Here is a 243793-nt window from a genome sequence, read left to right as displayed (position 1 = left end):
ACCTATACCTTGACTAATGGCATGAAAATTGCATGTTCATACTGCATTAACGTGCACACTCACACACACTCACACATTAACAAGACTTTAATGATGTGCACTCATATATATATAAGCTAATAGATATATATACATGTATATGTATCGGTACATACATTTATACATGTGTTTGCACGCTGTATATGTGCCTCTAAGTGTGTTTCGCTGTGCATGGACGTCGGTGAGTGTGTGTAAGCAAGTGCCCAGTCAAATGTGTGTGTTTTCCTCCAGTGTCTAGCGCTCTAATAGTGTGTCCTCCGGATTAAGTGTTATAAATGGATAGCTTTTTCGTCCTGATGCACCATCCACCTGCAGGTCTGCAGGAAAAATAGACCCTTGAGAGGGATATTTTGCACAGGGCCAAACCTCCCTTTTTGTCCTCCCCCCCCCTCTGGAGCACAGTATTCCAGAGACAATGCTGCAGTCGCAGCGAGAAACAAGAGACAAACAGAAGCGGAGGCAACGTGCAATTAAGATCAGTCTCACTGTATGAGGGTGAAGGTCAATGCATTTATCTGTGTAATCACATGTGCCACCAAGTAAATAGCAAGTACAGAGTGCTGAACTTATTAGGAAAGAAGGGTGGTGATTTGGGGATCATCTTCAATCCAAACCGGTCCTTTTGATTTGAAGAGAGAGGAGCTGTGTCTTTCCTTCAATGGTGTATTTTTCTGGTCAGCTGTAGACTTACTGTTATGAAATCACAGGAGGATTTTCCCAGTAGAAAAATGTTCTACTATCCAAAACATCACTGGTTAATGTGCGTTTCTGAAAGCGAAAGCCCTGTTTGCTGTTTTACATGTCGTACAAGAAAACATCCATTACAGACGACCCTGAATTCCCCACTGACAATACAAAATTAGACCATAATACAGTGGCACCGCAATACGCGTTCCATTTTGAGCTGAAGAGATTTGAAAATTGATTTTTTTTTCTTCAGTGGAAAAACCTCGTGTTCTTGCTCTTGCCGCCACATCTCTTTCTGCCTCTACATGCAGAACCAACAAGTGCACCCCTTTTCTCTGGGGTTTGTCAAAAGGCATTTCAGGAAATGCTGGAAATCACTAACCGAAGCAGAATTCAGCAGCTGAGAGAAAGTGGATTCAGCAAGAAAGTAGATTCCAGCGCTTCCTCTCTAAGTTGTTTATGTAATGCCACAGAGTGGGGATTTTTACTTAAATCTTTAAAATCATTGGCAAGAATTACTTTACCACGCTTGTTGTTCGTTGCTCCAGAATAAATGTTAAAAATATTTGACCTCGTAGAGCTGATGCAAATAAATGCTTTCCGCTGCTGAAGCTCTAATGTTGCTGCTCTCTGCAAGTATTTTAGCTTCACACCTGTTTTGCAGGGATAAGAAAGTTACATAAACATCTATTTCCTGGACTTTAACCTATATTTAAATCATGCAAAAGTTTCTAATTTGCATCACAACATCTTCACGGCGTTTGCCTTCCTCCGGCTCTCCTCTGTCTTCCTCCTGTCTCCCTCCATCACCTCCACACCTTCGCTCACCTCGCTACCACACATCAGTAACAATCTCATTTACCGCCCCATTAATTGCTGGATTCGCAGACACTGGTGAGGGAGGTGTGTGTGTAAGTGTATGTGTGTCTGTGTGTCTGTGTGTGCATTAGTACTAGTGGTAGTGGTAACAGTAGTATTAGTAGTAGCAAAGAAGCCACTGAGGGTTTTAATTAAATTAATATACAATACAATACATATCATACATATACAAAATATTAATAGTACTTTCTCCTACCATGATGAGGTGTATCTATTCACAAACACAAATCATATTTCTATCACTCTTCATGTCTCACACCGACATGACACACAGAAACTGGTGAGCACACACAAACACACGTAAGCACACATAATGTGGAGCATCACATTAGCAGGAGGCTGTTAATGACACGAGTCCCCGCTGCAATAATGACTGTGCAGATTTAACTACATTAGCATCCCGTTCCTCCTTTACAGTGCATCAGGTAGGGCAGGGCAGCGCTCACAGTCAGACACATTACAGTTATTTGTTGCAGCATTGATCCAAGCATCAGGATGCTGCTGCTTTACTAGCAGAAGGGACGCGGGGGGAGTTTTGCACTGAAGTACTTTAAGTTCTTCAGAGCCGCGCTGAGCTTTGTTTGTATTTGCGGTAAAACCTTGAGAAGGTTTGTTGTTTGCTGTGCTGTTCTTCTTACATGATCATCACAGGAGTGGTTCCTCTGATCCAAAAAGGAGATATTTAATTCCAGAAAGCACAAAGGAAGTCTCTCCTTCAAAGAAAAAACAGTTACTGGCATGAAACAAAGCACTTAGGAAATGAAATCATGATGATCATCACATAAATATCAGTTTTATTGGTTCCAAAGCAAATAAAGAAGAAATGCAGGCACAGGAAGAAAGTCTTTCATGTTTTAGGGAAACCAAACTTTGTTCCACTCTCATAACCTCCCTCATCTTTTACAAGTTATTTGTTGCCATTTGACTCCTGCTTTTTGCCATTGCACTCTTTCTTTACATACCCCCACGCTCTCTACAGGCAGATGCCAGTTATATTTCTTGATGCGCAATAACTCTAATGAGTTTCTCTGCATGCAGAGCACATCATGTGGATACTTGGCCATGAAATGAAAGCATAATTACACCAGGGAAGTGCTTTTGTCTCTTCATTTTCTCTCATCTTCACTATTCTGTGCTCTGTTGCTCTCAGGTGGCACCAGTTCTTAAGCGAATGCTCTCGGGGACAGCCTCTCCGTGTCTCTTCATCTTTCTCCGTTTTTTTTTTTTTTTTTTACCTCACACACATGTATGTAGACTCCCAACATTCTTTGTGTCAATCATTGCCAGGGCAGGTCTGGAGAGAGTGAAAGAAATAGGGAGAATGTGAGCGTATGATGAGCTTGAGTCATGAATAAAGGTCAAACAGACTGATGGTTTTAAAATGCTCCGCTCAAGGACACAAGGTCGTGACATCTTATAACACCAGCGACGCAGCAGCCAATGCTATCAGCACCGTCTCACTCAGTGCAAGTTTTATATTACCAGTAAGTGGCAAGTGGTATCTGACATTCCAAGGCTTTTGCAAATTGTTCTCTTGACAGTTCGAGTTGGTATTTCGCACTCTCTCGCAGGTTTTTGGTTGGAGATGAATAGGGATGTTTAAGTGGCGGTTCGGGATGCCGTCAAATCGTCCTTGAGTGTCACACAATAGACACAAAGCGGAGTAGAGAGGGGCGAGAATAGGAGGCGTAAATAGATAAGAGGGAGAGGGTTAACAAAGAGGCTGTCAGAGACTGAGGCGCTTTGTCATTGTCTGGAGCATTTAATGAGCAAGAATTAAACAATGACAGCCCGTAATAACCTGAGAGCAGTGTGTGTGTGTGTGTGTGTGTGTGTGGAGGTGTGTGGATGTTTGTGTGCTGATACTCAAAGGTTTGCTTCTGCAGTTATATTTGACAATGAGAACTACAGTAGACTTAATTTTAAGTATTTCATTTAAATAATAGTAACCCCCCCCAACCATTACACATAATGACATACTGTACACACATATATGGTAAAGATTCAGCAAAACCCAAAGACTCAATGACAGCACCTGTACCCACTTTGTTAGGACGTTAATTGCGATATCCTTGATTGGTTTCCTGCCAGGCTCTACAGTCAACTGTCTAATAATAAAGACAAAATGCAATGAAAAGAACTCAAAACTGAAACAGCGATTAAGAGTCTGTAGTCACACTAACAGTTCTGTGGTGTCACACACCAGTGTTTTGTGCTAAATTCTGTTGTCAGCATGCTAACAGACTGAAAAATTACGTGACAGCTTTTATTTTCAGCATCTTAGTTTGTCATGCCAACTTGCTGATTAGCATTCAGCACAAACGTGTATGGGAACGCCTTTAGTTCTGCAGGTATTTGGCGATAAACAAGAAATTAGCTCAAGTTAAATTCTGACCTGATGATGGCGCCATAGCGTTTGAGGAATCAATTCGTTCAGACAGGGGGACGCAAATGTCCATGTGGGGCATTCTGTGCAAAACAGAATTCACTCAGTTAAAGACCCAAATGTGAACCTCACCCATCAGGATTCATCGTTCGGGAGTCACGAACAGCTGCACCCAATTTTGTGGCAATCCATCCAATAGTTGTGGAGATGTTTCACTTAAAACAAAAGCCTCGCTAGATAAGGGGATCATAGAAACTGATAGGATTTAGCTTCTGGGCACCACTGCTGTCTGACTGATGTAGAAAATTTGGTGAGCTATTTCAGTCAGGACCAAAGTGGTGGACCACTGCTCTCTGACCACGCACAGAGCCATGCTTTGCATCAAAAAACACTCAAAAGATAATATAATAATTCTGCTGCGTGAAGTTATAAAACACTGATCACAGTTCTTTTCAGTTGTCCAGGCTGCACAGTACAATAAAAAAAAACAAATCTCTAATTTATGGAGATTGCAACACTATTGTAGCGATGTTCACACTGAGGCCACCTACAGCTGTTAAAAACACTTGCTCTGTAACTAATACAAAGAGCACGGACACTCTGTATTTACTCATTTTGGTGTCAGTGGAAACTGTAGTGATGCTTGTACAGTATGCTAGCAACGCTTTGTTTCGGCCTTCTACAAATGTGGGTGAACCATGAAATAAAGGCATAAGGATAATAAAGCACAGTGCATGGCTTTCGCTCCAGTGTATAAACATTTATCTTATTAATAATTGACATAAAGAAATATTTCAATTGGGAATCGATGACTGGTGCACATGCAAACTTCCAGAAACACACTCATGCAGCTACAGGGACGTCTACAATAGATCTCACTCCCACTGAAAACACGGCTATTCTCCATTACAAAACACACGTGTATGTGTTCACACAAAATGACTTCCATACCGCAGACTCTTAATGAGCATAATCCGCCGTGTTTGAATCTCACAGCCTGGTAAAGGCTTCGGCCACCCAGTTTGTGTGCTTTCCAGCTGTTTCCAATTAGGTGCTCCCATTAAATAATATTGTAATGCAGCGGTTTGCTGAAAAGAGAACAGGAGTGAGAGGAACAGAGCGCATTAAGGAAGCTTCTCATCTCCAGAGGTTAATCTTCCATTTTCAGCCTAATTTACAGAGCACCGGGAAACATGCATGCAGGGAGAATGCCAAAGAGGGAGAGGCAGTGCAATGGAAAGCAAAATTAGAGTTTAAACGAGGAAGAAGAACAGAGAATGAAACAATGAAAAGAGGTGGTATAAATATAGAGGTAGAGCAAAACAGGGGAAAAGGCCGCCACGCCTCCTGGATTCTGACCAGACAGCACCACTGCATGTAGCTGAGACATTTCATTTGATGTCTATTTGAGTGGAAAATGACTTGTTGTGATCCAATCAGACTGCCTGTCACTGAGACGTGTGAGCGAATATGAGGAAACATATACAGATCAGACTACCCTGCTGCAGGCATCAATTTCCACCATCAGATTAAACATGCTGAAATTATCCAGACCAACTGGGCGATATGCAGATCACACCACCGTATGTAAATGATGGAGCAGCTGTCTCGAAGGTGGATGGAAACTCCTCCTCGTGATTTTGTCCAAAATGGCTGTTGAACACGTGCAGTGTTACAATACCTGTGGATGCTGGTTCTGATTGTTTTATCAGAGGATGTTCATACTGTGCAAGACAAAGAAAGATCCCCGAGGTGAAGACATCAAATAAATGTCAAATTAGGCGACAATAACGTTGTGAATGCGTTGAAATAGGTCAAGCTGAGTGTAGCTGATCCGAGCTCTTTTACGCAGCAGGGTGAGCTGCATTCGTGAGGCGACTGTGTCTGTCTGCTGTGAAAACACACACAAAGTGGACGGTGCTTCCTGTCTGGATACACAGCGACCCCTAGAGGAGGCTGCAAAAAAAGGGACTCCCTCTGTGTGTGTGTGTGTGTGTGTGTGTGTGTATGGTGTGTGTGTGTGAGAGAGAGAGAGAGAGAGAAGGATTGAAAAAGGGATAGAGTGTGTGTGTGTGTGTGTGTGTGTGTGCACTAAGCGGTAGGATAGGCCAAGCTGAGAGGGAGACTCAGTGACTTTATACTCCTGATAATCTGGATTAAAACTCTCTGGGACAGCATTAAACACCACCGACTGGGCATTACATGCACACAGATACACACTTACACACACACACACACACACACACACACACACACACAATCTCTGTCTGTGTTGCTTGTCATCTTCTTTTCTGTGTGTGTGTGTGTGTGTGTGTGTTATTTAAAGATTACATGTTTTCTTTTAGAGCACGTGTATAATTACCTTCTGATCGGGGGGGCCGGCTCACACCCACCTCATCCAAACACCTCAATAAAGAGAAGTTACGTTCAAGAGCGAACCATTTCAGCAGAAGCATCCTGAGCACTCTCTACTACCCAACACTTAACACCAGTTCACGAGGAGATTCCAGCACCGAGTAATGTGGAGCGACGTTGGCGTTCAATGAGACAATGTGACGGATGGAGAGTGGGTGGGCCCTATCCTGCTTGGCCCAGCGGGGGTATTAGGTTTGATTGGATTGAGGTTGGGGATTTGTGTATTAAACAGAGATTACAATGTGATCCAGCATTTTGCAGGGAAATCCACAGTGAGAGACAGCGCTAGCAGAGGGTGTCCACTGACCTCCGACGTGGCCCCCGTTCGACTTTTCATTCGCTCCATCCCATCGTGCTCGGTTACATTTCATTGTGCTCTCATCCAGTTGGTTCTAAAGAACTTTTCTGTCAAAACAACAACTCTGTACGAGAGTGCACTTTAATAATCACACTGCAAAAGTAAAGGAGATATACACTTACTTGCTTCACTGTGGACGGTTGGATGATCGGATTGATGAAGAAACCAGCACTGACTGTCACGAGGAAACAAACAGTGATGTGTCAGAATCAAAACTGTCTTTTCTGAGTGGACTGTTTGATATGACAGACTGTGGGCTGAGGTAATAGCCAAAAAAGTAACAGTCACTTCACACATACGCAGTCTTTAACTCACCCCAACCTTAGTAATGCTCTTGCTAAACCTAACCTCATTATTTCATCTGAAACTCAGGTCTGCGGCTTGTCTGCTCTGCACAGTTGCCAGCCGTCCATCTCAACCACTTCCCAGTTGCTCACTTGCTGTTGATGAGTGCAGCGCTTCGTTAATCATTAAAAAAACATGTTTCACCACACATGATAGTTACATTCACGACAAAAATGCAATCACAGTTGTAGTTTAGTTGTATATGACGATAACTGTCAGGAGAGAGTGTTGCTCTGTAACTGCACTGCTTCCTCTTTCGTTCCCCACACACACTAGTTTAAATTTCCACGGTTGCTAAAGTCTTTTGTCACATGAACATGTATATTGTATATGTTTTTTGCCCAGTTGCCATGGAATTGTATTGTCAACCGTCCCCTTTTCTTTTTGGCGTAATTATTATTACATATTATTATCACATTTTCATAAATGTTTAGTTCACGTAAACATGTTGTAAAACACATCTGCTGTCTGTTTTGAATGAAAAATATAGTAAATACATGAGTTTTTCATAAAACAGCTGAGAGTTTCTCTGCTGAATTATCGCTCAGCCTAAATGTTCTGTTTAACTGCTTTCGCTGCTGAATCATTTTACTTTTACTGTACTGTTACTGCACCAAACCAATTCCCCCACAGGCATAATTAAAGTAAAAAATCTTCTTATCTTAAAATTCAAATTTAACTTTGAGTCCTCGCACCTTCACAGCAGATTTTCACACAGCCCCCACATTCCTTGTCTCAGATTCCAACAGAACTGCGTTTGACTGCCAGAACGCATCATGAGACCATACACAATCTGCACTTGTACAGCTAAATTCTGTTTATCTCCATTTTCCTCTGTTATATGGTCTGTCTGTGCTGTTCTTCTTCGCTAATGATGCTCTTAAGTTATGAGTAATCCGACTGACCTGGCCCCTTTGTGGACTCCAACCTAATGCTTCTGAGAAATGGCATCATGCATCTGGTGTAGTAATCTGTGGGCTGTCTGAGTCCACAAGGTTGTGTTCGAGAATAAGCACCTAGGAATACTAGAGCACACAATGGAAATCAAGATTCACTGAAAGGAGATGTGTGACAACTCCGTCATAAGCCACAGACATGAATCCATAGTGTTTACAGTGGGTCAATCGTCCACCAGCCTTCATCTCTCTCACTCTCGATGCACGGTGGGAGCGGTATTGGACCTACCGAGTGGGTCATTGATTTTCTGTCAGCAATGCAAGGGCTGAAGGCCCATTAGGCCAGGCCCATACAGACGGACAGATGTGGACAGACACACACAAGCTCGCACACACACAAGTTAGACCATCAGATGTGTCACCACATGCATCCAAATGAACTCTGGCGGTGGAGTTTAAGATTGCTCTGCATGCACTTCCAGTGTTCCAAACAAAACATAGTGCACATAAAATCTGTCTGTTTGTTATCAAGTATCTTCCAAGAACATCCAGGGCAAAAAGCAACAGACGTCTGCTCTTAGCAAGACGTGAAAAGTGAAAATGGGCATAGTAGTCTCTCCTAAAAGGCACTGATGATGCTGCAGCTGTTTCAAAAGTGTCAGAATGTGAATTTTCACGGAAAAAGCTGGAGTGATTATGAGTCTGTCTGGTTTGGAGAGCGCTTTTTTGAAGCCTTAATTGTCTTACCCGGGCTGAAGCACTCTTGAGATGTCACTTAAGTATTTTTCTCAGACTTGAAGACGCTCCCTTGAGTTCCACGGATGACCTTTCACGTGCTGTGTAGTAGGCTGCTTCCTGTAACTATTTGATTTTGTCATGTAAAATCATTGGCGTGCCCTTTTGGCTCTGTAGAGGTACTGCAGAACTAAAGTTCACCATTTTTAAATATGTAAAGTATTATACACGTTTCCATCATTAAATGTGCTTGTGCGCAGTTCGGAAGAATGACGTGGTCCCAACCGTGCATTACTTCACCACTCTTCTCTAAACTTCAACCACTTCCTCTCTCTCTCTCTCTCTCTCTCTGAAGGACATTTGGTTGATTGATGGTGGTCCAGGCGTTTGTTAAGAGGCTCCAGGTGGAAAGCTGTTATCAGCTGCAGGCCGCAAGATTACCTCCAGCAGCTTTCTGCTCCAACTTTTCCCTCCTAAATCCTCCCATTCAGAAGCTGCTCCCAAGACACACACAGACAAACAGACACACACACACACACACAGGCACCTGACTTCATGGACTTACACAGTCTGACTCATGTATACAGAGGTAAAAATGACAACATACACCCACAGGACAGATTATTGTTTTCCTCTGCTATTTTTACACCTTTCTTCTCATGCTCTTCTTTGTATTTCTTTCTATCTTCCATTATTTTTTTACCACCTCTTAAGACTTAATGTTCCCTTAAAAAAAGATCCCACACACTTTGGCTCAATTCCCTTCAATGCATTGACCCCTGGATTCGATTCGCTTACCTGTAGCTGTCACTGTAACAGTTTGAGCTGATAAAATATTAACAAAGCGTATTTTCCATTTTGCTCTTTGGTGCTCTGTGACAGGTCTGGCACCAGAGCAGAAGTGGAAGTTAGCACATTTGAAGAGTTTAGCAGCAGCATACCTTTCACCTCCAGGCTGCTTCTGGCAGGTGGTGGAGAATGGTGGGATAACCTATAATGCCACATTGGAAAACATTTTTTAAGGCTCAAATTAATTTATCATTATTACCAATACAGTACGTCAAAGCAGAACTTGTATCATGTTGTTAGTCAGTGTAGGTTTTGTGTTCTCAAACTTTTGTAAACTTGTCATTTAGCTGATTTATTTTACTTTACTATTTATATTTTAGATTTATCTTTACATAATGTCAGTGCCTTGAGGAAGCCAAGATGGGAGGGATTCTGTCTGCAGGATCTGCTCTTGAATGAGTTTGCCCTTTAGCAGCCCTTGAAGGCAGAATACAGGGCCTGAAGAGATTGGAAGCAAAATGGATACGCTGGCTATTATGCACAGGAAGGAGATAAAAGCAGCCAGGTTGAAAGACAAAAGTGCCATTAAGTCAGAAGTAATGTGAAGGTGACTAAGAGTTCTTTTTGATAGGAGATACTGTTTGTGAGCAGTTCAGGAATTTAATGGGGAAAAACTGTTTGATATGCATTGTACAGTAAATATTTCACCTCACAGACGTGTCAGTAGGTCTTTCTTTTCCTACCGTGATTCGTCTCATCTCAGAAGCCTCCTCCCTACAAGTCTGCATTTCAACTCACACGTAATACATGACAAACCGCTAAAACTTGATATTTTGTTTGGCATTTATGGAGACGAGCCTGTTCGAGCTGCACTGGAACAAACTGAATGAGCAAATCACAAAGCAGCTTCTGACGGAACTGCACACATTTAGCCACAGATTGAAACAGACTCCTCTATTGTTTTGCGTCTCTTTTATTTTGCATCCCTGTGCTTGTTTTGCATCAATATTTAATTGTTTTGTGTCCTATTTTAGTCATTTTTAATATTTTATTTGTTTAGCATCTGTTTGTGGTGTGTTTGCTTTTCTTTTTATTATTTTGCATCTTCAGGACCCCCCTGACCTCCTGGGTCCCAGAGCTTCTGTCTGGTCGGCACTTTGATTAATTCATTGACATTAACTAGTTTTAATTTCTTAGCAGGAAACTATAAAACTTATGAATCCTCTGCAGTCTCATTTGGCACTTTCAAAGGCCAAATCTGTCAAACAAGGCGGTCTCTAAAATGGGTCACAACTCTGTATTTTGCCTGCTTCCTCTCCGCCCCTCCACCCTTCACTGCACTGTGGCACTTCTGGGTCAACTTTCTTTCGGTGGTCCGAACCTGGAGAAAGAGCAAACACAAGTAGGGAGCAGACAGCAGCACGAGAAAGAAAGAGAGCGCAGGGAAACAGAGAGCGGAATGAATGAGCAGAGGAGAAGAGACATATGGACGGACACAGTCCAACAGACGGAGAGCTATGGGAACATTTGGAGGATACATGAGGCCCTTATGAACCTATTTGGTTTCTTCTACAGGAGCACCCGAGTGTCACTAATGGCAAAGTAGGGGCTGGTAAACACATTTGTGTGAAGGCACGACAGTGCTGAAAAACAAATTAAACTCTCTTCTCGCATTTCACACCCTCTCAACTCTTGTCTCTCTATTTTCCTCAATTACTCAATTCTTGCCACTCTAGTTTTCCATCTCTGTCTCTCCCATCTCTCGCTCTTTCATTGTTTAGCCATCTCTCATCACTGTCTTTCAACCTGACCTGTGTTGCTTATGTCTTTCTGTCGCTTTCTCCCCATCCATGTCTTGGTTCTATCTCCTCTTTTTTCACCCGTCTACACCCAACAATGGAAACAGGGCAGCATATGTGTGGGGGCAGCTGACAGAATTGTGCAACTGATGTCGCTGGTGAGGCAGTAAAGCGTCTCTCCGCAGGCAGTGCCCACTTTTGCCGTGCCCAGGACATGTGGACAGTTGGCAAGCGCTGCACCGCTAAACAACACGGTGGCTGGTTTCTGGCTGGGTGTACTGTGATGAGACTGGGAGTGTAATGAAGCTTCTGGGTCCTTGTGTAGACTCAGTGTAACGTGTACAACGGCAGCCTGAGCAGCTGGTGTACAACAGGAGATGTAGGCTCCTCCTGCACGAGAGCAACTGAAAAGAATCATTTGGCGAACTAATTGTAAAACTGAGGATTTTATAAAGGTTGACTGACAACTTATGTGTTCTGATAGTTGATTGAAACACATACATATGCACAATGAGAGAGAAAGTGATAAAGTGCTCATTACAGGCCCAAGAGCTGCCTTAACTTTCGCAGTTAAACAGCTTAAAAGTGGAAATTCTGGCATCAGATGAAAACATAAAAGCCTAAATGAATGTCTCCAGAGAGTTCCTCCTGTTTCCTTATCATTTTAACTTAGGCTAAAATCATTTAAACACACAGATTAAATCTTCCTGATCTTCACATCAGGGGAGATGTAGGCGCTTGTTGTCCTTCAACTAATCGATCTAGAAGTTATGTTCTGTTTTTTCCTCCTTTCTTCCCTTCAAAGAGGTCAGATCGCAGAGGAGGCTAATGTGTGTGACTCTCTAAATAAAGCACTGGCAACGCATGCCCTGACCCTTGCAGGGCTGTTTATTAGAGAATAATTTAGTGTGTAACATCACCGCGCGTCTAAGGTATTTCAGAGGCTAATGCGTTTGCTTTCACAGAGCTGATGCTGCACTATTTCCAAAGGCTGTGTGTGGATGTACTGAACTTTTGTGGCAGTACGTACAAACATTATGCTATAACAACCCTTGAGAATAAGTATAAAAAAAAAAAAGAGTACTTGCACAAAGTCCCAGGAGGATAAGGGCGATTTAGGAAAGCTTTAAATCACTCAAAGCCAGTAAGGAACCAAATCCCTTAACTTTATGTTTCATCTCAGTCAAGAGATGTGGTTTACCCCATCACTGGGGATGATGCTATAGATCTTACAGTCATTGTCCTTTTCTAACATTATTCCATATATATATATGTTTTTTTTTATATTAGGCCAGGGTGGTTTTCTGATACTTTCTTCCTAAAATATTTATAATATCCAATGAATTTCAATAAAATCCTTGACCAGCTAATGTTTAATACTAATGTCCGGAGCCACAATAGCACAAAACAACTCTGCTCATTGTTTATTCGAATGCAGTTCTATACAATTCACTTGCTCTAATTCAGCTGGGGCCTTGTTTTGACACCACATTACACTAATGCTGACAATATGACACAGATGCTATTAGTTCTCCATCCAGTCTCCCTTTCCACTTTACTCTCACTCGGTCCCCTCCCTCCCTCCTTCCTCTTCACATCACACCCCACATTCATTCTGTTATCAGGAAAGGTGTCAGTTGAATGTACTTAACACTTACAGCAAGCAGTGTGTGTAAAGTGTGTGTTTGTGTGTGTGTGTGTGTGTCCGTATTTAGCGAGGTGACACTTTGGATCGACCATGCGCTACTACAGGGGCTGATGCCGGTGTGTGAGGAGTTGCATGGGTCACTAAGTCACTAACTACTGCCAAGAAAGGCAGTAGGGGATTGCTGATGTTTACCAGGGCCCCTCACTAACACTGATACTGAGCTGACAGCGTGCATGTGTGTGTATGTGCCAGTGTGGGTGTACTAACTTCTTCCTAGACTTTAATTCTTCTGAGGAACATTAGTAACAGACCAGAACATTCCCATCTGCCACCGCTCTGTCCTTCGATCTGCCTCCCATCCTTTTTTCTCTCCTTGTTTAATCATCTCTCGCTGTATCAGTTTCCAATAGGCAGCTTCTGTATTTTTTATTTATTTTTTTCATGCTTTGAAGGTCTTTTTTTCTGTCTTCTGGAAAAGGTTTAGCTGCTCATTTGTTTGTGTTTTTTTTTTCTCTTTTTCATTTCCTGCGCTCCTCATTCTGTCATTGCCACCACCTGTTCTTCTTGACGTCTCTCCATGTACTGTATCCCTCCCAGTGTGTTGCCATCCACGTCTACAGCTCGCACACGTTTTAAAACTTTCATTTATGTTCACAATTTAAAGTTCAATATTGCATGACACACAGCCCAACTGGTGACACTGTCTTCTCTACCTCTCTTTTTTTTATCTGTCTAAAAATATGTCTGTCTCAGTGACAGTGACTTCTGTTTCTCTTCCTCCCCCCACTCCACGTCTCTCACACACACACACACACACACACACACACACACACACCCCTACCTCCGGCATGGTGAATAGTAAAACCGAAAACAATAAACGTTATCACAACAGCCACTGAATTCAGAGAGATAAGAAATTCATTAGGCGCCGGCTTGCTAATGACGTGCAAAGAGATGAAATTATGGCAAGGACAAAGAGGGTGTAAGAGACGGGGGGGGAGGGGAGGACGAGGGATGTGAAATGAACAGGGATGTGCAGGAGAAAATGTTCCCCCAGCGTAGCACACCATATCAAAGCACGCCCGTTCGACTGGCTTGTGACCTCTGCGAGTCGAAGGATTACACAACGCCTCCCTGCGCTTGGGTTTCCCTTTTGCCCACTCTGTGTTTCTTCTTTTTATGTCTTCCTGTTTGCCTTACATGACTCGTCATACACGTCAGCGCCTTCGTGCTCACGTTCTCGTTTTCAGCCTACCGCTCACATGCTACTCAACGTCAGTCTGAGAACAGGCCTCTATTAACTAATACTGGAAACTCACAACATTTACTAAAAGTTCAGTGTGGGCGCAAGGGAGGAGAAAAGGAATTTGTTGTGTTTCATGTCAAGAGCTTTTATCCACCTGTATTTTATACTGAGAACAAAACACTACAGGTCCATCTGTGGCACATCAAAAACAGACCACTATAATCCCAATGTCAGTGCCTCAGCATGCTTAACGTTTCCTCTTACACACACACACATGCACATCCACCATCTGGCGCCCGTTCTGCCCCATGTTATACCCCGCTCTGCCCCATACGGGATTACCCCCTCAGTATTTACATCTTGCAAATCCAGCCGGCAGTCTCTGATAGGGGCCATCTGTAATCTAAAGGTTATATTTGTGTGTGTGTGTGTGTGTGTCTGTGTGAGCGTGCGTGTTCTCGTGTGTGTGTATCGGCCTGTAATTTGTTCCTGCTCAGCGCAGGGACAGTATCAGCATCCACGACATCTGTTCAACACAGGGCCTACACAGCAGAACTGAGCGCATTATCTGTACCACACAGCACAGGGGTGATGCAGACTCACACACACACACACACACAGACGCACATGTGTATGTATACAAGTGCCCAGAATAGACACTCACGGCCACTTTATGAGGTATACCTGTTCAATCTAATGCAATCCAATACAGCAGCTCTGCCATGGATTTTACCTATACAAGGTTCTAATGTCTCAGTGGTGGAGTCGTACGTCTATCAGTACCTAGGATGGGTCAAAAGATTCAAAATTGTTGGATCTAACACTTCCAATAAATCAAATTAATAATGTCTTTCATTATGCCTGTTGTCTGCCCCCATTTGTTATTGCTAAGTAGTTCTCATCCTGATGAACAAAGTGACCCTCATGAGTAAACTCAGTGAAGTGTCCCTTTAATAATGAAACTGGAATTCAGTGTATCTGCCACAATGTGTATAAAGCTTGTATGTACAGCGTATGAGTGTGTTTGTGTGCACAAATCATGCAGTTGTGCACATCTGTGTGTGGTCAGCTGCAATCAAATCATCTCCATTCCACTCAGAGAGACGCCGCAGCAGGGACAGGGGAGGCTCTGACTCTACACACTGGAGTTTTTATGCCCAGCATTTCTCGCCAATGATGACTGCAACACAAGTGGGATCCACGCAGAGAAGGAGAACAAAAAGACTGAAATAAATTTACAGCCCGCCCGTTGGGGGATGGATGTGCCGAAGATGAAGTGATGATCATCTCTGTTCTCTGCTAAAATGAAATATGATGGTGAGGGAGCCCAGTGCCATTTCCTGCCTGGCACAGGAAGCGCCCATCTGGAGTTGAGTGCTGTCTGTCCTCTGTTGTTGTGTTGCACAGCGTTGTAATGGCTCTTGTCACTGCTGTTCCCGTTCTCAACGCTGTTAAAAATCTGAAGCAGTGCACAGGTCAGCTGAGGGAGATGGGGGGGGGGGGGGGCGGTGAAAGGAGTAATATTCATAGGTTAAGTTGCTGTGCTGTGGATTGTCGAGGCGAGGGCTGGTAAAGCAGACAAAAAAAGTGAGGAGTTTATTTGCGCGAGTAATAGAGGCAGTCGGGGTTGGCGGGGTGGGGAGGGGGTTCTGTAGGAGGAAGAGAGGGATGCTGGCAGCTGCCCCTATGACTGTCACATCCCACCGCCCGCCAGAAAAGCAGAAGGAAGCCACTCGTCATCACCGTGACAACCAACGCATGACGAGAGGAGGCAGGAAACGTATCCATCAAAAAATGATGCAGGGATGAGTGCACTCCTTCGTCTTACTGCCTGCACACACACACACACACACACACACACACACACACACACACAATGCCTTCATATTTCATTTAGGTCATCAAGAGCAACTGTCTCCAAGAGGAAATCTCTGACTGAATTTCATGCTCAACAACATAATAATGTATCTTCCCTGTAATGAAGTGACTCTGACCCCCACCCACCCAACCACCCACCCATAGGGCTAATCTGAACACACAGACAAAGTGAAAGCACAGGGGGATGGCAAACAGCAATTCAAGTGTGAACTAAAAAACATCCCACAGCCAGACACTGTCACACTGATACTAAAGGCAACTGTCTTGTTGTCTTGTCGACAAGTGCTTGAAAGCATTCAAAGAAAATTAGGCCAGAATCTCCTAATACGTAATGTTTTTATACAATGTCTTAATAATAAAATAAATAAAAACCAAGCCAATGTGTACGCTGTGTAACGTACCTATGGATGCAGTATTTCTGCTGGAAACCTCCCGTTTTCAACCTTCCAGCGCTCTAGAAAACCTGCCTGATGGATTTCTCATTAACTATACGGTTAATGGGAACATGACCTATAGCCACCCCTTATCAAGCAGCTACATCAAGCAGCCAAAATTGCAGACTGATGTTTGGGGATCATGGGATAAAAGACTGAAGGCAAGGCCACTGTGCATTCATGGCTTTGATGCAAACTATGAGTAGTGAGCTCCACCCAGTGGTTGATGTGGTGAAACTTTCCACTGAGTGGAAGCAGACCTGGGCGTGCAGCTCCTCAGGAAATTGGGCAATGTACAATGACACGAAAGATGCTGGTTGTTCTCATAGATTAACCTTTATTTTATGTGATGAAACAGACCCTCAGCTGCATGTGATGTGTAATGTTGAAGGGTTCCAGTCACGTTTGTATACCACAGACTGGTCCCACCCTGTTTGTCAGCGTGCATGTGTGTAGCGTTACTGTGTGCCTACACATTTGCAGTGATGTAAAAAATGCATCAAATAACAGCGTGATAACGTGTAAGTTGTCTCTTGTGGTGCTGAACCTGCAAAGATTTATTTCTCGAGCCTGCAGCCTCCCTCAGCGGGATCAGTTGTTTTAAGCAAAGAAGCTCTAGAAACACACTGTTTTCTACCTGGTTCCCACCAAGTTGTAGGTGTTCAGAGTGTGGTTAGCAGGTGAACCTGTTCACAGACTATGTTTCATCCAGTAAGGTAAACTTTAGGTAACATGAAACCAAAATGTTTAGGTAATAATAAAATTTAATTAATAACATAAATAATTAATAAAACAACCTGCACTCCTTAGTGAGTGACCATAGATGGTAAATCTCTGCACATGTGCACGGTGACGGAAGTTTGAACATCGGAACAAAAATTAAGAAATATGGTTTGTTGTGTGTGTGTGTGTGTGTGTGTGTGTGTGTGTGTGTGTGTGTTTGTGTGTGTGTGTGGGTGTGTGTGTTTGTGGTGTTGCATTTGATATTAATCTGTTTGCTAACTTCATAACTTCCCTCTGCACAGGTACAGCTATTACTGTATGTGTGAGAATTTCAGCACAGTGCCCGCAGTTCAGATACTGAGTAAAGATACTCACTGCACACATAAATTGTCCTTTAAACTGCTGCAAACTGCTGCTTATATCAATGTCATATCAAAGTATAAGGGCTAACTGACTGCATCTGTGTGTTTTCAATTACTCGGTTTCATGATGTACCATTGATAGTGTACATGTGATAGCTTGAAGCTAATAACAGGACTTTCTCTACTACTTATAATACTTTATTTTGTCTTTGAACATAATTATTAAGAAAAATTCTATGGGAGAGCAGAAACAAAGGACAGGACAATTTATCCTTCTGCTACTCTCTCCACATTTTCATAGTCTGTTCAGGGATTCACACTATTCATCATCTGGTCACAAATTCACTTCTTCAACCACAGGTCTGTCCCCTAGAGATCAATGGAGTCAATATTCATAGAGAGGGTTAATAAAGTGTAATATGAAATGTTATTAGCATTTGTGCAAGTAGGTAAAGACACACATCAACTGGTTTAGGATTACATGCTCTATGTGTGTACGCACACACACACACATAGAGCACACATTTTATCCCATTATTTTACTGTCATCTGTTGGTTGGAGGGCCGCGGTGGTGTCTGGGGTGAGAACCAAGAGGCATGACTGCAGCCGGGCAATACAGGCAGAATAATGAATGAGTAATGAATAATAAAAGAATAATGAAGAATAATGACTTAGAGGAAAGGACACGCACACAGACAAACACACACTTCTATGAACACACATGACGATGGGCACAGTACCACTATTTAGAGAGAGAGAGAGAGAGTGGAAGATGATATCAGGACATGTGGAGAAACTATCTCTCATGATCACTCACTGTTTCTGCAGAGTAATAAGTCATTTCAGGAAATACTCGTGCAGAGAACATCTAGTTTTAGTTTCACAAGTGACTAAATGGGACTGAAGCTGAGTTATTCTATTAACAGTGCAGCATTTAGAGCAATAGAGCAACAGCCGAGCTTAAACAATGCATAACTAATATCTGACTTATGATGAGTTGATGCATGAAGCGGTGCAGCGAGTCGTGTTGCTCCCTACTGAGAAGTATACAGAATTGCTAGAAGCCTTAGAGTCCGCTGCTGACGATGCAAATTACAGCGTCTTTCCACGAAACAAATAAACTTCACACTAGTCTGCGTAGGAGGAAGTCTTTCCATTCTATTTTCGCAGCCCTTGCTATTTCCTCTCCTCTCTCACAGGACAGTTACATACTTTCCACCACAGTTTACTTATTTGATAACCATAGATAGTGTTTCTTTGCAGATAATATATTTTACATGCAATAATTCCTTAATGCTGCGTATTTAACAAGGTAGTGATGCATTGCTACAATAAAACATGGATCAGGCAGATATTCTTACTTTGTTTTTTGTTAGTTTGCATTTTCACTGTCACAAACAGCAGGTGATGGTTTGTTTTAACAACCGTTTTATGGTGTAGGACAAACTACTTCCTTTACTGTAAAGTCATGAGTAAGCACAGTTAAATTAGGAGCGATAGCTGATTTATTCTACTTCAATATTAAACACCATTATAATGACAAAGAGACGCCACAGACCACAGGAGGGAATGAAGACACATTTATGGTTATCTTATGGTTAGGGGTTTGACATGTAAAGATGTTTTTCTCACATCTTAGTTAGTGGTCAGCCCCAGTATTTGAACTGAGAGGTCACAATTAGACTCTCAAACGAAGCTTTCAACCTCAACCAGGCTCAAAGAGGACACAACAGGCTATGATTGGTTATAGACATGTATGTTGACGGCAGGAAGTCAGGCTGGAGACGCTGCTCTTTATACAGTGATGCACTATTTGAGAAAAGCGCGGCAATACACAGATCCCGCAGCTGTTCACTAATGTATGATGCTTAAGTACGTGTTTCTGATCTGGCATCTTAATATTTTTATGTTGGATTAATAATATACACTATTTATGTCAAAGTATTTGTTCAGCAGGCCTGTTCCCCTCATTGATTTGGGTTCGGTGTCTCGTTCAGAGACGAGATGTGAACAGGAACTGAGAGTCAAACCACTGAGGAACCCTGAGGTTCATACACAACTGCACCACAATCACCCACTAAGACGTTGGTTGTTTTAATTTTCTTTTCTTTTTTTCTGCCTCTTTTGAATCTTGACTTCTGCTCTGAAACTATAGCAAGATTTCATTATTTCACAACATAAGAGGTTGACTGTCCTATTTGTAGTAGACGATTAGGGAAATTAAAATGTAATTATATCTACATCATTGTTGTGTTTACTCGTTGCAAAAGGAACTTCAAACTTCTCTTTCATTCAGGTTCCTTGTCTCACGCTTCCTCCATTCTCACCTTGGGTTTAATTATAACACTGATTCATTCTCAGAGGCGTTTAACCTGGAGTGACGGTGAGATTGGAACAAAATGCTGCTTTACTTTTTTCTGCTGTTCTTTTTGTGTGTCCACACAGGTAAGGACATGTTTCTACTTGTGAATGTAATAGTTTCAAATGCACTGTTAAGATTTACAGTTTATGATTTTTGTGTTGTTTGTTTAGCCGTTAAATCCCAGAGTACAACTCTGTCTGAGCGTACTTCTTTCCCGGTAACTACATCTACAGTGGGAGGTAAAGCACAGTGTGACTGAAAGCTTTCTATGTGTGCAATAACAAAATGAACTCCTACATTTTGTATCGTCCATCTGAAACATCTCACCATCCTTGTTCCCAGATGTGCTCCCACCTCTGCAGCTGGTTGCCATCCCAGACTACCCAGTTGCAGAAGGTCAAACAGTCAACCTGCACTGCAGGGCCATCAAGATGTCAGCGTCTCTCAGTTGGTCCTGGCAACGCCTGGAAAATCAGACCTGGAGCGTAGTAAGCAACGGGAGTGTTCTGACCCTCACTAAGCCACAGGAAAGTGGAGTTTACAGCTGCTTTGCTAAGAACCAGTTCTCTCAGAGGACGGTGAGCGTGAACCACACAGTCGTCATCATCTCCATGCTGCCCACAGGTTGGTCTTTCTTTTTAACAGTGTTAATATTTTAATAATAATATGCTGGCTGCAGGAGAAAAAGCTACTTCTAACACTTATTAACACATAATTCTGTGACGAAACAGTTCCTCTCCTCACTACGGGGCTTTACTCCCGCTTTCATGTCAGAAACTGAAGTTACACAGGAGCTGGGGGGAAAATCTGTGTCTGTGTGCTAACAAGTTACTCATTTAAGTGGCCATAAAATTTATTATGTCAGGTTTAAAGGTGGTTGGTAAAGAATTGTGACAAGGATAAGTACTTTGTATGGTGATGATAGTTTTTCTAAATTACTTATAACCTCCCAAAGGTTTTTGTTGCCTTTTGGCCAACGAATGCACCGTGTATGTGTGAGCCACAACTAAACCCTTTTACTTTTACAATTTTGTCCTGTTTCCCCAACTTACAACAGTGTGGGACAATTTGGGAATCGCCGCCTTTGTCTTTTCCCTCCTGGCCCTGATCATCAATGTTGCCATTCTGTGTTGGCTGGCCTGGCAAAGATTTAGTAGCGCCACCTTAAATCTAACTAGCACAGTGGCGAAAGGTAAAGAACACCATAAAAGCATTTTACTTCAGAGAGGAAGGAAGTGTTCTGCGGATCATTTTCATTTGTTGTTTGTTTTTTAAGGGTTTCCTGAACCTGAGAAGGCCCCAAAGTAAGTCTTGACTGGAGAATTGTGCACATTCTCTGTCACCACATGAACTAACAAACTAATGAAATGTTTCACTACATCAGGGGACGTTTTCCACAGAGTGAAGGTGACGGTGACGTTTACATAAATTACAGCAGCACCAGTCAACCCTACACCGATCTGGACCCGGCCAATATGACTGTGGATAATGTTTACTCAACTCTCTCCTAAACACCCCTGGTAACGTGGAGATGTGAAACAAAAACAGGAACAGTGACAAGCAAATTTTTTTGTTCTGCGGAAGACTAAAGTTAGGTCAAATCTAACAGCATTGTCCTTAACTACGGTTTTCATAGTTCAAGTTTTAATCGTTTGTCATATGAAACTCACTCAAGTTAGTTCACACACACACACGCAGTTCACCCAATCTGAATGTGATTACACCCCCAGATTTGTATCTTCTCTTCGTTTGTCGTTTATGTCAATAAAACATCTAATTTGCTAGGATTTTCAACATGTGTCAGGTCATATGTATTTTTTATTAATGTATTTTTTCTTTGCACACAAAAGAGCAAACCTCTCTGTTTATTGATAAATCAGAAGCACACTTTATTTATCACAATGCAAACCTGTAATTAAAAAAATGTATGTATAAAAAACAGTAAAAAACAGTATTTTCAGTATATATCTATATACACAGCTTTCTTTATCACAATCACATCATTTTTATTTTCAGGGAGACAAACAATGTGACTATCGCATACTGTACTAAAAGGGAAAGACAGATCGAGCCTTATTACTTCTGCTTCTTGGTTTCACAATACAAAGGATGTCCATGCAAAGCTAAAAACACTGCAGCTTCTGTAGCTTCTCTGATGAAAACCAATAATGTCATTGTCTTACAGTTTATATTCTTTCCAGAAATATAATAACAGCTGAGACGCTGGCTGATCTGAAGTTTTAAGATACATCCAAAAAGACGTCATTATGCTCTGCACATATAGACATTATGGATTTTTTTGCCATACGTTGTGTAGAATAACTCCTTTGTGAGGTTTAAAATAATTTGTTCATCTTAATGAGGACACACTGAGAAAGTGTTCTCATAGAAATTGTCGTCTCCGCTTGCAAAACTTCCGCATTTCAGCATGTACTTCACACAGGAAGTGCAAACGGACTGGTGCAACTCAAAAGAGGTGCCCAAAATAAATGCCAGAACAACATGTGTCAAACCACATTAATACCTTAAAAGAAATGAGGCTGTGGAGTCCCCCAGCATACTACAGTAGGAGGTTCCACAAAATACTGTACGTTCTGTAACAAAATACTTGACTCAATTCTCTTTGGGCTGCTCACATTGGAGTTTCTGGCTCTGATTCCTACTGTCCATCGACAGCTGGGACACAGCTGTATGTGAGCACCCCTCTCCCGTTCCCAACTTTTTAATCTGGGCCACGATGAACCTTCTAAACTTCTTTGTGGCGAAAAAATAAACAATAGGATCCAAAATGCAGTTCAACGCCATGAGAACCAAGGTGATCTGATGTGCATCATTGAGTGCCTGAACAGTCTTCTGGTTCCAGTCTACGTGGCCCGGGCCCTGTTCGATCTGCAGTACTGCCAGTGTCCAGGGGCCTTGAACAATATGGTGGGGGAGGAAACACAGAACAAACACTCCCACCACTGCCAATAACATCCTCAGAGCCCTCCGCTTCACACCTCTGGGCCGGTTTTCTGAGAACGACATGGTCAGGTTGGACTTTCTGGATAAAACTGTTGCAGATCTGAATTCGGAACGAGGTGCATGTTGAGACAGTAACGCTCGAGCAATAAGAAAATTACACACAACAACAAGAAAAAAGACAACAAAAAACACTCCAATTATTGCAAAATTACTGGCAGCGACATATGTCTTTTCTGAATCAGTTCTGTTTTGGTATCCCTCGAAACAGCGAGTGACATTATTCTCATCAGCGTTGGTCCCTTGAGATGTCAAAATGGGAAGAGAAATCAGCACATTCACCATCCAGATGACAACACATACAATGATCCCACGCCGCCTGTGATCTGAGGAAGCTGCGTCCAGAGGCCGAGTCACCGCCCAGTACCGGTTGACGCTGATAGCTCCGAGGAAGAGGACGGAGCAGTAGGTGTTGATGAAGAACAGCGCGCCAGTAACCCTGCACATGAAGTCTGTGTTGGTCCAGTTACCATTACGTTGATAATAGTCAATCCAGAAGGGGAGGGCGCACACAAAAAGGAGGTCAGCGATGGTCAAGTTGGTCATGTAGATGCGGATTTCGCCCATGGCCTTTGCTTCACGGAGGGAGCGCAGGACAAACAGCACATAGATATTAGCAACGGTGCCCAGGATGAAGATGATACCATAGACAACTGGGAAGAGGACATAGCGAAATTGAGAGTCCGGGAAGGCTGAGCTATTTTCGGCTGTAGAGTTCATTTCTGTAAGCGGGAAACAAAACATATTAACATGAATGTGAAGTCTTATCACAGTAGCTTCTGTTGGTGCTGCTACTCTAAAGGAGTATTTGAGCAGCTGATTGAATAAAAGGTATAGACTTAATGAGTGTAATAAATGACATTAAGGCAGTTTTAACATTTCTGTACGTTGTGCCTAAAAGTGTTTAGTTGAGAAGGGAGGTGTCTGAGGTGCTCGTTCTTTCACACATTTACTGAAACACTTGTGCAACTGTCAAAACATAAAGTGACATCACCACTTCATTTTGTACAGTGCGATACTTCGCCTTTCAGTCACTCAGGACTTGCGTGTCAAAAGATAACTTCCTTCATTATTTCATAACATAGCACAGCAGAGGTTATGAAACCTGGGGTACAAAATTGTGGGGTTCCTCAATTTGAGGGTCTAAGCAGAGAAAATATTGTTGTAAGTGAGTTTATTTAAATAGCACATTTCTAGATCACGTCACAAAGTGCTTCACATCAAAATGCACAACTTACTTAAAAAAATAAAGGGTAGTCATCTTCAGTTTGAGATACCAGTTTAGCAAGATTTCTGAATGTGTACAAAGACTAAGCTGTACCTTCAGAACAAGGGCTGGCAGAGACCCAGCCTCAGCTCTGTCATTATTGAACTGGAGAAGTTACCAGCTGTCCAATTTGACCAAACACAGTCATGTGAAATGTTTAATTTCTATAATGTTTAAAGATCAAAAGACATTTATAACTGATTATCATCTGTACATCAGTGATAAACTACACGTTATCCTCCTCCTCAGTATGTGCCTAATTAGAAGCATGTTCAAAGACCCCTGTGGCACAACACACGACTGAAGAGACGCGTTTACCAACAGTAACTCAGAGCATTGTCTCAGCCCGAGATATCGACCCACGTCTTCAGTCTGTCATTGATGAGGATCCACTGTGTCAAAGGCTGCACTGAGATCTAACAGCACCAGATACATCACTATGCATTAATAAATCTCAAATTACACAGATTCAATATATTTAATTTAAACATAAATAAATAAAATAAAATTTGATTCATTTCATTTTGAATTTAGCACTTGGCAGACAAAATCTGTCTGGTTGCACGAGCTGGAAACGTGCAGTGTGACAAGGAATATGACTAACAAGTTAACGGAAGAGTGTACACCATAAAAACTTTAAGAGATTCCTGTTGTGCAACATATGAGCCCTAAGGTTTACTAGAAATATCATAAAACATCTAGAGCTGAAATGATTCATAAGAAGAATTCAATATCTTACTGTAAGTAACTGAAAACCAGTGCGTCCATGATAAGACTCCACGATAATGAGCCAACAGATGCACTAATATTTCAAAATAATCAAAGTGAGTGAAAGTCACAAACAAAAGAAATGTTCACATTCAATTCATGGATTGTGAAGATTTAAGAGGAAAATATAACCCTGAATCGTTTCTGCAGCTCACAAGGTGTCCTCCATGCTTTGGGTTCATTTCAAACAAACTAGTGAAGTTTCATGATAAATCAAGTGAGTGACTCCACCAAAAGCATTCCTACCTCTTTATATAACCCTGCTGAGCCTCTGGCTACTAATTACTTCTCATTAGAGGAGAAAAGAAGCATCTGAGAAGAAGCAGCCCTATCTCCTTTTTTAAAAAAGTCGATCACACTCATGTGTGAGTTAGATGCTCGGGTAACTTCTGAAAATAACACGCAGCAGGTTCTCTGAACGTGTCTTGACATGTTCAGTCATTTCCATTGAATTTCTAGATGAACTGACAGGCGGTGAACTTACCGGTCTGCTTCTCCTCTGTCTCTCGATCTGCTCACAAACAGTGGGATCTCTGCTCTGGCACAGACGCGGTGCGCAGCGCGCTCTGGACGTCGAAACGCAGAAGGCGTGAATCTTCTTAGGAAAAAAAAAACCCCGGCATGGTGCAACCCACAGTGGCGACGCCTTATTTCTCACGTGTCCTGACCGACAGCACTAAAGAGAGCCGTTTTGGGTAATAGTGGAGTTTTACTGGTTGTGTTTCCCCATTCATGGAAATAGGATATTTTGTCCGGAGGGAGCGCAGAATATTGTCCGTGCTGCTGCGTAATCAAGGAAAAACACGACATCACGTTTCTGCTGAAGAGCATTTATTTTAATATTAGGATATCACACAACTCCAGGGTATAATAAATCTATACCAGCCTCCTTACACCTCATGCTTCTTTATGACTGCATCACTTTAAGGACATTTCCGGGCATTAGACTAATTCTAATGGGTTGAAGGAGACTATCAGATGTCTGATTGAGTACATTTGTATCTCTTCAGAAAGTTGTGGTAAGTGCTATTAGACTGAATGATGACAATTTGATTTCAAATTGAATTTGCTGGAATTTGTTTGTCCTGTGTTAGCCCATCAGTGATGTATGCAGACCCATTTGGATGCTGTGGTTGTTTGTAAGTGCACTCTTCCTCCTCTTCCTCCTTTGCTTCATACATAAAACTCATCTCTAGAACTGCCACCACCACTGGTGCTGAAAACTAATCCATGCATTTGGTACTTCCACACTGGACTCTTGTAATTCATTATTAATAGTTTGTCCCAATAACTCCTTAAAAAGTCTCCAGTTAATCCAAAATGCTGCAGACAGAGTTCTGACTGGAATTAGTAAGAGAGATCATATTTCTCCTACATTAGCTTCTCTCCATTAGCTCCCTGTAAAATGAAGAATCAAGTTTAAAACACTTCTCCTCACATATAAATCACTTAATAATCAGGCTCCATCTTATCTTAAAGACCTCATAGTTCCATATTTTCCCAGCAGTGTTGTGAACACGCAGCGTGTTTCTGTAGTTAGTTTTGTTTTCTCCTGATGTGTTTTCTCTTTAGTTAGATGCTGTGGCTGTTTATAATTACACTTCCTGCCCACTTATTTGTCCCCATGAATCCCCTTGTGTGTTACATTAATGTTACTAATATGCCGCCCCTTTTTCTGTATTTGGTTGTGTTTTCTTCTCATCCAACGTGTTTCTGTATTAGGTTTTTCCTCTTTATGCCTCGTGTTTCTATGTTTGGTTGTGTTTGGGCTATGGCAGCATTTATTCTTAATGTGTTGTCAAATCTGGGAAGTTGTTGTTTATTTATTTTGCTTGTGTTTTCTTAACCCTAAACTCATATTATTAGTAAATGGAATAAAAGGTTTGTTGGAAGAAAATTCTAAATAAACTATCAAAACTTTAAATAGTGTCATGAAAGATTCCTGTTAGCCCATGTTCAGTTCAATTTCTATCAACTTTATCTAAATAAATTGGTGGATGTAATATTTTTTAGCGGATTAAACAGGTTTTTCTTTCTCTGGCTCATTAGCGCTGTGCAGTAATACATTTGAACCAAACGGTGGCGAACAAGCCTAATAATAAGAACAAGAATAAGGGCTCTGCTGTTAGTAGTAGTATAGTAACAGCTGAGATGCTGGCTGATCTGAAGTTTTAAGATACATCCAAAAAGACGTCATTATGCTCTGCACATATAGACATTATGGATTTCTTTTGCCATACGTTGTGTAGAATAACTCCTTTGTGAGGTTTAAAATAATTTGTTCACCTTAATGAGGACACCCTGAGAAAGTGTTCAAGATTCAAGATTCAAAAAACTTTATTGATCCCAGAGGGAAATTATTTTGCCTCATTATCATTGTTCTCAAAACAGACAGAAAGAAAAGGAACCACAACCAGGAAAGATCCAACACCAACATAAATACACAAACATAAATACACAATAACATCAATACCGAAAAACTCAATATATATATATATATATATATATATATATATATATATATATACAGAATACGTAAATAGATAAATGAAATTGGGTCAATATATTCACAGCAAGTTTATGACAGTTTCACTTCCCCCACCCCTTACAGAGGGGGGAGGAATTGTACAGATTGATTGCCACAGGTAGAAAGGATCTCCTGTGGCGCTCTGTGGAACATTTAATGTTAATAAATCTTTGGCTGAACGTGCTCCTCTGTCCAACCAACACGCTGTGTAGTGGGTGGGAGGGGTTGTCCAAGATTGAGAGGCATTTGGACAGCATCCTCCTTTCAGCCACAACATGTAGAGGGTCCAGCTCCACCCCCAGAACAGAGCCAGCCCTCCTAATCAGCTTGTTTAGTCTGTTAGTGTCTGCCACCCTCATGTTGCCGCCCCAGCAGACCACAGCATAGAAGATGACACTGGCCTCCACAGACTCATAAAACATCCACAGCATGGTGCTGCAGACGTTGAAGGACCTGAGTCTCCTCAGGAAGTACATCCGGCTCTGAGCCTTCCTGTACAATGCGGATGAGTTTTTGGTCCAGTCCAGTTTGTTGTCCAACAACACTCCCAGGTATTTGTACTCGGACACGACCTCCACCTCCTCCCCCTGTATAGAGAGTGGGATGACGGGACTCATAGATATTGGCGTCTCCGCTTGCAAAACATCCGCATTTCAGCATGTACTTCACACAGGAAGTGCAAACGGACTGGTGCAACTCAAAATAGGTGCCCAAAATAAATGCCAGAACAACATGTGTCAAACCACATTAATGCCTTAAAAGAAATGAGGCTGTGGAGTCCCTCAGCATACTACAGTAGGAGGTTCCACAAAATACTGTATGTTCTGTAATAAAATGTTTAACTCAATTCTCTTTGGGCTGCTCACATTGGAGTTTCTGGCTCTGATTCCTACTGTCCATCGACAGCTGGGATACAGCTGTATGTGAGCACCCCTCTCCCGTTCCCAACTTTTTAATCTGGGCCATGATGAACCTTCTAAACTTCTTTGTGGCAAAAAAATAAACAATAGGATCCAAAATGCAGTTCAACGCCATGAGACCCAAGGTGATCTGATGTGCATCATTGAGTGCCTGAACAGTCTTCGGGGTCCAGTCTACGTGGCCCGGGCCCTGTTCGATCTGCAGTACTGCCAGTGTCCAGGGGCCTTGAACAATATGGTGGGGGAGGAAACACAGAACAAACACTCCCACCACTGCCAATAACATCCTCAGAGCCCTCCACTTCACACCTCTGGGCCTGTTTCCTGAGAACGACATGGTCAGGTTGGACTTTCTGGATAAAACTGTTGCAGATCTGAATTCGGAACGAGGTGCATGTTGAGACAGTAACGCTCGAGCAATAAGAAAATTACACACAACAACAAGAAAAAAGACAACAAAAAACACTCCAATTATTGCAAAATGAAGGGCAGCGACAGATTTCTTATCTGAATCAGTTCTTTTTTGGTAGCCCTCGAAACAGCGAGTGACATTATTCTCATCTTTGTTGATCCCTGGAGATGTCAAATTGGAAAGAGACATCAGCACAGTCACCATCCAGATGACAACACATACAATGATCCCACGACGCCTGTGATCTGAGGAAGCTGCGTCCAGAGGCCGAGTCACCGCCCAGTACCGGTTGACGCTGATAGCTCCGAGGAAGAGGACGGAGCAGTAGGTGTTGATGAAGAACAGCGAGCCAGTTACCCTGCACATGAAGTCTGTGTTGGTCCAGTTACCATTACGTTGATAATAGCCAATCCAGAAGGGGAGGGCGCACACAAAAAGGAGGTCAGTGATGGTCAAGTTGGTCATGTAGATGCGGATTTCGCCCATGGCCTTTGCTTCACGGAGGGAGCGCAGGACAAACAGCACATAGATATTAGTGACGGTGCCCAGGATGAAGATGATACCATAGACAACTGGGAAGAGGACATAGCGAAATTGAGAGTCCTGGAAGCTATTTCCGGCTGTAGAGTTCATTTCTGTAAGCAGGAAACAAAACATATTAACATGAATGTGAAGTCTTATCACAGTAGCTTCTGTTGGTGCTGCTACTCTACAGGAGTATTTGAGCAGCTGATTGATTAAAAGTTATAGACTTAATGAGTGTAATAAATGACATTAAGGCAGTTTTAACATTTCTGTACGTTGTGCCTAAAAGTGTTTAGGTGAGAAGGGAGGTGTCTGAGGTGCTCGTTCTTTCACACATTTACTGAAACACTTGTGCAACTGTCAAAACATAAAGTGACATCACCACGTCATTTTGTACAGTGCCACACTTCGCCTTTCAGTCACTCAGGACTTGCGTGTCAAAAGATAACTTCCTTCATTATTTCATAACATAGCACAGCAGAGGTTATGAAACCTGGGGTACAAAATTGTGGGGTTCCTCAATTTGAGGGTCTAAGCAGAGAAAATATTGTTGTAAGTGAGTTTATTTAAATAGCACATTTCTAGATCACGTCACAAAGTGCTTCACATCAAAATGCACAACTTACTTAAAAAAATAAAGGTTAGTCATCTTCAGTTTGAGATACCAGTTTAGCAAGATTTCTGAATGTGTACAAAGACTAAGCTGTACCTTCAGAACAAGGGCTGGCAGAGACCCAGCCTCAGCTCTGTCATTATTGAACTGGAAAAGTTACCGGCTGTCCAATTTGACCAAACACAGTCATGTGAAATGTTTAATTTCTCTAATGTTTAAAGGTTAAAAGACATTTATAACTGATTATCATCTGTACATCAGTGATAAACTACACGTTATCCTCCTCCTCCTCAGTATGTGCGTAATTAGAAGCATGTTCAAAGACCCCTGTGGCACAACACACGACTGAAGAGACGCGTTTACCAACAGTAACTCAGAGCATTGTCTCAGCCCGAGATATCGACCCACGTCTTCAGTCTGTCATTGATGAGGATCCACTGTGTCAAAGGCTGCACTGAGATCTAACAGCACCAGAAACATCACTATGCGTTAATAAATCTCAAATTACACAGATTCAATATATTTAATTTAAATAAATAAATAAAATAAAATTTGATTCATTTCATTTTGAATTTAGCACTTGGCAGACAAAATCTGTCTGGTTGCACGAGCTGGAAACGTGCAGTGTGACAAGGAATGAGTTGAGATGAGGACACACTGAGAAAGTGTTCAAGATTCAAGATTCAAGATTCAAAAAACTTTATTGATCCCAGAGGGATCCCTGAGGATGAGTGTACACCATAAAAACTTTAAAAGATTCCTGTGCAACCTGTGAACCGTAAGGTTTACTAGAAATATCATAAAACATCTAGAGCTGAAATGATTCATAAGAAGAATTCAATATCTTTCTGTAAGTAACTGAAAACCAGTGCGTCCATGATAAGACTCCACGATAATGAGCCAACAGATGCACTAATATTTCAAAATAATCAAAGTGAGTGAAAGTCACAAACAAAAGAAATGTTCACAGATTAAATCAAAAGCATTCCTACCTCTTTATATAACCCTGCTGAGCCTCTGGCTACTAATTACTTCTCATTAGAGGAGAAAAGAAGCATCTGAGAAGAAGCAGCTCTATCTCCTTTTTTAAAACAGTCGATCACACTCATGTGTGAACTTTGCATCCAGCAGCTGCTCGGGTAACTTCTTTCTAGATGAACTGAAAATAACACGCAGCAGGTTCTGCGTGTTATTTTCAGTTCATCTAGAAATTCAATGGAAATGACTGAACATGTCAAGACTGAACGTTCAGTCTTGACATGTTCAGTCAGACATGTTCAGTCTGACTTAAGAAAACAGATACCATTCTGATGTCTGTATGATAAATATTAAGCCTCAGCAGAACAGTTGCAACATTTTTCAGGTTTGCTGATTTCCCAGTTTTTGTGCTTATCTAAGATGCTATCTATATATTAATACTGCACATGTGACTTCGGTGTTAATCTTTAATTTAAGTCACATTGTTTCCTGTCATAATAACAAAAACAACATGTTTACTTGGTTAGTCGTTTAAAACACAGCACCGTCTCTGAGTACAGGAACAGAAACGTAATTGAAACAAAAACCCAAAGCTCTTCAAACTGAGAGAACTTACTTGTTAATCAGATTTGATTGTACCGGGTGTTGGGGTGACTGCACAGCTGGTGCTTAAACGTGCAACAATACAGATTGTGGCCACTTGGAGGCAGGAGAAACAAGCTGTAAACACTGGGATCATTTTTGGAGTTAAACGTTAACACCAGTAATTTTCAACTTGCTTTTCATGCTTTTATTTTATTGATTACATCTATACTGATGCTTCCAGGACCAAGACTTCAAGCAGAGATATATTTAATTATAACAAAGGCAAATTAAAGTTTTAAGCCTTTCATATACATGTATTCCCATAACTAGAACCACATTGTCACATTGTTATCATAAAAACATCAGTTATAGGGGCTTTAAAGCTTTCAGGTTTTAAGTTGAACCAGTCTGCATTTATTATGTTATGACTTTAAACAAGTGTTGGTTTCTAATACAGACATCCCATGTTACACTGGCAGCAGTGATGTGCTAAATCATTCTTTACAGGCTTTGCACCTGCCTCTGGCTTCTTCCCGCATGCCATTTGATTCCTTCGCTCAAATAAATTCCTCAGTTTGGCAGCTAAATGGCCCCCCAAACAAAAAAAATCTGCTCCACATTGATGCAGGTGATCAGTGATGTTCTGCACTGCTGCACCGGTCTGCCTAAGGAATCCTTCCACATTGTACATTCGATCCAGGTGTGCAGAGGGGGAATGCTGAATGCTCAGCTTTTTTTATGGGTTATCTAGCTATCACCCTGGAAGGGCTATACACTCAGAAGTCAGAGTCATGCATTCCTCAGGGAGGCAGAGAGGGAGGGAGCTGCCTGCAAGGAGCTTTTCTCGTCCCATTAACACCTTTTTACAGTCGCTCCTTCACCTCACCTTGATCCGTGGCACTTCGCTTCTAGCAGACATGAAAAGGCCCAGCAGGATATGTGCAGTCAGGTGAGCCGTGGCTGCATGTTCAGGCCACTTCCGAGAACAGAAACTAAGTATGAGAGTCTGAGATTTGATAAATAGGTTGTGTTAAGCTGCATGTCTTTCCGGGCAGAGTGCAGATTTCTCTCAGGCAGATTTACTGTGTGCCAGAGGCTGAGGTTGGAGGAATGTCCCCCTGCAGTGAGGCTACAGGCTGACGCATCTGCACTTCAAGATCATATAGGAAGTGACAGTAAGACAAAAAAATTTTATACGTCTATCAGTGGATTTGTTCTGAACACTGTCTCAATTAAGACATGACAACATCAAACATCAGAACTCAGTAAGAGCACCTTTTAAGGAGGGCTGTGATTTTAAATAATTCAAATTCACGTGACATAAAATGGAGGTTGCTTGTAAAGAGCAGTTGTCTAAAACGTACTTTGTGTGCAGCATACTACAATGATTAATGGCAGTGGATAAGTGCATGTTTTCCTACATGTCAAGCTGCTCCACATTTTGATCCATTGGGGTTACATCTGTTTAAATACTGGCCATAACCTACTCTGAGAGCACAGTGAATTAAGCACTTTAATCCTCAGCTCAGCTCTCAAAAGGATATAAAGTAGGAAAGCGCCGGTATAAGCCATATTGTGGCATTAGATCCTCCTACTTTGGTCTTGTTTTGTTCATTTCTTGCATTCATTAATTTTACAGTCAAAAGAATAATTTTGTCAGGTGACTATTGACCTGATCCACACACTCTGGACTTTTGGCTACTTGTAATTTTGGTGATCTACAGGGGGATTATTAGAGATTACTCCGCTGTTGCAGTCACTGCAAGTCACTCACTCAAAAAACCGTATAAGGCACACAGTGGGCCTCCTCTTGAAACATAGTTTGTTAAACAACTTGATTGTGATTTGGGCTGTTCAGCCACAAAGTCTTACTGAAACAAACATGTTAATGTTGCTGGCTTTAGAAGGAAGTTTGTGATGAGGAAGGACGTTGGCTGGAACACAGCTCTTCCTGAATCAGCTTGTCTGTGTGTGGTGTCCCCCAGATTACGTACCGTTGAAGATTACATTCCCTAAAACCATGTCGCTATATGCTAGACCTTTTTTATACATATGTATTTATATAATTTGATGTATTACAGCAAATTTCTCACACTTGTTTGTGCATGAACCAAACCTTCTAAGGATGGATGAAACATGACCGATACACATGATCATAAAAAGAGATGTTTCCGTGACTGTTTTCTATTTCATCTCACCATTTCTATTACCTTGATGTCTTATTTTGTGATTTGCATACTATAAATCAAGCTGTGTTAAATGTCTGGAGCAGAACAGTAGCTCTAAAAGGAAGCCCATAATGCATATCTCCTGAAATATCCACTTGATATAGTTAACATCATAATAAATACACAGACACACATGGGGTTTAATAGGTACGCACTCACATACATATTCCCAAACACCTGTGGCGTTCCTGCTGTGGTGTCTAGGTGTCTGGGCATGTCTGGCTGTGCCTTAAGCTTGCAGCAGCTCCTGAAAGGATTTAATTTCAGTTTGATTACTCAGTATCTTTGGCCTTTTCCCCAGCTCTCTCCAGCTGGGGAAAAGGCATAACTTGCCCAGCCAATTATGTCAAATCATATGAATAGAGCAGTTTGAGAGGGAGGGAGCGACGTGTTCAACGACGGATCGATTTTAACGACGAATCTCTATGAAGGATTGTCTATTTAAGTCATACAATGTCAAGGTTAGTGACACTTCTGATGTCCAGTAACTAAATCTTTAAACTTTAATCTTTAAAGAGAGCAACTGTCCTGGCGATGGATTTTGCTTTTGATAATGCAGACTCCATTCTTACTACATGAGAGAGTTTGGGTGGGTATGTCTGCATGGGCAGGACTTCACCTGCTTGGCTGTCTGCCTATCACATTTATAACAACTGGAAGGTGTTTTGTCTTTAAGCTGCAATAATTTCCACCGTTACATAACTAAAAGACAATGAACATGCAATACAATGGAGAATGTACTGTCTTGAAAGTCGGGCTGTGTGAGCTGCTCTGGGGTTTGAAAAGCAGGATGTTGTGATACGGTTCTGTCTGCTGAACGATCCATTGCTGATTGATTTATTTAGAATAGTTAAACATCACACTGTAATTGTGCCATCACTATTTAACCCAGTGTATTTGCCATAACAGTCACCTGGTTCTCGAAGCATAAAACAAACAACTCTAATGACAGATCAGATGACCATCAAGTTTACACAGACACAAAAAGAATAACAGATGAAGTCTAGTTTGACTTATCTTAAGGAAGTTATGGATTTATTGCTTGATGGTTGATAACAGTATTTATATACAGATTTTACTTCTCTATAGAAACCGTAGGAACCTAAACGCTTATTTATGCCATAATAAACACAGTAAGGTTTGTGGCAGTGAAGGCAACTTAAGAAAAACTTAACTAGAAAAGGTGCAACAGCGTAAAATGTAAAATATTCAAGGTACATGAAGAAACATTTGATAATTCTAGAGAAGCTTTCTCAGGTGTTAGGCTGTTTTTTAATATTAAAAAAAACACATCGCACAGCAATAACACTTGAATCTCTCAACATGACACCTTAAATGTTGCATAATAATGTGCAATCCCAGGCGGTATAATTAGCAGTTCTTGGATTTCTATGGGGATTCGACTGAGAAGTACATTAATAGTCATATTTAATATAGTCACAACCTTTTACTTCTTGACCCTTTATTGATGCCAAATGCAGATATTCACTTAATGGACTGATTCATAATGGTTAGTTTAAAATAAGCCTGTTCTCAATGGTGTGTTATAGATCAGTTTTAATTACTACAGTTTATCCACTCTTGTGTTGTTCAGTTAGAGACAGAGAGTCCACCAGTGTGCAGCAGTAGGACAGTGGTGGGCTGCTCTCCCCACAGCCTCAGCTTCACTCCATTCCTCCTCTCACCGGCCTGACTTGCATTTGTGGGGGAGAGAGGCGGGACCTCGCAGCCGGGAAGGGCGTTCTCTTTGCGGTCAGACCGGGCAGAGTCATCCCGAGGGGTGGGTCCTCCGGCAGCGAAAAAGGAAAACCCACCTTTTTTCATTGTTAAGGACGCGGTGGAATGTGATGGTTTGATCTGAAAGCGGCCCAGGGAGGGGAATATCCGAGAGGAAAGGACCAACGAGAGCGACTTAGGGAAAGGAGGAAACCAAAAAGCAGCCCCCCTCCCCGCGCCTCCAACTCTCCGGTTGGGTCTGAGGATATGTGGATGAACTTGTCTTCGCCGTGTCGGCAGCAGAGAGTCGAACCGTCCGCATGAACTCGACCCGTGGGAAGTTGTGGATTTTACTGTTGCGCATTTTGGAGCCGGCGGTGGAGACGCAGAGGTAAAGTCGGACTGTTTGTGTGTGTTGGTGTTGGATGTGGGGAAACATGGGAAGTGCGTTTATTTGTGTGTGTGTGTGTGTGTGTGTGTGTGTGTGTGTGTGTGTGTGTGTGTGTGTGTGTGTGTGCGCGCGCGCGCGCGCGGCTTGAGGGGCTTCCTGAGCTGGACACAGCGAGTCGGGACTGCAGAAGCCTGAACTGCAGCAAGTTTTTCAACCCTCCTCCTCCTCCTCCACCTCCACCTCCTCCTCTTCCTCCTCCACCTCCTCCTCCTCCTCTGCTCGGTTTGTATCCAAAAGGAAACATCCAAGACTGCGGCGAACACCTCAGGTGGCCAAACTGTGGCCGTGCGCGCTCGGCTTCCGTCCTAGTTCGTTAATGTTTCACAGTTTTGTCCGTGTTACGAGCTCTGGCAGCACATTTGGTTCGTGTTAGTGTTTCACTGGTGTCTCTGTTTGTGTAATGCTGTTACTGCAGGACAAGCTCTGATCGAGAACACGCGGTTGATATTGAAGTGTACGTTTCTTTTGCGTGTTCCTGTCCTGCATCTTTTAAAGGCTGCATGTTAAGCACATTGCTGAGCTGTGTTTGAAGCCACCTGAACTGTACTGTACCCCCCCCCCCCCCCCCCCCCTGAAGTCGTCAGGAGGGTGTTTTGGTATGAAAGGAGTAAATGTGTTTGTGTCTTATTGACATTCAACATCAGCCACATTAGTTAGTTAGTTAGTTACATCAAGACCGTGCACCAGGCGCTGATTTGGCCCAAATGTTCCCCAAAAGCATTGGACAAAAATTAAAAATATAGAGGCAGGAATGCTTTTCAAGTCACACCAACATGTTACATAACACATGATGTGCAAAATATGACATATGTTAGCATATTGTTCTTGTAAGGTCAAATACATATGTGACCTTTTTAGAGGAGGAGATGCAGTGCGCACTGAAGTCGCTGTAGGGATCTGGCACAAATCCACTTCCAGACCAGGAGAGGATGCACACACAACTTGATGGATGTAGCAACGGCTGGGCATTAATAAGGCGAAATCAACACTACTGCTGCATGAGTTCACTTTTTTATGTGAGATGGTCCTTAACTGAATGAAAGGCAACCATAGTGTAACCAAATAGTTGTAGATCTCCCTGGATGAAAATAACCGTGTGGCCAGAAGTGCACAATCTCCACATACATGTACTAAAACACGGAGCCCGAAGTCTGCAGAGTGTGTTCCCTGGGCGTGTGTGCAAGTGTCAGCACATGAAAAGGTAGTTGTAGTGGCAGGACACTAATCTGCCAGGTGGGGCTCATAAAAAGCAGAACAGGCAGGAAAGGAGATGGAGGGGGCCTGCCTTGACCTGTTTCAGACATGAGGAAGGCAAAAAAACTAGCTGATGACTTTTCAGTAGGGCTCGCCCTCCTAGCAGGCTGCATATTATACCAGCTGAGTTACTGCTGCTGTGAACTCTCTCTCTTCCTGGACTCTGTACAGGCACTTGCATTGCAGCCTGTCATGGTGACGTTGGAAAAGGGTTTTCTTTTGGGTTTTCGGGGGGGGGGGGGGGGGGATTATTACACCACATGTAGAGGGAATGTCAGCAGTTTACGCTGTAAGTTTGGAAATGTTCCTTCACATGAATGCAGAAGGAAAATCAAATGAGTGTAGCAGCAAAGTGGAGCGTGAGATGTCTAAATGTCGCCCTGATTGCTGCGCCGTGCGCTTTAAGTTCTTTTGGAAAGTTACGCTCCAGGTTTGGTTTGGTTGTTCTGGCTGCGATAAGTCCCAGCGGATGTACTGTGGTGTGCCATGTCACTAAACACGATGGCTATGTGCAGTGATAGCTGTTGGTGTTGACACAGTAGGTGCGCCAACACCACCTGTTTTGTGATCATTAAAGTGTCCTGGATGGCAAAAGCGAAAGTTACACAAAGACAGAGTTTGCTCCACGTCCTGTCCGGGACTTGTCGCCTGCCACGCAAAGTAATCATACCCCTCTCTCCTGTTTAATGACCTGGGCTATACCTCGCATGATTGGTTTTCCACTCCGCAGAACGCTGCGACTGCCTTATGAAACTGCATGTGCTGCTTTGGGTGAAACCAAAAACTAATCATTATGGGTGTCCAATAAGGGTAATTATCAGACTAAGCACTGGACCTGGGGATTATGCAGTGGCTAAATAACTGCTCTGGGGATTAAATTAAAATATTGAGGTTTTCTGCCTGGGAGAATCAGACCACTGGGAATGTCAAACCCAGGCTGTCAGTGGTTGTATTCCTGCCACATAGCACATCAGTGATTATGTGCGGATCCCCTGCTGTTAGCGTAGTGCCATCACATCAGTGTGGAATTACAGTACATTAACATTTATGTCACATGTTTCACTTGCACACATAAAAGAATGGGTTATATTATTACTTAGTGGGAGGGAAAGGCATTTTGAGAAATTGTCATTAATCTGCAACATTCTCAAAATCCACAAGAAAAAGAAAACACACAAGAATAATTAGGAATTGAAAAAGTCAGCAGACCAGACTAGCTCGTGCATCCTGATGGGATGGAACAGATAGCTCTGATAGAATTAGGACCGGATGGTGCTGGTGTTCGTTATTATTAGAGTTAGTCCCATTTTTAGCCTCGGTAACCCCTCTCACCCAGGAATAGAGCAGCAGAGGATGCACACACTCAGAGAGGAGTCAGAGTGATGTTACAAGCATTACAAAACCGGGGGATCCTTGAAATAGCAGAGACGAATCATGGTCTCTTCGAGCTTGTATTAAAGCCCACACACAGCCTGTGAGTGGATATCCGTTATGACTCCGTGTGTGTGTGTGTGTGTTGTTATAATGCAATAATGAGCTCACTATCAGGGACAAAAGCTGCTGTTGACAATTCACAGGCCAGCTGGAGCTGCATTCTGTCTACTAGCAGCCTTACGAGAAGATGGGTTAATGCCACTGAGTGAATTTCTGGTTGAAAATAAAACTTTGTGCTTTCAGTCGTGAGGATTTGCTGCTTATTTTTGTCTTTTTTTTGTCAGTTTCCCCAAGGAGTCAATAAGTATGTCTATATTGAGTATTAGCTTATAAAACAGTCTGAAGACTTTAACTTGGCCTGTGGGACACATGCAGTTCATGTATGCACTTATAATTTTCTTACGTATAGAGAAGTCAAAGAAATGGAAAAACACTTTAGGAAACCCAACAACTGGGAGATTGTTCCCTGATATGCACCCTTCCTGGAAGTCTTTCTTCTCTCTTGTACATGTCCATGTTCCCACCGTCTTCCTCTCCTCTCTTCTCGTCTGCGCTCCCAGCCGGCTTTCTTTATCAGTGGTGGGCCAGTGACAGGGCAGGGCTCTGTGATTACAGCTGGGGTTCAAACTACTTGAACTCCTTGTGTATTCATAGGTGTGTTGTATGTGTGCGTCCGTGATGAATGTCTGCGGGCCCGTGCAGAGAGCTCAGTGCTGTTCCCAGCCATGTAGATCTGTCATCAGATAGTGGCTGAGAGTGTCAGTCACTCAACGAGTAGTAGCCAGAAGCACATCTCAGCTCAGAGTGTTCACACACCTCAGTCTCATTAGCACATACACCAACACAGAGCGACAGAGACTTTTAAGAATAAAAAAAAAAAAAAAGTCTGCTTGATTAGAAAGTTTTGCATTTATATTTATTGTAATTTGATTTTGATATTGATCTGACAGAGAGTCTAAGTTACAATGGGTTTATCATAATGTAACGTAATGTAGATCAACAGGTGGTTATGTATTGTGAATTATTTGGCCAAAATACGCTGCCAATTGGGCAGATTCTAAATTAATTTGTTAATAAATTGTCGAGTGTCTGTCAGAGCTTTTGCCGTTGCGACAGTGATGACAATGACAATAACGAGTCATCAGGTTTTTAGGGAAAAACACATCTGCGATGCGTTTACTGAAACTTTACTCAGACTCCCACTCTCTCAGTGCTGGAATCTGAGTGACACATTTTTATTTCCTTGTCTTTTTATACATATTCGCGATAAGTCAGCTAACCACTCGGTGTACTCACTGGAGAGCTGTAATTGCCCCAATAATGACAATGACAATACCAAGATGACTCCTTATGTCCTTACGACATCATATTCTCTATTTCAGATGCATGTGGTAGAAGCTTGATAAACGGTGGTGTGCCAACTGAATTATTTATCACTATAAATAATGTACTGTTCTTATAAGCCCGGAGCAGCAGCTTAGTAACAAATACAAGTCTGTGTATCTTTACAGTTGTTAAACTGGCACAGTCACAATCTGCACTGTACTGACTCTAAACAGATGTCTTCAGTGCTCCTCTATCAGTTTTCCTCAGGAAATGTCCACAGTTTGTGATTCTGATCCTCGCCAGACTTCTAAATTTCTTCCTTGCACAATATCTCAGGAGTTTTCATTTACGAACACCCCTGCAGCGCCCAAACCAGGCAGCTGTCGTGCTGCTGACCATAAGAAGGCCCTTAATCTATGGCATGAAACACAAGAGCGGGAACAAAAACTCATCATCTGGTCTTCATTTTGGCAGAAATGTAGATAAGTTAGAGTCAGAAGAATGTGACATGTGCTGTTTTGTTATTTGTGGTTCATTTGTATTTGATGTTCTTCCACTTTCACTCCTGCTTGACCTACAGTAAAAGCCGGGAATCAGTTAGTCTAGTCTTCAGATTTTACAGTGCAGGGTTTCTCATGTGACTCATGCTTTGAAGTTTCATGTCTGTCTCTTCTGTCTTGCTTTTGAAGATAACATTATCTTCAGTGGATGCAACTTGGCTTGAGCTTATCACAGGTGAAAACATTGTAGATAACATGGATCGCCACAGTGTTTTATGTATTTTAAGGCTTTTGCTCATGGCCTCTAAGTGTAAAGTCTTTCTCTCACACCCTCTCTCCTCTTAGCACTTAGTTTATTAAAAAAAAAAAAAACCCTCCTGCCAAGAATGAGCTTGTATCTGTTAGATATGTCCTTCCAGTGGCAAGTGATAAGTCCTCTAATGTTTAATCTGTGGCCTGGTCGGCCAGCTGCCCCACACGGCTGGAGTTTGGACTACAGTGACTAATTATGTGGGTCACTCTGCTACTGTATTTGTGTTTCATATGTTTCAGGTTGACCTGAAGCAAAGGAGTTTCCTCTCTTTAGATTTTTATTTTCCCAACTTGTTCCTTTATGGGATTTAGGTTTCTGTTAGACATCTACCAAGTTGTTTCACAGAAGTTTTCCCATGTGCCTGTTTTGTTCCAGCAACTGTAGAGTATTCTTAAAAAATGGCTACCTCACGGATCAGGGAAGAGAAGAGGAAAGAAGGGCAAAGGAAACGGACTTCAAAAGCATGTAGGAGGCACAGCAAGGCAAAGAGAGAAGGAGGGAGGGAAACATTTTAACAGGGGAGAGCTAAAGTTAAGACATTTCTTGTAAATTCCCTAGCCACACTTTTATTTTTTTAGGTGTTTTCCTCTTCAACGGGCCAGTATTTCCCTTTTTTCCCTTTGATTGTTATCTTGTCATGCTCGCTCTCTCCCTCTCTAAAGAGGAGACCCCCCCTTTTCCTGTCACTCCTCCTTCTCTCGCCTGGTCCAAGAGTATTTTTGGAAGTTAATGAAAAGAGAAATCTGAACCGCTTACCCTTAAAAGGCATGTCTGGGTCAGCTGGGTAGAAACTTGTGTTATTAATGTCCTTAACATTTTCTGTGTGAGTGGGTCATCTGTGATTATAAGTATGCATGTGTTTGGTGCAGTGTACAGCACAGGAATGCTGTGGGTTGGGGAACCAAAGGGGAAGGAGGGTGGGCTAGCAGATCTACGTCTTCAGAAAAGGAGGGGTGTCAGGGGCATATTTGGCATGTTTCAGGAGCCATTCCAGTCTGGTTCAAGATGGATCCTTCTTCCTAAAGATCTGCCCAAGCAGCCAGACAGACAGTAATCAAAGGAGTAGAGGAAAGCTCAGCCATGCTCTTCTTTTTAATCAGTGTTGTGATGCTGCTGGTGAATTGCGCGGACCTCACATACCTCACTTTGATGGAGCCAAAGATAAAAAGCCGCACACACATCTGGTAAATAGATGCAAAAATACAACCTCATGCCACCTGCAGATGTCTGACCTTCCAGCACATCTTTAACCTCAGTAATATCCATAAAAGGCCAAATGTTGAACCAAAGTCCTTCACCCAGCAGCAGGGTTTGTATGTCTTGGGTACCTGCACTACAATTTAATGAGTGTTTATATGCTGAGAGCGGTAATATGTCTGTTTCAACCTCTCTTCCGTGGCATTATAGTTACAGCTTCCCTTTCCTAGAATTTATGATGTTTAGTCTGTCATTTGCAGTCGTATGGCTACTGACTGACGTGACAGCGGTTGGCAGGAGTTCAGTGTAGCAGGACCAGTCCAGGGCGCAGCAGAGGCTGGGTTCATCACGAGGGCGCAAGTCAGCACCGAGGGCCCGGTTGGAGCAGAGCGTACAGATTTATACTTAGCTGGCCCAAACCTGGACCCGGAAACTGTACTGTACTGTTATATACTCAAGGCCTGGACATTAGTTTGTTGAAAAATGTCAAATCTCAATGCTGCTCATTCACACATTATGCTAAACTTACAAAAGAGTGAAGGACTTGAATATGTAACAAACCTTTTTTTGGTGGAAGTTTATTGTTCTGACTTCAGTGCCACTGTTTCTGTGTGAGGTCCAGAGAGGCAACATTAAATGTGCTGTCTTTCTTTTTTCTTTTTTTTCTTTTTTTTTGTACTTGGATGCGTCTGATGTCTCTGTTTTGATCTTTGTAGGAACATGAACATGTGGATTAGAGAACCACTTCAAACTGAGAGACACCGAAATGTGGCAGATTAAAGGAAGAACCTGAATGGATGGGTGGAGAGCAACTGTAGATGCTCACAGAATAAGTAGTTTGTGAAAATGATGCACCTATGGGATGTTTTAGACCAGTGGTATGAACAAAAATCTCTCCCTCTATCACCACAATCTCCTTCTAATGATGTTGTTTTTACAGTTCGGCTTTTGAATGAATTAATCAGACAGCACAAATAGCATATATAAAGTCAACTAGTGATCTCAAACTATTCAATTTACATGGATTAGCTTATTCGTCAGTGCCATAGACCTCCATTGTTCAAAAACAAAAACACATGAGCTCGACACACCACTCCACTGGGTGACGTCTTCATTTCCAAATGCCTGGTTGGGTAATTTTTGCCTCAAAAAAGTGTTGACTCAAAGCTATGGTGGTGCGAAGCATCTTTTGAAAGCGGTTCAAAAAGTTACGGCAGTTCAGAGCATTCTGATGTGTTTTTTTTTTAAAGTTTCTTGACAAATAAGTGGAGTATGAAACTTAGTTTTTTGAAGTTGGGGAAACAAGAATGGCCTTTTGTTACTCTTGTCAGTGTCGTCTTCTTCAGACATCCACTTTGTTGGACCTGTGTGTCATGTGTGTGTGGGTGGGGATGTTTGTTCATTTGATCATGTGTGACTTGAGCAGTCTGGCTTTGGAGCCTCACATGCTCTTCCTTTGCAAATAATCTGTCTGGTGATGCACGATGTCACTACGTTGGCTCCATGAAGGCTACACACACACACACACACACACACACACACACACACACACGCACAGACTCGCTCTGAAACACTCATTCACACACTCCTGTCTGACCTGCTTTAAGCCTTGGATCTACGGGGCGGCTCTCAAAATAAAATTCCTCCTGCAGATTATTTTTCTTGTGATCAGAAAATATACATGTTCTCAGCAAGAGGAATGTTCAGACGCCATGGCAACCTGGCAATTGCTCACTTCCCCCTCTTCTGTTTCTCTCGTCCGGGGCTGTTTTGTCTTCTCTGCTTTCTTTCTATTTGTTAACTTGCTTTTTTTTTGTGCCTTTCGGACACTTTTGCAATATAATAAACTTAAATCATCTTGTCACATGTTTTATGTGTATGACCTTTTCTTGACTTTTCTGTTTTGTTTTGTTTTTGTTTTTTATGACAGTACCTTTACTTTCTGTTTTTCCTTTGTTTTAAATCACCTCATTTAAAACTGTTAAGATGTTTTTCTTCTCCCACAAGCATCCCTCCTCCTGCTCCTCAATCCATCCATGTATTAGCTGGTGTGGTTTTAGGAGCTTTCATCATTGTGGTGCTGATGCATGCAGACCCCGACTGTTTGGCTATTTTCAGCCTCTTTCCCCTGCTCTCTACCCTTACTCCCCCTCTTCTCTGCTTTGGTTTTATTTTGAAGGAGATCTTTGCACTGCTGCCTTTTGTAAAGAGCATCTGAAGGGTTGGCTTGGCTGGTTTTTCTTCTCCATGCCAGCATTGCTTTTGAAGCTCCTTCTCATGCTAGCTGTCCTGACCAGGGGAAGTGAAGCAGCACAATGTGAGCCATGGTAAAGCCATAAAAATAGACTGGCTGGAGTGCAGATTCTACTTTAAGAGACATGAAGCCCTTTTATGTGCAGGTTTTATATAGTAGTAACGGATGAAGAAGAAGAGGAGGAATTTTGACTGGATCTTTTTGACATGTTTTAGCTATTTGGACATCTATTAGCATAAAGACAGATAGAAATTGAGTGGAGAGAAAGAGAAGTGCTTGACATGTAGGAAAAAACACTTGAGTATACATACTGTATGAAACTGTATAAAAAATAAGCAGTTGCAGTTGCTAGTTGCTCAAATATCTGAATTTCTTTCCCCCTAAAATAACACTCTAAACCTGTGTTTATGTAACACACGTATTCAGGAAACCACCAAAAGGTGATCATCAGGTTTTTTTTAATTTTCCATTGATTGACTAACAGCCAGAATGCTCTGAGTCACTGGAACACCCCTGCATTAACAAACATGTTGCAGTGATCACAGAGAATACAGACACATCTACCATTTGCTTAGACTAACGCAGGCGAACTCAGACAATGAGCAAGTCATCCAGTCCTCTCTTAACTTGCCCTTCACTCCACTTTTTTTCTTCTCTGTGTGTCATTTTATGGCTAAACGTCAGCCAATATTTAGTTAAACAAATGGCACCGTTTAGTCAGAGTTTGTTTAGTAATTACAGAAGAAGCTAATTGTTTTTTTCTTTTTTCTTTTTATTGAATCTATGTCTTCACAGTCAGTCGTGAATGCTCAGTGGGTCAAGTTATGGTATAATGAATAGATTAATGTGAACCCATCCATAGGTAAGTTGTGTTTGTGTGTATATTTATGCGTGTACGTGTGGACACATTCACAGGAGCCTCTCAGGAATCCCATTACAGGCCCTGAGTGACTCATTTGTGCACTGTGGAACATTGTGGAATACCAGGCATATTTTATGATTCAACCTTCAGCCGGCTCCTTCTCTTTCTCCCAGAGTCTGGGTTTATTTGTGAAGCTAGGCCGGTCCGGCCATCCGGACCCCCGCCCCCTCCCCTCTTTATCACTCTGGTGTAGAATATTTTAAACATTGCATTTGAGACATGTAGCTGATGCCTGTTTTTGGGGGGTAACTTGCAGCCAGTGTGGTGCTTTGGATGAGGAGCCAGTCGTGAACTTGTGGTCACGGATTGAATTACACAGCGTGGTTTGTCACCCTGGGAGATGTTTAGGTCTCTGTGTGGGATAAGCATGTATGTATATATGTACGTGTAAGCGTATGCCCTCTTCTTGTGGCCTTGACAAACAGGCTTACCACATGTGGTGGTGTGTTTTGACTGCCTGGTCAAACAAGGGTACAGCAAAGCTTGATGCCTGTGGCAAACGATGACTCTCGCCCACCCACATGGACTCACTGTACTTTTAATCTCCTTGTGCTCATCCTGGAGTCGTAAATTCTTTTTCATCTTTCTATCTAAACTTCTCAGATCTTCCTCATTTCTCTCTGCTTCTTTCCTTATTTGCCTAAAAAGCTTTCACCTTCTCTCTTATTCCATCCTCCCGCCCACTTACTCTCTCTAGGTGTGGACTTGCACTGAGGAATGCAGTTAAATTAGTGTTTTATCTCCCCTACCACCCAGCTGCATCTGTTCTCCCAGCCATGCCAAGCATTTGAGACACAATTGACCTTAAAAGGAAACAATAGCAGCCTATCAATTCTGCTCTGCCAGTCAAGGAATGGCTCACTCCTGCTTGGGCAGGGTTCAGCTTGCACACAACACAAGGAAATGTTTGGAAACTGAACTTTAAAACTACTGGGAAATGAGAGGCACAGTGCAGCCAGAAAGGTTTTGTGTGTGTGTGTGTGTGTGTGTGTGTGTGTGTGTGTGTGTGTGTGTGTGTGTGTGTGTGTACACAGGAGTGGAATTTGTTATCAGTGTACCAAGTCTGGAACCCCCACAGTGCAGCCATACTCAATATAAAACAATAAGTCAATCAATAAAAGCGCAGTAACATTTAATTTTGCTATATGAAAGTCTTAATGCTGTTTAAATCTACAGCTGTGTTAGCCTCAACCTGAGCACAGAGGTAATTAGAGCTAAATGCTGACATCCTCATGCCTACACTCGGTTTAGCAGCCACTGGACACCTTAACTTAGTGTGTTATCATGCTAATCCACAAAAGTACAGATGAGACTGTTACAAGCTAAAGTATTAGATTGAATTTTGACTCAGTGATGGATCTTGAAGTAGTCACCAAGTCACTACAATTTATCTTTAGGGGAGCATGAATTCCTGCACAGTATTTAATGGAAACCCAGCTAATGTTTGTGTGAAGGGATCTTTATTAGAAAGCTGTTTAGGACTGAATAGCAGCACATAGGCCGAGTTAATAGTTGAGATACTTCCATCTGGGTTAAAGTTGTGGACTCTCAGACTAATTGACACCTATTTAGCTTTAGAGCCATGTAGTTAACATTGCTAAAAGCGAAGGCAAAATAATTGCATCTTCTAATAATTAGAAGGATTAATTGAGCACCCTCAGATGGAAAGGCCTGACTTCGCTAAATGGTCCTTGAAGTAGACAGTCAGTCTCCACAAGCTAAATAAGAGCTGCTAAAAAGCTGACTCTTCAGTCTGACATGTCTCATTACATTTAAGATATTATATGGTATCTTTAAATATTGAACTTGAACTTTAAAGTCTCTTTACGTTATGTCCAGACACACCAGGAGGTTACTGTATTGCTGAACTGTGTTATGAAGGTACGTTCAGGTGCATTGCTAGTTGTCATTATGCTGTTGTAAATAAATAATCTGCACTAATGTTTCTTTAGTCAGCAGTATAGTGTGCGAAGGCCTCAACTGGAACAGGGAGGGCTGCAAGCATTAGATATTAGGACAGGTTGTGCTGGTTCATCATGTAGTTAAAGAGGCAAATGATTTTCTGTCTGACAGCTCATCAGCATGTACACAAAATTCTTACTCCACCTTCCCTCTCTGCAGGAATGCAAATAACATCAGGAGGAATGCTGTTTGCAGTCTTGAGTGTCAGCAAATGAAGAATCATTGTCTTGCTCTGTGCGTCTCTGGTATTCCCTCCACCTTTCTTTTGTCAGCTCCTTGTGTATCTGCTTGTTCTTTCTGCTCCTCTTTCTCTTTTCCTTGTCCTTCACTCTCTCTCTCTCTCTCTCTCTAGGCATCCTGTTCGCTGTGTTTGACTTGGGCATTCCTTTCCTCCCAGAGCAGACAAAACAACCCCAGACCTCTCTGAACTACAACCCCCAGTGCGCTCACACACACACACACACACACTCCATTCTGTTAATCACTTACAGGAAATGGGCTCCCATGCAAACGAGGCCTGCCTGGCCACTGGAAGCCAAGATGAAGTTTCACGTCTTAAAATGTTCTCCTGTGGCGCAAATTGAACAGCTCTCTCTTCTTTTGTTCCCCTCATTTCCCTCTCCTGTTTTGCTCTTGTGTTGATTCATCTGCCCTTTTCTGTTGACACGTCTCTCTCCATCTTCTCATAGAAGCCGCATCACATGTACTGAATGTGTTTAGAAAACAGAACACACACTCATATCAAATGCTGTCCATTGTATTTGTGATAGAGGCGTACTCACAGATAAACTTTACACGATAAAAGGTTAATGTGGGTAGAAAAGTGATACGGGCCCTTTAACAGGGATTGTGTTGTTTTGTGATGCCAACACACTAACTGGACATAACTTAACATTTTGGCACAGACTGTACAGAACCTCAAGCTTCCTCATTTAATGCAGAACATACTTTCTTGTTCTGTTAAGTTGTGATAAACAAAGGACACCAGTGACAGTCACAGTGGTAATGACATTTAAATGTGACACATATGTTTTGTGAGTTTTAAATGACGACCAACATAACCAAATTGGATCCATGACTCAGGGAAACCTTCCTGAAATGTGAAAAAAGGGCGAAGAAAATGGATTTAATTTGGTTTTAAAACCAAACCAAAGCTGCACTTGTTAGCATAGTGCTGAGTACCAGTTTATTGATGTGCAATCTGTAATCGCTCCTTGTTTTCCAGTCCAGTTTCAATTTTAGTTTTGGGAAGAAAAACAACATTGTGGTTACTAACTCATTATTGTCTTATACGAATTTTCAGTGGGATCCTGTCGGGATGATGTGATCACGTGATATACCCTTCTGCTAATTTCCTTCATTCAAATGAATGATTCAGAGCAAGTTGTCTGATCTGTGTGCACGTTCAACAGCGGCATAGTGATGAAACACACCTCATTGCTCGTACTGCCAGTCTGAGTTGATGTTCAGTTAAAGATGCCTGGAGGAGGTGCTGCCTCACGCTTTTCAGTTTATCCTGCTGAATAAACCCTAACCTGACACGCTGTGTGCGTGAGGAGAAGTGAGCTGGAGCAAAGGATGAGAAAGAGGCAGCTGTTTTCAGTTTAGTTTGGTTATGGGTTGGCTAATAGTCTGAATGAATAGCTCTGACCCCCCCCACCACCACCCTGTACACACATATATGCATACACACACACACACACAAGCAATCCAACAACAAATACAAACACAGACAAACATGTGGTCTCTGGTCACACTCGGCATCTTCTTCAGCTAAGAATGTGTCAAATCTCATTTGGAAAGTCATATTAATCAAAATGATTATTTATTGATTACACGGTATCCAGACAGCTGTTGTGTAGTCAGCAGAATTGCACATTTGGTTTGGTGTGCAGTGTAGAAGCCTCGTTGTGTAGCGTGAGAACGTGGGATGATTCAGCAGAAACCTGTGGGTTGACGTTATGCCGTTGCCTTCGTGAATGTTAACGTGATGCAGCTGAGCGCAGAGCCGTCCCCTTCGTGTAAGGAAAAGATGTGTGGGAACAGACAGAGGACGACGTAGAGAGTGGCAGAAGCAACTAAAAGACTGGTGCTCAGTGTCCATCAGCAGCTGCTTAGATGATACGACTGTCAGTGAGCACAGTGTGTGCAGCTATCACCCCTCTGAGTCTTAGTTTACACAGAAGCATCTTTCTAAACAGTCTACAGGTGAATATGATATGACAGATGATTATTAGACGATTATTCAGTCATTAGACATCAGCAACAACTCTGATAATTAATATTGATGAGTCATTTTTTAGGAATACTGTATCTTTCAGGTTGTTGGTTGAACAAAATATTGTTTGTTTACATGTTACAGACCAAACATCTTAAATAAGTCTGTGCATCAATCCACAATTGAAATAATTCTGTTCTAACCTTTATTCCGGATTCTGACAACATGTCACACTGTCTTCAGAAAACCATTTATATAATGTCTTTTGTGTTTAACGCTCATCTTGTTGTTTCTTCCCTCAGCTGCTCTCAGTTCACAGGAATGTTTGACTTGTCCTTCAGCCCCTGTCCTCTTCTTCATTTCTCTCCCTCCCCCCCACCTCGCTCTCCCATCCTTTAAATTCAGTCCAGACTCCAGTCTTAAATCTGGATTTTCTGTGCTTAACCAAACATATGGAATGCTACTGTAGTGGAATGCTCCAAGTCTCGGGTTGTGTGTGTGTGTGTGTGTGTGTGTGTGTGTGTGTGTGTTTGTGTGTGTGTTTGTGTGTGTGTGTGTTTGTGTGTGTGTGCACCCGTGCGCATGTTCTGAAGCGAATAAGAGCTTCTAGTATGATGATGATTATGATAATGGTGCGTGTGTGTTTGTGTGTGTACCAGTGCCACCCCAGAGAACTGAATAGAGCCTTCTGTTGTCGTAGCCAAGCACTGCTTGTCTGCTCATGCATGAGTCTATTGCTGAGCCTCCAAATATGTCCCATATCCGAGCAGTTAGTTCATTCTTAGCGCGTTAGCTTGACTGTGAACTCCCCTACAGTGACTGCATTGTCAGCCTGGCCACAGGCTCTGGGCCTTGCCAACATCTGAACATAAAATGGTAAAACATGACATGTGTGTGAGTGTGTGTTGATATTATGATGACCTGTGGGTCCACTTTTACTAACCACATGCACTGCTTGTGTGTTTTAACCACAGAATGGAGACTTGGCAGAGAGGATGGTGACATGCTACGGATAAAAGGAGACATCTAAAATGTAAGTCGTCCCGTGAATCCCGTGCTTTGGATAATGTTGATTGTCTAACAAGGAAAGCCCTGTGCTCATAAGCTGGTGTCTTAAGAAACAGTTGATGCATATAGTTTTAAAGGAAAGCTGTTCTCCCAGTGATTCCAGCAGCAGGGTGAATCATCGTGGGACAATTGGTTACTCTAATGGCCTCCAACATCAAAGTCTGTACTTAACTCACAGATCACGTCAGGTCACCCAGTCCGACCACGTCACTTCACAACACTGATGGGAGTTCTGAATTTAAAGTATTTTCTACTGGCTCCCGTCATTTCTTCTTCCTGCACTCTCTCCTTCTCCTCCCTTTTCCCACCTTGTCCTCCCTTCCTCTCTCCCTACACCTCCTCCTCCTCGCCTCTTCCTCCCCTCCTCTGGGCTTTCTGAGTAGGTTTCCTGTTGGGCACAAACACCGGCGCCACACTTCCTTCCCTGTAGCTTGAAGGAGTGGCACACGTGCATACATGCAAGACTGTATAGCGTAACATTTACACCGCTTGCAGGGACGGCAGCTGGTGTGTGTGTGTGTGTGTGTGTGTGTGTTTTGAGGGCAGGTTAGTCAGCAGATACAGTAGGCTATATGTGTCACTGTCTTACTGTGTCTTCTCGACTGGCTGCTCTCAGTTTAAGGTCAATATTTGGCCAGCACGTGTTTGCACATTTTATGAGCTTGAAGTGAAGTGAGTTCACCAGAAACTGTCCAGAACTATAAACCAACAGGAAACGGAGCTGCATCCCACTTATATTTAGGTTTCTCGTAATCGGGATCTTGATTTTTTTTTTTTTTTTTTTTTTTTTTTTTTACAAAGGGAGTGTCATTAACTGAACATAATACAGTAGGAATGAATCACACTTCATAGAATAATTATGTGTTTCAGGAAACCTGCCAAGAGTGTGACGAAAAGGTCAGGATCATTTTTGTGTCTCTGTACAGAGCCAGGAGATACTTAGCTTAACTTAGCATGACGATTAGCAGCAGAGGACACAGCTGAGCTTGTTTCTTACTTTTTGGTTTATTTACAGGTTAAACAAACACAATATAAAGTGTTTATATTTGCGCTTGAGAGCTGCTGTAGCTGCATGCAGACTTTTAAGTTGCCTTTAAGGACCACGTTTGCAGGAGCCACGATTATTTTTTTTATTTTGTGTAATTTCTTTTTTTTTTTTTGGTCATACTTTATGAAATTGTTGCTCCTCGAGCAAGATATCGACTTTTTGTTCCCAATATCCAGGGAAAACTGAAGAAAACAAACTTTAGCTTTGTGTGGACTAGAGGTCATTTCAAGGGGAAGACGTAAGCTGTTTCCATTTTTATAAAGAAACCTTTTAGGATTTGGTGATGGAGCAAAGGGTTTGTATTCATATCGATGCTTGCATGCTTATTTTTAATTTCCTGTTAATAATGGATGTGAGCTTCTTTGTGTGCGGCTCCGTCTGACAATTGTTTTATCCTTGTCTACATTCATAGTCTCCTGTGAGAACTGTAAGACTTACTGTGCTGCTATCTCTCATCTGATGTACATCATCGTTTAACCTCCTGCTGCCTCTCTTGTTTCTTCGTCTCGTCCTCCCTCCCTCCCTGCCTCCATCCTGCAGGCACTGCTGCATTCCTGCTGCAGTAATCCACTCTGGCAGCTACCTGCTCTGCGCTCTGTGGAGTCACTTCCCTCATTTCTGTCTCTCTTCCCTGATTCTGTTTTTCCCCCCTCTATCTTTTTTTTTTTTTGCCTACATCACATTTTCGCACACATTTTGCTCAGCGTTTGCTTCGCCTAAGCCTTTCTCCTGGTACAGCTCTTTCTTCCTTTCAGAGAGCCACTGAGGTCTTCATTCTGCCGCAGCGGGCAGCTAATGCCAAGGCTCAGGCTGATGAAGCGCTGCCAAGCTCTGCCAACCAAACTCTGTGTGTCTCTGTGTGTGTGCATACTTTGTGCAAGGATGGGAAAGCAGTGAATGAGCAGGATGTCAAGCAAGTAGGCAGAAGGTGAACAAGCTGTACGTTAAGAGCTATTGACGTGTGTGTGAATTGACAGGGTTGTAGGCAGTGGTCAAGGCCAGACTGTTAAAATACCTACTCCATCATTAGGGTTTGGTATTCAGTTGTCATCTCCTCTTCTCCTACAGTGCACAGGACATGTAAATGCTGCACAGCGGCACTGGAATGAGGATGAAGGTCAGAGGAAGGAAACAAAGGGGATTCAGCAGCAAAAGGGGGGGGGGGTTGGGATGATAGAGGTAGAGGTCACATAAAAGGGAGATGACAGTGACGGAGCATGTGCAAAGTAAAGGATTGAATAAGGTGCTGTTCTTGTCCTTGACCTTTACTGAAGGAAATGGCAGAGTTTGAAACAGTTTCTATGCTTTGTTATGTCCCTTTTTCTTTCTACTGACTTTTGTATGATTTATAGTTACTTTTACATCCCTTAACTCAGTCCATCTGGGATGACAATGTAAAGAACGGATATGAAGTAGAGTTTTCACCATAAATCTCAACTCACTGCTCTGACAGGCCCATGAATCCATTTGTGCGTCTGCATAGTCAGACGTCGCACATTTCTCTCAGCGTATCTGCAGATGCTCTCTGCAGGTTTGTTATCTTCGGACTGCAAATGGATTTGCTTTAAAATAAATGTAAAGTCAACGTCTGAATACATAAACCATTTCGCTACTACATCGGTTTCTGCAAAGGTTTGGAAGTTCTTGCAGTGTTAAGAGCTTTTACAAACAATTTTAAGAAGCAGATTCCACTAACCAGACATCATTGACATTTGTGAGGTTTTTAAGTAACTCTCATGCTGACATAGGCAAACACCTGGCGGAAAACAGTAATTAATGTGTAAAAGGCAAAAAAAAAAAAGGATCTGTCATTCTCTGTCTTGATCGCTCTTAACCCATCTCTTAACTTTTGTGTGTCTGCCTCGCCTCATTCTTTCTCAGGCTGACTCATACACGGTGTTAACATTAACAAGTGTCATCATGTTGTGATGTTTTTATGTTCTCTTATCAACGTGAAATGGTGACACACACACACACACACACACACATGCATTCCTTCCTGAGCGGCTCATCGCAGCACACATCTTCACATTTTGGTGTGCACTGACTGAGTCCTGGAAGGATTTCTGCCGACGTCTGCTGATACCTGAGAGTGCCCGAGCAGCTGTTAAGCATAGTTTTAAATAGGTTGCTAGTGTCGGTCCGTCACCTTGTCGTCGTATTTGGAGGTCACTGCATGTTCAAAGCCTCCTTACACACAGAACATGTCCTAACAACAATAACAGTACAGCATGTGATGAGCCTCAGTCAACAGATGGGCACTATTTTGTTTATTTACATATTGTTTTTTTCATTTTCTTCAGTGTTACGTTCAGATACGTAGAATAAACTTCCATTAGATCCTACTGTAGCCTTCCTCTCTGTCACTACACAGCTGGGACTTCACATAGATTGACACTAGAAGCACATAGACATAATACATGAGCAATACAAAGAGTTTGCTGACCTCACATCTGAAATTCTTGATGTCTAACTTGAAAAATAATGTTTATTTTTCTTGTCAAGTTTGTGCATAAGTCGTATTTCTATATATGAAACATGTTCCATCTGCTTTAAGAAGATTTGATGCATCAAAGTGTTAGGGACATCACTGAGCATTTATTTCACTCGTGTTCATGTCTGATTTGACAACTTTAAGTTTCCCAAGTTTCCTTATGGAGATAATTATTTTTACCAAACAGTTTTATCATTAACATTTTATTGTCCTTCCCATATTTTCGTCTCGTATGTTTTTATCTCTGTAACAATCGCACTGTTTGGCAACAAGTTCTTAGAAGCTTGCAGTTTATCTCTGCAGGGTTTATTTGCTGTATGAAACAACACAATGCGCTGTCCTAATCAGGGCCTCAATCCTGTTTGCCGCAGAGTCCTGTGTGGAGTGTTTTCATGTTTACCGGGTCAGTGACCTCTGACCCCAAACACAGACTGAGGACATGCCGTTTGTGTGTTTACATCAATAACAATAAGAGCAGTGCCAAACTTGTCCAGTTGAAACATAACAAACATCAAGTGTTTTTACGAACTGACCTCAGTATGTTCAGATGAATGATATTTTCAACTGTGCACGTATTTAATTACCGTATCTTAGTGTTATGTAACAGTTCTTAAAGGGCAGTCACTTACTGGATTTCTGTCTGATGGTTAATATGGACATATCAAATCCAGATTGAAAACTAAAGGTGACTGTGAAATTGCAGCTCCTAAACTCCGACATTATGCTTTTTTTGTTCATTGCTGACTGTCCGTACAAATGCTGTCATACAATTTAGCACAGACGTTATCCTTTATTTAAACAGACAGTGTAGAGAGAGACAGGAAATGTGGGGAGAGGGGTATGAAATCCCAAAGTTTCCTATCATTGGTATGATAAATGGGCCGTCCATGACAAGCAGAGCCTTTCTGAAGATGTTTGCGAGTGTAAATTACTACTAGGTGTCGATTTGACTGAAGCCTCTAATATGAAGTATTTCCTCCAATGCTGGTTACATCAAACATATTGTAATGATTTAAATCTGAACTAGTTACTGGAAAAATATCAACTGTAACAGGGAAATGTAGAGAGTTTAGCAACGCTCTCTCCGTGTGGGTAAGCATCCATTTGGCCGAAGTGTTTGACTGAATCTTGCATCGTATAATATTCTGTTTCTACCGAACTAACTAGAGTGAAGTTGCTCCAGATTTCTCTGGCTGTAGATCTGCCTGAGGACTCGCGAGCAACTAACTGGCCAGTATTTTCGGGTGCTGCTGTTTTAAATAGAGCATCTAATATCTTTTCCCTGCTCTGCTTCCCAATCGTAGCAACAGTGACCGGTGCATGTAATCCAGTGTGTAGTGCCGTGTTCTGATCAAAACATGCTCTAATTTGCTGTTCAGTTCAGCCACCAGGATGACGAGCAGAGCCGGAAAGCTTTCAGGACTTTGAATCAGGCACCAAAATGCCTCTTCAATCAGGTCAAGTATAGAGAAGGCCAAATTTCTGTGATGTCGAATCATTACACTCTGACAGGTCCCACACTGCAGCTTCTCTGGCTTTTCTCTCTCACCCTCACTCTCTCTCATTTGCTTACTACTTTATCTGGCATTTGCCACCCCCCTGACCCATGTTTTATTCTCTCATCTTCTTATCATGCCCTCTCATACAAGCAGAGCTGTTCTTTTTAAGCCCCAGCAACAAGTCTTGATGTAGCCAGCCTGGGAAGGGAGGGGAGACCTAGAAAAGCTCTGGGTTACTAGGCTAAGACCGGAGAGAGGATGGTTACTTGTCAGCCAAACTGTCAATTTAAAACTTTGTTTTAAAGATTGTCACAAGGAGAACCTTCACCTACCTAAACCAGTCTGTGACCTCACTGGCTGCCTTCTTCTGTTTTTTTGATACAGAAGATGAGAATTCTGTGATGTGTTGAAGAGTTCACCACAATATCTAATATTATGTCCTTCATGACCCTGTGCGTCTAGGCTGTGTGTTTACTTTTATTGCAACAGTAAAAGTTTATTTTAGGAGCTTGAAATTTTTGTTTGCAGACCACCTCTCCTCCTCTTTCGAAGACTATTCCTCTTCCTGCACCTGTAGCGTAGTTGTGCACTCTGTTCACTCTGCTTCTCATCTTCTCTGCAACTAATATTTATTTGTTTGAACATCCCAGGAACCGCTGTTAACAGTTATAAAAGTATTTTTTCTAATTAATTCTCTTACCGGTACAACATAATTGTTACTGTCACTTTAGTAAAGCTTTGAGAGGTTTGTACATAGAAACTTAATTACCTATCAACTGTTGCTTGTTAATTTTGTCCTTTAGGTTTTTTGTTCCATTGTTGTTTCATTAATTGCCCCATTGTTTCACTTTCATTTTGTATCTGTTGTGTATTTACTCTGATTGACAGTAATTGACTGTAAATGTTATCTTAATGAGGGGAATCCCATGGTTTGTTAGTTCAAAGACTTTTAAATCAATATAAAAATGATTTGCTATTGATGTGTTGCTTAGCCAGAAGTCACTCCTTTACAAGATAATACTGTTTTAATTTCCCTTTCTCCCGCATCTATTTCTATTATTGTTGTTTCTCTTAAAATGTAAATTAGCTCACACTGTTTACACATGAAATCAGACTGAAATTTAGAGTCCATGCTGAGCGTATCTGCAGCCAGGCCTTAGAGGAAAGTGGCTTTCAGGCTATTTTAAGTGGAGGAATAACTGGTGAAAGAGAGGAAAAAAAAAGGAAAGAAAAATAAATAAATCACCAAGAAATATTTTAACATTAGGTGATGTTGCCCAGAGAAATAGACATCTGCTTTGTCGTTTGTAGTGGTATTGTGGGCAGCTTCTATGTCCTGTCCTACAAACAAATGTATTTTTCTACCGACATTTTGATGACATTTTGGTTATCCACAAACATCATCATATTTCCCAGACTTGTGCTGTAAGAGATCTTTTCATCCAGTACCTTAAGGAAAACTCCTCAGAGTGTAGACATTCCCGCTTCATTTCAGCTCGCTTTATCAAACAAGCTGCTTGACCTTAGTTTCGTATCCTTTTTTTATTTTTATTTTTTTCAGAAACGCACACACCGACTTTCATTTCTTTGCCATTTTTCCAGAAGTGGTACAAAACTGAAAGGGTGAAAGAAACAGAGAAAAAAGTAACATGACAGCACAGGAAACGACAAACCGAACATTATGGGATGCCGGTTTTCTCTTTCTTGGAAAAACGGAAAAATTCAGGCCAAGTATCAGGTCTACACCATCTTGTGGCTTCCTCTGCTGCGCCAGCATCCATCCATTGCCGTCGTCCCTCCTCACACACAGAGAGTATTGGTCACACGTTCACATATTCAAACTGGCAGTAACCCCCTACATGAAGATGTGGTTGAGGCATTTTGATTGGATTTGGGCCCTTTATTAACTGCAGTTTATGAGGCAGAAGAGCTTCAAACCCATATGTTCCAACCTAATGTCAAGTGCAAAAGCGAGGGGATTTTTCTTCTCTTTCTTTCTTTGCCTCTCTCAATGGAGAGAACAGAATGTACTGAAGGCAACAGGCAGGAAGAGAGCCGCTAAAGCCCTAATGATATGGTGTATGATTGTAACCTTTGTGTGTGTGTGTGTGTGTGTGTGTGTGTGAGAGTGAGTGAGAGAGCGAGTGCAAGCAGATGATGGACAAAGTTGTAGTTCCTTCTTTGGTTCTTTTTAGTATTTATTTTATTTTAAGACAGAATGAAGCCCCTTTAGTTTTTGCTCTCTTCACCCTTCCCGTCCTCATGATCTATCTCTAAACATGGAGCTTTTCACACACTTGCTAAATCACCTTTCTCCAGAGTGAAGCTTCATTGCAGAAGGCCAGTTTTTACATGTCTATGTGTCCCGTACAGTATGTGTCTGTGTTCACATTTACCTACTCCACCTCCATCAAAGGAAAGCGATGGCAGCTGCAGTTTAGACCCGAAGATAAAGACATGATTATGCTCCTACAGGTATTAAAAGTAATAGCTGCTGGGCTATCTTTAGGGAACTTGTGTGTAAACACACTAATAAATGCAATATTAGAAAATATGCTGGTGTTTTATGTCTTGTCTGAAAAGGCACATCTCCACATCCAGTTGTAAACTGCTGCTGCTGATGTTAATTTTCTTACTAAAGGAGACATAGGTTTGACTGGAGCTGCATCTCTGCAACCTGGTCATGCATACAGGAGCCGCTGGGCAAAATTTTTAATTAATACATTTTTAATTAACTGTGGGGCCCTACTGGCTCATTCTTGCGCCCAGTGTCTGCGTTTTATCAATTAATTAGTAACATCTAATCGTTGAAATTAAGTACCGATTTATTTTATTAAAAGCTTTGTATAAGCATCATTTATATTAAATGAATTGGATGCCTTAAGACTAGACTGTAATAAATGTGCTGATGAAACTGGGATTGCCTCAAGGTTCCAATCATTTCAGTTTATATTAACATTAGTGGTGCATACAGTGTTAAGCAACACATTTTTATCATCAATTAAATGACCACAAATGAATTGCTGCATGGAGAATATGCAGCCATGGGGGCCTCTGAGGCAATTGCCTGATTTGATTGGTTTTCCAGCCTTAGTTTACCATCACTGACACTGTGACCTTCTTCATGTTCCCTACCCTTTTAGATAGTTCATCCCTTCACCCTTTTCTTTTACTCTAGTTGTAACTTCGGGGTAAGTATTTACACAGGTCTCATCTCAAACTAAGTCTGGCTCTAGTAGTCGACATGTGCCTTGCTTCTCATAACAGCGGCAGGAGGAGTGCAGAAGGGAGTGAAAGGTCAAGTAGGGGACCTTCCTGTTCAAATTTCAGGAAGTGGAAGGTGCCAGAGTCATACAGTGTTGTACTGAAGAGAGAGTTAGATTATACCCTGCAATCTGACTTAGATCAGATATTTGCACGAAACACAAAAGACATTAAGGTGTATCTATGCTTAAACCAATCTGTAATCTTATAAATGTTGTTATAATGTACTGTATGTTCTCCTGTTAGAAATGAGCTTCAGCAGAGAGAACCTAGGACGGCTCATCAGTGGCCTGGTTAAGTGCATTCAAGGCAGAGCAAGGGAATGGCAATGCCCTGGTTAGTCTGTCATTAGGAATGTTTCTGCATAAAAGGGGTCAGTTTCCTTGCCTCAGAGTGCCTACCCCCCTCCAAGTTTTCCATAATTGTCAAACAAAGCACAGACCAAACTGTGTTCCATTTGAGCCAAGTTCAAAATACCTCTGCAAAACCCCTCTTGCCTTATTTCCTTCCCTCCTGTTCCTCTTCATTCCATGTTTTCAAATCTGTTCTTGGAAAACATTTAACTTTTTGAAGACAAATAATATATTTTGGAATAATGTGGGTCAAGGTTATAAATGGAAGGGATTCATGTTCTATGACTAAACACTGATGGCATACAGTACCTTCTACATCATTTCTTATACCTCTCATCTTTTGCTTTTCCCATTTACCTCACTGGTTTTCTTTCTCCGTTCCATCTCTCCCATCATCTTTTTTAATTCTCTCCCGTCTTGTCCTGATTGTAACCAATGAGGCTCCAGCCCTGCAAAAAGTGAATCAGGTATGTTGATTGGTTTAACATAGGAGGGCCCTTGCCAGAGTGGCTTTGCACGCCCCATCGCCCCTTAAAAGTGCCCACTTGGCCATGCTGGTGTGCGTGTCTGAGAGAGATGAAGGGAGGGAGAGCTGGCAAAGAAATAAAGGGAGAATGAGAGGAGGGCTAGGGAGCCTGCCAAGACAGGAGAAGCCGGACCTAGCGAAACACCATTATTAACCAGGACAATGCTCGATCAGAGTTTCATCCATAGGGTTTGAAAACAAGAGTAACAAACCAGGAAAAATATAGACAGTAGATCTCCAGGAAATCTTTTTTTAAACACTAACCTCTAAGTAGTCAGTGAATAAATGTTCCTGAGCTGCATAGTGCAGTCTGAATACCTGCTAAAAGAACTGTTATAGGTGTTTTTTAATGAGCGAGCGAGTGAGTGCTGTTTTTGAAAGACATAAGGAGATTTTTCATAGCATTTTTACTGCACAGGAACAGGATCAGTCTGGACAGGTTTGGACAACAGCGACGACAGGGGAAGAAATTAGGTCTACAACACACTCGACTGTACAAGGCTAATTCAACACAAAATGTCTCTATTGACTAACGTATTCTGGCATTCAAGTCGACGGCTAAGCTCGCAATTTTCTCTCCAGCATTTTCCCCCATCTATCTTTTCCTTCATTCCCTTTTCAATCTATGTTCTTTATTTCTTTGAAGTCTTGTGCTCCACTGAGAAGATTACCAAACCACTAGACCTCATGAAAGCAAAGAATAATTAAAACACTACAGTTGACTCCTTTGAGTTCAGATTGTGCTTTCTCATAAAGTAGCTGTAACCATATTTACTTTTAAAACTTATTGCCTTGGCTTATGTTCAACAAGACTTTTAACAGATTGTGGAAAGAGTGGTTTGGTCTTCATCAAATGAAACCATAGAAAATATACTGGAGTGAAACCATAATGGCAACTTATACTTTGTTGTCTATAATGTATGCAAGTAGTTCATATAGATTAAAAGATTTAGTAAATTTATTATACTGCACTGATGTTTTTACAGTTCTAATGGTTATTTAATGTAAAAGAAAGCAGTAGTCTTAATGTGTAGTGGTTTGTAGCTTTAGAAAGACGATCTTTGAACATGGTACTGTATATAAGGAGAGAGAGGAGACTATGTGCTGGCTGGTGGTGTGGGGTCGATTAGTGATGATGTGTGCAGATGTGCTACCCTCAGGTCGATTTTTCTCTTGCGGTCAGTGGGGGAGGCTTGGCAGATTGATGGGGGGAAGGGGAGTAATCGGATTTCTAAGCAACAGAAAGACCTCTACCTGAATCATGCAGGAGACAAAAGCATTGACTATTTGATTTAAAGAGGCCCAGCTGACAGGCAGCCTGCTAATAATCTGTGTTCTCATCACATAGAGCCACTCTGGGCCTAGAATTAAAAGCTTTGTTATGAAAACCAGCACATTGTATTGGCTGTAGAAATGCAACATCTGTCTTTACTCTGTTGACTAAATGTCTATTCTGGCCTTGTGCAGAGTTAATTTGTGTCTAACTAATCGTCTCATAAAATGAGACTGGTCTTTGAACGTCACATCAGTCCCAAGTGACCATGAATGGTGTAGCGCTGTGACAGGCCTGTGATGTAGTGGTTGCCACAGTGACTGCTGCGTATGTGTGGGGATGGGAGTATGTGAAGGAGGCCGGTGTTATTGAGATATGCTACTGTCAGCAGAAGCAGTAAAGCAGAAATCAATTTGGGATACAATAGCAGTGATATAACACAGTGTGTGTCTGTGTGTTTATACCTGACTATGTGTGCAGACATGTTGAAACCCCCATACTCATGCACATAAACAGCACCAGCACTAGCTCCTTTATAGACAAGGTGAAATACATGATGGTTCAGTGACGAAATGAGATAATTTCTCGTTTCTCTCACTCCTTTTTCACTTACTGTTCTACCTTTTAAGAATGAAAATGACTGTTATTATTAACTGAATGTTATTGATAGATGACTAAGTATTGTTTCCTCTCTCCCTCCAACAGATGACAGGTTTTCCTGCGAAACACTACTCCAGGTGGACTTCAAAGTCTTAAGACGACACACAAAAACAAGACTCTTTTTTTTTCTTCAAGAGACTAACAGACTTAATCTCACTATCACACGAATGTGGACCTCCCAAAACGCTGTTATCAAATAATTTGAGCAGCAAAATAACAATAGATATAACACAAAGAACTTTGTAGCCATGTCTGATCATAAAGACATGACACATCGCCATCTGCGGCACAAGCTACAGAGTCTTGCTCGAAGACTGGATGAACTGGAGGAAGCTACCAATAAGCTACAGAAGTCTGAGGATGAGCTGCTTGACCTGCAGGTCAGTACTGATTCATATTTTTTTTTTTTTATGTGTGTACATTTCAGAAATGTTGAGTGGAGTGAGGTCAAACAGAAATACATTAATAGTTTCATTAATGGCTGAACACTCTCTCCTATACAGGACAAGATAATCCAAGCAGAAGGCAGCAACTCATCTCTGCTTGATGACATTGAGGCTCTGAGGAAACGTCTCCTAAAGATCCAGGGTAAGGATGAGGAGGTACGCAAAGCTGAGGACCTCTGTCGCACAGTCCGAGAGAAACTGGAAGAGGAGGAAAACCTTACAAAGGAGCTAAAGGCTGAGATTGAGCGTCTGCAACGTAGAATGGCAGAACTGGAAAAACTGGAAGAAGCTTTTGGAAAAAGCAAATCCGACTGCAGCCAGCTCTGTCTGAGCCTCAATGAGGAGAAGAACTTGACCAAGAAGCTCTCATCTGAACTGGAGGCACTAAAAACCCGTTTGAAGGAAGTGGAAGGGTCTGAATCAAAACTGGACAAAGCAGAGAAGGCTTTGGCAATGGAGTTTGAGAAACTCAAAGGATTTACTCAGACATTTTTGAGTGAGCACAAGAGGCTATTAGAGAAACAGAAGGAGGACGAGAAACTTATTCTGAAGCTGAAAGAAAAACTGGAGCACCAGAAGAATTACCTTGGCATGTCAGCAGACCCTGGCCAGACGGATTTCTTACGGTCACGAATCGAAGATGAGCTGTCATCCACAGGGCTCGTCTCAGGTAAATTGAGGAGGGCTGAGAAGAGCCTTGACTACTTGAAGTCGCCTGAAGACAAACTCAGTCTTGTGAACAAATCTGAAAATGAGAAGAACACCGGTCAAGAGGGCTCACAGGTGGAGGACAACAAAGTAAAGGAGCTCACACAAGAAGTAGAGAGGCTGAAGAATCGTCTTAAACAGCTGGAGATAGTAGAGGAGGATTTGAAGAACTCAGAGTCCAAAAATGGTGAACTTCATCAGAAGTTCCAGGTGGAACGAAACCGGGCGCACCAACTGAGTGAGCAGGTGGAACAGCTCAGGATGCAACTGTGCGGAAAAGGTGGACTTAGTTATGTGGATAAACATGGAAATGGAAGCACTAACATTTGTCCCAACAACTCTGCTAACGTCGTTGAGAATGGCAAAGCTGAGGATGAAGAGATTATTGTGAAGGGTTTCAGACAAGAGAAGCCTAAATATAGAAGTGCTGCAACTGTCTCAGAACCAAGCTCCCCCAAACACAGAAACAGGGATCTGTCACCTCAACACAAGAGAGAGACTAAGCTGAGGAGCAAAGAGCTGAGTAACTCGGAGGAGAGCTCCCCTAAGTCTGCGAGGAGAGCTCCCAGTCCCGCTCAAAAGAGCAGGAGGACACCCAAAACCCCAACTGCAGCAATTTCATCTGACAATGGTATAAGAGACACCGGCCGAAGAACTGAAGAAAAGACAAGAGGTGCTGCAGATAGCTCTGTGAATATATCTTCTACTGATATGAAAAAAGTGTCTGTTCTCAGCCGCTACCCTCCTGCAGCTAATGACCAGAAGTCGTTGAGGACAACCCAAAAACAGGCTGATGGGGAGTCTAAAAAGATCAGAGTAGAAAAGTTTTCAAAATTATATGTAGGTAGTGATAGTGAATCAAACAACTCTGATGTAGTACTTGACAGCTCCAGCAACATCAATAACATGTCTGCACTTGAGAAGGACACAGCCTCTGTCTCAGATCAGGAATCAATAGACCAGCTTCAGGAGTCTGTCTCTGTTTCTACCGCCTCCACACTGACCAAAGCCAATGGATCGTACACAGCCTACAGATCCCATGTCACTCCTCTGCTACCCAATGACCAGGGGTCAGAGGGGCATTCCTCTGCCTCTGAGACAGAATCTACTGGTTCAAGGCCCTCTGAATCAGAACCTGTGACTGAGACAACTACTAAAAATGTAAGCAGTAGAGCCGCAACATCCAGATATCTTAGGTATTCTCATGTGCATGACTCCCATTCGGAAGGTTCTTCTTCCAGGAGCTCATTTGATGAGGAGCTCCACAACAGAACGCATTCAGCTGAGGGGGGCCACCAGGGGTCCGCGCATACTCCGTCAGGGATTGAGATCCAGCGAGTGTGCAGCCCTCGGGAGGCACTGAGGTCAAAAGCTGTCATCAAGCCTGCTATTGTTGAGATTGACAGGAAAGAAGTAATGATTTCAGAACCTCTCTCCACCAATGGCAAACCTAAAATCTCCACCAAGCCAATTGTGACCACGACTAGTAAAATGACCAGTAGTATAACTATCTACCCCAATGACCCGAGCTCTTCCAGAACCAGCAGCCGCAGCAGCAGTGTGTCCAGTGAGCCCCTGCCAATGAAAGAACGCCATACCTCTACCAGTAACATCCTCATAGGTAGGTTTTATTCGTTTACAAACCAATCTAACTATATTTGTAACAGAGACTGAATAAACTGTTTGATTTAAGGCAGTATTTCCTGTTATTCACACAACAATATAACATCACTGAAATGTAATGTGATCATTCAAACACCAACCACAACGACTGAAGCCTTCTTTTTCCAAAAATGTGTGTTCTGAGGCTGATGATGATGGGAAGGTCAGTAGTTTAGTAGGCTGTGTGATGTGATTGATAAGTCTGGTATTATGAATTACTGCATCTGTGAAATCTGTCAAGAAAATTATTCATATAATATTACTCGTTGCCAGGGCCCAGCACTGAACATCATGGCAGTATTTCCGTCCCATATGAGATCTCCATCCCTAAGAGTGAGATCACCTTGCGGCCGTGCCAGGACCAGGACTGTGGGCCGGACAACCACAGTGATTCCTCATCAAGGTCCAAACACCACAACACTTCCAGAGTGGAGACCATCACAAGTCACCTACACTGCCAACGTAGCAATTTCAGCCTCCAGTCCCAGGACACCTCCTCCGCAGACTTCAACGACACAGAGTCTGGCTTTGAGAGCAGTAGCAGCACTACCACAGTCACCAGCTGGAGAAGCCAAAGACAGAACCAGCACCCCCAAGAAGACAGCTTAGCAGACCTGAAGAATGTGACTGTGAGAAGCACCTGGAGGAACAGAGGCACAGCGTCAGTGGATGATACAGGAAAGGGCAGAGGGGGTACAAGGACACTGGTAGACGGTGGGTCTGAAGATGAGGCAGAAGCAGCAACAACATGGAGGGCTTACCGGGCAACCACCTTCGACACAGAGGAAACAATAAACAGTGGCACTGCAGCTGGAGGGAATTCTGCAGCACAGAAGGGAGTCAAACCGTCTCCTGCAGAGGTGAGAGAATCAGTAAATGTAGGAAAAAAGGGGTTTGAGCTGCATTTTTTACACAAAAAGGAATAATACATTGGAGGAAAGGGGTGTAGCTGTTCATCATTTCATGATGTTGCTTTTTGTGTTGCTCCCTATCCCAGGTATACATGCGTAGGATCAATAGTGTGGTTACTAGCACTAAAGACACTGAGGAACCAGTGCTGCGCCGAGGCAAGCACTCTCAGTCACCTACTATGGAAACAGGAGGCTTGGGAAGAACCGTACCACATGCACCTGTGACGTCTCAGTCCTGGGGCCGATCATACACACAACAAACACCGGTAGGTTGACCAACTTGTTTTTACACTTTTCTTCTAAATTACTAAGTTACAGGTAGAAAGAAAGTGTTTGTTCAGCCATTCTTGGAAAAGTGATCCTTGTGTGTTTATTTGTGGTAAATGTTGCTGTTACTGCAAACTGTATCTTGTGAAGTACTCTCTGCCAAATCTTTATGGCTGGTCATTATGATCTGTAACCCTCTTTAAATAGTTTTGTCTCGAAGATGAAAGTCCAGAAAAGTGCTGAGCTCCTGGTGTGTCCACTTTGTATGAGAACTCAGCTTGTATTTTTCCCTGATGCGAAGCTCTCCAACTTCAAGCTTAGCACAGCAGTTCTGTGTGCCCCACTCCTGCTGCACCAGTAAGCATAAAGAGAACAGGGTGGGACAACAAAAAGAGGGAGGGTGGAAATGAAAAAGACCAAGGAGAAGGTTAGGAAAACCTCAAGGAGGAGAAAATAGCTTTCTTGTATTTAAATGTGTGACCACATTACAATCTTTGCCCCTGCCAGTCCGAGTTGCTTCTGCACAAACACTGAACATTAAAGGCAACTGTTCAGATTCTCACCTTCACATAGGTGTGTTTGTGCATTAAACCACATATGTACATGCTGCTTTTTACTTTGATCTGGAGCACTGTGCATTAATAATCCTGTGGTGTACCACAATGTTTTTGTTGCTGTTGTTCTTATGCTATGACTGAAGGTGTCTCCAGTGAGAAGTAGTGCAATGAAGGTGCTTGAAAAAGTCAGGACCAGGGCACCTTAGTGGGTTATAGGGTCATAACCTTGTATCACTGGTTCAAAGTTCATTAACTAACCTTAAGACTTTTCTGATCCACAAAATCTGTCACAAATATAATGAGATCCTGAATTAAAGACATATTTGTTTGGTTCTTTTGATACCTTTCTATAAAAGCAGAGAGGAAACAGAGACAAACACCTTGACCTCAAAACTAATTTCCTCAAAACATTTTCACAATCATGACTATAATATTATAATTTCCTTAGTTCAGTTCATACATCTGCTGCTTTCCTCTTTTGATCACACATCCTTCACCCCTTTGTTATAGGAGCTTCCTAAAATCCATTTGGATGACTCCTGATGTTTGTTGCACAAACAGGTCACTTCATTTGGATGACAGTTATAAAGAAAAAATGCTACTGTGCAAAAACTTCAAATCATTATTGGGCTTTGAAGCACAGCCAGTCATCAAGAACATTTATTGTGAGCAGTGTCCATGTCCAAGGAATTTGGATAAATCTGTAGTTAGTGGGAGAGGTGGAATAGTCTGTGATTGCAGTTTGGTGATGTTGTTATTTACTCCTCTAAACTTCTGCGTGAACATAGATGTATTGAATAAATATGTCTTTTTGCTAGAGATTAAAGCGCAGCTCATCCCTACACTTATTTCCTTTTACTTCCAAGATGATGACAGTAGTCAGGACTAGTGAGAAAAGCTTACAGTAGACCAGAAAGACACAATCAATCAATAGTCATTAAGGAGGAGACAACACTCCCAGTTCCTTAAGTGCAATGGAGCAACCTAGAGAAAATGATAGCTTATTGATTATCTTTCTTTTTTTTAACACTTTTTTTATCTTTTCATCTAAGACCAGAGTTGAATTATGATAGCTTGAATCAGTGCCTGCTGCTTAACCTTGACATTTGTGTCTGATCTGTCAAAACTAGTATTAATTGCACACAATGAACTTTTGGTCCCCAGAGGACGAAACCTGATGACTTTGATCTCCTGAACTATGGGTTTTGCTCTGTGTGGACATTTTTGATTTGTTTGTTGACAATTTTAATTAGCTAATATTTTGAATTATGACCAAATACTTTGTGTATATCATTACCATTACCATTTAGTTCAAGACGCTGTTTAACAGTCTTCTAGCTCTTGTCCTGTTAGGGATCTGATAATGGATGTGGTGAGCAGGATAGGGAGCAGGAAAAGAGGATTTAAACATACTTGAAGCCCATTTCTAATATGAATTAGGCCAATTTAGTGCTACAATTGGGATTGCTTGCTTTCTGTAGCGATCACTCCACACCTCAGTAGAGAACAGAACAGCATTGTAGTACTTCTCCCCACTGTAGCAGTAGAAAAACCTCAGCCTGTGCATGAATGAGCTTCACGTTTGGCTGAGGACGGCAGGAACGATATGTCCAGTGAACGAGATGCCAAACCATTGTTTGCTGAATCAAAAACCAGTGGTTGTGAGGTAAAGTGTGAGATCACAGCTGCTATACTGTTCTCTGATCACCTGATGTGACATTTGGAGGAATACAATAATAATCTATGCAGCAGCTGAGGTTGCTGTTGTCTTGCTGGAGAGCAGATTTAGGAGTTTGAGGTGGCAAGTCAACAGCATACCTTTAAAATTGGGCACGAGACCAAGTGCAGACTGATTTAAAGCAAAGATATAATTTATTCTGCAGAACTCTCGACACATTATTTGTGTTATTTCTGAGCTGGCTGGCGTTCATTCTGCATTAGGAAGTCTTCTCACAGTTTATGTTTTCAAACTGAGTTCTTGGACGTTTTATTGGTAATTCTTGAATGGAGAGACATTTTCCTGCTAAAACTCCAGAGTGCATGAACTCAATGAAAGATTTGTGGAGATTAGCTCTCAATAGTCTAAAACATATTTAAGGAATCGTTTGACATTTTGGAAAATATTAATGTTCTATTTGTTTTCTTTTGAGTTAAATGGGAAGATTGATGCCACTTGTGACTGTTTGGTAACTGCTGCTACAGCCGGCGGCCATTTAACTTAGTTTATTTTAATTTAGTGTAGAAATGTATCAAGAAATAGTCCAGCCTACAAACTGTCATTTAGATAAGCACAGTAGATATGATGTGGTAATTAGTGAGTACTAGTAGACACATATACTACTTATTTACCAGTCTATCAGCAGTTGTACTGCTGTTGTATCATTCGTTACACGTTTCAAGTCTGTTACAGTGTGTTCAAGTATGTAGAAGCGCCCTGTTTGAGCGTTACAGGAACACTGGAAGTGTGTTACATGGCAACCTAGTGAACCCCCCAGTCTTGCAGCAACAGTTTACCATAGAAGGAGAATATACCACTCTGCCGTTTCCTCCCACTGGTGACTGTATCAGGAAGTGACCACACTGAACACACCCACTTGGCAGGCTTCGTTGGTGACTGATTTCCTGTCTGTTACCCCTGGAGACTGAGAAAGGCAGTCCAGCAGGGCTCCATTAAAGCCAATTAGCAAAAATGTGTTCTAAAACTGCACCAGAAGCCAACTCCAGCCCACCAAATGTCACTAATTATGGTGCTTTTTTAAAGCTGAAATTACAGGAGTGGGGTGCTGTTTCTATGTGCTGTAGGAACTGCATCGTCATCTAACTCTCACTTTCTTAGAGCGGGGTTATTGAGGTTATGAGAGGGGATGTGCCGTTGTAGCCACCACAGACTAGTAACTTGGGGTTTATTTTCTAGTCAGCCCACCAAATTATAAATCTCTCAGCTTGGGGTATGTTTGGGGTTTTTGGTTGGGGATTTTTGTCCTGGCAGAAGTCCACATGGCAGACTTTCCTTGTCACACACCAGTTAACATAAACAGCATGTATTTACTGTAATGCCCACAGCACAAACGTCCAGGCCCCCCCAAAAAAAGCCTAGTGCTTCTATACATGTCTTCAAAATGTGGGATATAATGAACCAACCTCTGTTTTAATGACTAAGCCAATACAAATCCAATCCACATTTTAAGCAGCTTATTTGTGTAGCTGACAATTTGGTCACAGACAAGAATGTTTTCTATCTAATTATTTTTCTTTATCCAATACGAAAACCTTTCTAGGCTGCTGATAGCGTAGACACCAGTTCAAACCCGAGCCACAGCCCAGCCACCTGGAGGCGGCACCCACCCAGCAGTGACTCACACCACCTGGGAAGCTCTTACGATCGGCCGTCCAAGACAGCAGGGGCCTCCTCCAGAGGAGGGGAGCTGTGGTCCAGCCGCGGTCAAGGGTCAGGGGCCAGAGCCGAGGGGAGGGGTGGAGCAGGGAGTCGACCGTGGAGCTATCGTCAATCTGAACATCATTAGACCACCTGGGTCTGATCAGGACTTCTACAGTAAAGAGGACAGGTAAGACCCAGCGAGCTCTTTGTTTTTTTGCTCCTGTATCTCATTAATTAAACAGACGTTAATTGTTACATTTTATTGTTTATGTTTCATGATTAAAGTAATTTAACATATAAATGTACCCATTCAACACAGTTTCTCTTTTCTTCCTAATGACTTTTCTCTGGCAAATATTCTAGGAATGAGAAAAATTATAGATAGCTGTGATGAAATATTAAGATGTGGACGATCAACTCTTGATGTTTTTTTCTTCTTTCCCAACAGCACTACATTAATCTCTCAACACAAGCAAAGCCAACCATCACTCTCCCATCTACAAATGGCTACAACAACAACATCTGCAGCTTTTATATCAAGCAAAGAAAAGAAAGAAAATTGCAGTTGCAGCCACATAGAGTAACAAACCACAGACCTGACCCTCTACCCGGAGCTTTCTCTGTCCCAGATGAGGCGCAAAATGAAAGACAGCCCATGCATCCTCTTCTGCTTCTCGTATTGGATGTATTATAGTGTAATCCCAAAATTTGACAAGGGAGAGGCTGGCATGCTGGGGACTGCTGGAGATTTTCCTCCATGCCAGAGAGGATTTAAAGACAGATAAAGAGGTAGAAGGACTTGAAACCTTGAGAACACCTTTCCCCAGAGGACCATTACAACTGGATTATGTTGCTTTTGATTCAGAATTACAGCATTTCTTGATCACTTTAAAAACAACCCAAACTTCAGTCAGCAGATAAAAAATGCATCTTCATCTCACAGGGCTGGATCTTCATGCAGGTCTTTACCTTAAATTTGAGACAAACAGGAAGCGACTTACTTTCTTTCTCTGTGCAGACTTGTATTATAATTGTTTTGTTTTTTTTACTGAGGTTATAATTTCTTTGACAATTCAATCATCTCATTATTCATTATTCACAGATATACAGCATAGACAGACCATACAAACACACATACAAACGAAAAGCAAGCTCTCTATTTTTAACAATTGTCACCACCTTCTGGCATGCAGTGACTTCAAACTGGATTCAATTTGAGGTCTTAGATTTGCATGTTTCCAAGTAATAAATGAAGATCACTTGAAAGAGTGTGACTCAGCATGAACTCTGCTTAAAGGATTGCTGGTTGGCCACATTTTAGGAGCTCACATACACACACACATTATGTTTGACAGACCAGGACCTGTTTTCTGCTTTTTTTTTTTTTTTTTTTTTCCACCGGTTGTTTTGATTGTTTGTAATTCACTTCCTGTTTTGTTGCATCCTTTCCCTTTCCAACCATATCAAGACAAGAAGACACGCATAGGGGGGGTGGAAAGGAATATTTGGAGGGGGCATTGTTTCTAACCTCAGACCAAGCTACAGTATCCACAGTGCTTTGTTTTACAGCTGTTGCAACTGTCCTCATCCATGTATTGAGCCATAGCAAAGTGGAGTTTCTGTTTAAACTGGACATTGGACTTCAGATTACCAGCAAACCTGACCTGGCGTGGTTGTCATATTTTTCAGTGCTGCTGTACTGTAAATACTGTGTATATTCCAGCCAGTCATAGGAAAGAGACACAAGAACTGACAGTCCAGCTTATATGCGACTGGGTTCGCCGTGCGAATCGTCCCAGATTACCTCCGTTTCTTATTTCTATAGAGGTGTATTATTTTGTTAAATCATAAAATATCAACTTGAGGTTGGTATGTTGGACCAATGTCTCATTAGTGGGGGGCCATAGCAGCAACGGGGGTGCCATATAAACTGATTTCGTAATGGCCAGTAATGAAAACAAAAATCATTGAGGTGAATGGTGCATATCTATGCAGACACCTCATGGACACTGTTAAACTGTGCAGTAAAGTTTGAGTCTTTGAACAGGCTCCTGCTGGATTTTTTGGACTGACACACAAGATTAACTGCAGTACGACAGGCGATGTTCACTTTGATCCCAGAGCAGAATTTATGAATGTTGCTAAGGAATGCAGCTGAGAATGAACAATTGCTTGACGGCTTGATGCACCAATCCAACAGGACTGCGTTTTTTTTGTTTGTTTGTTTCGTTTTGTTTTGTTTTTTTTTTTTTTGTCTGACACAATCGTGTAACCATAACTGTGACAACTCTGAGTAATTGGGATCTGCTGAAAAAAAACTAACTTTTGAATCCTGCTTTCCACCTGGTTGTTCTGCTGTTATGAATTTCAGTGCTGTTACGTCAGTTCCTGCTGGAGATGATCTGTTTCAGTCTGGCTGCGTTTCCCAACTGTCTTATATCCTACAACATGCCGTCTAGCTGTAATATTTATTAATCTCCTTTTATGTACATGTTTATCCAAGCAGGAGTTTATATGTAATCAAACCATCCCCCCATGCAAAGTCTGTAACTGTCACACATCAAGCTATACATAATGATCATAGATATTGCCTTTATAGTTCAAATTTCAGTTTCTTTACTTTTAGAATGCACATATTATCCAACGCTCATTTTCATTACTTTGCCCTTTGCTAATGATAATAATTAAACTGTATGTTCATCTGTGCCTTGAGCTGTAATAAGTGAGGTAGATTGTCCCATTAAGTCTAATTTCACCGGATTCTTCAGCTTGCTCTGAAGATAATTTACATGCAAAACTGATTGTAAGGTTGCAGTTTTTTTACTTTATATATTTTGTACATTGGAGAACATGTTGTATGGAAGTGGGGAAAAAGGCATTTGCAACGGCAGCTCCTCCCTAAGAGATGTCAAAACAAGGTTTCCAGAGGAAAAGGCTGTTTTTTTTTCTTTTTCCTAACCTTACTTCAAAGTACCCTTTTAAAAAATATAGACTGCACCGCCCCAAAAAGCTGTGTCCTCTGGATTTGTCTGTCAGTGTTGCAGGGTGCAGTGCAGCCTCAGAATGGATTGCCATGTGGCCTATTCATGGCCACTGCAGACTTTATGATCAAAAACAAGCAAAAACAGACCAGACATACTGTTTAGAGTTCTTAGTGGTCATGCCAAGATGTGACAATCACATAGTCCTCCTGTGTCCTCCGTGTTATTGTTTTAGTACCACTCGTGCCATTTAGCAAACTGGAATTTAGTCTTTTTTTCCAATGTCTCCTCGTCTTTATTTTCGTCTACTTTGGATTCTTGTTCCTAAAGAGGAAAATGACATGCGGTGATGATATGTGGTGATATGTTTCGTTGGTTCAGAGAGTTATTTTACGGCCAGATGCTTGTCACTAGGTAGTGATGAGCAGCTCCTGGGTAGCTGAAAGGTCAAAGGTCAGGGCTGCATCTAATCCTGTTTCTGCGCCTCGACTCAAAGCTTCTAAATACAGGAGAGAGGAAGACGGGCGGCTCGGCAGTGAGTTCCACTTTGGGGATCATTTAAACATACAGGAGTACTGAATGTTCAGTTGTGCAAGCGCTCATGTGGCCAGAGATGCACGTGGTCGTCCATCAGTGTGTGTTGTTCTTAATATAACAGCGAGGGCTCTTGTTCCAAATGTTAATGGTTGTGTTTTGGTACTGAAACATAAATATGCACATATGCATGTTTCATTTTAGAGCTGTTTAGGAATGGAGATGTTTTTAATTTATTTGTAAGGCTGATGTAAATATATTTTTTTAAAAAACGTGGTGATTCAAGTACCAACTATCACCAGTTCACTCCACAGCCTTTACTCTACCCCACAACCTCCATTGCATAATAATGTTACTTGTGTGTCACCAGTTTCTACAACCACACTGTGCAGTCTCTCCCACCTCTCTCCCCCTACTCTATAGAGAGGACTCAAGTCAGGGGTCCCAGGAAGACTCCAGCTGTCGGAAACTGTGGGGTTTATAAGGGTTTCCCTCCTGGAGACCGTCTTCAAAGAAGCAGGTCTCTTTAAAGGGCAAAGTTGAAACCCCATCCCCTGCCAAGCATGCTGCCTTCTTCCTTACAAGGCCCTAAAGTACACTAACACCACAGCTAGCCCAACTTTACACGCTGTCCGTCTACTGAAACCTAAGTAGACTCTGTGTGCCATGATGAAAACCAGTCAAGGCTTCTGTCTATATATGTTGTGGTCATCACGCAGCTCCTCATTTGTTACAGATCTTATTCGTTATTTCCGGGAGCAAGAGCCCGTGCGGCGTTGACACTGACTAGTCCTCTGGGACTCAAGTGAAGACAGGTTTCAAGACGTCCATGGCTTTTGCGGCACTTTAGAGAAACAGCTGGGTGCCGTTCGAGAGTTAGTTCCTCCGATTCAGGAGCGAAGGCAGTGTGACAAAGCGTGTGTTGAATCATAGCCGCTACTGGAGCGGACTATTTGGAACTGTGGATGATAAGATTAGAAAACGAGGCTGCTTCTGCTTCCCTGCCCAAATAAGACAAATCCTGTAAAACTCTACTGGTGTGTGTATAAACATCCCTTATTTACAACTCATTGTTTTATCCCTTTATTAAAGTAGACTAGAATGTACTTAGAGGAGATTGGCGTGGCTCTGTGAAACGGCTCTCCGGCAGTGAGCAGGCCCTTTTCCTCAAAGACCTCCATTGTGAAGCCAGGGTCATGGTGTTACTGGGTGGCATAGGCTGTAATCTGCACTTAACCAGCACTTAACTTTAAGACCTCAAACGACTAATGCCCCCTTTAGACCTCTTTGTCAAAAAGTTTCCTCTCTTGTGTCCCAGTATTGTGCTTTAAATCAGTTTCCAGTAGCTGTTTGCTGAATGTACCCTAGTCGGATATGTGTTTTTTGCACCAGCCAAATTAGTGTTTAAGAGTCATTTCACACACGTTAAAGAAAGACAATTGGCATGCACTCAGTGATCGAAACATTTGGACATATTTTTAAGGTATGGCACCATGTTATGCCTGTGTCTCAGCCTTCTAACATAGTGCCAAATCATTCCACAGTATTTCCAGTTTACAGTGAGAGATGGTGCCAATGTTTCCCCAAGATGGATACCGATCTCTACCATACTGAAATAAAGGGGAAATATTCAATTTGAGGGTTTTTTCTTTTTTGTTGTTGTTTTCTGGTTATGTATGTTTTTATTTCTTTGTTAACAAAAGATGTCTTATTTTGGAAGCTATATCCGATAGATTTTATTTAAGGTAAATCTTGTAATTTTGTAAAGTGGGCCTTATTATTGAATTATATTAAGTATTTGTCCATCTTGATTTTAAGAATGCTATTTTTTGCAAGATAATGTATCTTCCTCATTGTTATTACACTCCTGGAGAGTACTTCTTCCTGTATTTTGTGTTTGTTACTTTAATGCAAGACATTTCTCACGGCCCGGACACACGATGACACAGCATGGATGAGGGAGGAAGACCGTTTACAACGGAGAGGCCGGGGTCGTGTCACAGTCGCTGGAGAATGAGCGCTACGTGCGTTTTATCAGCGCTGAGCAGGTCTGCAGTGCTGAGCGGTTCACAATGTGTCGTCCTGGTTTTATCGGGGACCTTTCAGCACTCCAGCCTCTTGGCTGCTCTCTCGCATAAATTCAGGGTTTGTACATCATCTGAATGTCATGTTTGTAAGTGCTGCCAAAGAAAGAGGTGTGGATGCCCCGAACACGTGCATATACTAGACACACACATAATGGAACAGGAATCATGGAATAGGAACAACATGTATAACTGGATCTCATCAGACTCGCATGCACAGAGACAAGAATTTCCGACTTGTACAATCAACTGTTTTTAATAGTGTTTGTGTGCAGAACAAGGAGACTGACAGACAGAGGTGCCAAACACAAAAATGTATTTAATGAAATCAGATCAAAGGGGTTTTTTATGACTTATTATTGCTTCTTGTTGTGTCAGCAATGCCAGGTGGACTGTGTGGGGAGGCTGATTTTTTTTTTTTTTTTTTTTTTTTCCTGTTTTAGACTTAATACATTGTGCATGTTTTAACCTTAATGTGGCTGGCGCACTCTGCATGTAGGTCTCTTGAAGCTGCCAACTGTACAGCAGACCATATGTATTCCAATAAAAAAATTTCAAAAAAACTACCAGTGTCTAACACATCTTTGTGGTGGAACCTGCTTCTGTGTGTGTGTGTGTGTGTGTGTGTGTGTGTCCGCAGCTGATTGTGTCATAAAAATCAACCACGTACTTTAATGTACTACACTTTTTGTTGAACAAGCTCAGCAAGTTTTGATTTAATAGCAGCGCGTGTGTGTGTGTGTGTGTGCGCGTGCCTGTCACCAATCCCCTGGTTTGTACTGGGGAATGGGAGAAATCAGTTGCTGACGGGATGCTAAATAAGCAGGCAGACAAATGAGGTAAGCTGGTCAGGTACAAAGAGGAAAACCACTGGCTGCTGTGGAATGCACAGTCGGCACAACCAACGTTCTCTTAAACAGTTCTGCCTCAGTTTGTGAAACCTAATGGTTTTCTTCCTGCAAATGTGGCTGACTTAAAATATAATCATCCAAATTAGCACAATCATGTCAGACAAACCTGACTTTTCATGTGAAAGCCACCAACCTCTGATTCTCAGTCCTGCTTATTTGTTGAATGAACGTCTTCAGTGACTTACTCTTTTATTTTTAAACAGTTTTGGCAGCTCCGGAGTGCTAGCCTGAGCGTGTTGCATTCTGCCGTTTGGGTTTTATGTGTAGGTGGAGAGTGCGATGGAAGATCAAAATGTTCTGGTCAAGAACAAATGAGCGCTGGTCCTCCTCCCCTGCATTGCATTCTGGTCTATTAAGTTTATTGTGAGTGAATAACACACACTGTTGGATTTCAAATCTGGAACTCGGCACTGATCATCCTGCATCTTACATGCATCATTTATCAACAGTATACAAAAAATATTTAAACAACTATACAAGGCAATCATATTAACTGGGAAACTTTGTTTTGTTTGATTTGTTTGGATTCAGCTCATGTCCCACAAATTCTGTCAACATTTGTGGCATCACAAGACGATTTTACTGACTCTGACTTTTTCTAATAACTAATCAAGAAAAACAACAATATAATGTGTGTATTGTGTGATGTATTCCTCTAGTACTGGTAAATAGAATCAAGAGTAGGCCTTTATTTGTTTGTGGGATTTGGGAGTCAGGGGTTAACACTGTCTCCTGCTGGTATGGTTTAATCTGTGCTAAGTTCAGATGCTGGGAGGTGTTACCCTGCTGCACCGGTGCCTGTTTGGACCCTGGTACTCCTGAGCCTCAGTGCTGATGCTTGACCTGAATTAGTGCTGTGAAGTCAACCATAGAAATGATTCAGTGGCACTCCAGGCGAGTGGAGTAGGAGGAAAATGGAGGATGAGGATGAGAAACAGGTTTCACTGCCTACAACAGGTGTCATAGGAAAGACGGAGGGAGATGATGATTGTGTTAGTGCATCCAGAGGGTTGTTGAGGTCAAGAACGTTCTAAATGGTACTTGCTGGGTAATTGTACATGGAATGTAGGATTTTATGTAATTTATTCACAAGCAGCTCTGTAAAATTAGGCACAGAAGGGCTCCGAGTTAAATGCTAACATGTGCACAGCAGTAATGCTTACAAGCTGGTGGTTAGCAGGTAGGCCTATCTTTTGACGTGGTGGCATTAAAGGAAAAGACAGAGTATCACCACAATCACAGTTCCTTTTGTGGAGGGCATCAATGTGTTTAACAAACTTTATGGCAATCAATCCATGTCACAGTTGGTGGCCCTAGAGGGACAGTCAGGAGGTTCCTAGTTCTCCAATATATAATTTCTGGATTTATTACAAATTTGATTATTATGGATGATCACGTTACATCTAACAGACTGTGGGACATGTTTCTACCTGTGTATGTTCCATCCCACACCTATGAATCACAAGATGTGCTCAGACACGCTGTGGTCTCTCCAAAATACTCCGTACACTTTCCCTATCTGACTTTCTGCATCTCTGCCTCTCTATCAAGTAATCAGTTGATGTGAGCTTGAGGCCATTTAGAAAAATAATCCCACCAGTCAACAGTTACACACTGCTTTGAGCCTATGGTTTACCAGGGAGGTGAAAATACCCGAGTACTGCAGTCCAAAACCCCAGCTCAAATTACTGTTGTTACATCAAACATCTCCTTTGGTCACGATAATAATAACCACAGCTCTGGGGGAAAACAAGGCCTGTGACGCTTGAGAGTGCATGGAAACAGAGGGGCACGGAGCCCTGAAATACAACTCTAGAGAAAAAACGCATAGCTCATGGTTGACCATTTTAATCTCCCCCTCATTCAGATCCCCCACTATGTGTAGCTACTGCCAGGGACCCTCATCTATCCCCCTAACACGGCACCACAGATCCTGGGAAGCAGCCAGACCTGTGATGGAGGGGGGGGTCATTGCAGGGTCAAACCAGAAGCAGCAATGTTACTTTTTGCCCAAGCATGTAGGAAAGCTACACATCTGCAGGTGATACAGTAGCAGGACAGGAAGAAGTTGCTTCTGTGGTCTAAATTCATCAAAAATAAACACATTGAATTCAAGGTGCAGTTTCCGTCTCCTTTTAATAACAAAACAGTTGACAATATAAAAAAAGTATGTGATGACATACTATTATGTGATAATAAAAATACTTAAACTGCTATGGCAACAAAAACATTCACAATTCTTTCAACATATGTGTCTTTTTTAGCTTTTAATACAAACTATTTTCACTATTTTCTGCAACCTAAATTTATAGCATACAGCTAAAGTAGACAGCAATGCTTTAAGTCTTAAGACAAAACAGACAAAGCCTCTGGAATGACGACAGAGGAAAAATGTCTTTAGTGGATTGAGACTGTGCTACTGAGGTGGTCATCTGCCTTGTAGAATGTCTGATTTTAGGTTGTGTGTACAATTAGTAAATGCATTTCCTTAACGTCCATACAGGGGCACATAAATACAGGTTGAGTATTGCAACTCCACATGGGATCATATACACTAAATCACTCCGAGTACCAAAGATAATGCCATGCTTCTCTTTTAAGACTTGGAAATCGCACATTTATAAAGTGTAATATGTTTTATTACAGCAGTGTGCAATACAATTTGGATGTATTCCTGGTTTTTAAAGATAGACCAGTGTTTATTGTAGGTGATGTCTGTTTCTATTGGATAAATCTAAGTATACTGTATGTATAGTCTCACATTTTGTTAGGAATGCTCCAATGAAAGAACCACAGTATAAATAAAACATAAAATAATCTTTAAAGGTGTCAATATTTTAGACTGAAGGCAAACAGGCAAAGTTGGGATTTCCAAGATGTTTCAAACACAGATATGTCAGCTGTGTATGGCCCAACCTTTCTCATGAACTGCTATATTTGTCAGACAGTCTTGAATTGGCAGAAACTGGGAAAGACCGTTTCAGACGCTGGGGGTGGGCTGAGACTGCTGAGGGTTACTGGCAGCTGTGGGAGTGGCCTGTCTGGGCAGCGTGTACATGGCACCCAGGAACTGATCTGCGATGCGCCCGGCCTCCCGGAGCCCGCTGAGCAGGGCGCCATGAACTGTAGCGGGGTAATTCCTGATGGTGTGCTCACCAGCGAAGAACAGGCGGGGGACAGGCTGAAAGGAGAAGAAGAAAACCCTCACTGAGATCGAAGTTGGATTGTCTCAACATTATAAAGAGTTAAAACAAAGGAGGGGATTGGTGAGAGGGGGAATGTGTGGTAGTAAACTGCCAGAAGTCATCAGTCTACACATACATTAGATTTGTTCACATCAATCAGCATGGCAACATCAAAACAGCCAAAAAACATCTGTGTTGGGATAAACTGCTCTGCTTTGGTTTGGTTGAATATTGTGGGCGGCTGTGATGCCTTCTCTTCCTCACTTTCTCACACACTCACATTCTCACTCAAACCCGTGCAGAGAGGACTCTTTCCTTGAGTGTATGCATGTTTACCTGCGAGGCTCCTGGAATAGCGGGGCCAGGTGTGATGGGCTGTGCCATAAGGTCATAGTCGTTACCCGAAGAACCTGCTGCAACGTAGGAGTAGGAGCCCCGTGCCCAGGGGTCGGCTCGCCATCGAGTGACTACAGTTTCCTTTGGCTACCATGACAACAAACAACAACACAGACTTTTTAGGAGTTTCCATGATGATATTAGAGGGACCTGTAAACAGCTGGATGGCGAATAGTTTCAGTGCTGGCTTCCATGCTTATTATTTTATCCCATCTGAACCCATAAGCAAATGATTTATAATGACGTGTGGTTTGGATACGACTCTACTTGCAAGTGCCTTTCACATATGCTCTTGGCGTAAAGTTATGGTTATGGAGGTCAATGAATTTGACATTCCACTTAAAGTACTGGAGAAAAAAAACACCCCATGATTGAGCTGAAAATATAATCTATCACTACGCCTCTGTAAACAAAAAACATAATAAAGTTAAAACTGCCAGCTTTGTCAAATTGAGATGTATAAACAGTTTGGTATGTGGAGAAACTGAAAGAACAACTCAAAGTAAAAGGTCAAGGTTAAGATAGATGGAAAAACAAATGCCATACACATGTCAAATTAATGTAATGGCAAGTTTCTAGTGCTCGTCGGAGACGATGTACAAACGCATACCTGTGGTACAGAGCTGCTTCCAAATATTCCTTTGAGAATGGCCAGGCATCGCCCGACAATAACGTCATCACTGATGTTCTCCATGATGCCAGCGGCCTCACCGGCCATCAGAGCCAGTAGGATTGGGGCTGACAACAAAAGACACAATTGGTTATTGATACCTTTGGTAGATTTTTATAGAGAAAGGCAAGGTATATATAATATAAACAGGAAACTGATCCATACTGTATCACTTTGCATGAGGGTATTGTTGAGATATAAAGAAAAGTGGTGCAGAGTCAAAAATGATGAATTATCCAAATGTAATAAAAAGATATAGTGTGGCATTGTCACCTTTATACAGGTTCCAGAAGAGGAAGAGTTCCCCCCGACTTGCTGTAGTTGAGCCGACATGGCCAAACAGGTTCACACTTGGATCCCAGAACACGCGGTCGAAACACAACACCACCTTAAGGCAGTAAAGAAGACAGAACAGTCGAAAGCTCAATTGTCTGTGAAGTACATCTCATGTTCAGCACATTTACTGCCAGGACAAGTTATGGCCGTGGCAATGGTAGAGCGCCCTCTGCTGGAGGTAGAGGAATAGTAGCAGCTCAGATTGCATAATAATGCAGCACTGTCCTCTGCAGCACAATTAGGAGATAAACTACTCTGCTGCAGATGATACTCTGCAAGAGAGACAGAATGCAAGAACTGGAGTGATGCAGAATGAGCACTCTGATGGGATTACTGACGTGAAAGCAAAAAGTGAAGGCAAAAATTCTTTCCATTGCATGCTAACAGGCTCAGAATCCCTCTCCTCACACGCTACCCATGCCACCCTCTCGCGCCGCCCCTCCATCTTCCATTTGAGCAATAAACCAGGACGTAGCCACAAAACCATGCCATGTCTTTAGAGGACAGAGGGGAAATCAGAGCTGTATAACAACAACTAAATGGATTTATCAAAGGAAGACGAGACAGAAAAAGGTAACACGTGTATCAGCTGGATTCTGCAGGGATGCTAAGTTATCAATTATTAAGCTCAACAGAAAATGATACCTTGTTAAGGTTGCCAAAGCCCATCCTCTGTATGGCAGATGTCTTCCACTCAGGCAGCGGGGGAACAAACTGCACAGCAGGGGGCTGCTGCTTCAGCACGCCGAGGGGCAGGGTGCACAGGACAGCATCACACTTATATATGAAGGTCTGGGTCGTAGAGCGAGTGTTGACAGCTATCACCTCACAGCCTGGAAAATAAACGGATGACATTGATTGATATACATTGGACATATGAGCATTAATAAAGAAATCCATAATGCAGTTCTGAGCACTTACCAGATGCTGTGTATCTGACCTGCCGCACTGCTGTGTTTAGTTTGATGTCCAAACCCTCAGCCAGGGCCACAGGAACACAAGAGTAACCATTCCTTACTGTCAGATGACTACCAGTAAATTCAAAATCATCATCCTGTGAATGAACAAAATAACCAGTTATCCTGGTAAATAAACCATAACCAAACCATAAACCTCTAAATATAATAAAACATACTGGTCAGTGATGCTCATGGAGTATCTCATACCTAAACCTTTAACTTTCTATGCATATGGGATCCTAAGAGTGTTTTCACAATGTAAGACCAATGAAAGGACTAATTAGTTATGACATTTCAAAATGGGTACATGCACGTACCTGATCCCAATGCTTGAGAGAAAGAGTGGAGAGGGGTGTAGCGTTGGCAAACTCCAAGTTGGCAAAATGCCAGTCTAGGATCTGCCGATCCCTGGATGACAGGTAAACATCACTGTGGGAAAGACAGGAAGGAAAGAGACATGCTGATGTAAACTGACAGCTATTCAGATAAGTCAGATAGAAATGGGACAAGTTCATTCATGTGCAAGCTAGAAAAGCTCAACTCTGCTGATGTAATAACACAGTTAAGCACATAACATTCAATTAAAAAAAACAAAAAACAGGCAAAGTGGCACAGTGCACAACAATCCGTTGCTAATTGCTTTAGGGCTCCAATAAGCACATAAAGCACTTCTGCTGCATTCTGATTGGAGAAATGGATAAAACAGCTCTTGTAGAGATAAGAATAATGTACTGAATCAAAGCAGGACAACACGTTGCTGATGTGTCTGCTCCCAGCTGGATTCAAATGAGTGATTAAAAGCCACAGAGGATCAGAAATGCACCACAGAATTTTTTTTTAGGTATGAAATAAATAAATGGCTGCAACATCAGAAAAAGAGTTTTCATCATGGTACATAAATTAATATGAGACAAAAAAGTTTTTTGAATAAAATAAAATAAACAATAGCAGTTAAGAAAAATGCACAGGGATGAGTTACCTCGGTGGATTGGCCTCCAGCTCCTGTAACTTCTCCTCCAGTTTGACCTGCATCTCCACCAACTCATCATACTCCTACACAAGGACAAGAAGACAGCAAGGAGATAGTAATTTCATCCTTATGGTGTAACTGGTGGGATGCTGCACAATTATTGTGGGATCTTATTTGTAGTACATAACAATCAAAAATATTAGATTATAGATGTATACAATTGAGTTTGTTACCAAAAAACTGAATTAAGAGCTGCTGACACCTTTCACTACTAGTAAATAATGTGTGTGTGTGTATGTGTGTCCATGTTTTTACAAGGTACACACCCAGAGGGTTTCAGGTCACGTAGAAAGCAGAAGGAGAAAGGGCTGACTCAACCTGTTTATCAGCAACGTGAAGTCTGCTAATACCACCTACCAAGCTATACCGAGTCAAGTCTAGAACATTTAACTTGTTAATGATGCCTCTAGGCTAACAAGCTGACCTGAGAAAAATACTTAAAAACATCCCAACAAAACTGTCTACAGATCAACATGCTTTTACTAGCATTAAAACCTTGTCATTTAGTGTAGCTATGCATGTCATGTGCACACAAACACACGCTCTTATGTGCATTCATCCATGCTGAAAATGAGTGTGTACATCTGCAGACATAAAGACAATCAGACCGTGATTCACGGTCTTGAAGTGGTTTCTCCAACAGCGGATGGGTAGCAGACAAATCCAGTTCAGACACCAGCTGTGTTTAAACCAACTAAAAGCCCCATCTAAAATACACACATAGCAGCATAGTAGTGGAGGTGATTTGTCTGCACCAAAAATAAAACAGCAGCACTCACTCTAATAATACCAAAGCATTAAACCACATAAACACAGCCTGTCTAGTTTACTTAAGTAGCACAGCATTAAAAACTCTGTGAGGCATCAAACCTGACCTAGTATCCCATAAGACACCCTTTGTCATGCCATTACTTATTCATAATAACAACACTTCTTCAAATGATTTGATCTTTTCTGAATTATGTTATTTTTCAGAAGCTTGTCTGTGCTTCTGAGATCTTCTGTCCTGTGGATACACCTAATAATCAACCCAGGAAATCTAGCACTGGTTCAAAGAGGTTCAACCTGCAAACACAGACGCTATGTAATGCCTTTAACATCACAAAACACAGCTGGAAATAGTTAGCTTTTAAACTTAACTGCTTTGACTAGATTATTTTGAGGTCTATAGTCTGATTTTTGCCTGGTCCAGGAGAACGGAGGAAGTAATCAAAGTGTCACATAGGAATCTGTAATGGACAACAACCAGTCTAGATAACTACTCACAGCTTGAAAATCTATAGGTCACATGAGAGCATTTTCTTATTACTTTAGATGATCGTTTTTCTCTTTTTATCCGAAATAAGAGTTTGAGCTCACTTTGCAGAGTGCAGTGAGGTCACGGTGCTTGCTCTTCACCAAGAACTCAGCTGTGATATCTCTGGGTGGTTTGACTTCGCTGGCCTCTTTGTACTGCTGATGGAGCTCCTTAATCCGTTCCTTAGTGGTCACCATCTGAGCAGACAAGAAAGAGAATTAAAGGAAACCATGAGATGATGGTGGCTGACAGGAAAGTAGGTGGAATTTGAAAACTGACCAATGTGGTCACTGGAATTTCAGCCATCTGTGTTCCAGTCTCAAGCCTGCTTTTCCTCCCATAATAGTACTCATAACAGTGTCATCAGTTCTTTCTGCACCTAGCTACAACTGTTAAGCCAGTTGGAGGTTGTATTGTTTTCAATTAAGAGTTTTTTCATACAACCATGCGAAAAAACAACACTTTCTAAAATTTGAATTTGATCACCACAACTCCACAATAAATAAAAAATGGCAACTGTTAATGGCAGCATGCATGCAATTTACATGTACCTTGTTGAGAAGATCCCTGAGATCTTCCTGAGTCTTTACAATCTTCTTCCAGTGCTCTATTTGCTCGTCTTTTACATGTTTCTCCTGCAACCTGCACACACAAACACAAAATTAGAGATAGCGTTTGCATGTGTCTGCATACACATCTTTCTTGAGTCCACATGTGCAGGATTCATCTGACATCATCTCCTTTGTGTGAGTTCACAAAGCTTGCACCATACTCACTGTATGACCACCTCCAGAGCTTGTCCAAGAGAAACAGGCTTATTGTTGAGGAAGTTAAAGTCCAGCTGGTGGCTGAGGTAGGAGGTGGCCTCCAGCAATCTGTTGAACTCTTGCTCCACCATCTCATCTTTTTCTTTTGGCACCTAGATACATACATAGAATTGAAAAGCATGTAAGCCTCTTACAACTACTAAATGTTTTCTGGTTCATCTTTTTCTCAGAATGTCACTAAACGTTTTTATGTTTTGGTAGAAGTTACTGCACTTGTAAACCAGTCCGTAATTCTTTTCAGTCTATACTTAAATTTAAATCTCTAACTTCTGTAAGCAGAAAAAAGCATAAATAAAACAGTCAATGCCCCTTAAAAGAAATACCATGCTGGGACACCATAACTGTTTTGGAGAAAACATCTTAGTGCAACACTCAATCTATGATTAGTATGAAGAATTGTTTCTACCCAAACAATCAGAGTCCACGTAGTAAGATGTAAAGGATGAATGGTGTTAAATAAAAATTGTAACTAAGATTTTCATTGTAATCATTCAACTGTCATGTCCTACATTAGGGGTCTAGAAAAATAAACTCTCATTATTTTCTTTTCCTGTGTTCTACATGAAATAAGAAATTCTGAGTAAAACTGGATGAAGATGGAATGTTCAATTTTAAAAGTGATTCAAATTTGAGAAATGTATTAATAAACCAGTACATACACTTGTGCACCGTTCGCCCTTTAGTAGTTCACCATATGATGTACATGGACAAGGTGGAAGGGGGGTGGGGGAGAGAGGGAGAGAGAGAAAACATATTAAGTAAACAACTTTAACCTCAAGCATATTTGCACAAAGGTAAAACATGTACATTTAATTTTACTGTTCCTGTGGAGAAGGAAACCAGTTACACATGATGTTAATGCTTCAAGAGACTGGCTAGTTTCCACTTCAATGGACGTTCCCCAAAAACCTAAACATCCCGCTACTGTTGGTGCCACTTGACAGACAGACCAAAAATGAGAGGAAAAAAATACTCCTCATTTCCAATGTGTTTCCATTAGTTTAGATCTGTTTTTGGTTCTGCTTTGCCCCAAAAGGAACTGAAGCTTTAAGGGTAAGCAGTTAAATGAATCCACCAGTCACTGTGCTTTTGTGGCTCATTGAAAGCCAGATCTCAGCCCCAGGACAACAATGGGGTAAAAGACTGCCTATAAAGTTAAACACAGACCACTTTAGTGCCAAGAGAGACTTCTTTTGCATACATAAGCGTCGCCTGGCAAAGGAAGTAAACAACACAAGGCCCTAGATTGAAAATTTTAATTTGAATACACATATCTGTAGCTACACTGCAAAGATAATGGTTAATCTTGAGATTAACTGTAAGAGAACTAATGCAAAGCTGAAATCATCAGTATGACTGAAGCAGGCACATATTTGTCAAGCATCACCTGGCTAGATTAAATCACATTCTTCCCTCTGCTGCCATTAGCTTCTAGCCATCTATCAAGCTGTGTCATATTCGCTTGGCTTCACAAGAAAATGTGTGATTTTTGCTTTTTTCTTTTTACTTCTACCATAAATATTTAACCACAGCAGAACAATAGAAGAGAGGCAACACAGTTTATTGATTAATGATTTCATTATACTCACAGCCTGGCCATTGGCTTCATAAAGTGGGCACTTCTGTTTGATCTTGGCCAGCTCCATGTTAACCTGCTTACTTATGACTGCCATGGGATTTCCCCCTGTTTAAGCAAATACACAAACACAGACAGTGACACAGCATGCACAGGTGCTCTACCTACACAGGTGCTATGTCACCCTCTACAGGTGGATGTAAGTCAGTGCAGAATCTCTACGGGGGAATAAAAAACATACTCTGAACTGGCAGCAGCCCCAATTTATGTGCAACTGAGATCTAAATGCATGTTTTCATGACAATGAAAAACCGCTTAATGGCAAGCAACAGGAAACAAAAAGTGTCTTAAATTGTTTGACTTAATGATGTGCTAAACAATAAATAAATAAATAAATTAATTAATTAATTAAAATTAACTTAATTTGGTAATTAACTTACCTAGTCCTGTCACCACCATGGCTCCCAGATCAGCAACATAGTTGCCCTTCCTGAATGTGGCCACTCTCCCTCCAACACGGTCCTGCATGGAAAGAAAAATAAGTTAAACTTTTCTACTGTAATATGGTAAAACCATTAAAATTATTTGGTATTAGTTTTAACAGATTAAAAAAAAGTATATCAATTAATAGTTATTGTGACCTACCCTGGCTTCCAATACTGTAACATCCATCCCAAAGCTCTGCAGCTGTCTGGCTGCAGCTAGGCCAGACACACCTCCACCAATGACTATAACCTTCCCAGTCTTCTTAGCTGGAACAAGCAGGGAATGCATCAATTAGGTATCACTACACCATTGAAAATTCAAAGTCTACAAGTCACAATAGCCAGTAGAACTCACTGGGTAAGGGTTTGACCCTCTTGTAAATGCCAAAGTTAATAAGCCCATGTCTTTCTAAGTAGCTGTGTATTCTGTGGACCAGCACAGCATCACCTAAAAAGAGAATAAAAGTGCATTAAATCTCAACTTTTGTATAAGAGCAACTCATATGAAAAAAGGTTTTTAATCAATTTTATGTCTTACTGTTATATGGAGCTTCAAGCTGCTGTGCTGTGGCTTCAAACGTCAGCTGGATCTTAGGGTTGTCCAGCCACAATTGAAGCTGAATGAGGTTAAGATTAATAAATATGGGGTGCAGTACATATGAAAACAATCAGCCTGTAGTCTTTTCAACATAAAGTACGGTGTTTAGATTGGCACTTACTGTACGGTTACGAATGTATAGGAAGACCTTCTGAGTCTGCTGGGGACCACTGATGATGTCAGGAAAGCAGGCAGCCTCCTGGGATGTCATGCGATCATGGGGAAGACGGCTCTGGAAAGCAGCCCCTTCAACACCTAAAATTTAACATTCTGTTTAACACTCAACTTCATGAAATATTAAGTTCAGAAGTTTTATAAGAGCTTTAAACTCTTAAAATAGAGTGATAAATTCCATTCCACTCTCATGGCATAAAGCCTCAAGATTCACACTCACCAGATGGTTCCTCTGGTTCGCTGTCATTCTCTTCCTCTACTGGTGGAGCAGGAGGAGGGATGACCTGCTTCCTCTCTTTTTCTGCTTTGGCATTCCTCTCCTCCTCAGAGTAATATTCATCCTCTGACAGATTGGCCAGGCTCTCATCCATCTCACGGTACTCCACCTGCAACAGTAGGCACAATAAAAGCATCATTAAAACCAGCATTACCAACTCTGATTAGTCGAGTGATCACAATTCACTTAAAAAGTACCAACACATTTTGGAAGTAAGAAACAAATACAATAAACGTCAAATAAAATTTCTCCAAAAAATTACTTTCGTTTTTGATGTCCACTGGTGTACGCACGCAAGTGAGAACCTGAGACTTAAGTGAGAATTTTTCCACAGTCAAATTCAATTAAAATAATAAAAAAACAATCTTTCCTCCCTAAGCTTACAAAAATCTAAAATGTTTACTTTTGCTCGCTTGCGTCGACTCGTCCTGCGGACTTCAGCTGAGTCCTGGTCCGCTCCCCCAGGGCCTGACTGGTGGGGCAAAGGCCCACTTACAGGTTCCCCACTAGGGGATGACCTCTCCTTCTTTTTTGCATCCATAGCTCCTCCAGATGCTGACAGACCAGTCTGGGCATCTGATATTGGAGCTCTATCACCCCCAACTGCTCCAGCAGAAGAAGAGGAGGAGGAGGAAGAGGAGCCAGCATCTGACTTCTTGCTAGACAGCATTATGGAGGATGTTGGAGGCCTCTCCTGAACAAAGGGGAAAGATAAATTAGGCTAAAGTCTTAAAAATAAAACATACAACAGCCCATGTTACAATATTTTTTACGTGACATGGTAATGTCTCAGCAGAGTAATGACAATATGTTATAATCAATGAAAAATAACTACTACAAATATTCCTAAAACACAGAGCAAACATGATGAAATATGGTTGGTTGTGTGTTAACAATTTTACATGTTTTCTTATGGCATATGGCATTCCCAAAAACGAATATCACAGAAATGTGTTGTGTTGGAAAAATAAAACTTAACATTTAACATAAATAAAACCAACAAAATATATGCCAAATGGTTATCAAGGTCACATACTAGTGCTTTTTTTCCCCCACACTAACTAAACTGGTCAATGTTGTTGGAAAATGAACTAGTGACAGCACCTGCTACTAAAGTCTAGCAGCAATAAAATACTTGGGGTTTTGGGGAATGTGTCACGCAAAAATGTTATATCTGTATCATTGAATGATTAAAATAATATTAATTGTGCATGAATGTCATGGTTTTATGAGATGTGGGCTCCATGGTACAATAACCTTATCTTGTTTTACCCATTTCTCCGTGCACCTGGTAATATCCATTCAAACACTAAGAAATGAAGACAGAATCAGAAATATCGTTACGAACAGGACCCATTGATCAAACCTTTGGCCTTTAAAATTATATTAAATGTAATCGGATGTAGTTAAATGTGTCGAAAATCAAATAACATAAATCAACAATAAGCAAATAAAACGTGTCTCACCGTGGATCCCCTATCATCAAGACCTTAAATAAATTAGTCAAGTAAAATATATACTAGAAAAAAACGGTTCTTGGTTAATTGAATTAAAATTGAAATGCGTAGCAGTAGCTGTCAGTATGCTTTGTTGTGACGGGTACGTTAGTATTTCGTTAATAACTATTTAATCAATGGACTAGCATTAGCTAACTAGTTAGCTAACTGTAAAGCTAGCAGCAGAATGGCACAGCTATAAACGTTAGCTTGCGTTAGCCGACAGTAACGCTAGCTTTGTGTTCTTGGAAGCGAGCAGGTAGCATATCTGAGCAAACTATGACGCTTATTATAAATCACTGCAACGAAAGCTGCAACGCAAACATAGATGTGAAACAATTCTAAAGTGTATCCTTTCAATTTATGTTAGGAGAGCATGCTACGTAAGCTAACGCAGCTAACAATAGACAATTGCTAGCACCAACAGCGGCACAGTAGCAGGTGCGACTCAGTGAAGAACAAAACGCCGACCTCGCTTGCAAAAGGATGTGGAATAATAAACTTTCCTACATCGTGAATGGCTGTTTCATGAAAAAAATGTAGGCATAAAACGTGGAAAATATTAATATTACCTCTCTATCCTCTGAGGATGTCAACACAAAGACGGCAAAGCAGCAGGTCCGCCTCTCAATGTAGCATTTGGTGATTGGTGGACCGAAAACATTACGCAGTATCACTCAGGAAGATGATTGGTCAAAAGAACTGTCAATCAAAAAGAAGGCGGAGATTTATTACTGGCTCAACCGCAGTGCATGAATATTTGTTCAAAATAACAAAACAACAACAAAAATAATGTTTGCGGTTTAAAAACAGATCGGGCAAAAAATCGAACAAAGACAATTTAAAACACAGTGTGTGTGTGGAAATACTACTAGTACTACTACTACTGCGAGTGTGCCCATTCGCACTAATGTATCTTTTAAAGTGTTTAAATATATATAGATATATATATTTCAACCTTCCCAGAACCCGGAATCAGATTTTTGTGCCACACCTTACCAATTGTTGTGAGCAGCCATTTCTTTGTTTAATCAGGTTTTCAGGTTGTCTTTCGTGGCTGAGGGCTTAGTTTTTTGTTTTTGAGGAACGAACAAACTGATCCTAGAGCGGATCGTCTCAGCCCTGCAGGCACCGTGACGTCACCACGAGATAAGAAAGGATGGGCAGTGGGGGAGGACAGGTAAAGGTGTTCTGCTCAGTCACGTCAACTCAGGGAAGTTTACCAATGTTGTGTTGACGCCGTTTCTCCATTTTATCCGTGTGTCTGTGTAAGTAGCGCCTGATGTAAATCGAACTTATTACTTATATGTGTTTGTGCCTCAACTTTTCTCTTGAAAGCAAAATGAGCGAAAGGTCAGTCCGCTGGTCTTTGTGTTGCTCTTGACTAATCTGGGTGTTGCTGGTAATTCAATTTAAGGATTTTTTTTTTTTTTTTTTGCAGGAAACGTTTAATTGTGGTTGGGTTGGATTGTGTTGGGTTTTGGATGAGTTAGTAGTATTGCGACCTTCTGCAAAGGTCGATATTAACTCAAAATGAACAGTAACTCACTAAAAGTGAAAAGAAACGAATGGGTGCGTCTTTATTGTTAGATCACTGAATCGAGGCTCATTTACTTAGGCTACACTAGGGACTGTTTCACCATTTTACCAATTGCCATGTCTGTGTATAATATAATAGGCTACACTTAAAGTAATGCTGTAAACACACTACAGTAACAGTGTGGTTAAAAACTGGTGAGCTGATTAACAATGTGTCCTGCTTTAACAGGAAAATGGTGAAACAAGAGCAGGAGTCAGCCAACCGGCCTGACAACACCGCCTTCACACAGCAGAGGCTTCCGGCATGGCAGCCTATGCTCTCCGCTGGCATTGTTATCCCAGGGTTTTTTATTATTGGTGCAGCCTTCATCGGCATTGGTGTTGCCCTGTTTATTACCTCAAAGAGCATCCAGGTGTTGGAGGTATGGAAGCATGAATGAGTCTTGCGTGATATGAGCTGAACAGTTCAAAAATGAATAATAACCTTTCTTGTTCTTTCCCCACACAGATTGACTACACTGGAGTTCAAACAACGTCCCCGTGTTACACCTGCACTAACGCCAATGTCAATAACTGTGTGTGCAACATGAACTTCTCCATTGACACTCTCTTTAAGGTAGCGATTTGCTCACAGTACACACACAAATAGTATTTTATAATTTGTCAAGACGAACTATACGCCTTTGTCTTTACCCTGTTTTTGTGATGCTGTTTTTCCTCTACAGGGGCCCGTGTTCTTTTATTATGGCTTGTCCAACTACTTCCAGAACCACAGAAAATATGGAGTTTCCAAAGATGACAACCAGCTGTTTGGAGACCTGACATACTTTACAGTGAGTTGAGAAAATACTGAACATCAGTAATACAGAGAAACACACACAGCCTAGATTTCTCCATTTCAAACCGGGAAAAACACTTCTTCTCTCTTTTGAAGAGTCCTAGTAGTTCCTGTTCTCCCTACCAGTATGACAGCAGCAACAAACCAATCGTACCATGTGGCTCAATAGCAAACAGCATGTTCAATGGTTTGTAAATGTATCTAAGCAAACTATTTTTATTTGCTGTAGGATGTATTCATTCTTTATTTGTTAATTCTTTCTTTTTTGTGTCATGTTGTTGTCTTTAAAGACACATTCGTGCTGTATCAGATTGTCAATGGAACAAACAAGGAGGTGCCCTTGGATGGTAAAGGGATTGCTTGGTGGACAGACTACAGCATCAAATACAGAAACCCCAGTGTCAGCCCTCTGAAGAACGCCTTCAACAGTAGCAACTTTTAACTCATCCGTTGTTTTTAAGCAGTGCTACTGTATGATGCAGACTGTTGAAAATCCTGATATCTGTTTAATGATGTTACTTTCAGATACTGTGAAACCCCTATTTTGGCCCAACCCTGCTTACGAGTTGGACCTTACAGACAGTAACAACAATGGCTTCACCAACCAGGATTTCCTGGTGTGGATGAGGAGGGCAGCCCTGCCAAATTTCAGAAAGCTGTATCGACGAATCACACAGGGGGATTATGCACAGGGTCTGCCAGCTGGAAACTACACCCTCAAAATTAACTACAGTATCCTTTTACATAAATATATTATACGATTATTTAAATGATGGAGTTTTGATCTTTTACAAGTGGCACCATGCACCCAGTACCCACGGTTGTTGACACAAGCAGACTATTTCAGTGGTTTTAATGGTCCATCCATAGCTGAAGATTAGGGGCTAGATTAGTAGGGGTCAAACATTAAAATGGCCATGTGTTGTTATGTTACACCAGCACTAGCTTTGTCTGACTTGTTTTACGAGCTGGGACTTCTGTTTTTTTATCCATTGGGTGGAGTCAACAATGACTCAAGTGTTTTCTGAGGTGAGAAAAAAACAAGCAAATTTTTTTTAGATAAGTAAATGACGTAGGCAAATAGTTTTTTTACATGACTGATCAGTGTTTACTTGGACATGGCTTGTGTAAACCCCTTTGTCATTGGGAGGAGGAGATTTTGAGTGCACTTGATTTGTGTCATGCCAGATTAATAGTCCTTAGAGATATATTTTATATATTTAATGCTTCAGTGAATATTACCATTGACAGGCCAGCTTTGGTTTTCTGTAGTTCTCTGTATTTCCATTCTTTGTATGTGTCCTTAACATTTTGTCTCCCAGACTATCCTGTTCTGAGCTTTGGGGGCGCAAAGAAGGTAGTGTTCAGCAACGTGTCCTGGATGGGTGGCAGGAATGACTTCCTGGGCATTGCCTATCTAGTGATTGGATCAATGTGCGTTGTAATGTCCCTAGTCATGCTCATCGTCTATGCTAAATTCAAGTTCTCTGATGAGGAATAATCATCTGGTCATGGACTGTATTTGAACAGGAGTTCATCTACCCTATTTTTTCTTTTTTTTTTAAATTGATGGATTGGATGATGAAAGCACTGCTCGGTTCTTACATAAAGAGGAGGATGCAAATAATATCCATCACTGTACTTTCAACTATATCAAATTAATCCTGAAGGTATGAAGATTTTCTCTCAAGAAACCTGGTGTCATTTTGTAATGCAGGATTGGCCACTGGAGCATTGACTGTACAATAGGAACTTGCTTTGTAGATACTGTAATACTTTCCTATATACATACATGTGCTTTTTCAGAAAGCACATCTGTGAAATTTGGCTCTTGTTCTTGCATGTCCTAAGACACTGAAACACCAGTCATTCATTTATGTCAAGTCCACTACAGTGAGAGTTATACTTTTGTATTTCTACCAACAAATGTGTACTCTCAATCCTAAGAGTGGAATATACAACAAGAGACAAAGCAGAATCGATGTGAACTGTGATCATGCTAATGGTTGTCTGACAAAAATAGACCTGCATTTGCTCTTTTGTGAATTCTGAAATGTCCCAGTTAAAGCTGCTCAGATTTTTCACTTTGTTATTTTGGCTTAGGGAAGTCTTTTAACTGTATTTCTTAACTTTCATTATCATAAAATGGTCACTAACAATGTCAAAGCCATAAATAGTGTAATAGCCATTTGATACTTGACAAGAAGTTACATTTTATTTGTGTGGGATGTATAGCATAAATTGCAAATTAATGTTTAAAGAATCAATATATTGCTCTGCTAACTCAGGAATTTGGTGTAGAGAATATCCAGCTTATGCTCTGTTCTATATACTTGGAACAGTTTTTCTTTTAACGTTACATTTTACTTAATGTTCTTTATTTATTCAATAAAAAAACAGAAACCATCATTTTGCCCTGCTTACTCTCTTTGTTCTATGGTAATACGGGTGTTCTGATTTTACATATGTTTTTTTTTTTTTTTTTGAAAGCTTAAACATTTTTGCAATTTAAATTGCAACATTTAAATGTTTTTACAAATGTGTTTTACAACGTAATCAGAAAAAAACATTTGTAAGATTCATTAAAAGCATGGGCAAGTGGTGTGCTGGCTATTTAATATATACAAATAGTTAGGCTTAATTAGCGTGTAAAATGTATTGTTATAATAATTATAATTTCTTGACATTGTACTATTACTAAATTATTAGTAATATTAAAAGTTGTAATAGAAATAATAAATAGAAGGATAAGAATTTATACAACACATCAGTCTCTGAAGACAACTCCCTTTCTCCCCCTGTCGGTCATACATGGTTAATACAGAAGAGAAAAAAAATCGGATTGTTTCAACTGCATTATGGGTATTGTAGTTTTCCGCGCTTTTTGCCCAATGAAATAACCATGCTTTGAACGACAAGTACCACAATCCATTGCGCAAATAAATCTGACTGCCACAGTTGCGGCGTTTTGACAGCAGCAGCAGTCGCCCTCTGTTCAGCTCGTTAGAACAGGCAACCATCCACTCAACGTATTGTTGTTCCTTTGTTCACCGTCACACCGCCACCAGTCGTCGTTGACCGCCTCAAAGAATGTCTGACGGCGGTGGGACGGAGGAAAACTCCGGCACCATGGAGGTGTCGGCCGTTCAGACGGTCGCCGATACATCGGTGCTGCAGAAGCACATTCGGAAGCTGGTACCGCTGCTCCTGGAAGATGGCGGCGAGGCCCCGGCCTCCCTGGAAACCGCCCTGGAGGAGAAGAGCGCCGTGGAGCAGATGAAAAAATTTCTGGCTGATTCCCAAGTTCACACCATCCTGGTCCAGAGAAATACACTCAAAGGTACAGTTAGCAAGACGTGTTGTGAACGTTACCCAACGTTAGCTGATTTGAAGAACGTTAGCTTCCACACATTTCTCTTTCCACTGTAAATATCAGCCTTACATGCGTGTTACAATATGTGTGCAAATGATTCATTTACCAACAACCTTTAAAATGTTAGCTACGTTAACATTTTATCCGAGCTAATGTTTATTTAATAAGTATTATTTGACAGTTGGGTAGGTAACGATGCTAGCTAACCTAGCTTGGTCATTGTAAGTCAGCTGCGCCACACTGGGTGTGGAAATGGAAAACGACCAGTATGACAACAATAACGCTGGTTGACACTGAGGAAAACGAAAATGACAGACGCCTAATATTAACAAAAACACAGCCTGTGCACCAACAAATTGTGGAAATTCAAAGATAATTTGTCTTTTGATCTGCAAATAGGCTACGAGTCATGTTTACAGCATCTTTGGTTTCTATCATGTGAACCGGGTGGTATCAAAGAAAACATTATTTTCAGTGTCTTCCAGGCAAATTCAAAGTGAAGTGTTTATCCTTACTAATGTTGTAAAAGTGCCGAACCTTGATCCCTTGATGGTGCATATGACCAGCCACTGACTCACTGCCACAGCCTCAGCCTATTCGTCTATTTGCACTAAGAATAAATGCTGCAATGCAGAGAGTGCAATATCTGCAGATGGCTATCTTTTCCTACCAGCCATGACTTCATAAGCCAGGAAAGGCGGGGACATAGATGGATGAAAGCAGACCAAGCCGTTAAATTGCACTGTCATCCTAATTGTAATAATAATAATGAATACTTTATTGATCCCCTTGGGGAAATTGCGACATGATGCAACATGGCTCCACTATATACAGACAATAAGTTTCTAGTATACAAATATTTTATCTTATTATTAGCACTACTAGTGACCTAATGATGAACATTTTCAACAAACTGTTTATATGGATGCTCGGTAAGTTGCAGTTTATTTCACTTAGAATGAGATCATAGTTTGTCTCACAAATCTTAAGCAATACATTTTCCTGTGTGTTATATGTTCTGTATGATGGTTATTTTTATAAAGCCAAAGCAAACAACAGTATCATTACTGATTACTGATGGCACTATCTAAATAAAAAACTATATATGTATAAAACAAATATTTCACTGCATTATATACATATTATATATTCAATATATGAACAGATGCTGTTTTATTCTTCACACAGAGGATGTTGGAGATGAAGGAGAGGAGGAGAAGGAAAGCATAACCTATAATGTTAGCATTGATATACACTATGGGATCAAGTCCAACAGGTAAATTGAAAGTATTGTTTGGTATAATACTATAGCATTTAATTCCATTTGTAAAACTGAAAAGAAAACTGTTGAAGTTGCTTATTTACTTCCACTTCTGCAACTTTAATCGTGTTCCCTAATTTCTTTCTGCAGTTTGGCTTTGATCAAAAGGACAGGAGTCATTGATGCAGACAAGCCCATATCAACCCAGGTTCGAGTTCTTACCCTAAGTGAGGATTCTCCCTATGAGACTCTCCACTCTTTCATCAGCAATGCTGTTTCACCTTTCTTCAAGTCCTATATCCGCGAGTCTGGCAAGGCAGACAGGTGAGTGCGAATGTGTTTTTTTTTTTTTTATTCATCAATTGTTTCAGAATCTTCTGTTAATTAAACAGAATTGTGAATTTTGGTATTGACTGTGGCACTAATGGAAATTTAATCCAAAACACCAATGTCTCTGCCGTCACCTTCTAGAGATGGGGATAAGATGGCTCCCTCTGTTGAGAAAAAGATTGCAGAGCTGGAGATGGGCCTTCTCCACCTGCAGCAGAACATTGAGATTCCTGAGATCAGCCTGCTCATCCATCCCATCATAACAAACATCGCCAAGCAGTGCTATGAGCGCGGAGAGAAGCCCAAGGTCACTGACTTTGGTGACAAGGTGGAGGATCCAACCTTCCTGAACCAGCTGCAGTCTGGAGTCAACCGCTGGATTAGGGAGATCCAAAAGGTAATAGGCTTTTCTGTAAAATCAGATATTTAAACAAAATAACAGGTGTATGGAGTAACATTTACTTGTATTCACCTCTTGGTTTATTTGTCTCTTCTGTCCATTCTTTTATCAGGTGACAAAGCTAGATCGTGACCCTGCTTCAGGCACAGCCTTGCAGGAGATCAGTTTCTGGCTGAATCTTGAAAGAGCCCTCAACAGGATCCAGGAGAAGAGAGAGAGCCCTGAGGTTCTGCTCACACTGGATATCCTCAAACATGGCAAACGTTTCCATGCCACTGTGAGCTTTGACACTGACACTGGTGAGTAACATTCAGTGTTTTCTTTTAATGACTCATTCTCCCTTTTCTGGCAGTTTACACAATTTCTTATTACTTTACTTCCTACAGGTCTGAAACAGGCTGTGGAAACTGTCAATGACTACAATCCTCTAATGAAGGACTTTCCTCTCAATGACTTGCTCTCTGCCTCGGAACTTGATAAAATACGTCAAGCTCTGATGGCCATATTTACTCATCTGAAAAAGATTAGGAACACAAAGTATCCTATCCAGAGAGCACTGCGTTTGGTAGAAGCTATCTCCAGGGATTTGAGTTCCCAACTCCTCAAGGTGTTGGGCACAAGAAAGCTGATGCACGTTGCTTATGAAGAATTTGAAAAGGTCTGTGTGGTTGGATCTCAACTGAAACCTATTGTGTTTACTCTCCTGAAGTATATGCATAATTAATCTACTCTGAAGATTTTTTTTTTTTCATAAATGCCCCTTCATTTTCTGTGTGCAGGTGATGGTAGCTTGCTTTGAAGTGTTCCAGACCTGGGAGGATGAGTATGAGAAACTTCAGGTGCTCTTGAGGGATATTGTGAAGAGAAAGAGGGAAGAAAACCTGAAAATGGTGTGGCGTCTGAGCCCTGCCCACAGGAAGCTCCAGTCCCGTCTCGACCACATGAGACGTTTCAGAAGACAGCACGAGCAGCTGAGAGCTGTCATTGTCCGTGTGCTAAGGCCTCAGGTAAAATTCCACTGTGGTCTTCTGTATAAAGTTACAGTTATTTGAATATTCTCCTTTTGTGGGACCTTAACTTAAAGTAATGAATGAATTTCGCACCTGATTGTGTCCAGGTTTCCGCTGTGCCACAGCATGCCCCTGGGGAGACAGTTGAGCCTCAAGATATGAAGGTTGCTGGTGTTCTCTTTGATGCAGCTGATGCTAATGCTATTGAGGAGGTTAACCTGGCATATGAGAATGTCAAAGAGGTTGATGGTCTGGATGTGTCTAAGGAAGGCATGGAAGCCTGGGAAGCTGCCATGAAGCGTTACGATGAGCGCATCGACCGTGTGGAGACCCGTATTACTGCCCGCCTGCGTGATCAGTTGGGAACCGCCAAGAACGCCAATGAGATGTTCCGCATCTTCTCCCGCTTCAATGCTTTGTTTGTGCGCCCCCACATCCGTGGTGCAATCCGGGAATATCAGACGCAGCTCATCCAGCGTGTGAAAGATGACATAGAGTCACTGCATGACAAGTTCAAAGTGCAGTATCCTCAGAGCCAAGCCTGTAAGATGAGCCATGTCCGGGACCTGCCACCTGTATCTGGATCCATCATCTGGGCCAAGCAAATTGACCGTCAGCTGACTGCATACATGAAGAGAGTGGAGGATGTTCTGGGAAAAGGCTGGGAGAACCATGTGGAGGGACTGAAGCTGAAGCAGGATGGAGATAGTTTCAGGGCTAAACTCAACACTCAAGAGATATTTGATGACTGGGCCCGCAAGGTATGGAGTTTATGATGGTTTTTGCATTTCTATGATTTCTTAGTATTTGTAAATTATATCGATTTGCTTATTGATCTGATTATTGATTTTTAATCACTCACATTGCTTTCTTTGTCAAACAGGTCCAACAGCGTAACCTTGGTGTATCTGGCCGCATCTTCACCATCGAAAATACTCGTGCCCGAGGACGCACAGGAAACATGCTCAAGCTTAAAGTCAACTTTCTGCCAGAGATCATCACTTTGTCCAAGGAGGTCCGCAACCTGAAGTGGCTGAGCTTCCGTGTTCCTTTGGCCATTGTCAACAAAGCCCACCAAGCCAACCAGCTGTACCCATTTGCCATCTCTTTGATTGAGAGCGTCCGCACCTATGAGCGCACTTGTGAGAAGGTGGAAGAAAGGTCATCTATCTCCCTGCTGGTAGCTGGGCTCAAGAAAGAGGTTCAGGCTCTGATTACTGAAGGCATCACTCTGGTTTGGGAATCCTACAAGCTGGATCCATATGTTCAGAGGCTGGCTGAGACTGTCTTTAATTTCCAGGAGAAGGTCAGTGTGGAGGCATTGTGACCAATCAACATTGTGCCTTCTGTATATTTAGAGACTTGATCAAACTTTTTTTCTGCTGTATGTTTTCAGGTGGATGATCTCTTGCTGATTGAGGAGAAAATAGATTTAGAGGTCCGCTCTCTGGATACTTGCATGTTTGACAACAAGACCTTCTCAGACATCCTCAACCGAGTGCAGAAGGCTGTGGATGATCTCAATCTGCACTCATACTCTAACCTGCCCATCTGGGTCAACAAGCTTGACATTGAGGTTGGTACCACAAATCAGCAAAAATTACCTGTTATTCTCATGGTTGTTAGATAACTGAATAAAATATGTCTGAAGGGGAATATTGAAGCTTTTGTTTCTTTACTTCTGGATAGCTTTAACAGCACAGATGTTTTTGTTGTTGTTTAGATTGAACGCATCCTTGGAGTGCGTCTACAAGCTGGCCTTAAGGCCTGGACCCAGGTGCTCCGTGGACAGGTAGAGGACAAAGCTGATGTGGACATGGACACAGAGGCTCCACAAATGAGCCACAAACCTGGAGGCGAGCCTAAGATCAAGGTCAGAATTGTGACTAGTGACTCTGTATTGCCTTTTTCCATCTTTTTTGTTAGTTGTGTATATGTTAATAACTAACTGAATATCTGAAGAGAGCTGACTGTTCTGTTGTTTTTTTTTATCCCCAGAATGTTGTCCACGAGCTGAGGATTACTAACCAGGTCATCTACCTAAACCCACCAATTGAAGATTGCCGCTACAAGCTCTACCAGGAGATGTTTGCCTGGAAGATGGTCATCCTTTCGCTTCCCAGAATTCAGAGTCAGAGATACCAGGTGGGCAAGTTAAATAGTTTGTATGTGATACTGATGACATGATTAAGAAAGTGCCCCCTAATAAAACATGATGGCAAAATGTGTTTACACTGCTGTTACTTTTGTTTTATCTAAGAAAGTCACTTGTTCTTTACCAGGTTGGTGTCCACTACGAGCTGTCAGAGGAGGAGAAGTTCTACCGAAATGCCTTGACAAGGATGCCAGACGGCCCTGCAGCTTTAGAAGAGGCCTACAATGCAGTGGAAGATATTGTCAGTGAGGTTGAGCAGTATGTTAAGGTAAGAGCCACCTTGTACAGTATTAACAATACAAATACATTGTTTCATAATTTTTATGCAGCTTGAACTTCATTGTGTGACTAGATACATTAGCAGTAAGTAATTGCACTGTTATGTGTTTTTTGTTTTGTCCAGGTATGGCTGCAATACCAGTGCCTGTGGGACATGCAAGCTGAAAACATCTATAACCGCCTGGGAGAAGACCTTACCAAGTGGCAGGCCTTGTTGGTCCAGATCCGCAAAGCACGTGGAACCTTTGACAATGCAGAGACAAGGAAAGAGTTTGGACCTGTTGTCATCGATTATGGAAAGGTAATGATGAGTCTCAGTTTTAGTTGTTGTATATGAAAATCTTAACAATCTTAACAGAGTCTTGAAAAAAGCTAAGGAATAGGCCTCTATGTACATATCCTAATTTATACAAATCCTTTGTAATCACAGTGCAGTATTTCTGCTTTCCTGCGACTCCAACTTCCCATATTAAATGTGTGTGTATTTGTGTCCACAACAGGTCCAATCCAAGGTTAACTTGAAGTATGACTCCTGGCACAAAGAGGTTCTCAGCAAGTTTGGACAGATGCTTGGACAGAACATGCAGGACTTCCATGCCCAGATTTCCAAGGTAACATGTACACTCACAATGTATAGAAGTTTATTACAGTGAACTAGATCTCCTTTCTAATCACGTTTTCTTTTCCCTGACTAGTCCCGCCAAGATTTGGAGCAACATTCTGTGGACACAGCTAGCACCTCAGATGCGGTCAACTTCATCACATATGTACAAACCTTGAAGCGCAAGATTAAACAGTTTGAGAAAAATGTGGATGTAAGTACTTCAAACATTAATTATTCTTCTCTTTGTTTATTTGTCTAACTGCATAATTTAAGAACAATTGGTTCTAACTATAATTTTGCCCCCTTTTGCCTCTAGTTATTCCGTAACGGGCAGCGTTTGCTGGAGAAACAGAGATTCCAGTTCCCTCCTTCTTGGCTCTACATTGACAATATTGAAGGAGAATGGGGTGCCTTCAGTGACATAATGAAGCGCAAAGACACAGCTATCCAGCAACAGGTGGCCAACCTGCAGATGAAGATTGTCCAGGAGGACAAAGCTGTGGAAAACCGCACGACTGACTTGCTCAATGACTGGGAGAAGACAAAACCAGTTGCCGTAAGTGAGACTGAGGCATGTTATTAAATTTGCTGTAATAAACTCAAAGTTTTTGTACTATTTTGGATACAGCTGCTAATTTAGTAGAATAAGAAAAACTTTTTAATATGAATTTTAGTCATCTAAGGTAATTTCATTAAATGTCTTCATTTTTTTCCCATTAATTTGACATTTGTCAATATTTAACTGTTCCATCAGGGTAACCTGCGTCCAGAGGAGGCTCTTCAGTCTCTGACCATCTACGAAGGCAACTTTGGCCGTTTGAAGGTTGAAAGAGAGAAGTGTGCCCGTGCTAAAGAGGCCCTGGAGCTCACGGATACTGGTCTGCTTAGTGGCAGTGAAGAGAGGGTGCAGGTAAAGCTGCACACACTCTTCAAATGAAGATGAATTCATGCATGACTTAGCTCTAATATGTTTTTTTGTTTTTTTGGGGGGGGGGTGTTTGTGGTTATTTGTAGGTGGCACTAGAGGAGTTGCATGACCTGAAGGAGGTGTGGTCTGAGTTGTCTAAGGTTTGGGAACAAATCGACCAGATGAAAGAACAGCCATGGGTCTCTGTACAGCCTCGCAAGGTAAGATATGCACATTAAGCATCCAAATGACTACAGTTTGTTTATAAATGTGTCAAGTTATGTTGCAATTATGGTTTTATGTGTTTGTAGCTTCGTCAGAGTCTGGATGCTCTTCTGAACCAGCTGAAGAACTTCCAAGCTAGACTGAGGCAGTATGCTTCCTACGAATATGTCCAGAGGCTGCTTAAAGGATACCTGAAGGTTGGACAACTCTTCTTTTTTTCCTGCCCACATGAAGCAGAATATTTGCCTAATGGGATTTTCAATTCATTGTCTATTTGTTTCTTTCACAGGTTAACATGCTGGTGATTGAGCTCAAATCAGAGGCTCTCAAAGACCGCCACTGGAAGCAGCTGATGAAACGTTTGCATGTGAATTGGGTGCTGTCAGAGCTAACCCTGGGACAGATCTGGGATGTGGATCTGCAAAAGAATGAGATGGTGGTGAAGGATGTTCTCCTGGTAGCACAGGGAGAGATGGCTTTGGAGGAGTTCCTCAAACAGGTGAAGATGACTTATCCTTAAAAGATTATTTAGTTTTGTTGTGATTTACATCTTTATATACAACTTATTAACAGTTCCTCTTATGGCATTTCAGATCCGTGAAGTGTGGAACTCGTATGAACTTGACCTGGTTAACTATCAGAACAAGTGTCGTCTGATCAGAGGATGGGATGATCTCTTCAACAAAGTCAAAGAACACATCAATAGCGTGTCTGCTATGAAGTTGTCACCTTACTACAAGGTAAAAAAAAATTCATTTCAATCATTAGTCTGAATTATTAATTGGTGTATTTTGTTTTAGAACTGCATTCTTTTTTTCCTCACAGGTGTTTGAGGAAGATGCCCTGAGTTGGGAAGACAAGCTGAATCGGATCATGGCTCTGTTTGATGTTTGGATTGATGTCCAGCGTCGTTGGGTCTATCTGGAAGGCATCTTCACAGGCAGTGCTGACATCAAACATTTGCTGCCTGTAGAAACCCAGAGGTTCCAGAGGTAAACAAAGATCCCTAAATTTAACAATCCTGAACCTATCTGTAAATTCTTCTTCAAAATTTAAAGGGATTACCAGTATTACTTTATTGGTAATACTGTTTACCATAACATTTCCTACTGTAACTTAATGCCATTTCTCTGTTTATTACCCTACAGTATCAGCACAGAGTTCCTGGCACTGATGAAGAAGGTGACAAAATCTCCTTTAGTGATGGATGTACTGAACATACAAGGAGTACAGAGGTCCCTGGAGCGTCTGGCTGACCTTCTGGGAAAAATTCAGAAAGCTCTTGGAGAATACCTGGAAAGAGAGCGATCGTCATTCCCCAGGTAGTAAAATAACTGATGCAGAGCAAATTGAAGGAGAGAATATACACTATCACTCAAAAGTTTGGGATCACTTTATTTATCACTCTATTTTACCACCTCCAAAGCACCCCCTTAGACTATCGCACTGCTTGACTAAAGGTATTAAGCAGTTCTAGCATCTTTTCTTTTGTTCTGCATCTTACAAATGTTCTTCTGTTTGATCCAAAGACCTCAAACTTGGACTCATCTGAAGATAACACTTTTAAGTCTTCCAGTGTCTAATGTCTGTGCTCTTTTGCCCATCTCAATGGCAATTCTGCCATGAAGTCCAGCATCCTGAAGTGTCCTCTTCACTGTTGATGCTGACACTGGTGTTTGACCATTTAGTGTAGCTAACCTAAAGAATGAAGAACTTTAATTTATTAATGTCTTTTTTTCTCTCTATAGGTTCTACTTCGTCGGAGACGAGGACTTGCTTGAGATCATCGGCAACAGCAAAAATGTGGCCAAACTGCAGAAACACTTCAAAAAGATGTTTGCGGGAGTCTCCAGCATCCTGCTTAATGAGGACAACACTGAGGTGCTAGGAATCTCGTCCCGTGAAGGTGAGGAGATTCTCTACAAAACACCAGTTTCTATCACAGAGCACCCCAAGATCAACGAGTGGCTGACTCTGGTGGAGAAGGAGATGAGGGTGACACTGGCCAAGCTGCTAGCTGAGTCTGTCACAGAAGTCACAGGTTTCAACAAGGGCACAGCCAGTGACCTGACACAGTACATTAACTGGATTGATCGTTACCAGGTTAGTATTGAGAGCATTTTAATTTTGCTATACATTATATACATGCAAATCATGGCAACAATTCATTTTATTTATTTATTTTAATCTGCACAGGCCCAGCTGGTGGTCCTGTCCACGCAGATCGCCTGGTCTGAGAACATAGAGTCAGCACTGACCACGATTTCTGGTGGCGGGGACATGACACCCATGCAGGGAGTGCTGTCAAATGTGGAGGCCACCCTCAACATGTTGGCTGACACTGTGCTGATGGAGCAGCCCCCACTCCGCAGGAGGAAACTAGAGCACCTAGTCAGTGGGATTTCTGTATAAAACTAGATTTTAAAAATAACTTATGAAAACTTCAAAACTGAAGTTTTTGTCATTTTCCCTCACAGATCACAGAGATGGTGCACCAACGAGATGTAACCAGAACGCTGATCAAGAACAAGATTGACAACCCCAAGTCCTTTGAATGGCTCAGCCAGATGCGCTTCTACTTTGACCCCAAGCAGACAGATGTCTTGCAACAGCTGTCCATTCAGATGGCCAATGCAAAGTTCAACTATGGCTTTGAATATTTGGGTGTCCAGGACAAGCTTGTCCAGACCCCTCTGACAGACCGCTGCTATTTGACCATGACCCAGGCTCTGGAGGCCCGTCTTGGGGGCTCACCTTTTGGTAAGGAATGATTTTACATACAAGAGATGAATAATTATTTTTGCAAAAAGTACTATTTTTCATTTAACTGAGATTGTTCTGTCATCTAGGTCCTGCCGGCACAGGAAAGACTGAGTCAGTGAAAGCCCTTGGTCACCAGCTTGGCCGCTTTGTTCTGGTTTTCAACTGTGATGAGACATTTGACTTCCAGGTACATGACTGTTTTCAGGTTTTTTTGGTCTATTTATAGGCATTGTCGTTCACAGAATCAAAACAATAATCTGTCATTGAATTGACCTTTTATTTATCTTCTCTTTTTGTTTTTCTTTAGGCCATGGGTCGTATCTTTGTGGGTCTGTGTCAGGTTGGAGCCTGGGGCTGCTTTGATGAGTTCAACCGTTTGGAAGAGAGGATGCTGTCTGCTGTCTCCCAGCAGGTCCAGTACATCCAGGTGGCTTTGAGGGAGCATAGCAACCCCAACCGAGACAGGAGTAAGTTGGAACATGGGTGTCATAAAATGAAGATATCGAGTATTATACAAACTTGCTATTGTTAAACACAAATTGCCAAGAGGGATCCAGAACTTTCTCAGAGAGGAAAATTATGAGAAGCATTATTCATAGTTGAGACAGTAGATTTTTGTCTCCATGTTCTCCACTAGTATTGACTTAATTCTACATGTGAACTGTGTGAAGAAGCTGTAATCTGTCACCCTTTTAGGTGTACCAGTCACCACAGAGCTCCTGAACAAGCAGGTGAAGGTGAGCCCAGACATGGCAATCTTCATCACCATGAACCCTGGTTATGCTGGACGCTCCAACCTGCCAGACAATCTGAAGAAGCTCTTCCGCAGCTTGGCCATGACCAAACCTGATCGTCAGCTCATCGCTCAGGTTATGCTCTACTCTCAAGGTTTCCGCACTGCAGAGATCCTCGCTAAGAAGATTGTGCCCTTCTTCAAGTATGCACCATGTTTGTCTAAGAAATGTAATAATAGCTTAGAGAAAATGTTTAGTTACTTTTAGTTTCTTCTCTGAATTAATTCTTTGCCTCTTTCAGGTTGTGCGATGAGCAGCTGTCATCTCAGAGTCACTATGATTTTGGCTTGAGAGCTCTGAAGAGTGTGCTAATTAGTGCTGGCAATGTCAAGCGTGAGCGCATTCAGAAGATCAAAAGAGAAAAGCTTGAGCGTGGAGAGGATGTAGATGAGAATGACATTGCAGAGAACCTCCCTGAACAGGAGGTATGAACAATTATAAATGTAGAGCTTTCAAATTAACTTTCTGTATCATTTGAGAAGCAGAAATTTGAATGGTTATTTTAATTTTATGTTCTTTATTTAGATCCTCATCCAGAGTGTGTGTGAGACAATGGTTCCCAAGCTGGTGGCAGAGGACATACCGCTGCTGTTCAGCCTGCTGTCAGATGTGTTCCCTGGAGTCCAGTACCAGCGTGGAGAAATGACTGCTCTGAGGGAGGAGCTGAAGAAGGTCTGCGGGGAGATGTATCTCACCTATGGAGATGGTGATGATGTGGGCAGCATGTGGGTGGAGAAGGTATGTAGCTGAATTGGTTTAAAATGTTTATTTAGACCATCTATATGTAGTATTATAGAGCCATGTTTCAGCCTCCAGAGACACTGATGTCTGGTCATCGTCACAATTAAATTCTGCCATATTCAGGTGACTTTAATGTTCTGGTGTTTTTCTTGCAACCTCCTCCAGGTGCTCCAGCTGTACCAAATCACACAGATCAACCATGGTCTGATGATGGTGGGTCCCTCAGGTAGTGGGAAAACCATGGCATGGAGGGTGCTGCTCAAGGCCCTGGAGAGACTCGAGGGTGTTGAAGGTGTGGCTCATATCATTGACCCCAAGGCCATCAGCAAGGACCATCTATATGGAACCCTGGACCCCAACACTCGTGAATGGACAGATGGCTTGTTCACACACATTCTCAGGAAGTGAGTTCTTTAACACAGTTTGTTTATTTAAACATATTTAGCAAAATTTGAATGTTAAGTAAAATTCTTAATACAAAATTTTAGGATCATTGACAATGTTCGAGGAGAACTGCAGAAGCGTCAGTGGATCATTTTTGATGGTGATGTTGACCCTGAATGGGTTGAAAATCTCAACTCAGTGCTGGATGACAACAAGCTGCTCACCCTGCCCAATGGAGAGCGTCTCAGCTTGCCACCAAATGTAAAAGCACAGTACCTAAAACCCAGGCATTTTTTAAAAATCTGGTCTTGTGAAAGGAAAATTATTTACCCTGAGTTTCTCCACAGGTGCGTGTGATGTTTGAAGTGCAGGACCTGAAATATGCCACACTGGCCACTGTGTCTCGCTGTGGTATGGTCTGGTTTAGTGAGGATGTCCTCAGCACTGATATGATCTTCAACAACTTCCTGGCTCGCCTTCGCAGCATTCCATTAGATGAGGGAGAGGATGAAGCTCAGCGTAAGAGGAAGGGCACAGAAGACGAAGAAGAGGCTGCATCACCAATGCTGCAGGTAAATGATGGAAAATACAAAAAAAACATGACGTGTCAAACACTTCTTCTTTAATGATGATGTACTCTGTTTTCTGTAGATTCAGCGTGATTCTGCAGCCATCTTGCAGCCTTACTTCACCTCTACCGGTCTGGTGATCAAGGCCTTGGAGCATGCCTCCAAGATGGAGCACATCATGGACTTTACCCGCCTGCGCTGCTTGGGTTCCCTGTGCTCTATGCTACATCAGGCCTGCCGTAATGTGGCACTGTACAACAACAACCACCCTGATTTCCCAATGCCTATTGATCAGCTGGAGAGATACATGCAGGTAAGACTCTGCTTTCTCCTCTCCTGAACCTGACACAATCTTACATGTTGCTGTTCTTGTATCAAATTGGAACACGATATCACTGCAAAACTGTATTTTATAGTAAAACTGTTCATGTATCTCTTTGCAGAGATATCTGATTTACGCCGTGCTCTGGTCCTTCTCTGGTGATGGACGACTAAAGATGAGGGCTGAGCTTGGGGAGTACATTCGTCGTATCACCACCGTGCCCCTCCCCTCAGCTCCCAATGTCCCAATCATTGACTATGAGGTATGGCCTTGTTGTGCTAAAAGGAAGTCTAATGTTCCGTAGCTTTTAGTTGTACATTTTCAAAATGACCACTGCTTTGTTTTCTTCCCATTTAGGTTTGCATCTCAGGTGAATGGCAGTCCTGGCAGGGCAAGGTACCCCAGATTGAAGTAGAGACCCACAAGGTGGCATCCCCTGATGTTGTGGTTCCCACCCTGGACACTGTTCGCCACGAGGCTTTGCTTTACACATGGTTGGCAGAGCACAAGCCACTGGTGCTGTGTGGTCCTCCTGGGTCTGGAAAAACTATGACCCTGTTCAGTGCTCTCAGGGCTTTGCCTGATATGGAGGTGAGAGACCAGCTAAAAGAATGTTTGGATGATGTGTTTAAGTTAAAAAATGTTTACATCACTCTACTGCTTTGAATGTTGCAGAAAGTTTGTGCATAGTTTGAAATTTATCTTTTTTTTTTTTTATTGTGTAAAATTTAAAAGGTAATTTGTAAATGATTTTATTCAGTTATTCTGAATTTCAGAATAACTGAATAAAGAGAACAATATTTTGTAATTGACAAAATATTTAATTACTAAATTTCCTCCTCCTTTTTAAGGTTGTGGGTCTCAACTTCTCCAGTGCCACCACCCCAGAGCTGTTGCTGAAGACCTTTGATCACTACTGTGAGTATCGCCGCACCCCCAACGGTGTGGTCCTCGCCCCTGTCCAGCTGGGCAAGTGGTTGGTGTTATTCTGTGATGAGATCAATCTTCCAGACATGGACAAATACGGCACACAGAGAGTCATCTCCTTCATCAGACAGGTCTGATAAAATGTTTGCAAATAATTACAAATGTAACAGCATAATTGATTCATTTTCCAAATAATTTTGCCATATATTGTGATGTACTATATGTTAAGAGATCCTTTGTCTTCCTTTTGCAGATGGTGGAACATGGAGGTTTCTATCGTACGTCAGATCAGACTTGGGTTAAACTGGAGAGGATCCAGTTTGTTGGAGCCTGTAATCCTCCCACTGACCCTGGCAGAAAGCCTCTGACACACAGGTACATGCACAGACTGCTCATCTGACCAGGACATATTCAACTTTCAATTCAATTTCTGCACTTAAAAATACACAACATATGCCAAGTGCCTAACAGCACCTATGTTATGTTAGGTTTCTGCGTCACGTTCCTGTGGTGTATGTGGACTATCCAGGCCCAGCCTCTCTCACCCAGATTTATGGAACATTCAATCGTGCCATGCTGCGCCTCATCCCCTCTCTACGTACCTATGCCGAGCCTCTTACTGCTGCTATGGTTGAGTTTTACACAATGTCTCAGGTAAATAAACAGACAGAAGAAAAGGAGGATATTGTGATTTTAATGTTCTTATTACAAGTCTTAATTTACATTGTTAATTTTTGATGACACTACTTATTTAATCCCCTTTTCACTTGCAGGAGCGGTTCACCCAGGACACCCAACCCCATTACATCTACTCTCCCAGAGAGATGACCCGCTGGGTGAGGGGTATCTTTGAGGCTTTGCGGCCTCTTGAGACTCTGCCTGTTGAGGGGCTTATCCGAATATGGGCCCATGAGGCACTTCGCCTCTTCCAGGATAGGTATGTGCAAGTTTTATCAAAGCTTTATGAAAGAGTAATGATTTTCCTGAGATTGTTAGGAGTGTGAGTAAAATCTCAACAATGTGAAACCGTATTTCAGGCTGGTTGGGGATGAGGAGAGAAGATGGACAGATGAAAACATCGACATGGTTGCTCTCAAACACTTCCCCAACATTGATAAGGAGAAGGGTCTCAACAGACCTATCCTATACAGCAACTGGCTGTCCAAGGTAAACTAGCAACAGCTCAAAAGTGCTGTCATATTAATGTTTTGGAAATGAGAAATTAGAATGTACCTATGAACTTCAGCACTTTAATTTCGATGAGTTTCTTCTTTGTGGATGCAGGACTACATCCCTGTGGAACAAGAGGAGTTGAGGGACTATGTAAAGGCCCGTCTGAAGGTCTTTTATGAAGAGGAGCTGGATGTCCCACTGGTGCTGTTCAACGAGGTGCTGGACCATGTCCTCAGGATTGATCGGTGAGTAAGCCTTGGAGCTTCTTTAGATTAGTGCTGCTTGTTGACTTCAGAAATTCACAATTGTTATCTTTGTTTTGTGAGATGATTTTAACAGTGTAGCCTATATGTTTCTGTAGAATCTTCCGTCAGCCTCAGGGCCATCTCCTACTGATTGGTGTTAGTGGGGCAGGAAAAACAACTCTGTCTCGCTTTGTAGCCTGGATGAATGGACTTAGTGTCTACCAAATCAAGGTTGGTAAAATGCTTATAAATATATTTAGAGCCATATTTGTTTATTTGCCTGTGAGTATTTATTTTGCTTGTATATGTGCTATCAGGTACACAGGAAATACACTGGAGAGGACTTCGATGAGGATCTTCGTACGGTTCTGCGTCGCTCAGGTTGCAAGAACGAGAAGATTGCATTCATCATGGATGAGTCCAACGTGCTGGATTCTGGCTTCCTTGAGAGAATGAACACACTGCTGGCCAACGGAGAGGTAGTTTTCTGCCTGCAGAGTTGTAAAGCAGCAGTTTTTATTGTTGACCTCTCTTCTCACTGAAGAAACTGTATTTTTGTTCTCCAAGATAAACAATGCATTTGCCTGTTGTTCATGAAATGTTCTGGTTCTTAATGTATGTTAACTGTAACATGTAGGTTCCTGGCCTGTTTGAAGGAGATGAGTATGCCACCTTGATGACTCAGTGTAAGGAGGGAGCCCAGAAAGAGGGCCTGATGCTAGACACACATGAGGAGCTGTATAAGTGGTTCACCAGCCAGGTCATCAGAAACCTCCATGTGGTTTTCACCATGAACCCGTCATCCGAGGGCCTGAAGGACAGAGCTGCCACATCTCCTGCCCTCTTCAACAGGTATAGAGACATAGTGTAAACACTCTGCATCCATAGATGTCAAGAAATTAAGGAAATACTTGTAATTGTGGAGTTTCTTTGGTAAATAAAAACTCTCCACTATTCCAGGTGTGTGCTGAACTGGTTTGGAGACTGGTCCACAGAGGCTCTTTATCAGGTCGGTAAGGAGTTCACCAGCAAGATGGATCTGGAAAAACCAAACTACAAGGTGCCAGACTACATGCCCATTGTCTATGACAAACTGCCTCAGCCACCATCTCATCGCGAGGCTATCGTCAATGGCTGTGTGTTTGTACACCAGACACTTCACCAGGTAAAGATAGTTGCAGTGGTAGTTGAAGATTGTGACTTGCTTTGGCAGAAAATGCACATTTGGAAATATTACTTCAAATGTTAATTCTTAACAGGCTAACAACCGTCTGGCCAAGCGAGGTGGTCACACGATGGCCATTACTCCTCGCCACTATCTGGACTTTATTAACCAGTATGCCAACCTGTTCAATGAGAAACGCAGCGAGTTGGAAGAGCAGCAGATGCACCTCAACGTTGGTCTTCGTAAGATTAAGGAGACTGTTGATCAGGTAAAATAATTTTTATTTTCCTTCATTTAACGTGCTTGCATACAGTTTAGTACCATTTTATTTCACTTGTTTGTCTCAACCTAAAAAAATTCAGGCCCCACAAACCAAGAATTGTCATTCTGTTAGCATTGAATCTTTTACAACTTCCTGATTGCACTTATGCTGCTTCATTAGGTGGAGGAGCTTCGTCGTGACCTGAGAATCAAGAGCCAGGAGTTGGAGGCAAAGAACGCTGCAGCCAACGACAAGCTGAAGAAAATGGTCAAAGACCAGCAGGAGGCTGAAAAGAAAAAGGTTTGTCCTAGAAGACAATCACACTGGTGATAAAATCATTTTTAAAATGCTGTTTACCTGTAGATGGGATTGTTATAGCTATGTATTACAGAGAGTTGGATTTATCGAACCACGTACATTTGCTTATGTGTTTCCAGGTGATGAGCCAGGAGATCCAGGAAGCAGTGTACAAGCAGCAGGAGGTGATCAAAGACAAACAGCTGAGAGTCAAACAGGACCTGGACCAGGTGGAGCCTGCTGTCATTGAGGCTCAGAATGGTACAGTGGTTCATTTACTCACATCCAAGTATGTTATATGAAACGTTTCCATAGAGAAATGGTTTGTTACATACTTTGGTTAACAATCAAACTATATGAATTCATTGCAGTGTATTGTACATCTACATAAGTCAGGAGATTATTGGACGATTATTGTTATTCATCGTATTTTATTGTTCTTTTAATATTTTTTTCTTTTTTATTACAATATTTCCTGATGCTTATTTCTGGTGTACGGGATTCCTGTTAACTACTTGATCTTCACTTGCATCCTCCCCTCATCACTGCTCCTTCCTTATCATAATCGTCACCTTGTTCACCTGATGTTGATAGCTGTTAAGTCCATTAAGAAGCAGCACCTGGTGGAGGTGCGTTCCATGGCCAATCCACCAGCAGCCGTGAAGCTGGCCCTTGAGTCCATCTGCTTGCTCCTGGGAGAGAGCACTACTGACTGGAAGCAGATCCGATCCATCATCATGAGAGAGAACTTCATTCCCACCATTGTTAACTTTTCTGCTGAAGAAATCAGGTGAAATAAGAGAGAATGTATTTGAAAACTGTTAACTCAAGAGCTCCCTTTTTCTTTCTCTCTGACTTTCAAATTCCTTCCCTCCCCTCTCGTGCCCTAAACTCTCCCCATACTTCCCTCCTCTTATTGCCTATTTCTTTAAAACGCATTCCTCCTTCTACCTAACTAGCTGTGAGTTCTATTAAGCGGCAGCATCTAGTAGAAGTACGGGCTATGACCAATCCTCCAGCTGCAGTCAAACTGGCCCTGGAGTCTATCTGCCTTATGCTTGGCGAGGAGACCAATGACTGGAAAAAAATCAGACAAGTTATTATCAGGGACAATTTCATCAGCAGCATAGTCAACTTTTCCTCTGAGGAAATGAGGTACCGGTGTCAAAATGTCTGTTTAGACTTTATCTAATGGAAGTTCAAATGATATTTAATCAGTTTATTAATCAAAGACACCTGTGATTGTTACTTGATTTTAGGTTTTTGGAATACAGTCTGTTTGGATTATTTTGTTGAATCAGATCATGAATGCACGGTAACTTGTGGTTATTGAACCCTTTCCTGTTAGTTGTCCTTGTTATAGTATAAACTGCATCCCTTTCCCAACTAAACAAAGTTTTAATGAACCTACACAATACTCAGTTTATCCCTATTTAATTTCCATTGATTTGTGACATTAAAGTATTTGGCTGTTAAAGGGGCTGCCGTATCCTAACCTGTTTGCTTGGTTCTATTTTATGCAGTGACTCCATTCGGGAGAAGATGAAGAAGAACTATCTCTCCAACCCAAGCTACAACTACGACCAAGTCAACAGAGCCTCACTGGCCTGTGGGCCTATGGTGAAATGGGCAATTGCTCAGGTAAGACACTACAAACAATATACAAATTAAAATTATAATTGCGTAAATAGAGTACCCCTTTAACATATACAGCGTCCTTCCACTAGCTCAATTACGCTGACATGCTGAAGCGTGTGGAGCCTCTGCGCAATGAACTGCAGAAACTTGAGGATGATGCCACAGACAACAAGACAAAGGCAGAGGAGGTGGAGCAGATGATCAGAGACCTGGAGGCCAGCATCGCTCGCTACAAGGAGGAGTATGCCATACTCATCTCAGAAGCCCAGGCCATTAAAGCTGACCTGGCTGCAGTTGAGGCTAAGGTAACAATTCATCAAACTGGTGCCTGGTTGTGGTGTTATTTGAAGAATCTTCAGCTTCACTTTGCTCAACTCTTGGTCTTTCCTCCAGGTCAATCGCAGCACAGCCCTACTGAAGAGTCTGTCAGCTGAAAGGGAGCGCTGGGAGAAGACGAGTGAGACCTTCAAGAACCAGATGTCCACCATTGCTGGAGACTGTCTGCTTTCTGCAGCCTTCATTACCTATGCTGGGTACTTTGAACAACAGATGAGACAGAACCTGTTCACTACCTGGTCTCACCACCTACAGCAGGCCAACATTCAGGTACTTCAAATTCTAAAGTAGAATTAGAAGTAGAAATTGTATGTGATATTTTGCTTGTTTGATAATTGTCCTTCTCATATCTGTCACGTATAGTACAGTTACACAATCAGGTAATTACTAAATCCACTTGTCCTAAAATTCTTCCTTAGTTCCGTACGGATATTGCAAGAACCGAGTATCTGTCAAACGCTGATGAGAGGCTCCGCTGGCAAGCCAATTCTCTTCCAGCTGATGACCTCTGTACTGAGAATGCCATCATGCTCAAGAGGTTCAACAGGTCAGTATCGTGTCTCATCTGCATTGCAGTATGTGTCAGTTTTGTTACTGCTATTATTACCTGTATTTCTGAGCATTAGTTGATCATGAGCTGGTTATACAGCCATACTGATCTATTCTATACCATGTTCCTGTCTAGGTACCCACTTATCATTGATCCATCAGGCCAAGCCACAGAGTTCATAATGAATGAGTACAAAGACCGTAAGATCACCAGAACCAGTTTCCTGGATGATGCCTTCAGGAAGAACTTGGAGAGTGCTTTGCGTTTCGGAAATCCATTGCTGGTCCAGGTAAGAGTGGTTATTTTATTACAACATTTTCTATGTGTTCAGTGTGCACCACCTTTGTATATTTATGGTCTTATATTCCACCTCCCCTAAGGATGTTGAAAGTTACGACCCCATCCTGAACCCAGTGCTGAACAGAGAGGTCCGCAGAACTGGAGGGCGTGTCCTCATCACTCTTGGAGACCAGGACATTGATCTGTCACCTTCGTTTGTCATCTTCCTCTCCACACGAGACCCAACGGTGAGGATTCACGACTGCTACATATTGTTAAAGAAATTTAAACAAAGACAAAGTCAAAACGAAAATAATCAGTCATCAACAGGCACTTATTTAGATATTAGAATATAGTTTACCACTCATTAAAATGATACAAAGATGGTACAAAGAAGTTAATCAATGTTGTGTCCTATTTATGTGCAGGTCGAGTTCCCACCAGACTTGTGTTCTCGTGTGACATTTGTCAACTTCACTGTGACACGCAGCAGTCTGCAGAGCCAGTGTCTCAACGAGGTCCTAAAGGCTGAGAGGCCTGATGTGGATGAGAAACGTTCTGATCTCCTCAAACTGCAGGGTGAGACCAGAACAGACATACTAACAGAATGAACACTAAGAGGAACCTACAATAATTTAGACTCGCGTCATGGTTATGTGAAATAAGAAATCCCTTTAATGACTTATTTCCTGTCTCTTAGGTGAGTTCCAGCTGCGTCTCCGCCAGCTGGAAAAATCCCTGCTGCAGGCCCTCAATGAGGTCAAGGGCCGTATCCTTGATGATGACACCATCATAACTACTCTAGAGAACTTGAAGAAGGAGGCAGCTGAGGTGACAAGGAAGGTGGAGGAGACCGATATCGTCATGGCTGAGGTGGAGGCAGTGTCGCAGCAATACCTGTCTCTTTCTTCTGCCTGCAGCAGCATCTACTTCACTATGGAGGCTCTCAACCAGGTCAGTCTACATCTCACTTGCTACAATATCTTTTTTTTTCCCTTTTCTCTAAATGTGTCTGACTAATGCTGATCTGCAATCAATGAGTTAAATTTCCACACCATGTGCACCCTAACCTAAGATTGTTGCCTATTTTTTCCAGATGCATTTTCTGTATCAGTACTCTCTTCACTTTTTCCTGGACACCTACCACACGGTGTTGTACGAGAATCCGAACCTCAAAAGTATCAGTGACCATTCACAGAGACTCGCTCTCATCACTAAGGATCTCTTCCAGGTATAGACCTTTTCTATTCTTATTAAATAAAATAGACTTTTATGAGGGTCATGGACAAATATTTGCTTGTCCACGTGAATGTAGGTGGCGTTCAACAGGGTAGCTAGAGGTATGCTGCACCATGACCACATCACATTTGCCATGCTGCTGGCTAAAATCAGCTTAAAGGGCATGACCAGGTAAGACACCAATATTAAATAAAACAAGACTTAAAACAAGGTTTCTTAATATTATCAGTCATCTTTAATCCCCTGCATTTCAATCCATTTATTTGCAGTGAGCCGTCATATGATGCAGAGTTCCAGCACTTCCTGCGTGGGAAGGAGATTGTTCTGACCGGCACCTCACTGCCTAAAGTAAAAGGTCTGACCTCTGATCAGAGTGAGGCCATGGTCCGCCTCAGCCGCCTGCCAGCATTCAAAGACCTGGTGGCTAAAGTTGAGGCTGATGAGGTGAGTATTGACACTACTGTTGTTTTGTTGCTACATCTTGATATTAATCAGAATCTGTGTCTGCATATGTTTGTATTTATCTGCAACCCCATAAACATTGTTTGAATAAGATGACCATGATAATCACTTTCTTTCCTTTTTTTTTTTATTTCAGCAATTCTTTATGTGGATTGAGAGCAACACTCCAGAGCTGGCTGTTCCTTATCTGTGGTCAGAGGAGAAGCAGTCTAGTGAGTATATAAGTTTATTATTTGAAAATTAGCACTGTCAATAGGGCTGAGTAACTCATGATTTAAATATTTTTTGTATTCAATTTTTTTTCCAGCTCCCATTGGTCAGGCAGTGCACCAGATGTTGCTGATTCAGGCCTTCCGCCCCGACCGTCTGCTGGCCATGTCACATATTTTTGTCTCAAAGGTTCTGGGAGAGGCCTTTATGAGCATCATTGAGCAGCCTCTGGACCTGGCTAATATTGTGGACAGTGAGGTGATGAATAATATTAAGTCAATCATTTTTAACTCCAGAAATATTTGCTGTTGTCAATCCTGTTGAATTATTTTCTGATTTTGCTCTCTTGTCCTGTGTCTCTAGGTGAAACCCAGCACTCCAGTTTTGATGTGCTCTGTACCTGGGTATGATGCCAGCGGGCTGGTCAGAGATCTTGCAGCTGAGCAGAACAAACAAATCACCTCTATCTCTATTGGTAAACAATCAATTTGTACTTTAAACGTACAAATAAAAGATCCTGCTAAGCTTAGTGAGCATAATGTAAATGTCTGTGTTCTTGTACTACAGGTTCAGCTGAGGGCTTCAATAAGGCTGACAGAGACATAAATACTGCTGTCAAGTCTGGCAGGTGAGTGATGTTTGAAAATTTGTGGCAATGTGCAAATTGTTTTGTTTGTTGGTGTATTTCTATCCTGACTATTTTCATTGTGTAGGTGGGTGATGTTGGAGAACGTCCACCTGGCCCCTGGCTGGCTGATGCAGCTGGAGAAGAAGCTCCACTCTATGCAGCCACATGCCAGCTTCAGGCTCTTCCTGACAATGGAAATCAACCCCAAAGTAAACCACATCGCACATGACCATGACCAACATTTTATATTCACTGAAGACTTCAGTGACAGCTCAGCTATGAATCAATTCTCACCTAGTCCCACTGTGTACTACGTTTTCCTGCCAGGTGCCAGTGAATCTGCTTCGAGCTGGACGTATCTTTGTGTTTGAGCCTCCTCCTGGTGTCAAGGCCAACATGCTCAGGACTTTCTGCAGCATACCTGTGGCTCGCATGTGCAAGGTAACATAAACTGTCACCAAAACAAAAACGTAACCCAGTCCTGTCGGCACAATTCCAACTCATTTGTTGTCTGAATGACTGAATTTTTCTACAGGCTCCCAACGAGCGTGCCCGTCTCTATTTCCTGTTGGCTTGGTTCCATGCTGTCATCCAGGAGCGTTTGCGCTATGCTCCACTGGGCTGGTCCAAGAAATATGAGTTTGGAGAGTCAGATCTCCGCTCTGCCTGTGACACAGTTGACACCTGGCTTGATGACACCGCTAAGGTCAGTCTGTTGCAAAAACATACACACTGCTATAAATGTGTCGGTATAAGACGTATTTCTTGTGAATGTAAAATCCTGAAGGATCGGTGTTGGTAGTGTGCTAAAACCATGATTTTTCTTGCCACACTACGTCTGTACACATTCACAGGGTCGTCAGAACATTGCACCAGATAAGATCCCCTGGGCAGCTCTGAAAACTCTGATGGCCCAGTCCATCTACGGTGGTCGCATCGACAATGAGTTTGACCAGCGTCTGCTCAACACCTTCCTGGATCGCATCTTCACCAAAGGAAGCTTTGATAGTGAGTTCAAACTGGCTCTCAAGGTTGATGGACACAAGGACATTAAGATGCCTGATGGCATTCGGTGAGTAGTGGCTCATTCTTAGCTTGTAAAATTAAACCACTTGTATGTTTTGAAAATAGAAAGGCCATGATCTGTCGACCACGACCAGTTAACTATGATTTTAACCATCATTTGTTACAGACGTGAGGAGTTCATGCACTGGGTAGAGATGCTTCCAGACACTCAGACTCCATCTTGGCTTGGGTTGCCTAGCAATGCTGAGAAGGTCCTGCTCACCACTCAGGGTAGGCTGCAACTGGTCATCTCCATTATCTGCACTCTGTGTTCTGTCACAGGAGCCAGAACAAAGCAAATCCTGATTCCTCTTCTTCTGGCCATCTGTTTATATGTCATGTTTCCACAGAGCACATCATTAACCATCTGTCTCTTTCTATTCCAGTGTCTTAATGCTTTCCTTTACAGGGACTCAGTGCAGTAGGACATCGCAGCGTCTTTTCGTGTCTGCTTTTCCAAAGTTGGCTTTGGAAAAGCAGACACTAATGGAAAGAGCATCTTCATGGTGCTCTCTCTGCTAATCTTTCATCTTCTCATTATGGTTTCACAAATAGCTTAATCATAGGTAGCCATACCATTTAGCTGTGTAGTTGTAGTCTAGTTGTAGTTATAGCCATTGTACTTTCGAAGGTACTCTGCCTGAGAGGAGGTGTGCGTCACCTCACCCTCCAGCAGCTGTATTTCACAGCCATCATGTTGCTTTGCTAAGATGCTATCCCCACTCCATTTTTAGACTAGGATTACAAGTATCTACCTGCCTCCCTCTTCCCTTAGCTCCAGCATCATATTCTCCCTCCCTGGCTTGTCCAATTGATTTCCACACCTCCACACCTACTATTCCACCTCTGAAGCATCTATCCCTTGGACAACCCTCCACTCCACTCCTTTTTTATCCTCATCCTTATTTTCCTTCAGACTTGAGTTACTAGAGTTCTTACGTTCATTTTATTTACAGGCCTAGTCATTCAAGAATGCACTTAATTTGTCTTCTTGGGAATTATGTTGAATGTTACATTTGATGCAAATGTTGCCTGAAACCTTGAGTGTCTTTTGTCTTACCCAGTGTAAACCTCTTTTTTTTGTCTGGCATAATTCCTTTATTTTGTAAATCAAACCCTGTATTAACACTTTCTTAAGGTAAGCTGTTTGTTTCTTTGTTCCACTATTAATTTCTTTTCCCCTACCTCCCATCATGGCCTTGTCTTCCACCACTCCCATTCCTATCGTCCTTCTGCTGCTCCCTTCACTGGGCTGTGCAGGCACTGACATGATGGGTAAGATGCTGAAAATGCAGATGTTGGAGGATGAGGATGACCTTGCCTATGAGACGGAGAAGAAGGAGCGCACTTCATCCACATCTGATGCCCAGCCAGCCTGGATGAGAACCCTTCACTCAACTGCTTGCAACTGGCTGCACCTCATGCCCCAAACAGTCAATCCACTTAAACGCACTGTGGAGAACATCAAGGTAATGGCAGAATTAAGATGAAAGCCGGTTGGTAAGCAGCCTTAAGGCTTCAAGTATCAAGTGGTAAAATTAAAATGGTGAAAGGCAAAGGGTTGAATTTTAGTGGATGAATATGCACATGCTTTTATTTTTTTGTGTGTCTGCTTTAATGTTTACTTTGTCCAAACACACAAACACCAGGACCCGCTGTTCCGCTTCTTTGAGCGTGAGGTGAAGATGGGCGGAAAGATGCTGCAGGAGGTCCGTCAGGATCTGTCCGATGTGGTTCAAGTGTGTGAGGGCAAAAAGAAGCAGACCAACTACCTGCGTACACTCATCAGCGACCTTGTTAAAGGTAAAAATCCTACTTTTCTACTGTCCACTTTTGTTTTGTTTGTATGAAATGAAATACACAAATACAGGGAAACCACTGAACACATCAAACATCTTACTGTCTTATACTTGAAGTGAATAGCTGTCATAAACCTTTTCTGCAGGAATCCTGCCTCGCAGCTGGTGTCGTTACACAGTTCCAGTGTCTATGACTGTGATCCAGTGGGTGGCAGACTTCAGTGAGCGAATCAAACAGCTGCAGCAGATCTCCCAGGGAGCTGCCAGTGGGGGTGCAAAGGAACTGAAGGTATTTAGGTAGAATATTGGTGTTTGTAGTCGAGACTCACTTACAGTATTGTTACTTACCACTTTCCTTTGTCTCTCCTTCTCTAGAACATCCATGTTTGCCTGGGCAGTCTGTTTGTACCAGAGGCTTATATTACTGCAACTCGCCAGTATGTGGCTCAGGCAAACAGCTGGTCTCTGGAAGAGCTGTGTCTGGAAGTCAATGTCACCACTGTGCAGGGTGCTGCTCTGGATGCTTGCAGCTTCGGCATCAAAGGTCAAACAATAAGAGCAAAGAATACAGACTGACAGTTATATTTTTAAATACATTAATATACGTATTAAAGAACTGCTCCTCTAATACTCCATCTCTCTAGTTTAAAGGTTTTAATGAAATGTTACTGTTCCTTCCAGGCCTGAAACTGCAGGGAGCTACTTGTGCCAACAACAAGTTGTCTCTGTCCGCATCAATCTCCACTGAGCTGCCGCTCACTCAGCTTCGCTGGATCAAGCAAGGCAATGCTGAGAAGAGGCACATGGTAAGAATATGAATACACAACATGTGTCAAATAATTTTAATTGTTAGGGAGGATTTGGCCCATTAGAATGCTTTGGTGTTGGCTTTTTCATCACATGTTGTTATTTTTCTCAGGTGACTCTTCCAGTATACCTGAACTTCACCAGATCCGACCTTATCTTCACTGTTGACTTTGACATTGCCACCAAGGAAGATCCTCACAGCTTCTATGAGCGTGGAGTTGCCATCCTGTGCACAGAGTAAATGAAACGGGCCATTCCTTAAGACCTGAGGGTTTTTGATTAAACCTTACTTAATCTTACATTCATACCCTGCTAACAACCATTTAAAGTGTAGTATGTAGTTTGTTGCATTCCATTATTAAACATAGAAATGTTTGTAGAGCAGTAATGAACATGTAACCAGTAGTGTTTTGAGAAGGTGTTTTAGAAGGTCAAAGAAATGTTGTCAGATGGTAAATGGAGAGAAAATGAAATGTGGACAAGGAAAGTTGAGAGGAAAACCTGTTTTTATGAAAGAATCGGTATGTTTTTAGATTGAATAAAGTCAGAAGGTCATGAACTGCATTAATAAGTGTGGTCTTTCTGTTCTAGTAAATGTGAGATTTTAAATATCACATGCTGTGTACGTTTTGTCCCAAGAGAACAGACATATTCATGTAGACCTCTTTCCATTGAATACTGAGTTTATGCACTGTGGTCCTTGTTACCACATTGCCTTCAGAGAAACTTTGCCATATGTGCCAGGAAGGAAAGGATAAGCATGGTTGGGTTTTATAGTAGACGAAAGGTCTATTTTAATGAGAATATACTATTTTTGATGCTATTTTGGACTCTATGGGGGAATCCCTTATCCTCTGTAATTAGGTTGTTGTATAACATTAGAATTTGCATAGATGGTTTAACTTTTTTATTAGATTCCAGTTCATTTCTTGACCTGTGGACAAGGTAACAAAGTACCTGGAACCAGAGTTCAAGTAAGAACTTGAGTTCCTGTCCGGCAGCTTTTAGTTTAACGGAACACATTTCATCAACTTGCTGCAAACCTGTTCTGAAGGATTTTAAAGGCTTGATTTTTAGCTTCTTTGCATTACAGCTATCTGCTGGTTGAAGGGCTAAACCATTTTTGCTAGTGGAAGACTTCAGTTCTGAATGAACAGGGTGTTCCTGTAAACAAATTTGCTTTAATGAAAGTACCCATAACGTTCTACAAGACTACAAAATGTTAAAGGTGTACATAAAAGTTAGATTTAGGCTCAAAGGAGGAACATGACAGGGCTTCTGAATACCATGTTAAAGGTTAATATTCTGTGCAGTAGCAGATACTTGTTTCATGTATTTGGACAAATATGACTATCACAGTCTTTTTTTTTTTTTGAAAGGCAGTTTTTTTTTTTATTGGTCAATGGGAGAATGCATAATAGTTTCTTCAGTGCATAGGTTGTACTAAGGCCCAACATGGGTTGCCTATTACTAGGGTAAATATTCCAACAAAACTCATAACTGCTCAAAAAGAAGCACCCAGTACAACGTTGCATTTGTGACATTCAAAATTACTGAAGGTAGAAAAAGACATGTCACTGCACTAACATATCCATACATGAATTAAAGTGCATTACGAGGTACCTATTTACATCACTTCATCCCCCCTTATACAAGTCATTTAATGACTGCAGCACTGCTCTAACATGGTTCAGATGCAGAGTCCACTCCATCTTGATCCTCCATGTTGACAACACACTGCCTTTTTCTTTGCCCCAACTCCACCACGTCTGCTCCATGGAGACCCAGCTTTCTCTTGTAAATAGATCTGACATTACATGGGCTGGGGGATCTCTCAGAGGAGCTATCCAACACCTGGGATGAGCTTCCTCCCACTGGAGTATGAGGTGTGGAGGATATTGTAGCCTGCAAGCCAAAATCATCAAGTTGCAATTCAATATCCATGGTTTGAGGGTGTTTTGATGAATCATTTGCCATAATTACTGTAAGATCTTTACACGCCTCCTTGTCGCTGTGGGAAGGCAAACTGTCAAGCTCGCAGACCCACACCTCGGAGTCACTCCCACATTTCATCTGGATATCGAAGAGATGTTGCTGTTCAGTCGCAGGATCTCTCATCCCAGTTTTCACCACTTCTCTACGAGCAACAGAAGCAGGGTGGTGAAGAACAAATGTCCTGCTCCGGCCAGAGAACCGACATCCTCCACCTCCTCCTTTTCCCCGCTGCTTTGTTCTTCTGGAGACACCATCATTGATGTTTGACTCATCAGAATCCTCAGAACTCCCATCATACGGGTCCAGAAACTACAAACATAATTACATATGCAATTATAAACGCATAGAACAGCATAAGGAGTTTGTATTTGAAATGGATTAATCAGTGAAAAGAAAATGTTTACCAAAGAATAACAGCCATGTCTTGCTGCAGGCTTCAATTGCAGTGTCTGTAATGTCTCACTCTGTGGCGCAATACTCACACATCCCTGCTCAACAAGCAATTCGGCATTACATTGCATTTAAGAGAGCAATATAAATCTAAATGACATTAGTGCAACCACAGAAGCAACCACCAATGCAACATCTTCTCCTAAGAAGTTGGTGGATATTTCAGCAGGACAATGCCAGGCGTTGTTCTGCATGTAGGCACTGCCGAGAGTCCAGATTGGTCTCTTATTGAAAATGTACAGCAGACCACGGACTGGGTGATTAAGCGATAAGTATGCCCATTTTCCAGAGGATTCAATTAAATCAAAAGGAAAGGTGATGTAGCCCAGTGCTACATCACATGGCAGATTTTACTTTTGTTTTGGTATTTTACTTTTCAGGAAATCAAGGTTTATATGTCAAAACAAAATACATGTATAAATGCCCTCTTAACAGGGCTTTACTACTTTTAAAACCTTGCTATACACCTCTGCGTGGTCACTTATGCATTTGTTCTTATCTTGTACACAATATTCAATGAGGAGAACTAAAGCAATACCACAGTGCTGGTGTCGGACCATCTTGGACTGATTTCTGAGTCCGAGTCGGTGTCCACCTTACACATCTCCTGACAGAAAACACAGCCAAGCCAATGAAAATGTTAAATGCAAGAGATTAAGACATTTCAAACTGATCCACTGCACACTGGATACGGTGTTGAAATGTAAACTGATTACCATGTACTTGAAAGCAAGGTGGTCCATGTTGTTGGGCACATGTCTGTCACTTTTATCTAAATGGAGGGAGAGGAAAAAAAGTTAATTGGTAAAGAATGAAGCACATATACAACAAATGCAGCTTCTTGTTTTTTGTTCCAAAGTATTATGCAGAAAGTATAACGTTAAATTAGGCCAAAAACTGTACAGTCAGTCGTGGCACTTTTTTAAAAACACATATACTGACAGCCTGCCTACCTGGAGCTGAGTGTTGTCGTCTCCTCCTACATGCCATGACATTTGGCACTGGACCACGACAAAGTGAAATACTGGACTTAATATCGCTGTCGTGAAGTCGGGAAAACAGGTAAATTAATGAAACCTCAGAGCACCTGGTGCATCCGATGCCATGTAGCTACATGTGGCCTCAGGTGAGCTGAGAAACCCGCTGAGCACCAGGACGCAGATATCACTGTTTCTACAAAATAATACGTCCGGTCATTTGTTTTTGTTTGTTTTTTTTTTTCAAAATAAAAGTCATAATGGCTTCTGCTGCTGATAAAATAAATGTGTTAACATTTAACAACAGTTCAACATTTACTCAAATACTGCACTTTGTACTTTATCAACTTTATGTTACTGTACCTCTACTTTAATGGACTCCAGTGTAGATGGATTTTAGCTTTTGATTCAGTGTGCATCCCACAATATTTGCTTTTTTTTTTTTAAATAACTACTTTTTATCGCTACAACTCTTTCTAAATAGGGCAAATTAAATGAATGTTGCTGCAACATTGTTATATATGAGGCACATGTGGATAGAAATCAGGACAATAATCTGGTTAAACCTGTATTCGTGTTATCAACAGAATCGGGTTTGCAGGTATGTTTAAAATGCTCTTCTTCGGGGAGTAGCACTTCTGTAGTCTACTTAGAAGTTAACTTGAGGAAAAATGGGATCTGTTTTTTGTAAGGAAGTGCAGTTAGCACTTACTTGACCGAGTTTGTGCACCTCCACCACCAGTTCCCCGGTTGACCGTCGGGGGGAACGGGAGAGTCGGATTGCCCGTCGTCCCATGGCCCGCTCCCCTCCGTGCGTAAGATCCGGCCTGGGGGAAAGGGATGAATGTTAATTTCAAAGATGGCGGCGGAGGGAGGAGGGAAGGAGATGAACGAAATTAAAACTCAGTTCACCACTCGGGAAGGCGTCTACAAACTCCTCACTCACTCCGAATACAGTCGTCCTAACAGGGTGCCTTTCAACTCGCAAGGCTCCAACCCCGTCAAGGTCTCCTTCGTGAACGTCAACGACCAGTCGGGCAACGGCGACAGGATCTGTTTCAATGTGGGCCGTGAGCTCTACTTCTACATTTACAAAGGCGTTAGAAAGGTAGCGTGCTAACGCGGCTATTGCCAGCGTAAACTCCTGCTCCCGCTCCTCCAGATTCATCCCCGTGGTTTGAGCTGTCGCTTCAGGCAGGTGTTGTGTGCATTGGATAACTCTGGCAGGTGCCTGACTAGCTGACAGCTAGTTAGCTTGAAGCTACGAGGAAGCTAGCCCACTGGTTAGCTAGCCAACGCAACTGGCTAATGATAGCAACCGAGCTGCTAGCTACTTTGAGGCCAGCGTCTAAATTCAGTTTCTACTTTTTCCCCGTCTGTTTTAGTTTTACTGGTTGGTGCGGTTTGTGAAATCGGATAACGATCACTGTGGTAAAGTTGACCTTTTAGTTTAGTTTGAGTTGTCAGGGTTGACATTGCTGCTATAACGGTTCTAGTTCGTAATAACAGTGACACTTTGCCACCCTTAAACACCAGTCGACGCCCTCGGACTGACAGGTGTGGGAAAACCACAAAGATGCACGTTTATCATTTGTGTCTAGAAAGCTAACTCCTACTTTAATTTAGTTAATAGTACTCAACTCCCAGCTTGTTTCTGGGCACGGACAAAGTCCTGATGAAACATGCCTGAGTTGCTCTGTTTGCAGGGAAATGCTAACATTAGGTAAGACAGTACTTGGTTTCTGGACTTGTCCACATCACTGAATCCTCCACCTCAAATTATATCTTTATATATGTTTTATCTGTAAGTACTGTTATATATCATGTTTATATTGTTGAAATATTGTTTCAGTAATTCTTTGTGGTTGTTTGACACATGGTATAATGTTGTAGTTGGGCAGCAGTAGACTGGCTGAAGGTGGAACTACCAGAAATTAGAGAGATTTCAGAGTCTGTAGTACAAAATGTGTAATTAATACTAATCTTGTTAGTCTTGCCAGTCTTTGACACAAAATGCAAAATGTCAAGTTATTATGGGACAAGAAAAAGAGGCACATGTTAAGTTTGAGTATACCTATACATAACACAAGATTGTTCCCAATACATCATGTTATTGCTTATTTGTCCCATTCCTAAGATGCAGCTGAAATATTGCAAAATTAATTTCCTTAATGTACTTGGCTGAAGCTCATGCATGTCTACAGGCTGAGGCAACAACATTGCAAATTACATTATGCTGTGAATTACACTTAGCAGTTGATAAAACTAGAGACTATTTATTTTGTGTATGGGCATATTAATAATGCTTTTCTTCACCACTGTTGACACAGGGCTATGGTGTACCATTACTGGTGTTAATATCAATCATCAAAGCATTGTCTATGGCACATGCATGCCTACATAACTATACCTAACCACCTTATTGAACTTTATGTTATAATTTGTCATTCTGAAGCAAGACAGGAGCTCTTAAAGTGACTTCAAATAGTAGTGGAGGAACCACTGAGTTGTCATCTTACACTCAAAAGAATTTTCCATTCTACCTGAAGTGTAAACTGTAAATCATTAACAGGTGGAACTGTGATTAAACTGGTTATCTACAGTAAACGCCTAGGGTGTTCGCTTCATAGTATAATATTCTGTTTTCTTCCTAGTATAACCATACTGTGCGTTACACAGTATGATTGCTAACATCTACTCACTCGTTTGTTGGTGTTTAAGAAGATGTGCAGAAAGAAAAATATAACTGCACACTCAGCTTCATTGGTTTCACCAACAGTAGCCTTTGTCTACACACTTCATGTATGTTCATCCTTTCTCCCACCAGGCTGCTGACCTGAGCAAGCCCATAGACAAGCGTATCTACAAGGGAACGCAGCCCACCTGTCATGATTTCAACCACCTTACAGCTACAGCAGAGACTGTGTCCTTGCTGGTGGGTTTCTCAGCAGGACAGGTACAGCTCATTGACCCCATCAAAAAGGAGACGAGCAAGCTTTTCAATGAGGAGGTAAGTCTCTGAAAAACACAGGGTAGATTACTGAGAGCAGGTAGTGGGTGCTGGTCAATAGAGATTATTTTTTGTTTCATCTTATCCAGTCCCGATTTTCTACATTTTCCTGCCTTTAATACAGCACTCCAAATTATATATCACAACTTTCAGAATGTTTGGATATCCACTTCTTGCTGCTACTGAACTGATATTGTTTTTCTTTCTCCCTCTTTCTTCCTGACAGAGACTAATAGACAAATCGAGAGTAACATGCTTGAAATGGGTGCCAGGCTCTGAGAGCTTGTTTCTAGTGTCTCATGCCAGTGGGAATATGTACCTGTACAACGTGGAGCATACTTGTGGCACAACAGCACCACACTACCAGCTGCTCAAACAGGGAGAGAACTACTCTGTACACACTTGTAAGAGTAAATCAACTCGGAACCCTCTACTTAAATGGACAGTGGGTGAGGGCGCTCTGAATGAGTTTGCCTTCTCTCCTGATGGGAAGTTCCTAGCCTGTGTAAGTCAAGACGGCTTCCTGCGGGTGTTCAACTTTGACGCTGTTGAACTTCATGGCACAATGAAGAGCTACTTTGGTGGCTTGTTGTGTGTGTGCTGGAGTCCTGATGGGAAGTATATAGTTGCAGGTGGAGAGGACGATCTAGTGACTGTGTGGTCGTTTTTGGACTGCAGAGTCATCGCACGAGGTCATGGGCACAAGTCATGGGTGAGTGTGGTGGCATTTGACCATTACACCACCAGTGTGGAGGAAAGTGATCCAATGGAGTTCAGTGGCAGTGATGAGGACTTCCAGGATCAGATGATCAACTTTGGACGAGACCGTGCCAACAGCACGCAGTCTCGACTCTCGAAGCGCAACTCCACAGACAGCCGGCCTGTTAGTGTGACATACCGGTTTGGCTCAGTGGGCCAGGACACTCAGCTGTGCCTATGGGACCTCACTGAGGACATCCTTTTCCCCCATCTTCCGCTTTCACGGACACGGACACACACTAACGTGATGAATGCTACAAGCCCCCCTGCGGGTGCTACAATAATCACTAACACCTCTAGTAACACTGCTAATGGAAACAACAGTGGTGCCAATACTCCTGGCATTAACTCCCTCTCCACCACATTACCGCGCTCCAACAGCCTACCCCATTCAGCTGGCACCACAGCAACAGCAAATAATACTAACAAGGCTAGCAGTGGTGGTGGTGGAATCGGCAGTGGTATTATGGACAGTGCCATCGCTACAGGTGTGAGTAAGTTTGCAACACTGTCACTCCATGATCGTAAGGAGCGCCACCATGAGAAGGACCACAAACGCAACCACAGCATGGGTCATATCAGCAGTAAGAGCAGTGACAAGCTCAACCTGCTGACAAAAACCAAAACGGACCCCGCTAAGACTCTGGGCACTCTGCTGTGCCCGCGCATGGAGGATGTGCCCCTCCTTGAGCCCCTCATCTGTAAAAAGATAGCACACGAGAGACTGACTGTACTCATATTTTTAGAGGACTGTTTAGTGACTGCTTGTCAGGAGGGATTTATTTGCACATGGGCGAGGCCAGGCAAAGTGGTAAGTTCTTTTTAATGTAGGAAATGTGGAGGAAGTAGTAATATTGCCCGTCTTTAGCTGTCTTAACATCAGCTGTGCCCCGTAATAAAAAATACATATTCTGAAAGCATAAAAAAATACATTTTTGGGGGGAATATAATTTGTAGCTTATAACAGGCAGGCACGTAACACACCAGCTTTTGTTTATTGTACCTGTTTTGAAATGGGCAGTTGATGGTGATTAGTATTACTATTATTATATTATTATAATCATTCTGATAAAGGTTTTCTTTGTAGACCTGCAAGTAGAATGAAGATGTTATTCCATTCTAAATATGTTCATTGTGTCATCATAATCATTTCACAGTACATAGCAACATAGTCAAGAAGTCATCTACATATACTACACTCACATTTCAGCTTTAATGCAAATGGATCTGTATTTGCCCAAAGGATATCTGCAGTCTCTCACATGCTACAGAGTCATGTGTTTACACTCTTTTGTCTGTGTTTTGAAAGAGATGCCTCATAGTCTGCGTTTTAAACAAAACTCTGAAGGCTAGTAAGTTAAGCAAGGCCGTTACTTTTAACCAGAGTCAGACATTAACAGGGTCTTGGAGCGAAATGCCCTTGAAATAGCAGAAGTAAATATGAGAACACAAGCATTACCATAGCATTAGGGTGTACAGTACAGTTTTTGGGATGCCGTCATTTGGCTGTTTTTACTTTGTCAAACAATATTGTGTGGGACTGTTTGGTCAATATAGGTGATTTGTGTGATTTTCCAACTTAAAGTTTTGTTTCTGATGTGCTCTTGGTATGAAAAAGCAAAGAAATTGAAATACTTTCATAGGGTCAAGGATTAAAGTACATAATAGCAGAAATCTAAGTATTGACTGTTAAGTTAGTTTACCCTGAAAATGCCTTTGAAATACATTTTAGGAGGTTTGAAAAAGATGAGTAGATAAGTAAGTTTGGTCCTGTACATTAGAAGTGCCTTGATAAAGTCAACCTCTCTAAGACAGCGCTGGTATCACTCTGTACATACAACATCCACTTTGACTGATGTACACAGCCTTTTCATCATATGCAGCAGACGTCATATGGAAAGACGAGACTACTCGCTGTATTTTTATGAGCTATTTGTTGCGTGATTTTTTTTTTTTTAATTTTATTTAATCTATTAATTTTTTTGCTACAATATGTGAACTTTCCCAATGCAAATCTCCTTGTTTTCCTTTTTTCAGGGTTTATTGTCATCCCAAAACCAAGCCAGCTCTCCCAGTGGAACAGTAGTATAGCCACAATATTTCTGCTGCTAAAGAACCCTGCAACCCAGAGTCTGATGCTGCTCTTCACCCTGCAAGCATTGCAAGTTTTCCTTTTCATTTATACCCCTACCCCCTCCTGATTTTGTTAATGGCTTTTCTGTTGTTATTGTTCATCACTCACTTGACCCAGGGGAGGAATGAAGCGAGAAAAGGTGTGGTGCAATTGTGGACTATTGCACTAATGTTCTGTTGTTGTTCTATGGAGTTTTAACATATTTTAAACTTTTTAAAAAAATCTTTGTTTAATGCCCGTTCTCGTCAGACTGTTTCCCCTCCAGAATTACTTGGCTTGGCTTTGTTAGATGCAAACCAGACAACTGTGGCTTGAGATTAAAGGGATAGTTAATTTAATTTTTATAAGCTGTGCGTACCCCTCTTTTTTCCTACTTTTTGTTACCTTGTTGTGCAGCCCAGTTGTGCCTCAGGGTTTCTCCCCAAAGTATGAATTTTGAATCGACTATCCTTTTATGACCAAGTACGGAAGCATCTGAAATTTTTGCATCCATCCGCATTCACCCACTTCTGTCTTTTCTTGAGTAGAATCTTCCCATCAATAACTTTGCACTGATTTTGTTAGTTATTTTGTTTGTTTTTATAACTACTCTAATGGAACAAAAAAAAAAAAAAAGAGGGTTGAGGACTGCCTTGTTGCACTCGGCTTTAACATCCTCAGTCTTGAAATCTGAATCTACAAAGCTGGATGCTGCAATCATAGTCTTTTTAAATAAAAAAAATGTTTGCACTTAAATTAGTTTGTTAGAAGAAATGGCTTTACATTTTTTGGGTGTGCTCAGAACTCACATATGGCTAATACAGTAGGTGAAGAAAATGATAAAAAACTATTAAAACCTTTATCTATTGAGCATTTATTTTAATATTATTTCAGATTCAAATCTGCTCTGTATCATAATGTGTATATTGTAATTAACTGATTTGATGGGGGCCTAAGCAAACTACCATTATTCCAGTGGAAGTTTTGTCATTGATAGTTATATTTCTAAAGCCTAAAGTATACATATTAATAATATTAAAATAATCTTGAATACACTGTTTACTGTTCTTTTTTTTCTTCACTCGTGTGTTTTCTCTTCTGCATAACAAAACTGATGGTGTAAAAACTGCCTACGATGTCCAAATGTACACGCTGCATGGAAGGGCCTAAAACACTCGATTTAGGCTCTTTTAATGCCCCATTCACAAAAGATTGGGAAGCAAAGACATGACATATTTATTTTTGTATGACAACCAACACCATGGCATGAAGAGTTCAGTGACCTACACACTTGGAAGAAAGCTGCTGAAGCACATTTGTTTGGAGTGGATAACATGTTTAAAAAAAAAAAAAAGTGATTCTCATTGGTTGTTAACATTTTGAGTATTTTGTATTCGTAATGCAGGTTAATGACGTTACACAAATCATATTTAAATGTTTTACTCTTATGAATCACATAAGATGGAAAGTGAGACGCTTTTAATGAGCTGACAGCTCTGAATAGAAATGGTGAGTCCTCAGGCGAGGGGATATGAAGATACCTCACAGGCTATATTCTACATACAGTATTTTCACAGTTTGTAATCTTTCAGTGTCTGACTGTATATAAACAGGTGTCCACATGCAAAACGGATCTAAAAGAATGTTGGTTTTTTGTTATCCATTAATTTTGCAGCCTTCACTGGGCTGTTTATTTAATTTAAAGTTGGTCACGATATCTACCTTTATATTATTTCTCTGATAGGAATTTAGTGGCTCAGAATGATCGTGAAGCATTTGATGTAAATGTTTTTGCGGTTTACCTTAGTACAGGAAGACTTCTCAAATGACGTGTTCCCATGGAACTGACACAGCTTTTGGAAGGAGACAATCATTTGTGTGACAAAGTGCCTATAAAAAGTATCCCATCATGCTCTTGTAGTTTTTCTATGGTTTATTGCTTTACAACTCTGAATCACAGCTGATTAATTAAATCAACTTGGTGTAACGGAAGATTTCCAACTTTAGTTGGCTTTAAGACTGATTATTGACAGGATTGAGGTCTGGACTATAACTTGGCTCCTCCAGGTTGTTATACAGTGTATTAAAGCCCTGTCTTTAGAAATGTAAATCTTTTCTGTGTTGTCTTGTGGACATGATCAGGTTTTCCTCCAGGATTCTCCTGTGTTTTGCTTTTATTTTAGTGCATGAAAACTTTTCTTCTGTACTTCCCCTGTGTCAACAGTTTTCTTTATTACTTGTAATTCAAAGTTGTAAAGGCCCAAGGGGTGTGACTACTTCCTAAAGGCACCATATTATTTTCATGTTCCTTACTAATGGTTTCTCAACAGCTGTTCACTTGTCATCTTATTGCTTAGCTTGTGCACTGTGATAGGCTCAGATTAAGTACATATCTAAACTATTGTAAACATGTAATACCTGACCAAGTCAAGTAAAACTGAGGTCGTAACTAAAACTACACGCCCAGTCCAATATAATAGGAATATGAGATTACATTGTGTTGGGGTCACATTAAATTCTAAGATTACAGCCAGCGTTAAACTGTTACAGCAGACACCATTGGTAAGATGACAGGCTTTGCGGTCTTCATTGCATTTTTTTTTTTCTACAAACAAGTTTGTGTTGTTTTACAGATTTCAACATCAAGCTTGTCCAAACATTGTCCTCTCAACAATCTGTGTTGCAGTACAGATTCATCCTGTTTTAAGAAGGAATTTCAAATCAAACATTGATGTGTTTTGGCTTTCAGTAGCCTCCATGTTTCCTATCCAGAGGTGGCATATAGTAGGTCTTAAAAGCTGTGCGGTGTGACTCATCCCGGGGCTGTGGAGAGAGGAAATGCAGCATGAATGTCAAATCAAAGCCCTTAATGAAAGCACTGCTAAAGCACTTGTTTGACTATATAATTTGAATTAGTCTCTTTATATATTAATGCAACATAGTAAAATATATTTAAAACAAACCTGTCAGCTATGTATAACTTAATGTCTGCGGTATCATTGATAGATCCCAGATTAATGACTCAATGACTCTGAAATGTGTCTACTGTCTTTGCAGCGTTGTGTGTTTACCTTTGCCAACCGTGACTGGCACTTTTTTGACGCAATGGCTGGCAGTGTGCCTCGGTGAGTCATGGTGAATGCAGGCACAGTGGACACTGGGAAGGAGATCTGAGGCCCTGGTACGACCATGTTTAGCTTGGGCAGCTCTGTGGGATAATGAGGGATGTTCCGTCTGATAACGGGCTCTGCTACATGCTTCATGTTGTGCTGAGGGGGGGATAATTGAATAAATCAGATAGGACCAGTTCATATTGTTCATATTGTTTAAACTCATAGGCTATTATGTTTAAGTTGATTTTAACAGGGCTAAATTTGGCCACTAGATTGTAAACCTACACTCATTAAAGGTGTTTGTCTTGTATGTCTTCCCCTCAGCTGTTTGCCAAGTTTGGTTGGACGCCAGATGTGCTCTAAGGAGCTCTGCATCCCACTACTGCAGCCTACTCCATCCATAGTCCCGGAAACTCTGTGAAGAGTGTCGGCTTTCTTCTCTGCCAGCCTGGAGGGAGGAAAAATAGATTAGAAATAAGACAATATTATTATTAACATTGAAGTTGAAATTTGTCTTATTTATTCATTTAGTGATTCCGCATATGAACATTGCCAACTATTAGTTCGATTTGGAAAGCAGTTCTGTTTCTTATTTAAGAGCTTAACCTGATTTCTCTGAAGTATGTGTGCCGCAGGGCCGTTTCTGCAGTGATGCGTTCATCTGGGTCGTAGGCGAGCATCTGATAGAGCAGTGACAGAGCCGGGGCGGGGCAGTTGGGAACTAAACGTGAGATACCTGTGCCTTTCTTAGGGGGAAAATTGAAATGCATCGCCCGAGACCTGCCGGACATTAAGACACCGTGAGAATGATTGTTTTTTAGTGCATACAAGTTAGATATTCAGATGTGCTCACAGAACAAGGTGACAAATTGTTCATATGTTTTATTGTATTTGAGAGGAAAACGTACTGCTTGAACTTTTGGAGGACACTCTGATCTGGTGTCCCTAACACGTCATGAATCTTGGCAACCTGGTCCAACTCATTGGTTCCAGGAAAGAGAGGATTTAAGCTGCAACACACGGGTAAATATTCTATAATCTGACCACAACAAAACAGTTTACATAACTTTGGCTCGCATTACACTACTATTTGAATAGTACAGCTGAAATGTTCCATATCCTACAGACATACCTCATGATCTCAAAGAAGACACAACCAGCACTCCAGATGTCCATCTTCAAGCTGTAATATCCATCAGTGAGGAGACACTCTGGAGCTCTGTACCACCGTGTGGAGATGTACTCAGTGTGCGGGGGCTTGGAGTACACACTCCGACATGAGCCAAAGTCTCCAAGCTTCAGAACATTTTGCTGCAAGTTGTACACAATACTTTTTCAAAAATGTGCATAACACAAAATCAGATGATCACTGATACAGTTCTTTAAAGAACATTTATGATAAGCTTGAATCTCACTTTGATGAGAATGTTCTCTGGCTTCACATCTCGGTGAAAGATCCCACAGCTGTAAAAGAAGAATAGGGGAAAAAACTATTATTATTGTACAATTTTTATTGTATTGTATTTGTTATATTTTCATAACTACCTGTGCATGTGTTCAAGTGACTTGCAAAGCTGGTACATGTACTGTTTTAATGTATGTTCAGGCAGCGGAGTTTGTCTTCCTGCAATGAATGAAGAACGGGTATCAATTCACCCTAATCTTTGTATGAGGCCTACACCTACCCCTTCGTAAAGATTATATGGACTTGAACACTGGACTTGATTATATTTGCATTACCTTGTATAAATTCATAGATGTTCATCTCCATCAGCTCACAAATCAAAGATACTGTTCCAGTTTCCTTGTCACTGAAACAGTGAATTAAATTAAATAGACAAGCCACATTAAACAACCCTAAAGCACTACAATAACTTGAAGACAGGTCCAGTACTCACAAAATCAATTCATGGAGCTGGATGATATTTGCATGTGGGCTCAATCTCTTCATTGCCTGGACTTCCCGTAGGTTGTTAGCCTGCTCCAGACTTGACAACAAAGAACAGATGGCATTTGCAGAGTTTGCACTATATGCTGACAAAATCATCCAGTTAAAAAGTGGCTAAATGGGTACATTGATTTTCCAGAGCCATATATTTAACAGTGTAAATGGATGGTGTCATATTCAATGTTAACAACCAGTGTGCTGACAACTCATATTTCAAACACTGATGATTGTTGATACCTCTTAACTACAAGGTCATGGGCAGAATAAGATGACAGTAGCATAGGGGTTGTCAAGCTGCTGACTCAGGTTTCAAAGGTTCATACATAAGTAACTAAAATATGAGAAAACTGCATTGTGTGCACGGGACAACTCGGTGCTGCTGAACACATACCTGTTAATTGTCTGCTTCATGGTTTTACATGCATAGAACTTCCCGTCTTTCAGGCTCTGAGTTTTAACCACATCTGAAAATGTGCCCTCCCCGATTTTCTTGATTATTTTGTAGCCTGCAAAACAATTCAAAAACAAAGAACATTTTGCTACTGTGTAACATTACATGAATATCAGTTGATATTAAAAACCGGAACACATCCATAGGAGAAGCCCATTTTATTTTGGATCGACTTTCATTTAATAGCTAATGATTACTTACTTAATATTGACATATTGATTATTTTCATGATTAATCATATGATCTATGAAATGTAAGAACATAATAAAAATGTCTATTTTCTAATCCTCTTAGCTGTACACTTATTTAACAAAAGTAAATCTGATGAAATCATTTCTTCGTAGGGCTGCCTAATTATATTTACTTATTATTTTATTGGCTAAATAAAGAGAAGTACATCTATTTATATATTAGAGATATAAGATAATATTTAAGTCATATGCAGGGTTTTTTTTTTTAAACATTTAGTGGCCAAAATATCCAAATGACTCCTGTGGCTTTGCAAGAAATAGTGAATGTTTGGCCTTTTCACTAGTTTTGCTTGACATTTGAAGCAATAAGTTGATCCTAAACAGAGCTGGTTGACCAGATATTCCTTCTATATTATTATTATTGCCAGACATCAGCACTGATTGCAGGAAACAACCAGTTCACTTATTGTGTCACATTCGTAGTTATGCCAATGTCAATGTCACTACTTTCGCAACCTAAACTGCTTAAAACTGTGGCAAAATGCCAAAATAAAACACATTTTACGCTTAGGCACAAGAAACTAACTAATGCTAGTCTTAAATATTACAGGAGCTAGAAAGAAAGTGCTTTGAGAGAGAAACCCCGTGAAAAGCCACGACCGCCTGTCAGACCTGTCATCACTCCGCTCATCCTTTAGCTAACACGCAACTTACGATGCATTCCTTTTAGGTCTTAGCCGCCACATGTAACGCGATTATCCATAATGTCCGCACTGTACATTTCGACGTGAACTTTAAGAAGGCAAGTTATTTCACGCAGCGGGGGCGTCAAAAGGACACTAAACACGCTTGTTACGGGGGCTAGCTTAGCCCCGCTAGCCAGCTCTGTTAGCTGACCGTCGCCTTGGTAACGGAGCACGCCGTCACCCTCCGCTCTGACCTGAGGAGGATCCTGGAAACTCCGGATCAATGTCTGACTCCATCACTGCCGCCAGGCTGCCAAACTCAACATAGACATAATTAAAAGCAACAGCGCAGCCTAATAAGCCTTGCCATGTATGAAAGAAATCCAGTCATGCAGATTTTTTCGCTGCAGGCCCAGATATTTGACGCGACCGTGCCTTCCCCTTATAATTACCTTTCCTCCAGAGGTGAGTGGTGACCATTAGCTCCGATGTCTTCTCGTTAAGCTGCGGGTTGTTGTTCTGCGTGTCCACAACATTTCCCCTGTTGTTCCAGTCGGGGTTGGGTGGTGTTTTGCATGCATTGCGAAGGCTTGCCCTGTTTTTCACGCCAATAAGCCAGTTTGAGTAGTGCATCATTAGTGCACATTGGCTGCTAAAGTGTCTACCATGAGTTTAACAATACCTTAAAGCAATTCCTGCAAAGCACAGTTGCACAGCTGCTGATCCACTGCATTCATGTCATAGCATAACGTTACCAGGCACCAGTGCATCCCATACACAGTCAATGTATTCCATTCTTTCGCCTTTCGTAGTGTGTGTGAAAGGCGTGGACCTGCGCTTTTGGCTCCACGTCGGCTTCCGTAAAATATGTCAAATGTGCGCATGCTCGACACAGCAACAGGTCTTCTTGCTGTTTTTGCACGAGAAATGTGAACGTTTCCACTCATTGTTTACTTTTCTTTTACCAGTGATAGCCAGCTTTTAAGTCACAATGAAAACAAGATTCACCACTGTGGATATCAGGGCAGTTATTGCCGAAATCAACGCCAAGTAGGTGATATTTGCTGTTGTCTAGCTGAGTTGCTAACTTATGTTAGCCAGTGCTGGCTGTGCTAACCGTCGTTGTTGTGGATATGTTAGAGGTGGTAATCAGCCATTCATGCATGTGTCTTCTTTTTCCACAGCTACATTGGCATGAGAGTAAACAACGTGTATGATATCGACAACAAGACTTATCTGATCCGGCTGCAAAAGTAAGAACAGTGTGAGAACCTGCATCCCAAAGTTTGCTGGAATGGCGTTTTATAGCACATGAACCTCGTTCCTTCTTGACAAGTTACATAAAGTGGTGATACGATCAAAATCACTTGAGGACATATACTGAATATCTATTGTTATTTTAGGCCTGACAGCAAAGCGATTCTTCTGATTGAGTCTGGGACCCGTATCCACTCTACAGACTTTGAATGGCCCAAGAACATGATGCCTTCAGGTTTTGCAATGAAAGTGAGAATGTCTTGTTGGTATCTTTGTTGTAATTCAGATTTTACCAAAACCTATATTACAGTTTATTGTGGTGAACAGTAAATACATATGTGATATTGGATTTATATTGTAGAAGTCAGAGTCAGTGTGAACACGTCTCACTTTTTAATATCCCAACTCTCTTCAGCAGATGATTATTTGCATATTTATGGATTATTGTGAAGAAGTTCAGTGTTTTCTTTTTTTCTTTCCTCAATAGTGTCGGAAACACCTAAAGACACGGCGACTGACCCAGGTTAAACAGCTGGGGATTGACAGGATTGTCGACATCCAGTTTGGTTCAGACGAGGCTGCCTACCACTTGATTGTTGAACTTTATGACAGGGTGAGAATGTCACACTTGCAGATGTTTCATTTGTGATGCTATTCTGCATATATGTCAATGTTTAGGTCTGTCCCATTTTCAGGGTAACATCATTCTTACAGACCACGAGTATACAATTTTGAATCTGCTGCGGTTTCGCACAGCAGAGGCAGAAGATGTGAAGATTGCTGTGAGAGAGCGGTACCCTGTGGAGAGTGCCCGACCCCCTGAACCTCTCATTAGTTTAGAGCGGTAACCACATTTTTACGTGTTTTAGCTATTTGTGTACCAACATGCATTATAATCAAAATAGCACATATGATTGCTATGTTTGTGTAAACTTATTCTCTCTTATTGCTGTAGGCTTATTGAAATTCTCAGCAAAGCACCAGATGGTGAGCAAGTGAAAAGGGTCCTGAATCCACATCTTCGTAAGTAGTTTTTCAACAATAGGCACATGTTTATGATCTTTTATAATGTAAAAAGATCTAAACCATGTTGTGTCTATTCTCATCTTCAGCATATGGAGCCACTCTGATAGAACACAGTTTGATAGAAGCAGGACTGCCGGGCTCTGTCAAAGTTGACAGCCAAGTTGATGCTGCCCAAGGTAGAGTAGAGCAACTGGAGAAGCGTTGCTGATGAAATGATGATTTTGGTTTTGGTTTAGTTAAATGATAGTTATAAGATAAATAAATATTTGGTTTGTCTGTCTTTCTCAGTTGCACCTACAATCCTGGAAGCCATGCAGATTGCAGAAACATACATGGAAAAAACAGAGAACTTCAGTGACAAAGTATGAGATCTTTATTTGGGGGGCAGTGTTTTGAATCCTGTTAGGCAGTTGTTATATTTACGGACTCTGTGTTGTTTAATTCAAGGGTTACATCATTCAGAAGAGTGAGAAGAAGCCAATCTTAACACCCGGCAAACCCAGTGAGGAACTGCTCACGTATGTCTGGTTTTATTTAATGTGAAGTTTATCTGTGTTTTTTACCTGATTATTTTTTTATATTTTATCATGTCTACTTACAGATATGATGAATTTCATCCATTCCTCTTTGCCCAGCATGCAAAGAGCCCTTATTTGGAGTTTGAAACCTTTGACAAGGTGAATTTAATCATTTGGGAAAAACTATAGATCCTTCTCTGTTACGATGTGAACTCAAGAATGTAATATGAATCTAATGTGATGCTCTCACTCAGGCAGTGGATGAGTTCTTTTCTAAGATGGAGAGTCAGAGGATCGACATGAAAGCTTTGCAGCAGGAGAAACAGGCTCTAAAGAAGTTAGAAAATGTGAAGAAGGACCATGAGCAGAGGCTGGAAGCCTTACACCAAGCACAGGTCAGCAGGTTTTGTTCTTTAAGAATTTATAAGACAATAAGCAACTTTTGGAAATAAAGAAATGAAATGTGAAATCTACTGTGCTCTGCTCAGCCCTTCAGGTAGTAATCAATAGGAAGCTGCAGAACATAATGAACTTTCTCTAATACATTAGAAAGAAAAACAACCTTTGCTGAAACTACCTTATCTTATGTGTGGCAGGAGGTGGACAGAATTAAAGGTGAACTTGTGGAGATGAACTTGCCTGTGGTAGAGAGGGCTCTGCAGGTGGTGCGCAGTGCATTGGCCAATCAGGTGGACTGGACTGAGATCGGCATTATTGTGAAGGAAGCCCAGGCTGCTGGAGACCCTGTGGCGTGCGCCATTAAGGAGCTGAAGCTACAGACCAACCACATCACCATGCTTTTAAAGTGAGACCATCACTGATGTGTACGATTCAGTGCAGTGGATCACATTTTTTAATAATGCCCAGCACTTCTTACACTCGTGTGTTGTTTTTCTCTCTAGGAATCCATATATTACTGAGGAAGACGAGGAAGAGGAAGAGGGAGAGAAAAAAAATATTCCTGAGGAAAAAGGGAAGAAAAACAAAAACAAAGGACAAAACAAGAAGCCTCAAAGAAATAAGCCCATGCTGGTGGATGTGGATCTCGGCCTGTCAGCTTATGCCAATGCCAAAAAGTAGGTTTACATGTAAGCATTTATACACAGAATTCTATATGATAACGGATGATTCACCTTATTGTTGTGCTTTTGTTCAGATATTATGACCACAAACGCAGCGCTGAGAAGAAGGAACAGAAAACCATTGAGGCAGCAGATAAGGTGAGAAGCTCTTTTTAAATGTGCAGACACACAAGAAAGTTTGTCCATATGCAAACTCAGGAGTCATTGCATTTTAAAAGTTATATTAACAGTGTATTGTATGAATCATGGAAACATTTAATGTTTGTTCCTAAGCCATGAGGATTTGTACTTTGCTGTTAACACACCTTTCAATTGTACATCATTCTAGGCTATGAAATCTGCAGAGAAAAAAACTCAGCAAACACTAAAAGAGGTCCAGACAGTGACCACTATTCAGAAGGCCAGGAAGGTCTACTGGTGAGACACTCTTTACCACATTGCGTGCACATATCCAGATTGTTTGGATTCAGTATGTTTTATTGCACATCTTTTTTCACTCATGGCAGGTTTGAAAAGTTCCTGTGGTTCATCAGCTCAGAGAATTATCTCGTCATTGCAGGAAGGGACCAGCAGCAGAACGAGATGATCGTCAAACGCTACCTCCGGGCTGGTAATGACAAGAATTACACTCGCAATTACTTCAGAAAATAAATAACATTAAAAGCAAGCTGGTTTATTTAATCACGTGTACCTTTACTTTGTCAGGGGACATCTATGTTCACGCTGACCTCCACGGAGCAACCAGTTGTGTCATCAAAAACCCCTCAGGTATATCTGCACACCCGGCTTTCAATCTCTCTGCTGGTGGATGCTCAGTTTCACCTTTGAAATAAACTTTTCTGCTTCTCTCCACACTCTTTATTTCAGGTGATCCCATCCCTCCGCGCACTCTGACAGAGGCTGGCACTATGGCTGTGTGCTACAGTGCGGCCTGGGATGCCAAGATCATCACCAGCGCCTGGTGGGTCCATCACCATCAGGTGAGGAATGAGTGTTTGGCAACTCAATTGGAACCTTGAGCAACTAAATAAGAAATAAGCTGTGTGTGCCTCCTCTCTCTTTTCAATTTTGCATTGTGATTATTTAATATTTTCTAGCTCGCAGTCTTAATTCTTCTTGTCTTGTTAAAAAATGACTAGATGGAGCAGAAGAAGGAAAATCTGACCGAAATGTTATTCATGTTATATCTATTATTTATGTTTAGGTGTCCAAGACGGCTCCCACTGGAGAATATCTGACCACTGGAAGTTTTATGATCAGAGGTGTGAAACACTCAATTTTAAAGTATATGAGTCTCGTTAGGTTTCAGAACAGAATGTAAAGTAAAACTTGATAATAGATATATGAGGATGTCATATCGCTGACTTAACGTTTTGTTTTATCTCTCTCCAGGAAAGAAAAATTTCCTGCCGCCTTCTTACTTGATTATGGGCTTTGGATTCCTCTTCAAGGTAAATGCCACAATGAGCTGTGAATATATTTTAACTGTCCATCATTCTCTAACAATAAAACGTTTGGTTCGTGTTCAGGTAGATGACCAGAGTGTGTTCCGGCACAAAGGGGAGCGAAAAGTGAAGACTGTGGAGGAAGACATGGAGGAGGTTACATCCAGAACTGCTGAGCTGTTAGAGGAGGGAGAGGAGCTGATGGGTGGGACACCAGAAGATCTGCATCTTTAACTGCATTTGTTTTTAATTACCGTATTCAAGTGTTGTAAGTGACTGTGTTGCCCTTGCAGGTGATGACAGCAGTAATGAAGAACAGGGTGATGAAGACGGAGAAAAGATGGAGATGCCAAGGAAGATAAAAAAGGAAAATAGTGCGAGCGGAGAACTGGACACAGTTCCTGAGGAGCCTGCAGCAGACACGGGCGAGGTGTCGTCAGAGACGAGCAACTTGGAGGGAGAAGATGGTAGAGAGGAAGACGGCGGGAAGAGAGATGAGAGTGAAGACTTCAGCTTTCCTGATACCACAATCTCTCTCACTCATTTGCAGTCCAGCAGGTAATGTCACTACTGCTGCCCAGTGCACGGCTAATCTAATAGTTCTGTCATTAGACAGATCAATAAACTTAAATTGTGTCTCCTTATTTCTAGGAATACTCAGAACCCTGGTTTCAAAAAGGAAACAACCACTCAGGTAAGTAGTTAACATGGACTTTAGCCATGTTTATCTTAGTGTCTTCTTGAAAATCTTTTCTAATTGATTCATTCACTTGTCTGTAGGCTGATGTAGACTCAGTGGGGAAGAAACACATGACTGCCAAGCAGAGACGGTGAGTGAATGGAACAAACATGGCACCATGACAATATTCAGCATCACTTCCACCAATGAGCCTTCTGGAGGTAGTGCTCAGACATCAGTTTAAGATGAAAAAGAGGACGAATCTTTTTTTACCTTAACAAACGGATAAAGATGGTTTCATAAAACCTTTATAGAAGCACCGAACCTGCAAACAAGCGTGCGCGGTCCTTGTAAGTTATTTCTCTGGTGTTTTTTGTTTTGGCCCTTAGAGAAGAGAAGAAGAAGAAACAGAAACTGGATAGTTGTGACACTGAGGAGAAGACTCCACCAGAAGAAGTGCCATCTGGTGGATCCGTTGTTGATCAGGGGTCCAAAAGTGCAGGAGGCCCCTCCCAGCAGCCACTGAAGAGAGGCCAAAAGGTAAGATTTCATGTAGATTACTGATTAGTTCTTATTAGAGATAAATACAAAAATTTGCAGAATGGTCAGGTTTATGATCTAATACAGTAGATAAATGCTGCTCACGCATGTTTTTCTCCTGTTGTCACTACAGAACAAACTGAAGAAGATCAAAGAGAAGTACAAAGACCAGGATGAAGAGGACAGGGAGCTCATGATGCAGCTGCTTGGGGCGAGGGTGAATAGAACCGACTCCTCAACCCGTCGACATGCAGCCAGTTGCAATGATGCCACACTCATGTTTATATTGTTGCAGTTTGACTGTACGCTACTCTCAATATTAACACATAGAAATACTGCTTTTCTCCATTAGTCAGCTGGCTCCACTAAGGACGAGAAGGAAAAAGGAAAGAAAGGAAAGAAGGGAAAGGGTAAAGACGAACCTGTCAGGAAACAGCCCCCACAGAAACAACCTCAGAAACCTGCAGCAAGGAAACCAGAGCCGGCTGGAGGAGGGGAGGGAGAGGAGGAGGGGGGTCCTGCTGAACAGGAGGACAAGGTAGATGAAAACACAAGTCTCTGAAATGTAGTTTTTGGCCGGTGACATTAAATTTACCAGCCAAGAATGTGTTTATCTTTTTGTATATGCAATATGTAATTTACATTGCAACAAATCAAACAGTAAAACTGTTTTTCTTCTCCTCCAGGAAGATGATGCCGACCAGGACAACCCTGGAGCAGAGGTAGGTTCCCCAAATCAATGTTTTAAAATCAATATGAAAAACTTGATATCTTTTTCAGGCACTCAGTTTTAACCCATCAGTGAGCTTACCGCTCCCTTTAGGTAACTTTAACGCTTTAATTTGTTGTCGTGTTAGGAAGCGGAGAATCTGCTCACCTCTCTGACAGGACAACCTCACGCTGAAGATGTGCTGTTGTTTGCTGTGCCAGTCTGCGCTCCATATACCGCTCTTTCCAATTACAAGTATGTGCAACACAGCATCTCACTCACTCTCAACATTTCTGTGTAAACGTTCAGTGCCCAGGCTAATGAGCATTTGTTTATACAGACACAAAGTCAAACTGACACCAGGTTCTCAAAAGAAGGGAAAAGGTAAGAATTGTGATTGATTGTAATATTCAATAATCCATTAACTGCTGTGTTTGACAGATGTTTAAGTTGAAAGTTTTTTTTGTGTTGCTTCCAGCTGCACGCACTGCAGTTTTCAGCTTTATGAAAGCCAAAGAGGCCTCAACCAGAGAAAAAGACTTGTTCCGCAGCGTCAAGGTAATGAATTTAACTCCACTTTAGTAACATGCACTGCTATTCAGAAGTGGAGTCACTTAGAAATGTTTTTGAAAGAAAATCAGATTTTAAAACATTAAATAGATCTGAAATTCAGTGCAGGCACAATTACAGATGGCTATTATAGCTGGAAACAGCTGTTTTGTTTTTTGTAATTGACGTACAGAAGCTCATTGTCAGCAAACATTTGTCTTGTCCAATGACGATGACATTGTTTGCTAATGCAAATGTTTTATTTTAAGGGGCTGACTGGTAGAAAACCAGTTTACAATTAGCACAGCTGAAAACATGCATGTTTCTATGGAAAACAAGGACATTTCTACATGACCCCACATTTTTGTGCTGTAGTATAAATTTCAGTTCTAGTGTTAAACCAGTACATCGGTAGATAGAAACCTCTTACGTTGCTGATTTATACCGTACATCAGACAAAAAAAAGGCATATCACTTGGGGCTCTTGGTAATTGCATTTTATTATCAATTTGTCAGATTAATTCAACCCTAAATTGAGTTTTATTGACAATAGAATTTGTTCCATCTGACATCCTGTGTTGCAGGACACGGATCTATCCAGAAACATGCCAGGAAAAGTTAAAGTGTCCGCTCCAAATCTGCTGGCTGCCAAGAAGAAGTGAAATGCAGGTGAATATGCACCTGGCAAGAACGTCACTTTCATTTCAGTGGGACTGAATCCAACTTTTCAAACATGCAGGGTTACAGACGAAGCTCTTACCATTAATACAGTGTCCATATTGAATAATGTTATTTTAAACACTGTTTGTTGACCAACAACTTGTTTAAATGAAAACATGTAAATGAAAATGTAAATTTTTTCCAAAGTTGAATAACAGAACACAATCAATGGTTTGTTTATTCTTTGAGTACAAATGAACAGTGATCTACCATAAAAACACAGAGGGAACATTGTGCAAACCAGGCAAATACGAAGCCCTACCGACATGAGGCATTTCAGTGCAACGAGGCTCAACATCCAATACACTCGCAGTATTTTAAGTTATCGATTAAATAAAAATTCCATTGCTACAGGCGCCAATCCGGACCATTTAAAGGCTTTAAAAGCCTCCATCGGTACCACACAAATGTATAAATAACTGTATATACAAATTAAAAGAAAAACACTTCTGCTTTATGTCACGCAAGACTATGTTCTCTGAAGGTACAGTAGTGTTAGGTGCGAGAAATTAAGATTGTACCAAATGTTGAAGCGCCGAGTTTCCTGCACTGTAAAAGCAAACCTGTTTGTGCCTTGCATGGTCATATTTAAAGACACAGAAAATGCCCCGATCAACCACAACATGCTTTTAATGTTGTAGTGGACAGGGGGCTTCTGGAGGAAATTCAGGTGTCCCCTGCTACTTTATACTCTCTAGGCTCAAAACACAATGCAATTTTTCAGTTTTTTTCCGTGGTCTTGAAAATCAGAAACATGGGAATGAAAGAGTTTTTCTATCCATATTTTAAAGTAAGTTGGAATTTTGTACTATTTAGATTAGTATTAAAAGCAGAGTCTAATAAAGATGTCGCCTCTCTAGCAGTACTGCACCATATCAGTATTTATTGAAAGCTGACAAAAAAAAGCTATCTTTATAAACTGTCCTTATTTTTCTTTTATTATTTGTTTGATGTCCAGAAAACCACATTAACATGTTTCAGCTTTTCAGAAGGAAATGACCTGAAAATTCATGCTGAGCAAAGAAGGTTTAACTAAGTAGTGTGGGACTTGCTCTTTCATTCTCTCCCCATTAACACAAGAAAAAGGATCACCTGTGAGCCTTAGTTTGCTAGTCAGGACCCATTTCCAACAAATCCACAAATGCTTAAAGGTGTCCGCACACATTCACCTAATCTCTTCCATACATACATACATGTCCTCCTGTAACACACTGGTGGCTTCCTCTTGGCCTAGGAGCCCAGCGTGTTGACATGTGCCATTCTCTGTTTGAGGCTGTGCAGGAGATGTTTAGGCAGGCAGTCCCAGTAAGCAGACAAACGCTCCCTGTGATGCAGAATGGCTTCCATACAGAACCTGGGAAGTGAGGACAAGCACACGTGAGCAAAAGATAATGAGAGAAGAGAAACATTTCAGTATCGGGTGCTAAACACGGCACACACTCACCGAACTAGTGTTTTGGGCTGAACGTTGAAAATCAATAGCTCGTTGCTGTGAGCCTGTCAAGTAATTAAAAAAAAAAAAAAAATCATAAAAGATTTCAATGTGGGCAAAAGTTAGGCTATATACAATGTAGAGGAATTGCAGCTTACAGCTCTTTGATGAGAAAGCAGGTTGTTGGCGCACCCTCCAAACACAAACACCTCCCCATCAGGACCAGAGCAAGCTGTGTGCCACAGCCTGAAACATACAAGCACAACTGTTCTAAAAACAGACTGTCAAGCATTCCTTAACAGTCTCAAAAACACACAACCAAACAAGAGAATTACCTGGGGCTCCCTGTGTGGTTGTGTTTGAATGGCTTCCATTCATTTCTACTAACGGAGTACAACCAGGCATCACCTGAAAAACAGATCAGAGCGTCTCTTTGAGCCCTGTGGTCATTTTGAGGACGTCACACCGTGTTGAATTTGTGTTAATTCATGCCATGTTGTGAGAATCGCACAGCCTTTCTAAGGACAAGTTGAAGGGAATGTTTTAAGTTAGTCTTTTCTCTGTCGTGATTGCCATGGGTCAGTGTTTCTGCACTGAGAACTGCAACCTGGGTCATACCCTCATCCAGGGGGAAAATCAGACTAAAAATGGAATACACATTTTCCCCCCCAATCATGTAATAAATAAATTGGAGATATGGAAGTCATCTGACTGTACTCTCACAGTATGCAAGACTGGGAATTTACAGATCTTGCACCCAGCCAATGGAAAACAGTTCGTATGCTTAGGGATTTAAAAATTCCAAACTTAATGGAAGTGTATGCACTCAGTTCAAAACAAGATCAGTTTTTTGTGACTTTGTAATTCAGTTTTGGCCTGCCAAGTTACACAGATCTGTTACAGTTATCAGTTTGCCAATTACTGTTACTTGGTATTACAATTTAATGCTCCCTGTTACCGTCCCTTTCCTTTCTCTCTCTCCTTCATCAGCTTTAAATGACTGAAACCACTTTTCATCCAAAAACAAAACAAAAGGTAGCAGGTAACCCATGGTAAGCACCATAGCAGGGACACGTTAACAGAGAGCATACTTCACAACATGGCGACCCCACGCACCCAACGTGCACCTCAGTGTAATGTGAATTAATTCTCTATTTGTTACTCAAGTTCAAGTGTTGCACTCACTCAGTGTCTCTCTTTCTGTGGTGAAACCTCCAAATAGAAAGATGTGGTCAGGTGACACAGGCGTAAAGGAGTGCCAAGACCGGCCCACAGGACCCTGCTGGGGAACGCTCCTACAACGAAACAGAGAGTCAGAGCAAAAATGAAAGTCAAAGTAGTGTCGGCATGTTCAGATGGTGGGAAAACAACGGAATGCATGGGGAACATTTAATAAAAGCCAGAGCACATGAAGGTCATTGTGACTCATTCAACATCCAGTCCTGATATTAAGATGCTTTTAAACCTTCTTTTGGTTTATGAATAATCATCCCGGATTATTCTAAGGTAAGAGTTATGTAAATGAAAGAGCTTACATTTCATGCCACTCCCATGTGTCCAGGTCAATATAATACAGGTCATTTAGTCTGTAGTTCTGTCATCCAAAAGAGAAGGGAGTTGGTGTTAGAGATGCACTAATTATAATTTCAAGACCATCTTTATGACATTTCATACTTTTATTTTGTCCTTACCTTGTATCTTCCCCCAAATACATAGCCTCTGTTACCAACAGTGGCACAGGCATGGGCTGCTCTGGGAGATGGAGTGTTCCCCTACATCAGGCCGCACCAACAGAGAGAAAATGATTAATGTCAAACATTTTTCTCTTCTACTGTTTATTTAAGTATGTCAGTTATTTCTAACTCTGGCTAGCCCATGGTAAAGCCAGACAATGGATTAAAAAGGGCAAAGCGGCGTGAGCATGTGTTTACCGTGGTGTTGGGCTGGCTCCATGTCGATGTCTCCAGGTCCAGGATATGGATGTGATTATTCCAGCCTCGCCCAGGGCTGTCCAACTGCAGAAGCAAAAACGAGCACAGGGGGATCCATTCACATTTTAAATCATAACCCTGCCACAGCCTTCACAGATGAAAGAAATGAACCATAATATAAATAGTGTCTTGATATAAAAAAAGAAATGACATTTTTCTACATTAGTTTGAATTTAATTTTGAAATGCATACAAATTAAACCATGAATCACTTATGATCTCGGAAGAGGGTTTTTTGTTTACAGACCATGATAGAAGGTGTTTCATCATATTCAAAGGTTCCTTGATGAGGTCCCTGTGGAGCATAACCATAGCCCCCAAAGTAGATAAGTCTGCAAATATCAAACAAAATACAATTAGAGATCTGTGAATCCCCTTAAGAATTTATTATGGTGCGTGATGATTCGAAATGCAATTCTTTATGACCATATTATGGATATTCTGAAGCTTGTTAGACCTCTAACACAATACACTGACTGTCATTCAATACACAGGAAAATCCCATTCAAGTTAATTTACACTGTGGCAAAAAGACATTTTGTTGCAGATTGTTCCACTGAATTTCAGTTGATACTAATAAATATTTCCTTACACAACAGTGTAAAGAATTCATTTACTGTGTAATAATTATCCATGCAAGTAAACCACAAAAGTGTAAGAAAGTTTTGGATTGTGGGAGTATATTTATCAATAAAGAGCCGCTTGCCAGGAATTATTAGCCTGCTGCAAATTTACCAAGGAAACTGAGCCAATATCTAGGGCTGGAAATTCTTCACTAATCATCAAAGCTCATGAGGAAAAAAAAAATCCTGTACCTATTCTTCTGAACCCAGCACCCCAGCTTATCCTTTGAGGATGGAGGGAGACCTTTGAGATCCCCAATTTCCTCCCAGCTGAGGTTGGAAGCTCTCAGGGATAGTCTGTAGATCTGTAAAGCGAAGTAAAATATACAGGATCTCTGAATGATGATCAGCATGAATTGCAGGTTGACATGCCTCAAGACCTGATGCCTTGAGGAATGCTTGACTATTCAGAATAACAGAATGTTTGGAAATGGGCTTCAATATATTGGCAATCATACTGTACCTTGTCTGTGTTACCCCTGGTGTAATGACCTCCAAATAAGTAGAGGACTCCATCAACACACACTCCACAACTGCCTGACATGGATGTCTGCAGGCTACCTCCAGCTATATGCTTGGTCCTGCGAAAAATCAATAATAAAAATAAATAAATAAATAGATATACTGTGTGTGTGTTTATATATATATATATATATATATATATATATATATATATATAAATAAAATGTGTGCATGAATAAAGAAAATTGGTGTTGATGACATTGTCAACATGCAATTTAGAGGCTATTACCATATTCCTGATTCCATATTGTACGTCCAGATCTCATTTCTCGGCAGATACAAATCAAAGAATCCGTGGTTTTGTGCATTCTTGTAAAGAGGAGGATAAGATTTGGTTTAAACTGACATGGAGACTGTAGGAGAAATACACCGTCATGTTTTAAGACACTGCTGTATACGTACCTTATATCCTCCCCACACATACATGATGTTTCTGTCGACCACTGCTATGTGGCCACTGCGCTCAGCTGGTGTATCCAGCTCAAAATCAGATGCTACTGAAACTAAGACCTGTTCATCATCCTCCACCTCGTCATCTTCTTCGTCCTCATCCATATCGTCATTCACCATCCAAGCAAACAGTCTCTCATCTTCGTCTCTGTCTGAGTCATTGTCATCCTCTCCGGGGGGCTGATCTCCAACGTCTTCCTCCATATCTGCCATTCTTTCTGCCATGACAACCTCTCCTGACTCCTATCAGCACAAGAAGGAGAAATCGAGTAGATTAGTGCTGATAGCATTATTGGATGAACTCATTAGTTTTTTTTACAGTAATCAGAAAATAAGACCAAACACAACAGAAAACACTGGATGCCGCAAAATGACAAACTATCAGCAACAGTGTAAACAAACAACACTATACAAGCTGTCCAGTTTTGTCTAGACCCACACCATCAACCTTTGGTCTCTTTGTTAAGGTTATTTTAGACATTCAGAGCAGTGGACCAGAAAACGTTGTGTATCTGCCAGTATTGTTGCTGCTGACCTACTTTACCAACCCTAACGAATAAGGTAACAAAACCAACGTTAGCTGTTAGCTTAGTTTTTGTTTCTAAGAGGAAACCCAACTAAAGTCACCAAGCTAGCGACCGTTAACGTTGACTATCGTAGTTAGTGACAGAGCGCTTGGGAAATTGTAAAACAATCCCGCGTTTCAGACAAGACAAATGTTTTGTTGATATCGACGTTACCTACTTGCAACCCTGCAACTTTGTGTGAAATGTGTGGCCACCTGTCGTTACATTACCTTGTCACACGTTTGTTTTCCTGCAGCTTTCAGAAGCGATCCGCCATTAATGTGAGGTCATCACAAGCATTCTGGGGGCACGACCGGAACACCGGAAGTTGCCGACGTCTTAAACCCGCCATCTTGATAAGGGCAACATGCTAATAACACACTTTATTGACCTCTGGGCTGAACAGTACATAAATAACTCCATAACGTATATAAACCTATTTTTTATTTTCCTCTTGATGGTTTAAAAGGCGTTCACACATCCAGTACAAACCAAACATACGCACATATACGTTATATATGTAAACACACATACACACCCAGCTTACATACATCGAGTTGAATGTTTTTCAAAATAAAAGTCTTCACAGATGTCCATTGCACAATTTTTACCACTCTATGATGAACACCATTTATTTTCAAACAACATGTCAAAATGTTCAGTAGAAAGAATAAAACATTAATTATTCATGACATAATATACATACAAAAGAGAACACTACAATTAGCTGATTACTAGTCCATTTTTAACATATAGTATCATACACAGGTAATTTACAAAAACAAAATAAAGAAATAAGGATTTACTTTAGAGGCCTTGAAGTTTGCTGTGAAATGATAAGAAAACAACAGATTAGCACTAATATTAATTATGGTATTCGTAATGAAAGGGCTGGAAAAAACAACATGTTCAGCACAACACCTCGTACCTGTCCTCAACAGTTCTGTTGGATGGGTAGTACACCTTGAATGTGAAGCCGCTTTTTGGGAATGAGCCCTGTCATAACAAAATGCTTTATATTAGTGATAAAACCACACAAGGTCATAATGAGGGTTATAGCCCTAACCAGCTGGGAAAAACACAATTGACAAGGTTCTATCTTAAGAGATGATGAATAAATGCTTCAGGTAAGGTTTTTTTTCTTTCATACCGGGTTGACACAGAGGCAGTCTGTGTTGGTGATGCAAAATGGGTCATATTTGTCTGCGAAGACAATGACATCTGGAACTGGGTAGACACGCAGGGAGTAGTCATATGCCCAGAATACAGGACTGACATATAAAGGCAGTGGAGTCAAGTGACCCTGAGATAAGATGGTCTTAACAAACTGGGGAGACAAGCAAATTAACACATTTCATTAGTTTTTCAAAAATCCAACCAATCTTATTGCCACTTTAAGCTGAGGATTCACCAACTCATTGCTTAAAGAGCATTCTACAAAAATTACTTCAACTTGAGAAATGTCCGTGAAGTAAGAACAGGTTTGGTAGAGGAGCTGAAACTCACATGGTTTGGAATGTCAAGATTGTTATTAGGCAGCTGCACACAGTTTCTGCACATCTTGTTGACAAGATCTTCCCGGATAATGACAATCTCCTGGCTGCAGTACTGGATCCTGCCAGGAAAATCACATCATAAGATTGATCAGTTTTACAGCTTCTGTAATGACTCTAGTTTTTTTCTTTCAGTCTTACAAATCCAGTTTGTAAGCCCATTTACTGTGTAGTTATGATTAAGCTGTTTTAACATCAACTAAAATACACATATTGGTTTTACCTGCATGGGTTAGTAGTGAAGACAGAAAATGGCACCCTCTGTCTAAACTCCTCGGTGATGTGTTCTGCAAGGGGAGGCCTGAGAGAAAAGCATTTATCCCTATTTGTCCAAACCACCAACAAAACTCACTATTATATAAAAAAAAAAAAACGTCTCAAAATGTTTACCTTGGCAGGATGGTGCCTGGACCAGGATCTTCGGGACCAGGAACAAACACAAAGCGACTACTGCAGGTTTGAGATAAACAAATTAAAGTCAAGCTAACTCAAACTAAAACAGTTCAACACAGATCAGACTGAGGAACAGCAACAACTCTATGACATCCTACCTGCTCTGAATACTGGGATATGCACATATGAGATCTGCAAGCGCTTTCAATGACTCTAAGAGTGGAAGAAAAAAAAGATTGTGTAATGTGGTTTATTTATGTTATTTGTTAATTACACCTGCTAATGCACACAGAAATTTTAAGAAGTGCAGCACAGTATTCAAGGAGAAATGACTCACCTTTGAGTGACTTCATCTGCGTTTTTCCATATGGTGCAGAAGAGAAGTTTCCACACAAAATGAAACAGGTGGGAGGCATTGCAGCATACCCTGTAAGAAAAAAAGTCTTAATACGGCTAGCATATCACAAAGTGCATATTTTTACTTTTATTTAGCAAACAAAGTTTACATAATTAACACACACCAGTAACAGTTATTGCTTGTGCCAAAATCTAAAATACTACTTGGCCAATGCCAGACCTGAGAACATGACGTTAAGCTTTTCCATCACTTCAACACTGTCCAGCCACACATCAGAGACGATTACAAACATGGCGTCCTCATTCTCTTCTTCCAGCTGCTTGAGCTTGGCTGAAGCCTTCACTGAGGTGGTGGATGGACCACCAAAGAAGTTCATGTTTCCATAGTATGCCCTGGACATGAAGCAAGGATCACATATTCGATGAGAGAGCAGAACTACTCCCCTCCCCATATGTGTGCATTTCACACTTTAACCCCATCTAGTATCAGGTTAAATATATTGCTCCACTGTGTGGTCACATCACCAGTTTGTTATAAAGGCTTCTCATAAAACCTTTCTTATAATGCACTGACCTTGTTGCCGATGAAGGTTCTGTTGGTGGGAACCCAAAGCCATTGACGTGGAACACTGAATCCTCGTACCAACCTAGATGACAGAGAGCTGTACTTTAGTTTACTTTAACAACTTTGAATATGATTTCTAATATAAAGTGTACATTTTTTGCATTTTAATTAATAACATTTAATAATATTTCTTTTCTTTACTATTGTTGTAGTGGTTATACTTGAACATACCCTCTGCCAGTACAAAGCAGGATTCTGTGTACAAGCCATTATGAAACTGGTAAGAAACGGTTAAGGAGTACTTACATATTAAAATCCACAATTTATTGGACAGTACTGGACAGGTTTATTTTATTGTAAAGCACAAGGGAAGACATTAAAAGGATATTGCTTTGGACATGTCCAACTGTATTGTTCCACTTGGGTCCTCCAGGTAAAACTTGCCCTTAAAAAAAGAACAATTTTTCAGAAAGTACCAGAAATGAAAAATATATGGATGTCTCAAACAACTTCGTCAGAGGTATGCTATTGGCCTAACTAACTCACCTCCTTCATTTGTGTGATCATCCCCAGCACAATCACTTCTCCCAGTTTAGATGTGCTGCCAAGCAGTGCTTCAATTGTCTTCAGCTTAAAAAGGACAAATCACAAGAAAACAATCAAATCAGTTAAATGGAGATCTATGCAGCAGCTCAGTTATGGTATGGATGGTGAATAGGATTTGATACCTGAAATTTGTTTTGACCCTCTTCAACAGCAGCTCCTATTGCAGGTGGAGTGAAGAGCTCATGGCGATGTGTACGCTACAAAAAGAATATTAACAATAGCAAATGAGTGAGTAAGTGGCAGAATCTGAAAGTTTAATCCTGATTAGAGATTGCGTACCTGTTGCAAAATTGTGTAGCGCTCCCTGAAAAGTTCTGCTTTGTCTCTGGCTAAACCACACAGACTGGGGGCTGAATGGCTGGTCATACTGATGCTACATTAAAAAGTCAAAATATGAATTGAAACCTTTGACAGCATGAAATTATCTAGATTCATTTTCCACAGAAATGAAAGAAAATGTCTTTACTCACGGCACAAATTTCTTGCGCTCCACACTGTAAATGTATCTGGGCACATCAAAGGCTCCAATTATGTTGAAAACATTATCTCTGGAAGAGAGTTAAACAGCTCATATGAGCAAGATTTTTTCTGCACCACAGTAAAGCAGACCTCACAACTACAATTCATTTTGAGGTGACTGGCAAAAACATATGCAAGTTGTACTTGTAGTAACAATATATGTATTACTTGTCCTCTTAAATTAATGCTATCATATTAAGATTACTTTTAAATCTTATTATTAACTATTATTATTATTGCTAATTCATAGTTTACTACACACAATAGTCAATTTGGTGATTAAAAGAGACAGATACTGGCAGTTAGTACTAAATTAATAAAATACAATGCACCAAATTTAACAACTCTAATGATGACTCAAATGTAAAACTCTAGACATATCACTAATAAAAAACAACATTATTTGCATCCCCACTTACATAGTTTCATCACATGACTGAGTGCAGTCCTGCACGGCACTTTCCACCACAGGCAGTTCTATCATGTTAGAGGACACTGTTGGAAAGCACACAGGGTGACAACATGAAAACACTACACCCAAAGATGAAATATAACCAAATACATATACCATAATAAAAGAATTGTAGAATAAAGAATTGTACATTTTAATTGATTTACAATCCAAAAGACTTAAAATGTTGAGTGTGAAAAATCTGTAAGTTTAAGATCTTTAATATGAAGCTATGAATGTGTGGTAAATAAAAATAATTGTATTTTCATAAAATAAGTTATGTCGAAATTTTGTTTACATTAAGACAAAATGTCTTAAAACCTTCGAGTTAAACCGTCCTGACGCAGCTGCCCTTCAGCAGCCTGGAGCAAAAGCTCCAACCGGCTCAGCTCTGAGCTTCAGAGCAGCACAGCTCTCCTCTGGGGGAGAGATCTGACTCTGAAGGGACACAGGTCCTATTTACAATCTCTGATCATTTCATTTGGTGATGTCACAGCAATGCTTATTATGATCTCATCTCACATCGAAGTCACAACATTGTGACATCATAGACGATGCCACTATATCAAGATAATAAATGAGAATGTTGTCTCATTTATAGATTGGTCTATGTGGTACTTACATGGTTGCTTTTCAACTGCATCCAGGACCCTTTCAATAACATCATCCAGTTCAGAAGGGCTGACAGACTCGAGCACCTCCACAAGATACCTGCTGGATTCACTGGTGCATGAAAAAAACAAAACAAAACAAAAAAACAAACAAAAACAAATGTGATATTATCATTTCTTTCTTTTTTCTGCTAGTATAAAGCTTGAAAATGTGCATTTCCATAATACAATAAATAAATAATGCTTCTATTAAAACATTGTCTCTTTGAAGCAAGTGAAATATCAGATGTTATAGAAGAAATACAGCTGAAGCACAGAGAAACCTGAAGAGATAGTATAAAAAATGAGATTCAGAGTATTAATAGAAAATATGAATAAACTAATACACAACGATGCATTAGTATAGTTAATATTATCAGTATTAGTACTATCAGCAGTATATAAATCAGTTGGATCTAGCCCCACATTTACTGCTAATGTATCATTAATTATAGTATGTATCATTTATTATTCTGAAATGGCCATTATGCCTAATATTTTTTGGAATTTTGTAACGTTCAATATACTATGATCAGAGGTGGTACGTACATTTTTTTTTTAAGTACTGTAGTGATGCACAATTTCCACATACTTAAACTGCACTCGAGTATTACGGTTTTTTGTGACTTTAAATCCATAACAATTCAGAGGGAAATATTCTGCTGCAATATGAGAGCTTGAAATGAGAGATGCTGGTACAAATTAAGCAGAGTATAAAGTTTAAAGAGTATAAAGTATAACGTTATCGACCACGTCCAGTCTTTCTGTGCCTTCTATCAGGAGAACCTTGTGTTACCTCAGCACGCCTCGCTATATCCATAAGCTAAGCAAAAAAAATATTTTAAAATTGTATTTCCGTTATTAAAATACATACGGTCGCAGTATAAGTCCTCGCATCTTGAACCCTGCGGACACCTTTGTCTTTATTTGACGAGCGACATCCATAGTTTCTAACTTTCTGTCCAACTCAAGCTTTGGCGCTAAATGTCAACTTCCGCATGTGCTCCGTCACTTCCGCTGGAGACTCGTGGCTTCCTCTAACAAAAATAAACAAAAATAATGAACAAAGGCACAAACTTGCAAGAATATTGATCAAAATCGCTTAAATGTACCACTTTACCTTTTTTTTTTCTCTCATCCTACATTTTGATTTATTTCTTGGAAGTTTATTATAAGCAGTGTTTTTGTGGCTTATACGCTTTTATTATATAATTCCTTTTTGCAGTGTATAGTTTTGAGTTACATTTACACAGTTCTCATGCTAATTAGCAGTTTTTGACACTGTCCTAAAGGTGTTAATTTAGTTTAATTTACTGTTATTAATGTTTTAACATCAACATATAATGTTGTATAATGTAAACATCTCTCAATATAATGTAGTCCATTACAATTATAGCACAATAATAACAAACATATAATATAGTTTTATTTACACATTTGCGAGAATGTCACCAAATGCGAACATAACTAATTACTACCTCAGAGAGAGAGATTGTAAAACCATAATAATGGGAAACATTTAAATAGATGGTTAATAACTAAATAAATACATAAATAATCAAATGTACATATTTAATATGTTATATCGTGTTTGTCTTACAGGTTTATTCAATAACAACAACAAACAACAACAACACTTTGGACTCCTTGTTGTTCAACCGAACGTTTATTTTGAAAAGAAAAGGGCCGGAAGTTGTATTTTATTTTTGAAGCGATATTTATCACGGGGGACGAGGCCCTTTTTTGGTTGTTTTTACGCGTCGTTAACAGCATGTTTTGGTTTTCACAACATGAGGAAAAACTTTAAGATCATCGCAAGGTGTCGCGTAGCTTGTGAGTATGTTCAGATGTGTGTTTTATTTGGAAACAGATGTGGACACTGTTGTCATACCTGCCACTAGTTAATAAGCTGCTGTGTGGAAGGAGCTGCTGCAGCCTTACAGACTCCTGTTACTACATATGTGCAGATGTTTTACAAATAATACCTTCGGATTTCAAATAATGTTTTGGAGAACAACATGCCTGTTGCTGCTCCGGGGTTTGCACATTGTCATGTGTTGCTCTCCTTCCTCTAGCGATATTAGTGTGAATGCAGCTTAAAGTATTCGTGGCATATTTGGACCGATTTTTATTATTTTAGGCTCAAAGGCACGACTTTTCTTTCTATTTATAGCAGCCAGTTATGGATGCCGAGTTTGAGAGGCACTGCTCGGAGCTGGTGGCCCGGGAGAGGAGCGGACATACGGCTGTGGTGGAGGAAAACCTGCTGTATGTGTGGGGAGGTTACATGGTGAGAAAAGCAAACACAGGAACACGAGCAAACATCTGCGTTATGCACGGTGTGGAAATAAGTACATTTATCTAAATGGAGCCTAATAAAATCATCCTAAGACATTTTACTTGAGTATTAACATTTAATTACACCATTTTATCCACTACATGCAATCAAAATGATCCTGCTCAGCTACACATAATGGATTCATGTGGTCATTTTCTTGAGTAATCAACGAGTTGATCAGTCTACAAAACTCTAAGAAATCCTATATCTTCAGTTGCATGACAAACAGTCCAAACTCCAAATATATTCTGTAGGATAATAAAATATCATAGAGATAATAATAGGAACATATACTTATACTCATCACCGTTGGTCATGACATTGGTTTGAATTTAATTGTTTTATTTCATATTAAGATTATATCATTGCAATGAAGATGTATTTCTACTGAACATATTTATTTAATACTAACAGATACATTTTATTTTCTGCAGTCAGTGGCTGATGATGAAGTTTTCCTACCTAATAATGAAATCTGGGTATATGACTTAGAGCGAGGTCTATGGTAAGAATATTAAATTTTACAAAAAATACAAATCTGTGGTTACTCATGACTCTCACTTGCAGTCACTCTGTTCCTCCTCTTTCTGGGGATTGTCATACTGTCATATTATACTTTGATTGTTGTACATTGTGCCATAACATAAGTGAATGTGAGAAGCTCATTCATATTTTTTCTTTCCTTTTATGAAGGGAAGTTTTTCATATGACAGGGGAAATCCCCCCCTCTATGTCAGGGACCTGCAGCTGCTCCCTGAATGGACACATGTACATATTTGGAGGTTGTGATGACAATGGACAAACAAATCAGGCAAGGCTGATTACTGATGCTCCATAAGGTTCACAGCAATTCAATTATAATTTGCTTCACACAAACTACATGTAACAAATTTAAATTTTTGACACTGAAGCATGTATAAAATATCCTGCTTAGGTGTGTGAGCTCAGTAGTCCATTACTGAACCATCTTTATTATAAATGTAGCAGAATGCACAGCAACAAGAATATCTCCTTAGGACCAGCAGCAGTATGGATGTTGATAATTATCAAACAGTTGCAAAAAGTTCAAAATCTTCTGACCAACAGAATGGACTCAGCTAGTAGCAGATGCATCAGAAGTCATAAACACAAGCTAAACCTTACTGTTGAATATGGATAAATACACACAATGCTGTTTACACACGAAAAGGTCAAAGCTTAACAAAGCTGACAAGTAAAAGTGATCACTGTTTGTCTTCAAACAGATCTATTGTGTCAACCTGACAGATGGTAAATACATGTGGAAGAAGATCATACATGAGATTGGTTCTGCTCCCTCACCTCGGGACAAATTATCCTGCTGGGTTCACAACGGAAGGTAAGAGCCATGAAAACATGTCTTCCAATTATTCATGTGATACGAAATTAGGTCGTGCATGTTTTTCTTGCATTTTATGAACTAAACACTGGTGTGATAGTAATCGTGACCCTCTTTGTTTAATGTTTTATAGGATCATCTACTTTGGAGGATACGGTCACAAACAGCTGACTGATGTTGACAGCAGAAACATGAGTTTCATTATCGACGAAGCATCATGGGTAGTGATTTTTTAAACTAACAGCCCAACTTTTTTATTTAGCAGCACACGTCAGAGTCATTTTGTGTTAAATCTGTAGAAATGAGTTTATTTGTATAGCTGCTGTGTTGTATTCAGGTGGAAGATGTTTTCTATGGATGGAACAATGAGGTTCATATATTTGACCCCACTCAGGCCAGTTGGAGTGAACCACAAACTCATGTGAGTCTTTTTAATGCTTTTACACACTGAATAAAATGCAGAGATTTAGATTAGTGGTATCTATCTAGAAACTTTATGTAAAAATAGCTATCAAAAGCTATTTCTGTTATTCTATTGTGTGCAGGGCCGTGCCCCAGCTCCCAGGGCTGCCCACGCCAGTGCCACAGCTGGGGGCAGAGGATACATCTGTGGAGGCAGAGTCATGGTGAGAGCTCATCAAGCTTCTCAGTTGTTCTCAGCATTCAGTCATTAGTAGAAACATAACATGGATCAAAGTCAACCATTCACAACCCGCCCTCCTGTTTTTTAAAATGCAGGAGACCAGGACAAGTGATGTTCACTGCCTGGACTTTAAGTCTTGGACATGGTCAGAAATGTATGTTAAATCATGTAGAAATATCATCGTCTGTTGTAAAAGTTTTATCATGTTTACAGTATGCCGAGTTTGTCTTTGACATTATTGTAATATATCATCTAGAATCCCAGTATCCTCCACTCCAGTGGGCAGATCGTGGCATACGCTTACAGCAGTCTCAGATAGCACCCTGTTCCTGTTTGGAGGTCTCAGTGTAGACTGCAAACCAATGAGTGAGAAAATGCACTCTCTCTCTCTATGTATATATATATATATATGCTCTATTCTGTTGACCTTTTCATATTTCTAACTGTTTTTATATTTCATATTCAGGTGATGGGTGGTTGCTTGATGTTGAAAAAAAGACTTGGAGAGAAGTTGGACACCCTTATAAGAATAAGCCAAGGTAGTATAGAATCAGTACTGAAAACATTGTGTACATTGGATTTCACTTGTTGAAAGGGCCATTGAGAGATGAGAAGATTTGAAATTGTGGGTCTTTTTATTTTTCTTTTCCTTAAGGTTATGGCACACAGCGTGTCCAGGCAAAGACTCTGATGTCATTGTGTTTGGTGGGAGTTGTGACTACATTCTCCTTGTTGACACTGTACGTATTGCAGGGAAATTTGAGAATAAAAACAATTCATGTGAACACCCTAAAAATAAAAGAGTATTTCCCTCTAACCCTCCCTTTTCCACTATGACAATTACATTTTTATAGTCTTAAAAAAAAAAAAAAAATACATGAAATTAATATTTGTAATACAAATACCACAGTATTACTATGCTACAAAACAATGGATGTTTCCAAACCCTACATATTTCTTTTCAGGGTCACTGCAATGATGCACTTGTTTTCCAGATGCAGCCGTATCCTCTATTCAGGTAAAAACTACGTCTATTTATTCAATCATTTGTCACGAAACAATAGAACAAAATATCGACTGACGTTACAGATACTTTTACTGACGTTCTGACGTTATTGAGATATTAATAATTGCAACATTATATTTATGTAGGTGTTTCAGCTCCAGACTGACTCACTTTTAAGGCATACTGGACCATGTTGTTGTTAATGCCATTACTTTCAGCTGTTCTAAAGCAGAAACATCTGCAGTTAAAAAGGTTTACTTCTGTGAAGGGCATGCTGTATTAACTTTATTTATTTACTCTCTGTTTTCCCAAAATAAAAATGATGGATGTTTTTTTTTTCCTTCTGGCAGAATTTGTGAGGATTACATTGCAAAAAATGTGAGGAACTGTGAGTTGCTCAGAAATCAGCTTCCTCTCCTGCCTCCCACGCTACTGACAGCTGTACAGATGAGGATGTCTTTCTACAGGCCTTCAAAGAAACAGAAAGATTAGTTTAAAGAATGTCTTAAAACCCAACAATGTTGTATCATCGAACTTGTATGCAGTCTATTCCCTTCAGTGTGAAGCTGTAAGTCACACTGCGGGTTAGCATTTTTAATTTTAAAAAATGCTGTCCAAACTACTGACGGTTCCAAACTACTACTAACTGTATGGTGATACATTTTACTGTTTTACAATTTTAATTTCATACTTTCTGCCTTCTGAACCACTCTTAGAAACTGCTGTGATGATTGTGAAGGTTAAAAACACATTGAAAACTTTTTGCTGGTGTGGACTATTAGTTTACTAGTACTTAAAATAGTCAAATAAGCAGTGTTTGAATGTACGAGAAAAATGAAACATGTGCACATTTTCTTCAGAATATTCACATAATCAAAAATATAGCATAACTAATTTGCATGTGCAGAAACAGAAAATGAATTTTTCTTTTCTTATATGTTTTGTTAAACAGTTACAAATGTTTGAATGTTATGGATGCACACACACACACACACACAGAGCTACTCTGTTCCACCACTAAGTGGCATCAGGTCTTTGTGGCTGAATGTTGCTGGAACTTGTTGTCAGCAGAAATGCAGCACGGTCAAACTGAGCCTGACTGAAAGTCTCTCTGTTGCCACACATTCCTTCTTTGTAAGGGTGGAGAAGTACAGGAACTGAGGTCAGGAAGGAAACCTTAAATAAACAGCCCCAGCTCAGTCCATGCATTTGCAGGATTGCCACAAAACTATAGCTCTATATGGCGCTCTGCACAAACCTGCAGCTGCAACGGATTTGTGCAGTTATTTTTGCACATAGCCAAAAGAAGAATGTGCATTCAGTGCAGAAATGAGTCTGTGTTTGGTCTGTGTCCTCTCCTTCACTCATTAACAGGCAAATTAGAGTAAAGTGAGTAATGGATAACAAGTAATAGCATGCTCTGTGGGAGCCCAACAGGATTGAGAGAGTGACAGACAGAGTGATGCAAAATCCACAGAGAAATCTGTAAGTTAACACCTCTGGCATTTGGTCAAGCTGGTGTTATATCTCGGAGATTACACTGGTCCCAGGGTAAATGCAAAGGGCTGGTGTGAAACGACAGTAGCCTTCCCATGTAGCAGGGAGTTTGTCAACATGCGTCTCTTTCTTTCTCTTTCTTTTCTCTTCCATCTGTTGGATCCCATGAAGACCGCTGAAAATGACAGTTGGCCTGTTGCAGCAGTGTCAGCGAGGGGTCAGCTGAACTCTCTCTCAATCGTGTCCATAAGCTCCTCTTCTGATCCGTCATACAGGATCACCGGCATGGTGAGAGAAGAGCTGGGAAAGCTGTCAAAAAAATGTCAGAAACACCTCAGCAGCATGAGTAAAAGAGTATAGTATTTGTGCATGAAACCTCTTGGCAACACATAAATGTAAAAGATCCGTTGTTGTGGACTGATTACAAATTCACCTCCAACAAAGTGGCAACAACAGACACTCTCTGTTTGCAGTAGCCTGACTAGACTGTAAACACTGGGTTTGGTATTTTGATCCCTTAAAGGTGAATTGGATCTGGCCCTGTATTGGCTTGTAGCCTACTACTCCACTGAGCTGGGAAATTAATTATTTATCAGAGTTGTCTACTCACGATTGTTTTTCTGATGTGGGTACAGTTTTCAGCAAAGCCCTTCGTGTCAATCCATGTGTGGAGGACTGAAAGAATGGATATAATATGTTCACAGTGTTATTCTAAAATCTGCATGAGTCACACTGGTAAAACTGTGTCCAATAATAATGCAGATAACTAGACGTCCTTACGTTGTGCAGACTGGGGCAGTCAGGAGTGTGTTTTTTAAAGTGTGTGAAAGCATCATTGCTCCTCTTGTTTACATCTCTTGACCCACCGCATGAGCCACGTGGCTCCTCCACTCCTCCCGACGCGCGCAGCTGAGCCGCTGATCCAAAGTCGTCCTCCGCGTCCTCCCGGCTGAAGTGACACAGTCCGCACGTTCGGGATTTTATCAAAGTCTTCTTGGGAGGGGGGTCCTTCACGGAAACCCCCTCGCATTTCTCGTAATCTGCAAGAACCGTGTCGACCACTCCATCGTCGTCCTCCCCGGAAAAGTCGGAGTCGCGCCCCTCGCTGTGGCAGTCCGGCGGCCGCGCACTGTTGCGTGCGTCGCGCAACATCGCGCGGATTTCCAGAGGCTTGAATGGAGGGCTTTCTAGTTTGGGTGAAGTGTCACTTCTTGTCGCTGTTTTGGTCACGTTCACCTCGCTGACACTCGCAGGTGCCACTTTCTTCCCTCGGCTCGTACCGCTGCCCATGCCCGCCCGTCAGGCTGCTTTCAAAGAACCATTTCCAATCTCCCCTTAAGGCAAAGCAAGAGTTTCCAGTTGAATATTAACCAACAAAGACTTGATCCGTGGCCGTGTTTCAGGTCAGTTTCCAATTAGGTTTTAAACAGTGAGACAGTTGTTTGGCCAAAAGTCAGCTCCAAAGGTCAGTGATCCTAAAAATACTGCGCTCCTGATGGGAAGACGCACCGCGGAATCATTGGTTATTCCATGTTCACACAGCGGACTTCAGTCAGACCCGCTGCCATTAAACCTTTGAGCAGCTCTACATGAAGATGAGAAGCAGAGTATTCGTTACATAACACCAGTTTGGCTCAGGACCCCAGGGAGAAAACTCCGCCTTTTATGGAGGGGAACACGCACCGTTTATGTTTCCATTATTTCCACTGGACAAAAATAACCTTCCTCCCCTTTTCTTCAGCTGTGGCCACACTTTCTGATGTTGCCACACAATTACACCCATTTCTGCTGAAAATCAAACTGTGGCCAAAGTGAACGTATGCGCGCATGTGCAGTCATTCCCTGGAGTGAGAACCGGATCAAGAAAAGATGCAGTATGAGGATGAAAAAGTGAAAAGGGGCAATTAGTTTGATTTATCTCCATCACATCAGCAACAACATCCAGCCTATTGCCAGTCTGTGTTCAGCTAATAGATTTTATTGGAACAGGCCAGGTCAAGAGTGAATGAGTTCCTGTCTGCCCACCGGGTCTGGGAGGCCCCCAGCTCACCAGCCCCTCCGGTGACTGATTAAGACTCAAGCACTGAGCCACAAGAAAGAGGGGGCATTCCTTTCCAACAGCTTGGGCTTCCCAGAGATTCTTCAATAAGCTTTTGTTTGGTCCACTTGCACATACAAAAGACACAGCGGGGGCATCTCCTCGCCAGAGCTGTCCAACAAGGACTCAGACTGGATCCGCATAAAGAAGTTATTTGCCATCTTTCATTAAGCGCCTGTTTTTGCCCTGTTTCGTTGCTTGTGTGCAGTCATAGTGTGTGCGTGTGTGTGTGTGTGTGTGTGTGTGTGTGTGTGTGTGTGTGTGTGTGTGCCAGACAGCTGTGCAACCTGTTCTTTCTGGAAGATGACCAAGTCAAAGACACCTGCTGTTTCAACAACTGACATTTTTTACTTACTGTGACTGGGAAACAAAAAAACAACACATCAGTCTGCCATTCCCAAATGTCCCATCATGCAAATGTGTTTACTGTTGGACTTTTGGAGAACATTTGTAAAATGTTGGATGTTTTCATCAAGGGTGGAAAAACTACTGGTCCTTAGGCTGAAAAATATTGTTTTTGCCTCATCATTGCATCATTCAGATCTACACAAGTGAAAGTAGAAGTTGTGTCCGAAAGCAGATGTACACAGACACGTTTGCTTGAGTCTCGTTCATGTTGTATTCAGCTTCCATTTCTGTTGTTCATTGTCTACTCCAGTGTATCATTAAAAAAAAAAAAAATCAAGCGGCCACATCTGGAGAAAAACTCAATAGCTTCCAGACAAGGGGAGGATCTGCTGCATGACGGAGGCCACAGCCCAGCTCGCTACATAGCTGTGGTTTTTCTGACTTCCCCCTGCTTCGGGAATAATCCTTGTTCCATGGATGGAGACTTGAAAGTCTAAAAGAAGTCGTGTGTTACTCTAGCTCTGGATTCTTCATCACATCCCACAAAATTACCAATTTGAATAATTGTGACCATTACGGGCGACTTATAAAACTAGGTTGTTGTTAAGTTTGAAAAATAAAATGTCTGCCATATGTCTGGCACAACCACATCTCTAGAGAGTATTTTATAAGTCAGCTTCCCACTGATAGGTATTCCAGTTAAACTGCCCGGGCCTCTTATCTCACCAGGTACACAAACCTGAACATGACTTCCCACCACCATGACTCTAAGGGAGTCATGGTGGTGGGAAGTACACTGCGTTTCAAAATACAAGAAGCAATGTTTGACACAGTAACACAAGATCTGAAATATTTGAAGCAAATACTTTAAAGGAATACCTAAATTATATATGACTATTCCAGATGCTAATTTGTAGAGCTTTGTGTGTACTAAATACAACTTCTGCAGCAAACAGTCGTAAAACACTCACTCACTCAACACAGTGCAAATGTTCAGGCATCCTATCACACTCATTTTCAGGCCTTAATTGGCTCATCCAGACGTGCAAGGCTGGTCAAACAACTGTCATCAGGAGTGGAAGCTGATGAGTGAGGCACAGATGCATAAACCAGAATATGAGTCATCAGGAGAAAACTTTACCTACAGTCTCGTCATTAAAGAAATCAATACGGGAAGTAGAACAGCAAGAGCCTTGGCTGTGCGAAACACATTTGCAAACTGTGAGATCTGCCAAAAGGGAGGTTAGTACTGACCTCATAGGGTGGTTCAACATTTTAAAGCCATTAAAATCTAAAATAACAGCACATTAACTTTGAAGAAAATGTGTTTGCCACGGTGTTACATTCGACCGTGGGTACTTTCTACCTTTCTTCACAGCCATTCGCCACATTCACATACAGTGGTGTACCATAACAACGTGATTTCCAACAAAAAGAAGGACACCAAGACCAAAAGAGCAACATCGTCTTCCTGTGCAATCAGAGAAGAAAATCCTTTGAGGCGCAGATGTAATCAACTGACCAAATGAACAGAGGCGAGACAGAGAGATATTGTAAGTCTGACACAGAGACATAAGGTTGTCAGGACAACAGTCAGTGCAGCCAGGAGTAGTTCAGCTCTAGTAGAATAACCAGGGGCAGCCCTATTTATCTTTGAGCTATCCCTCTTAATCTGCTAGATAACCAAATGTGAATGAAGGCTGTTGCTGCTGTGTTGACGCTGAAACTACGTCACAAAGATGAACCTATGACCTCTTGAAGAGCACTTTTATCGTTTGCCATAAACCTTTTATTGCCAGTCAACTCCTTAATAACTGCATTGCTAACATGCACGAACCCTCTGTGTATTCTCATTCTCAACCTGCTGTAAGAACAGAGGTTCGTGAGGTGCGGCCCCTCAAGTTGCCCACCCAGCATGTGGCGAGATGAGTGTTTATAACCAGAAGATGTCGCCAGTGTTCAAGAAATTCATGGACCTTGAAATTATAATGAAGGGAAAGCGAGCAAAACCATAAAACAAAGCTTGTAATCAAATTATCTTTTGATGCTATGTAAGAATATGTATTGTATTTCAGTTGAATTTATATCAGTATTTTCAGTAGTGGGATTGAAAAGAGCTTTTTGTATATACAGTACATGTAACAATATGACTTGCCTTAATAAAATCAATGAGTTTATTCCAGTGACAATGACCTAAAATAATTCACGTTATAAAACATGAATAGATACTGAGGACAGGCAATAAAGACATTGAAAAAAATGTGAAAATAGAGACACAAAGTGAAATCACTGTAGGCCTAAACTCAGAGGATTTAACATTTGGTGATTGGCAAAAAGTTAAAAAACATTCGCTAACCTTAGCTGACATGAGTTAGTCTTACATGGTTGAACCAACCAAGCAAGGCTCAGTGTATTAACTGAGCTTGGATGCGTTGTACTGCTTATGAGATCAGCTTTTAATTAGTAAGTTCTTTTGAAATGTACTCATTGTATGATACACTTTTGATCCTGGACACAAGCTGTAAACGCAATATCACATTCTTAACCGAACGCTTTCTCAGTTACTTCAGCAGCTACAGAGCAAAATTAAGATAATATCATCAATGTACTGTAAGTTAATTAATTTATCTCGTTTATTTGGTTTTCAACCAACCTCTGAGCTGAAGATGTGTCTTTTAGCTGTTAACAACTAGGTTGTTTTGTAGAGCCTTGTGTTGTTTTGCTTGACAATACAGTACCTACCTGCTGTGGTTGAAAATGACACTATGGGAGCATCGAGGAGGAACCAACACTAAAGTTATGAGTTTTTGCCTTGTCAAGTGATTTTTGCTATTATACAAATGTTAATCGTAGCCTTTTAAGATATAAACCACTTATGGCACAAATACAGCGGCTGTAACACTGAACTGGAAAGTCCTGTCAGCTGAGTCTGTGGTCACTACTGCAGTGACCCATTTTTCTGTCAAAAGGCCATGTAATCAACAGAAAACAATTACTGCTTCTCTCGGGCGCTCAAAGTGCTCAATACCAGCATCTGCTCGCTTCCTAATTACCTACCAGGTAAGAGGCTTCATTTGGAGAGAAACTCACAGCGATCAATCCTTGCATTATACTTGGCTTGTTTGTCAGCATCCTAATGTGTCAGATTGGATGTGCCAGGCCTGTTCACTTCAATTCTATTTAATTAACTTCTCTTTTACCCTTACATTTTATTTAGTTCCTACTTTCTTGCATTTTTCGCTTTCCTTCATTTTTAATCCTCTCCAAGCTTGTGAGCAGAATGGATCTCCACATTCGCATTTATGTCTTTTCCCATTTCTACCACTTTCTCTGAAGCTACAACCTGGTTCTGCCTCCACAGCATACTGTTTTAAATACTCCTCCTTTGTCTCATTTATAAAGTCAGTTTTACTTTATTCTTCATTGCTATTGTAAGTTTTTTCCCCTGTGAATAGCATTCCAAGCTATGAATAGTTAAAAAATTACTAAATCTTACTTTTAGAAGTAAATAGTTATGATTATATAGACTACAAAGTAAACATTTTTAATGAATAATGATACTCAGAGTAAGGAACACTAGATAATATGGTGAAGTAAGAAACTCTACTGCTAATATAGTATTTCCACAGCTGCTGAACAGCACCTCAAACACTTTTTGCCAGTGATTTCCTGTCTTTTCTCTTTTCCTTTTGTGTCAGAACAACACAGAGAATATGAAACTTGATGTGCTTCCTTCCCTAGGTATTCCTGTTCCAAAAACACATTTTGAAGATAGAGGAAAAAGTACAGAAGGTCCAGGAGAACAAACAACAGCAGTCTGATGCTGTCCATGTTGCTGACAGACCACAGATGGCACTGAACTGCTTTTAGCTGCACTGAAAACCCTTTTTTTATTTAACTGAAAAAGCCCTGAGGGTAAACAGTGACGACATGACGTTCACATCTTAGTAGAGTCCATTAAAGTCCTTTAACATTTATTTGGATTACAATAACATTAAAAATTTGTCAAATTTGGAAATGTTCTGCAGCAGCATCACATGATCATGAGGTGGGTTGCAGATGGTTTATATTTCAGCCCAGTTTCCACACAGACACCAGCATGGATGCACTACACAAAATACAGTATTAGAGCGCAGTGTTTGCCGTGTATGTCGATGCATGTCCCTAACCTCAAGCGAGCCAACCACACACTGGAAAAAGTATACTGCTGTTGAAAAAAGTGCCATGCATGTGCAGACACCCCCACCCCCCGCCCCCTCCATGTTATATAATAGGACTGTTGATGGCTGGCATCATTATCGGCCCTGTCTATGCAAGTCTAAAAATATGGTTCAGGACTCCAACAGTATGTGGCATTTATGTAACTGAGGAGAACGGGAGAAGGATTTGGATCACAAGCTGTTTCTCTGACAGTCCAGAACCAATGTGACAGAGAGGGCAGGTGAGGAGGGAACGATCCAGACTAGAGTAAAAAGTGAGTGCGAGGGAGTCGTGTGCGTGGGGAGGCTGAGGCGTTGAAAGAACGAGACGGCTGGAGCACTGATTGAGGTGTAGAGGAGATGGAGGTGTCCCAGCTCTATTATCATGCACATTTTAGATATACCTGCAAGGACCACATTGCAGAAAGAAACTTTCACTCGTCTGCAGCGTATTTCTTTCAACTGTGGCTCATCTTCTGCTCATACAACATCGTGTTACACAAACAACCTGCTGTAGTTCAATTTTCAAACCCTTAAAGGTATTATTCCAGTAATTTTTCGATTTTAACAGCTACAGAAAACAAATCAGCTTCTTTGCCTGATCCTGCATTAATGTGCTTTTCTCTAGTAGAGAGAATCACTGTGTTTGTGTTTTGTCTTTTCATCATTTCAAGTGGTAAAAGATGTTGAATACATACACTTACATGAACTGACCAGAATCTCAAAGTATGTTGTGTCAATATAAACTGACAGCCACTTATAGTCCACTGTATCACATCTGAACAGACCAGAGCCAGCCTAGTAGTGTGGCAATCCTAACTTGACATCACAGGTCTGTCAAGCTTCTGTTTTCTCCAGGGGACTCCAGAAAGAACGATACACAGTGACAGACGACTTTAGAGAGTTGAGACTAACGACAACCCAAGAGCACCAAAGTATGGAAAGGATCAAACATTGTAATGTAAGACGCAGGAATTAGCTACTTACAGTAGAAGAGCAACCAAGAAAAACAAAGAAAAAGTGTTGTTCAGGGAATATAAAATCAAACCACTATGTAACCACCAAGTATATTTTTCTATGGCAAGCATTTAAAAATTTAATTACTATGTTTTCAGACTGTGCAGCAATACTTAAGATAACCGACTTCATCCTGAAATAAAGTCCTTCCCCGTACAAGTATCATGGATGCTGACTTTTTGTTGGATGGCATGGCAGCTTTTACTCTCATTCTTTTAGCATTATATTACAGATGTAGCGCATGTATATTTAAGAACCATTTGGGGCTCTTGTTTTGAAATGATGCAGCAGGAAACATTAATAAGTGAGTGGAAGACAGTCTGTCAAACTGTCATTTCAGGTGACAGATCAACAGCTGTGGACTAGAAGTACTGCCTGAAACGCAGTCTCTCTTCTGAAGCCTGGGCATTATCATATCAGAAAGCATGACAGGTTAATTCAAGGTCATATTTTAAGTTCGAAGCTACCCATAAGTACTCATTGTACTACCACGTGATCAAGGTATTTACAGTGACCTCAGTGAGAGAACACTATTTTGCCTCATTTCTCTAGGAAGAATAAAAAAAAGCAATCTCAGCATTGTTTTGTGACTCTGTTAACCCCACATAATAAACCTTTACTATCAGGTAGCAGCATCTGGAAGCGTTTATTAGAGCGACGTGTCTCATGCAGACCAGACCCTGCGGAGGGAATCGACTCAAGTGTGATTAGAGCAGCATTATTGGCTAAACATTAACATGCTGTTAAAGTCAATAGTAAGACCGTATTGTCATTTGCACCATCCATAAGCCTTGATGATTTTTCCTCCTGCCTCCCAACACCCACATATCAAGCTGGCATACTAAAGAAATACTTCAAACAGACATCTAGTGTGTCACAGCTTTGTGTTTAGGCTATAAAAGGAGTTGCATTAGGTAGTAGTTCTTGATTTACCCGCTAATTGACTTCTGCATCGACTGCCAAGAGGACTTCAGCTCTGTTTATGGTAATGGAACTTTACATATTGTATATTAGCAGCAAGTAAACTGTCAAATAAATGTAGTGGAGTTAACAGGGAAATGAACTTCGACACATAAAGTAGCATTAACTAAAAATCCTCAAGCAAGCTACAATTATCTGAGTATAAGAATTGAAAGATAAAGATGAAACTATCATTATGTCATGACACATAATACTGGGGTGATGTTGACTCTGAGTAAGACACTTTACATTGTCTTGATTTCTTGATAACAACTCTGCCATGGCCTGATCTAATGTAGTGATGCCACGCTGAACTCCAAACCCTCGTGGCTGCAGCGAGCTACTGAAGCAGAAGACCACGCTCTGTGCAGAATAGAGTTACCCATTCTTGACAAATTACACCTGGTAAGCAAGTCTAAAACACGTTACCTCAGTGTTTGTAAGATTTATGAGCACGACTGCATCCACATCTAATTCACTTGGATCTGGCAGACATGGCAAAAAGTCCATGATGGGAAAAAGAGATTTCCTCAACAGTTTTTTTTTTTTTTTTTGTGAAGACGTATGCACTTCCTCCCTCATTCAAAAGAGGTTGTAAAAAGGAACAAGCTCTGCATATAAGGTGAACGCAGCAAACATTCACTGACATAGAGCGGGTTGTGTTGATCAAAGCCTCACCACAGGGTTCAGATGAGGGGCAAGCAGACGGGGTTTGAGATTTGGTCTGAAAAAGCACGTACTATCGCACTAATAAAGCGTATGCGTTGATAAACATGACAATAAATGCAGATGTTTGCCTGATTTTATGAGATTATCAGAGTCCTTAATGAGCCCATGTGACCTTTAAAATGCTCAACCATTCATGACATCTCTTCTTTTCATATTTCTCTGATGGAGAAAGCCGGTAAAGTTCACTCTGAATCCAAACAGGGTGCGAGGTACTGCCCATATGAACTGATTTGTTTCCCAGGCTCTCTTGCACAGAGCTCATACACGGCTGTTGTTCTGCTTGTGTTATCGGACCTCAGCGGACTGGGCTGAATAATTCAATGCTCCCAGCAGCACATGTCTCACACTCTCTGTCTTTGCACCGACCTAGTTTACAACAGGAGTTTACAGGTTGGGCAGAGGGCTGGTGACTTGATGAACCCTGGTCAGGAAAAAAAAAAAAACTCAAACTGTAAGGTTGACTGTGGAAAGCATTGGAAATGTCACTTCCATTGTGTAATTAGATTGAATTCATTGTGTTATGTCTGTTTCACACCGTCCACATTTAGTCTGTCCTCCTTTATCTGAAACTGATCGAACAACAAGCAAAAGACGTTGCAGGATTTAACTTTGAGCTCCATCCAGAGACACAGTGTTAGTTCAACCACCTGCTAGTCTGAGAGAGGAGAAGTGTTACGCCTGTTAAACAGACCACCAACATCCAAAAGCTCAGCGCAGTGACAAGCCTGATGGTGCTCATAGCTCTGCTTTGACCTGCCAAGCCTGTTGAGCCCAAATGAGCTTAAAACCAGCATGAGGTGCAGGTTGTCGGCAACCCGTGCGAGTGGGAGGTTGCTTGCCACAAGCTCTGGATTCAGGAGTTGTTGAGAGATGACAGTACAGACCTGTCACACCAAATCCATCTTTTGGAACACAAACATTTTGGAATTGTAAATGTACATATAAAATCTTTCCACTGGTGCACTGACTTAAATCAGTGCATCACAATTTGTAAAAATAGGCAGACTTTTCCCATGGTCTCCTTTTTTTTTTTTTTTTACCACCAGCTTAACTGTGGGTGGAACAACAGATGCCAAGCACCAGAGTAAAGAGTTAATGAAGTTTCCCCTTGAGGGAGAGAGAACGATGAAAAATCCAGCAAAGAAAAATTGAATTGGGCAGCTTCAGGTTCAGGTAAGCCAAGGTTAAGGAAATGCAACAAAGCAGAGCAGTGTTTTTATAGAAAATCAATACGGTGCTGCTCATTAATGTCCTCATACTGCTGTGTAGAAGACAGGTCAGATTTTTCAACATGCAGGGAACACTGAAGGAAAGAAAGCTCAAACCAAGTGCAATCTGTGTTTCAAACAAATATTCGGGAGGAGCAGATGCTTGGTGGTGGGCAGAGAAAACAGGTTCCTCCTGTAATTACACTAATAACACATAATTGTGCAATAGATGGTGTGATTGTTTATCATTTGCCTACGTCAAAGAGCTTTAACTTAAAAGTTTCCAGTCTGAGCAAACTAAGCTGAGTTTTCAGAGATATTCGGGCAATCTCATTACTCTCACCTCTCATGTTCACGGCACATGTCTCGCTCTCTCTCTCTTTTGACCTCTGGTTGACCTCCCATTAGCAGCAGCTATCACAGTCTGACATGGATATCACTGCTTCAGGTCAATATTCAAAGCACACCTCAGATGTGGAGTGGCCTTTCCTGCCAAGTCTCTGTTAATCCATTCTGGGCAAAAAAACGAAAGAATTATCTCCCCATTTGCCAAAAAACTCTTTGCTAAAACACTTGCAAGATGTTTTCTTGGAATACTGATTAGAAGTGAGAAATTCAGGTAACTCATTGTGACAAAAATCCTCTGTGGCCAGACTTTAAAGATATTTGATTTGCAAAATATAGATGACTTTCATTTTCATATACTGTAGTAGACATGTTGTCTTAGTGATATTACATTTTGTTTTCTTTTGTCACTAACTGATCATCCATAAAAATCTGCTAATGACCGTTGTTATTTGAACTGTTGGCAGCAGGTTTTACAAATTATAGCTCACAAGAAAAAGCTAAAATACGATGGTGAGAGGAGAGGATGGTGGAGTTTAGTAGGTGTTGCCAGAGAGATGGAGAGTACCCACAGGGCTGTGGAGGGGTTAGCGAATATGGCTGAGATAGCAGGTGGATATATATATATACAATATATATATATATACAGCACACACCACCAAGACCATGGCCTTCTCCACAGCCCTGAAACATGGAGAGAAATACTGATGGCTCATATGCCATGTTTGGTTTGCTTGTTCAGTGTTTTTGTATTTCTTAAAACGTTCCCTGTTGAGATTTATTAATGTAATGTCAATACTTGTCATTCTGCTTTTGGCAACACGGGTAATAGTGAACAACAACAACAACAACAACAACAACAACAACAACAACAACAACAACAACAACAACAACAACAACAACAACAACAACAACAACATGTCTGCTGCTAATAACCACAGCTGAAGGTCAAACTACCCCATGTGCAGGCATCCCAAAACACAAGCCTACATATTCCCTCTCTAAGTGCTACCAACAATATGTCTCAGTAAATTAAATTTCCCCCACACACAGTCTGGAGCTGCTGCTTGATCCTCTTAGACACCGACCTCTCTTTGCTGGTCAGTGCAGTCAGCCAGAAGAATGAAGTGAACGAGCCCCGGCCACAAAAGGCCATCCCTGCTTAGCTTGTAATCTGCGCTGCCAGAGCTGACATCAGAGGTGTCATTACCATATAAATGAGATAAGGTCTTTGGTAATTGCTGGGTGAAATTAAAGCCAAATAGTCATACGATGGAGACAGTTTGTCTGCATGTGAAGGGAAATTGTGATGTCTTACAGTAGACTGACTTGGGTTTCCCTCATTCCTGTGTTTGTAAATTACTCTTGGAATTTACTTCCTGTGTTATACACAGGTGGAAATCCATAAATATATATTTATGGAGTATTTTTGACAGTTCAGACACCATAAAATGTATTTAGAAAACAAAATAAAACACTGACATTGGTAAACTGCCTCAGAATCCTATTAATCCCCATAATGGGATCTGATTATGAAGAGCACTAAATGATCAGTCACACATTCCTCATATTAGCAGTGAGCAAATTAGATCTTAATAAGAGCTGCTAATTACATCTGCGGTGAGGTGTGTGTTATCGTCTGACTTTTATGAGTGTTGTGTCATATTATCTTAAGGTTCTGATAGAGGGGCAATGGCATTTATTAGTTGATGGAATAGCCCACCTGGGATAAGAGCAGCCGTGACATTTCAGCTGTAGAGCGGAGCAATTACCCCAGGTGTCAGCAGCAATAGAGCAAGCTGGCCTTCTGTTGTAGTTCAACTCATCTAGGCTGTGATTTGTACAGAGATTTCTCTAGTTGGACATTTAGAGATGAAAAAAACAAAAAATCAAAATACAAACAAAACGTTTTTCTCTGTTTTTGAGGCCAACATCTAATGTAGACGTTTAAAACTAGAGGTATAATCCAATCCTGATAGATGAGGCGGCTGTGTGTTCTTGTGGATATTAATTATGTCAAAAACTAAATGTAAAAAACAAGCAAACAAGAACAAAAACAAGGTATGGGATAATATAAGATAATTTGTCGACTTTATCCAATCGAGAAACAAACCTATGAAATTGTGTTGGAGAAGCGCTAAATTTGCCAGATCCCATGAAAATGATGTATTCTTCTCCTCTCTGTTTATGCAGAGCAAAGCTGCAGCCAATCACAAAACCGGTTCTGCCTTGTTGACTTTGTTATCAGATAAACACAGACAGATAAACGGCTTTTATTTGGGCTTGTTTGAGGGGTTTTGGCACACACTAAATGAATGTATTTGATCATGTTTTATGTTTAAGTGAGTCTATGTTAGGCTGTATTGTATGCTACAAGACAGGAAGAATATTTCATTTCCTATAACATAAAATTAGAATTAAATAACATTTTATATTATTATAATACTGCCTTGTAGACTTTTGATTTATTTATTTCATATTCTCTTAATATACTGTCATAATATCTTTAATATTGAAACCTTTTGGCTCCATACAAGCAAACTAAACTAAAGTTACCATGCCTACACAATGGTTCTGGGGTGAAAAATAATAGTTTTCTAAAAGAAAGTTAACACATTTATTTCAGTCTTTTAAGTTCTAAGTACAACAAATGATCACAGTTGAAATAATTTGGTCTCATACTTCAGGAAAATGAAAAAGGTTGTGCCTGCATCTGCAAAGCTGTTAATCCATCTTAAAACACAGGAGGTTTACTGTAGTATATCCTTACTTAACCTTGCTTTAGTTTATGCCTCCGGACTAGTGAATACATTTAAATTTAAAATTTACAGGCAGTGTTGGCAGAGTGCGTTTGATTTTGTCCTGATATGAAGCAAACTGTGAAACACTGAAGGGTCAAAAACTTGCTACTATAAATTTAATGGTTGATGATGGAAGTTTTGGTTAGTATTAATTCTTCACATCATCCTTTTGTCATCTCTGCCACCTTAGACGTTGGATGCCACCAGATCAGCAAAACCAAATCAACGTGAACGACCTTGACTCTGCTGTAACCTTTCAACATCATGCAGTCAGGAATAAAAACCTCCACTAATCATAGCACAGTGTTTCAATTGCCCCCACATTTTAATGCCACTCTCCTCTTCCCATGAAGGTCATTGCAGCCTTTTAGTGTTGCACGTCGTCCAGGACTATTTGTTGTGGGCCTTTCACTGGTCTGGTCAGACTGTTGTCTGTCTTTGCAGGATTTGATTGCGTGCAAGGTTACATCATGAGGTCCTGGCCATGTTTTGTACAGTATATTAGTCATACAGCCTGTGTGCATTGTGGAGCTTGTCATCTTGTCAGTTGTGTTGAAAAATGATGCACAGAGGATGTCAGGCGGAGTCTGAGGGGTGGTCAGGTTATAAAAAGCAAGCAAGAAAGATAAAACACTGTTCTTTGTGTAATGACGGAGCTTTAACTTGACTGATTTGCTCATGACAGAGTCCTCTCATTAATTTTTTACATCTTGTCTGTAGTGATCATTACTAAGAAAACCGTCAGCCTCTCCTCCCTTATTTTGACAGGGAGGCTGACTTTCATCTTCACCACAAGAACAGCGAGAGATTGCTGTTGTTTACCAGATTCCCACCCATCACTGAAATTCTCCCATGTTTAGCAAGTGATGGACATGTCAGGACTGACAAACACCATCTTTCCATTTTTGTTCCAAGATGTGTTTTAGTAGTTTAATTGGGGTTGTGTAAAAATCTAATTTAATAAATCAAATCATTTTGTTGGAGAATATTTCTCATGCCCAAAAGCACATTTTTGTTGTTGTAAATTAACAGTAATTAGCTTTCTTTATAAGAAAATATGCTGCTGCTATCAGCTGTTGGCTAACTCAGCATTAGGACTGGAGACAGGGAAACAGCCAAAGTTCTTCTTTAATCTCAGAGCTAAGAAATTGTCTTTGTCATAACCCACCATAACATATTATTGCTTCTACTCTTAGGTTTTGCTACAGTTTAAGCAAACAGGGCAACTGGGCCACCAGATTCCAGCCATTTGTCCCCAGATGAACAGTCCCTTCCTGTTGTTGGGCTGCTTTTGTGTCAGTCAGTCATGGTTGCTACTCTAATCCTGCTCACACATTTATAACTCAAGGGGTCACCGCATAAAGGTGCCTACATAAAAAGGTGTTGTTGCCTTCTTTTTGAATTGTGGTTGTGAATCAATGAATCTGAGTAGGATTGAACTGCTCACCCACCACAGTGTCAAACAACCACAGCTGTACACTCTTTTAAAAAGAGAAATATGTGATGCTATAACGTGTCTCATTCAAATCTCAATTTCAATTCACAAATTCTCAGCACAGTCACAGATGTTTGTACATTGAGCCCGTCGGCCCTGCTGATCATTCACAGTACACTCCGGGCATTATGAATATTTCGACTGGTAGCCAAATGTCACAGAGCTATCCCATAACAATAATGGAGTTTGAAGTCTGCAGAGAGCAGAGAGCACAAACTGAGGCGAGCTAATGAATGTAGCTGCCTCGCCTTGATTAGTTTGGATGACAAATGTTGTGATAGACACGGCTCTCCATGGCTTCAATCTACATAACATTATTTTCTTTCTTATGCAATGTTTGACATCACTGACTTAAACCAGAGGCAACATGTGGACCAGGAACATGAATGTTTTCCTTTTAAAAAAAACAGAGATTAAATATTGGGCCATATCTGTTTGGTCATGAGTAACATTATTCAATTTTATTTCAAGAACAAAACCTTTGCAAAAAAAAAAAAAAAAAAAAAAAAAAATGGCTGCACAAAGATTAAAAGGACAAGAGAAGAACTTTCAGTATAATATATAAAACTAAAATGAAGTCAGTGTCTCAGTACAGTTGGTGTTATTGGATAAATGGCCACAAACTGAGGTCGGGACGTGTGGTCCAGAAAGCACCAAAACAAAAACATCAGTTTCATTGGTAATACCTACTAAGACTAAATGATGTCGTCTGAAGGGCCCACTTTAGGAATATGGTCCACTGACTGAGTTGATTGTAAATATAATTTATACCTGAGACGCTGTCACAGGAAATCTCAATGCTAGAGCATTTCTGGGCGTCAACCTAATTACTGGGAATTGTGCCGGGAAGAAATTTAGGGCAGTGACCTGCACTATGGCAAAAACATTAACATAAAGAATGTTGGTAAGGTGAAATGGGATTTTCACCTTTTTAACGCACCTGAAATGGCAGCAAAAACACCACCCACACAAGACACGCTGAAGTTAGAAGACGACAAATCAGCTCGAATTAATAGGTGACTGTAGAGCTTTAGACATGCTAATTCAACTCTTATGAATGTACAGTGACTCAAAGACTTACTCACATCATTTACATACGATTACCTATAGGAACAAACCCATTTCCTTGCATATCTCTTATTTTATAGAAAAGAAAGTAGCGGTGTAGCAAAGTAAGATCTATGGCTATTAGCTTCAACAATGAGCCCTAGATTTATACCATTTTAAAAGAGTGAATGAGGTTTTTTTATGATGATGAATATATAGTTTCAGAAATAAAGTCCTTTATGTAACCAGTGCGTGTATTTGGCTCTCCTGTGATTGCATGCTGTGGTCAATGCAGATCCAGCTGAGGTCCTTTATGTGTCCACATTGAAAACCAGATGAGATCTGCAGCGATTCCTTTTTTCTGCTCAGCTCAACTGACCTGATCTGGGTCATCAGGGCTTTTCACTAGACAGCTATGAGCCAAAAAAGAAAACGAAACTGACCCAGTATGTGTAATTTAACATAAAAATAGCTGTTTACCTCACCAGAGCTACTTCATATTGACTTCTTGTGGGTGACACAGTTTTTAAAAAGTCTAGTTTTACACTGCATTAATAAATGTAATTGTGGGTTCTTCCCAGTTGCAGTTTGCCAAGGTTTGCTCCTGGAGTCAGTGAAGGTCATTAAATATTTAACCACCACAGCCTGCCACAGGAAATAACAAGCAATAACAAGAAACCTGTTTACTTATTCTGATCGTGCAGTTGTGAGCTTAATTTTTTCTTTTATTATTTGCTCTCGTGCAAGTCCAGAAAAAGTGGGACACGCTAATTGAAAACGTGTAATACTTGTTTGCTGTGAATGAACTCTCTGGAGAGGGGATGTGCCAGCTGACATACGAACTGTCTGTCGGCATGCATTTAGTTGTATTTTCATTTTGACCAACAGTGGTGGAAAGTTGCTTTATGCATTTCCTCTGGTATATTACTGTACCTCACTTGAGTATTTCCATTGTGTGCTATTTCATACTTGAACTCTATGTTATTTCACAGAACAGTTTTGTTATGTTGCTCAACTATATCTACAGTAGCCCAAAGAAGAAAATGTGTTAATATACATTATTAATACAGCTTTGAATGGCTTTAAATAACATTAAGAAAATAACTGAAATCATGGTTCATCAGCTGTTGAAATCTGTCTTCTCTCGTTTCCCAAAACCTGTAACTTTCCCACATATATTCTGTTTCGTAGATTTAACAGTATGTTGCTAGTTTTTATTGGAAATGGCTTCCATCAAAACATGGCATTAATATTTATGATGGGTAATTTGCTACCTTTATTCCTTCAACATGTAAAACAAATATCAGCTGGAACCAAGTATGGCAAATGCATGATAACGTGAGTACAAAAGCATCCAATTAAAACCCTGAAAATGTACCCGACTTGAAATTACAAAGTATAAATAACTACAGGCAGGGCTGCAGCAAATTTAATTCATTTTTGGATATAATATAGGGGGTCAGTAGATGTGTTGCACATAAACAGTGCTGGATACCAATGAAAATAGATTTCTACATCAAAGAGGATTTTACATTGCACCTAAATGGGTTCCTCTACAGGGACATGCAGGAGATGCTAAATTGCACTTTCCTTACTTTGAGTTAGCATTAATTAGACAAAGTGAATAATGAGTCGAATATATAAATTATATTCCTGGTGCCATTGTGATACTGACCAAAGGAAGAAACCAAGTGTAGAATAAAAAAATAAATGTGCTATAGGAGGAAAGCTTGTAGAACATTTGGTCACATTTTGGGTTCACTCAGCTTTTTTGCTGTCTCTCCATAAAAGTCAGCTTTGTTCTATAACTAGGAACACCATCTGCCCGTGTGTCGAAATAAACGCAACAGGCCATTTAACTGCATCCTGTTTTTGGGTTTAGATAATGAATTCCAGCGACTTTTACTTTAGTAACAGGTTTCCATTTTCTGTTTTGAGTGAAATGTCTTAACAGCTGATGGCATCTCATGTAGATAGTAATAGGTAGCATCTATTTCCTGCTCAGGATAAAAGGTAGTGACTCCGGGGACAGCAATGCCATCATCAGATGAAACTTCAGTTTGTCCAAGACTTTAGTTTTTAAACCAGATACCTGCAAAACTATCCACATTCTTCAGCTGTGCTTCTTATTTAGACCAAATATGACCATGCTAACACACTAAACTAAGACACTGAATGGTAAACTAGCACATTTGGTGACTATATCTGCTGAACTGCTGCAAGTATGCATCTGTTCTAAGTCCAGGCCACCCCTGTCGGTGTGAACGACTTCAGTGCAAGCTGAGGAATCTGTTTCATGCTATTTATAGATTTCACCACGGTGGGCACAGAATGTAGAGGACAGAAATGATGTCAAATTCAAAGATTAATGGTTGTTTTTGAAAACCTGATATTTATGGGTCCTTAAAAGCACTGCTGCTTTTGTCGGGGTGTAAAGAGTTACAGCTTTGCCCTATGAGATCCTTGAAGTCCTCTTAACTAAATGTGGCTGTATTTTTTATGTCTCAATGCCAACCTCTATTAGTATCATGTCACTAAGTGCCCTTGACTCCAGTCAAGCAGCACTGCGCTTGTTTGCGACGTCTGGATTGCATTCGCAGTCTGTGGTCCCCAAAACACCTCTTTGCACAGTGCAGGACAACAACTCCTCTGTAACTGATTGTGTGTTGTTTAGTTATTTAAAGTTGTGTTAACCTGAGGGAGAAACCAACGTACTCACCTACTCTGAAAATACCTTCTCTTGATAATAATACACTATCTCTCTTTTATTTCTGCCCTCTTTACAGTACGCCAGTCAACAGAATTCGAATGGCAATAGGTCAGCTGCTTACTTTAATGATACAGCGACATACACAGTATAATGGTACATTGCACTAATATTGATAAGACAGTATAAAATATTGTTATTATGTCTTGTGCAGTGACAGATCTACTTTACTAGAGAGCTGCCCATAATTCTTTATAACGTTCCATTAGCTGCTCCGTAAAAGTCTTGTGTGGGTGTCTGGATCACACAGGGATTATACTGTATGTGCAGGTTCATTAAACTGTTCAACCATTTTTATGTCATTACATTTCACAACTTCACTTGAGTGAAAGGTATCCTCCAAATATTTTTCACAGCAGTGGGCAGATCTGAAATCTTTTGTTCCCAGGTGATCTATTGGTAATTTTCTATTCTTTTCCAAAGCATTCAGAAAATAGCATTGTTAAATAATTGCACTTGAGAGAAAAAATAAACATCTCAATGCTTGAAATTATATTTTATCTTATATATATAATAAGATATAAATACATTATAAGCACATTATTGTGCAATATTAAGTGAAGACTGTAGGTTGCACAATGCTAACGTTAGATTCTAAAACAACGTCTGTGTCAAGATAAATTGAGAATGTAAATACCTGTGTGATTGAGTTTGCATACTGAAAATGTCACTTAGTAAAATGATGTAAACATTATTTCAAAGTAAGTAGAAGGTCTCAGAATTCAGAAGAATGGTCTCATTTATTGTTTTATTATTTTATGTTTTATTACTGGATTAATGTTAGTGGTTCATGTAGGTGGTGAGATCAAACTATTTTATACAGTTTTTTAATTTAATCTTAAACTCATATGAATTGAATGTAAATCAAAATTAACTAAAGCTGGGAAAAAATTTAATGTGGTATGTATAGTATGTAAATATGAAGTTTGAAGTATCCTTCAAACATTAGCATTAACTGAGGAACCAAACTACTTTAGTACCTGAACTTTGTACAAAATGCAGTATAGAGTATTTTATATGATATAGTAATAAATAACACAAATAAGATATGCATCTTAATGTGACTATTTGAGTGATAAACAACATGGTAACTATTTTAGATAGAATGTTTAAATATACTTATTTTTACATCTCAATACCCACATGCAATACAGAGTAAGTAAATGTATTCCTGCACAACTAAAAGAGCCAGTCAACTGCTTTGTCGTGATTTGTGTCCATTTCTGAGTCTCCACCCCGACTGAGCTCTGCTTGGACGAAGCAGATGAGAAGTGCTGTGGCATCCAAACACAGAAAACCTTGCTTGTTGGACCCAGAAAGACACCCCGCACTTGGGTCAGCAATCCTTCTACCCCCTAAAAAGTGCAGCCAGAGCCTCTCTAGAAAGATTAATGACCATTGATTCCTGGCACAAGCCACCAGGACAGCAGACCACTGTTTTCCTTCAGTCCCCATGAGCAGTAAAATCCTCATTACACAGTTTCTGAGTCTTTAGGTTTCCCCTCTGCCCAGCCTGAACCAAGTCCAAGGACAGTTGCTGATTTTTTGCCTTGTTTTGTTCAGTGAAGTGTGTTGATGTAGATGATGTTTGCTTATTGGTACATTTTCAATGGGCTTTATTATGAAATCTGTGATATATGATTTTTTTGATTACAACATGTATTTTGAAGTAAAAAAAAAAAAAAGCAAGAACAAGCAAACCACTGATGACCATTATGATTTAAAGAAAACTGCACAGTCTGAGCTACAGCTTTTAAACAGACAGCAGTGTACAGGAGGCTGTATAATCATCTGTCTTTTGAGAACCGGTTCCCTGTTTCTTATTCATTATGCACAACTGTTCTAATCAGACGAGCATTTCAAATGCACATGGGGCAGTGGGCCACTGTCAGTATGAGGCTGAAACAACAAATTAGATAAAGATAGAAATATTCCTCCAGTAAATCAGCTTCCACTCTATTGTCATCTGTAGGTGACCGTCTCACTTCTGCCCCAATCTCTTTGATGTTAGGAGACAATTTGAAGTAAGACAAGCAATCCTTTTGGTGTTTGCTGAAAGCAGATATACAGGAATAATTTTTCTTTCTTACACTGATTAGTCTGACATTGACTTACTGCTTTAATTGGAAATCAATTTCTGACGAACAGACAGATTAACATGAGTTAATAGTGACTAATAAATTATATCTTTACATATTGGCTACTTGGTTGTTGGTCTCATCAGTGTCTTTAACATCTTTTTTAACTAATTTAGTCAGAAAATGTGATGTAATTAGACAAACAAGTGTCACGTTTATCTATATATGTTTGGCTAATTTCACTCGCTTCCTATAATGAATGCTCATTAAATACTGAGGGAAGAGAAAGTTTGTATTTAGTCTGCTAACCTACAAGCTTGTATCAAAAACAGCTTGAGTGATGTTTGAGGAGACACTTGTCTAGTAGAGTTGCTCTGGTATAAAGTTATTGAACCAGTGTCAGCGACTTTGGGCTGAAGAACTGAACTATAGCTGACTTGTGATTTCCTCTGTGGGCGTAAAAGTAGGTCAAGAGAAGGTCAGCCGCACAGTGCACTTTCTTTAAACCTGATTAAAAATATATAGTGTGTGTATAGATGTATATATTTTCTCTATTGCTTTTGAACATTCAAGGAAAGCAGAAGTAGTATACATGCATACTAAATTAATGATGTTGTTGTCTGTGCACTGAAATTAGTTGACAGTACGCGTACATTGACCTACAGTGCTGACACCAGTGATCTGGAACTGGTAATGATGTGTGAATAAGTTGCCTCTAACAGCAGCATAAGGAAACACGCCGTCACCGCAGCTCCGTCATTAGGAGACCAAACCCGAAAATGCCGTGATGGACACTAATCATTCAAGATCAAGTGCATTTCAATTAACCAATAACATCTGCTCACACAGTCATTCTAGTGATTCACCATATGTTCCTTAACCTCAAAGTAGTGATGATGCAAGATGGATGCGTGACTATCTGTTGCCAAAATGGAAAAAAAAAAACTAACAGAAGAAATAAAAATCCATAAATTAGGATGATGATGTTGTTTCACTCACAGGCGTGAACATATGTGACAGGCTCAATGAGGAGCTTTCAAAGTGACTTTGAAAGGCTCAAACTTAACTGGGATTAGCATGAAATTGCATCTTTATCACTGTTGAACATATGGTTTAGCATGAACCCGCGGAGATACTTGATTTAAACACAACTTACAATCTGCGTCACCAGGCAGACACTTGACATTTTAATGGAGGGTTTACCTTGTACAGATGGGCTAAAAATAACTGGTAAACATGGAGAGAAATTCAACACTGCGACTTACACGACTTATATTTCAACACATGCATATCTCATGTAACAAGAAAAGGAATCAAATTGATTCCTTTGAATAATTGCATTTGTTCCTGTTTTTGTCCCTACTTAATTAGCAAACATTTTAGCTCAGAAGAGAAAAAAATCAGGATAAACAGGGGCTGTCAGCACATCTTTACAAGTCTTATGTGTAATACAAATAAGCCCGGCTGCTTGTAGGTGCTGCAGCTCTGAAGGGTTTTCATCCATAGCTGAACAATTTTCTGCTCCTCTGGGATCCTGTGGTATCAGTTCAATTTATTTCAGTAAATGGACCAATTCATCAGGGAAATTTGGTATGTCATTTGTGTTTATCATCAAACGATACCTTCCTCTGCTATTTTCATGAAAACAAATGGATTAAACACTTACGCAGACATCTCAGCCCCTACTGTACATCAGCATGAGAGGTTACTGCGAGCTGACAGCATCGAGGAGCAGAGTGCGTGTTTGGAGGGGTCCTAATAATTAATACATCCAGGTGTTTACTGCTCATTCGCTGTGAGCTAATATTGATTGTTGAATTAGTTGAGAAAACACAATTTCTGACACTGTGTGATAAATTGGTTCGACTTTAATTGGGTTTACGTTTCATTTAATCAGAGAAGAGATTAGTAAAGGAATCAGGTAAATGATCCTGGCTTTCCACGATGAAGTTTAAAATTCATGCGGCACACTTTGCCCATGTGTGAATATAACTAAATATATATGAATTACATTTCTGAGCCAGCTCAGGTAGTTCTTTCCTAGAAAATGCAGAAGTCGGCTGGTGCTCCATATCCTTCCAGATGTCTGTGTGTGATACGCTCCTCCCTGCTGGCCCACACTGACAAGCCCATGTCATGCCTGTGACATTTCCAGAGCCTTCACATTTCATCGGGGCGATAATTAATCACTGGCGAAACAATGTGGTGGCCTGCCACGCTGGGGCTGCCACTGCGCCGATGAGGGGAGCAAGTGTTGCCAGGGGCTTCCTTGGCACATGCCAGGGTTCAACAGGCAAAGTGTTGCCATGGTGATGCCTCGGCAGCATCAAGGACCCCATGATCCCACTGTGACATCTGCTGGTATCACGGACTGCAACTCCAACCTACGAGCAGGATTCAGATGCTGCTGCTGCTCCATATCTGCACAAACGATAACCAGATTTAGACCAGACGCTGTCAAACAAACCCCTTCTAACAAAAATTAACTGGCAGAGATATCAGTGCCAAAAACTATGTTGATGCTATGTGGGCAGTGTTAAAATTTCATTATTATATTAGATGGATTATCAAAAACCCAGTTTTGTTTTTTCTTAGTTAGAAAGCACGGCAATGATTTGTGGCAGACAGTGGCTCATTGTGTGCTGAGTTTAATCTCCCAACTGCTAAATACAGTTGAAGAAATTCTATCTGTGCTCCTTTGTTAGTATAGTATAGTGAAAGTGACCTTTACCTTTGACCTCCGACCACCATAGTCTAATCCAGTTTATTCAAAGAGTGGATGTTTGGGTTAATTTTCAAGAAACTCTCTCCAAGTATTCCTGAGACACACACTGACAAGAATAGATGGACAAACAACCTAAAAACATGATGCCTAAAAAGCACTCTATAGTAAAGTAAATGTCCTGAACTATTATTGTGAACTTTGGTGAAAGACAATATGAACTGGACGTAAAATGCTTTTCAAGTTCAAAATAAGAATTTATTTTTTACCCATTCGTTAGGAATAAGAGAAAAACTAAGTCACATATCACAAGATGCTCAAGTAAACTACCTCAGAATAGGATTTCAAATATAGTACTAGAATTGCACTTGCCACTTCTGGAGCCCTGTCAGGGCAGTAGAACGTAGTGTACAACACCTTGTAAGGAAACGCAGCCTGTAGGCAGGAATAAAGGCTGAAAGAGAGCCAGATGTGTCCCGGACTTTCAGGGTGTATTAAGTGTAGAAGTACAGATAACCTACTTTAGGTCTGTCAGCTGTACGCACATTCTCTGAAATGCCACTGTAAATAAATCAAAGGCATAACAATAACTTTCCTCTGCAGTGTACTATTATTTCATAAGAGTTATACGTGATGATCTGCTGTAGGTGCAGCTGTTTCAGCCGTACCCTCTATAAATTAGAACAAAATCCAGTTCATTTGGCTTTTGTTTTTGCCAAAGTTCACAGTTATCACCAGCTTGTCACCTTGTCACCGTGACCTTTTTAGCGTGTTGTTCCCGTGTGCTTGTGTGGGTGCTCTTTATCAGGGGACGATAATGAAAATGGAGGTGCCATCTCTTGCCAGCTTTTAATGTTAATTGGCAGTGATTTGTAAAAAAAAAAAAAAAAAAAAAAAAGAAGTCGAGGACAAAGCTGCTTCAGATGACACTGCATTACGGGAGGTTTGTTGTCACAAAATAACCTTTGTAAAATAAAGGAGGGTTAAGGCGGCAGCTCCCACAGCATACAGAACAAAAAAACCATCAAAGTCCACCAAACAGGTGAGGTCAAATTATTATCAAAGCTGCTGAACCAGAAAGTTGATACAGTGTACTGCGTGTGCTCGAGGGGGAAGACACTGACAGTTCAAGGCCTTTGAGTCGGCAAGAAAAAAGGGAGCTTGGTAGAAATGCATCTGCAAGCTCGGGAATTATTAACATTTAGGTATGCTTACAAGACACTATTAAATCAAAGTAAGCAAAAAAAAAAAAAGAAAAAAGGCTGAAGCAGTGCTGTGTGGATGGACTCTCACATCCACAGTTTTATTCACTCATTTACAATTCATGTCGAGTCAATAGCAGCAGCCCCCCACCCTGCTGTTTGACCCTCTCTGCCTTTTAGAGACACACACACACACACACATTAAAAAAAGAATAAGGACTTCACATGAAGCCGATCATTGAGTGTTTAAGCATTGAAGAACAAGTTTTGATTTGAACTCTTCAGCCAATAACGAACCAACCGTAGGACTGTGAAGCCCATTTTACATTTGAACTTATCCTAAACCTGATGGAGTGTCGCACCTGGTGCCTCAAACAGTGACACCCGAAGGCCGTTTTAGTCGTGGTATTGAGAAGCCAAGTGAGAAGCGGTATTATGTGACCCTGTGGGATGAGAATGTGTTGGATTGTTTTAACCTTGTAACACAAACTATAAAGTCCACAGTGGTTTGTTTAAACTCACTGGTTGAGCTGAAAGCTACTATTATTAGCTCCTGGCGTTTACCAACAAACTATTTTGCCATACGAGGTGCTGATATACACCAATGGGGAGTTTTATACCCTGAATCCGTGTTTGTGATCATTTTCATTGTTTACTGTGTGTTCTGTCTGTGCCTTGGCTCAGAGTCGATATTTCAGTTGCCTTTTCTCACTGTAGCTTTGCAACAGAATTAAATCCACAAGCTCTCAGCTGTGAAGGCTCAGGGTTTTGTTTAGTCTTCAAAACAGACTGTGTAACCAGCCACCTTGATTTACTGAAAAGCTGCTGGAAGTTGGTACAGTGGCAGCTCAGAAACTCAGTCCGACAGTCTATCCCTCCAGCCCTTCAAGGCAGTCTGCTGGTTTGATGGATGAGAATTGAAAGGCAAATCAATAGAGATCACTGCTTAAATGAAGAGTGATTTTAATTGGCTTACTGTTATTGACGTGTGCTTCCCTCAGCTCCTTGGACTCGCTTTGGGTCCACATGAGATCCCGCACTGTGGCTCCAGCAAATGAAGATTTGCTACTCAGCTGTTCGATGAATGAAATGACGACTAACAAGGGGTGACAATAGCATTTCAGATAAATGTTTATCAGGGGCGTTTTCCCAAGTCCACGCTTGCGGGCGGTATGTCTGTTTTCAGGGGCTGTTAAGAGATTGACGAACACACTTCGAATCACAAAGTGTCAGATTCTCACAAATCAAAACACACACTCAGATGTGCCAGTACTCAGATTTATGTCTGCCAGTAAAATAAAAAGATCCCATCCAACAGCTGCAATTTGTAATGCAAATGCAGCAATATGTTGTTCCTATTGACAAACTCCAGTAAATAGGCCTCGACAGTCACAGATGTTGTTAGTGAGTTTACTCATTTGAATACTGTGTGCTGGATCTATTAATTTACAGTCCATGTGACTAATAATAGACTTACTTTCTGCTAATCCACACACCCCACTGACACCCACAAGTCATTCTCTGATGTGCATGTACAGAATCAAGATGAGCGTGTCCGGATTTCCCGCCTTCCGAAATCTTCAGTCAAATCTGCAAATGCTGCATAAAATTATGAAACGAGCTCTGAATCATAGCGCCTGTGAGCAGTACAGTGAGCAGCAGGGAAGGCCTAGATTAACACGGAGGGCCCCTCTTCTTATTGCGTTAGGGCTGCCTGAACGGGCCGTTTTAATAATGCATACTCGCTCATGCATATTCTCAGCACTGTGTCAAGTACAGTGGAATTAAACAAGTTTATCATCTAAAAAAATGACATCAGCCTTTTTCTCTGAGCGGTCGATGGATAGCGTTTCCTCTTTTTGCCTATCATGAAGATACTGAAATAAGACTGTTATCAGCAGTCGCTGAGAATTTATAATTTCCTACTGGGGCCAATATCTACAGAGCTTAATAACTAAGGAATGGTTTTGATACTGGGGGAGATTTCACTGGTAGAAAATTGCTCTTCTGGGGCTAAAGGGGATGAATAAGTGATCAGATCAACATACCACTGCTCTGATTATTAAATGGACATGATAAAAGACACACGCCCGAATAAATTAAGAGATCAGATTTTGCATGTGTGTAACTTCATATCAATTACACGTGGAACTAGTCTTTAAAGCCCTCCACGTGAGGTGCGCCTGTGCAGGTCTTTTCAATTATTGTATCAGCGGCTCTCTTCTCAGAACCAGATGGGCTTGGTCAGATTGTTTGAGGTGTGCTAACACTCCCCTGTTAGTACGTAGTCCTCGGATTTGAGTATAGCGAGTAATGGCGAGTTTGTTTTCATGGTTAATGAGATCATGATTGTTCACTGTTAAAGAAACTTTAACACATCATTATTCCCACTGCAGCAGTTTGTTTTTTTGGTGAACAAACTGTATCTTATCTTCCTCTCTCTCTCCCAGCATTTTCTGCCTCCATCTCAACTATCACTACTGAGTGATAGGAAGTCAGGACACAACTTAACTGAGTTAAAAAGACTTTTATTTAAAATGCACAAACTATATATGTTGTCTATTGGAACATTTAACCATGTTTCATTTTTCATTTAACCTTACAGACCATGTTGAGGAACACACTCACGCACTCTCTGGTAAAACACAGAGTCTACTTACTTAGCCAGCATTTGTGATATAAATAAATATATAATAAGATAAAAATAAGATCTCAGTGATCTTGAACTCAGTCAGAAGGTGCGACTAATAATCCCTTATGTCTGATGAGAGGTTTTTTTCTTTTTGTGCCTGTGTGTGAAAATGAGAGAATGAGAGAGAGAGAGTGATGGTCAGAGAGAGGAAGACAAATCTTCCTGCAGGATCAGTACTATTGGTACACCTCCTAAATCACCTTCAGCGAGCAGAGCAGAACAGAGCAGCCCATTGCAAGGCCACGAGATGTTCTTATTTCATTTTTAATACCTCCAGATCGGATCCATCCAGGACTGTGCTTCTGTAATCCCTTGGCTCGATATCTCCCATGTTCAATATGTTAATATCTGCCACCAAGTGGATCATTCGTCAGACAGACTTGGCAGATGGGCTTGCAACCATTTCAGAAAAGACAGATGTATCAACACCCCTCTTTAGAATCCCCATGCTTTTTTAACTGTTGACTCACCATCGACGCAAAAATAAATGGTTTATGTATAGAAACACAGAGGAGGATGCTTTGTATGGAGGACCAATGAGTTGATTTTCCAAGCTTAAAAAATAGTGCACAATGGAGAACTGTCATTGTTCGTCACTACCCAGAAGACCAAACATAAAAGACACTTTTGCATGTTTGAATTGCCAGAATCATTTCTCGACAGAATATTTTTCCCTACAGATAATGATCTATTTCTCAGTTCCACAGTGTCCTACTTAACCTACTTATCGAAGTTGGAGAGAAAAATAATCATCTGGTGTAGAGGATGCTTCTTAGTCTTGCTAATGCTGCTCTGTCCTTGATTTTTATCCTTAATAGTTAATAGCTTAATAATAGGCAATTCCCATAAGGAGGACACTGTTTTGTGCATTTCTTCATGTGAGACTCTTAACTGAGTCAAGAAAACTCGGTACAGTTGTTGACTTAAGAGTAAGGATGATAGTGAAGAAAGACTAGAGGGAGAAATCCACCTGAATATAAAATTGATGTTTTTCAAACATTGATTGCAGGAAGAAGCAGACAGAGGGTGTTCTTTCATTGCGATTCAGACCTCAGCATCTCAATATTGAATAACCTGCGAGTTTTTATAATGCTTTTGTATGCAACACATGATTTATTACTGCACCTTCTGTTGTACCATCCAAGCCTCAGAAGACAGTATGAAATCTCCTCAGCAAACTCAGACTGCTTTTGTTCATCTTGTTTCTAATTATCAATTGTTTAAAAAAAAATGTTGAGACTGATTAAGTTGCAGGCTATTTTCTAACTGCAGCTGCTAGTGATTTGACATTTTTATCATCTTTGTACTTCAAAAAGATTCAGGAAGCTGTTTATTCACACGCAGACAGCAAGTTGTATAGTGTCGGTAGATATTCACAATATTTCATACAAGTGTAAATGTGATTGAAAATTTCCACAAAGCCAGATGTTGTTTTCTGTATCTATTGAAGCCAGAGTACAAAGGTGTTGTACGCCTGCATACAAACAAAGATGGCTTCCATAACTGACTTTGAAAGTTGACAGCAATACTGAACGAAGCAAACATCAAAGCTGATTGCCTTCTGCCTTTTCCCCAAGTATCAGCCTGATTGACGATGAGGTTTTGTTTGTGCTACTGATGTTCAAACTTCATCCTGTATATGAAGGTGAATACATTTGAATGTATTTCCATCGGAAGAAAACACTTAGAAAGTGTATATGCTCTGACCCGTGGACATCTCGGGATGGGCTACCACATCCACTCCTTTGTAATATGTTCGGAGGATAAAAATGAAAGCTGCATTCCAGTCAGACGATGAGCAGCTCTCAGTAAACAAGCTTTCATGTGCTCAGGCTGACTGGCTTTTGATGTAAATAGTAGAGTCTGATATTAGACTTGGAGGATATCAGGCTGGTCTTAAAAAGAGAGAGGAGAACAGGATGACAGAGGGGAAAAGAAAAGTGTTTGGTGTATTAGATTAAAACACAACAGTTTTTAAAAATCATGTGCCTCTCATCTCTACACGTGTAGTTTATAAAAACAAGAAACAGTGCAGTTACAGTCTTTGGCTTAGAAGTTTTAAAGTTGTCATTAGTATCCCTGCCAGCTTCTGTTTTAGCTCTTCCCTTGATACTGACGTTCTCTCTAGCGAGAGACTGAGCATCTCAAAAGCTTCAATCTCAGAGAGAAAAGACTCATTTGCAGATGTTCAGATTTCCATTTTTCAAAACAAGACTGTGTGATACAACTAAAAAGTTCTATACTGGCACTGACCTGTTTCGATCTATAAATTTAATCCAACATGGAAATGTAATGCTGACAATAAAACTAAAGTCTTAATAATAGCTGTGTTTTTAAATTCGTGCAGACAAAGACAGAAACAGTTGTGTCATTTCTTTCCATGAAGCACCAATGTAATAATGACTAATATGACTGCTAGAAGACGGTTGTAGACAGCTGAATAAACCAACATGAGCGACTTAGTTGAAAAGACTATCTGTGTCTGGTTTGTTTTGAAAAGAAAAACAATATTGAACTGATGATGAACTTTCACCTCATGACTAGCACTTACTGTAGGTAGTAATCTAGTTAGCTACATATGGCAGCATTTGCATCTTACATCAAAGCTAGTCTATGGTTTTTACAGGTGATCAAAAACATTCCCCTCTGCTGAAGAATATCTAGAACTAAATAAAAGAGAGACTTGAACGTGTAGAGAAGGATATTATCTGCATATACTGAAATCTCATGTTCCATATTTGCAGATGATATCCTCCGACCATTAGCCTTCCTATACTACTTCCTGTAATACTGGTTCAGCATGGATACTTTTCCTTAGGTTTACAGGGAAGTTCTATTGCTCTGATAGTGAACAAAGGTGTTTTGCTTGATAAATACAGTTAAAATATATTTTTGACATTGACAGTTCTAGTTGTCTAAGAAACGAAGTGCTTATAATCTTAGATTACACATTTAATAAGATGCTACCATCACATCTGAGATGACAACACAATTTAAATATGTGAAGGAACTGACTGCATAAATGAGGACAATGAAGCTGAATGAATGCAGCTGAACTATAATTTTTCATTAATTTTGAAATATTACTTTCCTAATCACTGCATGCACTCATTCCTTTTTTCTCTCATCATTTTGAAGGGAAAACTAAATTCTTAATTAATTTAAAATCATATGTGGACGACTGATAAAGTCTTGAACTACGGGGTCAAATGAGACTTCCAATGAACATTTAGTTCGTTATTTGATTATAAAGATCCATAATGAATTAACTGAATGAAAATTCCAATAGGAAGCCAAGACTTTGTCTTTGACCAATCAAGCCTAAAAGCATTACTACAACTATTTATAGGTAATGTAGCCATTTTCTGTAGGTCAAACATTTCTCTGAGACTTTAAGCTACCTGAGCACTAAGCAGAAAAACAATCCAAATCACAAAACTTTCAAATCAATGTTTAATGGCTTTTCCTTTAATTTACATTCTTTTTCCACACACAGCCCCAATTTGAGGTTACCAGTGTCCTATTACCACAGGATCAACAAGAAGGCTTTTACATTGTCCAGCCTCTGCTCATGACACATCCATCTTTCCCAGAGAGAATGAAGAAATAAAACATCTTTCAAAGTCAGAATTTTTATTTCCCTGGTCTAGGTTTTTTTTTTATTATTAGTGACGGGAACAGGATTGGGAGAGTAGCTGTCTAGCTCTGTGACTGGAGGACACCCATATGCTACTGTCAAGTTCTCTGTTAATTAGGATTAATGGCAGCCATGACACTGCCTTTCTCCTTAGCCTCATACAACTATTCCAACCAGGTTCCCCCTTAACTTTCAACCATGGATCCCATAAAAGCTTTCTTTCAAGATCAGTCAAGACTTCCTGGTTTTGCACGTTTGCCAGTGTTTGATGTATCTTCAAGCTTTCCTGACACCACACAAAAGGTTTACTGGACCGGCTTGTCTTCTAACAACAAAAGTTTTGGACCTTGATGTTGTTGGTTGTCAAGGAGGGTAAAGGCTGTTGTGATTGTGGTAAACTTTGTTTCTGTAAGGCACAACTTCAACTCTCAATAATTACTGAAATGGCAGCACTGAGCTGTGTTCTCTGAAGGACAAATTAGAAAGCACAGGTTGAATGAGCAAATATAAACTCACTGAGGAGACGTGAAAAGGAAAACTGGAGGCATTAATTGCTGATTACTCCTCCACTAATCTGGACTGTGAAGACCATCAGATTTCATTAGCTTCACCCTTGAATCTAACAAAACATTAATACCTGGAGTTGTTGGGGAGAGATTTCCTTACACCAATTTGCAGCAAAACCTTTATGTCCTTAGCTCTACTTCATGTAAGCTGGTGTACCTTGTGTTACTTTGTGAAATTAATTTGAGAAAAATCACTGTTTAAACCTGGTACCCAGTGTTGTTTCACCTTTGTTTCATATGAAACTTCTAATTTGACTTCTAGGTGTGTCTTCCTGTTAGAACAGAATGATAAAACCAAACCATGTTTATTTAATTAATAGAATTAATAGGTGGTTGTGTTGGTGCAGCAAAACAAGAGGAAAAACATAATGGTAATGAACTGTGTTTTTAATATCTGTCTTTGTCCTCACTAGCTCCTATGGAAAATCTTGAGTACTTCAAACCCTCACCTTACTCTTCAGTGTAAAGAACAGGCATAAAGAACAAAGATAAACATTGCATAAGAACAATTTAGATGAGTATACAAGCGACTGAGCCTGTGGTGGGACTGTTTCATTGTTTGCATGAAAATTGTTGAGTCAAAGGATGATCACCATAATAATATTAATGACATACTTTATTGATCCCCTTGGGGAAATTGTTGTTTGGACAGCTGCAGTAGATGACAGCGCTACTGTGGAGTGTCAGTGTCTTGTCCAAGGACACCTCGACATGTAGCTAGGAGGAACCACTGACCCTGGGGTATATAAAGGACTGCTCTACCAACTGAGCTACATGTCGCCCCATGCAGTAAGAGAAACTCTGACTTGATTACCAAATGACAGAAACTAATTTGATCGACACCCTGATTAATTGCTAGAAATACTGATGCAGGAAGTGATCTAAGTCAGTTAATGCTGAGACAGAGAAACATGGGAAGTTGCAAATACGATTATGCACACAGGTGACAGGTAATATTTCCTTTCTGTTTCCATTTTTATTGTTGTCCATTACAGGTCGTTTCACATCAAACCTACTAACAACAACAAATTAATTCACATTTGAAACATTTCCATTAGCAGCCAAACCCATCCACACGATGTTCAAAGGAGAACCTATTTCCAAAACCTTTTCTTCAATTTTACAACCCCAGATTTAGAATTTTCTACAGCATACCTGCCATAAACCTTATCACTCTGCATCTAAACGTGAAACCAAAATACCTTCTCTGTGCCATTTTAATTAGCTAAAAATCCATAAAAGAAATGTGGCAGAGTAAAAATGGAAAATGCTTGAATCAAATAAGCTACAAAAGGTCTCCTCGATTTGTGGTGATGAAAACACAAGTAAGCTCAGACCCCAAAAGGCATAACAAAACATGATGCAACATTCATTCTGCCTCCTTCACTGGGAAGCTATATCCCTCGTAGAATACCAAAGCCCTGAATGTGAATTGATGAATAACCTTATATATTCAGGTAGTCAAACTGCCTATTTCTTTAAACGAGAAATGGGTGGCATGGCCTGGGTGACTCACTTATTCTAAAAGACAATTAGATAATTCTCTCTGCTCTCAGTTGGAACACTGAAAGCTTGTGTCCTTCCCTCTGGCTGAGGTGCAGTGAGAATACAGTAGAGGAGAAAAGGGGCTGAATAGGATGGTTGACTCTTGGAGGGTTGGTGCGTTGTCCAGGTGTTAGACTGCACCAATGCCCTAAGGGTTAGTTCACTTTTGATCAGTATAACCATTACGTACTCCACTCACTGACGTTGATGTCCCACATGTCCGAAGGCAACTGCAATGTGAATGTACAAATACATGAATGTACAAATGCAGTGTAAAAGAAAAATAAAAGGTGATGTACACATAAAAAGCTTTTATTAGTTTGTGTGAACTCGAACTCAAAGATCAAAGTTGGTGCCGCCTCTGGTGGTGGTCATGGCAACAGATGCGTCCAGGAGTGGAGAGCTGAGGAGTGCTTGTATTATTTACCAGTGTGAACAGCTGATCACGATCTCCAGGCCTACACTGTTAGGAGCAAGGCCCCAGATTCCCGTGAGACTGAGAAGATGATGCAGGGCTGGACTAAAATGGAAAGAGTGAAATAGAAGGTTGAAACCTTTTCTTCTTCTTTTAATTTAATTCATTTTTATTTGTGTAGCGCCAAATCACAACAGACGTTATCTCAAGGCTCATCAACATTGTCATCTTCCTCTGAAGAGAGTTTTTCAGTTCTGCTGTCCCCTGGTGCTGCTCAAGTGGGGTTGTTGGGTTTCCTATATAATTCTGTATACAGTTATATTTTGTAAGGTCTGTAAGCTCTAAACACTGTAAAGTGCCTTGAGATGATGTCTGTTGTGATATATTGATTTGATGGTCACTTATCATATTTGCTAACAGGGATTTACACGAGAGAGATCTGATACTTAACTGTGAACATTGTTTTCTTTTTATTTTGTTCTGCGAGAGAAGTCCTCTTTATTTTTAAGTTCTTGTGAATCACTCTTACTTCAGTTGCTGTATAATAAAGGTAAAGAGGCAGCTAGAGAGGCTGAACTAAAATAAGGCTGCAGGACCTGATGGAGTCTTGAAGGCCTGTGCTGATTAGCTCTGTGGGATCCTACAGCAACTCTTCAACTTCAGCCTAGCCACACTAGCTGGTGACATATTCATTATTTAATTAGATTGTATTATATGCATTTTCACATTCCTTAGTATTATTATTATTCAATCGTCTCAACATATAACTGCACAAAATGCTACAATAGTTGCCTGTTTTATTCTCTAGATTTAACTGTGTGCAGTTTGTTTTCTGTCTAGACCTGTGAGATGTGTTTAGATATGTATTTTATCCTGTGTTATTCCCAATATCTTCATACGTATTTATGCTTCTTTGTGTTGTGGCTGCTGCAACACCAGAATTTCCCTCTGGGATTAATAAAGTATCAATCTATACTCGAATATATATAAATATGAAATTCTGGATTTATTTTGTCCATCGACAATTACAGTACAATTTATTAAGAAGACAATAGCCACATGAGATCCATTTCTCATAGCGAACATTAATAGAGCACTATTCTTCTTTGTGTTTGACTCCTATTTGGTTTAACTAGTGGTTGAGCGCGACTTAACCTCAACATTTGTGTTTCTATGAAAGGACATCATTTTTAAAAGGTTCATCCTGCAACTTTTATAAAAGTAAAAAAAAGTAAGCCATGTGTTCAATTCAGTTTTCTAACCTGTGATGTTCTAATGCTGTGTACAGTACAGTTTATTCTGTGTGAGTGAGAGAGACAGTGAGAGAGGATGTAGTAAATATTACAGTGTGTGTGTGTGTGTCTGTGGTTATCCTTATGCTCCCCAGTATGATTTGTTCTGACACTGACTCTCAATACTACTATTTAGTCTACCCTGACATTCTTCTCATAAACAATTTCATTTACCAAAAAGATGCCTGAAAGAGAAGTGATTCATGCAAACAAGACTGCAAGCAGTCAGTGAAATTGTTTGCTGATTAAATCTGTTGCCAACAGGTCAATATGTTCATAACATTTTTTGTACCACTGACTCTTGATGATAAGTCATTAACTGTCTGCAAACGTTATATGTCTTTATCAATAATAGCTTCCAGCCTTTTGGAACCTCCAACTCTCTGTAAGATCATCAAGTCCTCATGAATTTATATGTCTTAGGTGAACTTCATGTGAAAAATGTACATGCATTTACTTCACCCTCATAAATCTACTTATTATCAGCCATTGGAAAAAATGCCTTGTGCATGAATACCACACTAGCATCAACTTGTCCAATTCTTACAAGAGCATGCCTCTTTTGCATCAACACAAACAAAGACACACACTGCTAATGGATAAATAATCAGTGTGGTACATTTTGAATGACCACACACACACACGCAGGCACACGCAGAATACTCACAAAAACATACCAGAGGAGACCCTCACCCCTCGTCCCGGCCTCTGTCACAAATGCTTCTTGTCGTCAGGCTCTGTGAGACTCCCCTGAGTCGGTTGCCAGGCAACCGTGGCTGCATTAATATGCGCGGGAGAGAGGGAGCAGGGGATACCTCTTGCCTGTGGAGTGAAAGCAACCACGACAGCGTCGGTGTGAAGCAACGGTTTCGCTCTCAGCACCCCCCTCTTTCTGTCTGCCTCTCTCTTATAGGCTTCCAGTGTTCACACTCAGCTCAGTTAGTTATAGGGACACATACTCAGCCATTGGAGCACAAGAAAGGGTATGTTAGATTGTACATCACATAGAGCAAGCAGGGGAGCCACCACTTTGGCAGGGGTGCCTTTTCTCCTTTTTTTATTTCATTATAAAAGATTTAGAAGCCAAGACATCAGCTAAACATGGGTTACAGTGTAAAACTTTGATAGAGGAGATTTGTCTTTAATAGAGGTTGATTGGTTGTCTTGGCAAAACCTCTCTCTCTCTTTTTTTTTTGTAAGCTTCGTGGAATAAAGACAAAGACGGATGCAAATATTCACATGAACCAGCTTTGTTACCCTCCCACCCCCACCTGCCCATCAACTGACTCCATTCTTCAACTTGACATCATCCTTCCACACAGACAACTAGAAGAGGAGGAGAAAAAGAGCAGAGGTGGGGAGGCAAACAAAACAGAGGAACAGGAGGAAGAGCCAAGAGGAGGCGGGTAGCACAGTTTCAGCTCTCAAGGCTGAAGAGGGTAAAGTGACGGCAGCTACAACTTGGTCACTTGTGAGATGAAATTCGGGGAGGAGACGCTGGCGCTCTGCAGGGTACAACATCCATCGAGAGCCCTAAAATTGGACAAGCCAGCCCTCTCTGGATCCTGTGTCGCTCCACAGCTGAAGAATGAGAGGGGTCGACTTTCACCTTAGTTACCAGGGATGTCTGTGCCCCACGGAAAGGCACCCCCCTCCAGCATGTCCAATGCTATGTTATTCCTGATGCTTTGCAAGGTAGGTCTTTAAAGTACCACTGGCATCCCACATCAAATGCTTGTTCATTGAACTCACCACGACGTACAGCAGCTGTAAACTGTCAACTAATACTTCATAAATGTTTCGCAGCTTTGAAATGGTATTACAGTATTGACTATGAATATATTACGCATCATAACACAGCCTTTATTAATGTGGGATAGTTCCAGGCTCAGCTGTCTTCAGTAATTAAGGTAGCAGAGACACACTGATCTGTCTTTTTGTCCTCATTACTCTGAGAGATGCTATTAGCTGTGGTGGTTATTTTTCCAGACAATATGTCCACATGCTCTTGAAGGAGATGTTTCTCCTGCGTGCTGTTAACAAGTTTCAGTCCTTCTTACATAACAGTAGGACAATGTTAAATGTTAAATGCCCAGCACATGATGTCTGGTAAGCAGCTGCAAACTCTTTCTCTCAGTAGTGCTGGAGTTTAACTTAATACACAAACCTGTTTTGTTTACACTATTCTCTTACAGAGATAATACCTGGCAATTTTTATGTATGTGTGAAAAACATAAACTCATTATTTTCTGATTGAATCCCATGCTCGTCAGTTTAAGCTGTAACTACTTTTTATTTTCGTGCTAATAAACAATCTACCACTTTTATCTCACTTACATTAGACTGAATACAGGTAATGAAAACGGGCCCATGCTCACAATTTTTATTGTTTCATCTGATTTCAGAAAAAACAAACAAACTGTTGAGTCAGTCAATCTCAAACCATTTGCTCTACTTCATCTCTTCTGCTTCTCCTTTTCCTCAGACTGCATGCATTGTTTGACAGCATAGCTCCATACTGTACATGTACATGAGGCTGTGTAGTTTGTGTGTGATGGGTGTCAGCCTGTGCATGTGTTTACGTGCACACTTGGGAGGGGCTGGGAACTGTTTGGTTTAATTCCATTTTAAAACAATGCCAAAAGCGACTGTGCCTGTCAGACTCTGTTAGCATCTGGAATCCTTTGACATGCTCCGGATTATTCAAGTGGCAAAAGGTTTTACTCTCCACTGATCTGATCTGATGATGTTAGCTTCTTTAGGTGTAGCTGGAGTGTTTGGATTTGTTGTTCCAGGTATGGCATCGCCCCCTTTTTCTCTCCACCCCTCGCTTTTTCTCTGTGTGCTTCTTTAACACAAATTCGCTCCTGGCTATTGCCGTACAAGTGAAGAGCCAGGTGTGAGCTCGCCTTGCAAGAGAAAAAACTCTCAGGGAGATGCTTCTGATTTTAAATGAGAAATTGTTCAACCACATGTGCTTCATGTATTATATTTGAATCCAGATTGGCCACGACACTGACAGACCTGCTCAGAATAACTACAAATGGAAAAGTTGAGACGTAAGACTGTTAGAATTATTGGAAATGAGCCCTTAAGTGAAACAAGAATCGATACGGAGACGACTACAGTTAATGCTCTGTAAATACTGCACTTGCACATCATACAGTCAAAAAAACCAATCAATAAAATGTGTACTGCATCTTGGCTGGTTTGATAACGACTTAATTCAATGTGTTTTAGCGTCTAGTGTGTTACAATACTTTCAGCAACTTTCAGCTCAGGCTTGTCCAGGATTATGACAGCTCTGATCCCTATCACCCACTGTCCAGTCTCAGTGTTAAACAGGCAGAGGAAGTCATTATGGGCGGTTAATGATTATGGCACATTGCAGGATGCCAGCTCTGGCTGCCACTTGAAACATAATGCACTGTGCTGGACACTGTACAGGCTGAAGACGCTGGATGTGAAAGTGGTGGAAGACATCCAGAAGGGTTTCTGTGTGACGCTGTAGTCGGTGGCAAACCTATTTCCTCAGCACACAGGTTTTGGCAGAGCCTGAACCCCCCACCACCCCACCACTCTTGACTCACCACCAACTCTCCTCCATCTTCTTCAACATCCCCAGGCACATATTTCCTATTTTTTCCTTTTTTTTTTTTTTTTGCTGAGCACTTGTTTATATCAGCAGCAGCAAGCAGGCATCTTCATGCATGAGGGCACATCCAGCTTGCCACACGAAGATTTCTATTCAGGTTGAGGGAAGCCCTGTTTATAGTGCTCCCCGAGGTTGGCAATCAAAGCCCATTGTTACCGATCAGGGGATAAGGACACACTTTAACACACAGACAGAACCTGGTGGGATTTTTATGCACGTCAAGAAAACAATACAGGTGGATGATTGGACTTTGCTATTCAGAGTTACCCTTTAGAAAAGACAATCAGTTGATGCTCCTACCTTAATACGCCTGAAAAGAGGAATTTTACTTTAATAATATGAAAGGCTATATAAATTTATAGATAATCTCTAAGCACAGAGGCTTTTTCTTGGTGATAGTCCTTTTATAACTGATCTCTGGCCGTGTTGATGACGGGCATTTTCTTAGTGTGATCAACTCAGTCAGTTTAATCTCTTTCTTCTCTGTAATCCATCCACACAAGACAACACCTACACTTTGATGTACTGTAACCAATTCCTAGTAGGCAATGATTTCTGCCAAGACATTTCTCCTCTGCCAAACTGTGTGAGAACACAATCAATAAGTCAAAGAAAAGGGGGGAAAGTGCAGCTTTGGTGACATAAAAAATGTCAATTTGGCGGAGCGGTTGCGAAAGGTTTAATATGTTTAAAGCAAAGGACGTCTGCAAATGAGCATTAAAAACATGGATGTTGCATCTTCGGAAATAAATATCTGTGGGGGGATTCACATGAGGCAAAGGTCATGTTTAAGAATGCATGATTTTCTGAGGGAAAATTGAGCACAGAGATAACATGTCAAGGAAAAGATGTCAAGGAAAATACATCGTGGATATCATTTGGCAGGGTATAAGCTACACCTTTTTCAAGGAGAAAATGACCTGGTCGTGCTGAAAATAGCAATCCTGAAGAGATTTTGAACAATTTATATGCAGTGACATCACAGGATATCTGTTTTTACCAAGAGGAACAGGTTGGTGTTAGATTTCTAGTCTGCATTAGTTTACATGCTTTACTGTTGCTAGTCAACATATAAAAACCCACTAACCTGCAAAAATAGTCGATTTTCTCCTGAGATGTGTTTGGATGCCAACTTGCAAAAGCTGCTGTGCCTTTGGGCAAAAAAACACAAAAAAACAAAAAAACAAAAAACATACAGCTAACTTCTAATACTTCACCCCAGGCTACAAAAATCAATACACACACACTACTGAGAGCAGGCACATGTGTGCTGATGCACTCAGAACTTGTTTGAGATCACAGCAGGCCCGCAGTTAAAGAAATTCCACAGTCGAAACAGAGTCTAGTGCAGGAATTTCTGCCGTCTTTTTCGCTCACTGAGCCTCTCAGAGCTGCCAAAGCCATTCCTCTGATGTCCAGTATGTCAGTCAAGAGGAGAGATGGTGTCTGTTTTCAGAACTACAGCGTTATCACGGCTGCAATACTTCACCTCAACCATGAAAACAAGCGCGACTTCAAGAAGAACAAGCTGAAATGAACAAATGCGTGTTTTTATGACAGCAGTGACACCTGATCTGAGTCCTGTCTGTTCTTGTGTGTTTTTCAGCGTCTAAACTCCTCAAATAACAACTGTATATTTGAATGATGGTAAAAAAAAAGAACAAAGTTATTTATTTTTGATAGGAATTCTTTCCCCATAGCCTTGAATAAAACATACACACAGGGGCTTATAGGCAACTTGATGCAGGGTGCAGACAGCAGCTCTACAGGAGACCTCGCACATTCTGCACTTCTAGACACTTACTTACTTTTAACCATTTCAGATCTGAGTACTGTTAAGTTTCAATATTTTACCTGTGGCATTTGAAGTTAGCAGAAAGTTAACAAAGTTAACAAAAAGGGATAATATGCTACCTTATTTAGCAAAATGTCTTCTTTGAATCACACATAAATCACAGCGACTCTTTATTCCGTTTGTTTGTTCTCGGGACCAGAATAGTTTTCCACATATTTACTTTCCACATAAGGACAAAACATTCCCTGAAAAAATTATTTGGCTACTTCAGCCTTGGTATGATATGGTTTGTGTGAGTAAAACTGGCTTGTTAGGCCGCTTTTCATCCTCTTAATATAGTCCAATTAACTTTCCCAGTATTTAATTAAAACACATTAACATGGTGATCACAGAAGAACTATATACTTTTTAATTATTTCATTTCTCCACCAACCATCTCAAATAACTTGACTTGTTGTTTTATTGCCATTATCACTGGCCACCATACACAGAGCAAAGAATCAACCATTTGTGGTAACTAACACACGGATTGTGTTCTCTTTTCTTTCTTATCTGCTTGCTCCAGATTGGTCTGAGACGAAAACTGCAGACTTTTCCAGGGAAAATGGTAAACACTGTCTACAGTGATGAGGAAAAGGGAACCCAAGACAAGGAAAGTAAGGAGGAGTCCATCTTGGCCATGTTGGGCATCATTGGGACCATTCTCAACTTGGTGGTCATCATTTTTGTCTATATCTACACCACCTTGTAGGTCTCAAACTCTTATTGACCTTTATCAGCGGAGCTGAGCTCTTCTGTACCACCACAGCTACAGCATGTTGAGTGATGTAGCGATGAAGATGAAGAGAGGCAGGGTGACGCCGTTTTTCCCAAGAGGTGAACCAAATTTCAGACGGTGTGGCTGCCATATGGCATTCATCCTGCAGACAACTGCACCTAAGAGAAACTGGCTTGTTCCTCTCCTCTTTACAGTCAGAATTAGCCAGAATATCTGGACATGTTTAACCTGTACATAAATGCATGAAGCTAATGAAAAGATGCAGGATGCAACTTTTACCTTCATGGGGACATGAAAAACTGCAGAGAGAGCATGGACACTTTTTTTCTCTTATGCTAATAACTGAACTTACGTTGGATGACTATGTACAGAGAACACAAAGACAGGTATCTTATTTGCTGTTCATTATTGATTTATGATTTATTTTTTCGATATTTGCTCAAAGGATTTTACTGATGGTATTTATTTAATTAAAAGGCTGAAAGTGATGATTTAAGTGAAAAAGCATGTGGTGTATTGAAACCACATTAAGTCAGTTGAAAATACAGTATGTCATTAAATGGATGCCCTTGACGTACAATGGTGGAAGATTATTTTAATGCATCACTTCAGGCTTTAAAAGTCACCCACACTGATACATGATACACTCAAAAAAAAACCATGTTTCACTTGCTGGCTCCAGGCAGATGCAGCTATTTAACACAATTTCAAACAGTTACATGGGACATAATGTGATCACGATATAACCATCGATGTACATAGAGTTTACTGAGCTTAAGAGCTTCACATAGTGCATAATGACTGTTTGCCTTAAAACATTGCTGTTTCCATGATGTATAAAATTATCAGGTTATTACTACTTTGTGAAAAGTTTAACTTCTTGTATATACTACAGTATGTAAAACTCATATTGTTTTTATTGGTGAAATTTATTGGGAAATTTTATACAATTTTGTCCTAACCGACATGCAAAGCGTTTGAGTTTTTAAAATGGTGACTCTGTGAAGTTTGAGTTATTTCCAGACCTGGGCCAACTATGAGTTTTGATTTAATTTTATCAGTTTCTCTGGCGTAAGATGGGCAAGAGTTTTGCCACACAGGGCAAAACTGTGAATGTTACAATGCAAGATCACAGGAAGTTTTGGTATTTATTTCTTCGACTGGCTGAGCTGACACTGTGTCATAAGAAGTCTTCCACCCCATCCATCTGGGTGTTCAGGTGGATTTAAACATGGATATTTGTTTATTTGGCTCAGGACTGGAGATAAGGCAACATTTTTATATATTTGGGGATAACTTGGAAAAATTTGTTAAAAATAATTTCTGATTTCATGACTTGAGCATAATCTGGAGCAAACTGAATGATGTCAGTTTATGGGACAGTTTGAACTTTCTGTTATTAATAACGTCACGTATAAGGGGCCTGCAAAATAATTTACACGCACTTAGTTATAGATTTGCAATAAAGGACTTTCTGGCTAAGCTAAGCAGCTTCTGAGTATACAATAGGTTCATGTTTAATAGTCAGGTGGGAGTGGTATCAGTATTTTCACGTGTTCCCCCAAATCTTCAACCAATCCTTTAAAGAAAGAAGCTGCATAGTATGAGATGAAAAAGGGCCCAAACATGATGATGTACAGTATGTAGAGAATGTAAGGAAAGACAAGACAACACGTGTGTAAAATATAAAAGTGCCTGAGATCCAAGTGTCTCAAATTCACCAGGGGAGAGACGAAGGAAAGGAAAACACACACTTTTGAAATCAGTGAGTTTCTCTTTGTAAGGCCACTTGTCACATGAGAATGGAAGGAGGAAACATGATTCATGATCCACTCCAGTGCATTTACAACAGGACTGGATTTCAACTTTATGACTTGAAGTTAATAAAGTCAGCCATTTTTTCTTCTCTTGGGTTTGGTGCTTTGACTCATTTTGCAGAATAAGGAAAATGAAAGCATAGTAAGCACATGGACACGTCTTTCGAATGTATTCATATCTAATGTAAAAGTTGATTATTCCTGTTATTTTACTGTTTACTTATCTTTCCTAAAGCTATGTAACCTGAATTTATTCTCATGTTTTACTGTGTATGCTAATCTATTTAAATCGATTGAACAGTCTCTTGTTGGTGACAAATGGAAGGGTTAAACATTTTTCAGTCTGCAGTTTTGTTAAAAACATGAAATAAATACATCTCGAAATTGATTTGATTTGTGCATGTTGTCTTGGTGGAGAGGGAACAATGGTAAAACATCACATTTAAAATTAGAGCATGCCAGCCACAGAACATTCATTTCTCTCTTTCATCATTTGAAATCCTGAGAGGTAAAAAGTGGAAAGTGTTGGCTTAGGAGCACTGTTTGAGATCACAATTAAGCCTCGACATGGTTCTGTGCCTCATTGCAAATCAATCTAAAAGATGAAGGGAAAACGGACAGAGCATAAAGCTAGCAGGACAAAGACACAGACACCAAGTCACCCTGAATGTTTATTTTTAGTCCATCTGGCTTTTTAGAAAATTATGTGTCATAATAATTTCTCACTCCATTGGGAATCTTTTGTAACTAGAAGCATACTGGAATAATCCTATTGGAGGGGAAACTAAATAAAACTAAAAACAACCCAACACCCCTTTTTCTTTAAATATAATGGATTAGGCAACGGACCAAGAAAACTGTTTTTTGAGGAACCCCAGCTGCTTAAACTCACACTTGCTTTAAGCCATTGTTTCACCTAGATCCAGCAGTCAACCTTCCAAATCACTCCCTTCTTTGATACCGAAAGATAGTCGGCGAACAATAGGCGGGAGGTTGTGGCGCATCACAGATGGATGACTCAACCTAGCAGATTGTTCGCACAGGCGTTCCATCTCTATCTAGCTGTGCTGACGTTTTGATGGTTTTACAGAAGAGGCTGTGTGGGCAATTAATCCATCCACCACGCCAAATCAACAAGACATACTCTTGGTTGGCAATGTCAGGCTGTTTCTGTTGTTTTTTAAAGGCAATTCAACCAGTAACACACATTAAAATGTAATGCCCCATCGCAAAGCATAGACACAAACACAAACACACTGGCTTTTTTAAAAAAATACAAATTATTTTATTACAAAACAACACCCATCAAGCATGGTCATGCTCAATGTGAGAATAATTCAGCTTGACTGGTAAATGGGTCAACTGTGTAATCTGTTTTTGGATATAACAAAAATTGACTCCTGAATTGGACAATGTTTGTATTTTTTCAAACACCATAGCTGCAAATAATTTATCACACGGTCTGTGAAATGAAAGAACGTGATGTTTTCATGTTTGGAGCTTGATGTAAACAGTAAAGCAACAAGAAGACAGTGGTTTACCCCTGATTTCTCAACTGCAAGGGGTCACTCTCTTAGTACAGTTAGTTGATTTCTGCATGTGCCATTACTGAAATTAATAGTTCAGGGAAAAAGGGAAAAAATTACACTTTGTTTTATTTCTTACTGAGAGTTAAATGAGAAGATGAGTGTACACAGTAGAGTGCACATGAATGGGGCGTCTTGGCGTGAACTATCCGGTGAGGAAGAAATATCTTGAAATAACATCCTTTGGTTCATCGAGTCAAGTAGATAAGTGGGTCACGTTAATTTCCTGCAATCTTTGGTGCTTGATGGTAATGTGAAAAAAAGACAAGCAGCACTTTTGCTACCCAACCAGGTTGGAGTTCACTCCGGAGCATCAGTGTCGTGACTTCCCTCAATCCAAAGTCCTTCAACAATTAGATCTGAGAGGATTTCCCCGACAGATGTCCCATATAGATTTCCTGTCACAGAGGTTGCACATATCCAGCTGCCTTTCTCCACGTTTATTCATGCACAGAAAGAAAAATCCTGTGATCAAAATCGGGGAACACGCTTGAAGGCTGTGACAAATCCTGATATAAATGTAAAACTTGAGAGAAGGTGTCAAGCGTCAGCTTAACTGTCAGAGATTACAAATCTTTTTTTTGCATGGGTAATGTTTTCAGTGGCGTTATGTCAACCTGTCGGTCAAGATGACTGGTGGAGTCACAAATCTTTGTCCTCCTCATTTGGGGATTTTATTGTAGTGTCAAGGTGACGAGGATTAGTAAGCAAGGTGTAGGAGGTACAGCAAAGGTGATGTGCAAAGAATCTGACCAGGCTGCTGGTGGATTGTCTCTCCTTTCATAAAGCTGAGCTTAAATACATTTGTTCAGAAGTCTTTTTTAATGTGTCATGAGGTGATCAAGTTAAGTACATTTGCACATTTGATCAGTTTCCACAACTTCATATAGAACTAAGACAGACAGACAGCCGACAGCTAACACTACTTAAACTCTCTCCTTTGTACTTTACACTGGACAAACAGCATTAAATATGAACAGGAGCTGCCAAAAGCTCAGCAGATACTGAAATAACGAAAAGTAACATTTAATGGGAATCAGTGTTAAAGTTGGTACTGTCAGCTGGTCCTCCACTTCCTGAGAGGACGTTTCCACAATTATGTCGACTGGTATCAGTTGCTGCACGTTAAGACTGTGTCATTATAAGCCTTAAGTATAAGCACTGTTCATAAGGTTTTTACTGTAAAGATAAAAGTTTAGCTAGTCACTTTCCATATTTTGTTATTGTAGGCAAATGCCATACAGAAACTAAGATGAATTCTACATGGATATAACATCTGATTCAGCTTATCTGTCTGTGCTGTAGACATCCATTGTTGCAAACTACTAAAAATACACACATACACATGTTGTAGAAAACGCCCTCAAACAAAATTTTGTCCAAAAACAAAAAATGTAAGCATTATTACAGTTTACTTACATAAAACATGAGGATCAAATGACGTTTCAGTACAATCCGATATGTATAATATATCTGTCTCCATATTTGCATGTTTTTAAAAACCACCAAAACCAAAACCTGACCAGCCAAGAGTAATGAGAAACAAGTCATTAGTTTCCCCCCTCGCCAAGTGAGAGCCGAACTGCTCTCATATCATTATGCTAGTATTAAAATCGTAAAACATATGCAAACAACACACCCACACATCTATCTCCACGCTGCTTTATTAGCGGCAGACAAGACGAGGGAGAGAAAGTCATTAGAAGGAGAAGATGCTTCTAAGCAGTTTGTCTTGCATTTAGGACATGAGCCAAGGACGCTCGCTTTGCAGAGCAAACATGCTTTGTAGTCATCTTTACCACAGAAAGTGGGTCATCATTATCAACACAGTGAATGGATGTTGAAACTTTATCAACCTCTGTTTTCTTGTTTGAGACAGCGAGCTGTTTTATACAATATAATATTCACAATCCATTAATTTGAGAAATGTTCACAGTCACAAATGATGACATTATGGTAAACAGTAATTAGTATTTGAAACACTTTTACCTTATACAGAGGTTAAAATCTGTGCTCAATTGAACTTTAGCTTTACTTAATTCTGCTCATTTAAGGCGAAAGAGACAGAGTGTTGAAATCACCCTAGGCCTGTTTCCATTAATTTCAGTGCAGCTTCTTCACCACAAGTGAGGCGCTGACTATGATTAATAAGCTTAATATTTATTTAGGGCCCGGTGTTGCAGCGCAGCATAATTAAGTAGCTCTCTTGTCAACTGTCATGCAACTTTTACTTTTTTATTCCAGGCTGATTTCCCTAAGTATTGTGTTAGCTGACTGGAAAGTCTTACAGTAAGCTGGAAGATTTTGACTTGTGGTTTGGAGATCACCAAGTATAAGCTGTACTGTGCTGCAGGTTTAGTTTAACATACATAATTCATATGTCAGTGTTTATAAGCTACTAATGAGAGCTATTAACATAAATAAAATCTGACTTCACCGAGTCGTGCAACTGAATGATTTGACTGTAAAAGAATGTTGTGTAAATGAGGCACTGCGTCTGCAGATGTAATAAATAATAATAAAGAAATGGCTGCTTCATTGAAATGGACAGATCACAGCAAGCAGTTTTTTTAATGGGCAGAGGAAAAACAAAAGTGGACGGGCGAGGGGGGGGGGCAGCTGTGTTGTATCAAGCTGAGACTGGACGACTCAGCTCCCAGTATCTGTCACTGTTGTCTAAACAAACACTGCTGATCGATAGAGTGCAGACTATGGGGCTTCTGGACATCCGACTGTTGTGGTGATGCTTATGATCACTGTGTATGAAAAAAACACTGATTCAAATAAAAATCCCCTTGTCTTTTTGCATGGAAACTTAAACTGCAAAGACTGACGATCAAAAAGTACAACATAGATTTGATTTAGTGTGAAATCGATGCCTGCTAACTATGTATACTGTAGTGGATAAGCTCAGCAGAATGGGTTTTGCTCTTACTGTACTTCTCACTTTGAGTCTGATTTGTACCCAGAGGAGAGGGATGGATGACTCTCTGGCGCAATGATTAAAGCCGCGTAGAGAGGAGGTTTAAGCAGAAAAAAAAGCCACCAACCAGACACGGTCGTATTCTTGGTCTGAAACACCCCAGTGCACTTCAATCAGTCCAGTTGTGGAGGTAGCACACACACCATGCAGTTGCTGAATGTACATTCACTCGTTCCTGCTGTTTGAAGCACATCTCTAGTATAGGGTGCATCTGATGTTTGTATAATTTCTGCACTGGCATCATAACTTTATGTGAAAATGGAGGAGAAAAGATGCGTTCTGAAGGTTGCAGCAGTATTTAGAGAATGTAGATTGATTTTGATTATTCATTAAAAATCAAATGTTCATCCAGGGCGTGTTGAAACAGTTCACACTATTCACATTGGTTTATGCAGCGTGTTACTTCACCAAAATACAAAATACAAAAAGGCAAATGAATTTGAGTAACACGCTTTTCACAAAACAGGGATAGCTTTTTGCTAAATAAATTCAGCTTTGCTAAATGACAGAAATACTGACACACTGGAAGCAACATTAAACTTACAGAATTAATTACTATACTGTACACAAGAAAGTACATGTTTGGATTTATACACTTTAATCAGGTCAGACTCTGTATGATTTAGATTATCCAAGTTGCAAACATTTGTCAAGCAGAACTAGTAACATCTGGGTACTGACTACACATGGGTAGTCAAGCAGATAAACAGATAAATGAATAGATTAAACAGGAAATTTGAACTACATACGTGAGTTACAACGTGACTAATCATCATGGTGACTTGTGCAGTTGGAGTAGTGCTTGTAAAATGAGTTGGTACCGTATCAGGTGTCTAGAGCGGCCGCCCAGGCCAGTTTGGCGCAAAGTCACATTTTAATGGGGTCACAATCATCAGCAGACTGTCTGCTTGTTGGCGCACCTTCAGCTGTCAGGCTAAAAAAAAAACCACAGGGCCGCCATTGATTTGTTCTACATTAAACACCGCCGTTAGGGCAGACGTAGGATACAGAGGCAGACGACACAAGCATGCAGATGACTGCCAAAGAACCGAGAGGGATGTCTTCATTTGAGTTGCCAGAGAAATTTCACAGCTCCAAAGACAAGTCTGTTTCAGAGAAGTGAGGGGAAGAGAAGGGTGGAGTGCAGACACACACTACCCTCTGCTGGTGGTTACTGAGAGGCTCAGAACAACCACGGTTTGATGGTAGTCTGCACATGCACACACGCACAAAAGATTTTTATGAAAAATGGACATTTATAATGTACACGTTACAGTTGTATCAATACATTACAAGTGCCCAGTGTTTAATCAATTCAAAGATTGTCAAACATACAGACAATACAGTTAAGACGCTATAATCACAGCACCAGTAATAACATTTTGAAAATTAAAGTCTGAGCTACTGTTTGATATTTTGTCCCCCAGCCACCATCATATATTAGATGAGAAAGCATCAGGTCAGTGTTTCACTGTGATCTGCACAAATACAGCACTTAGAGACGCCACTTAAATTTGTCGGCTGCTGACCTCTAGCTGACACAGAACGCAACAACAAAGAATTTCCAGGCAAAAGTAGATTTTGATCAAGGACGCAAACAGAAAGATGCAACATGAGAAGACACCTTGTAGTAAAATAAAAACCATCTGCATGAAACCTGCTGGTGGTTTATTTCACCATCGTCTGCTCGGTGTCTTTAAAAGTGTCACTTTGCTCCTGATTTGTATTCAGTCTGTGAGAACGGTGTCCACTCCACTTGGCGGTGCACCGACGGAGTCCATTGATATTCAGTGGAGCGAGTGTTTGATTTAAACAGGCGGCGCTTTACTCAGAACAAAATCTCATTTCTGTCTCTGTGTTCTCTGTGTAATATTAAAGTTCAAGCGGCGGTTTTGAAAAATGACAAACACAAAACATCTACAATAACAGTTGAGTGTTTGTCTCCACTGGGATGTGGAATTGTGCCCAAGGAATAAAAACGGCAATTGAACTCAGTCTTTTTTATTTATTTATTTTTTTAAAAGATTTTACTGACAAACACATGATCCTGGGTAAAGTGTAGTTGTAATTTCTCAGGTGATCCAGCTTGTCCAGCTTGTGCTGCCGCCCCCACCAATCTCATCCAGTAGGTAATCAGGGTTTCTTCTGAACAGTTCACAAAGAAACAAGACAACAGTGGAATGAGTATGATAATATATTCAACAGCACGCACTGAAACAGCTGTTAATTTGTTTTGCTGATTTATGTACAGAGAGGCAATTGTCAGTATCATCTACAGAACTCACCAGCTCTCAGAAAGAGATGCGGTAAAAGCGAAGCTAAAAGTCCCATAATGAAGATATATACATGGGAGAGGAAGTGTTGAGGCAAAGCAGAGTTAAGTCACTTCTCAAGTTAATACCACTTAACACTGCAAGCTCTGAAAATAAAGACATCAAACATTTATGAGCTGCAGCACCGTGAAGATTTACACGTTAATACAGACAGTAAATACGTCACCAATACTGAATGTGTAACACCTGACCAATACATTAATGAGCCTACAAATGGGCATGACCTTGTAATTAATCCACTCTCTCTCCAAAGGTCTGCTAAAATACACGACCAACATGAAACACGACCTTTGGAGTTGGTAATTTCCAAGTGTCTGTTCATTTGCTTCGTGTGACAAAATTAGAAGAGACGATTGTTCCATTAGCTTCCACCTAGAATGTGTCACCTTCTGGGGATGAGCGGCTAATGTATTGCATCTTCATGTATTAATGAATAATTTATGAGCATTAATTGCACAAATTCCATGACCTTATCCAACCTCCAAAGAAAAAGCATATAATTATACTTCTTAATCTTAGAGACTGTTCTCATGAATGGGTTTGGGTTTTAGCTTGAAATGGTGTAAACAGAACAGATAATCCTCGTAAAAGCAGTCTGAAATGTAAAATCTCACATCAATATCATAGCAGTTCTTCTTTGAGTTTTAATTTTGGATTTAGAAATGTAATTATTTGGTGATGATTTCTGAGCTCCCCCTGTGGCTCACACAGCATGTCACTGAAAGATTGTTACGTTTGTTTTTATGTGTGCGACAGAGAGAGAACAGGCAGGGTTAGTGACCTTTTCAGAGCGCTATCATTTAATAAAAAGTGACAGCCACTAAAGGACCACTTACCATTCATCTGGTCTACAAGATTAGGGCCTGTACACAGTGGTCGAATGCGTGTCCCCAGACGGCGTAGTGACAGACAGAAAACAAAATCAATATTTCAGTGCCAAGGATTCATATTTTAGGATATCTGGCAGCAACAGGCAACAGCCCTCTACCCATCCATCTATTTTCTATACCTGGTTAATGTCACATCAGGCTGGACTCTCCAACGCACTTGGTGAGAGTGGGGTGTTGTTTAGTCTACACCAGTCTATGACAGGACTGTTTTTCATTTAAAAGGTTTAACCATCTCTCCAGCAGCAAAGTTCAAGCCATGTAGATCAAAGCTCACTGAAAAGCTGGGTGAGGACTCCAGAAGTGCATCCTACATTTGCTAGACCTTTGACAGTCTATAATTGTCTTATATATTTTATTTATTGTATAATATAATTGGATGAACCTTTACATTTTTGCTTTGTGGGCTGTGAGAAAGTCAGAAAGTTCTCCAACAGACCTGTGGTGTACAGGAAAAGAAGAGGAAATGGAGATTCATACTTTTATGTTCATTTGTTTTCATTTCCATGTCTAAAAATAGTCAAAGTACATTTCCCTTGTGCAGCAATACAACGCAGGTTTTTACAAGACTAACCCTCTACTGCTAAACACAACAACACATGCACACCAGCGAGACAGGTTTGCTGCGAGTGCTTGGCCACACTCATCCAGTGACACGTTTCACGCACCACTGCAGCAAACACAAGAAGTGCATACCGGAAACAGGCCTGACAAGGATAAAAGCAGGAGTACCGGCATAGGGCACGCAACTACTCCTTTCATCAGAGGCAGACTCTCACCCCCAGCTGCATGTTTGCCATATTAAATATGAATCAATTACACAACCTTACACAAGCTGCATTACTCCTCAATCTCACATTTGAAGTAAAAAAAAAAATCCCTTTATGTTTCTCCCCCTGCTGAGGAGCTCATAGTGGAATCCAGTGTACCTTCTTCTGACGTCTCTTCAAACAGACTTGGGCAGTGGGTTGATAGTAAAACAAGGGATATATTAGATGAATAAATTAGTGGGCCAACTTGTACTAGAATACATTTACATCTAGATGAGATTACAGTGCTGACATACAAGCTCATTACTGGCCTGTGCAGCTTCCTCCAGATGTCACCCGATTGCATTCTAACTCATTTACCAGGGCCCGCTGCTGTGACTGTGAAAACAATATATGATTGACGCGATATATCACAGGGAGGAAACATGTGAAAACTACCAGTCACACCTTATGAAAGCCGAGTTTTAGCTACTGCACAGACAAACCTTTAAGGTGCTGAGAAATGTTTCAACATTAACGTTGAGGGATTCCTTTTTAGAGGCTAAACAGCACAGTTTCTACCCACAAACGTCATGAGAAGAAAGTCCCCCTGCAATTCACACTCGGGCTCACACTTTTTGTTTTCATCCCGAGGTGAAGCAACAGTTTTTATGTGTGCAAATAAAACTAGATGTTTATATACTGTCATAAAATATACAAAAGTCCTATTTTTATGTCTGTCTCTCAGGAGACACAAGGAGTCTTCAAGAAACAAAAACCTAAAGGGGATAATCCATCATAATAGAAACTGCAAACAAGTAAACACACATCTGTATTTACATGTAGGTACATTTATACTTTTCCTGGAACAAACGTTTCTAAATTAAACACTATGCAAAATACTTTTGCTATATTGTTAGTGGATGAAATTGGACATAAACAGTCATGAACCCACAGACAATTAGGGTTATTATTGACGCTGCAGTCTGGACGTTCAATCCTATTGGTTTTCTTGCCTGCAGCCTTAATTCTGATACAGTCTCCCATGTTATTTCCAAAAAAATCTAAATACCTATAATATATATAACAGCTTTTTCCACTGTCCTAGAAACAAGACACAATAACAGCAACAGTCTGAGACAATTCAGTAATTAGAGCCAATAAAGCAAGATGTAAACAAAATTAGTCCACTGCAGCAGCGTTTGAGTGGACTAATCGTAGTCTAATTACGTGTGTGTGAGAAAATGTTTTAAAAAAACTGCTGATCTAATTAATATTCCTTCCCTCCTTGCAAAACAAAAAATGCTGTTTCGGTCAAAATGCATGATTGCAGATTAAATAACGAAATGAAACCACTAACTACTAACAGAAATGATCCGCAGCTTAAAGTGAAAGTGAAAAGCCAGACACAGATGGAAGGCGAAAACAACACAGTGTGTGGAAAGGTAGAAGTGGCTCTACAGGGAAATCTGCTGAAGGGGAGACACAAATGGAGGATCAGACCCCTTTCATCAGTGACCCGAGCACTCACACAGTCATACACATGAGCACGCACACTCATACGCACCCTGTCTGTTGCAACATCAAGGAAAGATTCAGAAACTCAGGAGCAGTTTTCTCAAAGCGTAATAGGAATTCTATTACAGGTGCTACACATGTGTTTTTACTATCCAGCAATTAAACATGGTGATGTTTATTTACTGCTATTCACTAAAATTAAGCATTTTATTTACCAAGTTATGAACTGGATGATGGTGGTGATAGAGTCGATCCTCGTAAACAATTTAAAGGGCACTGCCTTGAGATTGGGCACGTCAGCACCTGTCACTTCCCGCCTCCAGATGTTCATCACATATATATTCAGACAGCAATCTGAATATGAAATGCACAACGGAGGAAGAGGAAGCAGAGCGGGCATAGAGAAGTGAAACATTCGCTCTATGAGTGCTAGCAGGTCATAGGCTTGAGACATGGCTGCTGTTTATGGTTTACAGCTGGCAATAAGAACAAAGCAGCTCTGCCAGTTTGTATTCATTATCACAGGAGGTAATTGTGACCGACACTAAAGGAGATATTCACCAGCATGAGCTCACATCCGCTGAAGTACAAAACCTGTGAGGAAGTTAAGTCAAGTTAGGATTCAGCTCCACTGTCTCACTGATATGAGCCGAGTTCATTTGCAAATGTGACAATTAAAATGATTTTATGATGAAACAAAAGCGTCGAAACGTCTTCTTTCTGATAACCAAATTCACAAAGAACGTCCTTTACCACGGGGGGAGACTCTACATGAAATATGCACAGTTTTCACATTAGCATTGCAGTGTTGTTTGGCACAGGATTCTGTTCAGTTGTGGTAACGTCTAAATCTTAATCATGCATCTTTTAGGATTAATTACAGTGTGGCTACTTTATTTCAGGAAAACCTATAATTGCAACAGCATATTAATGATTCTCATGCAGTGCTTTTTTGACTAGGCCCTCTCTCTGTGGTGATTTTCTAATTTCTAAATCAAGCTAATGATTTGTCTCCATTAGCTGGATGTCTCGACTGTTGCTACTATACCAAATCTTTTTTCTAAACGTGTGGTTAAATATCAAATCAACAACAACAAACAAACAAAAAAAAGATAAACAATGAGATCATTTTACAGGAGTTTATATTAAACAAAATGATTAAATACTGAGCACTGTGTTTTGACATTGATCTGTAGTGTCTACATAAAATCTGGCTCTTATAAAATGACCTTGAACACCTTACATCAGATTTATTCCTGACTGCACACGGAGTAATAAAAGAAATTGATATCAAAATGGACTTCTAATCAAAAAACAGCCGATGACATTCACTGTAGGAGATTTGATCAGAGAGATGAATCACCCATTGTCCTTGGGTGTAATTTGTGTTTCTGTATGATGTTGACCTTGCCACGTTGTGAGAGTAACAGTTTATATAGGTCATGGATACAAGAAACCCTATAACCACATTGTCAATAATGATGTCACATAAACACACAAGAATAATACACTGGAACCAGCACAGACCAGGAAACGGATGAGCTGTCAGTCAGTCATTTACATTCAGAGCAGGAGTGTTTGATTTGATTCACAGGCAGCACCACGACTGTACGGCCTGAAAACTATTTCCCATGGATGTGTTTTGATAGCATGGCTGCACCTAATTCTTCGTAAACAACACATATACCGACATATTTTTCTGTTTGTGCACATGCTGTAACCCCCTACAAAGTGAGAGCATGTCCTTCATCCACCAGATCTGTTGGACCTGGAAAGTTGCAGTTTTGTCAGTCACCACCTGTCATTTTTGTTTCATATGCAGGCAGGTAGGGTCGGTATCTCGGGGATTGCACTGCAGGAAATCATCCTAAAACATAACACCCGTAGCCACTATACATGGCTAATATGGATGGCGATGTTCTGGTACCATCTCACATACTCAGGTGACAATGTCACAAACACTGACTTTGACTTTGGCTTAGATCAAACAAGATCCAGCAGCACAAAATCACCAATCAATGACATACTGTATCTCCTGATGTCTATAGTGGTATGAGCAAAAAGAGACTAACCTAACGCTGCATCTGAGCTGTAGTTTAAACCTGAACTCCTTTCACCCTAAAATGTGTTTTACAGACACGTACTGTATCCACAGAGGGAAGGAATATCTCAGAGGTCAGGACATTTTGTGCCGCATTTGTTACTAAAAGTCAAACGTGTGCACATTTCCACATGCTGGCAAGTGACCCAGCAGAGCGGCAGTGTGCCGGGGCATTCAGGCAGGAGAGATGCTGACTGAGTAGCAAGTGGGGTGATTGTTTGTGAGTCTGTGGATGAAACCGAACCTGTTGCAAAGTTTGTTTTGTTGTTTAATAAATAGTTTTGGTCCACTTCTGTTGGAATATATTACCCCAAAGGACAAAGTAATCAGTGCCAGGAAGAACACGAGAGGACATCTGAAAGTCAATTTTATTCATAGTGGGTGAGTGGAGCTATGATGAATAACCCAGACAGACCCAAAATTAATCAGGTGATCATAGCAGTAGACTTTAGAAGATCAGCTCATTTCCATTCATTTAAAAGGTTTGAGAGAACATTGAGGATGTGGGAAGACAGCCAAGCCCCAAAAATAAAAATAAATGAGTTTTTTCTGGGTCACATGGTTTCCTCAGGTTGATGAATGAGATGAACTTTGTGTTGAATGAAAGACAATACAGGATATTTGCAACTGTATTACATACTACTTTAGGATAAAAGGGGGTATTTCTAAAAATGGCACTACAGAGACATATGAATTAAAAGAAAGACACTGCCTATCTGCTGTGTGGACATTTAACAGTAAATAGCACTGGTTCGTCTGTCATCTGTCACCCCAGGGCTTTACTCATCAAACCTACACACTCCCTTTATACTTTTATCATCCCACTCACCAAGTATAGGGTAAATAAAGGATGAATCTGGAAGAAGGAATACGATCACCATCCAAGTAAAAGTTAGTGCTGCTGGAAAGTGACTGATGGATAGACAATAGACAGATAAATGGCTGAACTTGACACCGTGACTTGACTTTTTCTGGAAGTTTAGTTAAGGAAAAATGGTTTTGTTTTCATAGATAACCCAAACTATTTTTGCATCAGCTAGTAATGCATCTGTTTTAGTGGCACATTAGAATAAAAAAACGAGCTGACTGTCATATGTTCTGTCTTAGCTCAATTTTGTTGACATTTTAATTTAATTTCATTATATAAACAACCCGTATTCTCTGCTGATTAAAAGCTAAGCAGGGTTTTAAATCACAATGTCAACCAGGTGTGTGTGTGTGTGTGTGTGTGTGCTATGTGTGGCCCCATTCAACCTGTCAAAGGCTGTGATGATACACGTGGGACCTCGATGTTGCTGCTGCAGCAAAAGGGGTGTTTCTGGTAAGACTGATGCAGTGAGAATTGAAGGCTAAATGGTCAGGGTTCAAACCATTGTGCTGATTTCTTTTCCATCCGAAGTGAAGACACAAACACACACACACACACACACACACACACACACACACACACACACACACACACACACACTGTTGACTTCACTGTCATCTACTCATACAGTAGTATGCATGGGTCTGTTTTGCCTTTGGCATGAACAGAAGTCTGAAGAAGAAGAACAGGAAAGCTAGGAACTGAACTCCAAAATAAAACAAAACAATGACAGCAACATGAAAACAAACAACCAACAAAGAAAGGTATTCTGAACACACACAAAAACGCGAATCACCTCTGGGAATCCTTTTTCAGTACAGGGGGGAAACTCTTCTGCTCTCATCAGGTTGAGATTGGCAGGTGGGGCTTTTGATGTGACTGGTAATCTTCCCCAAGCCTGAAGAGTTGCCTGGTAACATTAAAGCACAACAAAGCAGCTGTGGCACACAAGGCACTTGGCTCACGGTGTTACACAGATTCATTTTCTTTCCAAGTGAAAAAGGCCACAAGGTGTGTCTTCTACGTACAACCTGAAGTTGCTAGAAGGTACATTTAGTCAAGTATTAACAAATATGCGTCAACTACCAGTGTTTATTCTGAGTTAAACCTTCAAATCTATATGTTCCTGTACTCTGAGAACTTTCAAGTCTATGTGAGCAGCTAAAATCATAATTTTACTAATAAATAATTCAAAACACTGTTTACTTTTGCACGTTTTTAGATGCTATAACAACAGTGCCTTTAGTTTAATACACAAGCAGTATACACATTAGCACTAAAGAAATATCCTTAAGAATAAATGCATGAATATATAGTCTCTTTCATCTGTAGGCACTGAAGAATATTAATCCAGAACAATGGCACATAGTGTACATCTGTTGCCAGTGTGTTTTATCACATCTGACTGGCCAATAACAGCTGCTGTCAGAGAAACTATGCCAAAGAGGCCATTGCAATTTTGGACCGCGATATGGTTGAAATACATTAATTTAGCTAGAGCAGATGTGGTGTGCAGACGCACAGAGAGGGATGTCAAGACAGTGTTCCCATCCCCTTTTGTTGTTTGATGAAAAGCAAGTCAGGTGGCAAAAAACATTTAAAAACTCCTTGACAACAGGTGACTCTGTGGTCACACAAGGTACAAGTAAAAGATCAGTTTCAAATGGGAGATGGAAACTTCGCCAAGTATCTGGAATGAGAAGTCAAGTGGGACATGTGAAACTACACAGGATGTGAATACTGCATCCCCGCGGGTTAACTGTGGTCAAGTACACAATATATTCAACAATAAATTCAGCTGAACATCAACTATGAATCACCTGCCCTGCTGGTTATGCATCAGTTGAGAAGAGGCAAACTAAAGCAGGATGGACAGTGAATACATAAAATTGAGGAAGGAGATTATGAAGCACATTTAAATTGCGAATATTTGTGTGTGTGCATGAATGTGGCATGATTTATCTGTGTGGGAGGAGGAGCAGACATTTACTTACATTTGCTTGGACAAATCCTTCACTAGAGTGCGGCTGGGTGAGGTGTACGTGTAGGTGTATTGTTTCCCTGCTGGTTTTGGCTCAAAATTCAAATTCAAAATTTAATGTGCACAGATCTTCAACAGCAGTAATATTATTCATAGGTTCTGGCATGCAGCTGTCACTGCCAAAATGACAACAAGAGCCCCCCACGATTAAGGATAGTTAGGAATAATCCAATAGCATTAAACGTGGACTCAAGGCAAAGTAGGTCTGGGTGACGGACCATATCGTAAATGTTAAGCAGGCCGGCCTAGGAGGTGGCCTTATTCTCATAAGTCATTACCATCAACCTGGAATATTGTAACATGGCAAGACCCAGCTTGATGCTAGTTAATAGTCTATTTTTACAGACATTATACTGCTGTGAATCATGGCCAGCGAATGCCCAGAGGCCTTTCCACAACAACAACAAAAAAAAAAGAAATGACTGTGGAACAAAAAATGTCTGTGACATAGTATAAAAATCACAGAGACACAAATCAGACTCAACTCAGTTTCACTGTAGGTACAGTAGCTTTATGTTTAAAGCCAAATAAAATTGTCACAGTGTATAGTGAAAACTTTCTGAGAAGGAGAGAAAGCTGCTTCTACAAAAAAAAAAAATTATAATTATATCAAGTCATACAACAGATCTAGACATTGGTTGAGTGCACTTGATTTTTATTATTGAATTCTTAAAAAACTTATTATATGTATCACTTCATTCAAAACATACTGGGAATTTCAAGGTTTTCTGCTTGATATGTCATAAAATGTGATGTAATAAATAAAACAAAAAACACACATAAAAATCATTTTTACGTGTGTTAAGACCTGCAGATCATTCAGGGTTAGGGTCAGGAAGAATTTGAGCCCATTCTTCCCGCAGAACTGCTTTAGCTCCGTCATATTCTTTGAACGTCTCGTGTGTGTGGCTCTCTTCAAGTCGTTCCATAGCATCTCTATATTGTTGAGGTGCTATGAAGTCTGGGCTCTGACTTTGCTCATCCAAAAGGTGGATTTTGTTTTTCTGTATAGTTTCAGCTGACGTACAGACATTCACTCTGGAATTCATCTTCCCCTTAATCACTGCAAGCTGACCAGGCCCTACTGCAGCAAAGCAGGTCCAATCATTTTCATGATTATATGCAGGGAACTTTTATTTTAACATTTTGCCAATACTGCTGTGGATTAGCTTTTTTGCAAACTCCAGGTGTGCAGCAATGTTCTTTTTAGTAAGCAGTAGCTCCCTTCATGGTGTCCTGCCATATACACAGACCATATTTTATGACAAATGCAGAAAACCATAAAATATTTTTTCTTGCCACTGTATGTATCACAACATGATTATGTTAGCTTCAAAAACGTAACCTGACCTGCAGTTAGCCAGCGTAGGAAATTCCAGGCGAAAGGACTGGTAGAAAAATACAGTACAAAATCTTTAGTTAGTTGGTTTAGTCAAAGATCTGTGTTCTTTCAATAAAACAAGTTTTCTGTGAAGTTGGCCTAAATAGATTTTTGCACAACTTGCTCTTACAGATGTAAATACTACACAGAGAATAAAACCTGATATAAGGGCTCAACAGTTTCATTAGATCGTGTTTAGTTTCTGCGAGAAGCTGCAGCAAAGCAATAGTGTTTCGCCAGCTATTTTTAAATTTGGTGTTCATTCTGGAGCTCAAAACTCCAAGTTAGTTTTAGGCACATTTATTCGACCTCGAGAAGTAGAAGCATTTCTGTCAAAGAGGATAAAACAGATGCTGCAGCATCAGCAGATACAATACAAACAATATAATCTCCCTCTTACAACATCAGTGCTATATTATTAACTTTCTATCCGAAAACCTCCTGATAAAAGAAAAAAAAAAAAAGCCGATACAACAGCACTTCAATAAACCATATATTTACAGTGCTGGGTTTTGCCATTAATCCACCAGAAAGTGCTCAACTTATTCTGTTATTTTTTAGGACCTGTGTTTTACTAAATTGTCTTAGATTGTGCTACAAATTAAATAGGTATTATAAAATACTGGTATGTCATTGCAACACCACCTTAAGGATAGTTATAAAAAAGAAAACTAACATTAACAACATTTCTATCTTTTGCTGCTGCTGCCACATTGTTTTTCCATCTCTGTATGTTAAACTAACTCCTACAGCCGTACTGTTAAAGTGCGTACAGTAGTCGTGGATAGCACCGTTGGTGGTGCAGCTTGGTGTGCAAAGTCTCACGTTGGATGATCCACAGCGACAGAAACGTGCCACAGAGACACTCAGGAGATAAGAACATGGATGGATCGTGGCATTGTTTGTTGTGGCATGTAATTTTGTCTCTTCAAACCAAGTAACAGAGAATCATCAGTTATTGTCGGATGATAATATATTTTATATCAAATACAAACCATTTTCTTGCATCAAGAGAAAGTGAAACCTTTTCCATTACTGTAATTATACAGTAAATAAACTAATTGCATGTGGAGATGAGGTGTCAAGGTTTTTGTGATCCAGATTGATTGTACAGCACTGGCAGCTGAACATAGATATTTGAGTTGCTGATCTAACCATTCAGAGAACTGGATTTTGGAGCATTTTATTGTAATATAAATATGAAATGTAGGTGAATAAAGTGTAACAGAAGTGGAGCAGAGCAGGAAGATGGAGGGCTTAGCAGAGCACAATGGAGTCTTGAGCTAACGTTGGCTTAAGTAGTACTGTACAGGGCAATGAAAGACGAACAGAAGCCTAATGATCAAGTGAAGCGGTGGACGTTGTCTTTGCAGTTGACACTTACCCATCGACCAAAAGAACTTTAGTATTCCAGTTAAAGCTGGTCATTATTAAACGAATCACCCCTCATACTGTATGGAGAGTTGGTTAATTGGCTTTCTGAGGAAACTCTTCAATGAAAAATAGCAGCATCCTTTATTCTTTAGGCCTAGTTAATTCAAGAATGTGTCATTAGTTTTAGGTCAGAAATTCTCAATAGAGCCGTGGATGGGCTCCAGAAGACGAGTCAAGCTTCGACGCTTTGAATATTTTAACCCACAGATTCGATTTAGCAGTGAATGTCACACTCATACCCCTGTGCACGTTCTCCAGACAGACTAAGAGTGTTCCTCACTTGATATCGCTGAAGAAAAATATGAAATGCCATTTTAATGTGACTAAATCAAATAACATCACATTGTTATAATGAAAAATAACACTGGGTCATGCCACACAGACGTAGTGAGTAGTGTGTCAAATATCTTTGTAAACTGAGTCACAACTTGGAAAATTCTCATTCTTTTCATCTAGATGGTGATGACATGAGTATTTCAGGATTCAGGAAATGTCTTCAGATCAGTGGTTAACCCTTGTTCAATTAGGATTTTTTAAAAAGGTCACTGGTAACAGATGCTTACCTCCGTGACCTGAATGCGAAGTTTTTACTTGTACATGAGCCAGAAACTGAAGCTGGTCCAAACCATTATAAATAGCACCAAAAACAGGAGCACACAAAACCATGCGTGTTCGTGCGTTTTGGACCATGTGATGCAAATTCCAACAAGAGGAGAGTCAGAGAAATAAGAAAGGAATGGACAGAGGCGGGGGGCAGAGAAAATTAACAGAGAGGGGGAAGATGGAGACAAAGAAATGAAGAATAAGCCAAGGGAGACAAAGGGCAGAGAAGAGAGACACGAGATGACTGAGGGAAGGAGAGAGACTTGCACCTCCTTCGCCACAGTGCCGCTCCACAGCCTCACTCGGCGTCTCCTCATTTCTCGCTGCGCTCTCTGCACCTGCGCCTTTCGCGTTTCTTTTTTGTTCCTTGCATTTCATCCTCCTCCTTTTTATTTTATTTTTTTATTTTTTTTTATTTTAAATTACTTTTGACTGTGCACCTTCGACATGCTCCCGACGTGAAGTCCGCCAACTCAACTAAAAAATCAGATCAGATCAGATGAGGAAAGGCAAATGCTCTGTCGGAGACGAGAGGGAAGAAACACGCACACACGCGTTTTGCATCTTTCGCTGAGCGCCTCGGCCTGAACGGAGCAACAGTATGGATCTGTCATTCATGGCTGCGCAGGTCAGTGATTTCTCCCACAATTTGCCCCGAAGATTTGCGGCTCGGTCGAACTTTTTATTGCCACATCTCACCCATTGACTCCATGGGCGTGGCCGGTCGACATACATGATCAATACGCAGCCATTATATTGGAAAGTGGCTCAAACTGCGTGTGCATAAGCCAATTTCACTGATGATGGTGTTAATGTTGTAATAAGTTTTTATGTAGTTCTGCTATTATAATAGTTTTTCGTTATTCATAAACTCTGAGTTGGACATAATGCAGCACACTTTTTATACCAAGTGAATCTTGTGTTATTCATGCAAATGTGAGATGTGGTGCTTTGCATAGTAACACACACAGATAACACGTCCCAGAGGATGAATGTGCAAATATGTTGAAATTCACTAGGGTCTGAAGTGATACTCTTCTCATCCTCCCCTCTCTCGGTGCCTGGCTGCTTGTGGTTTGTCTGGTGCCAATCCACTTTGCAAGTTTCTCTCAAGTTAAAGGGTTTATGGCGTAATCATTTCTGCAAAAAATAGGTTAAGCCAAATAATAATCCTTTTAAACCAGAACCCCTAAATAGAAGCACATTCAGGGAGTCATCTTAGCAAATGCAACTTTCGAAACAGCCAAACCACAGAAGTGATGGAGGCAGACCATTAACCACCATTAACTCTGTGGGGAGTCAATTATTCATATTTAAAACTGGGAATAGTTCAACCTAAGTGTTTGAAATTGCTTGACCTGATCAGTAGGACAATTTGCTACTTAAACACTGAAACTAATGATGAGGATTATAAATCTGAGATGAGCAAAAGTTAAGCCAACAGTGTTTTAAAGATGAAGAGTGTTAAAGTAGTCACATTGTCCCTTAATGACGTAAGATCAGATTTCATTCATTCAGTCCAACGTCAAATAAAATTACACACATCTTTAGAAACACCAAACAGCTGGTGCTGCGACAGACTTTAACTGTTAGCAGGATGCCCCAATATCACATCTGATGAGATCAAACACTCCTGTCAATATCTATTTGGTCAATGATCTGATAAAAATGCCGAGAACTGTGTTGCTGTAATTACTTCTGGCAACTGTGATGTGAAACTAATGTAAAGGCAAAAATCTAAATTTGGCTTAAATGACTTCCCTGTGACCCTGTTGCCTCACTTCATCTTGTTCCAGCAGACAAACCTTCTCCTCAAAAATTCAGAGAGGTAATGGCTAATTTAACTGAAGTGAAATCTATTCCAATGCCCTGAGTCACTCAGTAATGGTGACTGTGAATGAAGTCAGTCAAATGTCCCTGGAGTTTTGAAGACCGACTTCACAGTGGATGATTTTTTTCTGCCCATCCATTTCGATGCAGCTCTGCTGCCTGCAAATAACTGGACCTTCGCCATCGCTTTGTCTTTAAGATGATCGATGCTGCCATAACCGTTCTCTCTTAAAGACAGAGAAAGTTTTTAAAGTCTGAAACACAGACCAGGTTACAGATCTTCTCTCCGTTGCAGAGAAAGAATAGTTTGGAGAGTGTACAGCACTAATTCTTTGTTATTTTAATGCTTATGTATCTGATGAAACTCATTAGTGACGTGTGTATGCTCGGCATTTAGCAAAAACACATCCTGCAAGACAAAAACATGCATCCCATGTGTACCACTCTATCAAATACATCGTCTTTGTGTTTTGTTTGAATGACTTTTTCAAATATTAGAGAAACATGCCAAACAGTTCTCTGCAGAACAATGTGCGTGCACTTTTGTGTTTGGTGAATGATTTGCATTTGGCAGCAATGCCTCACTGGCTTGAAATGAAAAAGGGCATACTTCATTAGGCTGAAAGTGGTGGCATCCTCAAGCATCGCAAAACATGGATTAATAGGTGACGATCACAGTGAAGCTTTTGAATGCTAAGCTCGGGGGAAATGAGACGGATTGTTCTTTATCTTTTCAGTTACACTGAATGTAGAGTTGTTGTTTCAGAGTTCTTTGCTTGGCTCATTGGATATGGATATTAAGATTTACTTTTAACTTGCACACTCACATATGAATTGCTTTTGTCAGACAAAAAAAAACAAACAGTGATGGTTAATCACGTCGTGTACTGTACGTCTTTGTACCTCATACAAGCTGTGGTTGTTATTAACAATGGCAGATGTTAAGTCATAAAAAATGAGCCACTGTGTTTCCTGGTTACTAACTGATGTTAAGGTCACGTTTGATGTGTGGTAGAGAGGCTCCAGAACCACCCTGGGCACTTTGCCAGTCTTAGACTTTCAGTTGACAGATCTGACCCACAGAGCAGCAAAACCTTTAAGGCTCTGTCCATTAACTACACAGTGACACACTGGCCTTAACCTTTTATTCATTTTTGCACAGGCACTCATGTTTGATTAACCAGACCTTTTAAAATAAAGGCAACTATAGACAACATTTTATCATATGGGTGAGAATAAGGTAAAATAGAATTAGAATAGATGCTAGTGCAGTTTATTTTCTTTACTTTCAATTGTATGTCTGGACAGTTTAACTATTAAATGAGCTGCTATTGGTGTATTTTCTTCTGTAACTTTAAATGTTTTATGGCCAGTGACATTTCTCATTACTCAGTTTATTCCGTGAAGCTGTGGCTCATTCAATCTGACAGGATTGTCAATCTCCTCTCGCGTTCGAGGAGACAGACAAGAGTGAAAGAATAAGGATGGAGGGAGAGGCTGACGACTTCAACACAAACGGACAGGACTGCTTTACTTGTGTGTCAAATGTGTCAAAAAGTCAAAGGAATCAGACTGATATGAATTCAGAAACAGAAATGTTGAGTGGTTCACAGTAAAGGTACTTTTCTTATTAAATGCAGTTTTCCTATATCAGGAGTCAGAAGGCCTATATCTTTGTTCTTAACTGCATAAAAATTTAATTACATAATGACCGTCACACCTAGACTGTCTATTAAAAATCCCATTGGTCTCTATATCAGAGGCTTATTTGAAAGTTGTATTAATGGCACGCGAGCCTTTTCATCTTGAGGAATTTATTTCCCCTCTGGTCTTTTGTCTGCTTTTCCAGCAATTGGTTTTTATATAAAATCTGCAGTGTTGAGATTGTGAAAACTTGCAATAGCTCCGGAATTTAGCCTTCTTCAACTTTTATGAGCCTGCAGGGTTGTAAACAGGCTGAAGGAATAATAATCTAGTCAATTAGAAGAATAGGTGACTGGCTCTGTCGCAGCAGCTATACAAGAAAAAATATGTGAACCTTGTGGAATTTCATGGTTTTCTGCTTGAATTTGTCAAAAAATTTGATCTGATCATCTAAGTCAAGCGCATTAACAAATATAATGTGCCTGAAGTAATAACACAAACAAATTCTTATGTTTTAAGTCTTTATTTATAGGGTATGTGAACCCTTCAGATGTGCAGCAATGTTCTATTTAGTATGCAGCAACTTCCTTCGTGATGTCCTGCTATAAACCACCCTGTTACTTCAATGTTTTACCTACTGTACACTCATGGATACAGATGTTAGTCAGTTCCAATGATGCCTTCGAATCTTTGGCTGTCAGTCTGGGTTGTTTCTTTACTTTACTGGTGAGTGTTTGTTGTGCTCTTGAAGTCAATTTGACTGGCCTCCCACTTCTTGGTAGAGTAGCCACAGACTGACGGCAAACTCAAAACATTTGAGTGTTTTTTATTAGTCACAGTAGCTCCAGTCCACACCTTCAAACTAACTGTATTCCAGGTTTGTTAATGCCTGATTCCAATTAGCTTTGGAGGTCATTATTCCAAGGGTTGATACGTTTTCCAATAGCACTATGGGGTTGTTGTTATTATTCTAGGCACATTTTATTTGTTAATTCTTTTGACTTAGATGAAGATCAAATCAAATTTTGACAAATTAATGCAGAGATGCAGATTTTTTTTATCTGCACATTTTGTTAATTCGAAATACAGGTAAATACAACTAAAACCCACAGAATATAATGTAATCAAATAAAAAGTTATTTTATCCTACGTGATACATCTCAATCAAAAGATGATTTTCAGTCCTGGGTTGAAGGAGAGTTCAAGCACTTCACAGCAGGGCCACTTCACAGTTTACTCTCAATTCATGGATGCACCTCACACAGAGAACATGGAATCCACATGAAGCAGGAGCATTCAGGACAAACAATGTGCTACAGTGGGAGGTTTGCCCTGGCTGAATGAGTTTTATGTCATCGCCCCCATGATCAAACCAAAAAACAACAGTTTTCGAGAGAGTCATTGTCAGTGCAGGTGGTCACGTAAAATGAGCAGCCCCGGGTTTAGTTGCTTTCTGCCTTGTTCTCAGTGTGAACAAATACCTATCCAACTGGAAATTGCAGGTCCCTATTTTTGGCAGTGATGAAAGTGTCTGGAAGCAGGCACCAAACAGCTTGTAACCAAACTGCACATTTGCTAAAGACCTCTGCTGATCAAAGCTCAGCAAATATATGTGCAACAGACCTGTTAGGCTTTGGATTTCTCTCCGGAGCTGATGTTCTTAGCCTCTACAAATGATAAAAAAAACATAGCAAAGAATGTACTATTGTATATATATAAGTGACAAAGCCTGGCTGGATAGCTTCCTCTAGTAGCACTCTACTGTAGAGTTATTTGGAACTACAGAAAAGAAGCCACAAAAGATTATATTCCACAGGAAATCAATCTTTACGTCTGTTTACTGCAAAGATTTATTTTTTTCTGTTAGCCTGATATACTGTAATGAATGTAGAAATGAGGTACTATACATATGGACAGGATTTATAAAAGTATCAGGTGGTAATGTTAGATAAAACGTATGCTAGAGAGAAACAACTCACAATATAACAAATATTAGATTATAAACTACCAAGCATCAGCTGTCATTTCAGCTGCTAAGTAAGGGCCATGGACTCTGAAAATAATGTGTATTATTGTTCATAATTTCCCAGTTTCTTTTCTTACAACATGTTTACACATTAGATAAAAATATCTCCCAGCTACTTTGCACCTGAAATGAGGGAGTGCATATTGAAAGTAGAGAATGAAAGTGAGATTTAATGGACTGTGACAGCCAAGTATGAAGTAATAACATCTTTCCCAGATAGACCCAACTCCCTAACTGCATGATACTTCCCATATAGATGTATCTCTCATATTCAGCATGTATGAATTATATATTCCTACATAAATAATCCATGCATACTGAATTAGTTTCAACGCAGCATTATCCTTTGTATCAATACTTTTCAGAATAAAATTCAGCAATGATTTGGGGTAAAGCTTTGATGAATATTGCCTCAGCGTGCTCATCATAAAATAAAGTGCTCCATGCTGACTTTTTTTCCGCTATAGCATACAAAAAAAAAAATTCAAATTTGAATTCAGCTCATGGGCAGCTCTTTTGACGAAAAGGAAACATGAATGAAAAAATAAAGAAAAAATCGTCGGGCTGTTGCTTTGCTGTGGTGAAAGCTGGCAAAAAGCAGAATGGCAGCAGCTGATTACACGCTCTCAGGAAGCAGAGATGTATGATTATGACAGTAGTTAAACACCATGGCTGTTGTAATTTATTGGGATCATTATGCAATTTGAAATCATTAGCATGCTAAACATAAAGCGATCAAATGAGTGTTTCATGCAGCATAGTTTTTTCCAGTTTGCCAGGAGATGTTCATCCCTGGATGTAATTTTAGCAAATTAGCCTTTTTCAGAAATAGACAACAGAATTTCTGATGCAGATTTTCCACAATTTGTGCTGTTTTTATTTATTTATTTTACCATATTCAGGCTTTAAAACCCAAGACACTTCCCACTTTTGATTTAATCTCTTTCACTAGGCCTTATTCTTTGAGACTGACCTTGGGTTTGTTGAAAGAAAGCTGCCCTAAAGCAAATGGCATAGTGCACAGCCAGGCATTTTCTGTTCCCTCTCACTCACTCCCTGTTCAGTCTGCGAGGGAGCTGAGGTTACAGTACATTGTATATTTCACATAAGGAGCCTTCACTGCCCAAGAAATACTGTTGCCTTGAGACACAAAACTTCCTTGAGCTCAGAGTCCAAAGCAGGATTTAACATTTCTGTGTAATTTTCAGCATTGATACAGTCTGATGACAGTCTGATGACTGTATCACTGCAGCATCTCATTATCCTGGATTATGTGACACCCCTTCTATTAGAACACGGTTACTGAATTTCACTTTCATAGCTCATTTGCATCATATGATAATTTAGGCAACAAATAGACTATATTCAATTTTCCTGCTGATGTTTTTCTCAAAGGGTAAATTACACCCCTCCTCTTCGCAGTGTCTTTCTGATGTTGTCTGCAAATAGCCGCTTGACAGTAGACATCAGATTTATAACTATTTTGTCACACAATACCAACCAAGCCTCACTTAATACTCCACAGTTTTTACGACGTTTACTATAAAGCAAATCTGACCACGACCTTCTCATTTCAGGTGCATGAAAGTTTAATGCCCAGATAATGAATCACCACTGTTAGTCTTACCACATGTGGAAATCATTTTGATGCTGACTGCTACGCATGAGTGGTGGAGAAATATATACTAGTTTAGATTATTCCTAAAATTCTGAATTTTTTATGACCCCCTCCATGTTCTTGTAAATCAGTTCACAGCTAAAGCGTCAAGCTTTCCTTTGTGCAAGTTGTAATCACAGCTTCAGTCTCAGGAATCCATCAGTCTTAGTAGTGCTTATGGATCTATGGTCTCTGTTGCTGCTGTGTTTCACAGTCTGGCCCTGAGCTATTTACAGGAGAGCAGCAAACACATTACCTCATGACTTTTTCATGATATTTTGAGGTATTTTGTTCCAGAAAAAAAAAAAAAAAAGACTGAGTAGCGAGCTTATCTGTGTAGTGCAATACAAAAAAATGCCGGGTGCAGTATGTACATCCCATATTTATTTGGGCTTACAGCTACTCTGTAAACATTACACAGCCACTACAGGGTTGATGCTGTGCAGTGGTTGCTATTTACCTGCCCCTGTGTAAAAATAAAACATTCAAACACGTGTATGATTTACATGATATTGTTTAATGCTGCAAGCCCCTGAAAGGTCCCGTGTTTATTTTACACAGGTACCTAACACGAGCACCACAGCTTCATTATCCATAAACTAATAAATAAAACTTGTGTTTTCTTCTTTCTCTCACAAATACTGTAAAAGTGAGGGACCACCTCTGAACTGTTACAGTATCTGAAACCACTGTACTAAAACTAGGCCAACATGACACACACATGACAAATTCATAACACACTGCGCTGCCCCTCCTCCCACAGGGGACACACATACGGTAACAAGTCCTAAGTGCTGATGCCAACCTGCAGCTATACTGTGCTGTATCGACAACCAACATTGTGGTATTGCAGATTTAATACTGTGATAATGCAAGATGTCATGTGCAGTGACAAACTGTTAATATTAGCAGAATTTAAATTATTTTAAATGTGATTTAAATACTTTTTTTAGCCTCTTTCGTAAAAAGAACACTGATTTGACACACACAATATCATCATAATTATTTAATTATCAATAACCATATTCATTAACCATAATCACTCATGTCTACTGCCTTCAGATGCATTTTCTTAGAGACAACTTGTTTTTGTGCCCACACCAAAGCAAACACTGACCATTCCTTAACCTTAACCATGTCTAAATTGTGCAACCGTGATGATGATGAAGGACCAGGACACTTACTGCCACAGGGGTGCTATTTCAGGAGACGTTCTATAGGTTGTTTAAGAGAGAGAAAGGACAAGTGATGTGGTCTTTTGGCTGGTGCATGTCCCTGTAGAGCCATCTCACAGTAACACGTAGGAAAATGAAAGGCAGTGGTTAAGCACATCTGTCAAATGCTATTAATATAAATATATTAGATACGGAAGGAATATAGATCACTTTAACTGTTGAATGCAGACATTAATGAGGCAGGGACTCAGACAAAAGCCCTGATAGCTGTGGTTACTGATTACTAAGCAAGATGAGGGAAAAAAGAGATATGAGAGCATATGCAGTTAGAAGACATGCTAGATATGATTCAGAAAGCAGAGGGGGATAGGAGGTGTTAAATTTCTTGAAGAGAAGACTTTTTACCCTACATGAGGAGATTAGGAGCGACTCTGCTGTTCTGAAGTCATTCTAGCCTTAGGGAGCTAGGAAGGAAAAAAAAAAATCGGAGACCATCGATGACAAGGGCAGGGCAGAGAGATCTAACAGAGACGGTAAAGAGCAGAGTGAAGGTTTGACGGATAGGACTGAGCCATGACCTGGAGGCTTGGTTGGGGTTGGAACGCAGATCTCTTCTCAGCTTTTTAAGGTTTTGAAGTGAGAGAAGTGACATGAGGGTTTACGTCCATGTCTTGCATTATTCTTGCAGCTTTTCCCTCTTTGTCATCAGTCAGATGATGGAACTATTTAGCTGAACAGGCAATATTAGCATTGTAACACACTGTACACCTTCTCTTCTTTAACCGTGGCTGTGGATTTGATCCCTCAAGAATCTCTTTGTGCTTTAACCTGCTGTAGTGCTGCTAAGGATGTGTCTTTACAAGTGGCACAGGTGGTGAATTGCATATGTCTTTTTGAATTTATCTTTATCATATGGATGAGAACCAGGAAAATCTTAACAAAAAATGTGTTTCATATCGAAAACAAGCTGCGTAGTGCAGCATGCAACACACCACTATTTGTCATGATTGTTATCTTTCCTAATGATCATTTTGAAAAGGCAGTGGTCTCATGAACGCAAACATGAGCACAACAGAGTGACACCATGGATCACAGAGCATGAATGGTCCTGAGGAAAAGCTATGATCTATTGGATAGTGAAGGCGCTTCATTTTTTTGCTGTCTACTTTGCCCTTCAGAGATTAAAGTGAATAAGGTCTTTCCTGATTTCACTATATATTAACAGTGAGTGAAAAGTACAGTAGTGAAGCCCAAAGGTACTGAACCCTAAAAGTCGCACATACCGACATTCGATCAAGACTTTCTCTCTTGTACAACCATAATGTGTATCTGCTCTCTTTTCTTTGATGTCTGCCAGAGAACCAGCACCTGCATGGTTTCTGCCTTCATTCGTCATAAAATGTGATCTGATCTTCATCTAAGTCTAGAGTATTAACAAATATAATGTGTCTAAAATAATAACACAAAAAATTCTGATCTTTCATGTCAACCATAAAACCCTCACAGTGATAGTAGGAGTCTGTCAACCGTCGGAATAATGATCTCCAAAGCCAATTTGAGTCAGGCATTAGCATTCCTGGAAGAAAATTCTTTAGATGCCAACCAAAAAGAGCTTTCAGAGGATCTACAATCAAGAAATTAGGTTCCAATCAGGTTCACATACTTTTTCTTGCCACTGTACAGTATAGATATTTTACTTATTTTGAAGAAGTCTCTACACAAAAGGCATATACCTTAGTGTGACTCCATTAAGAATTGAATTGAAGGCATTTCTTTTTCTTAACTATCCGTCTGCAATGGTCTGTATGATTTTAAGCAGTGTGTTTTTGTGTGCACCGAATTGCTCAAGATATGATAAAGAACAGGGACCAGTAAAGACTCTACGGCACAGTACATGTTCTTAAAGAAGAACAAGAGGAAAAAAAAAACAAATAATCAAACCAAATGCAACATAAAGGAAAAAAGGCTGTCTTCTGGCAGTCTCCAGAAGAGACAAACAGAGACAGGCTCGCTGCCAGACGCTCATATAGTTTAATGAGTAGTCAGCACAGGTGGACTCTATCTTACTGATGAGCACCCACTCTGCCCTCATGCTCTGCAGGGAGAGAGACACCACACAAGCAGAAAAGACTTTTCATGTGAGTCTTTCAGTATATCAGCAAAAGAGCAGATGCAACAAATAACTTAATTTGAAAAAAGCTACATCACAGTTGGGTGCTGCTGTCCTGCAGGTATTGCAAATGCTACCTGACTAGCACTGACAGAGACCATGCAAAAAATACCTAGACCATCATTACACACACCTGTGCTTTTCCTGCCGTGTGTTCGCTTACCTGACCTGTTGGTGTGTGTCCTGGCACAAAAGGGAGCTCAAAATATTTGATTCAAGACAGTACAGAGCAAATTGAATGTAGGAAGCCTATTTTTTAAAGTTGTGTTGGATAGTTAATATTAAACACTGCAAATGAAAAATGTGCTAAATAAGAAACAGGAAACTCTGGTTACAATGTGTTTATGTCACAAATGATAAATTATCTGAAAACAACATAACAACATAATCTTAAAGGGTATTACAAAGTATTTAGCATAAGACTGATCTAAATAATAAAAAGCTAAATTATAACAGAAGACTGACAGTTTAATACTCATAGAATACGATCTGTGATCTCAACTGAAATCCTTGTTTTAAAGTGCAGTCAATGAATTTTCTACTAGATAAAAAAAAAACTCCAGACTTCAGAATGTCCTTTGATTTTCCATCGCCACTTATACTCCTCATCCTCTGCCTGTGGTGTGTTTTAGACACTGCCGTCATTTGTCATGTTTAGTTTTAGGATTTCTGTCTCTATTCCTGTGTGAACGGAGTCTCTGCAGCTAGGGGAGTCACAGACCAAAGCACTAAGGCTCAGACATTCACTTAGACACATCAGGAGTCAGATGTGGGATAAAAGAACATTTAGAGACACCCGGACGTGTCTGTCACACACACACACAAACACAGCTAGAGCGGACATTAAAACAAGAAGCCAGGCAGACTAGACAAGAAAGAGCTGTAGCACTAACCAGGCAAGTCTGGTTGTCACATTTTAAGGTTACTTGTGAGGGACTGATAAGTGTGACTGTGTCGTATAGTTAGTGTAATACATGCCACAGCATTTGTGGAGTAGTGTCCCAGAACTGGGAAGCTCTTTATGTACATGCTGTCTGGCCAGGATGTATTCCTCCTTGGGACAGTAATGTCCCCTCTTAACCTACATCTAAGTTGTCCCAGATGTTTTTCTGAGATATAAATATGTTTAGATAAGTGGGGGAGGTGCTACGCCATTCAACATCTTGTTAGACGAGCATTATGAAAATGAATAAGGTTTTCCCAGCGCAGGATGTTTCATAGCAGATGAATTTAATTTAAATTCATATTGAAGTCACCGTGCAACTGTTAATTATGCAGCGTCTAAAACAGAACACATATGTCAGTGAGTAGCAACACATTATTTCCTCCTCTTGTCTTGTTTTTTCAGAACATCTATGACACAGAGGTCAGGTATCGGGGGAGAAATGCATCATTCAAAGCGGGAGAGAAATATAACAAGGTTTCTCCTGTGCTGCAGAATTTCCATTGAGCCCACAGATTGACCAGAGCGTCAAGAGAGGATCACTCGGGGTACACTTGTTCTGCTGAGATTTATTAAAACATGCTGCTGGGCTGCTGAGACGGGGAAAAATCAATGGAAGTAGAGCTGTAAATCTGACCAGCGGGAACCAGTCCTGAAACTAGATGTCTCGCCACTTTTGTCCGTGTGAACAAGCCTCCTTAAAACCTCCAGGTCCAGATTTATGGCTTCACAATAGGCTACAGCGTCGTATGCTTCACACCTAATCTGTTGTTTTTATGAAGTGGCTGCTAATATATAGTATAAGCAGCTTCGTTTTTTTCTCTCTCCAATACACTAATCCCATTTAATATATTTTCCTGCTCCGCTGTGTCATGAATTGCATGTACAGTGGGCTGACTGACATTTTTATTTCCCCTCTGAGAAATTTGCGGTGATGTAACAATACAGTATGGTGCAGTACAGCAGAGTTACTGTGTGTAACATTATAGCTCAGAAATCTCAATTTACTGCCCACTTTAGAGTAAACTATTGTGTCTGTGACAGCTTTGTGAACGAGAGAGTGGTTTGTGACAAAGCCCAGGCAGTAAGGTGGGCATAACTCGAATCGTCCATCCTATAGGTGTGGCGCACATGTATTTGAAGTATTATTTCAGAACAATTCTGCAAACCTGAGATGACGATATAGGGATAAATGTAATGCTCCAAGATGTGTCGTGGGAGTAACACCTGTCCAGCTGTGTTTTCATTGATCGTGTGTGTGACTGGAGGCACAAAGTTCATTACTTAAACTGCAGGAGTCTACTTCTATGTCCGTTTTCTCCGATACACTTTGTTCCCTTGTGTACAGCTTGAAGTTTGTTTCCTCGCTAGAGTACACTTAGATTTGAGATTGATCTTATATTATCCCAGAGTGAATAAAACCTACAAGTTCCACCTCGTATTGACTGAGCGGCCACGTTTGAGAATTTTTGTGTTGCTTTCTCCGCAACATTTATTTGAATTTTGGCTGTTTGTTCCAAAACCTATTTCACTGAGCACTTACTGTTGGCAACATCCCAGAGGAGGTAATTACAGTCCATTCTATTTCACAATTACTATGATCACCCGTGTAGGATGGCACATCTCTGGAACAGCTGGGACAAATAAATCAAAGCTGTGAGAGGAGAGCAGGTGGGAGCGTACCGTGAGAGGATCTTCACTGTATCCTCTGCCATAGATTGGGGGTTTTTGCTTTGTGGAGAATTGCACAGGTGGAGCCATCACTCAGAGCTAACAAGGTGTGGAATATACAAGTCAGGAGATCGCTCATAGTGCTGGTGTTGTTGGAGAGTTTAATCCATGATATTAATGGAGTAGAGATCAATTGGTGCTTTAATGCTAGTCTATCTAGCCATACAGACAGTGAAGTGTACTGTTATTTTTTTGTTGCTCAAAGGACTGAAAAATGACACTTGTGTTCTGGTTGCTGTGACTAATCCACAGACCACACTCTCAATAGACGTTTGGGTGTTTGAGGCTGTATGGGAGAAACCGAGATTAGTCACTTTAAATGTAGTTGGAGCCAATCGTGCAGCTTTTTATCATTAACCTGACTGTTTATCGTTCGTCCTGCTTCTTACCAGATGTTGGCTGTGTGTTAGTTTTATGCTGTTGTAGTATGAACAGACTTTATTAGGACTGTGGCTGCAGGTTATTATGGACAAGTTGTTTTGTTTTTGTTATTTTGTTTATCTGGATGGAGATTTAGAATAAGCTACTTTTCTAATATATGCTCTTCTGCGTTGTAAAATAACAAAACAATAGATGTAAACTTGGTTTTAAAACACACTTTGTTTAAATATAAAAATTACTGAAAGAAGTTCTTAATAAAGCAATGTGGGAAATGAGACCACTTTCACTTACATTAGGAAGAGGAATACTTTTTAAGATCAATTCTAATACATTTAGTGTAATACGTACCAAACTTCTCAAAGACAGTAGTTTGCTGTTATGATGAATAGGTGAACATTTATGGTTTCCAGGAAATTCTGGTTAACTTTATTACTAAAGCCATTCATTCGTGTATGCCAACAAGTATGGGTTTCCTGGCAGTAATGCTTGGGGTCGATGACCTTCATTGCCCACATAAGTGCTCAGATGCTTTGGGATGCTCCTCAAGGTTTCTATTTCCCTCTGTTCCATTAGCTTAACTGCTTGTTGTGCAAACCTCATGTGCATGATCTAATTGGGAATTGTGGTCTGAGATAAATGGATAGAGGAGCAGTTCCATGAAAAACACTCACATGTAATCAAAATACTTACCTAGATATGTATACCTATCTCTCCCAAAATAGTAAACCTAATGAAATATTTAGATTCAGGCTTACTACAGGAATATTTTTGCACACACTCCCAGTATTCACTTCATTTTATTCGGTACACTTCCCAATTTATGCAAACAGCTCACTCCGGTGGACAATGAGTTACTTATAAATAAAACATAAATTTAGAGAATGCAGACAGGGATGAGAGCTTCAGTTATTTTCCGACTGAACTTTAGATTAGCGAAGATGCCACTTTGAATACAGCATGAGGCTTAAAGCATTGTTGAGATCACAGAGGGGTGATTTTAAACTACGAATACAAATCAGCAGCATGTTGATTAGAGGTCAGAACATTTAGAGACTCAGAGAAAGTGCAATTTTATTTAGCTCCACCAACATGATCGTTTTAAACATATGATTAAAATAACTCATTCTCTGCCTAAATTCCTCATGCACGTCGGTGTACATCAGGGAAACACAACTCTCTTAAAGAGAAAGAATCCATGGGTCGGCCAGGTGCCTTTTTGTGTGGAGTTTGCATGTTCTCCCTGTGTCTGCATGGGTTTTCTCCAGGTACTCCGGCTTCCTCCCACCACCCAAAGACATGAAGTTAACGTTAGGTCAGTTGGTGTTTCTACATTGGTGTGAATAGTTGTCTGTCTCTATATGTCAGAACTATAATACACTGCTGGCCTGTCCAGGATGTACCCTGCCTCTCGCCTAATGGCTGCTGAGATAGGATCCAGCACTCCCACAACCCCTTAAGAGGAACTTGTGGTTAGGATAATGGATGGATGTAAATGTTTTGAGGTGTTTATAGCCTTGAGTATACAGTGAGTATATAATTACCTCTGGCAGCATATGGTAGAGTCGTGTAGTAACTATTTTCAAACACGGACACTGGAATAGAATTAATGTCCATTTAAATACATTTGTGGTTCAGAATGAGTTGGCAGATTTTACTCCGTTAGCCGTTCACCTTGCACTTACATGCAATTTAACTTATATGTAATGTTATGAAACTGTGTGCACTGGATCTTTTTGTGTTTTAATAACACAATAACACAACAACTCAAATCCCTACATTTGAGAGATTAAGCAGAGAGCAACAGAATGCCTTTGTAATGCCTTTGGTGCTTTCATTATCACTATGGGGGAAGGCCTGCAGAAAGCTATGTGAACTGGAGGAAGTTAAATTTAAGGTTTTTGGCAAGTACTGGAGTTAGACAAATTAGCATTATGGCTAGGCAAATCTCCATGAAATATAAGTAAGTCATTGTAATGTCCCCTGAAGTGATGGAAACATGGCTATGTGTGTGTGTGTGTGTGTGTGTGTGTGTGTGTGTGTGTGTGTGTGTGCGTGTGTGTGCAACATGCATTATCCTACGTGTCCATGAAAGAGAGAGGTTGAGTGAGTGAGAGCGAATGTGAAAGGTAGGCAAATGAGCAAGCAAGAGAGAATTTCAGTGTATGTGAGTGCTCAACATCCCTCAGAGGTATTTTTAGCATTGTTTTTCAGCAATCTTCAGAATGTGTTTTCCATTCTGAGTTTGCAACGGGCCTCTCAAACATTCCTCATTCATACACCCGGCCGGCTATGGAGACTCACACATAAAACACACACACGGTTCCTTCTGCTTGTATGGTTAACATTCACAGAACTCCGATTGTCCCAACTAATAAATCATTTTCACTTCCCAGATGTGAAATATTCATTTCATGTTAAGCATAACTTTCTAAAGCACAGACAGTATATACAGAGACACATATACAGTCGGTACCATAAGACAGAGTCTGCCTCTGCATGTCTGTAAGGGAAAGTGAAATGCCATGATCAAGCTGCGTCTTATTCCTTTTAATACAGCACTTAAACCTGTTAATGCACAGTCAGCAGGAACAAATCTAGCATGCCACGATTGCCACAGAAGGCAAGAGTTTGAATTGGGCTTTGACTCACTTGACGGAGTGGAGCTGCAAAGTGATTCCTAAGTGTAAATGATTATTGCACTTGAACACTGTCAAAAAAAACATGTGTCTACGGACTTTACTACAGACCACTGTATTTAAGCATGCTGACTTACTGATAACCACCAATGACGATGCTTATGTTTAGCAGTGTTTACCATGTTTTAACATTCCCTGTTATTTCATCTGTTGTAGATCCCAGTGATGACGGGAGCTTTTATGGACTCCTCGCCTAACGACGACTACAGCGGCGAACATTCACTATTCAACTCCTCGGCCAGCGTCCACGCTGCTGCGTCAGCTGCCTCGGTGCACGGCCAGCAGGATGAATCGCAGTCCATGTCCAGCGACGCCATCTGGCTCTGGATCGCCATCGTTGCCACCATTGGAAACATTGTAGTGGTGGGCGTTGTGTATGCCTGCACGTTCTGATGAACATATGCTTACAAAGACAAACATGCGCACACACATCTGCTTTTTCTGAATCTCTTGGACCCCCGAGTAAAGCCACACTGTGTAGACACACTTAGTCTCTGTCTCTCTCTACGCTTCTCTATCTTTCTCTCCCCTCTGGAACTTGGAGCAGTTTGCAGTTTGCATCCCTGAGGGTGTGGAAGTTGTGATAGTACTGTAGACGTTGACATATAGACTGCTATATTTCTCCATCAGAGGGAAAGACTGCGACTTGGCAAGCTTATTTTGGATGCTACGATTGGGAGCTTGAGAAGAAGCTTTTTCTTTAGTTAACAACAGTCACTAACAATCAAAGAAACCCCTTTTTAGCTTAAGTTTGTTTCCATGTTTCTCTTCAGACGACACCTTTGTTTGTAATGGGAAGAGAAGGGAGATTAAATGGCGCTTAAGATTCTGGTTCATCCAGGCCATCTTAAACAGCCACCAGATAGTTTCAAAGCAATTTAGGTCAGTGCTGTTTAATTATGCGGCTGAATAGAGCTGGCGAGTGTTGAAACATTTAGAAAGTCGTGGGATTGTTTTCATGTCAGGCAGCCATGAGCCCCAGGACACCAAAGCTCATTTAAGGACTAATTTGTGGATAAAACATGGTGTGGACACTGATGGTCAGGATATAGAGTGTTGTATAATTTTACTGACATGAAACAGAGAGCAGGAAAGCAGCTGTCATTCAACTTCCTTCAGCACACACTTATAATCCCATAGAGATGTTTTCTGCAGCGCTTACTCAATTATAACCAACCAGAGATGATTAGGAAATGTAATTGTATTGTCCCAGTCTTTTCAGCTATATATAGATATTATCTACAGATGATAGAAATTAGAAGCACAAATTAAATCAAACACATGGAGCATTTTTACTTACTGTACTCACTTGATGGTTTTTGCAGTTTTTTAGACGTAAGCACAGCTTAGATTATAAAATGATGCTTTTATAAGTCGTAGTCCAAACTGTCAGCAACAGAAGGGGAAATTAATAAATGTTCCACACTGGTTGCGTCTACATGTGATGTAACACTGACGAGATATTTGGCAAAGAACTTTACAGTATGTGGGAAAGCGGTGCCTCATTTTGAAATGCCATTCTGTTGTATATCAAGCCCACGGTTCAGTGAATTAGTTTTGTTTTACTGTTGAATCTGGAGGTGGCTGTCTCCATGGCAACTAATCCTCGTCCTAATTGGGAATGATCAGTTTCCTTTGGCTCAGGCACCAGCCTGCAGCCACAGATGCAATAAATTCTTTCCATGCAAAAACAACATAAAAAGCACCGTAATAACACACATTTTACAGCTGGTGTCACTTCATTTTTAAGTATGCCAAGTGATGTTTGTGCTTTTCTTAGAGCTACAAAAGAAAAATACAGTTTTTTCAATGTACGTTCAAAGCAAACAAGATGTTTTATGTGTAAACTGACGTTTCTTTACCTGGCAAACGGAGTAAAACTGTATATGCTACACTACAGTATGTAGACAGACTTCTGGGGGAAAATACTAAGAGTTGTTTTTCAGTCAGCTAAAGTTAGAGGTTCATAAGTTTATACACTGAAAAAAAAACACAAGGCTTATTTTACTGTATCAACTGTACCATGTAATGAGAAATTCAGAAAAACCCCATTGTACTCTCTTTTAAGTCTGTTATTATCGGTCTACTTGTACAATGTTTAAAGACGGACTTTTCAAGCCTGTTATTTTTAATAAGTGGATGATGTAGACATAATTAGACATGTTGTAAACCACACACACACACACACAAGTCTCCTTTTGTAAAGACATGCTACTATTAAACTTTCTGTACTGATGCTTATTTTTTCTCTGTTGATATAAGATACGTTCATGTTCACTGTACCAGTTTATCTGGATGAGGAAAGAACTTTAAAGTGAAGAATAATACAGTGGCAGCTAAATGCAAACTGTGCCCAGCCTGTTCGATGATGCAAAGAGGTGTTTTAGCTCCATTTTTCCACCCACCTGAATCACCTGGTGCTTGTCCTGGTGACGCCAATCCACTGGCAGGCGTCATCAGTCACTGCTGAACCATCAGGTGAGATTGATGCTAAGTTTAGATGTCGCCATCTGTCATTTTGACACAGGTTCAGGTTGTTTAGAAACCACCTCAATTCACTTCTTTCTGGGCCCCTGCACCCATCCAACCATCTCTCTATGTCTGTGGAAACAAAACAGACATTACCATCCCTCAAGCCATGCTGGTGCGGCTATCGTTTTAAAAATATTATTAGTATTTTAAAATAATATATACTGTAAACTGATTTTACACATTTACTTCCAGCAGTTATATCCAGGATGGCTTCCTCTGTGAGGTTTGTGGTGGCTAATCCCAGATAGTGATAAGTAATGTCAAAAACATTTAAAGATTTCAAACTACACTGCTCAACTTGAGAGACTGAATAAGTTGTTTTACCACTAAATAGGCAGCTTGGCGTGATACTGTGTGGATTATCTCTCTTCAAATTTGCCGTGGCCCTGTCTGATCCCGCTTTATCAAAAGAAGAGATAGCTGGAAGTGAAGTCGGCCGCACACGAACTTCTACCCGCCTTCATGTTGTTTCTGTCTCTGCTTTCAATCAAGCAACTCAACTGTGTAAGCAAATGTCAGAGGCTTCCCAACAACTGAATTCTAGAGACGAGAGAGGCTTAAAAATCCCTCTGAAAGAGCTCGAGGAAATGGATAGCCATTGATCATGCCTGGGCAAATGTATGCTAATGCATAGTAATTATTTGACTTTGTGAAACTCCACAGTGGTTAGGAGTTCATTTATTTGATCTGCGGAAGATGA

The 243793-nt window shown here is 40.7% G+C and overlaps 16 protein-coding genes and 1 long non-coding RNA gene across 32 annotated transcripts; 8 read left to right on the top strand and 9 right to left on the bottom strand.

The window, feature by feature from the left end:
- Positions 1-2779: 2779 nt before the first annotated feature.
- LOC113148542 lies at positions 2780-7112 on the bottom strand. Its single transcript, XR_003297445.1, has 3 exons — positions 7080-7112; positions 6887-6939; positions 2780-2899 (listed from the first exon to the last, which is right to left on the bottom strand). It is a non-coding gene; the product is annotated as an uncharacterized LOC113148542 (long non-coding RNA).
- Positions 7113-19932: 12820 nt separating this feature from the next.
- Positions 19933-21769, top strand: LOC113148310. The gene is made up of 6 exons (XM_026339973.1): positions 19933-20065; positions 20153-20221; positions 20325-20606; positions 21040-21174; positions 21259-21286; positions 21367-21769. Exons 1-6 carry the CDS (start codon positions 20020-20022, stop codon positions 21491-21493), a joined length of 687 nt encoding a protein of 228 aa, XP_026195758.1. The 5' UTR covers positions 19933-20019; the 3' UTR covers positions 21494-21769.
- A 77-nt stretch (positions 21770-21846) lies between these two features.
- LOC113148308 (platelet-activating factor receptor-like) lies at positions 21847-25610 on the bottom strand. Of its 3 annotated transcripts, XM_026339968.1 has the most exons (3): positions 25285-25486; positions 24589-24686; positions 21847-23725 (listed from the first exon to the last, which is right to left on the bottom strand). In XM_026339968.1, the coding sequence occupies exon 3, from the start codon at positions 23721-23723 to the stop codon at positions 22596-22598; it is 1128 nt and encodes a 375-aa protein (XP_026195753.1). In that variant the 5' UTR covers positions 23724-23725; positions 24589-24686; positions 25285-25486; the 3' UTR covers positions 21847-22595. The 3 variants fall into 3 exon arrangements, with proteins under 3 accessions (XP_026195753.1, XP_026195754.1, XP_026195755.1); XM_026339969.1 differs by lacking the exons at positions 24589-24686; positions 25285-25486 and adding an exon at positions 25523-25610; XM_026339970.1 differs by lacking the exon at positions 24589-24686.
- Positions 25611-28090: 2480 nt separating this feature from the next.
- On the bottom strand, positions 28091-31194 carry LOC113148309 (platelet-activating factor receptor-like). 2 transcript variants are annotated; one of them, XM_026339971.1, is made up of 2 exons: positions 31028-31194; positions 28091-29532 (listed from the first exon to the last, which is right to left on the bottom strand). In XM_026339971.1, the coding sequence occupies exon 2, from the start codon at positions 29528-29530 to the stop codon at positions 28409-28411; it is 1122 nt and encodes a 373-aa protein (XP_026195756.1). In that variant the 5' UTR covers positions 29531-29532; positions 31028-31194; the 3' UTR covers positions 28091-28408. The 2 variants fall into 2 exon arrangements, 1 of the variants encoding a protein (XP_026195756.1); XR_003297427.1 differs by lacking the exon at positions 28091-29532 and adding an exon at positions 30056-30496.
- A 3893-nt stretch (positions 31195-35087) lies between these two features.
- On the top strand, positions 35088-73263 carry luzp1 (leucine zipper protein 1). Its single transcript, XM_026339696.1, has 8 exons — positions 35088-35933; positions 50348-50406; positions 61604-61938; positions 62062-64333; positions 64648-65234; positions 65372-65551; positions 69388-69675; positions 69937-73263. The coding sequence occupies exons 3-7, from the start codon at positions 61807-61809 to the stop codon at positions 69631-69633; spliced, it is 3417 nt and encodes a 1138-aa protein (XP_026195481.1). The 5' UTR covers positions 35088-35933; positions 50348-50406; positions 61604-61806; the 3' UTR covers positions 69634-69675; positions 69937-73263.
- Positions 73264-78115: 4852 nt separating this feature from the next.
- Positions 78116-90385, bottom strand: kdm1a (lysine (K)-specific demethylase 1a). Of its 3 annotated transcripts, none has more exons than XM_026339236.1 (23): positions 90304-90385; positions 89877-90006; positions 89081-89117; positions 88212-88502; positions 87752-87920; positions 87479-87612; positions 87298-87376; positions 87115-87207; positions 86920-87026; positions 86715-86796; positions 86288-86382; positions 85358-85375; positions 84648-84790; positions 84423-84513; positions 83934-84068; positions 82524-82597; positions 81862-81973; positions 81507-81639; positions 81231-81418; positions 80523-80637; positions 80190-80317; positions 79520-79666; positions 78116-79179 (listed from the first exon to the last, which is right to left on the bottom strand). In XM_026339236.1, exons 3-23 carry the CDS (start codon positions 89108-89110, stop codon positions 78979-78981), a joined length of 2565 nt encoding a protein of 854 aa, XP_026195021.1. In that variant the 5' UTR covers positions 89111-89117; positions 89877-90006; positions 90304-90385; the 3' UTR covers positions 78116-78978. The 3 variants fall into 3 exon arrangements, with proteins under 3 accessions (XP_026195021.1, XP_026195022.1, XP_026195023.1); XM_026339237.1 differs by having other exon boundaries at positions 78979-79179; positions 87752-87917; XM_026339238.1 differs by lacking the exon at positions 89081-89117 and having other exon boundaries at positions 78979-79179.
- An 81-nt stretch (positions 90386-90466) lies between these two features.
- Positions 90467-94090, top strand: tmem30b (transmembrane protein 30B). Of its 2 annotated transcripts, none has more exons than XM_026339240.1 (8): positions 90467-90572; positions 91073-91265; positions 91352-91459; positions 91569-91676; positions 91778-91868; positions 91972-92109; positions 92207-92413; positions 93004-94090. In XM_026339240.1, the coding sequence occupies exons 2-8, from the start codon at positions 91077-91079 to the stop codon at positions 93180-93182; spliced, it is 1020 nt and encodes a 339-aa protein (XP_026195025.1). In that variant the 5' UTR covers positions 90467-90572; positions 91073-91076; the 3' UTR covers positions 93183-94090. The 2 variants fall into 2 exon arrangements, with proteins under 2 accessions (XP_026195025.1, XP_026195024.1); XM_026339239.1 differs by having other exon boundaries at positions 90561-90657.
- Positions 94091-94628: 538 nt separating this feature from the next.
- On the top strand, positions 94629-121444 carry dync1h1 (dynein, cytoplasmic 1, heavy chain 1). 2 transcript variants are annotated; one of them, XM_026339235.1, is made up of 78 exons: positions 94629-95021; positions 96243-96330; positions 96466-96639; positions 96787-97042; positions 97158-97344; positions 97432-97703; positions 97825-98052; positions 98163-98816; positions 98939-99361; positions 99452-99631; positions 99779-99928; positions 100054-100200; positions 100338-100478; positions 100614-100790; positions 100990-101100; positions 101185-101304; positions 101410-101649; positions 101848-102003; positions 102108-102221; positions 102312-102422; positions 102515-102724; positions 102819-102965; positions 103051-103217; positions 103374-103547; positions 103974-104328; positions 104422-104616; positions 104703-104985; positions 105075-105175; positions 105296-105455; positions 105685-105925; positions 106024-106207; positions 106308-106520; positions 106689-106927; positions 107012-107168; positions 107255-107479; positions 107559-107789; positions 107920-108060; positions 108156-108389; positions 108650-108856; positions 108979-109100; positions 109214-109379; positions 109499-109662; positions 109763-109892; positions 110010-110143; positions 110260-110374; positions 110461-110622; positions 110781-110995; positions 111104-111308; positions 111403-111576; positions 111751-111870; positions 112008-112128; positions 112827-113022; positions 113391-113508; positions 113595-113810; positions 113899-114111; positions 114261-114388; positions 114527-114680; positions 114772-114918; positions 115099-115249; positions 115371-115624; positions 115767-115901; positions 115986-116080; positions 116179-116353; positions 116508-116583; positions 116679-116839; positions 116945-117056; positions 117149-117209; positions 117295-117418; positions 117537-117650; positions 117745-117915; positions 118064-118281; positions 118402-118505; positions 119535-119743; positions 119924-120077; positions 120220-120362; positions 120449-120617; positions 120755-120879; positions 120993-121444. In XM_026339235.1, exons 1-78 carry the CDS (start codon positions 94772-94774, stop codon positions 121119-121121), a joined length of 13923 nt encoding a protein of 4640 aa, XP_026195020.1. In that variant the 5' UTR covers positions 94629-94771; the 3' UTR covers positions 121122-121444. The 2 variants fall into 2 exon arrangements, with proteins under 2 accessions (XP_026195020.1, XP_026195019.1); XM_026339234.1 differs by lacking the exon at positions 112827-113022 and adding an exon at positions 112462-112657.
- A 620-nt stretch (positions 121445-122064) lies between these two features.
- On the bottom strand, positions 122065-124496 carry LOC113148198. 4 transcript variants are annotated; one of them, XM_026339781.1, is made up of 6 exons: positions 124279-124494; positions 124042-124097; positions 123864-123932; positions 123280-123363; positions 122930-123184; positions 122065-122785 (listed from the first exon to the last, which is right to left on the bottom strand). In XM_026339781.1, exons 1-6 carry the CDS (start codon positions 124313-124315, stop codon positions 122561-122563), a joined length of 726 nt encoding a protein of 241 aa, XP_026195566.1. In that variant the 5' UTR covers positions 124316-124494; the 3' UTR covers positions 122065-122560. The 4 variants fall into 4 exon arrangements, with proteins under 4 accessions (XP_026195566.1, XP_026195564.1, XP_026195563.1 ...); XM_026339779.1 differs by having other exon boundaries at positions 122066-122785; positions 122882-123184; positions 124279-124493; XM_026339782.1 differs by having other exon boundaries at positions 122640-122785; positions 122878-123184; positions 124279-124496.
- Positions 124497-125123: 627 nt separating this feature from the next.
- On the top strand, positions 125124-131239 carry wdr20a (WD repeat domain 20a). Of its 2 annotated transcripts, none has more exons than XM_026339776.2 (4): positions 125124-125410; positions 127130-127312; positions 127539-128882; positions 130109-131239. In XM_026339776.2, the coding sequence occupies exons 1-4, from the start codon at positions 125147-125149 to the stop codon at positions 130160-130162; spliced, it is 1845 nt and encodes a 614-aa protein (XP_026195561.1). In that variant the 5' UTR covers positions 125124-125146; the 3' UTR covers positions 130163-131239. The 2 variants fall into 2 exon arrangements, with proteins under 2 accessions (XP_026195561.1, XP_026195562.1); XM_026339777.2 differs by lacking the exon at positions 125124-125410 and adding an exon at positions 125417-126025.
- Positions 131240-132097: 858 nt separating this feature from the next.
- Positions 132098-137368, bottom strand: LOC113147772 (MAPK/MAK/MRK overlapping kinase). 3 transcript variants are annotated; one of them, XM_026338995.1, is made up of 13 exons: positions 137256-137368; positions 137026-137168; positions 135637-135751; positions 135196-135285; positions 135038-135108; positions 134843-134921; positions 134713-134761; positions 134430-134608; positions 134206-134307; positions 133904-134077; positions 133583-133745; positions 133256-133453; positions 132098-133007 (listed from the first exon to the last, which is right to left on the bottom strand). In XM_026338995.1, exons 2-13 carry the CDS (start codon positions 137051-137053, stop codon positions 132930-132932), a joined length of 1326 nt encoding a protein of 441 aa, XP_026194780.1. In that variant the 5' UTR covers positions 137054-137168; positions 137256-137368; the 3' UTR covers positions 132098-132929. The 3 variants fall into 3 exon arrangements, with proteins under 3 accessions (XP_026194780.1, XP_026194779.1, XP_026194781.1); XM_026338994.1 differs by having other exon boundaries at positions 137026-137368; XM_026338996.1 differs by lacking the exons at positions 137026-137168; positions 137256-137368 and adding an exon at positions 136602-136855.
- Positions 137369-137454: 86 nt separating this feature from the next.
- LOC113148250 (nuclear export mediator factor Nemf) lies at positions 137455-147837 on the top strand. 2 transcript variants are annotated; one of them, XM_026339870.1, is made up of 33 exons: positions 137455-137623; positions 137758-137826; positions 137977-138079; positions 138318-138443; positions 138526-138674; positions 138786-138853; positions 138943-139032; positions 139145-139218; positions 139304-139374; positions 139458-139533; positions 139629-139769; positions 139971-140179; positions 140277-140450; positions 140531-140594; positions 140785-140873; positions 140963-141066; positions 141162-141224; positions 141324-141436; positions 141661-141718; positions 141849-141907; positions 141986-142106; positions 142195-142459; positions 142553-142595; positions 142682-142731; positions 142970-143120; positions 143254-143337; positions 143473-143658; positions 143807-143842; positions 143978-144084; positions 144170-144213; positions 144308-144387; positions 144963-145047; positions 147753-147837. In XM_026339870.1, the coding sequence occupies exons 1-32, from the start codon at positions 137565-137567 to the stop codon at positions 145038-145040; spliced, it is 3204 nt and encodes a 1067-aa protein (XP_026195655.1). In that variant the 5' UTR covers positions 137455-137564; the 3' UTR covers positions 145041-145047; positions 147753-147837. The 2 variants fall into 2 exon arrangements, with proteins under 2 accessions (XP_026195655.1, XP_026195654.1); XM_026339869.1 differs by lacking the exon at positions 147753-147837 and having other exon boundaries at positions 144963-145267.
- On the bottom strand, positions 145259-150985 carry klhdc2 (kelch domain containing 2). Of its 2 annotated transcripts, none has more exons than XM_026339871.1 (14): positions 150912-150985; positions 150068-150358; positions 149895-149974; positions 149607-149724; positions 149336-149448; positions 148768-148852; positions 148462-148545; positions 148222-148302; positions 148066-148124; positions 147716-147825; positions 146866-146938; positions 146689-146776; positions 146543-146595; positions 145259-146452 (listed from the first exon to the last, which is right to left on the bottom strand). In XM_026339871.1, the coding sequence occupies exons 2-14, from the start codon at positions 150338-150340 to the stop codon at positions 146329-146331; spliced, it is 1341 nt and encodes a 446-aa protein (XP_026195656.1). In that variant the 5' UTR covers positions 150341-150358; positions 150912-150985; the 3' UTR covers positions 145259-146328. The 2 variants fall into 2 exon arrangements, with proteins under 2 accessions (XP_026195656.1, XP_026195657.1); XM_026339872.1 differs by lacking the exon at positions 150912-150985 and adding an exon at positions 150860-150899.
- Positions 150986-151135: 150 nt separating this feature from the next.
- pole2 (polymerase (DNA directed), epsilon 2) lies at positions 151136-156741 on the bottom strand. Its single transcript, XM_026339076.1, has 19 exons — positions 156650-156741; positions 155748-155848; positions 155094-155169; positions 154626-154703; positions 154435-154528; positions 154278-154352; positions 154096-154179; positions 153938-153994; positions 153781-153829; positions 153559-153631; positions 153205-153377; positions 152965-153054; positions 152786-152840; positions 152625-152684; positions 152458-152535; positions 152188-152296; positions 151832-152008; positions 151610-151677; positions 151136-151507 (listed from the first exon to the last, which is right to left on the bottom strand). Exons 1-19 carry the CDS (start codon positions 156718-156720, stop codon positions 151489-151491), a joined length of 1587 nt encoding a protein of 528 aa, XP_026194861.1. The 5' UTR covers positions 156721-156741; the 3' UTR covers positions 151136-151488.
- Positions 156742-157469: 728 nt separating this feature from the next.
- On the top strand, positions 157470-161880 carry LOC113148738 (kelch domain-containing protein 1). Its single transcript, XM_026340515.1, has 14 exons — positions 157470-157608; positions 157949-158065; positions 158548-158618; positions 158807-158924; positions 159358-159470; positions 159604-159691; positions 159808-159891; positions 160016-160096; positions 160209-160267; positions 160370-160479; positions 160580-160652; positions 160769-160853; positions 161079-161131; positions 161470-161880. Exons 2-14 carry the CDS (start codon positions 157958-157960, stop codon positions 161609-161611), a joined length of 1185 nt encoding a protein of 394 aa, XP_026196300.1. The 5' UTR covers positions 157470-157608; positions 157949-157957; the 3' UTR covers positions 161612-161880.
- Positions 161881-162007: 127 nt separating this feature from the next.
- On the bottom strand, positions 162008-164946 carry LOC113148739. Its single transcript, XM_026340516.1, has 3 exons — positions 163397-164946; positions 163227-163291; positions 162008-162925 (listed from the first exon to the last, which is right to left on the bottom strand). The coding sequence occupies exons 1-3, from the start codon at positions 163904-163906 to the stop codon at positions 162835-162837; spliced, it is 666 nt and encodes a 221-aa protein (XP_026196301.1). The 5' UTR covers positions 163907-164946; the 3' UTR covers positions 162008-162834.
- Positions 164947-224754: 59808 nt separating this feature from the next.
- Positions 224755-242802, top strand: LOC113147865 (uncharacterized protein C14orf132). The gene is made up of 2 exons (XM_026339136.1): positions 224755-224936; positions 240718-242802. The coding sequence occupies exons 1-2, from the start codon at positions 224910-224912 to the stop codon at positions 240952-240954; spliced, it is 264 nt and encodes an 87-aa protein (XP_026194921.1). The 5' UTR covers positions 224755-224909; the 3' UTR covers positions 240955-242802.
- The last annotated feature ends 991 nt before the right edge of the window (positions 242803-243793 follow it).

Source organism: Anabas testudineus, chromosome 22 (assembly GCF_900324465.2).
Source record: "Anabas testudineus chromosome 22, fAnaTes1.2, whole genome shotgun sequence".
Taxonomy (NCBI): domain Eukaryota; kingdom Metazoa; phylum Chordata; class Actinopteri; order Anabantiformes; family Anabantidae; genus Anabas; species Anabas testudineus.
Note: the sequence above shows the minus strand (reverse complement) of the source record. Positions and strands in the feature narration are given on the sequence as shown.

Coding starts and splice junctions, on each gene's coding strand:
- LOC113147772 (XM_026338994.1), bottom strand. CDS start 137,209: ATGATGCACTACTCAAACTGGCTTATTGGCGTGAAAAACAGGGCAAGC. Junction 133,454..133,582: donor GACAAACACCTTTAATGAGT/GTAGGTTTACAA, acceptor TCCCCCCCTCAG/CACAACATGAAGCATGTAGC. Junction 133,008..133,255: donor GCCAGTCACGGTTGGCAAAG/GTAAACACACAA, acceptor CTCTCTCCACAG/CCCCGGGATGAGTCACACCG.
- LOC113148250 (XM_026339870.1), top strand. CDS start 137,565: ATGAAAACAAGATTCACCACTGTGGATATCAGGGCAGTTATTGCCGAA. Junction 138,675..138,785: donor CCTCTCATTAGTTTAGAGCG/GTAACCACATTT, acceptor TTATTGCTGTAG/GCTTATTGAAATTCTCAGCA. Junction 139,534..139,628: donor AGTTTGAAACCTTTGACAAG/GTGAATTTAATC, acceptor GCTCTCACTCAG/GCAGTGGATGAGTTCTTTTC.
- LOC113148310 (XM_026339973.1), top strand. CDS start 20,020: ATGCTGCTTTACTTTTTTCTGCTGTTCTTTTTGTGTGTCCACACAG. Junction 20,222..20,324: donor AACTACATCTACAGTGGGAG/GTAAAGCACAGT, acceptor CCTTGTTCCCAG/ATGTGCTCCCACCTCTGCAG. Junction 21,175..21,258: donor AACTAGCACAGTGGCGAAAG/GTAAAGAACACC, acceptor TTGTTTTTTAAG/GGTTTCCTGAACCTGAGAAG.
- LOC113147865 (XM_026339136.1), top strand. CDS start 224,910: ATGGATCTGTCATTCATGGCTGCGCAG. Junction 224,937..240,717: donor TGTCATTCATGGCTGCGCAG/GTCAGTGATTTC, acceptor CATCTGTTGTAG/ATCCCAGTGATGACGGGAGC.
- LOC113148198 (XM_026339778.1), bottom strand. CDS start 124,315: ATGGCATGTAGGAGGAGACGACAACACTCAGCTCCAG. Junction 124,098..124,278: donor ACGACAACACTCAGCTCCAG/GTAGGCAGGCTG, acceptor CCCTCCATTTAG/ATAAAAGTGACAGACATGTG. Junction 123,364..123,863: donor GGTCCGACACCAGCACTGTG/GTATTGCTTTAG, acceptor CTTGTTGAGCAG/GGATGTGTGAGTATTGCGCC.
- wdr20a (XM_026339776.2), top strand. CDS start 125,147: ATGTTAATTTCAAAGATGGCGGCGGAGGGAGGAGGGAAGGAGATGAAC. Junction 125,411..127,129: donor TTTACAAAGGCGTTAGAAAG/GTAGCGTGCTAA, acceptor TTCTCCCACCAG/GCTGCTGACCTGAGCAAGCC. Junction 127,313..127,538: donor GCAAGCTTTTCAATGAGGAG/GTAAGTCTCTGA, acceptor TCTTCCTGACAG/AGACTAATAGACAAATCGAG.
- dync1h1 (XM_026339235.1), top strand. CDS start 94,772: ATGTCTGACGGCGGTGGGACGGAGGAAAACTCCGGCACCATGGAGGTG. Junction 101,101..101,184: donor TCCATGCCCAGATTTCCAAG/GTAACATGTACA, acceptor TTCCCTGACTAG/TCCCGCCAAGATTTGGAGCA. Junction 117,916..118,063: donor GGCTTGATGACACCGCTAAG/GTCAGTCTGTTG, acceptor ACACATTCACAG/GGTCGTCAGAACATTGCACC.
- kdm1a (XM_026339236.1), bottom strand. CDS start 89,110: ATGGATATTACCAGGTGCACGGAGAAATGG. Junction 86,383..86,714: donor CATGGTGGTGACAGGACTAG/GTAAGTTAATTA, acceptor TTGCTTAAACAG/GGGGAAATCCCATGGCAGTC. Junction 80,638..81,230: donor GCTTTGGCAACCTTAACAAG/GTATCATTTTCT, acceptor TACTGCCTTAAG/GTGGTGTTGTGTTTCGACCG.
- klhdc2 (XM_026339871.1), bottom strand. CDS start 150,340: ATGGCAGAAAGAATGGCAGATATGGAGGAAGACGTTGGAGATCAGCCC. Junction 146,939..147,715: donor CACAGAAAGAGAGACACTGA/GTGAGTGCAACA, acceptor TCTGTTTTTCAG/GTGATGCCTGGTTGTACTCC. Junction 146,453..146,542: donor CAGCCCAAAACACTAGTTCG/GTGAGTGTGTGC, acceptor CTCACTTCCCAG/GTTCTGTATGGAAGCCATTC.
- pole2 (XM_026339076.1), bottom strand. CDS start 156,720: ATGGATGTCGCTCGTCAAATAAAGACAAAGGTGTCCGCAGGGTTCAAG. Junction 153,378..153,558: donor GAACCTTCATCGGCAACAAG/GTCAGTGCATTA, acceptor CTTCATGTCCAG/GGCATACTATGGAAACATGA. Junction 152,685..152,785: donor TATCCCAGTATTCAGAGCAG/GTAGGATGTCAT, acceptor TCAAACCTGCAG/TAGTCGCTTTGTGTTTGTTC.
- tmem30b (XM_026339239.1), top strand. CDS start 90,611: ATGTGTTTGTGCCTCAACTTTTCTCTTGAAAGCAAAATGAGCGAAAG. Junction 91,460..91,568: donor CCATTGACACTCTCTTTAAG/GTAGCGATTTGC, acceptor TTTCCTCTACAG/GGGCCCGTGTTCTTTTATTA. Junction 91,869..91,971: donor AGCAAACAGCATGTTCAATG/GTTTGTAAATGT, acceptor TTGTCTTTAAAG/ACACATTCGTGCTGTATCAG.
- luzp1 (XM_026339696.1), top strand. CDS start 61,807: ATGTCTGATCATAAAGACATGACACATCGCCATCTGCGGCACAAGCTA. Junction 61,939..62,061: donor ATGAGCTGCTTGACCTGCAG/GTCAGTACTGAT, acceptor TCTCCTATACAG/GACAAGATAATCCAAGCAGA. Junction 65,235..65,371: donor TCAAACCGTCTCCTGCAGAG/GTGAGAGAATCA, acceptor TCCCTATCCCAG/GTATACATGCGTAGGATCAA.
- LOC113148308 (XM_026339969.1), bottom strand. CDS start 23,723: ATGAACTCTACAGCCGAAAATAGCTCAGCCTTCCCGGACTCTCAATTT.
- LOC113148309 (XM_026339971.1), bottom strand. CDS start 29,530: ATGAACTCTACAGCCGGAAATAGCTTCCAGGACTCTCAATTTCGCTAT.
- LOC113148738 (XM_026340515.1), top strand. CDS start 157,958: ATGGATGCCGAGTTTGAGAGGCACTGCTCGGAGCTGGTGGCCCGGGAG. Junction 159,692..159,807: donor TTATCGACGAAGCATCATGG/GTAGTGATTTTT, acceptor TGTTGTATTCAG/GTGGAAGATGTTTTCTATGG. Junction 159,892..160,015: donor GGAGTGAACCACAAACTCAT/GTGAGTCTTTTT, acceptor TATTGTGTGCAG/GGCCGTGCCCCAGCTCCCAG.
- LOC113148739 (XM_026340516.1), bottom strand. CDS start 163,906: ATGGGCAGCGGTACGAGCCGAGGGAAGAAAGTGGCACCTGCGAGTGTC. Junction 163,292..163,396: donor ACTGCCCCAGTCTGCACAAC/GTAAGGACGTCT, acceptor CCATTCTTTCAG/TCCTCCACACATGGATTGAC. Junction 162,926..163,226: donor CCCACATCAGAAAAACAATC/GTGAGTAGACAA, acceptor TTTTTTTGACAG/CTTTCCCAGCTCTTCTCTCA.